The 288,358-nt window shown below is 40.0% G+C and overlaps 4 protein-coding genes across 6 annotated transcripts; 2 read left to right on the top strand and 2 right to left on the bottom strand.

The window, feature by feature from the left end:
* The first annotated feature begins 59,056 nt into the window (after positions 1-59,056).
* kctd3 (potassium channel tetramerization domain containing 3) lies at positions 59,057-166,065 on the top strand. Its single transcript, XM_073050839.1, has 18 exons — positions 59,057-59,280; positions 87,251-87,304; positions 102,544-102,589; positions 119,529-119,602; positions 122,959-123,017; positions 129,960-130,040; positions 134,317-134,466; positions 137,056-137,146; positions 140,886-141,076; positions 146,498-146,613; positions 156,466-156,553; positions 157,339-157,455; positions 157,723-157,893; positions 158,464-158,619; positions 159,371-159,467; positions 159,550-159,734; positions 160,496-160,634; positions 163,540-166,065. The coding sequence occupies exons 1-18, from the start codon at positions 59,207-59,209 to the stop codon at positions 164,120-164,122; spliced, it is 2,472 nt and encodes an 823-aa protein (XP_072906940.1). The 5' UTR covers positions 59,057-59,206; the 3' UTR covers positions 164,123-166,065.
* A 22,004-nt stretch (positions 166,066-188,069) lies between these two features.
* On the bottom strand, positions 188,070-225,179 carry LOC140730437 (usherin). Its single transcript, XM_073050840.1, has 8 exons — positions 225,071-225,179; positions 223,777-223,863; positions 220,414-220,548; positions 207,267-207,320; positions 206,047-206,276; positions 200,688-200,759; positions 189,457-189,672; positions 188,070-188,780 (listed from the first exon to the last, which is right to left on the bottom strand). Exons 4-8 carry the CDS (start codon positions 207,316-207,318, stop codon positions 188,691-188,693), a joined length of 660 nt encoding a protein of 219 aa, XP_072906941.1. The 5' UTR covers positions 207,319-207,320; positions 220,414-220,548; positions 223,777-223,863; positions 225,071-225,179; the 3' UTR covers positions 188,070-188,690.
* Positions 215,538-222,764, top strand: LOC140730124 (uncharacterized). Its single transcript, XM_073050259.1, is given in 3 exon segments — positions 215,538-216,685; positions 216,734-218,518; positions 222,758-222,764. Coding segments are annotated over 3 exon segments (2,940 nt in total).
* Positions 225,180-246,998: 21,819 nt separating the features above from the next.
* LOC140730435 (uncharacterized) lies at positions 246,999-271,942 on the bottom strand. Of its 3 annotated transcripts, XR_012099607.1 has the most exons (6): positions 271,844-271,942; positions 261,513-261,554; positions 258,772-258,928; positions 255,710-256,024; positions 252,746-252,927; positions 246,999-247,903 (listed from the first exon to the last, which is right to left on the bottom strand). XR_012099607.1 is itself a non-coding variant. In XM_073050837.1 (2 exons), the coding sequence occupies exons 1-2, from the start codon at positions 250,790-250,792 to the stop codon at positions 247,885-247,887; spliced, it is 597 nt and encodes a 198-aa protein (XP_072906938.1). In that variant the 5' UTR covers positions 250,793-250,834; the 3' UTR covers positions 246,999-247,884. The 3 variants fall into 3 exon arrangements, 1 of the variants encoding a protein (XP_072906938.1); XR_012099606.1 differs by lacking the exons at positions 252,746-252,927; positions 255,710-256,024; positions 258,772-258,928; positions 261,513-261,554; positions 271,844-271,942 and adding an exon at positions 249,360-250,834; XM_073050837.1 differs by lacking the exons at positions 252,746-252,927; positions 255,710-256,024; positions 258,772-258,928; positions 261,513-261,554; positions 271,844-271,942 and adding an exon at positions 250,215-250,834.
* Between the last annotated feature and the right edge of the window lie 16,416 nt (positions 271,943-288,358).

Raw genomic sequence — 288,358 nt, 5'->3', positions numbered from 1 at the left:
CCCCTTCGGTGTCACGAATGGTGTCTCTGTCTTCCAGCAGGAAATGGACCGGATGATGGACCAGTGCCAACTGAAGGCCACGTTCCCATACCTGGATAACATCACTATCTGCGGTCGTGACTGGCAGGATCACGACAGCAACCTCCAACAATTTTTCCAAGCGGCCAAAGCTTTTGACCTTACCTATAACAGGAACAAGTGTGTGTTCGGAACCACCCGACTTGCTCTACTTGGGTATGTCGTGGAGAACGGTGTCATTGGCCCTGACCCCGATCGTATGCGCCCCCTGTTGGAACTCCCTCTTCCCAACACCCTCAGAGCCCTCAAAAGGTGCCTGGGCTTCTTTTCCTATTACGCCCAATGGGTCCCTCACTACGCAGACAAGGCCCACCCCCGATCAAGTCCACCACATTTCCCCTCTCTGCCGAGGCCCGCGCGGCCTTCAGCCGCATCAAAGGGGACATTGCCAAAGCAACGATGCATGCAGTGGACGAGACCATTCCTTTCCAAGTAGAGAGTGATGCCTCCGACTTTGCGCTGGCTGTTACCCTCAATCAGGCAGGAAGGCCGGTAGCCTTCTTTTCTCGTACCCTTCAAGGCCCTGAAATACAGCACTCCATGGTGGAGAAAGAAGCCCAGGCCATAGTGGAAGCTATTAGGCACTGGAGGCACTATCTTGCCGGCAAAAGGTTCACCTTGCTGACTGACCAGCGCTCAGTTGCGTTCATGTTTAGCAACCAACAGTGGGGCAAAATCAAAAATGATAAAATTTTGAGGTGGAGAATCGAACTCTCCACCTACAACTATGACATCCTGTACCAGCCTGGACAGCTCAATGAGCCCCCTGATGCCCTATCCCGGGGGACATGTGCCAGCACGCAGCTGGACCGGCTATACGCCCTCCATGCAGATCTTTGCCACCTGGGGGTCACCCGGCTTTTCCACTACGTGAAAGCCCGGAACATGCCTTACTCCCTCGAGCAGATCAGGACGATGACCAGGAACTGCCAAGTCTGCGCTGAGTGCAAACCGCACTTCTACCGTCCAGCAAAGGCACAACTTATAAAGGCCACCTGCCCCTTTGAGCGACTGAGTGTTGACTTTAAGGGCCCCCTTCCCTCCGCCGACCGCCATGTGTACTTTCTTAACATAATCGATGAGTACTCGCAGTTCCCCTTTGCCATCCCCTGCCCCGATACCAGTGCCACGTCCGTCATAAAGACCCTGCGCCAGCTCCTCACTCTGTTCAGGTATTCCTGCTATAACCACAGTGACAGAGGGTCCTCCTTTATGAGTGATGAGCTGTGCCAATACCTGCTGGCTAAGGGCATTGCTACTAATAGGACCACGAGCTATAATCCCCGGGGGAATGGACAGGTGGAGAGGGAGAATGCCATGGTGTGGAAGGCCACACTCTTAGCCCTTAAGTCAAAGGGACTGCTGGTCTCTCGCTAGCAGGAGGTTCTCCCCGAGGCACTCCACTCCATCCGCTCCCTGTTATGCACGTCCACCAATGCCACCCCTCATGAGCGACTCTTTTCTTTTCCCAGGTAGTCTGCCACTGGGATCACCCTACCGGCTTGGCTGACGTCCCTAGGGCCAGTGCTGCTCTGGAAACATGTTTTCGCTGTTAATAAAAGCCTATCGTTCACTTCCAGTCTCCTAGAGTTATTGATGGTGCATCAGTTATCATGTCGGAGTATCTGTCCAACAACCAGCACGTAAGTGTCATCACAAAAGAGGCAAAACAGTGCTTCTACTTTCTTAGAAGCTGGCAAAGCTTCAGAATGTCACCGACAACTTTGAAAACTTCTATAGATGCATTGTGGAGCGTATCACGATCCAGTATGGAGACACCAATGCCTAGGAACAGAAAAGCTAAGTTGCTTTTATTGTCATTTCGATCATAACTGCTGGTACAGTACACGATAAAAACGAGATGTTTTTCAGGACCATGGCGCTACATGAACAATACAAAAACTACGCTGAACTATGTAAACCAACACAAAAACTACACGAGACTACAGACGTACCCAGGACTGCATAAAGTACACAGAACAGTGCAGGCATTACAATAAGTAGTAAACAAGACAATAGGCACAGCAGAGGTCAGCAGGTTGGTAGTCCGATGGCTTGGGGGAAAGACTGTTATAATTCTAAAGGCTATAGAATGTGGTGGATACAGCCTAGTCCATCACAGGCAATGCCACCCCCACAACTGAGTACATTTACATGGAGCACTGCCACAAGTAAATAGCATCCATCATCAAAGACCCATCATCCGGGCCCTGTCCTCTTCTTGCTATTACCACTGGGAAGGAGGTACAGAAAACTTAGATCCCTCATCACAAGGTTCAGGAACAGTTATTACTGTATAACCAAAAGGCTCCTAAACCAGCGTGGATAACTTTATTCACCACCACTATGAACTGATTCTATATCCTGCAGGCACACTTTCAACAACTTTTTACATGTGATGTCCTTAGTATTATTTTGCACATTGGTTGTTTGTCAGTCTTTGGCTGTTTTACGTATTTTTGTTCAATACAATAGGTTCTTCTAAGAGACTCTTAGATAATCACATGGAGCTTAGAAAAACAGAGGTCAATGTGGTAGAGAAATTCCAGGCAGTTTCTAGAGTAGGTTACATGGTCAGCACAATGTTATGTAATATGCTGTAGATTTTTATGTTTTATGTAAATTTCTATTGTCTTTTTTCCTATAAATGTCTTAAAGTAGTAGTATAAATCTTAAAGTAGTATATGTTAACATATCTACTTTGATAATAAATTTACTTTGTACTTCGATGTGGTTCTTTCTTTCTGCTTCGTTTTGCTAATTGCAAGGCCCAGCAAGCAAGGCTTGAATAGTGGAGTAAGCAACCTCAGCCAAGATTATGAATGGATGGTTTACAGCAAAAGTTATCTATTCTGGTATTGAATTGGTGGTCTGGACCGTATTCAGGGATTCATCTTCAGATCTGGACGAGTATACAGCAGTTGTTACCGACTTCATTAATGCTTGTGTGGATGAGTGGGTGCCTACAAAGACTTGCTGTACATTCCCAAACCAAAAGCCGTGGATGAACCAAGTCATCTGCTGAGAGCTCCCATCTGGAGCATTCAAGTCTGGTGACCCAGGTCTGTACCAGAAAACCAGGTATGACTTGCAGAGGGCTATTTAAAGGGCAAAGAGACAATTTTAAATGAGATTCGAGGTGACATCGGATGCACAACTCTGGCAGGGTTTGCAGGACATTACTTTCTACAAAGTGGAACCCAATGGCATGAATGGCAGCAATGCTTCACCACCAGATGAACTCAATGCCTTCTATGCCCGTTTTGAAAGAGAGAACACAACTACAGCTGTGAAGATCCCAGCTGCAACCGGTGGCCCTGTGATCTCTGTCTCAAAGGTCGATGTTAGGCTGTCACAAGACAGAAAGCCCCGATGGAGTACCTGTAACCTCTGAAAACCTGTGCCAACCACAGGCTGGAATACTCAAGGGCATTTTCAACCTCTCACTGCTGGGGGTGGGGAGAAGTTCCCATTTACTTCAAAAAGGCAACAGTTATACCAGTGCCTAAGAAGAATAATGTTACCTGCCTTGATGACTATCACCCAGTAGCATTCACTTCTACGGTGATTAAATGCTTTGAGAGGTTGTTCGTGGCTAGACTGAATTCTTGCCTCAGCAAGGACCTGTACCTATGAAATCTGCCTATCACCACAATATGCATTGGCTCTTCACTTGGCCTTAGACCACCTGGACAATACAAACACCGATGTCAGGATGCTGTTCATCAACTACAGCTCAGCATTTAACAGCATCATTCCCAGAGTCCTGATTGATAAGTTATAGAATCTGGGCCTCTGTACCTCCCTCTGCAATTGGAACCTCGACTTCCTAACCAGAAGACCATAATCTGTGTGGATTGGTGATAATATCTCCTCCCAACTGATGATCAACACTGGTGCACCTCAGGTGTGTGTGCTTAGCCCACTGCTCTATTCTCTTTATACCATGACTGTGTGGCTAGGTATATCTCAAATACCATTTATAAATTTGCTGATGATACAACCATTGTTGGTAGAATCTCAGATGATGACGAGAGGGCGTACAGGAGTGAGATATACCAATGAGTGGAATAGTGTCATAGCAACAACCTTGCAGTCAATATCAGTAAGACGAAAGAGCTGATTGTAGACTTCAGGAAAGGTAAGGTGAAGGAACAATAGGTTTCAATAGGTACATTTAATGTCAGAAAAATGTATACAATATACATCCTGAAATTCTTTTTCTTCACAATCATCCACAACAACAGAGGAGTGCCCCAAAGAATGAATGACAGTTAAATGTTAGAACCACAATGACCCCCGCAACTCCCTCCTCCCACACATAAGCTGCAGCAAAAGCAACGACCCCCCCAACCAGCAAAAAAGCAATGGCACCCCCCACCAAGCACTCATGTGTCAATAAAGACATATTTCTGTGCTGTAGTTTTCCATGACTCCGTGACTTGCAGTACCCCTGTAAGTACCTCCAGCTGATGTTTTTTTTGTGTATTTTCCCCCTAGCTGTCAGCCTGTGGTTTTGTATTGTCATGTGCTCCTGTCCCTGCTCCTGCTCCACTCTACCCCTGTATTACTGAGTACTCCACCTCTCACCTGTTTCTCATTATTACCTGTTTTGCTGCCACCTGTGTCTCATTGTGCTCCACCTATCATCTGCCTCTCTGTTTATTGCTCAGTGTATTTTAGTCCTGTGTGTGCACCTATTGTCAGATGTTGCTAGATTGTGCCAGTGAGTTTTCCTGAGCCTTTCCAGCATTTGTATCTGTACTCTGCCTGTCTGAATATCGACTCTGCCCATTTTCCAATTCTGGTTTTTGGATTTCTCTGGATGTTTTGATCTCTGCCTGAACTTTGACATCAACTTTGCTTGCACCTCCGGATTTGTTACTCAATTATTATCACTGTGTGCACAGTACTGGGTTGGCGATTGCATCCCTGCTCCAGTGTCCTGACAACTCCAAAGACTACTCATTCACCCGTAATTCGACATACCACAGGTTTTCGCTCGCTCCCTAGTAAGGGAAAAAGAGGTGTCCCCGTTTCACAACGAGAGGGGAGACATACAAAGCAACTCACTGATTAATGGTGTTAAAACTCTGTTGCGTCGCTTTTTCTGATCTCTGTGCCCAAAGAACTCGGGTCTCTGGGAACACATACCAATTCTCATAGAGGGATCAGAAGTGGAGAGAGTGAGCAGCTTCAAGTTCCTGGGTGTCAAGATCTGTGGATTTATCCTGGCCCCAACATATTGATGCAGTCATAAAGAAGGCAAGACAGTGACTGTACTTCATTAGGAGTTTGAAGAGATTTGATATGTCAACAAATACACTCAAAATCGTCTATAGTTGTACCCATGGAGAGCATTCTGACAGGCTGCATCACTGTCTGGTATGGCGAGGGGATGGGGGAGAGCTACTGCACAGGACTGAAAGAAGCCGCAGAGGGTTGTAAATTTAGTCAGCTGCATCTTGGTACTAGCCTACAAAGTACCCAGGACATCTTCAAGGAGCGGTGTCTCAGAAAGGCAGTATCTATTATTAAGTTCCCCAAGCACCCAGGGCATGCCCTTTTCTCACTGTTACCACAAAATAGGAGGTACAGAAGCCTGAAGGCACACACTCAGTGATTCAGGAACAGTTTCTTCCCCTCTGCCATCCAATTCTGAAATGGGCATTGAACCCTTAAACACTACCTCACTTTTTCAATACATATTATTTCTGTTTATGCATGGTTTTTAATCTATTCAATATGCATATACTGTAATTGCTGATTTATTTATTTTTCTTCTATATTATGTATTGTATTGAGCTGCTGCTAAGTTAGCAAATTTCACAACACATGCCAATGATAATAAATCTGGTTCAGATTCAGAAAGAAAGTTAAATAAAGTTGGAGAATGTGTCAAGGTGCCCAGAGAGAAGATAACATTCTGTTCCTTAGGTTTGTGTTGTACCTAATCATATGAGTGCTGGAAGCCATAACCAGGTCATAATAAGAGTGGGATGATGAATTAAAGACCGGTAACAGGAAATATATGGTCATCTCTACAGATCAAATGTATTTGCTCTGCAAAGCAATCATCTAATCTGTGTAGAGGAAACCATTTTTATGAACACCGAATATAAGACTGGAAGAAATGCAGTTGAATTACTACTTTACCTGAAAAGATTACTGGAGTCCCTGAACCAATGGTCTTGGGTCTATCAGGCAGGAGGTACCATAGCATTAGTACAAGAACTGTTTGGATGGCAAATAGCTTATTCCCCTGGCCCCAAGACTGCTGAATTCCCTGCCACCACTCAAATCTTATCAAGTAATAAGCCCCAGTAGCGTTATATTGTTTACTTTTTAACTGGTGTCACAAATGAACCCTGTTATTTATTGTGTTACGAATGTGACGCAACTCTGAGGGGCCGAAGGGTACAAAGTCGCCCCCTCCTTTTTGAGAATTGCAAGATCACTATTAATTCGGGTCTGGGACCCAGGAAATGAGAGAGAGACGTCCAGAATACACAAGGTTTGGAATGTGTCCTGACCTCAGTGAAACGGAACCACTGATAACGGCCATTGTCTCTTGGAGACGGAATTGTGTATTGAGTACTGTACTATTCATTGAAACCCCTCAGGGGACAACCAGAGTGGTCTGGTTGAGGGATTGCATCATCCCAACCTGATTGACATCTGAGACCCCGTGAGTAAGGATAAAAGAGGGTCTGGGGAACAACCCCTTTAGACGCACCAGGAGAAACGCTAAAAATCCCGTGACAGCGTTTAATAGTGACAGCCGGTGGGGGCTCGTGTGTGTCCTCCCCTGCTTGGGTTGGCGGGCTCACCACAGAAGAACGGTTTAGCTAAAGGAGAGGCCACAAGTGAAAGGCCACGACAACGAGACTCCTGACGGATCGAAATCATAAAGGGAAAATAGGCAAGTTTTTCTCCCAAATCTCTCTCTCTCTCCAACCATTGCAACACAGCGGTCCCCAAAGGCTGCAGCCTGCATGAACTGAGTGAACTTCATATTTCCATCGGACAATACATTATCCCCTAGACAACGATAGAGCTTATTTCTTATTGATTATTATTATACCCGCACTTTTAGATTTAGTATTGATGACGTATATTATCTGTATATTTGCATTGATATTATTTTTGTGTATTTTTACTAATAAATACTGTTAAAAATAGTATCATCAGACTTCAACGGACCTCTCTATCTTTGCTGGTAAGTGACCCAGTTACGGGGTTCGTAACAATTGCTTTATTTGCATTTATGTTACTTTATCTGTTGTGAGTGTGAGTTGTGTGTATTATGTTGTGTACCTTGGTCTGGAGAAGCATTGTTTCATTTGGCATTATACATGTGTATGGTGGTTGAAAGACAATAACCTGAACTTGAAAGGAGAGGAGCTGAAAATAATGGGAACATGCCAAAAGGTACAATGATAATTGTTGGGGATTTTATCTAAATATGGACTGAAATTCTTTTATTGTTGAAGGATATATAACGAGTTCGGAGTGTTTTTTGGATAGTGGGAATAAAAGGAATTAGAATCAGGTTTATTATCATCGGCATGTGATGTGAAATTTATGAACTTTGCAGCAGCAGTTCAATGCAATACATAATCTAGCAGAGAGAAAAAATAAATAATAATAAATAAACAAGTAAATCAATTACATATATTGAATAGATTTAGAAAAAACGTGCAAAAACAGAAATACTGTATATTTTTGAAAAAAGTGAGGTTGTGTCCACAGCTTTTGGTTTGGGTGCTGGAGGTCCTTAATAATGGATGTTGCCTTTCCGAGACACCGCTCCCTAAAGATGTCCTGGGTACTTTGTAGGCAAGTACCCAAGATGGAGCTGACTAGATTGGCCTCCAGTGACTAGTGGTGTTCCCCAAGGGTTGGTGATGGGGGCCACTTCTTTTTATACTGTATATAAATGATTCAGATAATGGAATAGATGACTTTCTTGCCAAGTTTGCAGATGATGTGAAGATTGGTGAAGGGGCAGTAGTGTTGAGGAAAGAGGTAGGATGCAGAAGAACTTAGCCAGATTAGGAGAATGGGCAAGAAAGTGGCAAATGAAATACAATGTTGGAAAATGCGTGGTCATGCACTTCAGTAGTAGAAATAAATGTGCCGACTATTTTCGAAACTGGGAGAAAATCCAGGAATCTGAGATGCAGGGAGACTTGGGACTCCTTGTGCAGAACACCCTGAAGGTTAACTTACAGGTTGAGTCAGTGGTGAGGAAGGCAAATATCATGTTAGCATTCAAGAATAAGGATGGATGCTGAAGCTTTATAAGGCACTGGTGAGGAATCACCTTGAGTGTTGTGAACAGTTTTGAAAAGATGTGCTTGCATTGGAGAGGATTCAGAGGAGGTTCACAAGGATGATTCCAGGATTGAAAGGGTTATCATACGAGGAACGTTTGATGTCTCTGGGTCTGTACTCACCAGAATTCAGAAGGATGAGGGAGGATCTCATTGAAACCTTTCAAATATTGTAAGGAGAAGCACTGTCGACGTTTCGGGATGAAGGGTCTCGGCCTGAAACGACGACAGTGCTTCTCCCTATAGATGCTGCCTGGCCTGCTGTGTTCCACCAGCATTTTGTGTGTGTTGTTTGAATTCCCAGCATCTGCAGATTTCCTCGTGAATATTATAAGGCCTAGACAGAGTAGATGTAGAAAGGATGGTTTCCATGGTGGGGGTGTCTAGGACAAGGGGGGGGGGTGCCCTTTCAAAACAGAGATGTGGAGAAATTTCTTTAGCCAAAGGGTGGTGAATTTGTGGAATTTGTTACCACATGCAGCTGTGGAGGCCAGGTCGTTGGGTGTATTTAAGGCAGGGATTGATTCGTTCTTGATTGGACATGGCATCTAAAGTTATGGGGAGAAGGCTAGGAACTGGGGTTCAGGTGGAGATAGAAAAAAATGATCAGCCATGATTGAATGGTGGAGCAGACTTGATGGGCCAGATGGCCTAATTCTGCTCCTATGTCTTATGGTCTTAAGACAACACATTACCGAGCTAACGAGACAACAAGATAAACCATATATGGTATTGTGCAGTGAACCAAGGTTAATACATGACTTTGTAACAAAGAGGAACCAACAGTGGAGATAGTAATATGACTGAATTTAAATTCACTTTTAGAGAGAGAAGTCTGAGTCCAGGACCAGTAATTTAAAATAGGGCGATTATAAGGCATACAATCAGATTGAAATATTGGTCCTAGACCAAGACTTCCACTGATCCATGAAGCAAATTTTAAGAAGTCAGTGAAATGATAGACAGACATTTAAAGGGGTATTTCAGAGTACATGAACAAAATATATATTTCAACTAAAAAGAAGCATTCCAAGGGGGGGGAGGAAATGCCATTCTTGGCTCAGTAAAAATGATAGTAGTGTGGCGACCCAATTACTAGCACACTCGAACCGGCTGACAATTAGCCAGAGTGCAGAGACAAAGCCTGAGGGGGTTTCAGTACGTGCCTCTCAAGGTATCTGGTGGGAGAGACAGGCTTTAAAGCAAGACTGTGGAGTTGAAATAAACTTAGTCTTTGGCTGCAGTTTACCGACTCCGTGTCGTTATTTTAGCGCTGCGTGTAGCACACCGCTACAGTAGTAAACTTGAATACAAACAACATTATTGTACGATGGATGGGGTAGAATTGCACAAAGAATAGATTGAGTGGAATTTAAAAATAAACAAAGAATGTTGAAGCTAGGCAGAAATGTAGAGATAGATGGTAAGAATTTCTATAAATATTTAAAAAAAAATTTGTAGCTAACAGGATATAAGCAGCCTGTAAAGGAATATACTGCACATAGGTTCAGAGAGTGGGCTCAGATCTGTCAAAAGGAGTATGATCCTGGAAGTGTGAATTTGTCCATCTTTCAGAAAAAAAAGCATGTAAGCGCATACTGTCTAAAGGCAAGAGAATGCCCAGCACTGAGATTGCAAGGAATTTAAATGTCGTATAGAATTCACAAAAGGGTGGTGTGCATGTACAGAAACTATTTAGGGCAACCAATGGAATACTGTCATTAATTACACGTAATTTCTTACAGAAATAGTGAGACTCTACTCTAGTTATATAATGTGTTGATGAGACTACATGCGGTGTATTGTGTGTACTAGTGGTCTTGTTTAAAAATGAAAATTAATGTAGTTAAAATAAAGTTTATTAGGTTTATGATCTCAAAGTTTGTAAGAGATATTTTATTAAACAATCATTTAAGTGTTGCCATTCATAGTAACTATTTAATCAGTGGCAGATAACAATGGGATTTTCATCATTTGCTCTTATAAATATTTTATTATATTAATGTTTAACATTATACTTTGTGAAAATATGATTTGTTAAGTTCTGCTGATTACCCTCAACTAAAGACATACAACATTAACATTTAGAAATCAGCAGTTACCATACAGGGATTTCAAATACCTTTAACTGTACAAAGCCTGCCATCTTCCAGTGTCTTTAGTACACTGATGATGCTCATTTTTTAATTTCTATGCTGGTTTTCCGACAAAGTATTAAGTATTGCCATGTAGTCAGTAGAGGGGAGAGAAGGTTTCAATATTTTCTATAATGTAATGTGCTCTATGATGATAACAACTTGTTACAACTGTTAGCTCATTCAGCTGAACTACAAATTAGTGCAGTAAATTACTATTCAGGGTTACAATTTGAATTCTCCAGTGAATGTTGTATTTTCCAGTGTTACACTCACAATTAAATTGGAAATTATAGCTTACACAATTCCAATGAAAAATCATTTATTCTTCTAATATATAAATTATTATACTGCTGTGCAATTCAAGTTAATCATTTTTATCACCCTTGAACAGTAGGAATTATCAACAGAGCTACTTAAACAAGTTTTTCACTGATTACATCAGTGAAAGATTAGTTGGCATATCCTATTTGCACATGCAGCACTGATGTTTTCAGTATATGTTTCTTCCTTGAAAATTACAGTAGAATTTAATTTGCAAATTTGTCACAATTATTGCACAATAAGATGTCTTAGCAACATGAATGCATCTTGATGTTTCTTTAGGCAGATTTTATTTTTTGTTTTCTTATTTCTTTTACAATTTATAACGTAGCCAAATGTGAGGGAATGAATCTCAACCAAAATGTGTATTTTTATTGTTCGTATGCTGAAAATATATTTTGTCATTTTGATACAGCCATAAAGCAAATGAAAATTCCTCATAAATGCTTAATAAGGATCTAACCTGGAAAAATGGCAAGTGGGAATCAAAGAATCCTTTTCTGGTTGGCTACCAGTGACTGGTTATGTTCCGCAGTGTTTGGTGTTGGGACCACTTTTTATGTTCTATATAAATGATTTAGATGATGGAATAGATAGCTTTGTTGCCAGGTTTGCAGATGATATGAAGATTGGTGGAGGGGCAGGTAGTGTTGAGGAAACAGGTAGGATGCAAAGGACTTAGAAAGATTTGGGGAATGGACAAGAAAGTGGCAAATGAAATACAATGTTGGAAAATGCATGGTCATGGACTTTGGTAGTAGAAATAAATGTGCTGACTATTTTCTAAAAGGGAGAAAATCCAAAAACCTGAGACATAAGGGGACTTGGGAGTCCTTGTGCAGAACACCCTGAAGGTTAACTTGCAGGCTGAGTTCATGGTGAGGAATGCAAATGCCATGTTAGCATTCATTTCAAGAGGTCTAGAATACAAGAGCATGGATGTGATGCTGAGGCTTTATAAGGCACTGGTGAGGTCTCACCTTGAGTATTGTGAACAGCTTTAGGCCCCTCATCTTAGAAAAGGTGTGCTGGCATTGGAGAGGGTCCAGAGGAGGTTCACAAGGATGATTCCAGGAATGAAAGAGTTATCCTATGAGGAATGTTTGATGGCTCTGGGCCTGTGGAATTCAAAAGGATGAGGGGGGATCTCATTGAAACCTTTCGAATGTTGAAAGCCTAGACAGAGTAGGTGTGGAAAGGATGTTTCCCATGGTGGGAGAGTCTAGGACAAGAGAGCACTGTCTCAGGATAGAGGCACCCTTTCAAAACAGAGATGCGGAGAAATTTCTTCAGCCAAAAGGTGATGAACTTGTGGAATTTGTTGCCACATGCTGCTGTGGAGGCCTGGTCATCAGGTGTACTTAAGGCAGCAATTGATAGGTTCTTGATCAGATAATGGCTTCAAAGGTTACAGGGAAAAAGCCGGGAACTCAGGCTGAGGAGGAGAACAAAAAAGAAGCAGCCATGATTGAATGGCAGAGCAGACTCGATGGGCCTTCTGCTCCTATGTCTTTTGGTCTTATGATCTTATCATATTCCCTGTGTCCATTGTAGGAATATTGCCCATAAACATAATACAAAGATTTTATATTGCATTAAGGAAGATTTGCATCTGTGTTTTGTAAATCAATATTTATTTTAACGTTGTGTATTCTTTTATATATGCACTTCAGTCTTAGTTCAAATTAACATTCTATGGAATATGTTTAATAATGTGGTTTGGAAAGTAAATTATTTAGCTAAATACACCATTTTGCGGATTGGCTTTAGCTCTGGTAATTTTTAACAAAATATCAGTATTAAACCAGTGCATCAGCACTCTGTTGTCATTTGGCAAGATACATCACCAAAATCCGATAGAGATTATAAGATTATGAGAGGCATAAATGGAGTAGATAGATTATTGTTTCTCGAGGGTTGAAATGTCTAATATCAGAGGGTATGCATTTAAGATGACAGGGGGTAATTTCAAAGGAGACAAGAGGGGCAAGTAGTTTTTACAGAAAGTGCTTGGTGCATGGGGTAGTGGTAGATGCAGATACCTTAGGGATTTTTAAGAGATGTTTAGATAGACACATGAACTGAAGGCAAATGAAAGTATATGGATATTGTGTAGGCAGAAGGGATCAGTTTAGTTGGGCATTGACTAATAATTTAATTAGTTTGTCACAACATTTGTGGGTTGAGGGATTTGTTCCTGTACCGTACTGTTCTATGTCCTCCTTAACAGAGTAACTTGCCATCCAATAAAGTAGAATCATCTTTGTACATAATGGTAACTTGGGGAATGAAAGCAATTACTGAGTTTATAACCATACTCACACATTATTTGACATGCTGAATTGTTAAGATCATTGAAAACGTTTTATTTCTTCTCCTGGTCCTTTCAATTCAATTTTCATTTGACAGCTTATTGTCCTGCGAGGAAAGATGTTCTTTGTGATTATGATATTTATCCTTCCATTTGAACTATCACATTTAATTTCATGTTAATGTCAGCTGCCCGATTCAATGATTATACTACAGCTTCATAACAAAGGAATCCATTTGAATATGGCCATAAAAATATGTGATGGGATCTCAATGGCAGATGATATGTGGCGGTTTGACCAAATGCATGAAAAATCAGTACTCCTACATTATAAACGTGATTTCAATATCCATGTAGATCTGCTGCATTTGTGAGTGGCTGGTACCTCTTACTGAACTCATGTTTGTTCCTCCTAAAGGAAAAGAATTATCTGCAAATTCTGGGGGGAGTTATTCTGAGCAATGTGTACAAAATGCAGGAGGAACGCAGCAGGTCAGGCAGCATCCATGGAAAGAACTAAACAGTCGCCATCTCAGGCTGACACGCTTCATCAGGAAGTTATTCTCGAGGTTTTGGAAGAATAGAGCAAGTTTTTTTTACACAGCGAACGTTGGATGCCTGTGTTGGTGGTAGAGGCGGATACATTCGGGATTTTAAAGACACATGACTGGAAGGAAAATGAAAGGATGGACATTGTGCAGGCAGACAAGACTAGTTTAGTTGGCTATTTGATTAATAATTTACAGTGATTGGTTCAGCACAACAATGTGGGCCAAAGGATTTGTTCCTGTGCTGTACTGTTCTATTTAACAGGGTAACTTTCTGTCAAATAAAGTCGACATAGCTTTGGGTGAAATTAAGGTTAAAATAAAGGTCTCCTACCATGGAAAGTCTATCATTAACACAGGACAATAATGATGAAGCAGACTGAAACTGAAGTAATTGCTAGAAATAAATCCAGATGGCATAGGTTCAGAACCTGAAGAGGTATAATGAGCTTACATGAATGGTCAAAATTTGTAAACAAGTCATTAAGTTTCAGCCCTTGCAACAAAACACTGGTCTGGCGTTGTTTTGTTTTGTGGGTGAGGCAATATAATATAATGGTTAAATTACTGAACCAGTAGTATGCCATGAGATGAAGAATCCTTGAAAGTGAGCCTGGGGTTTGTGGGAACAATTCAGTGATGGGGCAAGAGAAGTTGAGTGAAGTTATCCCTTGTGGTTCAAGAGCCTAATAGGTGAGGGCTAATGATTGTCCCTGAACATGATGGTATGGGTCCTAAGGCTCCTGTAGCTTCTTCCTGATGGCAGGAGCAAGAAGAGAGCATGACCTGGATGGTGGGGATTATTGATAATGGATACAGCATTCCTGTGACAGTGCACCATGTAGATGTTCTCTGTGGCAGAGAGGGCTTTATCCTTGATGGATTGGGCCATATCCATTACTTTTTGTAGGATTTTCCATTCAAGGGTATTGGTGTTTCCATACCGGGTCTTGATGCAATCAGTCAATATATTCTCCACCACACATCTCTAGAAGTTTGACAAAACTTTAGATGTCATGCCAAATCTACACAAACTTCTAAGAAAGTAGAGGTGCTGTTGTGCTTCCTTTGCAATGACACATAAGTGTTGGAGCCAGGACAAATCTGCTGAAATAATAATACCAAGGAATTTAAAGTTGCTGGCCCTCTCCACCTCAGATTCCCCAATGAGGACTGGCTCATGGATCTCCAGTTTCTTCCTCCTGTAGTCAATGATCTGCTCCTTGATATTGCTGACATTGAGAGGTTGTTATGGCACCACTCAACTAGACTTTCAATCTCCCTAGTATAAGCTGATTTATCACTTTCTTTGATTCAGTCAATGAGAAGGTATTAAAATAACAATGCAGAATACGTATAACAGCTACAGAGAAAGTGCAGTGCAAGTAAACAATGTAAGATCATAATGAGGACTAATCTGAGGACAAGGGTCCATTTTGTCCTACTAGGGAGCCATTAAGCAACTGGTTTTAAGGTGCCAGTAACCCGCCTTGGGCTCTTCTGTCAGTAGAAATGGCTCCACCGGGCTTTGTAGCTAAGCCACACATGAAGGCCAGGAGCTGGACTTGGTTGGCAGAGGATATTTGAGATGAACACCATTGGGAGCATTTAATAGGTAGTGGGAGATTGTCCCCATTACCATCCCTGGCTATATCAACCATAAGGAACCACAATGTTTAGGAATGTGTGTGCAATCACCCAGTGTTTCTGTGTTTAATTTGAAAAAAGTTGAAATTGCACTAAAAATGTAAAAATGTAATTAGAAACAAATCAACATACATCACCCTTTTCACCTAGTTTACATATTCTCCCACCTGAAAAATTTTATTTCATCTTATAACCATTCAGTGATGCCTATAATTCTGTAGCTTATATTTTTATAATTTGTTACTAGAGTATATGCTTTACCATTAAATAGTCCTAAGCTTCAAATCAAATGTATTGTAAACTTAAATTTTCAAGTTATTTCCTAAGACCATAAGGCATAGAATTAGGCCATTCAGCCCATCAAGTCTGCTCTACCATTCCATCATGGCTGAGCCTGTATCCCACTCAGTCCCACTCAACTCCATACACCTGCCTTCTTGCCATATTCTTTGATGTCCTGACCAATCAGGGAACTATCAACTTCCTCCTTAAATATACCCATGGACTTGGCCTCCACCACAGTCTGTGACTGAGCATTCCACAGATTCACTACACTCTGGCTAAAAAAAATTTCACTTTACCTTACCTCTGTTCTAAAACGTCACCCCTCAATTTTGAGGCTGTGCCCTCTAGTTCTGGATACCCCCACCGTAGGAAACGTCCTCTCCACATCCACCCTATCTAGAACTTTCAACATTCAGTAGGTTTCAATGAAATCCCCCCACATTCTTCTAAATTCCAGTGAGTACAGGCCCAAAGCTGCCAAACGCTCCTCATATCTTAACCCCTTCATTCCCAGAATGTCAGCAAATATTAATTTTCAGTAACTCAAGTCTGAGTTGGTGAAAATTTTATTTGCAGACTAGTGATATATAGACAGTTAACATGAACACCATATGTTTTGGAGGATGCATTGCTGAATTGTACTTATTTTTAGATTTAAAGGGAATCAAGGAATAAGGGGTAGTACAGGAAAGTGGCATTGAGTTAAAAGATCAGCTATGATCTTATTGAATGGCAGAGTAAGCCAAACATTCTATACCTGATCCCATTGTAAAAGTAACTGCCATTGCCAGTAATAAAATGAGATAACTAAAGTAACTGGGCCCAGAACACACACATTCTTATGATGCAAGTATGCCTTTTATTTTACTTGTGCACAGGAAGAACAGCAAGGGCCCCTGTCACTCACACTGTTCTGAAGTCTCAACAGAAAACTGCAATTTTCATAAAGAATTGGCTTATCAGTTATAGATAATCATTGTAAATTGTATATGTTTGAATTCCTTACTCGCAAGATCAATCACTATTCACAACAGAGTAGTTAAAGTTGATCGAAACCTCAAGCAGACAGCCGATGATATTTGAAATTAAATACCAAGTACACTGCAGATGCTGTGGTCAAATCAACGTGTACAAACAGGCTGGAGGAACTCAGCAGGTCGGGCAGCATCCGTTGAAACGAGCAGTCAACATTTCGGGCCGAGATGAAGGGCTGACAGTGTCCTGACGAAGGGTCTCGGCCCAAAACGTTGACTGCTCATTTCCACGGATGCTGCCCGACCTGCTGAGTTCCTCCAGCTTGTTTGTACATGTTGATATTTGAAGTCAGTTGCTGGGTATGTTTCACTTCCTTCTGTTATCTCACCTGTCTCCAACACCCCCGACTGTGTAAAGGGATGCTATGTTTTAGGAAGCCCTTTCTGGAAAAGTCTCATTACAGGGGCTTCACTCATCTGACTAGAGCACACACTACTGCTGTCTATCTTGTCTGTAGTAAGTAGAGATATCTGCAGTGGTCTCACTTGGCTACAACTGCCCCAGGCTATCATTGTCTGCAAATTCGACACTCCCTTCTTTGTCCTGTAGAGGGCAACATAAATCTTACTGAATTTCAATAGGACAGAGTCTCTGAAGCTCTGACAGTTTTGTCATGGGCGGTTGGCTGTTAATATCACAAATGCAGCACTCCTGGCTAATAACGGCATGAGGACCACCTCAACAGAAAGTCAAGAGCCAGTCGTTTTTGGGGGCCACAGTGGGGATTGGCACTGCTTCAGCAGTAATGCTATTGATGGTCTGGCTCGTGTCATATAGTGCTAAAATTGTGTTAGTAGCCAGTTTCTCCAGTGGTGTTAATGCTTTCACAAGTCAGTCTTTCAGGTTCCTGGAACAGGGATGCTATTATCAAGAAATACTCAGTTTCTCAAATACTTCTTTGATGGTGGCTCCACACAGCGGGATTTCGAGAGGGTGTGGGCAGGTGGTACACTTATGGTTCTACTGAAACAAGATAACAGCAACCCCTCCATGTATTTGGTTCAGGCCAAGATTCCATTTTAGAAGGAGTCTAAGGAGTTTTCCCTGGCAGGCTGTGATAGATCCGTCGGCCACATACTCAGTAAGTATCGTTAACGGGATTTAGAGGGTCACCAGTAGTTTTAGCATTACACCTACTATTCCCTGAGTCTAGCCTTGTCCCTTGATGGTTACAAAAACATACTGTATTTCACCCCCTATCCTCATGTAGTAGCTTTGGAATGGGTGGGGAGTTATGTGATCATTGAAAGTAGGTTGATACCAGCCCTCCCAACAGGCAAGAGTCATACCTATGAGCAGTGCAATCCCATGCCCCCTTTACAGTTCTAATTTCGTTATCATGTAAAACCATAAGACTATAAGATATAGGAGCAGAATTCGGCCATTTGGCTCATTGTCTGCTCCACCATTTCATCATGGCAGATCCAATTTTCCTCTCAGCTCCAATCTCCAGCCTTCTCCCAGTATCCCTTCATACCCTGACCAATCTGCCTTAAATATACATAAAGACTTGATTTCCACAGCTTCCTGTGGGAAAAAAATTCCACAAATTCACCACTCTCTGGCTAAAGAAATTCCTCCTCATCTCCATTCTAAAAGGACAACCCTCTATTCTGAGGCTGTATCCTCTGGTTTTAGACTCTCCCACCATAGGAAACATCTTCTCCACATCCACTCTATCAAGACCTTTCACCAATCGATAGGTTTCAATGAGGTCACCCCTCATTCTTCTGAATTTCGGTGAATACAGGCCCAGAGCCATCAAATACTCTTCATATGACAAGCCATTCAATCCTGGAATCATTTTCGTGAACCCCCTTTGAACCCTCTCTAGTTTCAGCAAATCCTTTCAAAGATAAGGGGCCTAAAACTGCTCACAATACCCTAACTGAGACTTCACCAGTGCTTTATAAAGTCTAAACATTACATCCCTACTAAAACATGGAATCAAACGCAGTACAATCCAGAGGTATAAATATACTGGCAACTGATGCACCATCAATAACTCACTCTGAGACATAAGAAGCGAGGTATCGGCTTTTATTGACTGGAAGAATGAACAACACTACATCCTGGAGAATGAGGCCGGGCATCAGACCTCAATCGCCTTTATACAGGGGTCTGTGGGAGGAGCCACAGAAGCAGTCAGCAGGGGTCTGTGGGAGGAGCCACAGGAGCAGTCCAGACAGGTATATGTAGTTCACCACAGCAACCATCTTCTAAAAATATTGTCACTCTCCAGAGCACACCCAGCAATCTGCCCAGTTAGTATGCAGCACATATTCATAACTAAAACAAAGAGAAGTGTTAGGAGTCTTTGTGTTGTGAGATACCTTTGCATTTATGCAGAAAATAGATGTCCAGATTACCTGAAACACATAATCCAGACAGGGTACTTAAGGTGGCAAATAGCAAAGATCACGAGTTCAGTCCATCAATTCTGATCATCAAGGTTCTCCTAGCCACCTGTTCCCTGGTCTGGTGGCACCATTGGCTTAACATGCGAGGTGTGGATGCACGTCAGATTTCCTTGGACCTTTAAAGCTGTATAAAGTATGTGGTCAGCAACACCTGACATGGATCTTCCTATCAGGGCTCCAGGCAGCTCTTTCATTAGTAGGCTCTCACCAGTACCCAATCGCCTGCCTGGTAGGTCTGGCACTCTGCAACCAGCACGATCTTCTAGACTTCAAGTGCCTGTTGATGGGAACCTTTAAGAGCGTGTGTTAGTGTTATACAATAATGCAACACGCTTTTACTCATAATATAGATGTCCATCTGTTTAATTAAAAAGGGAGAGACAACTGGCAAGTGCACGTGACACCCCAAAACCACTACATGTGGAAATAGACCTGTTATGTCATTCGGAACACTGTGCATTGTGATGAGGTCCAGTGGAAGCTTGATCTCGTCAACTGATTTGACTAACCTGTTCTTCATAGCCCCGCTCTGTAAGATTGACAGTGCTAAGGGCAAATGAAAAGTTTTTGTTAGTTCCTATATAACTTTACCTGTAAAGTGAGGGCCGTTACTGCAAATTTTTTCTCAGGGATTCCAAACCTAGGAGTAAGTTCTTATAATAAAATTTAGCAGCAGTTTACAGCTTTTTCTCATGGAGGTAACAAAAGCACCATCACAACCCTTACATTTAGGTTAATTGTATAAAGTCCATTTGGAGATGCACAAATGAATTCCGGAAGGAGGGCCAGCAGAGACAGATACCAACAGTGCTTTCAGGATTATAACACTGGAAAATCATACATTAGCTGCTACTTTTCTTACTTGAGTCGAGAATCTCCCATTTTCCATTATACCCATCATCATTTATAGCTTTACAAATCGTGTCTGTAAAGTTTGTTCAGCCACTGATGCATGACACTATAATTGTACCAGATCATCAAAAGAATTTGGAAAGTATAGGCTGCCTGATCACTCTGGAGTGCTACGTGGCCATAACGATCTGCTGTTGCTGCCTTAGCAAAGGAGTCATCTTGCTTGTTCTCTCTAGTTATTGCATCCTCCCTGTTGGTATGAGCCTCATAGTTTATAACACAAATTGCAGTAAGTAATTTAAAAGCAGGAAAAGGTTCATAGTTAATTCACTGTGTTTTATTGAAGTTCTGAAAACGTGAGAAATACACATACTTTCCATAATTATCAACTGTCATGTCATTACAAGGTTCAGTGCACTGGGTTGCAAGGATGCAAGCTTTTGTTAAGGCTGCTTGAGCAGGGAATGTAGCTGTGATGAACTACATATACCTGTCTGGACTGCTCCTGTGGCTCCTCCCACAGACCCCTGCTGACTGCTCCTGTGGCTCCTCCCACAGACCCCCTGCTGACTGCTCCTGTGGCTCCTCCCACAGACCCACTGCTCCTGTGGCTCCTCCCACAGACCCCCTGCTGACTGCTCCTGTGGCTCCTCCCACAGACCCCCGCTGACTGCTCCTGTGGCTCCTCCCACAGACCGCTGCTGACTGCTCCTGTGGCTCCTCCCACAGACCCCTGTATAAAGGCAATTGAGGCCTGAGCCCGGCCTCATTCTCCAGGATGTAGTGTTGTTCATTCTTCCAGTCAATAAAAGCCGATATCTCGCTTCTTACGTCTCAGAGTGAGTTATTGATGGTGCATCAGTAGCTGTGATGCTTCAGCTGTTATATGATATGCACACATCACAGATGTACTAAAACATTCCACCAGTTTTTTTTTTCATTATCAAATCTGGAGGAAAATCCATCAAACAAAATTTACATGTGGGCTTATGTTGTCTTACTGCAACTTCCACATGGTCTTAGGGAAGCCCATTATACCACACTTCTGCTTATAGCTGTTTGTATTTTATTGCTCTTAAAAATTCTTTTCATTAACTATTGAATGCCTTCCAGGGAGTTCTGTATTAATATCTTACTTGTTGTGTACAAATCAGTTAGGTATTTGGCTTCTGAAATTACTCTAATAAACAGTGCTTTTGCTATCAAATGGGTAATATGCAACACGGCTAACAAACCACTGAGCAAGATGTGTAACATTCATGTGTATCGTGCTCCTGAAAGTGAAATGTTTAACAAATAATGAATTAACTTTGTTAAGTACTCCAGGTATTCAAGTGAATATTAATATCCCCAAGGAGACACAAGAGACCTCAGATACCGGAATGTGCAAACTGCAAGAAGAACTCAGTGGGTCAAGCAGCATCTGTAGGGTGGAAAGGGATGGTCAATGTTTCAGCTTGAGATCCTGCATTCAAATTTCTGCTGGCCAGCATTAGTACGAGATCATTTATCAGCTCTGTTACCATTTTTGATACTTCAGCCAGGCACTTGGCCATTGGTGAAATCAATTCTGTCAGCCAATGGATAATTGCAGACCAGGCAGCATTTATGGAACAAGAAGCATGCTTGATGTTTCAGCTCAAGGACTGTGTTAAAGAAATGGGAAAGTGAGAAGACATACATGTTTCATGTCATTTTGAAAAAATGACATTTGGAACAAAATTCAGGAAGTCAGGTTGATAATTCTGTTGGCATGGAAAGAGAATGGAATTCTGTTCCACTAGTTTCTCTGTCTCTATTTTATCTGTTCTGATAAAGAGACTTTCAACCAGCTTGTACTTTCATGACATTTTCCTTTTTCTTAAGAGAGCCTATCCCACTACCTAGTGCACAGGGTTCTCAACCATGTCTCTTCTATTTCCTTGCACTTCTACTTTCACCTCTGCACCAGTGAAAACAATGACAGGGATACCCTTGTTCTTGCCTTCCACCCCAACAGTTTTCACACTCCATGGATCATCGTCCTTAATTTGTGTCACTCACTGCCAACAGGATTGCACCACTAGGCACATTTTTCACTCTTTTTTTTCAGAACTCCAAGAGAGCTATACCCTCTTCAATTCCCTGGTCTACTCTTCCATCTTCACTGACCCCTCATCCTCTTAGGTACTTCCCCATGCAGCCATAGGAGATGCAACCCTTAACTTTAATCTATTCACTTTCCACCATCCAGGGACCCAAACAGCCACTCTGGGTGGAGAAGCCAGCCATTTGCATTTCTTTCACATTAGGAATTTCATTCAAAAGAGAACAAAATGCAGTTTAGGTGATTGCTTTGCAGATCATCTCCATTCAAAGGCTTGAATGATTTTGAACTTCAGGTCATTTGTCACTTTAATTTTCTGATCTACTCCCACACATTCCAAATAGTAAGACTTGATATGGAGTTTAACAACTTCAGGTAAATTGCTTATATTTCTTCACTGATGTGGTTATACCTTTCTGCTTCAGCTTACCTTTCAAAAATATTCCTGCATCACTTTGTTCCAACTGCCAGTTTTTAAAGTAACCGTTACCTTGACAACGTGGCTTGACACACTTTCATATATATTCACTCTTTTCTTTACAGCTTCTCTTCTCTGCAATTTAACAGTTTTTTTTCACACTTTCCAGTCATAATGTAGGTTCTTTGACCCAAAAATGTTGTCTGTTTCCCTTGTTATGGGTGCTGCACAACCTGCTGATTGCTGCTAACATCTTCAACTTTTCCTTAAAGATTTTCTCAAGGACTGAAAGGGCTAGCACGAGAGGGCATAGTTTTAAGGTGTTTGGTACAGAGGAGATGTCAGGGGTAAGTTTTTTTATGCAGAGAGTGGCGAGTGTGTGGAATGGGCTGTCGGCGGCGGTGGTGGTGGAGGCGGAAATGATAGTGTCTTTTAAGAGACTCCTGGATGGGTACATGGAGCTTAGAAAAATAGAGGGCTATGGGTAAAGCCTAGGTAGTTCTAAGGTAGGGACATGTTCGGCACAGCTTTGTAGTCTGAAGGGCCTGTGTTGTGCTGTATGTTTTCTATGTCTCTATGTTTCTCTTTCCAGCATCTGTGTTGTTTTGCTCCAGATTTTTTCTTCAGTTTGATATAAAAATACTTTGTTTTTTGTGTCCGTTTGTGGTCATTATAAAAAATAACTTTCCATAAATTACAGATGTAGTTCTTTGAATTATCGGAATTCAGAGTGATTTTCCAGAGGGACAATTTGGGGTTCATACAAAGTATGTGAAGAAAGACAAATGTGGAAGCCAAAATAATGTATAAAAATGTGTATCTGTTATGGTAAACTTACTCGCTTACTGCCCATTACACCACTCCTATTTAGGGTAACAATGAAGTTCCTCCATCTCTCTCTGTCCTTGGCCAGTCAGAAATAGAAGGATTCTTCATTGCTGTTTCTATAATAGCTTTTTTGACCAAACAGTGTTGTTAGTCCTGAGCTGAACCCCGGAACCTGCAGGACCCGTGGACCGCTCTTCGTCTGGCTTCTACTCTTTGACCTGTTGGCACGCATGTCCATACCAAGAGTCAAAGCATAAAGCCCTGACTTCAGCCAACATAGTTCTCCAGGTCACTGAGGCACACAAGCCTCCAAACTATGATAAGGTTATGGTCCTCTCGGAGGATTGTAGGTAAAGTCGAAGATCTATTGATCTCTAAACTTCTCATGTCTTCATCTACCCTGGGAATGCAGGTCTATAGAGACCTCTTTAATAAATGTAATATCATTAGATGGCTTATGCGCACTTTCAGCTACCAGTTTAGGTTGGTAAATAATGCATAATCTATGGATTAGTTGGCTATTGGTGTAGTGGCATCAGCACTGGATTTTGAGCAAATGGTCCTGGGTTCAAATCCAGCTGCTCCCTCTCTCCCCCGTGCTGGGTTGAGTGTTGAGCTAGCAATTTAACCTCATAAAAAAACAGATGAATGCTAAGGAAACTGTAAAAATTCTGCCCAAGGCTTGAAAAGAAACAACAACAATTTTCTATGGGCTATCATTTTGTGTGTACAAAAGTATTTCTATTCTGGGATAATCACTGGGTTTGCAGTATAGAGCTGCAGCAATTCATGTGATTATTCAATGTATATTGACAGTTTAACAGACAACAGTCACATCCTTACAAGAGCATTCTCCTATTTTCAAGATACTTAGCTGTTGATTTTGCTAAAAATTGATTAATATTTCATCTGTCTGAAAAACATTCATCACCTGTTACATTGGTGATTACTAAAAGGAACAAAGTATCAATTTGTGCAGGATCAACAAAATCACTTTTAACTCTGCGATTTTTCCATCACAAGACATCTGCTACTGTATTTCAGACCTAGACACAAGTAACCCCTAAGATATTAAACTCTGTCTTAAATTTGGCAGTTATTTATTTTCTACTAATCAGGATTAATGGAACTAGTTAAAACACTTGTCACCAGTCCTTCATGATGACCCAAGAAAATTAAACATGAATTAAAGCAAGAAATCACCATATTTCTGCTTCTACACATAAAAGCAAAAGGACAAATTTAAAAACATGGGGCAAGCTCTTTCGTTCTCCACTCCTTCAGGTTTAGATGGGTGGAGATTTTAACCAGAAATCGTCATTTTACTCTAATACTCTGCAATTCCCAGAAACAATTCTTTCCTTATACATGTTTTTTTTAAATTGAATTGAACTTAGAATTCAGTATTCTAAATTACATTTCCTTTTTAGTTGTTATTGGTAGTTATCGTTTTCACTTAGGTCCCAGACTACCAGATAGAGCAGATGCGGAGAGGATGGTGGTGAAATCTGGGACCAGACAGCACAGCCACAGAATAGAGGGACATCCATTTAGAATGGAGAGGAGGAGGAATTTCTTTAGCCAGAGGGTAGTGAATCTGTGGAATTTGTTGCCATAGTTCACTGCGGAGCCCAGGTCATTGGGTGTATTTAAGGTGGAGATTGATAGGGTCTTGATTAGTTTGAAAGGTTATGGGGAGAAGGCAAGAGAGCGAGGTTGAGAGAGAGTAATAGATCAGCCATGATGGAATGGTAGAACAGACTTGATAGGCTGAATGGCATAATTCTGATCCTACGTCGTATAGTCTTATTAGGCAGGCAATACCACAGCACTAAGACAATGAATGTTAGCATGGGAAACAACTTCATCCCCCTGGACGTGAGACAACTGATTGTCTCATCATGTATGAAGTGCTAGTAGTGGTATACTGTTTACTTTTTAGCTTGTGTTGCAAATGCACGTTATTATATGATGTTAATTTATGTATGGTAATACATAAATACTTAAGTGTTTTGAGTTATATGTACTGTGTTGTGCACCTTGGTCTGGAGGAACATTGTTTCATTTGGCAGTTCATGTGTACAGTTAAACAACAATACGCTTGAACCTGACCTTGACATTCTACAGTGTTAAATCTTGTATTCTGTTGGAAAAGATGACCAGATCAATAAATTTCTGGCAAGAGCTCAATCCAAACAATTCATCAGATTATATCTTGGTGGTATTTAATCAACACACAATATAGAGACTGATTTCTCACACAATAATGAGGGCATACATCTCCTCATAACATCACTTGAAGTAGGATGAATGATGTATTAAATGACTGCACTACAGGCTGCATAATGGACCTCTGAGGATTTAGGAAAGCAGTGGATGACTTTCCTTTTACAATAAATCCAACTTGGAAAGGCTTCAGGCAAATTCAGAATATCTTAGAATGTATTTTTTTTTTGTTTTGGATATGTTTTACAATTTTTGCAACAACTTTTCTGTCAGCAGAGTTACACAATCTTTCTACAAATGTGCTTACAGTGTTAGGTACCTATCACCTTGAAAAAAAATAACGGCAGAAAAACAATAATCTACACAACAATTGCACTCTTAATGCTCTTGGTTTTCATATTGGTATTCTTCCTAGCAACCAGGGACTTGGGATTTTTTAAAAAAGGGAATTGATTAAATCAATTGGCAGATGGTTTCTGAGTCAATGCAGTGTTAGCATTCATTTCAAGAGATCTAGAATACAAATGCAAGGATATAATACTCAGGTTTTATAAGGCATTGGTCAGACAGCACTTAGAGTATTGTGAACAATTTTTGGCCCCTTATCTAAGAAAGGATGTACTGATATTGGAGATGGTACAAAACAGGTTCCTGAGAAAGATTCAAGGAATGAAAGGTTTAATGTGTGCACTTAATGGCTGTGGGCCTAAACTAATAGGAGTGTAGAAGAACAAGAATCTCATTGAAACCTATCAAATATTGAAATGCCTAGACAGGGTGGATGTGGAGAGGATGTTTCCTATTGTGAGAGAGTCTAGGACCAAAGAGAACAGCCTCAGAATTCAAGAATGTCTTTCTACAGCCTGTTGATGGCAAAGAATCTGTGGAGACCAAGTAATTGAGGAAATTTAAAGCGGAAGTTAATAGGTTCTTGATTAGTCAGAGATTCAAAAGTTACAGGGGAAGACAGGGTATTGGGGTTGAGAGGGATAATTAATCAGCCATGATAGAATGGTGGAGCAGATTCAGTAGGCCGAATGGCTTGATTCTACTCTTATGTCTTATGGAGATTGCCATTTTGTTAAGGCTCACTTCCAAGGCAGCACCCATCGTGGATTTATTTTGTGACAGTCATGAAAGCTAAAAAAAACCCATAAATATAAAGGGAGACCATTGATTTTCTTCAGTTTTCAGAAAGTCCTGTCCCAATTCCTAGTCTCAGATTTTCTTGGATATCCTCTGTATGTGTGGCCATCACTTAATAAAGGAAACTAAACTGAGTGATCAGAAATAATCTGCCTGTCTCATTGAAACAATTACTTTCCACTTTGAATACACTAATTTAGCCACACACACAAAATGCTGGTGGAACACAGCAGGCCAGGCAGCATCTATAAGGAGAAGCAACATCAACAGTGCTTCACCTTATAGATAAAAGCACAAAATTGCTGGCAGAACTCAGCAGGCCAGACAGCATCTATGGGAGGAGGTAGCGACGATGTTTTGGGCCGAAACCCTTCATCAGGAGTCATTCTCCTTATAGATGCTGCCTGGCCTGCTGTGTTCCACCAGCATTTTGTGTGTGTTGCTTGAATTTCCAGCATCTGCAGATTTCCTTGTGTTTGCTAATTTAGGCCATGTGTGTATTTGAAAAAACCTTTTAAATCCCTGGACAACATAGTGAAGATAAAAAGTGTGATAGAAAAGGGCAGAATCTCGATCCATTGCAGTTGTAAAATGATAACAGAAGGGTAAATATTAAGGGATGGTGATTTACACTCTAATGACATCCAAAAAGGTTCAATTAGGCAATCCTGTTTTTGCCACGGGAAGCTGGCATAAAGTCCCAAGTGGGTCTCAAGGAGGATTCTTCCAGCTAAATAAGTAGTTTAAACAGTTATTTTAGTTTTAATGGTACATGTTTAAATTCAGACAAATACTTTTTAACACCCTTTATGCTCAGAGAGGATTTCTAATTTATAAAAGATTGCAGATTACAAAATATTTACAAATCAGAAAGAACTTCCAAATACAGACACAATTCTTATGAACTAGAAGAACATATCATTTCCTAAACATAAAGCACAAAGGACAAAGGTTTTCAAAACAGTGACACAAGAACTATAAACTAAAAAGATAGGCCACGATGCAGACAAACAAGTGATCCATCACAGAAAATGAAGCTGGAGGAATGGATTCTAGTTCACCCTGTGTTTCTTCCACATTTCTTCTTGATGTTCTTAACTCCATTCCTAATAAGCCTGAAATGCTCTCAACATTTATACTCTTTTCCCCTCATTTGGGTGACTTCACATGTCTATGATATTTCCTCAGATACCCTTCTAGGACAAATAGTCTCAAAGCAGCTTTTGGAGACAAAGACCTTATCTCAATGTTCACAGTTCACAATTAATATGTAAGGATAACATCTTTGAGTACATATAAACTTCTAAACTCATCAGTTATTGATAGGCTAAATGATATTATTCTTCTGTTCGGCAAGTGTCCTTGAACTAAGGAACTTAAGAATCAGCCTGTCTGTTTGAAACAAGACAAATTTAACAACCCATTGTCTTATACTGCATCTCAAGTAGTAATAAATCAGGTATAGTGACATAGCAACTGCCTTTACAGATAAGTCATCTTTAAGAACTATACTTTGTTTTAACTTCAAACCATTTACATTTTAAGAACTAAAGACTGGCTCCTGTTTACAAACAAAAGTTAAACAAAGTGTTAGTTGGAAGTTTACTTACATCTGCTTTTGATTTTACAAGCAGAAGCTGTGTTTAGAAAACTGAGATTAGCAAACAATTAAGAAAAAGGCCTTCTGGCTGAAAAGTGAATATCCATCACGGTGTTAAGTGACATAATCCCACAGGAGGTTTCTTCATCACTTCACTTAGCAAAGCAGATCTCTTAGCAGGCAGCCACCTGCTAAGGCTAGCAGAATACAGGCTAGCAGCCTGTATTCTGTAATGCTGTTTGCAAAGCTGTGCATCCAACTTCAAACTGATTATTGCTTACTATTCACATTAATAACTGGCTCTTGTTCAGAACAAAAAGTTGATCTTAGAATACTTGTTAAAAGTTTAGCTTTAGCACCAATAACTCAAAGCATTTGAAAAGGTCATACCACTGTGCTAGAAAGCTGAGTTTATCATTGAGCCTCTTGGACCCTGGAAAGTGAATCTCCATCATAATGATAGAGCTAGTACTATGGCATAGGAGATGGCTCTGTGGCACAGCAGGTCAATGCTGTTAATTTCTCTGATTTTTCTCTACTGTATTGAATTTCAGATCATAACAACATTCTGAGCATTACTCTGAACTGATTCTATGACCCACAGACTCACTTTCAAGTTCTCTATGTTCTCAGTTTTTTTTAATTTGCAGTTTGTCTCTTTTGCATATTGATTCATCTTTGTTTATTCTATGGTATTTGTGTCCTGTAAATGGCTGCAAGAAAATGAATCACATGGTAACATATACATATTTTGATGATAAACTTACTTTAAACTTTGAAATTATTTTCCACCTACAAAATGACTCCACATACCAGTGTAGAGAATCCTTTGTTTAAATAATTCTTCTGTACATTCCTCTTCAAAGTAGTGTCTCTGGAAACTCATCCTTTCCTGATTTGAATTGTTATAAATGATTTTTGTTGTTTTTTCATAGCTTACTTCTATGTCATCAGAATATATGAGAAATATATATGATGAAAGTGCTTTGCTGGTGCTGAGGGGAGTATATCAAAAATGTATTTTTCTTGTTAGAATTTTCCATTTCTTGTTAACAGCAAAACATGAGCATTTAGATGTTATGACATGTAATTGCACTGAAGGAACCCTGTGCCTAAACTAATTAATTTTATTATCATTGCCTGAATAATTCTTGGACTTAATTATTTTTGATTTGAAATCTTTCTTTCACTGCTCTTTGGCAAGCCACTTGACATGTAGAAGACTGTTCAATGTTGATATTTTCCCAGGGTACTGATAATGAGAAGACTCTGCTCAATATCTTGTTTGTGTATAGATGATGTAATTGAACTTAATAAGCGAATTGTCCTGACATACATTGAACTTAACTCTGTACCTATCTCAATAGATTCTTCTGACATTAAAGTTACCCTGCAATGTGACACTTAGATAATAAGATTTTAGAGTATGTATTTGGATATGACCATGAAAGGAGCAGTGGAATCATGTGATGAGTGTTTCAATCATGAATGATTGTTAAACATCTTTCAGTGTCAATTTGGGAAGTTCCCAACCTGTGACAGATCAGCAATTAGGATTTAGCCATTTAGGAGATGGATTATAAAGTCCTGTTGCAGCCATTTTAAAGATGCAATTGAACCAAAAACTTAGGACAAGTAGGATGTGACGTGCAATTATCAGCATTACATGCCACATCAGATGCAATTTTGTAGAATGAATTAGTCTTTGTGCAAAATACTAATGGACAATAAAATGATGAGAAGCAACCAGTAATACTTGAGGAATAAACTTACAAAATTCTATACTTACCAACAGGAAATAGCTGACAAGTATCTCATAGCCTTTGGTCTTGGGAGTCTTCCGGGCACAGTAACCACTGTCTTCAGACTGTCCTCTGCTTTTAGCCTTACTAAGTGGTCAGTTAGACTGTGTGATTACTTCAAATGTCAGATAAGAACCATTCATTCATTGTCCCTCCTTTGACTCTAGTGGTCAAAATATCGCCGCCTTACTGAAGACCTTGGATAAACTTTTAGCTTCATCCATCAGCACCTTCTGAATGTAAACTCATCTCAGCATTGCTGTTTACATTTTATCACCATGATTTTCAAGAGTCTATTCAACTTTTACTTAAAATCATACAAAACTTCCCTCACAAGTATCTGATTTAGCTGAAACCAACAAAGAAGTTTGCTTTTCATTAAGTGCTTGGGCATAAAAGAGGTTATTATAAGCTGCAGAGTTTTGCAGACCACTGTTGTAATTACTACCTAATTTAAATTAGATTATTTTGAATATGCCATCATTAAAGCTAACTACTTCCAATGAGCAAAATATTAGCTTTGAAAATGTATTAATTGTACATGTAAACTGATTTTCTGCATTATTTGGAAAATAAGTGTAAAATATTAAAAATATTAAATGTTATTAGAATACTAAATATTATTGGCAAGCAGTCAAAGTGCTACCCTTACCCATTCATCTTCATTCAAAGTCCCAATCAGCCCTTCCAGGTGAGGCAATACTTCACTTGCGAATCTGCTGGAGTCATCTATTGTGTCTGGTGCCTCCAATGCAGCTCCTCTACATTGGTGAGACCCAGTCATAAGTTAGGAGACCACTTCATCAAGCTCTGCTCCATCTGGCAAAAGCATAAATTTCTGGTGGCTAAATATTTTAATTCTGATTTGATTCTCATTCCGACATGTCGGTCCATGACCTTCTCCTGTGCCATGATGAGGCCACCCTCAGGTTGGAGGAGCAACACCTTATAGTCCGTCTGAGTAGCCTCCAACTTGATGGCATTAAAATCAAATTCTACTTCTGGTAAAAATAATTCCCTCCCACTTCCATCTTCTTCTATTCCGCAATTCCTTCTACTCACCTGCCTATCAACTACCCCAGATGCCCCTCCCCCTTCTCTTTCTCCTACCGTTCACTCTCCATAAGACCATAAGACGTAGGAGCAGAATTAGGCAATTCATCCCACTGAGTCTGCTCTGCCACTTCATCATGGCTGATCCATTTCCTTCTCAAACACAATCTCCTGCATTCTCACAATAACCCTTCATGCCCTGACTAATCAAGAACATATTGCCTTCTGCCTTATGGCCTCAATGGCCTGGCCTCCATAGCCACCTGTGGCAATGAATTCCACAGAATCACCACCCTCTGGCTAAAGAAATTCCTCCTCATTTCCGTTCCAAATGGAGGACCCTCTATTCTAGGTCCAAGAATCCCCCCACTATAGGAAACATCCTCTCCATATATACTCTACTGAGGCCTTGCAACGTTCAATAGGTTTCAATGAGATCCCCCCTCATCCTTCTAAATTAGCAGAGAGCAAAGTCCCAGAGCCAACAATCACTCTTCATATGATAAGCCTTTCATTCCTGGAATCATTCTTGTGAATCTCAAAGGCAGTATATCTTTTCTTAGATAAAGGGCCTAAAACAACTCACAATACTCCAAGTGAGGCCCACCAGTCCCTTTTAAAGCCTTAGCATTACATCCTTATTTTTATATTCTAGTCCTCTGGGAGTGAATGCTAACATGTCATTTGCCTTCCTCACCACTGACTCAACCTGCAAGTTATCCTGCACAAGGTTTCCCAATTCCCTTTGCACCTCAGATTTATGAATTGTCTGCCTGTTTAGAATATAGTCTACTCTTTTATTCCTTCAATCAAAGTGCATGACCATACCCTTCCCAACACAGTATTCCATCTGTCACATCTTTGCCCAGTCTCCTAATTTAAGTCCTGCTGCAGCCTCCCTGCCACCTCAACACTACCAGCCCCTCCACCTATCTTTGTATCGTCTGCAAATGTGGCTACAATGCCATTGATTTTGTCATCCAAATCATTGACATACAAAGTAAAAAGAAGTGGTCCCAACACAGACCCCTGTGGAACACTACGAGTTGCAGTCAGTCAACCAGAAAAGGCTCCCTTTACTACCATGCTTTACTTCCTGCCAATCAGCCACTGTTCTATCCATGCTAGTATCTTTCCGGTAATATCATGGGCTCTTATCTTGCTAAGCAGTCTTATGTAAAAGGCCTTCTGAAAATCCAAGTACACAACATCCACCAATTCTCCTTTGTCTATCCTACTTGTTATTTTCTCAAAGAAATCTAGCGGATTTGGCAGGCAAGATTTTCCCTTTAGGAAACTATGTTGAGTGTGTTCTATTTTATCATGTGCTTCCAAGTACCCCAAAGCCTCATCTTTAATAATTCACTCTAATATATTCCTGACCACTGAGGTCAGGCTAACTGGCCTATAATATCCTTTCTTTTGCTTGATTAGTGGAGTGATATTTGTAATTTTCTATTCCTCTGAAATTATGCCAAGATCTATAGATTCTTGAAAGATCATCCCTAGTGCCTCCACAATCTCTTCAGAAATCTCTTTCAGAACCCTGGAGAGCAATCCATCTGGTCCAGGTGACTCATCTACCTTCAGGCCTTTCAGCTTCCCAAGCACCTTCACCCTAGTGATAGCAACTACACTCATTTCTGCTCCATGACACTCCTGAACATCCAGCATACTACTTGTGTCTCCCACAGTGCAAAATACTTAATCAGTTTGTCCGTCATTTCCTTATGCCCCATTACAATCTCTCCAGTGTCATTTTGCGGCAGTTGGTTATCTACTTCTGCATCTCTCTTACCCCTGTATCTTGAAAAAGACTTAGGTTTCCCCTTTGATGTTATTGGCTAGCTTACATTCATATTTCACCTTTTCTGTCTTTATAGGCTTTTCTTAAATTGCCTTCTGTTGGTTTTTAAAAGCTTCCCAGTCCGCTAACTTCCCCTTAATTTTTGTTCTATTATATGCCCTCTCTTTTCCTTTTATTTTGGCTTTGATTTCCTTTGTCATCCATGATTGCATCATCCTGCATTTAAAATACTTATTTTATCCTGTGCCTTCCAAATTGCTCCCAGAAACTCCAGTCATTGCTGCTCTGCTAGTGTCCCCTTCCAGACAACTTTGATCAGCAACTCTCTCATGCCACTGTAATTCCCTTTATTCCACTGTAATGCTGATACATTTGACTTTAACTTCTCCTTTTCAAATTGCAGCATGTATTCTATTCATATTATGATCACTGCCTCCCAAGTGTTGCTTTACTTTAAGCTCCCTAATCAAATCGAATTCATTGCACAACATCCAATCCATAATAGCTAATCCCCTAGTGGGATAAGCTGCTCTAAAAAGCCATCTCATAGGCATTCTACAAATTCTCTCTCTCGGGATCAAAAATCAGTACCAACCTGATTTTCCCAATCCACCTGCATATCAAAATCACCCATAACTATTGTAGCATTGTCCTTTTGACATGCCTTTTCTACCTCCCATTGTAATTTGTAGCCCACATCCTGGCTACTGTTCAGAGGCTTGTATATAACTCCCATCAGGGTACTTTTATGCTTGCAAATTCTTAACTCTACCCACAATGTTTATATGTCTTCTGATGTGATATGTATGAAAATGTGTATCCTTGGATGTTAAGTTCCCAGCTCTAATTGTCTTTCAGCCATGACTCAGTGATGCCCAAGATGTCATAACTGCCAAACTCTAACTGTGCTACAAGTTTATTTACCTTAATCCGTATATTGCGTCCGTACAATGTAAGACCATAAGACATCAGAGGAGAATTAGGCCATTGAGCCCATCGAGTTTGCTCCGCCATTCCATGATGGCTGATTTATTATCCATCTCAACGATATTCTCCTAGCTTCTCCCCAGAACTTTTAATGCCCTACCTAATCAAGAGCCTATCAACTTCCACTTTAAATATACTCAATTAGTTGGCCTCCACGGATGCTTGTGGCAGATTCACTACCCTCTGGCTAAAGAAATTCCTCCTCATCTCTGTTATAAATGGACATCCCTCTGAGGCTGCGCCCTCTGGTCCTAGACTCACCCACTATGGGAAACATCCTCCCTACGTCCACTTTATCCAGACCTTTCAATATTCAAAAGGCTTCAGTGAGATCAGCCCCTCATTCTTCTAAACTCCAGTAAGTATAAGCCCAGAGCTATCAAAAGCTTCTCATACCCTATCATTGTTGTGAACCTCCTCTAGAATTTCTCCAATGCCAGCCCATCGTTTCTCAGATAAGAGGCCCAAAACAGCTCACAATACTGCAAGTGCAGTCTGACCAATGCCTTATAAAGTGTCAGCTTTACATCCTTGCTCTTATATCTCAATCCTCTCAAAATGAATGCTAACATTGCATTTGCCTTCCTTACCACTGACTTAACCTGTAAGTTAACCTTCAGGGAATCCTGCACAAGGACTTCTAAGTCCCGTTGCATCTCTGATTTTGAGCTTTCTCCCTGTTTAGAAAAATCTGCCACTTCTTCCATTTTCTGGAAGACTACTTTCCCTTCACCTATCTTCATATTGTCTGCAAACATGGCCACAAAGGCACCAATTCTGTCATCCAAACTACTTTTTGTCTACTTTGCCTATTATTTCCTCAAAGAATTCCTACAGATTTGCCATGCAAGATTTCCCCCTCAGGAAACCATGCTTTGTGCTATTATATGTCTCCATGTATCCTGAAAACTCATCCTCAATAATGGATTCCAAATCTTCTCACCTCATCCATGCCAACCATTTCACTGAAGTCAGACTAACTCTCTATAATTTCCTTCCTTCTGCCTCCCTCCATTCTTGAAGAGTGGAGTGACATTTGCAATTTGCCAATCAGACTCTCATGATTCTTGAAAGATTATTACTAATGCCTCCACAATCTATTCAGCTATTTCTTTCAGAACCGTGGGGTGTAGTCCATCTGCTCCAGGTGATTTATCTACCTTCTGATCTTTCTTCTTCCCAAGCATCTTCTCCTTAATAATGGAAACAACACTCAATTCTGATCCCTGACACTCTGACATTTCTGACATACTGCTAGTATCTTTGATATAACAACTTCAGTCCTGTATTCATCACCCTTTTTGATTTTTGTTCCCTGTTACACTGTAGCTCAACCCACTGACTGCAATTTTGTCCTATCAACTGCTGGTACTTCGTTGATTCTCAGTACACATTGTCACTGCTTGTATCTCAACTATCCCATCCTCAACCCTATCACACAATTTCCCATTCCCCTGCCAAATTAATTTAAACCCTCCCCAACAGTTCTAGTGAACTTGCCTGCAAGGATATTGGTCTCTCTCAGGTTCAGGTATAATCAAGTCAAGTTTATTGTCATTTTGACCATAAACTGCTGGTACAGAACACAGTAAAAATGAAGCAACATTCCTCCAGGATCCTGGTGCTACATGAAACAACACAAAACTACACTAGACTAAATAAAACAACATAAAAACTGCACTAGACTACAGACCTGCATAAAGTGCACAAAACTGTGCAGGGCAGTACAATAATTAATAAACAAGACAGTAGGCACAGTAGAGGATAAATTACAATATAATAATATATGATGTAGATGTCAATCTAGACTCTGAGTGTTGAGGTGTCTGATGGCTTGGGTCAAGAAACTGTTGCACAGTCTGGTCGTGAGAGCCCGAATGCTTCAGTATCTTTTGCCAGATGGCAGGAGGGAGAAGAGTTTGTGTGAGGGGTGTGTGGGGTCCTTCACAATACTGTTAGCTTTGCAGGTGCAGCGTGCGGTGCAAATGTCTGTAATAGTGAGACGAGAGACCCTGATGATCTTCTCAGTTGACCTCACTATCCGCTGTAGGGTCTTGCGATCCAAGATGGTGCAATTTCCAAACCAGGCAGTGTTGCAGCTGCTCAGGATGCTCTCCATACATCCTCTGTAGAATGTGGTGAGGATGGGGGGTGGGAGATGGACTTTTGTTCAGCCTTCACAGAATGTAAAGATGCTGCTGGGCTTCCTTTGCTATGGAGCTGGTGTTGAGGGACCAGGTGAGATTCTCTGCCAGGTGAACACCAAGAAATTTGGTGCTCTTAATGATCTCAACAAAGGAGCCATCAATGTTCAGCGGAGAGTGGTCGCTCCATGCTCTCCTGAAGTCAACAACCATCTCTTTTGTTTTGTTCATATTCAGAGACAGGTTGTTGCCTCTGCACCAGTTAGTCACTGCACCTCCTCTCTGTCTGCTGACTCGTCGTTCTTGCTGATGAGACCCACCACGGTCGTGTTATCAGCGAACTTGATGATGTGGTTCGAGCCGTGTACTGCTGCACAGTCGTAGGTCAGCAGAGTGAACAGCAGTGGACTGAGCACGCAACCCTGCGGAGCCCCCGTGCTCAGTGTGATGGTGTTGGAGATGCTGCTCCCGATCCGGACTGACTGAGGTCTCCCAGTCAGGAAGTCTAGGATCCAGTTGCAGAGGGAGGTGTTCAGGCCCAGCAGTTTCAGCTTTCCAATCAGTTTCTGAGGAATGATTGTGCTGAATACTGAACTGAAGTCTATGAACAGCATTCGAACGTACGTGTCTTTTTTGTCCAGGTGGGTGAGGGCCAGGTGGAGGGTGGTGGCGATGGCGTCGTCTGTTGAGCGGTTGGGACGATACGCGAACTGCAGGGGATCCAGTGAGTGGGGCAGCAGGGTCTTGATATGCCTCATGATGAGCATCTCACATCACTTCATGATGATGGATGTAAGTGCAACGGGACGGTAGTCATTTAGGCAGGACACTGAAGATTTCTTCGGCACGGGGATGATGGTGGCGGCCTTGAAGCACGTTGGAATGACGTCGCTGCTCAGGGAGATGTTGAAGATGTCAATGAGAACATCTGCCAGCTGGTCTGCACACCCTCTGAGCACTGTGCCAGGAATATTGTCTGGTCCAGCAGCCTTTCGTGGGTTGACCCTGCATAGAGTTTTCCTCACATCGGCCACAGTGAGACACAGCACCTGGTCATTGGGAGGAGGAGTGGTCTTCCTCGCCACCACGTTATTTTCCGCCTTGAAACGAGCGTAGAAGTTGTTCAACGCTCCAAGCCTATGTACAGGTCGTACCTTCCCCAGAAGATTTTCCAGTGATCCACAAATCTGAAGCCGTTCCCCCTATACCTCAGCCACATATTCATCTGCCAAATCATCCTATTCTTACCCTCACTGGCCTGTGGCACAGGCGGCAATCCAGAGACTACTACCCTTGAGGATCTGCTTTCCAGCTTTCGACCTACCTCCCTAAATTTTCTCTTCAGGGCTTCCTCCCTTTTCCTCTTTATGCCATTGGTGCCAATATATACCAAGACTTCTGGATGTTCACCTGCCCCCCCTTTAGAATGTCGTGGACCCAAGTTGAGATGTCCCATTCCCTGGCACCTGGGAAACAACATACCATCCATGTGTTTTCATTATGTCTGCAGAATGTCCTGTCTGCTCCCCTGACTATGGAATCCCCTCTCACTACTCCAGTTTTCTTTTGCCCCCTTGCCTTCTGAGTTATAGCACCGATCTGAATGGCAGAGACCAGTTTGCTGTGGCTCCCCCCTCAATAGTATCCAATGCAGTATGCTTTTAATTGAGGGAAACGGCAAAAGTCGGTACCCTGTACTAGCTGCCCATTTATTTTCCCTCTTCTGACAGTCACCCATTTATCTGCCTCCTGCAACTAATGGGTGACTACCTCCCTGTAGCTCCTATCACTGTCCTCTCCTATCTAGTGCGAATAAAGCCAGCCAATCCAATCTTTCTTTGTATGTAAAGCTGTCAATTCCAGGCAACAGCCTGATGAACTGCTTCTGCATCCTTTCTATTGCTCCTGCATATTTCCTGTAATGTGGTAACCAGAGCCAGACGATATACTCCAATTGCGGCCAGGCCAAAGTTATTTTTTTGCTGCAAAGTGATATCCTAAATCCTATACTTGGCACTATATTTCACTCAATTTTTTTTGCTGCCATTTGTGTATTTTTTTTGTAAGTGGGGGGGGAGGTTGATTTTTTTCTCTTTGAACAGGTTCCATGGTTCTTTGTTTCATGGCTGTCTGTGGGAAGACACATCTCAGAATCATAGGCTGTGTATATACTTTGATCATAAATATACTTTGAATTCTTTGAATACTTCATCATCTTTGCGATGTATCTATCCTGCACCTTCTGAATTACTCCCAGAAGCTCCAGATATCGTTGTTCTGCAGTCATCCCTATTAGGGTCCCATTCCAACTAAATTGGCTCATTCCTTTTTCATGCCTCTGTAACTCCCTTTATTCCACTGTAATACTGATACATCTGACTTCAGCTTTTTTCCTTTCAAATTGCAGGGTGAATCCCCTGAGAGTTCCTTTACCTGCTGAGTTCTATCTCATTACACAACACCCAATCCAGAATTGCCTTTCTCCTAGTGAGCTCAGCCACAAGCTGCTCTAAAAAGCCATTTCATAGGCATTGCACAAGTTCCATCTCTTGTGATCCAGCAGGAATCCGATTTTCCAATCTACCTCCACATCTACCTCCCATCACTATCGTAATATTGCCCTTCCCACATTCCTTTTCTATCTCCTATTGTAATTTGTACTCCACATCCTGGCTACTGTTCAGAGGCCTGTATTTAACTCCCAGCAGGGAGTTAAACCAGTTTTTATACCCTGGCAGTTTCTTAGCTCTAACTACAAAGATTCTATGTCTTCTAATCCGATGTCATCTCTTAGAGATTCCTTTATCTTAAGCTTATTTCACAACTGGCCACACTCACCTATCAACAGTTTCACATATACCCGGTAATTAAAATAGACTGATCACAAAACTATAGATTAACGGAAAGAAAATGTTAATTTATTCCTGAATCGACCAAAGTAATTGAAGTTAGTCTCCTTACGCAATCAGTTCCTCTTTCAATCTATTGGGTATCTATATCTTTTGAATAGATGCTTTTACAGTTGATTCATGAAATGCAAATTCAGTTAAAAAATCTGTTCAACATAACTGGTTGTGTTCAATTGCATTTTTAGTTGCCTTTACTTTTCTGAAGCTTGATGTATTCTGTGTTAAAAATTTAATGAAAATGCCAACATTCACAGAGAACTTTTAAACAGAATATATTAATGTTGTTTGAAGTGGTTCGTATAAAATTGAGTTTTATGATTTGAGAATAGCAGCCTCCAGTTTCTGTTGCAATATAGCTTTCTATGGTCATACAAATGATTGGTTGTTTTTATAACCGCTGCAACAAATCATTATAAGATCTGTAAGACAAGGAGCAGCCTTTCAAAGATGAGATTAGAAATATGTTAGGGTATATTCTTAAATTCAGACATTTCATAGTCTGAGCTTATTGTATCTATTTTAGAAAAAAATAATATTTCTCGGAAACTTGATTTAGAAGCCATCAGTTCTGAATGCATAAAATTGGCTGAAGATGGAAAGAATGATTTCTACACATGCAGCAAATTATAAAATAGTAGACAATGAGAATTTTTTCACATATTGTGCTTTCATTTGTGAAATGTGAGCCAGAAAATTGAGGATTTGTATATTCTTGGCAAATTATCATCAAGTGTGGGAGTAAAGAAAAATATATTTAAATTAGTCTAAAGTATTAATAGTTTTCCTTATGGCTGAGTGAAAAAAGAAGTAACAGTATAACTTAGATGGTAAAACAACTGATAGTCCAGTATTTTACCAAGGCTTATAGAAATGTTCAACATTGGAAAATTCTGGATCAAGGCAGGTAGAAGGTAAAATAATTCTGAAGGAAAAGACACATGAAACTAGTACACTGCTACACTTAGGATTGGACTTAAATTGAAAAACAGTAATCAAATTTGATAGTGCTGTTCAGGGTATTAACACAGGTGGAATTATTGGAGTTTTGAGGAACCAAGATGTAGACTATTGTGGTTAGTAAGTAGCTAGGAACATCTTATTTTACCTTTTTTGTTTTTTTTTGTTTCTCAGATCTTGATGATAGGTCATGTTTGGACCAGGTGGAGGAAGTCTTGGGCTGGGGCACCACAGGGGCAAGTTGGGGTTTATCGGCACTCCTCTGGTGTAGTATTTGCGCTGCTTCTGGGTCTATTTGCAGGTGTCTGGTTTTTTTCTGGTAGCTGTTGTAAAGCCTGGGAGGAGTGAGTGGGATCGTTGATCAGATCTCCACCAGGGTGTGCCAGTACTGGTAGCACTCAGTGTGTTTGTCATTGAAGTTGATGTTTTTTCAAGTTAGAGAAAGGTTTTCAGGATTTGAGTCGGGAAGTTCGAGGAGCTTTCTCAGTGAGTTTACCAACCAGAATGTTGTTGGGTATTGTGGATCTGCTTGTAGAATTTTGCTGAAGCTGCCTTTCTGTTCCGCTCATTGTAGGGAGCCATTGGATAGGTGTGGATCTTAGGGCTTGTGAGATTATTCTCATGGAAGTATGGAGCTGTGTATTGATGATGTTTGTGTGCGACTGAGAAACACAGTGCTCGGTTAGATGTTCGTAGGACTGACTGGTTAGCACCCCATTTGGTTCCTGCTATCTTCCTGGTCATGGCCATTCTCAATTTTAGTTTCTTTGCAACATTTTGAAGATGGACCTTGTATGAGAGAGATCGAACGCGTGTGGCTCCTAAGCGATATAATTTGAATCAACTTAATGAACTACAGATTTCATGATCATCTGAAGGACTCAGTGAACTTAAATCTCAAGCTGCAGGTACGGCAACTTGAAGCAGATGAAGGTTCATCAACATGGCCCCGGAAGTGAGGCAGTAGGGAGGGACTCAGACCAGGCTGAAACACAGAGGAATGACACACTCTACCCAGCATCTTTTATTTAATTGAAATGCAATGCGTAGTAGGTCCTTCTGGCTCTCAAGCCGCACCACCCAGTGATCCCCTGATTGAATCCTAGCCTAATCACAGGACAATTTACAATGACCAATTAACCTACCAAATGGTATGTCTTTGGACTGTGGCAGGAAACTGGAGCACCCAGAGAGAGCCCACATGGTTAAGGGGAGAAAGTACAAACTCCTTAAGGGCAGCAGTGGGATTTGAACCCAGGTCACTGGTACTGTAAAGTGTTGTGCTAATCACTATGCTACTGTCAAGACAAGTCAAGTCCAGTTTATTGTCATTTCAACCATAAACTGCTGGCACACTACACAGTAAAAATGAAACAACGTTCCTCCAGGACCCTGGTGCTATATGAAACAACACAAAACTATGCTAGACTATGTGAGATAGCACAAGGCTACACTAGACTACGTAAAACAACATAAAAACTGCACTAGACTACAGACCTGCACAGGACTACATAAAGTGCACAAAACAGTACAGGGCAGTACAATAATTAATAAACAAGACAATAGGCACAGTAGAGGACAAATTTCAATATAATAATAAATTATGTAGGTGTCAGTCTAGACTCTAAATATTGAGGAGTCTGATGGCTTGGGGGAAGAAACTGGTGTACAGTCTGGTCGTGAGAACCCAAATACTTTGGTACCTTTTGCCAGATGGCAGGAGGGAGAAGAGTTTGTGTGAGGGGTGCGTGGGATCCTTCGCAAAACTGTTAGCTTTGCAGGTGCAGTGTGTGGTGTAAGTGTCCGTAATGGCGGGAGGAGAGACCCCGATGATCTTCTCAGCTGACCTCATTATCTGCTGCAGGGTCTTGCATCCGAGATGGTGCAATTCCCAAATCAGGCAGTGATACAGCTGCTCAGGATGCTCTCAATACAACCTCTGTAAAATGTGATGAGGATGGGGGGTGGGAGATGGACTTTTCTCAGCCTTCGCAGAAAGTAGAGATGCTGCTGGGCTTTTTGCTATGGAGCTGGTGTGGAGGGACCAGGTGAAATTCTCCGCCAGGTGGACACTAAGAAATTTGGTGCTCTTAACGATCTCAACGGAGGAGCCACCCTGTGCCACCCTTGTTAGCAAATGTGCAGTCACTGGAGAACGAAGTTGAGGACCTGAGGGCAAGATTTCTGTATTAGAAGGAAATGAGAGATTGTTGTGCTCTATGTGTAATCAAGACATGGCTTACTCCCAGAATGCCGGGCATGGTAATCAGACCCAAAGGCTTTTCAATTCACTGGATTGACCGGACCAATGATTCAGAAAAGATGAAAGATGGTAGTGTGTGTTTCATAATAAACTCTCGGCAGTGCTCTGATGTGGCGGTTTTGCCGAATGTGTTCCACCAACTTTGAACACCTAACGGACAAATGCCATCTGTTCTATTTCCCTAGGGAGTTCTCCTCCATATGTCCTGACAGCAGTCTACATACTACCAACTGACTATGTTCATGCATTTGAGATACTGCATGATGTCATCTCCAAACAAGAATCAGTCCATCCCGAGACATTTCAAATTATATTTGGGGACTTCAACCAGGCTTGTTTGAGGAAAACCCTGCCCAATTACCATCAGCATATAACCTGTAGCAAGAGACATCCCAAAACACTAGACCACTGTTATACTAAGATAAGGAATGTCTGCCATTCCATTCCCAGAGCGTATGTCAGTGTATCTGATCACTTCGCTGTCCTTCTCCTACCTGCACACAGGAAGAGGCTAAAGAGCAAAGCTCCAGAGATAAGAACAACAAAGAGGTGCATGGGAGGCAGAGGTGTGCCTACGAGATTACTTCAAGTTGGTGGACTGGGTCATGTTTAAGTACATTTGTGGATCTGAATGGTTGTGACAGTCTTTATTAAAACAGCTGTAGCTGAGTCTGTCCCCACTAATCATTCAGAGTCTTCCCCAACCAAAAGCCCTGGTTGAACCATGAGATCCACAATCTGCTGAGAGCCAGGTCAGAGGCATTCAAGTCCAGTGACTAAAGAAGTTACAAGAGGTCTAGGTGTGATCTCTGGAAAGCCATCTCACAGACGAAGTGGCAATTCCAGACCAAACTTGGAACAGTGAAGGATGCTTGACAGTTGTGACAGCCCTTGAACCTCTTACATACCACCTGTTAGTCAAGCAACGGAGGTGACAACAGGGCTTTGATTTCAGAGGAGCTCAATGCCTTCTATGCATTCATCTCAGACAGGGTATCTGGCAAATAATAAACACCTGTGCTGACCAACTGGCTGGAGTGTTCTCTGAGATCTTTAACCTCTTGCTTCAGCAGTCTGAAGCACCCACCTGCTTCAAGCAGGCTTCACTTACACCAGTGTCTAAGAAGAACATGGTAACCTGCCTCACTGATTATCATGCAGTAGCACTTACATCCACAATGATGAAGAGCTTTGAGAGGTTGGTGATGCAACATATCAACTCCTGTCCGAGAAGTGGCTTGGATCTGCTCTAATTTGCCTACCGGAGCAGCAGGTTCACAGCAGATGCCATCTCATTGGCATGTCATTTAACCCTAGAATATCTGGACAGGAAAGGTGCATACATTAGGATGCTCTTTATCAACTACAGCCCAGCATATAATGCCAGTCAATAGTCTTCAAGACTGTGGCATCAATACCTCCTTATGTAATTAGATCCTCCATTTCCTGACTTGCAGATCCCAGTCAGTTCAGATTGGCAACAACATCTCCTTCACAATCTCCATCAGCACAAGTGTACCACAAGGTTCTGCGCTTAGGCACCTGTCTACTCACTTTACAACTACGACTGTGTGGCTAGGCACAGCTCCAATGCCATATTCAAGTTTATTGATGACACCATTGTCATAGGCCAAAACAAATGTGTAGATAAATCAGCTTATAGGAGGAAGAATGAAAATCTGGCCACAGCAACAGCCTCTTACTCAATGTCAGCAAGAACAAGGAGCTGATGATTGACTTCAGCTGGAGGAAAGCAGAGGTCCATGAGCCAGTCCTCATCAAAGGATCAGTGGTGGAGAGGGTCAGCAACTTTAAATTCCTCAGTGTAATTATTTCAGAGGACCTGTCCTGGATCCAGCATATATGTGCAATTGCAAAGAAAGCACAGCAGTGCCTCTACTTCCTTAGAAGCTTTGGCATGACATCTAAAACTTTGACAAACTTCTATTGATGTGCAGTGAAGAGCATGTTGATTGGCTGTGTCAGAGTCTGGTATGGAAACACCAATGCCCGTGAACAGAAAATTCCACAAAAGGTGACGGTTACAGTTCAGTCCATCATATGGGTTAATCCCTCACCACCATTGAGCAACTCTACACGAAGTGTTGTCACAGGAAAACAGCATCCATCGTCAGGGACCCCACCACCCAGGAACACTCTTCTCATTGTTGTCATCAGGAAGAAAGTACAGGAGCCTCAAGACCCACACCACCAGATTCAGGAACATTTATTACCCTTCAACCATCTGGCTCTTGAACTCACCTTCACTTGCCCCGAGATGCAACACTAAGCATCATAGGAAGTCATTCCTGCCTGTGGTCATGAAACTTTACAACTCCTCCCTCAGAGTGTCAAACACACTGAGCCAATAGGCTGGTCCTGGACTTATTTCCACTTGGTATAATTTACTTATTATTATTTAATTATTTTTGGTTTTATTTTGCTATATTTCTACTCTATTCTTGGTTGGTGCAACTGGAACAAAATCCAATTTCCCTCGGGATCAATAAAGTATGTCTGTCTGTCTGTCTAATTGAAATGTTTCCACAACCTATGGACTCACTTTCAAGGACTCTTCATCTCACGTTCTTGATATTGGTTATTATTTATATTTTATTATTATTATTATTATTATTATTATTATTTCTTTCTTTTTGTATGCAACCCTTTCACAGCTGCTCATAACTAATTAGGCTTGTTAGCTATCTTTGACTAACAGTTGTGTGACTCCGCAATGCATAGGTAACAGAGAAACAGCCATTTCCAATAAACAACGCATGTCTAGGGCCAGTATGATTCAGGTTCAACACAAACAGGAAAGATGGATTGTTCTGTTAAGGCAATGAAAATTATGGCGAATGTTGTATAAATACTGCCCCCTGCAAAAGTTATCATTCGCCAGGAAATAATAGGACTTACACCAGCATAAACTTAAAGTGGATGTATATTTACAAATATTTCAACTGTAACAAACAGTTAACAGAAAAGGGACCCATTATGCTTAAACTAGTCTATAATGTGCACATAAACATTGGAGCTCATTTCTGTGTAGTTATGTGCTTCGCTTTAATTACTCACGATGCTGAACCCAATTACTACATAAAAAGAACCAGCCGCAATTTGAACTTTCCCTGAAGCTAACTGACTAACTCAGAAGTATTGGTACTTCCACCATGGAACCATTTGTCTGCACAAAGAATTTCTTACAATGGTGTCTGTCCTACGGACAGGGTTCCATGAGTGTCTTCCATTGTGCTCCTCTCCACACATCATTCCTCTCCCAACCTTAGCCAAAGAGACAAAACAAACCCCTGTTCTCTTAGAAATGTTAATGCCACCAATCTCTCTCGAATATTCCACGGCATCCCATTAGCCAGAATGTTATCAAGACAAACCTGATTTCTAATATAACATTCCCAAGCGAGTCAAATAACTCATTATCTTAACAGAAAACAAAATAGTACGTTTTACAGAAAAGCTGCAAAAAAAAAACCCGACAGCAGAACTGTAATAACACAATAAAACATGTTCTTAACCAGGGTATTACAAGTATTTGAACAGTTTGTTGCCTTTTGCACAATGGATGAAAACCCAAGTTGGTGTGCTCTTTCATTGATCCTATGATGGTTATTATTCTATTATGGATTTATTGAGTATGCCCACAAGAAAATGAATCACTGTGTTGTATAAGGTGATGACATATACTTTATGTATTTTGATAATAAATTTACTTTGAACTTTTGTCTTAAGAAGAGCAGTCAATTGACCTATGCTTCCATCTGCCAGAGTTTAGAAGATTGGGACAGGATTAGACTGGAATGTATAAAATCCTGTTTGATCTTAGCAGGGTGCAGTTTGGTGAATCTAGACCTAGATATCAGTATTTTTAAAAAAAGCTGTCACCCATTTAAAATGAACTTTTTCTCTTCCAGAGGGATGGATTTTTTTTCTTCAAGGGATGTCGGATACAATTTCATTAAATATTTTAAAGGTAGAGGTGGATAAATACTCAATAAGCAATAGAGCAGAAGGATACAAATGGTAGTTGGGAATGAAGAGAAGGTAATATGATCAGGTTAATCATGATCTTATTAAATGGCATATCAGGGGTAAGAAGTCAAATGATCTCCTCCTGCTCCCAATTCATACATTCACATGTTTGTAAGTATGCTGTCAGTTGAGAGTACAGGAGCCACTTTCAGCAAAATGTACAAACAAATTGTGAAACAGATGGAAAAGTGTGAATGTATCATAAGCGCATTGGTTAAAATGAACTGATTTCTACCTTATTTCTCATGCTTTGCAATTGAAAAGGACAAATTTGAATCAAGTGAACATGCTGTATATGCACAACCAAACATGCTGCTGGGATTGGAGGATCTGAGTTAAAAGGAAATACTGAATAAGTTAGGACTTCATTCCTTGAAAAGTACAAGATTGATTTGATAGAGATATACAAAATTATGAAGGATATAGACAGGGTAAATGCAAGCAGGCTTTTTCCATTGAGGTTGAGTGGGACTATAACAAGAGGTCATGGTTTAAGGGTGAAGGTGAAAACGTTTAAGGGGGACATGAGAGGTAACTTTTTCACTCAGAGGGTCGTGACAGTGTGGAAGAAGCTGCCAGCAAAAACGGCGCACGCAAGCTCGATTTCAACATTTAAGAGAAGTTTGCACAGGGACATGGATAGTAGGGCTACGGAGGGCTATGATCCTAGTGCAGGTCGATGGGAGTAGATTAAATGTTTCGGCTTGGCTTAGAAGGGCTGAAGGGCCTGTTTCTATGTCTCTATGACTATGTTGCCTGATGAAAACTCTACTGTGCAGCAAAATGCTTTTACAATTGGATTCCAAAATGCACATGAAAATACCACAAAAAATAAAAACACAAAATGCTGGCAGAATTCAGCAGGCCAGACAGCATCTATGGGAGGAGGTAGTGACGATGTTTTGGGCCGAAACCCTTCATCAGAAAATACCACATCTGTGATTCAGATGATAGTGGATTTCTAAATGGTTTATGCTGTATCATAGCATACTTTGTATTGACATAGTTGAATTAACTTGGTGACTATTATCAGTAATGGCACTCAACCATAATTTATTATTTCAGGCCATTGGCAATTAAGCTTAGCACTAAGATACAATTCAACACACAAGTGGAACAGCTTCCTGTTTTTGAGTACAAGAAGGTATGTTTAGTAGGCCTAAAGTTTGTTTTAAAATATCATTTGATTACTTCTGTTGTTACTGAAACAAAAAAAGGTACAAGTAATAGAGACATTGGATCAAAATCACAGTCTTCTTTGTATTCCTTGTAAATATATTGTAATGTGAAAACATTATTAATTAACTTGCAATAATTTCAGCAGGGTCCTGCAATTATCTCACAGAGTATTTAGTTGATCAGTGAGCGCCATCTCCTGGTTTTTGAAAACATTGCATTAGCTGTGTTGAGCCTGTGCAAAATGTTGGTAAAATCAGAGCCGAAGTTGTATATTTCTTTGTGCCTTACTTTGAGGGTGATGAAAAAGTCCTAAAGGGCATAGAGAAAAAACTCAATGGAAAGATTCCATATTTGGCAGATTTCACCTAGTGGTTTACAAAGGAGAAAATTGAGAAGAGACTTGACAGAAGATTGCAAGATCATGGCTAGGTCAGAGTTGTACAGCAAAGAAAGAGGCTCTTCAGCCCACCATGTTCATGCCAACATTTTTGCCAACTACACTAATCCCTTTGCCAGCATTAAGATGGTATTATTAGAGGGAAACTCTTTCCATCAGTGGATGGCTCGAGGATCAATGGATACCAATTTAAAGCTTTGGGCTAAAATTGGGGGACAAAATTCTTGTTTACCCAGATCATTAATCCCAAATTTAAAAGATTTTTAGGCCTTAGCATCTCACAAATGAAAACAGAAAACCTTGGAAACAGGCCACACCTGTGAAAAGAGAAAGAATTCAGGCCATAGACCCTTTGGTAATTTATTGTGTCTCCCTCGCTACAGATATGGCCTGACCTGATGCATATTTCCTGAATTTTCTGTTTTTATGTTAGATTTCTAGCACCTGCATTTTTTAAATATTTTATCATTTCACATAGTCAAGTTTTGGTCAGGCACAAAATTGAAGTGTCTCCCAGTGGCAAACGTCTAATGGATATATTAGTGCTCCATATTGTATATAGATTATAAAAAATTATCCTGTGTATGTCTGTGAACAATAACTGTTTGTAACTTAATCTGAGTTTAACTATATAAAAAGGTATTTAAATGTTGCATCAGTTTTTTATGTATTCAGCTGGCAACAGTTAATTGAAAAATTGTTATTTCTTTTCTATACCAGTTTATATATCTGACAGCTACGAAGAATATAACATTTTGCTTTACTGATTTTAGATATGACATGACTTGGCTTTGAAATTCTGGATTTGATAGTACTACCTTTGATGCTTGCAATGTCAAAGTATTGATTTCATGGAATCCTAAGATCTTTGAAGCATCAAAGTGCAATGCACATGATAATATTTTCAAGAAAATTCTGTGGTGGGTTGTTGTTTGGCTATTAAGTTCCTGGGCTTTACGTTAACGAAAAGAAGTACAAACCTGAAAGGCAATTACATTTTCATGGACTTATGTTGTCCTAAATTACTTTGTAACAAATAAAATGTATTATTTAAGCATGGATACAAGTGTAAAATAAGGAAAATGGCAGTAACGTGTGCACTATCAGTGAGTGGTGGGATCGATATCAAAGATCAAAGCCCAAAGGTCGATGGGAAGTCTGGAACTCTATAAGATCACAAGATGTAAGAGCAGAATTATGCCATTCAGCCCATCTAGTCTACTCTGCCATTGCATCATGGCTAATTTATTATCCCTCCCACCCCCATTCTCCTGCCTTCTCTCTGTAACCTTTGGTGCCATGTCCAATCAAGAACCTATCAATCTCTGCCTTAAGTACACCCAATGACCTGGCCTCCACAGCTGTATGTCAACAATTTCCACAAATCCACCACCCTTTGGCTAAAGAAGTTTCTCCACATCTCTGTTTTGAAAGGGCATTCCTCTATCCGGAGGCTGTGCCCTCTTGTCCTAGACTCCCCCACCATGGGAAACATCAGTCCTCCTCATCTCTATTCTAAGTGGGAAGCTGTGCCCTCTGGTCCTAGACTCTCCAACATCCTCTCAACATCCAATCTACAGGCCTTTTAATATTAAATGTTTCAGTGGGATCCCCCCTCATTCTTCTAAATTCCAGCGAATACAGGCCCAGAGCTATCAACAGCAAATCGCATGTTAACACTTACATTACCAACTTATTCTCATGAACATTCCCTGGAGCCTCTCTAATGCCAGCACATCTGTTCTTACGCAACACTCTCAATGAGGCTCGTACACCAACTTCAACAGGTTCAATAGGTGCATTTAATGCCAGAGAAATGTGTACAATATACATCCTGAAATTCTTTTTCTTCATAGACATCCACAAAAACAGAGGAGTGCCCCAAAGAATGAACTCAGCTGGTTAGCTGACTCTGCTAGTAGCCACATGTCGCAGCATGGACAAGGCCTCCTTTCATAAGCAATATGTGTCTAGGGTAGCCATGATTTGGGGTTGAACCAAACAGGAACATCAGGATGGTTCGATTAAATTAACCTTGATTTGAGCAAATGTTGTGTAAATACTGCCCATACACAGTTATCGGTAACCCAGAAAATGACAGATCGTTCACCATCATAACATTATAAAGAAAGTATATTAACCAATTTTCAACTTGATCAAACAGTTAACAGAAAAAGAAAAAAAAGTAAAAGGGCCCATTACAGTTAAGCCAGTCTAAATGTGCACCTAAACTTTAGAGCTCATTTCTGTAGTAGCCGGTAATAGCTTTACTCTCAGTGCTGAATTCTTCTCACCAACCATAGGGAGAATTTCCCTTCTTGGAACTCTCCACCTCAAGTAGCACCCCTTGCAATAGGGTCTCCCCACCAGGCATCTTCCCTGGTGCTCTTCTCCCCACACTCCTGAAAAAAGACCCCAAACCAGACTACTGTCCTTCACAAGAAAACTCTTCCCACCCAGCTCATGAGAATGTTCCATGCCATCCCACTCCTGATTGGCTGACACGACATTTATAAGTTGGGCAACATGGCTCCTTATCTTTTGCCAAAACCAAAACACTCTTACCAGCAAGACACACTACTTATACAGAAAACTGCTAAAATAAAATACCTCACAGCATCGCAGTAGAAATCTTAACCAGTGCATTACGCTTAGATAATGAGTCCAAAACTGCTCACAATGCTACAAGTGCAGTCTGACCAATGCCTTATAAAGCCTTGCTTTTATATATTCTAATCCTCTTGAAATGAATGCTAATATAGCATTTACCTTCCTTACCAGCAACTCAACCTGCAAGTTAACCTTTATGGAATCCTGCACAACAACTCGCAAATCCCTTGGCAACTCTGATTTTTTAAAATTTTCTGTCCATTTAGAAAATATTCTATGCCTTTATTCATTCTCCTATAAAGTGCATGACCATATACTTTCCTACACTATGTTCCATCTGCCATGTCTTTGCACATTCTCCAAATCTGTCTAAATTCTTCGACAGACTCCCTGCTTCTTTAACACTGCCTGCCTCACTGCTTCTTCTTCTTCTTGTTTTACAACGGTTGGCACCCAGCTTAATGGTGCATTACCACCACTTTCTGCTCCGGGGTGTGGATCAGACGATAGACTTACATTCTAAATCCGTTCACCCATTCACCCACACACCCTAATCTACACTTTATCCTTCCTTCTTTGGCCATCTTAGTGTCCTATTCCTGCCTATCCTTCATATCCTATATAAAAAAACATCCTGCCTGCCTCTCCACCCAACTTTGTATTGTTTGCAAACCTGGTGATGAGGCTATCAGTTCAATCATCCAAATCATTGGCTTGTAACATGGAGAAGTGGTCCCAATACCAACCCCTCCTGAACACCACTAGTCACCGGCAGCCAACCAGAAAAGGCACCCTTTATTCTCACACTTTGTTTCCTGCCAGTCAGCCAATTTTCCATCTATACTAATATCTTGTTTGTAATACCATGGGTTCAAATGCCTTCTGAAATTCCAACTATACAGCATCCACTGGGACTCCCTTGTCTATCCTGCTTGTTATTTCCTCAATGGATTCCAGCAGATCTGTCAGGCACGATTTCCCCTTAAGGAAACCATGCTGAATTTGGCCTACTTAATCATATGCCTTCAAGTACCCTGAAGCCTCGTCCTTAATAATGGACCCCAACTTCTCCTAACCACTGAAGTAAGGCTAAGCAGGCAATAGTTTTCCTTTTTCTGCCTCCATTCCTTCTTAGAGAGGGTGGAGTGATATTTTCAATTTTCCAGTGCTCTGGAACCTTTCCAGAATCTGGTGATTCCTGACAGATGATTGCTAATGCCTTCACAATCACTTCATCTACCGCCTTAAGAACCCTGGGATATAGTCTACTTGGTCCAGGTGACCTATAGGCCTTCAGACCTTTCAGCTTCACAAGCACTTTCTCCAGAGCAATAGCAACTACACTCACTTCTGCCCCTTGACACTTTCAAAACTTTAGCATACTGCTAGTGTCTTCCACAGTGAAGACTGAAGCAAAATACTTACTAAGTTCATCCACCGTTTCTTTGTCCCCCATTATTACCTCTCCAGTGTCATTTTCCAGCAGTCTAATATCCACTTACGCCTCACTCTTACTTGTTAAATATCTCAAAAAATATTTGGTATCCTCTTTTATATTATTGGCTAGTTTACCTTCATATTTCATCTTTTCTCTCCTTATAAATTTCTTAGTTGCCTTTTTTAAAGTTTCCAAATCTTTTAACTTCCCATTAATTTTTGCTGTATTACAAGCCCTCTTATTTGATTTCATGTTGTCTTTGATTTCCCTTGTCAGCCATAGTTGCCTCATCCTCCCTTTGGAATATTTCTTCATCTTCCATATCCTGTGATTTCCAAGTTGCTCCTAGAAACCCAAGCCATTGCTGTTCTGACATCATCTTTACTGGTGTCCCCTTCCAATCAACTTTGGCCAGCTCCTCTCCCATACCTCTGTAATTTCCTTTATTTCACTGTAATGCTGCTACATCTGACATTATCTCCTTATGATCGCTGTCTCCAGAGGGTTCCTTTGCCTTAAGCTCCCTAATGAAATGTGGTTCATTCCAGAACACCCAATCCAGAAGTGGCATTTCCCTAATGGGCTCAACCCCAGGTTGTTCTAAAAAGCTATCGCATATTCATTCTAGCAATGGCCTCCCTTGGGATCCAGCACCAACCTAATATACCTGAATATTGAAATCTCTCATGACTACCTTAACATTGCTTTTTTTGAATTCCTCTCCTATCTCCCATTTTTAAAGTTTGTACCCTCCCCCAAACTGTTTTACTGTTCAAGGGCCTGTATATAACTCCCATCAGCGTCTTTTTACCCTTGCAGTTTCTTACCTCTACCAGGAAGGATTTGACATCTTCAGAACCTATGTCACCTCTTTCGAAGGATTTGATTTTGTTTCTTACCAGCAGAGCTGCACTACCCCTTCTGCCTACCTGCATGTCCTTTCAATCATCTACATTATTCCTGATACTGCATGTATTTAAATGCTGTATAAAACTTTCAGTCCTGTATTCAACACTCTTTACATCTTCAGCCCTATCACTCCGATTCCCATCCCATATGAAATTAGTTTAAACCCTCTCCAACAGCTTTAGCAAACCTGCCCACAAGGATATTGCTCACCCCCCCTTGGGTTCAGGCGTAACCTATCCTTTTTGTACAGGTCACATCTTCACTAGAAGAGACCCTGATGATCCAGAAATATGAAACCCTACCTCCTGCACCAATTCCTGTATTCTCTTGTCATGAACCCCTCCCTTTTCCTACCTATGTTGCTGGTACCAATTTGTAGCATGGCTTCTGGCTGCTCATTCTCCGTCTTTAGAATGCTGTAGACCTGATCTGAAACTATTTTGACCCTGACATCTGGGTGGCAACATACCATCTGGGTGTCTCTTTCACATCTACAGAATCTCCTGTCTGCTCCTCTAACTATGGAATCCCCTGTAACGACTGCACTCCTCCTCTCCCCCGCCCTTTCTGAGTCACAGAGCCAGACCCAGTGCTAGAGACATGAACTCTGTGGCTTTCCTCTGCTAGGTCATCCCTGAACTGGATGACGTATACTGGTGTACCTGTTGTTGAGGGGAATGGCCGCAGGGGCATCCTTCCCCTCTCCTGACGGTCACCCAGTTACCTATGTCCTGCACCTTGGGTGTAATTACCTCCCTGTATGTCCTTTTGATGAACCCCTCAGCCTCCTGAGTGATCCGGAATTCCTCCAGTTCCGGGTACAATTCCTTAACATGGTCTGGGTGCTCTTCTTACTGGTGTAGTCATTAAGGACACCGGAGGTCTCCCTGCCTTCCCACATCCCACAAGAAGAACATTCTACTATCCTGCCTGGCATCTGCACTGCTATAACTGTGCAATAAAAAACAGAGAAGGAAATTAATCAAAAAAAACTACCTACAGCCTTCATCTTTCCACAGCGAAGCACATATGAGTCAAAGTCTGAGCTCCCCACTTTGACACTGGCCCACTCCCACAATGGCCTGACTTTTTTTTTTATTGGCCCTTGCCGAATAACACAATACACAATCCATCATCTCCTCGGGAACTGTGACACGCAGAATGTCCCAACTTTCCGTACTCACTTCTTTTGAGCTCTCTCTCTGTCTCTGCAATCCAACATCTCCTCAGGAACAGTGGTGCACAGAATGCCCCAGCTGCCCCCACTTGCTTCTTTTGAACACTCTCTCCTGTATGCAATCCAAAGAATCTGACAGGAAATGCCCTATTATTGAGGCCCAATTGTCAAAGCTCTAAGTTGCAAATCCATTGGACGACATCTGTGAGTCCAATAGGGGCTGGAGGGCCAGCCTATTCTGAGGTTAGATGACTGTGTGTGTGTATTAATGGGAGGGAGGAATGGCACTTGTTTTTCTGAACATTACTGTTATTCTGCTGAATATCGTAGGCATGTTGCATTGGTGCCAGGAGGTATGGAGGTACTTGCAGGCTGCTCCCAGAATGTTTTGTTGGTTGTTAACACAAGCAATGTATTTCACCGTATGTTTTTTTGTGATAAATGAATTAGAATCTGGAGAATATGATTTTTCTGCAGTAGCGTTATATATAAGCCGAAAATTCCGGATATACATAGCAAGTCATGCAGAAAGAAAACAAGCCAAGGTTTCAGGTTCATTATCTTTCGGATAACCTACAAAAAGTTGGAAATGAAGATTTTTTTGTTGCAGGGTAAGGGGGGGTGGGGAGTGTGGAGCGGTGAAAAGGGGAGGGCTGTGACAGGCTGAAGAGCGGGAGAATCTGAATGATGTCTGGTTGAGATGCTGGCAGTAATCATTATTGAGCTCTGGGCATTTCTATTCAGTGGAAGATTCTCAGTCATGGTGGATTGTAGGAATATACAGTAAACATAGTGATAACCTGTGTTGGTGGAGGAGTTCAACAACATCTTGCCCCGTTACACCGATCTTGTACTAATTAATGGTAAACTGAAATTCCTGCCACACATGGGAATACTTTGTGTGTCAGCATTAACTCATTGGAAGAAAAATACGCACTTAAGTTTTTACTCTGAGCCAGGAGAATTTGAATAATTTTTTATTTGACCTTGCATGGAGATACAATCCTTCTGAGGCCATCATAGAGTCATGTGTGAGCAGGAGGGCTTAAAAGATCCCAAATGCTTGACCCTGCCATATAATCTGAAAAGCTCCAAGACTAAATAGTACTTTTCATTTTAATATGGAAAGATTTCATCATGCCAAGGAGTTTTGGAGAAATGTTAATCTTCTGCATCAGTTTAAACAAATCTCCACACATATACGGTCAAAGGCTTTCCTAAAGATCATCAATCACTACTGAAGTTATACTTTGAATTCATGGCATCCATTATACATTGTACAATCACAAGAATTTCTACTTTGGTAGCTTATTAAAGCTCTCCATATTTGTCCTTCTGCTTTTATGTTATGTGAAATTTTAATTCCTTCCTAACACAAAAAATGTTTTGTCTTTCTTACTTTAAAAGTCACAAAATTAATTCCTCTGACTTGCCCTTTCTGGATCATCCCCATTGGTATTTTCAGCCCATCTCATCAATCTCAAGCTCTCCTGAGCCCTAGGCTGACATTAATAAATTCATAGCAATTACAACAGCCTTCACAGATTCTTCAGTGTTTTGATTTGCCTCTACATTTGGATATAAGACCATCTTAAAACACCCAGCTCCATATATGCTTGTTTTAGAAATTATGTCAACAATAGAATTATTTGTAGGCACAGAGCTCCTCTTCAGAACTTATGCAGTTTCATCTTCTGTGTCTCATTACCTGTGCCAAAAATTGAATTGCTTTGCTACTGCTTCCAATCAATGCCTTTCATCTCATTGCCTGTGGATTTGAGGAATAGTTGTCTCAAAACTCCAGTGAACTGGCTGTGTAATACTGTCTGAACAGATTATAGACTTTGAATCTCTTGCTATCAAGGATTGCAAAGATTCCCATTGCTCTGAAAAATAAAGTGCAAAGCTACTCTCTAAGTTTTACCTTCAGTTGTTGTAATGGACTATCATTCACTTTGGGACATCTCCTGCTGGCCTAATTCTCTGGTTAGTATGTTACTTTGCATTTTGGGCCTTTTCCTGAAAGTTTTAGCAGCCTTCATGAGAGCTTCCGAAATTGCCAACATATGCTTTGCTTCATCACCATCATCAGAATGCAACATCTTCATTTGTTTACCCATATTTCTATGACCTAGAAGGATGCTGTTCAGCCCATCGAGTCTATGCTGGTGCAAGAAGTAAACCCATTCTCCACTAATTTCCCTCCTAATTTGTCTTCCCCACATTCCTATCATCTCCCCTTGATTCTGACATCCACCTACACTAAGGCAATTTATAGTGGCCAATTAACCTTCCAGCCCTGACATTTTTGAGATGTAGGAGGAAACCAAGCTCACACTCCCACAGCTGTGAGGGATCAGCTCTCCTATCTGTGCCATTGTGCCAAGCTAACCCATAGAGAAACAAACATATGACCTTCCTGAACCCACTTGCTAGCTTCATAGTCTTGGCCACCATTACAATTTCTGTAGGGATTTGTTCTCTGCTTGTATTGTAGAACCATATCCTGAATAAAATTGTCTCATATGTTTAATCAGTACTAGTGTCTTTACTGTCCACTTCCTTTACCATTATCTGATATATCAAACGGTTTCATCTGAATTCTTTCATTTGCCATTGACCACACATTAAACGTTCCACAATATTCAATTTATGAAGATTTGGAAATTGTATCTTTGTGACGGATCTCATATTTGCTGACCTGATCTTGATTGATGCTCTAAACTTGCAACTCTAGAAACATTTGACTCCACTGGATTAATATATCCCATTAGATTTTTGCAACATCTTTGTATGTGATCTTCATCTGTAACTTATGGCACTAGTAGATCTCAACAGCTTTTGCAGGTAGATATGATTCTGAAACATCAACTATGATCTTTTTAAACAGTGGAGCAGGCTCAATTCGTTCATATATTCCCTCAGTTCATACATTCTAATAGTAATGTCTCCAGCCAAACCACAACCTAATCTTCCTCTTTTTGCATATGCTCCTTTGCTCTGTTCTGTGTGCTCTTCAGTTATCTCCATGATAATTGTACCCTGAGAAATACTTCCAGTCATTCTAGATAAAGGACAGATGGCTGATCTAGCTGATATTTACATATCTCACTAATGTATCTGCCTGACTGTCAGCCCTTGTTTATTTTTTTCTGTAATTGCATGCAAGAAAATGAATCACAAGGTAGTATATGGTTACATATATGTACTTGGATAATAAATTTATTTTTCAACTTTTTCATCATCCCTCTTTTCAGAACACATACTTGCACTTGTCTTTGCACTTGATCACTGCCTTGTAACTTCCTTAGCTAGCCACTTCCTGAACTCCTTATCTGCGAACTCTTCAGTGTTCTGCATACTGAGAATAGTCTTTCTTTTACTTCCTAGGCAGTATCTGAGGAAAAAGGATGCATTGATTCCGCTCTGGCTATGTGAGTTGCAATGGAGGCCAGTTTGGGAACCATCAACTCTTACACAGATGGGGCACAGGGTACTGATGAATGGGTGAGTAGTATTAGCCGGTGAGGTCCTTCCACACTGTTGTGAGCTTTTATATGAAAGCGGTGCATTTACCAATGAAGTCTATTGTATTGAAAGTCAATATTCAACAGATGGTTGCCTCTGGTGCAACAATGTTAAAATTATACCTTATATATTTACAATTATATTCACACAGTGGTATTAGGAAAATGTCAGACCTTATTTATTGAAAGTTAATGATCAAAAGATGATCATGTTTGGTACAACAACACATTAAAAGTTATGACTGCTATGTTTAAAATTACATTCACAGTACAGCATCAGGACAGTGTCAAAGTCAAATGTATTGCCAGCTGTCCAAGTACACATATACACTGCAATGAAAAACTTACTTGTAGCATTATCATAGGCGCATAGCATCAGATATGCACTATTCACTAGACAAAACCATAAGCATAGATTAAAAACAATTTTAACAAGAAAGAATACAATTATAACACAAGAAAATCCATCGTAGTGCAAAGTGGTCATGATTGCTATACCGAGTTAGTGATTGCATTTGTGGTTGTGTAGGCTGGTTCAAAAGCCAAATGGTGGAAGGGAAGCACCTGTCCTTGAACCTGGTGGTGTGGGATTTCAGGTTACTGTACCAGCTGCCTAATGGCAGCCGCAAGAAGATGGCATGGCCCGGATGGTGGCAATCTTTGCAGGCAGCATCTCACATAGGTACTTCCCATGGTGGGGAGAGATGTGCTGTGATGTGTTGGGCTGAGTTCACAATTCACTGCTGTTTCTTATTTTCCTGTTCTTTAGAATTGCCATCACAGCCCATGATGCAACCAAGCAGGATAATTTTAACAGTGCACCTGTAGAAGTTAGTTGGTGTTCAGTATCGTTCCAAACCTTCTTAGTTTCCGAAAAAAGTTAAACTGACGCACCTTCCTTGTGATTGCATCTATGGACTGGGTCCAGGACGGGTCATCTGATCTGTTAATGCTCAGGAATTAAAAACTGTTGATCCCCCAGGGATAATTGCTCTCCTTTCCCTTCATGAAATCAGTACTGTAATTAGTTCTTTAGTTTTACTATTACATAGCAATTTACGCCCCCACCCATATTCAGTAATGTCTGGCAAAACATTAAAAGTTATACCTGATATATTTACTATTACTGTTACGCTACAGTATACAGTACACAGGACAATGTCAGAATTTTACACTCTTACTGAATTGAAAGTCATTGCCCATATTATCAGTATCTGGTAAAACAATGTATTAAAAGTTATACTTGACAAATTTACAACTACTTTCACGCTGCAATATCGCGATGATGTCAAGTTATTACACAACAATTTTACTCTCCATTACTTTACAAACATAAATGTTGGTATATTTTCAATCAGGAGAAAAAATCCCATACAAATAATATAGTCTGGGATTAAAAAGATGAAGCAACACAGATACAGAAATATAGAGCATCCTCTTGTGCTTGTGAAAATACAGACGTCTGCTTGAGTTTCAAATGGGAAGTGAAGCGAAGGCTGGTGGGCGTAGAGAGCGGGCGACCAGCAGAGGTGCAGTGTGTCTGCTCGAGCGGCTGGGGCGCTGTGACGCGACTGCGCCCGGCGAACGGGCGGGCGTGGGGGAGCGGCCGTGCGCCTGCAGCTGGGCCCGGGCCTCTGTGAGATGCCTGCGGGGGAGATCGTGATGTAGAGCAGCAGCTCCGCTCACCGAGGCTGGGCTCAGCTGAGTGGCGTGGGGGCAAGAATGGCAGGGAACTGTAGCAACTTCGCGGCGGCAGCGGCTGGCGAGATCATCCAGCTGAACGTGGGCGGCACCAGGTAAGGTGGGGGGCTGGCCTGGCACCAGGCGAGTGGAACGGAGGAACGCGTCGCTACGGGTGGGGAGGGGTTGGCTGGAATTTGGGCCGGGGACGAGAATCTGTATAACTAACGGGTGGGATCCTCCCTACCCTCGAATCTCTTAATTAGCTCGTTAACACTGTAATCTCCCCGGGGACCCTCAACAGACGATGTCAGCTGTGACACAGTGCTTGGCTCTTTCGTTCTTGACATTCCGCCCCAGAGTTTGCTCCCAAACTCTAGCCTAACATAAGAAGTACTGTGCAGTATCAGCAGCCTTTTGACGCTTTGTTTCCTCAGGTGTATATAAAAGTACACTTGCATAGAATTCTTTCGAGTTTGCTCCCAAGCTCTAGCCTAACATAAGAAGTACTGTGCAGTATCAGCAGCCTTTTGACGCTTTGTTTTCTCAGGTGTATGTAAAAGTACACTTGCATAGAATTCTTTTGAAGAAAGATATTTCCTGGTCATTATTTATCCCCTATCCAACATTATTGAAAAATATCTATAGGCTTTGATCATTTTATTTGCAGGAGCTTGTTGCACGCACATTTCCCACATTAAAATAGATGTAAAATGATTTGAACATCCTACATGGGGCATTTAAAACAAATAATGTGACTTGACATTAAGTCAGTTCTTCCATTTAAATCATAGCCTGCCATGTGTCTATTCCTGCTGTTTCTCCAAATTGCTTCATTTCATTTGGTTTAGAAGGGTGTAAAAATACATTGTAATCAATTTTTAACAGTACATGACTATAGGGAATGATTATAGAAAACCAAACTGGACTCTTTTAGAGAAATAAAGAACCTTATTGAAAAATGAAATCAAATCCTTAGAAAGAAATGACATTGTATTGGAAGGTGTAGAATTAGGTAGAGTTACAAAACTGCAGGGGTAAAAGTACCCTGACAGGCCTCTGAACAGTAGCCAGGATGTGGGCTACAAATTACAATGGGAGATAGAAATTACATGTAAAAAGAGCAATGTTATAATAGTGATTGGGATTTCAATGTGCAGGTAGATTGGGAAAATCAGATTGGTGCTGGCTCCCAAAAATTGGAATTTGTAGAATGCCTACCAGATGGCTTTTTAGAGCAACTTGTGTTTGAGCCCATGAAGGGAAAGGCAATTTTGGATTGGGTGTTGTGTCCCTAGATTTTATGAGGGAACCGAAACTAAAGGAATCCTTCGGAGGCAGTGATTGTAGTATGATAGAATTCACCCTGCAGCAAGAAAGGGAGAGGCCAAAGTCAGATGTGTTACCATTACAGTGGAGTAAAGTGAATTATAGAAGCACGAGAGGGGAGCTTGTCAAAGTTGTTTGGAAGGGAAATACTAGCAGGGAACACTAGCAATGGCTAGAATTTCTGGGTGCATTTCAGAAGTTGCAGGATAGAAACACCCTAAAGTTGAAGAAATATTCTTAAAGGATGAGTCAACTGTGGCTGACAAGGGAAGTGAAAGAAAGCATAAAATCAAAAGGGGGAGCATATAATATAGCAAAAATTGCTAGAAGTTAGAAGATTGGGAAACTTTTAAAAACAAACAGAAGGCAACTAAAACATCTATAAGGAGAAGAATGATGAAGTATGAAGGTAAACGAGGTTTTTTTCCCGATATTTAAAAAATAAAAAGTGAGGTGAGAGTGGAGATTGGACCACTGGAAAATGCTGCTGGAGAGGTAGTAATGAGGGACAAAGAAATGGCATATGAACTTAATAAGTATTTTTGCATCAGTTTTGACTGTGGAAGACACCAGCAGTATGCCAAAAATTCAAGAGCGTAAAATAAGGGGGCAGAGGTAAGTGTAGTTGGTATTACTAAGGAGAAGGTGCTTGGGAAGATGAAAAGTCTTAAAGTAGATAAGTCACCTGGAACAGATGGACTACAACCCAGGGTTCTGAAAGAGGTTGCTGAAAAGATTGTGGAGTTATTTATAATGATTTTTCAAGAATCACAAGATTCTGGAATGGTTCCGGAGGACAGAAAAATTTCAAACGTCACTCCACTTTGAAGTAGGGATGGAAGCAGAAGAGAGGAAATTACTGTTATAGGCAAGTTAGCTTGACTTCAATGGTTGGGAAGATGTTGGAGTCCATTATTTAGGATGAGGTTTCAGGCTACTTGGAGGCATATGATAAAGAAGGCCAAAGTCAGCATGGTTTCCGTAAGGGGAAATCTTGCCTGATAAAACTGTTGGAATTCTTTGAGGAAATAACAAGCAGGATAGACAAAGGAGAGTCAGAGGATGTTGTTTACATGGATTTTCAGAAGGCCTTTGACAAGGTGCCGCATGTGAGGCTACTTAACAAAATAAGAGTATTATAGGAAGATATTAGCGTGGTAGAACATTGGCTGACTGACCGGAGGCAGAGTTGGAATAAAGGGGTCTGTTCTGGTTGACTACCAAAAAGTGGTGTTCAGCAGGGATCAGTATTGGGACTGCTTCTTTTCATGTTATATGACAGCGATTTGGATGATGGAATTGATTGCTTTGTCACCGGGTTTGCAGCTGAGATGATGATAGGTAGAGGGCCAGGTATTGTTAACGAACCAGGGAGTCTGTAGAAGGACTTGGACAGATTGGGGAAATGGGCAAAGTGGTAGATGCAATATAGTGTAGGGAAGCTTATGGTCATGCACTTTGGGAGAAGGAATAAAGGCATTGTCTGTTTTCTAAATGTGGAGAAAATTCAAAAATCAGTGATGTAAAAAGACTTGGGAGGCCTAGTACAGGATTCCCTAAAGGTTAACTTGCAGGTTTAGTTGGTTGTAAGGAAGGTAAATGTAATGTTAGCATTCATTTCGAGGGGACTAGAATATAAAAGCAAGTTTGAGGCTTTATAAGGCATTGGTCAGATTGCACGGAGTATCGTGAGCAGCTTTGGGCCCCTTATCTAAGAAAAGATGTGCCGACATTGGACAGGGTCTAGAGGAGATTCATGAGAATGATCCTGGGAATGAAAAGGTTAATGAATGGGGTTTGTTTGATGGACTTTGGCCTGTACTTGCAGGTAGAAGAATGAGGGGGAATTTCATTTAAAAACACAACAAATATTGAAAGGCCAAATTAGAGGGCATGTTTTCCTATAGTGGGTGAGTCTAGGACCAGAGAGTTTTCGGTCTTTCTACAAATATTGCAGATGGTCATGTTTAAAAGCAGCATCAAGCTGTTGGAGAGTAAGTATCAAAAAGTGGTCACTGGTTGGGTGTTGTCAGTTTTCCAAGCTGTGTTGCTTTCTAAATAAAGTTTCTTGCAATTGAAGATAAACAAAATTGTGAACTGGTTGATAGTAAAACCGAGAGATTACAATAAACAATTCCCTTGATTCACTATTCTGCTTTCTCTATCCCTTGATGACCCTCTTGTGTATTAGAGCCATTTGTATTTACTGGATGCATGAGCAATTGCAAGTACTAATGGTTATTGTACATCATTTTTTGTTGTGCTACAGGAGTCTAAAGTGCATGGATTTTATCAGGTTATATGCAATTGGTAATAATCTTCTCAGAATCCACACATGGAGAGTCCTGTTATGAGTGGATGTACAGGGGTATTAAAATACTGGTGATTACATAGTGAACAAAGCAATTGTTTCCCAGAGCTGGTTTATGCAGTAATTGAGACAGGAAGATTTCACCCTGTACTCATTTTAAAGGCAGGCCAGACTAATGAGCTCACAGTCTTCTGGGTCAGCAGGGTTTAAGTTCGATGTGAAACGAGTTTGGCAGTCTTAGTCCAGCTGATCATGGGTCTCGGCCAGTGGGGTACAGCTGTCATTAATTAAACACGGATGTTCTCTTTATTTGGAAGCTAGAGGATATTTCGATGTGTAAAAAAGGCAAATGTTATTGATACAGCAGCAAGTGTAGTTGAATAAATCCTCCATATTTGTGACATTGTTGAGCTATGTTGGGGTAAAAGCAGAAAGAACTTTACGGATTTGTTAGCAATGCCATCTTCACTCGTAAAGTGATTGTTCTGGACATTTCAAATTGGTCGAGGTCTAGTCTAATGCTAGGTTCCCTCACATCGAACATAACCAAAACAAAATTGGCTTTAGTGGAATATTTCAGAAAACATTAAAAGGTTTCTCATTGTAGCAGCTATATGATCATTATAAAGCAGGCTTTAGTAACCAGTCAACATTACTGAGCAGAAATTGAACTGTCCCGAGTAGAATGAATTGTGTAGTGCTGCAAATTAATGCATAATGTGCTGGAATGTTGGAAAAGCTTGAATCAGTAATTACTGTAAGGTCCCTGTTTACATTTTGTGCCTTTCTGTGGTGTTCAGAAGATTTTTTTGATACATTTTGAAAATGTTATATTCTAAATTCATGATAGAATATAACATTTAAAATATAATAAACGGAGCTAAATTTTTTTCAAAATATAGACTTATAACCCATATCTTAATTGTGGAAAGAAATCTTTTGTTAAATGGTACAGCTAGTTCTGAAAAGATTGCTGTAACAGCACCTTGTAGTCAATTGATAGTTTATTTCCTCGGAAAAAATGATTGTTCTGGATATGAGCTCTCGCTGTTTCGTAGATGTGAGAATGTAAAAACTTCATTGTTTAGTCTCTGTAGGAGGGAGGTAATTGCCTAAGAAATCTAATTTATTTTCACCCAATTGAAGACTGTAGTTTAGTGCTCGGAGAAATATCAGTGCATAATTTTGTAAACTTAGAAGGTTCAGTATTTTCTTATGGGATTAGGAGAAAATGTCCCTTCTACTGAAACCAGTTTACACTTAAGAAAAGATGTAGTTACAGCAAATAGTGACTGCTATAATTGGAAATCTTGCATTTTATATATAAAAAGAAAATCTGTCAGCCAGATAGTTATATAATTTTTTGTATTTCTACATAAATGTTGAATATTTTTGTTCAGAGAACTGGCTATGCACTTTAATCTCATAAGGCCCGAAGTTTACTCTCACCCCAGTCAGGAAGATGAGCATAATTTCTCCTTGTCCATTCTCAAAATCACTCAGTCACAGCTAAGAATCTGTCTAGTTCTTGCATGCATGTTTGTCTTCAACAAGAATAAAATCTAGGACAAAACAAAAGCTGAAGGCAAAGAGATAGTCAGTGTTTTATGTCGAGACCCTCCAAAGCAGTGGTTCCCAACCTGGGATATACAGACCCTTTGCCTAATGGCATTAGTCCATGGCATAACAAAGGTTGGGAAACCCTGTTGCATAGCTTGAAGTATTTATGGAGATTCAAAAATCTTACAAGACATTGGTGCTTTAAAAAGTGATTTTTTTGGAATTGCAGATAATACCAATCAGAGAATAGTCAAGGCCCATGATGGTCCTTCTTGAACAGGCTTGAGGGCTTGATAGACACCAGTAGGAGTTGAGTCCTTACTTAAAGACTTTAGCTGCAGTTCCCCCAAGTCATCAGGGGTCACTAGTTGATCACCTCACTTATAAATCCTTTTAAGAAGTTGTAGTAGTTGTGGAGATTCTTGATTTGCCTTGTCTAGACTTTCTTACTTTTAGAGGAAAATTAGCATCCTGCGTCAATTTCACATGAGCAAACATTTTTTGGAGGTGGGGTATTTATTGCAATATAAAACTGTTAGCAAAACTAGTGTTGCTGGCAAATCCAACTTAATACCATCTCAGACTATCTGCTGGGGCAACTCAGCAGTTGAGCAACATTCTTGGAGGATGGGTGATATCATAGGGAAATTATTGATGTTTCAGTTTGAAAACTTGCATCATCAATTCATTTTTCCTTCAGCAAATGTTGTAAAACATGCTGAGTTCCTCCAGCAGACTGAGTTGCTTCATATTCCAACTCTGCAGTATCTTGCGTCTCTGTTTGGTGGCATTTCCCCAGCTGAAGGTAAAAATTCTCTGGCGGGGAAAAGGGAAAGAAAAAAAAGTTGTTTATAAAGAATCCTTCAGGGTTTGTTAGCATGATTACGTTACTTAAAAATAGTTCAGCATTTTGGATTGTTGATCTAGCAATCCGAGTTCTGATCACTTCTTTTAATAAGGGAACTTGAATTCAAATAATTAATCGGGCTGCACTGTAGTATAGAAATTGAAGTTGGTCTTGCACAGCTCCAGTAACCTGGATTTGATCCTTTCTTTAGATGCTGTCTGTGTGGAATTTGCAAGTTCTCCCTGCACCACACAAACAAGTGGTTTCCTTCAGGTGCTCTGATTTGCTTCAACACCCAAAGGTGTGTCAGTTAGTAGACTGGTAGGCTACTGGCTGAAAACTTTGACTGTTTACAGCATCCATGTACTGCCTGGTCTGCTAAGTTCCTCCTCCAGTATTTCGTGTGTGTTGCTTGGATTTCCGGTATCTGCAGTATTCTCATGTTTGTGACTTGCTATAACTTTTTCATTTCACTCAATAATCACTTGAACACTACCCATAATTAAACTAATGAAATATGTACTGTATCTAGTTACTAATGAATACAGTTAAATCTTTTATTACTGTTATTGGTAGGTTGAAAAATTATTTGAAAAATATATGGAAGAGTTTATAAAGTTAGATCTCCTTAAATTCCATCATTTATAACCTGAGGAGTCCTGTACTTTTATCCTGTTTTAATAACTTGGCCTCTCCTTTCCAGGAATATTTTTGTTGGAAGAGACAAAATAGTAAACTGATATACAGCTCAGTTGCAAATTTAACCTTTTTTTTTCCAGTAATTGCTCACCTTTATGCCATCATGCAGTCACATTAGAATTCAAGCTGCAAGCAGTTGCTGGGTTACACAGTACCTATAAGAAGTGTTCACCCCCTTGGAAGTTTTCATATTGTTTTACAACATTGAATCACAGTAGATTTAATGACACTGATCAACAGATTAAAAAAATACTTTTGCGTCAAAGTGAAAGCAGATCTCTACATGTAACACACACAAAAGTGGGGCTGAGATGGGGAAGGATCAACCATGATTGAATGGCGGAGCAGATTTGATGGGCCAAATGGCCTGATTCTGCTTTTATATCTTATGGTCTAAAATGCTGGAGGAGCTCAGAAGGCCAGGCGACACTTATGGAAAAGAGTATGGTTGATGTTTCGGGCTCAGACCCTTCGTCAAGATTGGAGAAAAAACGAGGAGTCAGATTTAGAAGGTGGGGGAGGTGAGGGAGAAACACAAGTTGATAGGTGAAACTGGCAGGGGGAGGGGTGAAGCAAAGAACTGGGAAGTTGATTGGTGAAAGATACAGGGCTGGAGAAGGGGGAATCTGGTAGAAGACGACAGAAGGCCATGGAAGAAAGAAAAGGTGGAGGAACACCAGAGGGAGGTGATAAGGTGAGAGTGGGAAATGGGTATGGTAAAGGAGGGGAGGAAAACGCCATCCCCTTCTCTCAATTCTTCTGTTTCTGCTGCATCTGCTCTCAGAATGAGGTGCTTCATTTGAGAACTAAGGGGATGTTCTCTTTTTTCAAAGAAAGGGGCTTCCCTTCCTCCACCATCAATGCTACCCTCAATGTATCTCTTCCATTTCGTGCTCAACTGCTCTCACTCTTTCCTCCCCCAACCCCACCAGTCATAGGGTTCTCTTGTCCTCACCCACCACCCCACCAGCCTCCGCATCCAACACATATTTCTCTATCTTCTGCTATCTGCAACAGGATCCCACCACCAAGCACAACTTTCCATCCACCCCAGTTTTCTGCTTTCCACCGGGATCACTTTCTCAGTGACTCCCTTGTCCATTCATCCTTCTCCATTGATCTCCCTCCTGTCACTTAACCTTGCAAGTGGAACAAGTGCTATACCTCTTTCCTCACTACCATTCAGGGCCTTAAACAGTCCTTTGGGGTGAGGTGACACTTCACCTGTGAGTCTTTTGGGGTCATCAACTGTATCTGATGCTCACAGTCTGACCTCCTGTATATTGGTGAGACCCACTGCAGTGAGCACTTACGCACTGTCCGCCAGAAGAAGTGGGATCTCCCGGTAGCCACCCATTTTAATTCCACTCCTATTCCCATTCTGACATGTCAGTCCATGGCCTCCTCTACTACTGTGATGAGGTCACACGTTGGAGGAGCAACACCTTATATTCTGTCTGGGTAGCCTTCCACCTGATGACATGAACATCAGTTTCTTAAACTTCCAGTAATGCCTCCCTTCCTTCACCATTCCCTATTTCCATTTCCCCTCTCACCTTATCACATCCCCCTGGTGCTCCTCCCCACTTTCTGTGCGAAAAAGTTATTGAAAAGCACAAGTCCGGAGATGGATACACAGGAATTTCCAAGTCACTGAATACCCTTTAGAGTACAGTTAAGTCAATCATCAGGAAATGGGAAGAATATTGCACAGCTGTAAATCTGCATAGAGCAGGTTGTCCTCAAAAACTGAGTGACCATGCAGGGGGACAAATGAGGGAGGCCATCAACAGACCTATGACAACTCTGGAGGAGTTACAAGCTTTAGTGGCTGAGATGGGAGAAACTGCGCATACAACAACTGCTGCCTGAGTGCTCGACCAGTCGCAGCTTCACGGGAAAGTGGCAAAGAGAAAGTCATTGTTGAGAAAACTTGCATGAAGACTTGGATAGAGTTTGCCAGAGGGCATGTTGGAGACTGAAGTCAGCTGGAAGAAGGTTTGAAGGTCTGAATAAACCAGAGTTGAACTTTCTGAAGTCTAAATGCTATACAGGTGTCCCCCGCTTTACGAATGTTTGCTTTACGCCACTTTGCTTTTACAAAAGACCTACATTATTAACCTGTTTTCACATTACAAAGAGGATTTTTGCTTTTACAAAATTTTTCCCATATAAATTAATGGTTCTTTACACTATTTTGGCTTAAGAATGGTTTCATAGGAACGCTCTACCTTTGTGGGGGGGGGGGGGGCGGGGAACACCTGTATTTGGCGAAGCCAAACAATGCATATCATCAATAACATACTATCCTTACCGTGAAGCATGGTGGTGGCTGCCTCATGCTGTTGGGGTGCTTTACTGCAGCAGGCCCCGGAAGGCTTGTTAAGGTGGAGGGTAAAATGAATGTGGCAAAGTACAGGGAAATCCTGGAGGAAAACCTGATGCAGTCTGCAAGAGAATGCGACGTTTGAGAGAATTTGTTTTCTAGCAAGACAATGACCTCAAACATAAAGCCCAAGATACACGGGAATGGCTCAAAAACAACAAAATTAATGTCGTGGAGTGGCCAAGTTTGTGGCTGGATTTGTAAAGGGCTGTTCATTCACAATCCCCATGCAATCTGACAGAGCTCGAGCAGTTTTGTAAAGAATAATGAAGAATGGGGGAAAATTGCAATGTCCAGATGTGCAAAGCTGATGGCAACTTATCCAGACAGACTCAAGGCTGTATTTGCTGCCAAAGGTGCAACTACTAAACACTGACTTGAAGGGGGTGAATACTTATGCAATTATTTATTTTAAGTTTTATATTTGTATTTAATTTAGATCATTTTGTAGAGATCTGTTTTAACTTTGACTTGAAAGAGTCTTTTTTCTATTGATCAGTGTGAAAAAAAGTCAAATTAAATTCACTGTGTTTCATTGTCGTGAAACAATAAAACATGGAAACTTCTGGTGGGGGGAGTGAATACTTTTTTATAGGCACTGTATTGGATTCCACTCTTGCGAAGCAACTGGAAACCAAATGCAATTAAAATCTAAAGCCTCAAGTTATCAATTAATGCAAAGGCCTGAAAGTCAAAACAAAAGATTATCATTTGTATCCAAAATTTGTAGTGAGAAGAGGAATGCAGTGGTGATAGGAGATTCCATAGTCAGAGGAACAGAGACAAGATTCTGTCGGCGAGATAGAGACACTGGGATAGTATGTTGCCTTCCAAGTGCAATGGTCAGGGATGTCTCGGATTGGGTCCATAGCATTCTACTGGGGGAGGGGAAGCATCCAGAGGTCTTGGTACATACTGGCACCAGTGACATAGGCAGAAAAGGTGAGGAAATCCTGAAAAGAGATTTTAGGGAGCGAGGTAGAAAGCTGAAAAACAGGACCTCCACGATAGTAATCTCTGGATTGATCCCTGTGCCATGCACCAATGAAGGTAAGAATAGGATGATTTGGCAGGTGAATGCATGGCTGAGGAACTGGTGCAGGTTCAGATTTATGGATCATTGGGATCTCTTCTGGGGAAGGTACGACTTGTACAAAAGGGACGGGTTGCACCTGAACCCAAGAGGAACCATATCCTTGCGGGTAGGTTTGCTAGAGTGGTTCGGGAGGGTTTAAACTAATTTGGCAGGGGAATGGGAACTTGAGTGAAAGTGCTGAGGATGAAGTAGTTGGTTTACAAACAGAGGCAGTTTGTAGTGAGACAGCTAGCAAGGAGAGGGGACATAGCCTCAAGATTCAGGGGAGTTGATTTAGAATGGAGATGGGGAGGAACTGCTTTTCCCAGAGAGAGGTGAATCTATGGAATCCTTTGCCCAGTGAAGAAATGGAGGCTACCTCAGTAAATCTCAGTAAATATATTTAAGGCAAGGTTGGATAGAATTAAGGGTTATGGAGAAAAGGCAGATAGGTGGAGATGAGCCTACTGCTGCTCCTATTTCTTATGATCATAGGGCAAAATTGCAGTCAGCTGGATAAGTTGCAATGTAAACATTGGACAAAATTAAAAGGGGTGAATACAAGCCTAAAGGTGTTATATTTGAATGTGCACAGTGTATGGAATAATGTACATGAACTTGTAGCGCAGTTATAGATTAGCATGTATGATGTGGGGGCATCACTGAATGTTGGTTGAAACAGGATTATAGCTGGGAACTTATTGCTAAGGATACACATTGTACTGAAATGACAGGCGGCAGAATGGGTGGCGCAGCTCTATTTGTTTAAAAGTGAAATCAAATCATTAGAAAAAGCTGACATAGGATCAGAAGGTGTTGAATTGTTGTGGATACAGCTAAGGAACTACAAGTGTAAGAAGACCCTGATAGGAGTTATAGACAGACCTCCAAACAGTTGTAAAGATGTCATCCACAAACTACAGTGGGAGATAGAAAATGCTTGCCAAAAGGGTAGTGTTACAACAGTCATGTGGGATTTCAATATGCAGGTAAATTGGGGAAATCAGGTTGGCCCTGGATCTCAAGTGGTGTTATTTCTAGAATGCCTAAGAGATAGCTTTTTAGAGCAGCTCATAGTTGAGGTCATCAGGGCATCATCTATTCTAGATTGGGTGTTGTGCAATGAACCGGAGTTGATTAGAGAGCTTAAGGTAAAGTAACCTTTAGGGGAAAGAGGTGATTATAATATGATAAAATTCACCCTGCAATTTGAGAAGGAGAAGTTAAAGTCAGCTACATCAGTATTACAGTAAAGGGAATTACAGAGGCATGAGAGAGGATCTGGCCAGAATTGATTGGAAAAGAACACTGGCAGGGATGATGGCAGAGCAGTAATGGCTGAAATTTCTGGAAGCAATTCATAAGGCATAGTATATAAACATCACAAAGAGAAAGAAATATTCTAAAGGCAAGGTGACACAACTGTGGCTAATGAGAGAAGTCAAAGACAGCTAAAGGCCAGAGAGAGAGAGCATATAATAGAGCAAAAAAAAAGTGGGAAATTTGAGGATTGGGAAGCTTTTAAATGCCAACAGAAGGCAACTAAAAAAAGTATGATAGAAAAGGTAGAATACGAAGGTAAGCTGGCCAGTAATACTAAGGAGGATACCAGAAGTTTCTTCCGATACATAAAGTGTAAAAGAGCGGTAAGAGTGGATATTACACAACTGGAAAGGTAGTAATAGGGGTGGTGAGGTAGTAATGGGGGACGAGGAAATCACGGAGGAACTGAATAAGTATTTTTCATCCATCTTCATTGTGGAAGACACTAACAGTATGGTGGAAGCTCCAGAGTGTCAGGGATCAGAAGTGTGTGAAGTTGTAATTACTGGGGAGAAGGTCCTTGGGAAGCTGAAAGGCCTGAAGGTAGAAAAGTCACCTGGACCGAATGATGTTCACCACAGGGTTCTGAAAGAGGTGGGTGAACAAATTGTGGAAGCATTGTAATGATCTTTCAAGAATCAGTTGATTCTGACATGGTTCTGGAGACATGAAAAATTGCAAATATCACTCCACTCTTCATGAAGGGAGAGAAGTAGAAGAAGGGAAATTAGGGGGAGGTGAGGGCACATGATAAAATAGGCCATAGTCACCATGGCTTTCTTAAGGGAAAATCTTGCCTGACAAATCTATTAGAATTCTTTGAAGAAATAACTAGCAGGATAGACAAAGGAGAATTGGTGGATGTTGTGTACTTGGATTTTCAAAAGCTCTTTGACAAGGTGCCACACATGAGGCTGTTTGACAAGGTAAGAACCCATGGTATTACAGAAAAGATACTAGCATGGATAAATGAATAAAGCAGTGGCTGATTAGCAGGAGGCAAAGAGTGGGATTGAAGGGAGCCCTTTATGGTTGGCTGCCGTTGACTAGTGGTGTTCCACAGGGGTCTGTGTTGGGACCACTTCTTTTTCCTTTACATGTCACTAACTTGGATGACAGAATTGATGGCATTGTGGCAATTTTGTGGACGATACAAAGATAGCTGGAAGGGCAGGTAGTTTTGAGGAAGTAGAGGAGGCTTAGACAGGTTAGGAGAATGGACAAAGAAGTGGCAAATGGAATACAGGGTTGGGAAGTGTCTGGTCATGTACTTTGATAGAAGAAATAAAATGTAAATTATTTTATTTTCCAATCTTTTTATTGTTATTATTAATATCAACATAATAAGATTAATACATAGATAAAGGGATTACAAACATACAAATTTAAACTGAACATGAAAGGATACATAAGCAATAGTTACAATATAAATGAGTCTTCCCAAATCATGAACAATACAAGTAACATATAAACAAAGCAAAACTAGGTATATCATAATATATATTAAAAAAAGAGAAAAAGTAAACAAAAATTTATGCTAGAAAAACGAATCTAACAACCTAATAACTAATAAGGAAAAAAAAGAAAAAAAAGGAAAAAAAATAATGATGAAAAAAAATGGGCTGTTTATAATATCTAACAAAAATACAAAATCATCAGTGTCGTCAACTCCGATCCTCTCAACATATGTAAAATCAAAACTGGAAAAACAAATAGGCTTGGAACAGGGTCACATTACATCATATGAAAATATTAAGTAAATGGTCTCCATATCTTTTCAAATTTAATAGAAGGGTCAAATACAACACTTCTAATTTTTTCTAAATTTAGACATAACATAGTTTGAGAAAACCAATGAAATACGGTAGGAGGATTAATTTCTTTCCAATTCAACAAAATAGATCTTCTAGCCATTAATGTAAGAAATGCAATTATTTGACAAGCAGAAGAAGATAAATGGACTGAGTCCATCATTGGTAAACCAAAAATTGCAGTAATAGGATGAGGTTGTAAATCAATGTTCAATACCGTGGAAATAATATCAAAAATGTCTTTCCAATATTTTTTCAAAAGCGGACAAGACCAAAACATATGAGTTAAAGACGCTATCTCAGAATGACATCTGTCACAAATAGGATTTATATAGGAATAAAAATGAGCCAATTTATCCTTGGACATATGAGCCCTATGCACAACTTTAAACTGTATTAATGAATGTTTAGCACATATAGATGATAAATTGACTAATTGAAGAATTTTATCCCAATTCTCAATAGGGATAGTAAGGTTAAGTTCTCTTTCCCAATCATTTTAAATCTTATAGAAGGGCTCTGAACGTATCTTCGTAATTATATTATAGAGTTTTGATATTACCCCTTTCTGAGAAGGATTTAGTTCTAACAAATTCTCCAAAATACCTGAAGACTCAAGGTTTGGAAAGGTAGGAAGTACAGTATTTAAGAAATTCCTAATCTGTAAATATCTAAAAAAATGAAATCTAGGCAAATTATATTTATTAGATAATTGTTCAAAAGACATAAAACAATTATCCAAAAATAAATCAGAAAATCGTAGTAATCCTTTAGTCTTCCAAGCTGAATAAGCTTGGTCTATAATAGAAGGATAAAAAAAGAAATTGGATACAATAGGAATATTTAAAACAAACTGAGTCAACCCAAAAAATTTCTGAAATTGAAACCATATACGTAAAGTATGTTTAACTATCGGATTGTCAATTCGTTTCTGCAATTTAGAAAGAGCAAAGGGAAGAGAAGACCCTAAAATAGAACACAATGAAAATCCTTGTACAGATTTAATTTCCAGGTTCACCCAATGAGGGCTAAAAGATAAATCCCAATCCTTTAACCAACATATCAAATATCGGATATTAACTGCCCAATAATAAAATCTAAAATTAGGCAATGCCAATCCACCTTCCTTCCTTGCCTTCTGTAAATATTTTTTACCTAATCTAGGATTTTTATTCTGCCATATATATGAGGAAATTTTTGGATCAACATTAGTAAAAAAAGATTTCGGAATAAAAATTGGTACCGCTTGAAATATATATAAAAACTTGGGTAAAATAATCATCTTAATAGCATTAATCTGACCTATCAGAGATAAAGATAATGGTGACCATTTAGTGAACAAACATTTAATCTGATCGATTTAAGGGTAAAAAATTAACCTTTAATAAGTCCTTATAATTTTTTGTGATTTTAATCCCCAAGTATATAAAAGAGTCCTTAACTAATTTAAAAGGTAAATTTCCATAAATTGGAACCTGTCTATTTAAAGGAAACAATTCACTCTTATTAAGATTTAATTTATACCTGGAGAAATTACTAAATTGAGCCAACAATGATGTAACTGCAGGAATGGATTTCTCAGGATCAGAAATAAATAATAATAAATCATCTGCATATAATGATAACTTATGTATATCCGTCCCACGAGTAATGCCAAAAATGTTCGGTGATTCTCTAATAGCAATTGCCAAGGGTTCTAAAACAATATCAAATAATAATGGACTAAGAGGACAGCCTTGTCTAGTACCCCGAAATAAACGAAAAAAGGGAGATTTTTGATTGTTAGTAAAAACCGAGGCTACTGGAGTAAACTGGATCAGTTTAATCCAGGAAATGAATGTCGGACTAAAATTAAACTTCTCAAGCACAGTAAATAAGTATGGCCATTCAACTCTATCAAATGCCTTCTCCGCATCTAATGAAATGACACATTCTGAGGTGCTATGTGAAGGAGTATAAACAATATTCAATAATCTCCTAACACTGAAAAAAGAATAGCAATTTTTAATAAAACCAGTTTGATCTTCCGAGATAATTTGAGGTAATACCTTCTCCAGCCTGGATGCCAGTAACTTGGAAAAGATCTTGGAATCTACATTCAATAAGGATATTGGTCTATAGGATGCACAGTCAGTAGGGTCTTTATCTTTCTTCAATATTAAAGAAATGGAAGCTCTATAAAAAGATTGTGGCAGATTACCCAATCTAATTGCTTTTTCAAAAACCCTGCATAACCAAGGAGAAAGAGTAGAGGAAAAACATTTAAAAAATTCTACTGTATACCCATCTGGACCTGGTGCTTTCCCAGAATTCATAGAGGAAATAACTCCTTTAATTTCTACATCCGTAATAGGAGTTTCTAATATTGAAAGATTATCTGATGATAATTTTGGAAAATTCAATTTCCCAAGAAAATCATACATGATATTATAATCATGAGGGAATTCAGAATGATACAGGGAGGTATAAAAATCTTGAAAAGATTTGTTTATCTCATCATGGTTAACTGTCAAATCACCATTCTGCTGACGAATCTTAATAATTTGGCGTTTAACCAAAGCATTCTTCAATTGATTAGCTAACAGTTTACCCGATTTATCACTATGTATATAAAAATCAGATCTGGTTTTCATTAATTGATTTTCAGTCGAAGATGTAAGTAATAAACTATGTTCCATTTGAAGTTCAACCCTTTGTTTGTAAAGCTCCTTACTAGGACCAGTTGAATATTTCTTGTCAATCTCTTTAATTTTATCAACCAATAAAAGAGTTTCCTTCTTAATGGAGAGAAAAGTTTAAAAATCTGAGGTGCAAAGGGACTTGGGAGTCCTTGTGCAGAATTCTCTAAAGGTTAATTTGCAGATTGAGTCAGTGGTGACAAAGGCAAATGTGATGTTCATATTCACTTCAAGTGGACTAGAATATAAAAGTAAGGATGTAATGTTGAGCCTTTATAAAGTACTGGTGAGGCCTTAGTTGGACAATTATGAGCAGTTTTTGGCTCCTTATCTAAGAAAGGATGTGGAGCGGAGAGCGAGTTTATAAATCTGGCGGGAGCAAACGGTGTTGAGAATGGCGAGGGTGGAGCACTGTGGGAGGGGTGTGGGACACGTGGCAGAGAAAGGATGCTGAGGGCAGGGTGTGGCATGTGTGTAGACACACCCAGCCCTGAGATACCATGCACATCATTTGATTTCAAACAATAGGGTTATTGATCATTACAGAATGTCTCTGCAGTGCTTCCCACTCCCTCCCTTCCCCCACTCCTTTTGCAAACCATGATTCTCCTCTCCCTGCCCCTTCTCACCCTCAGTCCACAATAGAGACGCATGTCAGATTCAGATTGATGATCACTCATGTATATTATAAAATTAGTTTATTATAGTATTATGCAAAAGCCTAAAACACCCAGTGAGATGTATGTGGCTAAGGCTATTACAGTTCTGTATGTCAAATGGAAAATTGGCAGAATTTAGGCAGATGGAATGAAATGCTGACAAACATGAGGTGATGGTTTTAGGAAGTCAGATAAGAGTAGAACATTTGCAGAAAATGGTAGAGTGCTAATTAATGCAAATAAATAGAGGGTCTTTGATGTTATAGAGTGCAGAAACAGTGCAGAAACAGGCCCTTTTACCTCTTCTAGTTCCTGCTGAACCTTTAAACTGCCTAATCCCATCAACCTGTGCTTGGACCATAGGCCTGTATATCCCTCCCATCCATGTAGCTATTCAAATTTCTCTTAAATGTTGAAATAAAACCACCATCCACCACTTCTGATTGCAGCTCATTCTGCACTCACCACCCTCCGAGTGAAGAAATTCCCCCTCATATTCCCCGTAAACATTTCATCTTTCACCCTTAACCCATGACTTCTAGTTCTAGTTTCACCCAACCTCAGTGGAAAAAAAAAGCCTGTTTGCATTACCATGTCTGTATCCCTCATAATTTTGTATATCTCTATCAAATTTCCTCTCATTCTCCTATGCTTTAGGGTATAAGTCCTAACCTATACCACATTTACTTATAACTTGGGTCCTCCAGTTCTTGTAAATTTTTCTGCACTTTTTCAGTCTTATTGACATCTTTTCTGCAGGTAGGTGACCAAAACTGCACAGAATACTCCAAATTAAGCCTCACCAACGTTTTATACTTCAATGTTACGTACTAAGTCCTTTGCCAAAATAACTCTGTGTGACACTATTTACCTGTGATTTCACTGTCAAAGAATTATGGATCTGTATTCCTGGATTCCTCTGTTCTACCACACTCTTCAGTGCCCTGCTGCTCACCATGTATGCCCGACTGGTTGTCTTCTCAATGTGAAACATCTCACACTTGTCTGCATTAAATTGCATCTGCCATCTTTCACCCCATTTTTCTATCTGGTTCAGATCCAACTGCAAGCTTTGATAGCCTTCCTCAGTGTCCACTACACCCCCCCATCTTAGTGTCCTATGCAAATTTGCTCATCCAGTTTACCACATTATCATCCAAATCATTGATTTAGATGACAAACAGCAACATAACCAGCACCAATCCCTGCTGCACACCTCTAGTCACAGGCCTCTAGTCAAGAGGCAACCATCTACAACCACTCTGGCTTCTCCCACAAAGCCAATGTCTAATCCAGTGTACTATCTCATCTGGAATGCCAAATAGCTAAACCTTCATGACCAACCTCCCATGTGGGACCTTGTCAAGGGTCTTGCTAAAGTTCACATAGATAACATCCACAGCCTTGCCTGGTAACTTAGTCGAAAATCTCAATAAGATTGGTTAGTCATGACCTACCTCTTACAAAGCCATATTAACTATCCCTAATCATTCCCTGTTTATCCAAATATTCAGATATCTGGTCCCTTATGTTACGAACCCCATAACTAGATCACTTACCAGCAAAGATAGAGACATCCGTTGAAGTCTGATGATACTATTTTTAACAGTATTTATTAGTAAAAATACACAAAAATAATATCAATGCAAATATACAGATAATATACATCGTCAATACTAAATCTAAAAGTGCGGGTATAATAATAATCAATAAGAAATAAGCTCTATCGTTGTCTAGGGGATAATGTATTGTCCGATGGAAATATAAAGTTCACTCAGTTCATGCAGGCTGCAACCGTTGGGGACCGCTGTGTTGCAATTCTTGGAGAGAGAGAGAGAGAGATAGGATGGGAACAGTTTCCGCTACGGGTTTTTTTCCAACCTTCCTTTATGATTTCGATCTGTCAGGTGTCTCGTTGCCGTGGCCGTTCAATTGTGACCTCTCCTTTAGCTAAACCGTTCTTCCGTGGTAAGCCCGTCACCCCAGGCAAGGGAGGACGCACACGAGCCCCCACCGGCTTTCGCTATCAAATGATGTGACGAGATTTCTAGCGTTTCTCCTGGTGCGTCTAAAGGGGTTGTTCCCCAGACCCCTCTTTTATCCTTACTCACGGGGTCTCAGATGTCAATCAGGTTGGGATGATGCAATCCCTCAACCAGACCACTCTGGTTGTCCCCTGAGGGGTTTCAATGAATAGTACAGTACTCAATACACAGTTCCGTCTCCACGAGACAATAGTGGTTATCAGTGTTTCCGTTTCGCTGATGTTAGGACACATTCCAAACCTTGTGTATTCTGGATGTCTCTCTCTCATTTCCTGGGTCTCAGACCCGAAATAATAGCGATTTTGCGATTCTCAAAAAGGAGGGGGCGACTGTGTACCCTTCAGCCCCTCAGAGTTGCTTCACATTCGTAACACCCCCTTCTAGGATTTTTGCCACAGGTAAAAATTAATTAATACAGAGTCTTACAGGATTTCAGAATCTAACACAATACAAAAGAGTTTTTTTTTCACTACAGAGTAATACAGTTATACATTCAATTCAGCATCTAAACAGTTAGCAATTACATTGTCACTTCCTTTAATATCTTAATATCTTGGACCTTAATAAATTCTTGTAGCATCAGACTCCAATTTAATAACCACCTATTTTTATTCCTTTTCTTCAGCAAAGCAAAACTAAAGAGTTGTGATCTTAGCTTACGTGTATACTACAAAAGTTCATGCAAATACTAATCTTTATTTTACTTTAAAACTTAACAGTCAATCTTCCATGGTGTTGTCTTTATTAGTTACATGCTTTGTCGAAATCCCTTAAAACCGGATCCTGTTATTTAAAGTGGCATCCCGTCAACCCTCGCCCCTTTTCCAGTTAACTCCCACGTGGTTAGCTTGCGCACCAGTGTGGAATAGGCTTTTGCATGCTCCTTTCATAGGAGTTATTTTATCAACAATGTTTTCTAAACGTAGCCCATTGGCTGAATTTCCACACAATTCTTTATTTTTAAGCAAGTCGTTAGTTTTATCTTCAGGACCCTTCATTCTATTGGTTTTCAGTTTAAAAACTGCAAGCGATCCCTCTTTGTCCAAACAGCATTTTAAATTCTGCCACTTCACAGCACACTCTTGAATAACAATAGCGTGTGGGGCACCTTTACATTCCAAATCAACCTGTAATTGATTTGCAGGCACCGTGTTAACAAGCCATTGTCCCTTAAGCCTGGTTACTGCTTCTGATACCAATCCAGACTTTAAATTTTCTTCATTCAATTTAGGAACTACACTTTTCCCTTTTCCTTCAATAATAATATTCACCTCACCACCTTTTATCTCCTGACTAACTTTTAACACACCTTCGAACACAAACAACTGGGAATTCTCACTTCCCACTAGTACCACGGTTAACCCTTTCTTCACTGAACCAAGTCCATCTGACCCACAAGGACTGCATTCCTTTTCAACTGAATCAAATACCTCAGACATTTTCTGAGTTCCATTACTACGTGCATCCACATCTTGAACACACTCAAACGGGACATCTGCCCCTTCCAGGCTTTCAATACCCGTACCCTTTTCAAATTCTGAGTGCCCCTGATCCTCCCAGTTACTCTGGGCAACTCCCTTCCGGAGTAAACTCAACCTTGCGGGCTGAAACAACCTCATCTGCCAACCCAGCAGACTTCTTCAAGGTAATGGCATCCTTTTCATCTAGGACTGCCCTCATTTCATTATTGGAAACACCTTTAAAATTTTCAGCTTCTTCAAACAGTTCTGTCAAGCCAGACAGATCATCCATGTCCAACCCTGGATCTTTTAACAGCCTTATCTGTTTCTCATTTTTACTCCGTGCCTCTATAAATTTCCTCCTGGCTAAGGGCAGGACTACCTCCTCTCCCTTACTCTCTTTCACCTCCCTATTCTCTGTTTTACCTCCCTCTAACCCCTCTCGGTACAGGGTCAGTAAAAACGTCTCAGCCAAATCGATACTGACCTCTTTCTCGACGTGCTGCGAGTGGTCGCGCATGTGGGATAGATCTCGGAATCTAGGGGCGGGTCCTCAACACTTACAGGCTGGCTCGTCAGCTCCATGGCCGACCACACTTCACCACCAGCTAAATTGTTACCCAGAAGGATATCTACGTCAGTTCTCGGAAATTCTGATCGCACCCCTATTTCAACTGGTCCAGATACCAGCTCACAATTTATAATGATCCTATGCAAAGGCACAGCTTCTGTCCCTTTTCCTATGCCTCTCAAAGCCACCTCTCCAGTCTTGGGACCAAAATCTAGTACCTTACTGCGAATCAATGACAGCTCAGCTCCAGTGTCTCTCCAGATCCGCACTGGAACTGGTGTGTCTCCCTCTTTCACAGACATGGTTCCCTCTGAAATAAATTTCTCAGGCCCCTCTCGTATTCTGTCTACCTGGGGCTTTCTCGTTGATGTACTGATCACTACAATACATCCTGTAGGGACTGCTGCTTTCCCTTTTCCTGTCTCCTTCCTCGGAGCAAGGCACTTAGATGCGATATGACCCACCTTTCCACAATTAAAACAGATCAAGCCAGGACCCCTCTTGCCGTCTTGCCTTTCCTCCTCCTTATTTTTACCACTAGCTCCCGGCTGGATCTCTGCCTTAGCCGGCGGGCTTTCTCTACCATTCCCACGCTCTTTCTGGTAACTCTTATTCGAGGAAAACTTTGTCTTGTGGGTTAGGGCATATTCATCTGCGAACCTAGCAAATTTGGATATGGACTTATTCGGCTTCTCGTTCAAATACATCCGGATATCATCTGAAACACAACCTTTAAATTCCTCAATCAGAATTAACTCCCTGAGATGCCAAAAATCTTCTTCCACCATTTCTGCTGCACACCAACGATCCAAGAGCACACCCTTCTCATAGGCAAACTCTGCATACGTCTGATTCCACCCTTTCTTTAAATTTCTGAACTTTTGTCTATAGGCCTCAGGTATCAATTCATAGGTCCGAAGAATGGCCTCCTTTACTTTCTCATAATTCTCAGACTCCTCCTCCTCCTCCATGGACAACGCCGCATATGCCCGTTGTGCCTTCCCTTTTAACACACTTTGTAACAACGCCACCCACTGATCTCTGGGCCACTTCTGACTCACTGCCACCTTTTCAAAATGCAAGAAATAACTTATCAACATCCGTCTCCTCAAACGGAGGTACTAACCTGAACTCTCTACTAACATTAAATCTCTCCTCTCGGTCTGGCCCTTGAGCTCTTCGCTCTTGCCTGAACTTCTCCATGTCCAACTCATGTTGCCTCTGTTTCTCCTTCTCCTCATACTCCCTCTCCTTTTCGGCTCTCTCCTTCTCTTTTTCAGCTGCTTCCAGCTGTTTTAACTTAATTTCATGCTCCCTCTGCTTCTCAGCTCTATCCTGCTCCCTTTTCACCTCTAACTCCTTTAGCTGAAGCTCATGCTGCCTTTGCTTTTGGGCTCTTTCTTCTTCCTTTTTGGCTGCTTCCAGCTGTTTTAACTTAATTTCATGTTCCAACCTTAATTACTCCAACTCTAACTGAGCCGTCCCACTAGCTGGTACCATTTCAGGGATATTTTCCAATACCTCAGCCGAAAACATATTCTTCACAATATAATAATGAGTTATGGCCCACCGCACCTCCCGCTTTTTCATTGACAACCTCACCTCTGCGAGATTTAGTCCTTTCGCAATATTTATCAAGTCCGACTTTGTGGCACCCTCTAGCGCCTCCAGAGTCGGGTTTTCTATGAATTCCTCTACGTCCATCTTTGCTGGTTTCCCGTCTGGTTACCCGCGCAACCAGATCCAAGTTTGGACTTAAAAGCCCGATTTACTGGCCCTCCAATTTGGTATCAAATCTCGAGACGAGGCCCCACGTTGTTACGAACCCCATAACTGGGTCACTTACCAGCAAAGATAGAGAGGTCCGTTGAAGTCTGATGATACTATTTTTAACAGTATTTATTAGTAAAAATACACAAAAATAATATCAATGCAAATATACAGATAATATACGTCATCAATACTAAATCTAAAAGTGCGGGTATAATAATAATCAATAAGAAATAAGCTCTATCGTTGTCTAGGGGATAATGTATTGTCCGATGGAAATATAAAGTTCACTCAGTTCATGCAGGCTGCAACCGTTGGGGACCGCTGTGTTGCAATTCTTGGGGAGAGAGAGAGAGAGATAGGATGGGAACAGTTTCCGCTACGGGTTTTTTTCCAACCTTCCTTTATGATTTCGATCCGTCAGGTGTCTCGTTGCCGTGGCCGTTCAATTGTGACCTCTCCTTTAGCTGAACCGTTCTTCCATGGTAAGCCCGCCACCCCAGGCAAGGGAGGACGCACACGAGCCCCCACCAGCTTTCGCTATCAAACGGTGTGACGAGATTTCTAGCGTTTCTCCTGGTGCTTCTAAAGGGGTTGTTCCCCAGACCCCTCTTTTATCCTTACTCAGGGGTCTCAGATGTCAATCAGGTTGGGATGATGCAATCCCTCAACCAGACCACTCTGGTTGTCCCCTGAGCGGTTTCAATGAATAGTACAGTACTCAATACACAGTTCCGTCTCCACGAGACAATAGCGGTTATCAGTGGTTCTGTTCCGCTGATGTTAGGACACATTCCAAACCTTGTGTATTCTGGATGTCTCTCTCTCATTTCCTGGGTCTCAGACCCGAAATAATAGCGATCTTGCGATTCTCAAAAAGGAGGGGGTGACTTTGTACCCTTCGGCCCCTCAGAGTTGCTTCACATTCGTAACACTTAGAATACCTTCCAATAACTTGCCAACTACTGATATCAGGCTCATTGGTTTATAATTTCCTGACATATTCTGAGAATCTTTCTTAAAGAACGGAACAACATTAGCTGTCCTCCAATCCTCCAGCACCTCACTTGTGGCTAAAGACATTTTAAGTATTTCTGTTAGGGGCCCTGCATTTTCTGTACTAGCCTCCCACAGGGTTTGAGAGAACACCTTGCTTGGCCCTAATTTGCCACAAGATAGCAGACAACTCCTCTGTAAACAACAATAACACACAAAATGCTGGTGGAACACAGCAGGCCAGGCAGCATCTATAGGGAGAAGCACTGTCGACGTTTCGGGCCGAGACCCTTCGTCAGGACTAACCGAAAGGAAAGATAGTAAGAGATTTGAAAGTAGTGGGGGGAGGGGGAAATGCGAAATGATAGGAGAAGACCGGAGGGGATGGGATGAAGCTAAGAGTTGGAAAGGTGATTGATGAAAGTGATACAGAGCTGGAGAAGGGAAAGGATCATGGGATGGGAGGCCTCAGGAGAAAGAAGGGGGGGGGGGGGAAGCACCAGAGGGAGATCGAGAACAGGCAAACAACTAAATATGTCAAGGATGGGGTAAGAAGGGGAGGAGGGGCATTAACGGAAGTTAGAGAAGTCAATATTCATGCCATCAGGTTGGAGGCTACCCAGCCGGTATATAAGGTGTTGTTCCTCCAACCTGAGTTTGGATTCATTTTGACAATAGAGGAGGCCATGGATAGACATATCAGAATAGGAATGGGACGTGGAATTATAATGTGTGGCCACTGGGAGATCCTGCTTTTTCTGGCGGACCGAGCAAGTGCTACACCTGCCCTTACACTTCCTCCCTCACCACCATTCAGGTCCCCAGACAGTCCTTCCAGGTGAGGTGACACTTCACCTGTGAGTCAGCTGGTGTGGTATACTGTGTCCGGTGCTCCAGGTGTGGCCTTTTATATATTGGTGAGACACGACGCAGACTGGGAGACCCTTTCGCAGAACACCTACGCTCGGTCCGCCAGAAAAAGCAGTATCTCCCAGTGGCCACACATTTTAATTCCACGTCCCATTCCCATTCTGATATGTCTCCTCCCCTTCTTACCCCATCCCTGACATATTTAGTTGTTTGCCTGTTCTCCATCTCCCTCTGGTGCTTCCCCCCCCCCCACTTTCTTTCTCCCGAGGCCTCCCGTCCATGATCCTTTCCCTTCTCCAGCTCTGTATCACTTTCGCCAATCACCTTTCCAGCTCTTAGCTTCATCCCACCCCCTCTGGTCTTCTCCTATCATTTCGCATTTTCCCCTCCCCCCACTACTTTCAAATCTCTTACTATCTTTCCTTTCGGTTAGTCCTGACGAAGGATCTCGGCCCGAAACGTCGACAGCGCTTCTCTCTATAGATGCTGCCTGGCCTGCTGTGTTCCACCAGCATTTTGTGTGTGTTGTTGTTTGAATTTCCAGCATCTGCAGATTTCCTCATGTTAACTCCTCTGTGATCTATATACAGTACATGACCTTGCTGCTGCTTCACCTGGCATCAGAATCACTGGCATATGTCATAAAAGTTGTTGTTTTGTGGCAGTAGTACAGTGTAATACATAATTAAAAATACTGTAAATTACATTAAGAAATGTGTGTCCTCATGCTGGGGAGGCTAGTGCCCAAGATGGAGCTGGCTGAGTTGGCAACTTTCTGCAGCTTTTTTCTGATATTGTTCAGTGGCCTCTCTATACCAGTTGATGGTGCAACCAATTAGAATGCTGTCTGCAGTGCATCTTTAGAAAGTCTTTTTAAACTCTTTCTATAGACTGTAGACTCTGTGTCTGTCTCTCAAATAAATACAAATGCAAAAGAAAAGTGTTCCCCTATACAACCTTCTGTCACCTGCCCTGTCTCATTTCCTAATAGGAGATCTAGTATCACACTCTCTTTGAGTTGGGACTTCAGTGTACTGATTAAAGAAACTTTCCTGAACACCTATGAGAAACTCTATCCCATCCAGCCCTTTTACAGTATGTGAGTTCCAGTGACTATGTGGAAAGTTAAAATCACCTTCTATCACTACCTTGGGTATCTTGCAATATTCTGGGATCTCTACAAATTTTCTACAGCAGACTGTGGGGTGGTCTATAATGTCATAGAATCATATGGGGCCCTTTGGCCTGTCTCGTCCACGCTGAAACCATTTAAACTGCCTACTCCCATCGACCTGCTCCAGGACCATAGCCCTCCATTATCCTTACTATCTATGTACCCATTCAAACTTCTCTGAAACGTTGAATTTGAGCTCGTATGGACCACTTCTGCTGGCAGCTCATTCCACGCTGTCATGACCCTCTGAGTAAAGAAGTTTCTCTTCATGTTCCCCTTAAACTTTTCACCTTTCACCCTTAAACCATGAAGTCCCACCCAACCTCAGTGGAAAAAGCCTGCTTCCATTTACCCCTGTATCCCCCTCATAATGCCATTAATGTGGTCAACCATTTCTTTTCTGTAGTTCCGCCCATATAGCCTCAGTAAACGTGCTCTCTAGGCTGCTCTGTCCGAGCACTGCTGTGACATTTTCTCTGACAAGCAATGCTGCCCCTCCCCCTTTAATTCCTTCCACTCTACCACGTCTAAAACAATGGAACCCTGGAAAACTGAGCTGCCAGTTCTGCCCCTCCTGCAACCAAGTCTCACTAATGACTATAGGATTATAATTCCACATCCTGATCTGTGCCCTAAGGTCATCCACCTTTCCTACAATACTCCTTGCACTGAAATATACACAGTTCAGAATATTAGTCTCACCATGCTCAGCCTTTTGATTCCTGCCTATGTGTGTAGGCTTAACAACATCTTTTCCCACAACCACTCCACTATCTGCCCCCCCCCCCCCCCCAATACCCGCAGCAGTATCAAATCTTTCCAAAAGGCTTTTAGTCCCCATCCATTTCAGGTCAAACCATCCTGTTTGTACAGGTCCCACCTTCCCTGGAAGAGAGCCCAATGATCTGAAAATCTGAAGCACTTCCTCCTGCACTATCTTCTTAGCCATGTGTTAAACTGTATGATCTTTTTATTTTTGGCTTCACTAGCACCTGCCATGAATAGAATACTGGGATCACAACCCTGGAAATCCTGTTCTCTAGCTTAGCATCCAACTTCTTGAACTCACTTTGCAGGACCTTGTCACCTTTCCTACCCATATTATTAGTACCAGTGTGGATCACTATCTCTGGCTGCTGACTCTGCCACGTAAGAGTCCTGTGGATTCAATCAGAGATGTCACTAACCCTGGCACTCGGGAGTCAACATCTGGGAATCTTGTTCTTATCCACAGAACGTCCTGTTTATTCCCCTAACCAATCCACAGAACATCCTGTTTGATCCCCTATCACTATAGCTTACCTCTTCTCCCCCTTCTCTTCTGAGCCACAAAGCCAGACTCAGTGGCAGGGACCTGACCTCTGTGGCTCATCTTGGCTGTTATTCTACCCAGCCACCCACCCAATAATATCCAAAGCAATTTACGTGTTGTTGAGGGGAAGAGCGACATTGGTACTCTGCACTGGTTGCCTATCCCCTTTTCCCCTTCTGATGGTAACCCAGTTACCTCTAGTGTAACTACCTCTATGTATCGCCTGTCGATCAACCTCCTGAATGACCCAGAGTTCATCCAGTTCTACCCCCAGTTTCCTAACGCGGTCTGTTGGAAGCTGCAGCTGAATACACTTCTTGCAGGTGTAAAGATCTGGGAGACTGGAGGCCTTCCTGCCTTCCCAGGTTGTGCAAGAGAGAGCATTCCAGTATCCTGCCTGGCATCCCCACTGGTCTAAATTGGCAGCATAGGTAGATAGGGTGGTAACGAAAACATGTGGTCAGGCATAGAATTTAAAAATAAGCCCTAAGATTTAGGAGCAGAATTAGGCCATTCGGCTCATGGATACTGCTCTGCCACCCTATCATGGCTGATTTATTATCCCTCTCAACCCCATTCTCCTGCTTTCTCCCCATAACCGTTGACACCTTCATCACATTGACCTAGTTGTAAGCTCAAGGAACAACAACTCATCTTCTGTTAAGATAAGTTGTTGGCCCACTGAGCTTAATTTTGAATTTAACAATTTCAAACACCATGGCTTCGGTTGTATGTTCTGTTCTGGTTCCAATTCTCCACAATTTAAAACATCTGTTTATTTTTCAGTATTCCTATTCTGATGCAGGTTCTTTGAGCTTGTTGATACTGCTTGAACTGCCATGCGCTTCTGTTTTCGTTATGAAAACATCATCTGTTTATCTCCCCATCAGTTACAATTTTAACAACTGGAAAGTATTCTAACTTCAGTAGTGCATAACTATTTCATTGAGGTGTATACTAATGAAGGATATTATTGTGAAAGGCCTGAACAATCCAAAGTCTTTCCCATAAAGTTTCTTTGATATAAGGAGGGACATTAAAATTAAGACTTTGTCCACAACACAGTTCAAATTTAAATTGTTTGTCTGGTAGAAGTTTCAGTTTTTATGTAAAGTTGTGTAAAATAGTGTCAGGAGCTATTTCCTGTTTCATACATAATTAACTGTCTTTGTCACAGTAAATTTTAATACTTGCGTTTCTATGGTTATAGGTTCAGTACCTCCAGGCAAACACTAATGTGGATTCCAGACTCCTTTTTCTCCAGGTAAGAGTAGAACTTAAAATGCTGGTTCTATTATTTGATCTGTTGAAAATGTTGTAGAATAGGTTTGAAATTTGAAATGGTATCCCTCAAAACTTCAATACAGATGAAATGAAATCTGTATTGTTAAAGTATTTTATGAAAACATTCTTGTTTATCAATATTTGAAGAGACAGAAAATACTAGGCTTTTGTTTTTGGAACCTTGATCCTCTTGGACTGATCTAAGATAATGCAGATGAATATTACAAAATCCCCAGTAGATTAGATTGAATCAAAAATTGCTCAAATTCTGAAATGGATATTGACACACATTAGCTTCTGAAATGTATTAAAGGAACCTTGGAGACTGGACCATGTAGAGTGGACCATGACCATATGAAAATCATATGTTGAGAACCTTTTGTCTTTGTTATTCTCTGAGAAGCTACATTGTTCATGTAACAATCAGGAATAATTCCAAATGGCCCAAATGTGTAATATTGATGAAAAAAGAAATGTTTAAACATATTTAAAATACTGAGAATTTGAATAGTAAACTAAAGTTCACAATGATAAATCAGGTTATTTGTTTGTAGTTTTTCGTTAATTCTGTTGTATGTCTTTACTGTGAATATCTGCAAGGAAATGAGTCTTGGGGTAGTATATGGTGACGTATGCTATATGTCCTAGTGAAGACACTAGGTTCATGAGGATTATTCCAGGAAAGAAAGGGTTAACATGTGAGAAGTGTTTGGCGGCTTTGGGCCTGTACTCACTGGAATGTAGAAGAATGCTGGGGGATCTTGTGTAAAACTACCAAATGTTGAAAGAACTCGATAAGGTGGGTGTGAAGAGGATGTTTCCTGTGGTGGGGGTGTCCAGAACCAGAGGGTACAGCCTCAAAATTGAGGGGCAATCCTTTGGAACAGAGGTAAGGAGGAATCTTTTTAGTTAGCGAATAGTGTGACTTCGGAATGCTCTGCTACAAACAGTGGTGGAAGCCAAGATTATGAGTATATTTAAAGCGAAAATCGATAGCGCCCTGATTGGTCAGGGCATCAAAAGGCAAGTGAATGGGATTTAGTGGGATCTGGGATCAGCCATGATGGAATGGTGGAGCATACTCGATCGGCTGAATGGTCTAATTCAGCGTGTAGTGTAAATGTCCAAGATGGCGGGAAGAGAGACCCCGATGATCTCAGCTGACCTCACTATCCGCTGCAGGGTCTCGCGATACGAGATGGTGCAATTTCCTAACCAGGCAGTGATGCAGCTGCTCAGGATGCTCTCAATACAACCCCTGTAGAATGTGATGAGGATGGGGGGGTGGGAGATGGACTTAACTCAGTCTTCGCAGAAAGTAGAGACGCTGCTGGGCTTTCTTTGCTATAGAGCTAGTGTTGAGGGACCAGGTGAGATTCTGCACCAGGTGAACACCAAGAAATTTGGTACTCTTAACGATCTTTACCGAGGAGCCGTCGATGTTCAGCGGGGAGTGGTCGCTCCGTGCCCTGCTGAAGTCAACAACTATCTCTTTTGTTCACATTAAGAGACAGGTTGTTGGCTCTGCACCAGTTGGTTAGCCGCTGCACCTCCTCTCTGTAAGCTGACTTGTTGTTCTTGCTGATGAGACCCACCACGGTCGTGTCATCGGGCGAACTTGATGATGTGGTTCGAGCTGTGTGTTGCAGAACAGTCGTGGGTCAGCAGAGTGAACAGCAGTAGACTGAGCACACAGCCCTGGGGGGCCCCGTGCTCAGTGTGCAGTGTGAATGTGTTGGAGATGCTGCTCCCAATCCGGACTGACTGAGGTCTCCCAGTCAGGAAGTCTAGGATCCAGTTGCAAAGGGAGGTGTTCAGGCCCAGTAGGCTCAGCTTTCCAATCAGTTTCTGAGGGATAATTGTGTTGAATGCTGAACTGAAGTCTATGAACAGCATCTGAACGTATGTGTCTTTTTTGTCCAGGTGGGTTAGGGCCAGGTGGAGGGTGGTGGCAATGGTGTCATCTGTTGAGCGGTTGGGACGGTACGCAAACTGCAGGGGGTCCAGTGAGGGGGGCAGCAGGGTCTTGATATGCCTCATGACGAGCCTCTCGAAACACTTCATAATGATGGATGTAAGTGCAACGGGATGGTAGTCATTTAGGCAGGACACTGAAGACTTCTTAACGGCACGGGAGACGATGGTGGCGGCCTTGAAGCACGTTGGAATGGTGGCGCTGCTCAGGGAGATGTTGAAGATGTCAGTGAGAACATCTGCTAGCTGGTCTGCACATCCTCTGAGCACTCTACCAGGGATGTTGTCTGGTCCAGCAGCCTTCCGTGGGTTGACCCTGCACAGGGTTCATCTCACATCGGCCACCCTGAGACACAGCACCTGGTCATTTGTAGGGAGGGGTGGACTTCCTCGCCGCCACACCATTTTCCACCTCAAACTGGGCATAGAAGTTATTCAGCACATCTGGGAGGGAGGCATCACCTGCACAGTCAGGTGATGTCCTGGATACCCTTCCACATGCACTGTGTGTCGCCACTGTCCTGAAAGTGGCTGTGGATTAGCTGGAATGTGCACGCTTTGCCCCTCTGATGGCTCGGGACAGTTTGGCCCTTGCTGTTGTTAGAGCTGCCTTGTCGCCTGCTCTGAAGGCGGAGTCACAGGTCCTCAGCAGCGCACGCACCTCTGCCATCATCCATGGCTTCTGGTTAGCGCGTATAGTGATGGTCTTGGACAGAGTAACATCATCGATGACAGACAGACAGACATACTTTATTGATCCTGAGGGAAATTGGGTTTTGTTACAGTCGCACCAACCAAGAATAGTATAGAAATATAGCAATATAAACCCATAAATAATTAAATAATAATAAGTAAATTATTCCAAGTGGAAATTAGTCCAGGACCAGCCTATTGGCTCAGCGTGTCTGACACTCTGAGGGAGGAGTTGTAAAGTTTGATGGCCACAGGCAGGAATGACTTCCTATGACGCTTAGTGTTGCATCTTGGTGGAATGAGTGTGTCTGGCTGAACGTACTCCTGTACCTAACCAGTACCTTATGGAGTGGATGGGAGACATTGTCTCCCTGATGTAGCTGGTCACTGATGCTGTGTACTCCTCTAAATTGGTAGAGTCGCCATCGGTTGCAGCCTCCCTGAACCTGTGCCAGTCAGTGTGCTCAAAGCAGTCTTGAAGAGCAGAGATGGCTCCTGCTGGCCAGGTTTTAACCTGCTTCTGAACTGGTCTGGAGCACCTGACGAGCAGTCTGTATGCTGGGATTAGCATAACAGAGATGTGGTCAGAGTAACCGAGGTGGGAGCGGGGCTCTGCCCGGTATGCGTTAGGGATGTTTGTATAAGCAAGGTCCAATGCATTCTCCCCTCTCGTTGCAAAGTCCACATACTGATGGAATTTGGGGAGCACTAACTTAAGGTTCGCGTGGTTAAAATCACTGGTGACAATAAACAGTCCATCAGGGTGTGCAGTTCGCTAATCGCCTTGTACTGTTCACAGAGTGCCTTCTTAGCATTAGTGCTGGGGGGGGGGGGGGGGGGGGAGAGGGGAATGTAGACACCGAATATAAGAACAGAGGTGAATTCCCGTGACAAATAAAATGGTCTGCATCTAACAGTCACAAACTCCACTAGCGATGAGCAGTGTCTGGAAGCCAGCACAGAGTTCTTACACCATTCCGTGTTGATGTAAATACACACACCACCACTGCGAGTCTTACCGGAGAGAGATGCATCCCTGTCTGCATGAAACAAGGCGAGCCTGTCTAGTTGAATGGCAGCATCCGAAATTCCATCAGTGAACCATGTCTTTGTGAAGACATATGCAGAGCAAACTCTGTACTCCCGCCAAGTATTTCGTTGGAGTCGGATGTAGTCCATTTTATTGTCCAGGGAGTGGACATTGGAGAGCAGAATGGATGGGAGAGCCGGCTGGCTAGGGTTCGCTTTTTGCCTGGCAAGGACCCCTGCCTGCTTGCCTCGCTTCCGCTTCCTCGCACATCGCTTACGACATCTCCATCTCCGGCTGCCAGCATCAGGCGAGTCTGAGGAATGTAGGCCCATTCCCCTCAGCAAACCGAGGTCACGCAATTCAGCCAGATCTTTGTGAAGGTTTGTTTTTGGGCGATCTCTGTATTGTAGTAGTATCTGGTGATGGTAGGTAGCCGCTCTGTTATCCATGTGCCCTAATCAAAAATTGTGTATCTGTGTCCACAATAAGGAAAACATTGAACAAGAATGGTGTTCATGGAAAGACACCACGGAGGAAACTACTGCTCTCCAAAAAAACTTTGCTACACATCTCAAGTTTGCAAAACTTTGCTGCTTTGCTGCCTGCGGGCCTGGACAGTTTGGAATCGTTGAGGGAACAATGAATTCAAATACTATATCAAGGCATTTTACAGGAGAATGTTAGGGTAGTGGTTTGTTGCTTGAAGCTTAATAGAAGTTGGATGATGCAGCAAGACAATGACTGAAAACACAAGAGTAGATCAACAACAGAATGGTTTAAAAAGAAGTAAGTTTGTGTTTTGGAATAGCCAAGTCAGAGTCCCAATTGAAATGCTGTGGCATGACCTGAAGAGGGCTGTTCATGCAGTAGTATCCTAGAAATATTGATGAATTGAAACAGTTTTGTATGGAAAAATGGTCTGAAATTCCTTCTTGCCATTGTACAAGTCAGATCAGCAGCTACAGGAAACGTTTGGTGGAGGTTATTGCTGCTGAAAGAGGTTCTAACAGTTATTAAGTAAAAGGGTTCACATACTTTTTCCAGCCTGAAATATGAATGATTAAACAATGTGTTCAATAAAGACATGAAAAGTACAATTGTTTGTGTGTTATTAGTTTAGGGAGATAGTGTTTGTGTGTTATTGTGACTTAGATGAAGATCAGTCTACATTTTATAAGTAATTAATGCAGGAAACCAGGTAATTGCAAAGGGTTCAAAAACCTTTTCTTGGAATTATAGTCCTTTACTCTGGGTTAGAGAATCAAACTAGAGGACATAGGTTTAGATAAGAAGGGAGAGGTTTTTTATGTACTTCACCCATAGAGTGGTCACTTTATGGAATGACCTGAGGAAGTGATAGAGGCGGGGACATTAACTTACGAGACTTAAACTCAAAAATTTAGGACCAGCTTCTTCTTTGCCATTAGATTTCTGAACGGTTCATGAACAGTACCTCAAGGTTTGTTTATTTTGCACAATTTATTTACATTTGTAATTTATAATAATTTTATGTCTCTCTGTTCTTCTGCTGTCACAAAGCAGCAAATTTCATGTTATATGTTAGTGATAGTACATCTGATTCTGAGTTCTGATTATGATCTACTTAGTGTTGGGATCAAGTAACCCTTGTTAGGCAGCTGGGATTGAATCATACCTAGCACAAACTAAGATGGTTGCAGTTGACATTGTAGGAGTTCCTCATGACGTTGCCCTAGCCCTAACCATATTTAAATGCTTTATAAATAACTTTCCCTCCACATTGTCAAATGAAGGGTTGCTTATCTGTAAGACCATGAGAATTGGTAGCAGGTGTAGCAGGAGTAAAATCATGGTTGATCTGGCCTATGACTCAGCTCCACCTTACTTAACTTTTTTTCTGTAACCCTTCATTTCTTTACTTTTCAAAAATCTATCTATGTCATCAATATACATAATGAGGTCGTCTCTACTGCTTCCTTGGGCAGAGAGCCCCACAGATTCATTACTGTCTGGGAAAAGCAGTTCCTTCTCACCTCCATCCTAAATCTACTCCCCCATATCTTGAGGTTATGGCTCTCAGCTGCCAGTGGAAACAAATTTTCTGCCCATCCTTTCACTATTTTATGTTTCTATAAGATTCTCTCTCAATCTTCTGAATTTCAGTGAGTAAATTCCCAGGCGAATCAATCTCTCTTCATGTCCATCATCTGGAGGTCCATCATCTCCAGAACCAACCTGGTGGAGCTGCTCTGCATTACCTCAAAAACCAGTATATCTTTTCCAATTAAATACCAATCGTTATGTTGCTTTCAACTTAACAGGCAGGCTTCCAAGGAGTTTGTCTTTATTATTCACATGCTTTGCTGAAATCCCGTACAACCGGCTGGGCTATTTAAAAATGGCGCCATTCATTAACCATCGTTTCTTTTCCGGTGAGTTCCTACGGGAGGAACTCGGGTAGTTTGGCAAGGTAAACTCCCGCCCGCCTCGTTCATAGGAGTTATTTTATCAACACCGTGTCCCAAACTTAGACCATTTCCACCCAATTCTTTAATTTTACACAGGTGGCTAGCCCTCTCGTCAGGACCCTTCAGGCTATTGGTTTTTAATTCGAACTCTTTGGTCAAGCGGCATTTCCAATTCTGCCTCTTCACACCCCATTCTGGAATAACAATAGGGTGGGGGGCCCCGGCATCTCCCGGCTTAATCTGTAAGCGATCTGCAGGGTTTAAAATTTCTTCATTCGATTTTGGACCTGCAGATTTCCCGTTTCCTTCACTAATAATATTTATCTCCCCATTTTTGAGCTCCACATTAAGTTTCACCACCCCTTCGAGCACAAACACCAGGGAACTCTCACTTCTCACGATTACCAGGGTTAACCCCTTTTCCACTGAACCAAGTCTATCTGACCCAAAAGGACGGCCGTCTCGTTCAGCTGAATCAAATACCTCAGACTTTTTCTGAGCTCCGTTACTAGGTTCAGGACCACGTGCATTCCCATCTTGGACACATTCAAACGGGACATTGACCTGTTCCAGGCTTTCAATACCCGTACCTTTTTCAAATTCTAAATTCCCCGGATCCTCCCAGTTACTCTCTGGGCAACTCCCTTCCGGAGTAAACTCAACCCCACGGGCTGAAACAACCTCTGCCAACCCAGCAGACTTCTTCAAGGCAAGGGCACCCTTTTCATCTAGGACTGCCCTCTTTTCATTGTCGGGAACACCTTTGGAATTTTCAACTTCGTCAAACAGGTCTGCCACACCAGACAGATCATCCATGTCCAACTCTGGACCTCTTAACCGCTGTAACGGTTCCTCATCTTTATTTTCTGCCTCTAGAACCTTGCTCCTCGTTAATGGCAGATCTACCTCCTCTCCCTTACCCTCTTTCACTTTACTACTCTTCGCTTTACCACCCTCTAAACCCTCGTGACACAGGGTCGGTAAAAACGTCTCGGCCAAATCGAAACTGGCCCGATTTAAACTGCTCTCGTTCTCAGCTGCTGCTCTCGACAGGCTGCAAGTGACCGCGCATGCAGGATAGCTCTTGGAAGCTAGGGGCGGAGCCTCAACACTCACAGGCGGTTTTATCAGCGTCATGGCTGACTAAACCTTACCCCCGGCTAAATCGTTACCAAGAAGGACGTCCACGTCAGTTCTCGGGAATTCTTTTTTAAAAAAAATATTATTTATTTATTGAATTTTAGAAATTACAGGAATAAATGTAATAATGAAATGGTAAGAAAAGTGATATCAACCCTCCCCCCTTAACCCTTATCTAAAGAAAAAGAAAAAAAAAAGAAAGAAAAGAGAAGTAAGATTGCTTGGATATCGGAGGATCCCCACATGTTCCATGGAGTTCAAAATAATTTTGATATTTATTTTCACTTTCCCGAATTACTATAATTTTATCTTCAAAGGACCTATGTATCTAATCCTATCTTTCGTAAGTATGGTGACCAATACTTACCACAGAAAATAACACCACAGAAAATAAATAGATTAAATTCAAATATGTCTGACCAATGTTTTCGATGTAAACAAGAAATTGGTACTTTTTTACATTCTACTTGGTCTTGTTCTAAAATTCAACCATTTTGGATTAATTTAAGATTTTTATTGGAACAATTTATTGGAGTACAAATTCCACATACTCCATTGCTATTTTTATTAGGAGACATTGAAGGGACAATAATGAAATTTAAATTGAATAAGTATCAGAAAAAATTTATAAAAATTGTTTTGGCAGTAGCCAAAAAAGTTATTGCAGTTACTTGGAAATCTGATTTAAATTTAACTATGGATCGTTGGAATAACGAAATACATAGTTGTATTCCATTTGAAAAAATTACGTATAATTTAAGTTCTCGGGAATTCTGATGGCACCCCTATTTCAACTGGTCCAGACACCAGCTCACAATCCAGAATGACCCTATGCAAAGGCACCACTTCGGTCCATTTTCCTATGCCTCTCAGGGCTACCTCTCCCGTCTGAGGTCCGAACTCTAGCACTTTACTGCTAATCAATGACAGCTCAGCCCCCGTGTCTCTCCAGATTCGTACGGGAATTGGTGGGTCCCCCTTCCTCAAAGACACGGTCCCGTGTGACAGACAAGTCTCAGACCCTTCTCGTACTCTGTCTACCCAGGGCTCTCTTGTCGATTTACTGATTACCATGGCACATCCGATAGGGACTGCTGCTTTCCCTTTTCCTGTCTCCCTCCTCAGAGCAAAGCACCGTGACGCAACATGCCCGCTCTTCCCACAATTAAAACAGGTCAAGCCTGGAAATCTCTGGCCGTCTGGCCTTTCCCCCTCAACCTTACCACTAGCTCCCGGCGGGACCTCTGCCTCAGCCGGCGGACTTTCTTGATTGTTCCCACGGTCCCTCGGGGAACTTTTATTCGAGGAAAACTTTGCCTTGTGGGTTAGGGCATATTCATCTGCGAATCTAGCAAATTCTGATATGGACTTATTCGGCTTCTCATTCAAAATACATCTGAATCTCCTCCGGAACACAACCTTTAAATTCCTCAATCAACATTAACTCCCTGAGACGCCCATAATCCTCGCCCACTATTTCTGCGGTGCACCAACGGTCCAAGAGCACCCCCTTCTCATGGGCAAACTCGGTATATGTCTGATTCCCCCCTTTCCGTAAATTTCTGAACTTTTGTCTATATGCTTCAGGTACTAGCTCGTAACCCCGGAGAATGGCCGCCTTTACTTGGTCATAATTCTCTTCCCCCTTCCTCCTCCATGGACAACGCCGCATATGCCCGCTGTGCCTTCCCTCTTAACACACTTTGTAACAACGCCACCCACTGTGTTCTGGGCCACTTCTGATTCACTGCCACCTTTTCAAAAAGCAAGAAATAACTATCAACATCCGTCTCCTCGAACGGGGGTACCAACCTCAACGCCCGACTAACATCAAACCGCTCCTATCGGTCCGACCCCTGACTTCGTTGCTCTTGCTTTAACTTCTCCATCTCCAAGACATGTTTCCTCTGTCTCTCTGCCTCCCTCTCCTTCTCGGCCCTTTCCTTCTCCTTCTCAGCTGCTTCCAGCTCTTTTAACTGAAGTTCATGCTCTCTTTGCTTCTCTAATGCCTTTAGCTGGATCTCATGATCCCGTTGTTTGTCGGCCCTCTCTCTCTCTCTCTCGGCTGCTTCCAGCTGCTTTAACTTCATTTCATGTTCCCACCTTAATTTCTGCAACTCTAACTGAGCCGTCCCACTAGCTGGTACCTTTTCAGGGATATTTTCCAATACCTCAGCTGCAAACACATTCTTCTCAATGTAATACTGAGTTATGGCCCTTCGCACCTTCCGCTTTTTCATTGACGACCTCACCTCTGCGAGGCTTAACCCCTTCGCCAAATTTACCAAGTCTGATTTGGTGGCCGCCTCTAGCGCCCCCAGAGTCGGGTTTCCTATAAATTCATCCACGTCCATCATTGCTGGTTTCCCGTCTGGCTACCCGCGTACCAGATCCAAGTTTGGACTTACAATCCCCATTCACTGGCCCTCCAATTTTGGTATCAAATCCTGAGACGAGATCCCCAAGTTGTTACGTACCCCGTAATTGGGTCACTTACCAGCAAAGATAGAGAGGTCCGTTGAAGTCTGATGGTACTATTTTTAAAAGTCTTTATTTATAAAGGGGCACAAAAATAAGGTTAATACAAACATTCAGATAATATACGTCGTCAATACTCAATCTAAAAGCGCGGGTATAGTAATAATCATCAATAAGAAATAGCTCTGTCGTATGTCTAGGGGATAATATATTGTCCGATAGAAATATAAGTCACTCAGTTCCTGCAGGCTTCAGCCTTTGGGGACCGCTGGGTTTTCACTTGTTGGAGAGAGAGAGATTTGTGAGAAAAGAAACTTGCCCGGGTCTTTTGATGAGGCCAAACCGTTGAGTCGGGGGAGTTGGTTCCCCGTTGTTAGTTCAAGGAAATCGTTTCTGTGGTACTCGCCACCGGCTCCCAGGCAAGGGAACCGAACGCATGTGGCTTCCTTCAAATGGCTGTCCGCTATTACGGGATCGCTAGCGTGTCTTCTGGTGCGTCTGAGGAGCCGTCTCTACAGCCCCTCTTTTATCTTGACTCGCAGGGTAGTAGATGTCAATCAGGTTGGGGGTGATGCAATCTTTCTCTCAACTAGCCCACTTTGCCCGAGGGCTTGCACGTATCCTAGTCCCCAATCCACAAATGCGTCTCCAAGAGACAATGGCCAATGTCGCGTTATTTTGCATTGCCGGGGAACGAGGCATCCGGCACGTCTCTCTCCCATTTCCTGGGTCCACTGACCCACCCCCCCCCCCCCCTTAGTGCTCTTGCGATTCTCACAAAGGAGGGGGCTGCGGGCATAACAATAGATAGATAGATTTCCAAAGGGAATTACAATGTAACTGTAGCATTACAAATGCACAGATATAGATAATAGAAGAGAAATAGAAAGGACAAAAAATAAGTTACCACAAACAGTCTTAACAGTAGGGGTTATCACTTCCCTGGCTATAGGTTGACTCACTACAGAGCTTAATGGCCAAGGGTAAGAATGACCTCATATAGCACTATTTGGAGCAGCACAGTTATTTTAGTCTATTACTAAAAGTGCTCCTCTGTTCAGCCGAGGTGGCATGCGGAAGGTGGGAAACCTTGTCCAGAATTGCCAGGATTTTCCATCGGGTTCTTTGTTCTATCACAGCTTCCGCTGTGTCCACTTTGAATCCTATAGCAGAGCCAGCTTTTCTAATCAGTTTATTGAGCCTGTTGGCATCACCCATGTTGCCCCAGCACACCACTGCATTGAAGATTGTTTTATTGACAACTGACTGATAAAACATGTGAAGGAGAGGCCTACATTCTCCAAAGGAGCTCAGGAAGCAGAGGCATCCTTGGCCCTTTTACACAGTCTCTGCGTTGGTGCTCCACTCAAGTCTGTCATCCAGGTGCACCCCCGGGTACTTGTAGGTCCTCACCACATCCTTGTCCTCACCATCAATAGTAACAGGGATCAGTGCAGGTTTGTTTTCCTTCAAGTCCATTACCATCTCCTTTGTCTTACTAATGTTGAGCTGCAACTCCAGTTCCTGAACTCAGTCTTTAAGGAGCTGTAGCTTGATGTAGATACCAGGGAGACTCAATGTTTCCTAGCTTTCCCACATCTCAGATATATCAGTATTAAGTGGAGTAAAAGGAATCGCAGAGGCGTGAGAGAGGGCCTGGCCAGAATTGATTGGAAAAGAACACTGGCAGGGATGAATGCAGAGCAGCAGTTGCTGGAATTTCTGGAAGCAATTCGGAAGACACAGGATATGTACATCCCAAAGAGAAATAAGTATTCTAATGGAAAGATGACACAATCATGACTAAAAAAGGGAAGTCAAAGCTAACGTAACAAAAAATTAGTGGGAAGTTAGAGGATAGCTTTTAAAAACCAACAGAAGGCAACTAAAATAGTCATTAAGAAGGTAAAGATGGAATGCGAAGGTAGCTAGCCAATAATACTAAAGAGAATATCGAAAGGTTTTTCAGATACATGAAATGTAAAAGAGAGGCGAGAGTAGATATCTATTGGAAACAATGCTGGAGAGGTGTTAATGGAGGACAAGGAAATGGCGGACAAACTGACTAAGTATTTTGTGTCAGTCTTCACTGTGGAGGATACTAGCAGTATGGTGGAAGGTCCAGGTGTCAGGGGTCATGAAGTATGTGAAATTACCATTACTAGAAAGAAGGTTCTTGGGAAGCTGAAAGGCCTGAAGGTAGATAAGTCACCTGGACCAGATGTTGTGCATGCCGGGGTTCTGAAAGAGATAGCTGAAGAGATCGTGGTGGCATTAATAATGATCTTTCAAGAATCACTAGATTCTGGAATAATTCTGGAAGACTGGAAAATTGCAAATGTCACTCCACTCTTCAAGAAAGGAGACATGCAGAAGAAAGGAAGCTATAGGCCAGTTACAACGAGAAAATCTGCAGACGCTGAAAATTCAAGCAACACACAGAAAATGCTGAAGGAAGTCTGCAGGCCAAGCTGTATCTATGAAAAGAGTACAGTCAATATTTCTGGCCGAGACCCTTCATTAGGACTGGTGAAACATCGACTATACTGTCTTCCATAAATGCTGCCTGGCCTGCTGAGTTCCGTCAGCATTTTGTGTGTGTTGCAATAGGCCTGTTAGCCTGACCTCAGTGTTTGGATAGATTATTAAGAATGAGGTCTCAGGGTACTTGGAGGCGCATGATAAAATAGGCTTCAGTCAGTCAGTCCTCAAGGAAGAATCTTACCTGACAAATCCGTTAGAATTCTTTCAAGAAATAACAAGCAGGATAGACAAAGGAGAATTGGTTAATTTACAGAGGCTTTTGACAAGGTGCCACACATGAGGCTGCTTAACAAGCAACAAGCCCATGGTATCACAGGAAAGATTCTAGCAATTATAAAGCAGTGGCTGATTGGCAGGAGACAAAGAATGGGAATAAAGGGAGCCTTTTCTGGTTGGCTGCTGATGATTAGTGGTGTTCCACAGGGGCTGTGTTGGGACTGATTTTTTTTGTGTGTTATATGTCAGTGATTTGGATGATGGAATTGATGGCTTTGATGCAGAGTTTGCAGACTATATGAAGATAAATGGAGGGCAAGTAGTTTTAAGGAAATAGAGGTAACAGAAGGACTTAGATTAGTTGAATGGATTAAGAAATGGCAGGTGGAATGCAGTGTAGGGAAGTGTATGCTAATGCACTTTGTTAGAAGAAATAAAAGGGTGGACTATTTTCTAAATGGAGAGAAAATAAAAAAAATAAACTGAGGCACAAAAGGGCTTGAGAGTCTTTGTGCAGGATTCCCTAAAGGTTAATTTGCAGGTTGAGTTTGTGGTGAGGACAGCAAATGTAAAGTTAGCATTCATTTCAAGACAACTAGAATATAAAAGCAAGGATGTAATTTTGAGACTTTATAAAGCACTGGTAAGGCCTCACTTGCAGTATTGTGAGCATTTTGGGCCCCTTGTTTTAGAACAGATGTGCTGAAACTGGAGAGGGTTCAGAGGAGGTTCAAGAAAATGATTCCAGGATTGGATGGCTTATCGTATGAAGAGCGTTTGATGGCTCTGGCCATGTATTCACTGGAATTAAGAAGAATGAGGGGTGACCTCATTGAAAACTATCGAATGTTGAAAGGCCTTGATAGACTGGATGTAGAGAGGATGTTTCCTATGGTGGTCTGTGACCAGAGGGGACAGACTCAGAATAGAGGGGTTTCCTTTTAAAATGGAGATGAGGAGGAATTTCTTTTGCAGAGAGTGGTGAATCTCTGGAATTCTTTGCCACATATAGCTGTGGAGGCCAAGTCTGTATGTATATTTAAGGCAGAGGTTGATAGATTCTTGATTGGTCAGGACATGAAGGGATATGGGGAAAAGGCATGAGATTGGGACTGAGAGGAAAATTGGTTCAGCCATGATGAATTGGCAGAGCAAACTTGATGGGCCAAATTACCTAATTCTGCTCCTATACCTTATGGTCTTATCTCACAAAACCTGAACGTACCATTAAATTTGAATCCATTCTCAGTGCACTAGCTATGTACGAATAGATAAAGAAAGAGAAAAAAAAAACTTAGAACCTCTGCCTGTTCTTGCCCAAGCCTGTTGCATCATTACTGGACTACTCTAATGCTGGTCCACTCCAACCATGGTCACTCCATCAACACCTCCCTTTTTTCATTGGCTCAGATAAAACTCACTTCCAACGAGACTTGCTGTTTTCAAATGGCTCCCACCTTGCAAGATATCACATTCTCACTCGCTACTTTAAACAATGACTCACTCCTGACGAGACTTGTAGGTTTACTGTGGATCTCTGCCTGCAAGATGTTGCTCTCTCACTCGCTAGTTCAAACAATTGCAGCAGGTCCTGGTCCTTGATTCTGGCCATAACCAGTCTCTCAAAGCACTTTATCACAGTAGATGTGAGTGGAACTGGGCGATAATCATTGAGGCAGCTCCCCCTGCACTTCTTGGGCACTTATAGATTGTTGCCCTTTTGTAAAGAGAGATTGAAAATAACTTTTGTATGCTCTTGCAGAAAGGTATCCTGTGAGGATAGTGTAATTGTTAAAATAATCACTTTGAGGCATTCCTTACTTTCAGTTGAATCTTATTTGATGGAGTTAATGAAGAGGTACAGCCCCCAATTCATGGTAACTAGAAAACTTACTGTCATTGACCATCTAGAACCATTTGCAGTAACTATACTTCCAGGCATTCACCAGCTAAAGTAATGAAATATCTATCCTAGTTTTAACAAACTATTTAATGAACATTTTGGATCCTGTAGACAGACTACAGACCTTGCTTTTTTAAAATATTCGTCAGTCAGCAATGGGAATAAAATTAACCCAGGGGTTTCCAATATTACATTTCGCCTAGTCTTTCATCTCAGTTAGCCACTGCAGTTTTTCAACCATAAATAGGTTCAAATTCATAAACGTGTCATTATTTTTGTCGTAAAACTCTAGCCATGGCTTTGATAAGTATATTGTGCAGTTAATTATTGTCATATAATGTGCAATGTGACTCCTTCGGTAAGGTAAGAATCATTATTTAATAATCATGCATTTGGATTATACTGCTATATGATGGAATTAATTGTAATAAATATACTTAAATATAAATGTCACTAAATCAACTGTGAATCAAATTAAAGAAAATCATTGAAACTTCAGCAACTAAGGTCCCTCGACAAAATATGAAAGTGATTGTGAAAATTAACCAGTGTTTGACTTTCTAAAATTTCCTGAACCAGATAAATGGTTGCTGGCGTTTGAAGGTTAATTTTGCCAATAATTTTTTCAAAATATTCATGGTAAAATAAGTCAGTGTTTGGCAGGATATTTATTTGAATTCTCCAAAGGGCTGGGATATATACTTGTATATACTGTTCAAAACTGTTGAACAATTTCAACTTTTGTGATACTCTGACCTTCAAATTAATTCTCTTGTCAACTGTTCTTGTTCCAGCTTACTGAGTGGGAGAATCTCAACACTACGGGATGAAACTGGAGCAGTAAGCTGACCATTATTTTGTATTTAATACTCTTTTAAAGTAGAATTCAATTATAAATTTCTTATGAAGAATCATGTTGTAAGGGTTAAATTTCTATCTTGCACTAATTAAAAAATCATATAGTCATGGGGATTACAATACTTTTTGACTAAGGAGCTTCTACACAGTATTAATTTTTGCGGAAGTGTGCACTGTGAGCCTAAGCTGTTCTTTCTCTACCTGGTGGGCATTTTAAAAATTGTTGTACAGTGATCTCTGGCATTTTCTCAATATATTTGAGCAGTAACTAACTGTGTTTCCCAAAAGTTCTTCTTGCTGTTCATATCACAGCATCATAATTGTGTCAGATAAGGATGAAATGGGGTAAAAACTTATTCCCTGTAATGTTTTTGATGCCCATCTTGTCCATTCTTTGCTTAGTAATAATATCAAAGCAAAAGAATGCAGGTTGTAGTTACTAAAGATCTGTTAATTCCTCCACAAGCCTATTCTCAGTTCTTGACAGGAAAGCATAAAGCTACTCTCAGATCTGTTTACAGAAGAGGCACGTGACTGATCTGTATCATAAGAGGACTGAGATAAAGGTTAAAGATTAGCTTTATTTTAATGTTTGTTGTAATGTGGATTTTTCAGTTTCAAACTGGGTGATTTTCAGCAAGTGTTGATAAAATGTTACATGAACTAATGGCCCCAATTCTGCCCCTCACCCACCTAAGAAAAAAAGTGATTTAAACCTGATGATAGAAAGCTCTGTCTATAAGACCATAAGACATAGGAGCAGAATTAAGCCATTTGGCCCATCAGGTCTGCTCCGCCTTGTGATCATGACTATTCCATTTCCCTCTCAGCCCCATTCTCCTGTCATCTCCCTGTAACCTTTCATGCCCTGACTAATCAAGAATCAATCAACCTCTGTCTGAAATACATCCATTGACTTGGCCTCCACAGCTGCTGTGGCAATAAATTCCTCAGATTCACCACCCTCTGGCTAAAAAAAAAATCCCTCCTCATCTCCATTCTAAATGGATGTCCCTCTATTCTGAAGTTGTGATTAATATAGAACTGACAAGTAATTAAAGCATGGTCTTCTTTGATTGGTAGATATACCCACATAGAGGAACCACAATTATTTGATTGGTCTTAGTTGTCTATCTGTAAGTTTGTTGATAATAGAAAGCTAGGGAGAAAGTGATTCTGGTGCTTCAGTTCCATTAGGATTAATGTGTTATACTCATCTGAAGAAGGGTAAATATCTTCAATGGTTAGCTGAAAGCTGAGAAAAAGAAAATCCATGCAAAATGTAAATTCAAGATTCAGTTCAAGATTCTTTAATGTCATTTCCAGTAGACAAGTAGGCAAGCAAAATAATAGTTACTCTGGATTTGGTGCAGCATAAAGAAGTCTTCTGGTCAAGATGGTGCCAGCGAACAACGATTCCTCAGGTGACATCTTCAGATAGCAAATCTATCCAATTATTTCACCTTTTCTACACCTTCTACTTGTTCTTTTCATCTTGTTTGTCTTATGGAAGCTGTTGGAGCCTGTGAAGTACAGTTTGGATCTTGATTGAGGGATCCAGCCGTATGCTATGTCCGGAGAGCTGCCTCGTGGAGATCAGAGACTGGGGCTGAGAAGGTCTGAGAACACAAGCTGACTTGTGGGAAAAATCAGAGACAAGGCATGGTGTCGTGAATGACTCCATCTCAAAGTGGTGAGGAAGATTGAAGCATTGAGGTGAATGCAGAGGGAGTCAGCAATGGCTCCCAACAGAGATGGTCAACCGTTGGAATGGTGGCGTTCCTACCCCCGTGGGCAGTGTTTGGCCCCAGGTTGGCAGCATTAGGACACCAAGGTCGGTGGTCACTCTTTATAGAAGGATTGAGTTTGTGCAGCTGCTCTCTTCATATGCAGATGAAAAGATATTTCCCACATTCTGAGATTTATGTGATTATTGGACTGTATATTGGTTTCCTTCAGTCTTTTTGGTGCTTTCTTGTGGACAATTGGCGGATGAATGATCTGTTAATTTTTGTGTGTAAGAGGTGGCATTGGGGGTTTGGTGCTGCAGTCACTGTTCTTTTCTGTGAGTGAAGGGGTCAGGAATCGTTAAGTGTAGGGGCTCAGTGATTGTTACTGTGCTTGTTTTTTGCTGTGGGATTTTGGGGTGTGTGAGTTTTGTTTCTTTTCCATGCGGTGGGGAGGTTGATTTCTTTCATCAAACACCCATGGACTTTCTGTATTTAATGGCTATTTGGAGTAGACAAATATCAGAGTTATATTGTACATGCATACTTTGACAATAAAATCAATCTTTGAACTTCGAAGAAAACACAGTAAGATAGTGGACACAATAAGAAGAATACAATATATAAATACATGAGGTAGCTTCTATAGTTAGGTTGATTGCAAGTCCAGAAAGTGATGCTAGGTATGTGAGTGTCTGTACCTAAGGTGACTGACAGAAAATGATAAAGTAGTGGTGGTAGGGAATATGGAGGTTTGGGTTAGTGGGTGGAGGTGTTAATCAGTTTTACTGCTTGGGGAAAGTAACTGTTTTTGAGTCTGGTGGTCTTGGTGTGGATACTTTGTAGCCTCCTTCCAGATGTGTGTGAGACAAATAGTCTATGAGCAGAGTGAGTGATGTTCATGATGTTATTTGGCCTTTTCTGCTACCCTTCTGTATTGTATATACAGTATTTTAAAATTAGAAAATGTGACAGTAAAATGTGAGTATAGTTGTACTTTTTCAAGTACATGGAGGATTCCAATGTGACCAACTGTACACCTGCCGGAATAAAGGAGGTCGGGGCTTGTAAGTCCTGGAAGAAAAGCAAAACGTCCACGAATATGTCAGGAAGATGGCCCCTAAGGACAATTTGCTAGGAGAATACCTCAGTCAGCAGGCAAGGGACATGGAAATGGAAGTGGGTGAAGCATAGCCAGAGGACCAGAGGCCATGGCAGGACAAGCCACTGCACGGGATGCACCATCGCCAGATATCAGAGGTGGCTGACATAAGAAAGTCCTACGGATGGTTGGAAATGGCAGGGCTGAGTGACAGCGTAGAGGCGCTGCACAAGAACAAGTGCTCAGCATGCGCAATAGAAGCAGGGGTCTATTACACCAGGCACGACCCAAATACAGACTGTGCTAGAAGTTCTCTGAAACCATCCAGCACATAGGAGCAGGGTGCAATATGTAGGCACAAACAAGTGCAGGAATTGTGTACAGGAACATCTGAGCTGAGTGTGGATTGGACACTCTTAAGTTCAAATGGGAAATATCCCGGGAAAGTAGTGGAGAATGACAGAACTAAGATCCTGTGGAACTTCCAAATACAGACTGACAAGCAGGTACTGGCCAACCAACCTGACGTAGTAAAACTGAACAAGGAACAGAAGAATGCAATATTATTAAATGTGGCAATCCCGAAAATCAGTAACACCTGGAAGAAGAGTATGAGAAGTGGGAGAAATGCCAGGGCTTGAAAGATTAGATAGAAAGGATGTAGAAGGTTAAAGCCAGACTAATCCTGGTGGTGATATGAGCACTTAGAACTGTGACACTTGGATTGGGAGTGTGGCTTCAACAAATCCCAGGAACAACATCCGAAATCGTGGTCCAGAAGAGCGCATACTGCGCAAGGATACTGCGCTGAACCCTCAAGCTGCTGGGCCTCAAAGGACCCTAGATTGAGGGAAAAATAAACATACACCCCACCCATGGGGTGAGAGAAACAAATACATATATGCACACATACACAATGTGTGTGTGTGTGTGTGTATATTAATTAAAGGATGTGATATAGTAATCAGCTTAGTTTCTGTTGTAAGGTAAAGAAATGTGGCAGCTCATTTGTGCAAAGTAAGGTTTGCCCAGGAGGATTATGTTAAGAACAAGACTCTTTGCTTTTAGAAGTGACGATTGCAGGATTTATGTTGAGTATGATACTAGGGATGACAGTATAGCATTCCCTTCTGTACCCATATCAGCCTGTATTTCAATGCTGCAGTCTTTGAAGTTGGACAAACTTGGAATGGCTGATTTGATTGAGAGTAATATCAGTTGAACCAAAGTGGATTTTGTCTTACTTTAATTAACTAGTTGTGTAGATAATGGATAATGCACTGTGATAAGCAATGGTTATAATGTCACAGTACAATATTAATGGAAATTAATTATTGGTCTGTAGAGTAACACTTTTTCTTGGACTGTGGTGTAAAACCCAAGTTTTGAGGGTTTATTTTTAACGCAGCTATCTTGAATGAAAATTGTACCCTGATGCTTACTGTTAATAACAATAGAATTCAATTATCAGGATACTGTGACTACTAATGCCATTTGCTGGTAAACATGTCATGTTTTAACTGGAGACTAAAGAGCCTGCAGATATGCTGGAATACATCAAATGCTGAAGAAGCTCAGTAGGTCAGGCAACATCTAAGAAGGGAAATGAACAGTTGTTGTTTTGGGCTGAGACCCTTTATCAGTACTAGAAAATAAAAGAGGGTAGAAGGCAGAATAAAAGGGAGGGGGGAAGGTGAGAAGCAAGAGCTGATGAGTGGTAGGTGAATCAGATGGGGAAGGGGTGGAGTGGGAATGATGTGAGAAGCTGGGAGTGACCGGTAGCATGGCAGAATGCTGAACAAGATCGAGCCTTTTTAGGAGAGGATAATAGGCCATGGAATGAAAGGAAGGAGGAGTGAATCAGAGGGAGGAAGATGTTTGTGCAGGTCATGACGGTGGGATAGGGTAAAGTGAATAGGTGAAGAGGCCAGACAACTAAGGGAAAACAAAAGGTGGGGAGATGGAGGGGAATAGTTACTGCAAGTTAGAAAATTGACATTGATGGCATCAGGTTCGAGATGACCAAGATGGAATATAATATGCCATTGCTCTAATCTTTGTCTAGCTTCAACTTGGCAGTAGAGGAGGCAGTGAACAGGCATGTTAGTATGGGTATGGGAAATGGAATTAAAGTGGCTGACCAAATGGAGATACTGGCTGTTGGGGTGGATGGAGCAAAGGGGGAATTGGAATTAGTTTATTATTGTCATGTACTAAGGTACAGTGAAAAGTGTGTCTGGCATAGTATTCATACAGATCAAGTCATTACACAGTGCATTGAGGCATTAGAAGTTAAAACACCACCCCCTGAGCCTCTGCCCATTTCCTTAACTCATCCACCCCTAAGTGCCCATGCTTCTGGTGCGCCCAATTGCCAGGTGACCACGGTCATCCTCCTCCTCATAACACTCCATGGTCATCCTGATCTCTGCTGCTCTATCCACAGCAGCATTATGTATGACCCCTCAGTGTCCCAAGAACTGTGGGCATCTGCATAATGGACAGTAAACTGCCGCTGGTGTGCATCTCTCCAGATATGTTCCCAATGGGGTGCCCCCAAGGAGATCGCCAATGCACCTCCCAGTGTTGTTCGTGCCACTGAGGCATCCATACCACCTTACCATTGGATACTACCCATGAGTTGGTCTAACAGCATGCTGGAAGTTCATGAGTGTCAGGGTGCAGAAGTGTGTGAAGTTGCCTTTACTAAGGAGAAGTTTCTTGAGAAACTGAAAGGGCAGAAGGTAGATAAGTCACCTGGATCAGATGATATACACCCCAGGGTTCTGAAAGAAGTGGCTGAGGAGACTGTGGAAGCATTAGTAATGACCTTTGAAGAATCAATTAGTTTCAGAGGAATGGAAAATTGCAAATGTCATTCTACTCTTCAAGAAGGGAGAGAGGCAGAAGAAAGGAAATTATGGGCCAGTTAGTCTGACCTCAGTGATTGGGAAGATGTTGGAGTCAATTGATAAGGATGAGGTTTTGCGGTACTTGGAGGCACATGATAAAATAGGCTGTAGTCAGCATGGTTTCTTTTAGAAAAAATCTTGCTTGAAAAATCTTTTGGAATTCTTTGCAGAAATAATAAGCAGGATAGACAAAAGAATGTCGATTGATATTGTGTATTGAATTTTCAGAAGGTCTTTGAGAAGGTTCTACACATGAGGCTGCTTAACAAGTTAAGAGCCCAAGGTATTACAGGAAAGGTACTAGCATGGATAAAGAATCGGCTGATTGGCAGGAGGCAAAAAGTGAGAATAAAGGGAGCCTTTTTCGGTTGGCTGCCAGTGACTAGTGTTGTTCCACAGGGATCTGTGTTGGAACTGCTTCTTTTTAGACAGACAGACATACTTTATTGATCCCGAGGGAAATTGGGTTTTGTTACAGCCGCACCAACCAAGAATAGTGTAGAAATATAGCAATATAAAACCATAAATAATTAAATAATAATAAGTTAATCATGCCAAGTGGAAATAATTCCAGGACCAGCCTATTGGCTCAGGGTATCTGACACTCCGAGGGAGGAGTTTTAAAGTTTGATGGCCACAGGCAGGAATGACTTCCTATGATGCTCAGTGTTGCATCTTGGTGGAATGAGTCTCTGGCTGAATGTACTCCTGTGCCTAACCAGTACATTATGGAGTGGATGGGAGTCATTGTCCAAGATGGCATGCAACTTGGACAGCATCCTCTTTTCAGACACCACCGTCAGAGAGTCCAGTTCCACCCCCACAACATCACTGGCCTTACGAATGAGTTTGTTAATTCTGTTGGTGTCTGCTACCCTCAGCCTGCTGCCCCAGCATACAACAGCAAACATGATGGCACTGGCCACCACAGCCTCGTAGATCATCCTTAGCATCGTCCGGCAAATGTTAAAGGACCTCAGTCTCCTCAGGAAATAGAGACGGCTCTGCCCCTTCTTGTAGACAGCCTCAGTGTTCTTTGACCAGTCCAGTTTATTGTCAATTCATATCCCCAGGTATTTGTAATCCTCCACCATGTCCACACTGACCCCTTGGATGGAAACGGGGTCACCTGTGACTTAGCCCTCCTCAGGTCCACCACCAGCTCCTTAGTCTTTTTCACATTAAGCTGCAGATGATTCTGCTCGCACCATGTGACAAAGTTTCCCACCGTAGCCCTGTACTCAGCCTCATCTCCCATGCTGATGCATCCAACTATGGCAGAGTCATCAGAAAACTTCTGAAGATGGCAAGACTCTGTGCAGTAGTTGAAGTCCGAGGTGTAGATGGTGAAGGGAAAGGGAGACAGGACAGTCCTCTGTGAAGCCCCAGTGCTGCTGACCACTCTGTCTGACACACAGTGTTGCAAGCGCACGTACTGTGGTCTGCCAGTCAGGTAATCAATAATTCATGACACCAGGGAAGCATCCACCTGCATCACTGTCAGCTTCTCACCCAGCAGAGCAGGGCGGATGGTGTTGAATGCACTGGAGAAGTCAAAAAACATAACCCTCACAGTGCTCGCTGGCTTGTCCAGGTGGGCGTAGACACGGTTCAGCAGGTAGACGATGGCATCCTCCCCTCCTAGTCGGGGCTGATTCTATATGCTATATGTCAATGATTTGGATGATGGAATTGATGGTTTTGTGGCCAAGTTTGCAGACAAAACGAAGACAGGTGGAAGGGCAGGTAGCTTTGAGGAAGTAGAGAGATGACAGAAGGATTTAGACAGATTAGGAGAATGGGCAAAGAAATGGCAGATGAAATACAGTGTCTGGAAGGGTATGGTCATGCACTTTGGTAGTAGAAATAAAAGGTTAGACTATTTTCTAAATGGAGAGAAAATACAAAAATCTGAGGTGCCAAGGGACTTGGGAGTTCTCTTGCACGATTCCTTAAAGGTTAATTTGCAGATTGAGTTGGTGGTGAGGAAAGCAAATGTAGTGTGAGCATTCATTTCAAGAGGACAAGAATATAAAAGCAGAGATGTAATGTTGAATCATTATAAAGCACTGGTGAGGCCTCACTTGGAGTATTGTGAGCAGTTTTGGGCCCCTTACCTAAGAAAGAATGTGCTGACATTGGAGAGGTTTCAGAAGAGGTTTGCGAAAGTGATTCTATTTTATTGAAAGGCATGTCATATGCTGGAACTCAGAAGAATGAGGGGTGACCACTTTGAAACCTATCGAATGTTGGAAGACCTTGATAGAGTGGGTGTGGAGAAGATGTTTCCTGTGGTGGGGAAGTTTAAGTCCAGAGGACAGAGCCTTATGGTAGAGGGGTGTCCTTTTAGAATGGAGGTGAGGAGGAATTTCTTTAGCCAGAGAGTAGTGAATCTGTGTAATTTGTTGCATAAGCAGCTGTGGAGGCCAATTCATTGGGTATATTTAAGGCAGAGGTTGATAGATTCTTGATTCATCAGGGCATGAAAGGATACAGGGAGGAGGCAGGTAGGTGATTGGGGCTGAAAGGAAAATGGATCAGCAATGATGAAATGAAGGCTGTGTGGATGAGAGGTCAATTGTATGGACTTTATCATGAGTGCAAAGGTCATTATCAGGCAGGGACATAGCCTTTTCATGGAGACAGCTCACCCTGTCGGTACCTTTTTCTGCCCAATCTGCAAAATACCATTTCAGTTTAGTGGTTGAAGACCATGGGGCACGGTCCTCCTTGTGAGTCACATTGTTGGACTTCACCCGCTGCATGATAGGAAGGTGCAGATGCAACACAACTGACTCAGAGTGTTCATTGATCTGAAGGGCCCAATACCAGGCCAACAACTGCCTCTTGAGGGAGGTGTATTGAATTGCCATCACAGGGAACATCTTTGTCCAAAACCCTAAAGGAGTGTGATGCCCCTTCAACACCTGCCACAGGCTCTACTCAAGGAGTAGCCGAAACCTGCAACTCAAAGGTTACACCGTTCTGTTGAGGCTGCTTACTGTTCAGGATTCCTTTGAAAATGGTCTTTTTGCCAGGGACCTAGTATATGGAGCATAATATCATGGTCCCATGGGGAACATGTTGGCACCAATACCCTAGGAGCCCCACAAAGTACTGCATCTCCTTTTTTTTTATTAAACTTTTTAAATTGTGTTTTCAAGTAATTACAGAATAAAAGTATATGAAAAAAAGTATATTACCCATCCCCCCTCCCCATCCCCCCCTCCCCCCGAACATCCCTATAGAAATAAAAGAAGAAAGAAAGAAAGAAAGAAAAAAAAAGAAAGAGTGCCTGGATATTGGAAGATCCCCACATGCTCCATGGAGTTCGTAATAACTTTAGTATATATATTTATTTATTTCCCCAAATAACCAATAATTTCATCTTTGGAGCACCTATATATTTAATCCTGTCTTTTGTAAATAAGGGCGCCAAATTTTCAAAAATGTTTCATATTTATCTCTTAAATTATAAGTAATTTTTTCAAGTGGAATACAGTCATAAATTTCTTTCTTCCAACGATCTATACTTAAATATGTATCCGATTTCCAAGTAACTGCAATAGCCTTTTTGGCTACTGCCAATGCAATTTTTATAAATTCTTTCTGATATTTATTCAATTTGGGTATCGGTTTTATCCATTCAGTATCACCTAGTAAAAGTAATATTGGATTATGTGGAAGTTGTATTCCAATAATTTGTTCCAATAAAACTCTTAAATTTGTCCAAAAAGGTTGAATTTTAGAACAAGACCAAGTAGAATGTAAAAAAGTACCAATTTCTTGGTTACATCGGAAACATTGATCGGATAAATTTGGGTTTAATTTATTTATTTTTTGTGGTGTAATATATAATTGATGTAAAAAATTATATTGCACTAATCTTAATCGGACATTTATTGTATTTGTCATACTCTCAAGACATAGTCTTGACCAATTTTTTTCTTCAATTTTAATATTCAAGTCACTTTCCCATTTTTGTCTTGACTTATGGACTCCTTGTTTAATTGCCTGTTTTTGAATCAAATTATACATACAAGAGATGAATTTTTTAATCTTTCCTTTTTGAATTAAAGTTTCTATTTCATTGGATTTCGGCAATAACATTGTTTGACCTAATTTTTCTCTTAAATAAGCCCTTAGTTGAAAGTAACAGAAAAGAGTGTTGTTTGATACTTTATATTTATTCTTTAATTGATCAAATGACATTAATATACCTCCTTCAAAACAATCTCCTATATATCTAATCCCTTTTTGAAACCAATTATATAAAAGTTGATTATCCATTGTAAAAGGAATAAGTCTATTTTGAATTAAAGATCTCTTTGCTAATAAGGATTTCTTTGTCTCATCGTCAACATTTATCTTATTCCATAAGTCAATCAAATGTTTTAATATAGGAGATTCTTTCTTTTCCCGTATCCATTTAGATTCCCATTTATATATAAAATCTTCTGGTGTATTTTCTCCTATTTTATCTAGTTCTATTCTAATCCATGCCGGTTTATCTTTCTCAAAAAAAGATGCAATAAATCTAAGTTGATTTGCTTTATAATAATTCTTAAAATTTGGAAGTTGTAACCCTCCTAGATCAAATTTCCATGTCAATTTTTCCAACAATATTCTTGACATCTGACCTTTCCAAAGAAACTTCCTCACATATTTATTTAGCTCTTGAAAAAACTTCTGGGGTAGTTGTATTGGTAATGATTGAAGTAAGTATTGTAGTCTAGGGAATATATTCATTTTTATGGTATTTACTCTACCTACTAATGTTATTGGTAATACCATCCATTTATCAAGATCTTCTTGAATTTTTTTCAATAGTGGTAAGTAATTTAATTTATATAAGTTCTTTATGTCATTATCAACTCTTATACCTAAATATTTAATACCATTTGCTGGCCATCTAAATTGGGTTATTAATCGACATTGACTATAATCTCCTTTAGTAAGAGGTAAAATTTCACTTTTATCCCAATTTATTTTATAACCTGATATTTTCCCATATTCTTCTAATCTATAGGATAATTTACGCAACGAGTGCAATGGGTTTGTTAGATAAAGCAGAACATCATCAGCAAATAAGTTAATCTTGTATTCTTCCTGATTAACTCTGAAACCCTTAATGTCTGGGTCCATTCTAATTAATTCAGCTAATGGCTCTATCGCCAACACAAGTAAAGCAGGTGATAATGGACAACCTTGCCTAGTTGACCTTGTTAACTGAAATGGTGTTGAAATTTGACCGTTTGTCACTACTTTAGCTTTGGGATTAGTATTTAAGGTTTTAATCCATTTTATAAAAGATACTCCTAATCCATATTTTTTCCAATACCTTAAATAAAAAATCCCATTCCAATCTATCAAATGCTTTTTCTGCATCTAAAGCAACTGCCACGCTCATTTCCTCCCTCTTTTGTGCTAAATGAATTATACTAAATAACCGAGTTACATTATCTGCCGATTGTCTATTTTTAATAAATCCTGTTTGATCCATATGTACTAATTTTGGTAAGCATTTAGATAATCTGTTAGATAAGATTTTTGCTATTATTTTATAATCAGTGTTTAATAAAGAAATCGGTCTATATGATGCTGGTTTTAAAAGATCTCTATTTTTGCTATTATTAAAATAGCTGTCGAAAAAGATTCTGGAAGTTTATGCGTTCTTTCCGCTTGGTGTATTAACTCCATAAAAGGAGGAATTAATAAATTTTTAAACTTTTTATAGAATTCAGGTGGAAAACCATCTTCTCCTGGAGATTTATTACTTTGAAATGATCCTAGGGCTTCTTCGACCTCTTTCAATGTAAAAGGCATATCTAATCCCTTCTGTTCTTCCGTATTTAATTTTGGAAGAGTTATTTGTGATAAAAACCTTTCTATCTTGACATTATCATTTTGTGATTCTGATTTATACAACTCAATAAAAATTCTTAAAAGCTTCATTGATTTCTAAAGGTTTATAAGTAATTTTATTTACTCTTGTTCGAATTGCATTTATTGTTTTAAAAGTCTGGTCTGTTTTTAACTGCCATGCAAGGACCTTATGTGATCTTTCACCTAGTTCATAATATCTCTGTTTAGTTCTCATAATTGCTTTTTCTGTTCGATATGTTTGGAGTGTATTATATTGTAACTTATTAATAAGTTGTCTTCGTTTTTCTTCTGTCATATTTCTTTGAGATTCTTTTTCTAATTTTGTAATCTCTTTTTCCAATTGATCTATTTCTATCATATATTCCTTCTTAATTTTAGAAGTATAACTTATTATCTGACCTCTCAAATATGCCTTCATTGCTTCCCACAATATAAATTTATCATCAACTGAATGTGAATTTGTATCTAAAAAGAACTGAATCTGCTTTTTCATAAAATCACAAAAATCTTGACGTTTTAGTAATAGTAGTTTTAGTAGTTTTAGACTCTCACATGGTGGATTGGATAGTGGACTACTTGACAGATAGACCTCAGTATGTGCGGTTGGGAGACTGTAGGTCTGACACGGTGGTCAGCAGCACAGGAGCGCCGCAGGGAACCGTACTCTCTCCGGTCCTGTTCACCCTGTACACATCAGACTTCCAATATAACTCGGAGTCCTGCCATGTGCAGAAGTTCGCTGATGACACGGCCATAGTGCGGTGTGTCAGGAATGGACAGGAGGAGGAGTATAGGAAACTGATACAGGACTTTGTGATATGGTGCAACTCAAACTACCTGCGTCTCAATATCACCAAGACCAAGGAGATGGTGGTGGACTTTAGGAGATCTAGGCCTCATATGGAGCCAGTGATCATTAATGGAGAATGTGTGGAGCAGGTTAAGATCTACAAGTATCTGGGAGTACAGTTAGACGAGAAGCTAGACTGGACTGCCAACACAGATGCCTTGTGCAGGAAGGCACAGAGTCGACTGTACTTCCTTAGAAGGTTGGCGTCATTCAATGTCTGTAGTGAGATGCTGAAGATGTTCTATAGGTCAGTTGTGGAGAGCGCCCTCTTCTTTGTGGTGGCGTGTTGGGGAGGAAGCATTAAGAAGAGGGATGCCTCACGTCTTAATAAGCTGGTAAGGAAGGCGGGCTCTGTCGTGGGCAAAGTACTGGAGAGTTTAACATCGGTAGCTGAGCGAAGGGTGCTGAGTAGGCTACGGTCAATTATGGATAACTCTGAACATCCTCTGCATAGCACCATCCAGAGACAGAGAAGCAGTTTCAGTGACAGGTTACTATCGATGCAATGCTCCTCAGACAGGATGAAGTGGTCAATACTCCCCAATGCCATTAGGCTTTACAATTCTACCGCCAGGACTTAAGAACTTTTTAAAAGCTATTATTAATGCTTTTTGAGATAGTGATTTAGATGCCTATCATATTTTTTACTGAGTTAAGTATTGTATGTAATTAGTTTTGCTACAACAAGTGTATGGGACATTGGAAAAAAGTTGAATTTCCCCATGGGGATGAATAAAGGATCTATCTATCTATCTATCTATTGAATTAAATCTCCACCTATAAATTGATTCCTCTTTATCTATCATTATCATTGTAATTATTAAAGGAGAATGATCTGACAATATTCTTGCTTTATATTCCACATTTTTCACTCTATCTTGAATGTTCGTTGATAATAGGAAAAAATCTATCCTTGAATATGTTTTATGTCTATTTGAATAAAATGAATAATCTCTTTCTTTTGGATTAATTCTTCTCCATATATCAATCAAATTTAAGTCTTTCATCAATGATAGAGTTAATTTTACTGCTTTTGATTTTGTGACAACCTTTGTTGATCTATCTAAAACTGGATCTAGACAAAAGTTAAAATCTCCACCTATTAGTATTTTATCATGTGCGTTAACCAAATTCAAAAAGACCTCCTGTATAAATTTTACATCATTTTCATTTGGTGCATAAATATTCATAAGGGTCCATAGTTCTGAAAAAATTTGACAATGTATAATTAGATATCTCCCCGCCGAATCAATTAATACATTTTGTATTTTAATTGGTAAATTTTTATTAACCAAAATTGCAACTCCTCTCGCCTTTGAGTTAAATGAAGCTGCAGTAACATTTCCAACCCAGTCTCTTTTTAATTTCTGATGTTCTATGTCTGTTAAATGAGTTTCTTGTAAAAAAGCTCTATCTGTTTTCATTTTTTTAATGTATGTTAAAATTCTTTTTCTTTTTACCGGCCCATTAAGCCCATTAACATTAAAACTTAAAAAATTCAGTAATTTAGTCATTATTTTTTTAAATTATATTACTCCAATCTATAATAATACCTAAACTTTCAACTTACGTGGTATCCTGGGAAATCTTTCTAAAAGTCTCCATGTTGCTATGTGTGTCCCCACCAATCATCCAGGCAGAAAGATAGAAGAAAAATAGAATATAAAGAAAAAAACAAAATACCCCCCTACTAATGTGAAAAAAAAAAGAACACAACATTACCCCCCTCTGTTGTACGGGTCATGGCGATCGCCATGATTACACACGTGAATCCCGCAGTAACCGATCCAAAGCTCCCCAGCCCCCCTGCAACATAAAAAAGTATATATATATATATATATATATATATATATATATGAGAAGAAAAAAAAATACTATTCTCAATTAGTATTTCTAAAATTTTGCTTTTCTCCTCTGTATTATCCTTAAATGTCCATCACTTCTGTTCTCTGTCTCTATCTTCATCTTTAATCCATTACGTTTGGAAGTCTCTATGTGTAATTAGCCAATAAATGGAAGTTTTTGTGCGAACACCTCCGCTTCTCGATAATCGGAAAAAAATCTTCTTTTTCCCTCCTCCAAGAAAATTATCAGTGTTGCTGGATGACGCATTATAAATTTATAACCCTTTTCCCATAAGGCTTTTTTCGCTGGGTTAAATTCCTTCTTTCTCTTCAAAAGGTTATAACTTATATCAGGATAAAAAAGAACTGCTTTCCCTGCTATCATCAATGGCCCGTTTCTATTTTTGGCACTTTGGACAGCCACCTTCAGGATCTTTATCTTGGTACCTTAAGCATTTTATCAAAATTGATCGTGGATTTTGATCAGCTTGAGGTCTTGACCTTAAGGTTCTGTGAGCCCTTTCAATCTCAATTGGAGTTTCTCCTTCCATTTCCAATTTTTCAGGGATCCATTTTTGAAAAAAATTTCTTGGATCTTCTCCTTCTATATCTTCTTTAAGTCCAACAATTTTAATATTGTTTCGTCTACTAAAATTTTCAAGCTTATCAGCATTTTCCATAAATTGTTTTCTTTCTGATGTCCAGGCAGTATTCTCATCTTCCATTTTGTTCATTCTTTCAACCATGTCTTCCGTTTTAGTTTCGAAGTCCATAATTCTCTTTTCCATTTTTTCCTGTCTCTTTGTCATTTTATCAAGCATAATCTCCATATTTATCATTTTTTTATTACTTTTAATTACTTTTAATGCGCCTAATTTACGCATTATTTGCCTCAAAGTCTTTTCTATATTTCCAGAAGAACTTTTATCTCCATCTTCGTCTGATCTTTCCAGAGAATCTGACTCTCCCTCAGATTCACTTTCACTTTCGGTTGCAGTCGTAACTGGGCTTTGTAGTTCTGGTTGCTCCCGTTTGCGCATGCTCCTTCCTTCACGTTTGCGCAGTTTTCGTTGGTCTTTTCCTTTAGAAATGGCCGATGTTGCCGCAGTTTCCTGTTCCGTATCGCTGGTGGTATAATGTACCTGAGTCCGCGGTTCTTTGGTAAAAGTGGGCCTTGATTCTGCTCCAACTTGCGTTGTTTTCCCGGTAATAGTTTTCTTCATCTTCTGTTTTTGAGGCATAGCTTGAAACAATCCGGAGTAGTTTATAAGTAACTTTTAGAAAGTGTTGACTAACTTTTCTTCACTTAAACATTAATTTATTGATTTTTTACGGGAGAGCTGGGTTCCAGCGTCTCGATCCTACGTCATCACGTGACGTCCCCCTGCATCTCCTTCTTGAAGGCGGGGACTAGAGTATACAAGATTTTACATGTGACTTTATTAGGTATTCCCTACTGCTCAGAATGGCACTGTACGCCCAGGGATAGAACACTCTGACTGGGCCCCTGTTTCTTACTGTGGTTAATAGACCAGCTCCACTCATCAGGGAGGTATCCATTTCATCCGGTGCCTGCCTCGCTACCTCCTGTGAGGGCCCTTGTAACAGTACGTGGTCTATATAGTGGGACACAGAGATGCTAGGGTCTGCCTGTATCCCCTATAAATCTTAGCTACCAGACCATGGCAAAATATGGGACTGGGTACATACCCCTGGGAGAGGTGGGAAAAGATATACAGCTGACCTTCTCACATGAAGGGAAACTGGTCCTGCTAACTGGATTGTGAGTGAGCATGTTATCTATTTATTTATAAACAAACAATGAAATAGTAAACTGCGCATCTTGCTAAACAAGTGCTCATCTAAGCTACACAAAACTACAACGCTAAACTTTCAGTAACCCTTTTAACTCAATGGGTACTCCATTAAATCTCCCCGATTTATAAAACTACAAAACTAAGTATGCTATGAATGAGTACTTAACTAAGTAAATGCGGTTGTGCCCTACTGTGTCTGCAGTGCTCTTTCCTAATGGTCCTTCAGCACTGGTCATGACTTCAGCCTGAAGTGGGTCCCTGGAGACAAAGGAAAGAGACTGAGGCTCTTGCATTTGCTATTTTTAAACACCTGAGGTGCCTGGAACTGGAATCCCATGCTGTGGTGCGCAAGGCAACCAATGGGAAAGAGCTGCTCCATCCTTCAAACAGGTCAATCAGTGACTGACACAGTGACCATCAAATAAGCCAACCCCTCACATTATGTTACACTGTTTTTCTTGAGTGCTAGGCTGATCATGGTTTTCTTAAAGGAACCTCAGATAGGTTTTTGTTTCTTAGGTGTCAACTGTCTGGTGAAAACATTAGATTTTGCTGATTCCCTGGCAAGGAATCGTCATTTTTTATGTAACATGGGAATAATATTTTCAGTGGATTTGTTCCTGGCCAATGTTTATTTTCCAGAGATGCTCAAAACGTAACCAGCTCTTTGGAACTGAATCTTTTGCATTATCATGGATTTTATGTAACCATTGTAAAACACATGAACTTAATGCTTTAAATTTTACATTGTCTTATTTTGCCATTGAATTGCATTCCATGTAGATATTTATTGACCGGGATCCCACTGCATTTGCACCAATTCTGAATTTTCTTAGAACAAAAGAGTTAGATTTAAGGTAAGGAAAACTTAATTTTCACAAAATTATTCTGTAGTTACGGTATAACATTGATAGAAACATGCAATGCTGTCACTGTTTTTCCTCCTTCCTTCAAAAGCATACATCTTGGAATGATATTCAGTCAGTCCAATGAGTGCATGGAAAATTGTTTCTGTGCAGAAGGATTTATATGCTCTCATTTAAAAAGGAAAACAGGAATTGCAAGTGATAGATGGATCCAGTTGAAGAGGAGTGATAGGCAGATGGAGAAGGGAGGAGTGGAAATAGCCGCAGAGGTGTGAAGGTGATTGTTGGAGGCAAAAAGGGCTGCAGATAGTATGCAACCAAAAATAGGGGAGGTAGGTTGAGCAGATGAGAACAAGAGGAGGGGGCCCGGTGGAACTAGTGTATATGTGATGGGCAGATAGAGTTGGTGAAGGAGATGGGAAAGATGCAGGATGATGGGAGATGAGGGTGGGAAGGAGATGCATGTGCCTGCCTCACCGGAAAGGGATGTTTAAGGGTCTGGATGTTGGTGAGGGAGAAGGTGTAGAGACGGTTGGCGATGGATGAGTGGACCAGGAAGTTGCAGAGAGAGTGATTCCTGCAGAAAGGGTGAAGAGGGAAACATGAGACTGATGGTGGGTTGCATTGTAGTTGATGGTAGTTTCAAACAAAGATCTGCGGATGCATAGGCTGGTATGGATGAAAGGTAGTGACCAGGGAAACTCTCAGCCCTGTTCTTCTGGGGAGATGTGCATTTAATAGAGGTGTTACAGGTGTGGGCTCTTCCATTTGCCTATTACGCCTTCTCACCTGGATCTACCCATCACACGTTCAGTTTTGCTCCATCTCTTTATACTGGCTTTCTACACCCCAATCTTTCAGAGGGGACGTAGCCACATAAACTGTCCATTTCCTTCGTTAGCCCTCTGAGTGGTACCATTTTGTTTGTTGCTCCAGATTCCAGTATCTGTAGCTTATTGTGTCACCATTTTGTTTCATCCTAACTTCTTTGTTCCACTGACCGTAAAATGGCAGTTGTTCTACAATGTGTTTATGAAAATAATTATTTATTTATTGAGGTACAGTGTGGAATAACCCCTTCTAGCCATTCAAGCGCACTGACCAGCAATCCCCTGATTTAATCTTAGCCTAATCACTGGACAATTTATAATGACCAATTAACTTACCATTCGGTACGTTTTTGTTTTGTGGGAGGAAACTGAAGCACCCGGAGGAAACCCATATGGTCATGGGGAGAACAGACAAACTTCTTATAGGTAGCAGTGGGAATTGAACCTGTGTCATCTGTACTGTAAAGTGTTATGCTAACTACCACCATGCTGCTCAATATGTCAAACATCCTATAATTTTAGCATGATCCTAAACAAACTAAGTTATGCACAGATACCTGTCACGTACCCCATGACTGGGTTAAAGAACCAGCAGAAATGGAAAACACATTGGAGTCTGGTATTACTATGAACTAATAGTGTTTATTAGTAACTAAGCAATACAGTGATATAAATGCAAATATTATGTAATGTTATGTATATATATATATATAATATAATTAGCAAAGTTATGTATATATACATATATGTGTGGAAATAGGAACAAAACTAGGCTCTTTCAAACCTAGGGGTAAATGGGTACAGTCTTACGATGATGGAGAGAGTTCAGTTCAGTTCGAGGTAGTTAATTGAGTAACGTTGGAGAGAGAGGTGAGAAGTGAGCTGATGCCATCGATCTTCCTGTTGTCTTCCAAAATCCTGTAGTAGTCACCGACTATGACCATAAAACGTACGACCATTCTTCAATGGTGGATTTATCACCCAGGCAAGGATGAACACACAAATAATTTCCCACCGGTCGCACCTTTTCACTCTGTGAGCCACTGACCGATTCCCTGAATCAATCCTCCAAAACCCCACCTTCTTGTGGGTGCAACAAAGCTCGTTCAGTGTCCGCACTATGTGTGTCTCGTGTTGTGTCTGTCTGTGTACCAGCAGACCTGGTTTTTATCTCCACATGTTGGACACCAGCTGTCCATCAACCTGCTCCTCCATCCACTTTCTGCAGGAACCTTACAAGCAGGCAAGTATCCTCGGGGAAAAGGTAAACAAGCTGGCAGAGAAACCATAACATCAATCTTTCGAGCAGTTTCTATCTTTCTGTCTCTCATTGCACTGGATGCCTCCCTCTCTCTCTCTTAATAGCAGCACAGTTCATAGGGTCTACTCTGGACCCCAATACAAACTAGGTTTACCCATGACATACCCAAGTACCTTAAGTAAATTGTTCCATAGCCTGAATTATAAAATATTTTGGGAATGAACACATTTTCAGTTTTTGAAATCCTAGGTAATATAAGATGAATTCAAGTTCCAGTATTATATATAACTAGGATATCTTGCCTTACATTAGAATCCTCAGTTTTTAAGTTACTAACTGGTGATTGTCCAGCCAAGTACAAAGCTGTGACCAACAAATAGTGGGGTTAAAATATTGTGTACTTTTTTTTGATTGGTATAGGTGAGACAAACTCACTTTACTTATGACCTTCTAGCTAAACAAAATGATAGCTTTATATTTTGTTTGAACCATAGGACTTAGCAGAATTTGGCTATTTGGCCCATCGAGTGTGCTCTACCATTCCATCATTGCTGATTTATTATCCCTCACAACCCATTCTCCTGCCTTCTCCCCATAAACTTCTCCCTGTACTATTTAATTTGCCAGTGTTAGTTGCTGAGTAATTGCTCAATTAAATCTATTTTTCTTGGTACTAAAACAATTGGAATGATCAAAGATCATTCCAAGCAGCAGGTTTTAATTGGTATAGTTATGGAATCACTTCTGTCATCTGAAGCTTGCTAAGTGAGCTTTCTTTTCATAAGACTCTTATGGATGAACAGTCCCTGACTGTTCTTATATTTTTAAATCATTTTTAGATCTTGTTCACATGATCCATCTGTGGAAATTATTAGTTGTTGGACTGTGAATTTAACCTCGTGAGAGCTAACTCTTGTTCAGTTTTAGCATTTTAAGGGCATTCCCATGCTGACCTTAGCTACATAACAACTACATATCACAACATCTAGCAAAAGAGTTTCTGATATTTTGAATGATGCTTTCCAGTCTAACAAAACTGAAATCATATGCTGCTTGTTTTTGTTTTTTCATCTGAAATGGATAAATTCATATGGATCAATGTATTACTACATCTACCACGTGTCTTCCCATGGAAATGGTTGAAGATGTTCTGAAGACATTACAATAGATAATTTAAGTTGTCTTTGATTTTGATTGTAACATATTTTGAGATGCTGATTAAAAGCAGTGGCTCATACATTTCCCTTTTCTTGCAGGGGGGTAAACATCAATGTTCTAAGACATGAAGCTGAATTTTATGGAATTACTCCTCTAGGTATGATGTATCATTTTTTTGTTATTGAAGTATGAGGAAAAATAATTTACAGGATGTGCAGTTAATTTTAAGCTACTTATTACTCATGAATAGGTGTTCACATTAAAAGGAAGTTTTATTGTTGAAATATTTTTATTATCGGTTTATTGTTTTCAGATTTTCACAATGCTGCACCTACATTATTCTCATTCAGTCCTATGAGAATAACAGTTTTGCAGTGTATTATTTCCCCAGCATTTTAGTCAATAAAAGATAAGAACACATTAATTATACTGTTTCATTGTAAGTCCTCTCCATTGGTATTTTATATGCACTATTCTACAAACATGGAGAAAATTAAAATCATTAATAGATATGCATACAATGTCTACCAAAGCAAGACATAAATATGACAGCTTGGAAGATGATTAATTTTAGAATTCTTTGTTTTTTTTTAAATTTTTTTATTGAATTTTCAAATAGGTTACAGAAAGAAAAAAAATTATCAACCCTTCCCCCCTCCCCTTAACCCCTCCCCCCTAACATATCCCTATTAAAAAAAAAGAGGAGAAGAAAAGAAAGAAAGAAAGAAAAAAGAAAGAAAGAATGCCTGGATATCGGAAGATCCCCACATGCTCCACGGAGTTCATAATAGCTTTAATAGCTTTAATAGCTTAGTATATTTATTTCTTTCCCCAGATAACCAATAATTTTATCTTCGGAGCACCTATATATTTAATCCTATTTTTTGTAAATAAAGGCGCCAAATTTTCAGAAATATTTCATATTTATCTCTTAAATTATAAGTAATTTTTTCAAATGGAATGCAGCTAAAAATTTCATTCTTCCAACGACCTGTACTTAAGTATGAAGCCGATTTCCAAGTAACTGCAATAGCCTTTTTGGCTACTGCCAAAGCAATTTTTATGAATTCTTTCTGATATTTATTCAATTTGAATTTCAATTTTATCTCTTCAATATCGCCTAGTAAAAATAATGTTGGATTATGTGGAAGTTGTATTCCAATAATTTGTTCCAGTAAAACTCTTAAATTTGTCCAAAAAGGTTGAATTTTAAAACAAGACCAAGTAGAGTGTAAAAAAGTACCAATTTCTTGATTACATCGAAAACATTGATCAGATAAATTTGAGTTTAATCTATTTATTTTTTGTGGCGTAATATATATTTGATGTAAAAAGTTATATTGTACTAATCTTAGTCGAACATTTATTGTATTTGTCATACTGTCAAGACATAATCTTGACCAACTTGTTTCATCAATTTTAATATTCAAATCAGTTTCCCATTTTTGTCTTGACTTATGAATTCCTTGTTTAATTGCCTGTTTTTGAATCAAATTATACATACCAGAAATAAATTTTTAAATTTTTCCTTCATGAATTAAAATTTCTATTTCATTAGGTTTTGGCAATAACATTGTTTGACCCAGTTTATCTCTTAAATAAGCCCTTAATTGGAAATAACAGAAAAGAGTGTTATTTGATATTTTATATTTATTCTTTAATTGGTCAAATGACATTAATATACCTCCTTCAAAACAATCTCCTATATATCTAATCCCTTTGTGAAACCAGTTATATAAAAGTTGATTATCCATTGTAAAAGGGATAAGTTTATTTTGAATTAAAGGTCTCTTTGCTAATAAAGATTTCTTTATCCCATCATCAACATTTATCTTATTCCATAAATCAATCAAATGTTTTAGTATAGGAGATTCTTCCTTTTCCCGTAACCATTTAGATTCCCATTTATATATAAAATCTTCTGGTATATTTTCTCCTATTTTATCTAATTCTATTCTAATCCATGCCGGTTTATCTTCATCAAAAAAAGATGCAATTTGATGTAAGTTGATTTGCTTTGTAATAATTCTTAAAATTTGGTAATTGTAACCCTCCTAGGTCAAATTTCCATGTCAATTTTTCCAACGATATTCTTGACATCTTACCTTTCCAAAGGAATTTCCTCACACATTTATTTAACTCTTGAAAAAACTTCTGCGGTAATTGTATTGGTAGTGTTTGGAATAAATATTGTAATCTAGACAATATATTCATTTTTACAGCATTGACTCTACCTATTATTGTTATTGGTAACATCATCCATTTATCAAGATCCTCTTGAATTTTTTTCAATAATGGCAAATAATTTAATTTATATAAATTCTTTATATCATTATCAACTCTTATACCTAAATACTTTATACCATTTATCGGCCATCTAAATCGAGTTATTAATTGACATTGACTATAATCTCCTTTAGTAACGGATAGAATTTCACTTTTATCCCAATTTATTTTATACCCTGATATTTTCCCATATTCTTCCAATCTAGAAAATAATTTACGCAACGAATGCAATGGGTTAGTTAGATAAATCAGAATATCATCAGCAAATAAGTTAATCTTATATTCCTTCTGATTAACTCTGAAACCCATAATATCTGAGTCAGTTCTAATTAATTCAGCTAATGGTTCTATCGCCAACACAAATAAAGCAGGTGATAATGGACAACCTTGTCTAGTTGACTTTGTTAACTGAAATGATGTTGAAATTTGGCCATTTGTCACCACTTTAGCTTTGGGGTTAGTATTTAAGGTTTTAATCCATTTTATAAAAGATACTCCTAATCCATATTTTTCCAGTACCTTAAATAAAAATTCCCATTCCAATCTATCAAATGCTTTTTCTGCATCCAAAGCAACTGCCACACTCATTTCTTCCCTCTTTTGTGCCAAATAAATTATGCTAAGTTATCGAGTTACATTATCTGCCGATTGTCTATTTTTAATAAATCCTGTTTGGTCCATGTGTATTAATTTTGGTAAGTATTTAGATAATCTATTAGATAAAATCTTTGCTATTATTTTATAGTCCGTGTTCAACAAAGAAATAGGTCTATATGATGTTGGCTTTAAAAGATCTCTGTCTTTTTTTGGCAATACTATTAAAATAGCTGTCGAAAAAGATTCTGGAAGTTTATGCATTCTTTCCGCTTGGTGTATTAGCTCCATAAAAGGAGGAATTAATAAATCTTTAAACTTTTTGTAAAATTCAGGCGGAAAACCATCTTCTGCTGGAGATTTATTACTCTTAAGTGATCCTTGAGCTTCTTCGACCTCTTTTAATGTAAAAGGCACATCTAATCCCTTCTGTTCTTCCGAATTCAATTTTGGGAGAGTTATTTGTGATAAAAACCTTTCTATCTCAACAATATCATTTTGTGATTCTGATTGATACAGATCAGAATAAAAAAATTTAAAAGTTCCATTGATTTCTAAAGGTTTATAAGTAATTTTATTTACACCTGTTCTAATTGCATTTATCGTTTTGGAGGCCTGGTCTGTTTTTAACTGCCAAGCAAGAATCTTGTGTGATCTTTCACCTAGTTCATAATATCTCTGTTTAGTTCTCATAATTGCTTTTTCTGTTCGGTATGTCTGAAGTGTATTATATTGTAGCTTCTTATTAACAAGCTGTCTTTGTTTTTCTTCTGTCATATATCTTTGAGATTCTTTTTCTAATTTTGTAATCTCTTTTTCCAATTGATCTATTTCTACCATATATTCCTTCTTAATTTTAGAAGTATAACTTATTATCTGGCCTCTCAAATATGCCTTCATCGCTTCCCATAATATAAATTTATCATCAACTGATTGAGAGTTTGTATCTAAAAAAACTGAATATGTTTTTTCATAAAATCACAAAAATCTTGACGTTTTAATAATATTGAATTAAATCTCCATCTGTAAATCGATTCCTCCTTATCCATCATTATCATTGTCATTATCAAAGGGGAATGATCTGACAATATTCTTGCTTTATATTTCATATTTTTCACTCTGTCTTGAATATTTGCTGATAATAGGAAAAAATCTATCCTTGAATAAGTTTTATGTCTGTTTGAATAAAATGAATAATCTCTTTCTCTTGGGTTAATTCTTCTCCATATATCAATCAAATTTAAATCTTTCATCAATGATAAAGTTAATTTTGCTACTTTTGGTTTTGTAACAACCTTTGTTGACCTATCTAAAACTGGGTCTGGACAAAAATAAAGTCTCCACCTATTAATATTTTGTCATATGCGTCAGCCAAATTCTAAAAGACCTCTTGTATAAATTTTACATCATTTTCATTTGGTGCATAAATATTCATAAGAGTCCATAGTTCTGAAAAGATTTGACAATGTATAATTACATATCTCCCTGCAGAATCAATTGATACATTTTATATTTTAATTGGTAAAGTTTTGTTGATCAAAATTGTAACTCCCCTCGCTTTTGAATTAAGTGAAGCTGCTGTACCATTTCCGACCCAATCTCTCTTTAATTTTTGATGTTCTGTCTCTATTAAATCTGTTTCTTGTATAAAAGCTATATCTATTTTCATTTTCTTAATGTATGTTAAAATTCTTTTTCTTTTCACTGGTCCATTAAGCCCATTAACATTAAAACTTTAAAAATTCAGTAAATTAGTCATTATTTTTAATGGGGTTACTCCAGTCTATAATAATATATAATATTTCAACTCTCATAGTATCTTGGGGAATTATTTTAAAATTCTCCATGTTGCTATGTGTCTCCCCTCCGATCATTCAGGCAAAGAAAGAAAAATAAAAGAAAAATAGATAATAAAGAACCCCCCCCCCCCGCTAATGTTGTGAATGAAAAAAAACACATTACCCCCCTCCATTGTGCGGGTCATGGCAAACACCATGATTGCACACGTGAATCCCGTAGCGATCGATCCGAAGTTTCCCCAACTCCCCCGTAACATGAAAAAAGTATATATAAGGGAAGAAAAAATAATATCACTACTGTCGATTAATATTTCTCAAATTTTCACCTTTCTCCCCCTGTATCATATAATTAAAAGTATATTTAAATATTCTTCTGTCCTTAATGTCCATCAACTCACTTCAGTGTCCCCATCTTCATCTTTAATCTGTTTCACTTTTAAGTCTTTACTGTGTCTAGTGAATATTTGGGAGTTATTGTGCAAACTCCTCTGCATCCCGATGATCAGTAAAAAATCTTCTTTTTCTGTCATCCAAAAAAATTATCAGTGTTGCCAGGTGGCACAGTATAAATTTATAACCCTTTTCCCATAAAACTTTTTTCGCTGGGTTAAATTCCTTCTTTCTCTTCAAAAGGTCATAACTTATATCAGGATAGAAAAGAACTGCTTTCCCTTCTATCATCAATGGCTCATTTCTCTTTCTGGCACATTAGGCAGCTGCCTTCAGGATCTTATTTTTAATGTTTTTAATTCTTTTAATTCGTGCATTATTTGCGCCAAAGCTTCTCTTATGTCTCCAGAATATCTTCCACCTCCAACCTTTTCCTCCTGTTCTTCTTTTACCTCCTCATCTTCATCTGTATGTTCCGGAGAATCTGAATCCTCTTCGGGTTTATTTTCACTTCCGCTTCCAATCGTAGCTGGGATTTGTAGTTCAAATTGCTCATGTTTACGCATGCCCTTTCCTGCGCGCATGTGCAGTTCCTGTTGTTCCTTCTTGGAAACTGTTGATGTTGCGGCCGATTCCTGTTCTATATTGCTGGAGGTAAGATGCACTTGAGTCCGAGGCTTCTTCATGGTGGCCGGCCCAGCTTGTACTGTCTGCAAAGTAGAAGTTTTCTTCTTTGTCTGTTTAGGAGGCATATCTAAGGAAAATCCTGAGTAATTTAGATGTAGTTTTTAGAAAATATTTACTAACTTTTCTTCACTTAAACATTAATTTATTATTTTCTATGGGAGAGCTGGATTTCCACGTCTCGATCCTACGTCATCACGTGACGTCCCCCTAGAATTCTTTGTTGGATATTATTAGAAATTGAGAAATCTTGAAGGCAAATGAGTCAGTAGCTCAAGAGGAGAAGAGAATCAGGAAATGTATTACTCATATAGGGATATGTTGAAACGTTACTGGTTCTTGTCTCTGTGCCAAACTTCTTTAAAATTTCGATGGTATTATTACTGCTGTTCAGTTCAGCTGGCTATGCATTGTAAATTGGTAGGTAGAAAGTATAAAATTAAAACTGCAAATCAAAAATCAAATGTGTGTGAAGAGTGGGTGTGGAGAGAAACAATATTGCTTTCTCGTTGAATACAAATGTACACACAAGTGTAGTTCAGTGCACTTGCTCTTTTGTTCAACCAACCAACTCCTGAGAAATGATTGAAATATACTTTACCAATTCTTCAATGTTTAAGTTTATGAAAACCTAATTGACAAGTGGACATGCTATGAATCACCCACAATTTGTTCATGTATATGTGTGATGTGGCAATATGTTACTACCAATTTGTTTTACAGGATTGCTTGTTCTTTATGGAAATCAAAAATTAATGCCTCTCTTGGCTGAACCCTTCAAAGTTAAAACAAACCTTAAACCATAATTTTGGGATGTCTTATTTCCAAATGCCTTTACTTTCTCTTATTATCTAAATATAACCTGGATTTGGGCCCCTTCTTTGAACCTGTTAGTGTTTTACTATTTAGCCTTAATTTTTCCACTAACTTTAATAATGTTAAGATTGTGTTTTTCTTTTAAACAATTAAAGCATGGTTTTTAAACCGTTATTGATCATTTCACAGAATCTAAAGGTTTCAGGCTGATTATTATTCTGCAACTGCTACTCATATTAAGGGGTGATGTGGTTACAAGAACCACAAGAAACATAAAATTGCTTCTAAATTTTTTATCATCTTTCTATCATCACTTAATGAAAAACCATATTCTGCCTTTTGAGACTTACTGAGATTGGAGAGGGTTATTTAGTGTTTATGTGATCCATCTACCACAGATTTTTGTATTGAAGAATGTCAGAGGTTTGTTATCAATTGGGAGTGTAGCAGATAGTTGGACATAGTAGACCTTGCAAGAGGTAATGAAATGAAGCCATTTTCTTTCTATTTGTTTTTGTATTCTTATTTAGTTCGCCGCCTATTGCTATGTGAAGAACTTGAACGATCATCATGTGGTAGTGTTCTCTTCCATGGGTATCTGCCCCCTCCAGGTAATTTTGACTTTAGTTTAAACTACAGCTGAGTATTTCCACAGGTGACTGGTATTGCTTGACACATGACACGACAGCCTTTTATAAAGTTGTATCTTTGTGTCACCTATATGCAACCTACTAACAACTAATGTTTTATTACTATTAGAGCTTTATTTGGGTTTCATTTTTGTTCATTCTTTAAATACACTGCTATCTGCTTTGTTGTGAACAAATGATATCAAGACTACAAATTTCTCTACAGGCGATTTGCTCTGCATCGCCTGGAAGGGATCTATTTTGTCATTTGGGATGAATATGCATGTAATTTCATCTCATTGCCTTCCCCCAACTAATGTTCTGCAATTAACCTGAGAGAAAATTCATACACCAATCAGACTAAAAGCCCTAGGTAACACACCCTTGTCAAACAAAGAAGGTGATACTGTTTGAGAACTGGTATTCCAGTGTGCATTATTTTAAAAACTACAAGACCAATTTTGTGGTCTCAATTTTGTCTTGCCTGTGGCTTCATATTAAAATTCTGATTCCCAGTTATATTTTTAAATCCTTCAGTGATATTGCCTCCATTTATGTTCAAAAATTTTCTGAAAGTGATACCACAGATTGATAGTGGTGTGGAAGATGCTTAGTGTGCCTGTCTTTATCAGCCGAGGTTTCGAGACTTCATGTTAAGATTTTTATTTTATTATATACATACTTTAGTTTTTTATTATTATGTATTGCAATATACTGCTGTTGCATTACAACAAATACCACAATATGGTTTACTGTGATAGTAAACCTGATTCTGAGACTTCACATTACAATTGTTGAAAAGGTCAGTTAGCCCATACTTTGGATATTCTGTGCAGTACTACTCACTAAGTTATAACATGTATGTAATCATATGATTGCAGAAAAGATTTAGAAAGATGTTGCCTGGATTGGAGGCTTTGAGATGAGGAAAGGTTGGATAGGTGAGTGCATTTTCCATGGAGCAAAGGGCACTGAGAGGTGACGTTATAGAGGTATGTAGAGTTGAGAGGCTTTGATAAGATAGATGATCAGTGTCTGTATCCGTTGTTAGGTTTGTCCAAATGAGCTGCCAGATGGAGATAGTAGTGTCTGGAACAATAACAACATATAAGATGCATCTCGATAGGGATTTCAATGAACAAGGCATAGAAGGATATGGAATTAATGCAAGAAAGTGGGATTCCTACAGATGGGTATAATGATCTGCATAGCTGTGAGCAGCAGAATTTGTTTCTATACTTTTCAACTCTTAAGTCTGTGGATATAGTTAGTATTAAATTATCAGATACAATAATATAAAATATGTATTCAGACTTAACTTGAATTTTAGATTTATTTATTTTAACTTCCTTTAAATCAAGCATATTACATATACCGTAGATTTCGCACTACAGAGCGCACCTGATTAAAAGCCGCTGGCTCTAATTTTAGAAAGAAAATCAATTTTGTACTTGTACAAGCCGCACTGGATTTTAGGCTGCAGGTGTCTCACGTTGTAATATGAGATATTTACACAGAAAGATATTACACGTGAGGATTTTTTAACTTTTAATTAAATCCATATGGTAACATAAACAAATACATATTGCAAATGCTTTTTTTCGAACCGTGCCTGTAACACGGCTACTTTTAAATATACATACGTATCGGTAACACACAAATTACGTTGCGTATACATTCCAATATCTCCTAACGACTGGTAAAAAAATATATACTGCAGCCTACCAGGAAAAGTTATTGATCGCCTTTAACTTAAAAGCAGCGTTCGCTCGGGTCTAATGCCGCTCGCCCCCCACCTTCCCGTTTATCGCAAACCGGTATTTCCCACAAGACGCGGCGAAACCGGATGTGACGTCATAGTATCCCGGGATGTAGTACTTCTAACTTTAACTAGAAAATACTAACAAATGAATTACTAAGCGAAAATATTATAAACTAAATAACTGCCATAAAGGCAGCACAATGCTTTTCTTCGAATGTTTTCCATGTTGATGAGGGTGAGTACAAATGACTGATTTACAATAATTTAATTGTGAAAGTGCGCTTGATTTATCGTAAAATTTCATTGGACCTCTGTGAATTACTCATCAATTTTATTGGTCTACTGTTACGAGGCAAAATGTTTTTGGCGGCATGAAAAAAAATCATGCATTAGCCGCACCGTAGTAAAGGCCGCAGAGTTCAAAGCTGTTCAAAATGTGGGAAAAAAGTAGCGGCTTATAATCCGACATCTACGGTACTTGAACTTAATAATTCAGATTTAGAAACAATTTGTGTTTACATTTACTTTTTATTGATGCTAAATTACAGAATTATCATACAATCTTTTAATTGAGTACCAAGCAATTAAGAATTACATAATTTCCCTACTTATGAACTAACATGAAGCTAAAAGTAACTTTGTAGGACTTTCTCCAAAGAAATTTTGAAATAAACTCAAAAAGTTTATGAATTGTAGTTAATAACCTCATTGATAAAATTCTGCTGTAGGTAGCAATGTGATAGAGGAATTCAAAGTGAATGTGTAAATTTGCTGCTAAAACAAAGGATAATATTCTGAATTACAATGTCACCAGTTAATATGCATGCAGATGCATGAACTGACCATGTAATGTCACCATAGAGTGGTATGAGACCAAGCTACAACTGGCAACATTGATGTGAGAAGGAAATGATGGAAGCATGCAGAATTATTTGGGAAAATTAAGTTAAAGTAGAAAAATTGTTCAATATATCTAGATTTCAATGCTTATGGAAATATGTGTGGAATCTATTTCTGGTTTGAAAGAAAGTTCCATTGAGTGTATACAGTTATATTTTAAATATGTAGGCTGAAACTTACTTCCCCAATCCAAAGGTTACAATATGAAACCTTTTAGGGTAGAACCGGAACAGGTCCTGAAATTATCCACTTCAGGCTTTAGCAGAAGGAGGAAGAGGGACAGTAAAGAACATACAGGAAAAAAAATAAATTAATTGGCCTTTCAAACAGCATCTGCAGAAAGAGAAGCTAGTTGACATTTTGGGTCAAAAACCCTTCATCAAAATTGAGAAAGAGAAGTTGGTTTTCGTAGAAGAAAATATGGGGAAGGGCAGTGGGTGAAACAAAGGAAATGTTTATAAGAGGGTGAAACGATGGACAGTGATGTCTGTGTAATGTGCTGCTGATCTTGTGAAGTTTGGATGATATATAGTTTGGTCTACTGGGCAGGTTCAGAATATACAAATAAGAGATTTAAATAAAAGGCAAGACATTGTGGGTACAGGTGGCAAGCCTTGATGCAAACAGAGTGAACAAGTTAACTTTGAAGTTGGAGAATTCAATTTTGAGTTCTGCACTATAGTAATGAGGCCCAACATTTGTTGGAGGAACTACATCTCATTTTTAATTTACACATTTTACACTAAATATTGAACTTCAAAGATAACTAATAGTATTCATTCATTTTGTGTGAGGACTGGCCATTTTTAGTTGTGATTCTTCTGTTCTTTATCTCTAATTTGGATATTCTAGTATGCTCAGGTATCCCTGTAGGTATCACCCAGACTTCATAAAATGAGCAAAACATTACATAGGCAAAAGACAATAACTATCCATTCAATGAATAACCATCATTTCACCCTGTTAAGACAAGACCATTGTTCTATGCAGTGCCTAACCCACTTTCTCTACTATTTGGACAACTTGCTTTCTTTCTCTATACTAGGGTTTCCCAACCTTTTTTAATGCCATGGACCCCAGAATGACAACCCTTGCTAATTGGTTTCTCATTCCACAGGTGCTATCTGACTAGCCGACTCTTCCAGCATTTCTATTTTTGTTTTAGATTCCAGTATCTGCAGTTTTATATGCTTTCCAACAATAGTTGAGTTGCTGTCTGGAATATAAGAAATAAGGCAATGATTATTTGTCCTCATTTTGTCAACTAACTTTATTTAAAAATAAAACCACATAACAATTAACTGCCAAGATCCAATCCAGTAATATGCATGTACATTCTTTCAAATTTAGTTGCCCATCTTCCACAGAATTTACCTCAGTACTGAGATCCATATCAAATGGTAAGAGACATTGTCTATCTAACAAAAAGATGATAACTCTCATGAATAAAGGTGCAGGAGAGATAAACTGTAGAAATGGATTCTTTAAATGTAACTTCATATGGCATATAAAGATTTTATGAATAAGCAGAAATACTTATAGGTTTTGCATTTTTCTTTTAAAAATATTAAAGATTGATATGTTTAACACTGCTAGCTATTCCCAGTAGAAAAGGAAGCATTGGGGGTGCTGGAACCTTACAGGACAGTAAATCTGGACCAAGCATGGCAGAAGGGGTAGTCCATCCAAATTCAGTTCCATCTGTGGCAACTGGAGTCATCTCATCTGAAGGGTCTGCTAGATTGGGTAAGAATGATTTTCTTTTGTCTGTATGCATAATAACATATAAGAGTTGCATTATTCCACCAATCTCCTTTTAGTATTAGTGGCAGTTTTGTTTTACTTTGAATTGAACCTTGATATTAATAAATGTACTGATAAAAATTATAAAGAATTGCATGAATATATCTCATGTAGCCATCTGCTCATTATATTTTTGGATGCAGATTACTGTGAATGGAGCAGATGATAGTGATGTGCACTTGGACACTTTATCCCATATCGTTGATTCAGTACATTATCAAGGTTCTAGATTATTCTTGTGTGATTTGAAATGCAATGGGGTTTTGACCAAATAAGTTGATTAATATGTGCACCAGGTGTAAATCTGCAAAGATCAGCACAGTAGTGTACTGGTTAGCACGACTCTTTACAGTACCAGTGACCTGGATTGGAGGATTTGAGATAAGGAAAGGTTGGATAGGTGAGTGTATTTTCCATGGAGCAAAGGGCACTGAGAGGTGACGTTATAGAGGTATGTAGAGTTGAGAGGCTTTGATAAGATAGATGATCAGTGTCTGTATCCGTTGTTAGGTTTGTCCAAATGAGCTGCCAGATGCAGATAGTAGAGTCTGGAACAATAACAATATATAAGATGCATCTCGATAGGGATTTCAATGAACAAGGCATAGAAGGATATGGAATTAATGCAAGAAAGTGGGATTCCTACAGATGGGTATAATGATCTGCATAGCTGTGAGCAGCAGAATTTGTTTCTATACTTTTCAACTCTTAAGACTGTGGATATAGTTAGTATTAAATTATCAGATATGATCATATAAAATATGTATTCAGACTTAACTTGAATTTTAGATTTATTTATTTTAACTTTCTTTAAATCAAGCATATTACATATACTTGAACTTAATAATTCAGATTTAGAAACAATTTGTGATTACATTTACTTTTTATTGATGCTAAATTACAGAATTATCATACAATCTTTTAATTGAGTACCAAGCAATTAAGAATTACATCATTTTCCTACTTATGAACTAACACGAAGCTAAAAGTAACTTTGGGAGACTTTCTCCAAAGAAATTTTGAAATAAACTCAAAAAGTTTATGAATTGTAGTTCTTAATTGTGCTTCATTGATAAGATTCTGCTGTAGGTAGCAATGTGATAGAGGAATTCAAAGTGAATGTGTAAATTTGCTGCTAAAACAAAGGATAATATTCTGAATTACAATGTCACCAGTTAATATGCATGTAGATACATGAACTGACCATGTAATGTCACCATAGAGTGGTATGAGACCAAGCTATAACTGGCAACATTGATGTGAGAAGGAAATGATGGAAGCATGCAGAATTATTTGGGAAAATTAAGTTAAAGTAGAAAAATTGCTCAATATATCTAGATTTCAGTGCTTATGAAAATATGTGTGGAATCTATTTCTGGTTTGAAAGAAAGTTCCATTGAGCGTATACAGTTATATTTTAAATATGTAGGCTGAATCTTATTTCCCCAATCCAAAGGTTACAATATGAAAATTTTAGGGTAGAACCTGAACAGGTCCTGAAATTATCCACTTCAGTTCAATTCCTTCAATTGAATTCCTTCACTTCAATTCCTGCCAATACCTGTAAGGAATTTGTATATTCTCTCTGTGACAGCATGGGTTTCCTCGCACAGTCCAAAGACTTACCATTTGGTGGTTAATTTGGGCATTGCAAATTGTCCTCTGATTAGGCTCGGTTTAAATCGGTGGATTGCTGTCCAATGCAGCTCGAAAGGCTCCATGGAAGGGCCTATTCCGTGCTGTATCTCAATTAGTAAATAAATAAAAACAATAACATTACAAATCTGAGCTTTTAATTTGGCCATTTTACATAGAAATATCAAAAAGTCCATTAATGCTTGAAGGATTTTTGTGCATTTTTCAACTATTGCAATGGTTCTTTCCCATGAAAGGCTCAAAAAATGTGTAGCTGGTTTTCAAAATGAATTATGCATAAAAACCTAATGTTTTAGTATTGTTCTTATTTTGATTTAACATTAGTTGAAATTATATTAGCTTGAGAAAGAATTAAAATTTGAAGTACAAATTTATATTGTTCATCTTCTTGGAATGTTGAAAGATTTAAAGGATATAGAGATAGGACTGAGGAAAAAATGTTTGAGCCCTGCTTTTATTTCTAATCTATGGGGTGTATTTAACTGTTCTGAATCACCAGGCAATTTACTTTAATACTGAAGAATAGTGATAGACCAAGTATGGCAGTTCAGTTTGAGAGCCAGTTTTATCAAGGGCTAATTTTCACTGCCATCCCATTGCTCATTTTTGGGCTAACCGTGCTGGGGGTGGTAATAGAACCATTTTAATAATGATGCTCAATTGACTAAATCAGTTAACTTATTAATAACAATACAGAAGCAGAGCAAATCTTACCAGTCCCCTTCTCCCTTCTACTGCATTGTGGCCCATAAATTTTGAAAGTTGTTTTTATTGTAATATGGAAGTATTTTATTATACTTGCACCAGGCAATATTGAAAGGGAATGTTAGATGTCAAGCTCTGATGTTTCTTTCTATTGTTTATTGTTTTCGGCAGGCACAGTGGTTGATCCCCGGAAGGTTCTGATAGTTGCTGGGCATCACAATTGGATTGTAGTAGCTTATGCACACTTCGTAGTCTGTTACAGGTAATTGAAAGTCAATGCAATTATCAATCTGTGAATAAAAAGTATAATTTACTAAAATACACTAAAGGTTTGCTGTTTTCAGTGTAAACCTGATGGTGCTGTTTTAAAAATGGTCCACATATGGCCAACAGTTGAGACTGCATTTGGAGTTTCTTGATGCAGAATCTAAATGATCTTTTGTGTATTTAAAAACTCTATGAAATTGTAATGATACAGCGTAAACACCAAAACACAGGAACAATATTGAAGGACTAGACAGCAGGCATCTCTATTTCATTCTGTACCAAGAATTTTTGTTCTAAATCTCTGGTCTAGTCAAGGCTACATCATTCGCAATCTACACAGTTGAAAGTTTCAGTTCAGAGTATCATCCAACCAGAATTAGCGCCTCGTGCACTTGGCCTTCTTAAAGCTCTGCACATCAGAAGTACTTTGAGAATTAAGCTAGCATCTCTTGAGTGTTGCAGGCAACTCATACGAACATTCGGTAAATCTAAAATCACTCCCTAACTCCAGGTGTTTCATAAGCTTCTTCATGTATACCTCTTTCACTTTGCTTTCAGTAATGTTCCCAATTCAGCATCAGAATATAAGTGTATGTGATGATAAAAGGCATAGGTAAGCAGACAGCCAGTGCCTTTTTCCTCAGGTGGCAATGGCTAATAAGAGATTACATACTTCTAAGATGACTGGAGGAAAGTACAGGAATTGGAATGTCAAAGTTTGCATGTTTACACAGAGAGTAGTAAGTACATGATACACACTGCTAGGAGTGGTAATAGAGCCAGATACATCAAGGACATTTAAGACTCTTAGACAGGCACATTGATGAAAGGAAAATGGAGGGAAGGGTGAGATTGATCTTGGCATTGGATAAAATATCAGCACAACCGAATGGGCTTGTACTGTACTGTTCTCTGTTTTATGATCTATATTCACAGGTATGTTAAGTGGGTGTTGTATTGTGATGATTATGTTTCTGGGCTAATATCCCGTAATCCAACAGAATCCAATGATTTTTGAGTTCAGATTCAATTGGAGCAGCCGAGGCAATTAAATACAACCATTTTTATTACTATTAAAAACTTCAGGGAAGAAGATCTGCTCTTCTTGTCTAGTAGGGTTATCTGTGATCCTTAACTACCTTCTAAAATTATCTAACAAACATTTCAGTTCAAAGTGATTGGGGGTTGCCAATAAATAAAAAGGATAATATGTAGACATAACAAAAATACAGTGAATTAGTCCATAAAGTGTTAAAAGAAAAAGTGAATTCATTAGGATGCTCTATTTTCCTTTTTTAGAAATGTTTAGTTTTGCTTTCTGTCTGGTCACAATATACACTGAGGTAGAAAATAGAAGTAATAGAGTTGTACAGCATAGCAAAGGATGAATGAGCAAGTGCAGCAGGCAGTGAAGAAGGCTAATGGAATGTTGGCCTTTATTACAAAGGGAATTGAGTACAAGAGCAAGGAAATCCTCTTGCATTTGTACAGAGCCCTGGTGAGACCACACCTGGAGTATTGTGTACAGTTTTGGTCTCCAGGGTTAAGGAAGGACATCCTGGCTGTAGAGGAAGTGCAGCGTAGATTCACGAGGTTAATTCCTGGGATGTCTGGACTGTCTTACGCAGAGAGGTTAGAGAGACTGGGCTTGTACACGCTGGAATTAAGGAGATTGAGAGGGGATCTGATTGAAACATATAAGATTATTAAGGGATTGGACAAGATAGAGGCAGGAAATATGTTCCAGATGCTGGGAGAGTCCAGTACCAGAGGGCATGGTTTGAGAATAAGGGGTAGGTCATTTAGGACAGAGTTAAGGAAGAACAACTTCTCCCAGAGAGTTGTGGGGGTCTGGAATACACTGCCTCGGAAGGTAGTGGAGGCCAGTTCTCTGGATGCTTTCAAGAAGGAGCTAGATAGGTATCTTATGGATAGGGGAATCAAGGGATATGGGGTCAAGGCAGGAACCGGGTATTGATAGGAATTGATCAGCCATGATCTCAAAATGGCGGTGCAGGCTCGAAGGGCTGAATGATCTACTTCTGCGCCTATTGTCTATTGTCTATTGACTCTCGTGTCAATCATTTTGCCAATTTAAGTGTCCGTCTTAATGCCTCTTAAATATAGTAATTGTATCTGATTTATCCATCTCCACTAATAGCACGTCCCAGATATCAACTCCGTCCTCTCATCTTAAACCTATGCTGTCTAGTTTTGACATCCTTGCCATCAGAAAAAAACTGTTTACCTTATCTTCATCTTCAATTGTTTTCATGGTTCTTTTATTTTAATCCTACTGGCAGTTGAATTTCTCTTACACTATTAAAGTCAACACCCACAATCCTTAGCCCATATATTTCTAAAATGTGGCTATTTTTCTGTAAATTAAAGATTCCAGAAGTGAATTAAATTTTGCGGGACGTCCAGGGAAATTGAATCAAAGTAATGATAAAGGATTAAAACAATATTGTAAATAACACAACATGTGAAGGATATTGTATATTCTTCTTTGCATGATATACTGAGACATTTCTCAAAGGCTAATTAATGTTTGGTAGAATTAAGGTACAGGGAAAGTTATACAGCCCATCAAACTGATGCAAGCTTTTAATAGAGCAACCCACTTCCCCTGCTGTTGTCCTACATACTGGCAAATTTGTTTTGTGTTTTGCTATCCAAATTTCTTTTAATGTCCCTTTTGGCTAAAAACAAATGTAATGTAGTAACTGATGTGCTAATTAATTCTGTTTCCAACAGCCTAAATTCCAAATCACAGCCAATATCTAAGATCTCACTCACATTGCTCTTATACTTTTTGTCTAAAATTTTAAGTTTGTTTTCTCCAGCCAATGGACTACCTACTAAAGGGATATATTCTAGCCATTCATATATTGCTGCTGCAATTTGGTAAATGTATTAAAAATTTTGTAGGAATGTTTTAAAAAGTTTATGGGTGAGACAGGCTTCATCTAGTAATGGGTAACTGGAATAAAATTAAAAGATTTAACCATCAATGTTTAGATACACCACAAAAGTAAGAATAGCTAATAAATACAACTTTTTCTGCCTGTTTCCAATAATGTATTTTCATTGGATCCCAATGAAAGCTGATTGCACTGTTGGGTTTTGAAAACCATTGTTACTACTAACAGATCAGTAATGCATAATAAAATTTCAGACAGAAACTTCAGACTAGCAGTTGTGCAATGCAATACTTTATATAGGATCTGGGACTGCAGTCGGCTCTATTGGAATTTTAACATGAATTTCTATAAACTGGCTATATTTGCAAAGACATTTAGTCACTACTTCGCCAAAAATGTATTGCTGCTTATAGATCATTAATGTTTTTTATTCCATGTAACAATTTTAATCACAATTTCACTTCCCTAATTGTTCAAACTTTCTTTTTTTATTTATATTCTCTGATATTTGAACTTGCAACAATGGTAATCCATCAGTTTTAGAAAATCTCTTAGTTTTGAAATTTTCAGTTCAACTTTAAGTTTTTGAAACTATAGCAAGTTTCCATAATTTCTTATGTCATTCATTTCTTGATATATGGAATCACTCGAAGGCAGGGGTTTCCAGATGTTTTTATGCCATGGACCCCAGGTTGGGAAAACCCTGCTCCAAGACCTTTGTGACAAAAAATTATTCCATGTCACCAGCTCCCTGTTTATGGAAACACATGTTGGAATCCTTACTGAATAATGTTTTTTGTTTATTTCTAGAATTAAGGAGTCTTCTGGTTGGCAGCAGGTATTTACAAGCCCTTACCTTGACTGGACAATAGAGCGAGTTGCTGTAAATGCTAAAGTTGTTGGTGGACCACTTGGTGATAAAGACAAGATGGTAGCGGTGGCATCCGATAGCAGTATAATTCTGTGGAGTATTCAGGATGGAGGCCGTGGCAATGAAATCGGTAGGTGCTATAAACCTGTGAGAGAATACATAATTTGGTTTCATTAGTTTGGGGTTGCAACAGTTTACACGTTTGATTTTCAGTTTTCAGAAATGAACAAATGAATCCCTTCTGTTTTCACACCTTTCATCCTGGCGTGTACCAAGAGAACAATCCAGATGATTAATATTACCATTCACTAGATCCTGAACATAGCACAAGTCCATTATGAATAACTAAAATTATTCATGAATTAAGTGGAATGTACTTGTTGGTGATCCGAGCCTGATTTGAGAAAATGTCTTGCAACTATTGGAGTATTAACCATTTTTTATCATTTGAAGCACTGTTATTTTATCAGCCTCCTTGCACTAGTTCCATTCCATCCATAACTGTGTGGATTGTATATTTTGTTGTCTGTACTTCCATTGTCACTCAGATCACTGGGAAAAGGGACGAGACATGGGCTTTTAATCCTGTGAAATCTGGTCTACCAGTCAGTTAGATGACTGACTGACATGCACCATTTAACTAGCATTACTTGCATATCCCTGAATATATATTTCCTTACAAAGTTTGATCAAGATGACCTGAGAATTTTAGTTTTAATTTTCTAGTACTTAGATACATTTGGAAAAGAGTTCTGGGTTCTCATTACCTTTTATGCAGAGCAAGCAAATTTTAATTTCCCTTCTAAAAGGCCAGTCTCTTAAACTTAAGTGTTAAGGATCCAGTGAAAGAGGAATAAGTCTTTCTGTTCATGGCTTATGGAATATCTCTCTTTAAATACTTCACTTAGCAAACAACTTAGTTTTCTAAATTCAAGAGAATGTAAACCAAGTATATGAAATTTAATTTTAATTTCTGAAAGATATCTGGCAGCCTTTCTTTGATCCTTTCTCCTACTGTACAAAATTCTCCATATCTGTGTCCTGCTTTTATATTTTCACTAATTAGCATTTTATATTTATCTTCATGAACCCGGCTGCCTGAACAATAATGATATCTGTTTACTGCAGTGTTTAAAATAAAACCAATAGCCATCATAGCGATAGACTCAAAAGGGTTAACATATGAGGAGCATTTGATGGCTCTACTTGCTGAGTTTGGAAGAACGAGGGGGAATCTCATTGAAACCTGTCAAATGTTGAAAGGCCTAGGTAGAGTGGATGTGGAAAGGATGTTTCCTATCGTGAGGGAGTCTAGGACTAGAGGGCATAGCCTCAGAATAGAGGGATGTTCATTTAGAACAGAAATGAGGAGGAATTTCTTCAGCCAGAGGGTGGGTGAATCTGAGGAATTCATTGCCACAGACAGATGTGGAGGTCAAGTTATTGGGTATATTTAAAGCAGAGGTTGATAGGGTCTTGATTCATAAGACTGTCAAAGGTTATGGGAGAAAGGCAGGAGAATGGGGTTGAGAGGGATAATAAATTAGCCAAGATGGAATGGCAGAACAGACTTGATATGCTGAATGGCCTAATTCTGCTCCTATGTCTGATGGTCTTTTTGTAAACCACCTCCTGCTTTATACCACCTTCGCACTTGCCTTTCAATTGTGATAGATCTTTTTAGCATATTTGTTGCAATTTATACAGCAAATTAAGTTTGTCATTTGCCATTTTGTTGTGGTAGAACAAATGGGTATGCTTTGTTAGAGTTGTGCCCACATTTGTGATATTTAGAATAAGAATAATTGTGCACTAATAATTAAATACTTTTTGAATGGGAGTGTTCTGATAATCTAAAAGAATTGTTTACTGAGGCTGTAGCTTTGGAGACTTAAGCTCTGATTTTTTTTCTGTGATTCAGATTAGTTTATATTTCTGTTAGCTGCATAAGTGAAGCAATTGACCACAGCCCTGGTGGATGGAAGGAAAGGTTAGCTTGTTCTAAAGCTATCCAGTGATAATGTGTGCTGTAATTTGTACATTTTATAAGATCAGGTATTGGCATAATTGTAATGCACTAACTATTGCAAACTCTACAAAGTCACATGATAAAAATGTTGACTTGACAGGAACCAGTGAGCTTCCATCTATAAAAACAGTTTGATAACTCACCATCTTCAGGACAAGTACATAAATCAAGCTCTTTGCTTTATTATTTTATGTTTATAATTTATATTTCCAGGTCTGTTGCATTTATGAATTTTGTAGCTGTTTATTTCTGTCTTAAATTTAAGATTCTGAAAGAGGAATAAGTTTCTGAAAATTCCTGATTTTGCATTTTTCACATCTATTGTTTCTTTGCTGTGAACTGCTTTGGAGATCTCTTTGGGGACAAATTCACCAAATAAGCAGATTTAGGTGTCAACCCAAATTTATTTCAGAATAGCTTCTAATGCATATTTTGAAAATAAATTAAAGTAAGTGATCACCATTACTGTGCCTGCCTGTAAGGTTGTCATTCCTTTGCTGGGCTTGGGAAATGGTTCCTCTCCCCAGGTGAATTTATTACAAGTTACCAGTTGTCAACATACAGTTGGCAAAAGGAGGCTTAATATGCATAACAGATGTTCATGCAAATTGTAGCATTATTTAATTGGCATGAATATTTATGACACTTGACGTGCACGAGGCTGAAAGTGGAAATAAACATGGTGGATGTTCCTGCAGGAATATTGAAAATATCTTCACAGTTTTGCTCAGAAGAGATTGATCCACATTGAAAGTGAGGTTCATGATTTTAAGAAGTACATTATAGAGAAAAAATGTTTCATGGATTTAAGAAGAGGTGTATTCCAGTTGCAAGTACTAAAATGTCAAATACCGTGACAATGACATTGACTTTCACTGACAAAAGTCATTGGCTTTCACTGACAAAAGTGAGGGGAAACACTAACTAGGCTTTCAAAACTTTTACGTGTTGATGTTTATTTTTTAATTATACACCCTAATCTGAAACTTCAAATAGGTGCTACACTTCAGTATGAGTTTGGAAAATCTGCTGAACTGTAAATCACAATAGAGGTCTAGATACAATGTACTGTATAGTTAATATGAAGGAGGAATTGCCCTGTGTTGAAATGTTTTCATGAATGTACAAAGAAGAAAAAAATACTTCAGAACCATCCACTACATTTGTGTGCTACTTGGTTTAGTTGGGAATCTAAGACATTCTTTCATGTTTTATAATGCATAACTTTATTTACATTGTTTCTAGCACACTCCACTTTCATGGATGGTCAGCACTGGTGCTAACCATGTCATCACCACAGTTCCAGTTACACATAGACCAACTACTTAACTCAGTTAACTACTTATAAGTTTAAAAGTTCTACTGATTTAGCTTAAATCACCTCCTCAGAAAGCTCTGCTTAGCGTTAAACATTGATAGCAGATAAGAGAAGTTTCTGAATAATGTATTCAATATCATCAGATGATATTGTTGATCGCTAATTGTATAAAAATCTTAAAACCAGAGACCCCATTATATGTGATAAAGATTTTGTTCTTGTTTTAATTTTGTTGTGTTATGCTGTAGCTAAAACATTGAATTAATTTTTGAGTCTTGAGATGGTGGGCACTGAGGGTGGATATGCAGGAGGTGGCAGTGTTTACTTTGGGCAGTATGATTATTGTAGTTTTTAGTTATCTGCACCAATATTGTGTAATTTCTGGGTTCATGGACTAGGTAAATCGTCCAAATATAGCAGTCTACTAGGTTGATTTCAGTTTGAATAGTTAACGACACAGCTCAGACATTACATTTTAACACCCTTGAATTACCTGAAATGCAAATAAATAGTGGTAAAAGGACACTGAATGCCCCAAGGATACTTCAAAGACACTGAAGCCTCGCAAAATGTTTCACTGCAGGTGTATAGGGAGATGATGATTCTGTACAAATGGTAGAATTGTCCTTTGCTGATTATCAAGAAGGTGGGGATGGAGATCAGTCTGTGTGAACAGCAGGAATATGATCCCCGGTTTTTGCATTTATTCAATATTGCAAATAATTTAGTAATATAATTAGATCAGTGAATTTAATTACATCAGGCATGATCTTATTGAATGGCAGAGCAGGCTCGACGGGCCAGATGGCCTACTCCTGCTCTATTTCTTATGTTTCTTTCTTAAGTGAATACACTGGCATGTTTCACTGCATCCTGATTTATGGTTTAATCCAACCTCTTCACTGTGTTTTTCATGTTTACCCAGGTTATGCTGCAGATGTACCCATTGTGTCTGATCATTTATTATCTAACCAGCCACCATTGATAATTTAATTTTTTTTATCCAATATTACACCTTTCGGTAATAGTAACTGCTATCAGGTCTCTGCTCTTGATACATTTGTGTAGTATTGTGCAAAAGTTTTAGACACACTAGAGTTTTTATATGACTTCGGATCATATGGCCTCCAGAGAGCCATGATCTCAACATCATAGAGGCTGTCTGGGATTAATAGAAGCAAGCGAGGCAGACAAAGTTTACAGAAGTACTGTGGCAAGTTTTCCAAGATACCAGCCTACAGCTGATTTTCTTACAAAACAACACAACGGTGTACCTAAGAAGAGAATTGATGCAGTTTGAAAATCAAATATTGATTTGATTTAGTTTGTTTTATTGTTTATTGCTCTTTATAGTATTTTTTTTACCTAGCAACTTTCATTTCATTATTTTTTAAAGTATCTTCATATTATAGATTTTTGTTTTACATATGTTCTAGACTTTTGCACAATAAAGCACTAAATGTTTGAGGTGCTATCAAGTGCCTTAGCCAGATCGTACATTCATGTGGAGATTATTGAAAGAATCTGTCCCTTGCTTGAAGATCATGATTTAGCAGGCTTTTTTAACAATGTCATTGGCAGAAAGAATGACCCAACATAACAGTTAAATTTATATTTTCATTGATCAATGCGACCAGCACAATGAATGCCTCTGGATTAAATTTTATGTCATTGGCTATTAAATACCTGCAGAAGATACTATGTGGCTCATAGGAATTAGGTGTTATGAACATGAAGTGTATCTATGCATTATCTTGGTCCTTGGGCAGCAAACATCCAGGTCCGTTTAGAGCTCTGAATACATCAGATGGTATAAATAGCTGCACACCTAGGGAAGCATCTTCCTATGATTGTAGATCAATTGAACAGTAATGGTATGAAATATCTTAAAATAGTAGATATTTGTAGAGAAGCAAGCCAAATCAAAAATTTCAGGTTTTAACCTGAATACAGTTGTTACATAAATTAATTACGCATTTAAGCAGTGAGATGATTGCTAAAGCAAAGGATTGCAGGGCATTGGAGGTTAATAAGAGAAGTGGTCTACATATGAGAAAGGGTTCTTAGTATAGACAATCATAATCTCATCTCATCAGTTAGTAGATCAAATAAAAATATATAATAGAACCATTAGTACAACTGTTAATTCCAGAATAAAGTTTTGAGATGTAGTAATGTACATGTTTGCTTTTACTGTTTTGCAGGTGTGTTTAGTCTTGGAGTTCCAGTGGATGCACTCTTCTTCATTGGTAATCAGCTAGTCGCAACCAGTCACACAGGGAAAGTTGGTGTGTGGAATGCAGTTACCCAACACTGGCAGGTGAGCTGCATTTCTAACAGAATTTTGTATATTTATTTCCTATTTTCAATCTATTGCCGTCATCATCAGTTAGGATTGTAAGATATGATAATTATGTTCATTTTATGGCTTCCTCACATTCAGGTATTTTAAATGCAGCAAGGCATTGAGTGAAAAGTTTTCACTTTCTGGCTCATTCACATTTTTGAAAGCATTTTCTAGAGATTCATGCGGAAATTTACATCACATGGTCAGATGTTTGCCAAGTTCTCCTGTCATGTCCAACAAACTAGTCAGGGATGGCATTACTAGTTAGGGAAAATGTCATGGCAGGCTCAGAATGGACAAACTGGAGAGCTCATCTATTGAGGTTTTATGGGTGGAACTGTGGAATAAGAAAGAGATGACCACATTAATGGGATTATATTATAGACCACCTATTAGTCAGCAGGATTTAGGGGAGCAAGTTTGTAGAGAGATCACAGACCAGTGCAAGAAACACAAGGTTGTGACGGAAGGTGACTGTAAATTTCCACATAGTGACTGGGATCCCCCATACTCTAAAAGTGCTGGATGGAATAGAGATTGTTAAAAGTGTTAAGGGAAGTTGGAGGTCCCAGCTACAGAGAGTACGATATTAGACTTCCTTTAGGAAACGAGACAGGGCAGGTGACAGAGGTTTGTGTAAGGGAACACATTGCAGCTCTAAGGGACCAAGTTAGGGAACTGGAGATGCAGATTGATGACCTTCACCTAGTCAGGGAGAGCAAAGAGGTGATAGAAAGGAGTTATAGGCAGGTGGTCACACCGGGGCCATAGGAGACAGACGAGTGGGTGACAGTCAGGAGGGGAAAGGGGAATAGTCAGGTACTAGAGAGTACGCCTGTGGCTGTACCCCTTGACAATAAGAGCTCCTGTTTGAGTACTGCTGGGGAGGGTGGTTACAGCCTACCTGGGGGAAGTGACAGTGGCTGTGCCTCTGGCACAGAGTCTGGCCCTGTGGCTCAGAAGGGTAGAGAAAGGAAGAGGAAGGCAGTAGTGATAGGGGATTCTATAGTTAGGGGGTCAGACAGGTGATCCTGTGGATGCAAGAAAGAAACTCAGATGGTAGTTTGCCTCCCAGGTGCCAGGGTCCAGGATGTTTCAGCCCGCGTCTAAGATATCCTGCAGTGGGAAGAAGAACAGCCAGAGGTTGTGGTACATATTGGTACCAATGACATAGGTAGGAACATGGAAGAGGTCCTGAAAAAAAGAGTGCAAGGAGTTAGGAAGGAAGTTGAGAAGCAGGACCACAAAGGTAGCAATCTCGGATTTACTGCTTGTGCCACGCAACAGTGAGAATAGGAATAGAATGAGGTGGAGGATAAATGCGTGGCTGAAGGATTGGAGTAGGGGACAGGGATTCAGATTGCTGGATCATTGGGACCTCTTTTGGGGCAGGTGTGACCTGTACAAAAAGGACGGGTTGCACTTGAATCCCAGGGGACCACTATCCTGGCGGGGAGGTTTGCTAAGGCTACTGCGGAGAGTTTAAACTAGAATTGTTGGGGGGTGGAAACTGAACTGAAGAGACTGGGGAAGAGGAGATTGGCTCACAAATAGAGAAAGCTTGTAGACAGTGCGAGAGGGAGGATAGGCAGGTGATAGACAAGTGACGCACTCAGACTGAAGGTTTGAGATGCGTCTATTTTAACGCAAGAAGCGTTGTGAACAAAGTAGATGAGCTTAGAGCATGGATCAATACTTCGAGATATGATGTGGTGGCCATTACAGAGACTTGGATGGCTCGGACAGGAATGGTTACTTCAAGTGCTGGGATTTAGATGTTTCAGAAAGGACAGGGAGGGAGGCAAAAGAGTTGGGGGTGTGGCACTGTTGATCAGAGATAGTGTCACGGCTGCAGAAAAGGTGGACGCCATGGAGGGATTGTCTACGGAGTCTCTGTGGGTGGAAGTTAGGAATAGGAAGGGGTCAATAACTTTACTGGGTATTTTTTATAGGCCGCCCAATAGTAATAGGGATATTAAGGAGCAGATAGGGAAACAGATCCTGGAAAGGTGTAATAATAATAGAGTTGTTGTGATGGGAGATTTTAATTTCCCAAATATCGATTGGCATCTCCCTAGAGCAAGGGGTTTAGATGGGGTGGAATTTGTTAGGTATGTTCAGGAAGGTTTCTTGACACAATATGTAGATAAGCCTACAAGAGGAGAGGCTATATTTGATTTGGTTTTGGGAAATGAACCTGGTCAGGTGTCAGATTTCTCAGTGGAAGAGCATTTTGGAGATAGTGATCATAATTCTATCTCCTTTACAATAGCATTGGAGAGAGATAGGAACAGACAAGTTAGAAAAGCATTTAATTGGAGAAAGGGGAATTATGAAGCTGTCAGGCAGGAAATTGGAAGCTTAAATTGGAAACAGATGTTCTAGGGAAAAGTATGGAAAAAATGTGGCAAATGTTCAGGGGATATTGGAGTTCTGCATTGGTACATTCCAATGAGACGGAAGTTATGGTAGGGTACAGGAACCTTGGTGTACAAAGGCTTTAATAAATCTAGTCAAGAAGAAAAGAAAAGCTTACAAAAGGTTCAGAGAGCTAGGTAATGTTAGAGATCTAGAAGATTATAAGGCTAACAGGAAGGAGCTTAAGAAGGAAATTAGGAGAGTCAGAAGGGGCCATGAGAAGGCCTTGGTAGGCAGGATTAAGGAATACCCCAAGGCATTCTACAAGTATGTGAAGATCAAGAGGATAAGACATGAAAGAATAGGACCTATCAAGTGTGACAGTGGGAAGGTATGTATGGAACTGGAGGAAATAGAGGTACTTAATGAATACTTTACTTCAGTATTCACTATGGAAAAGTATCTTGGTGGTTGTAGTGATGACTTGCAACAAGCTGAAAAGCTTGAGTATGTAGATATTAAGAAAGAGAATGTGCTGGAGCTTTTGGAAAGCATCAAGTTGGATGAGATATACTGCAGGCTACTGTGGGAGGTGAGGGAGGAGATTGCTGAGCCTCTGGCGATGATCTTTGCATCATCAATGGGGACTGGAGAGGTTCCAGAGGATTGGAGGGTTGAAGATGTTGTTCCTTATTCAAGAAAGGAAGAAAAGATAGCCCACAAAATTATAGACCAGTGAGTCTTAACTCAGTGGTTGGTAAGTTGATGGAGAAGATCCTGAGAAGCAGGATTTATGAACATTTGGAGAGGTATAATATGATTAGGAGTAGTCAGCATGACTTTGTCAAGAGCAGGTCATGTCTTACGAGCCTGATTGAATTTTTTGAGGATGTGACTAAACACATTGATGAAGGAAGAGCAGTAGATGTAGTGTATATGGATTTCTGCAAGGCATTTGATAAGGTACGCCATGCAAGGTTTACTGAGAAAATAACGAAGCATGGTATCCAAGGGGACATTGCTTTGTGGATCAAGAACTGGCTTGTCCACAGAAGACTAAGAGTGGCTGTAGACGGATCATATTCTGCATGGAGGTTGGTCACCAGTAGAGTGCCTCAGGGATCTGTTCTGGGACCCTTACTGTTCCTGATTTTTATAAATGATCTGGATGAGGAAGTGGAGGGATGGGTTAGTAAGTTTGCTGATGACACAAAGGTTGGAGGTGTGGATAGTGTGGAGGGCTGTCAGAGGTTACAGCGGGACATTGATAGGATGCAAAACTGGGCTGAGAAGTGACAGATGGAGTTCAACCGAGATAAGTGTGAAGTGGTTCATTTTGGTAGGTCAAAAATGATGGTAGAATATAGTATTAATGGTAAGACTCTTGGTAGTGTGGAGGATCAGAGGGATCTTGGGGTCCAAGTCCATAGGACTCTCAAAGCAGCTGCGCAGGTTGACTCTGTGGTTAAGAAGGCATACAGTGTATTGGGCTTCATCAATCATGGAATTGAATTTAGGAGCCGAGAGGTAATATTGCAGCTATATAGGACCCTGGTTAGAATTCTGGTCGCCTCACTACAGGAAGGATGTGGAAGCCATAGAAAGGGTGCAGAGGAGATTTACAAGGATGTTGCCTGGATTGGGGAGCATGCCTTATGAGAATAGGTTGAGTGAACTTGGCCTTTTCTCCTTGGAGTGATGGAGGATGAGAGGTGACTTGATAGAGGTGTATAAGATGATGAGAGGCATTGATCATGTGGATAGTCTGAAGCTATTTCCCAGGGCTGAAGTGGTTGCGACAAGAGGACACAGGTTTAAGGTGCTGGGAAGTAGGTACAGAGGAGATGTCAGGTTTAAGTTTTTTACTCAGAAAGTGGTGAGTGCGTGGAATGGGCTGCCGGCAACAGTGGTGGAGGCGGATACGATAGGGTCTTTTAAGAGACTTTTGTATAGGTACATAGAGCTTAGAAAAATAGAGGGCTATAGGTAAGCCTAGTAAAGGGACTTGTTCGACACAACTTTGTGGGCCAGATGGCCTGTATTGTGCTGTAGGTTTTCTGTGTTTCTATGCTGGTCATAATGCCATTACTTTCAAGATAATTATGGAGAAGGATTGGTCTGGTCCTTTGGTTGAGGGTCTTATTGGAGAAAAGACAATTCTGATGGTATCAGAAACGATTTGTCAAAGGTGGATTTGAACAGGTTGTTTCCTGGCAAAGATGTACTTAGTTAGTGGAAGGCCTTCAAAAGTGAAATTTTGAGAGTACAGTTTATATGTTCCTGTCCGAATAAAAGGCAATGATAACTTGGGTTTTTGAGAGATATTGAGGCCCTGGCTAAGAAAAAAGAGGTGCTGGAGTATAAGAAATCCAGAGGGCTAATAGTAGGCATGGGTTGCTCTAGCAGAAAGGTAAAGGCGAATCCTAAGGGATGTATTAAGAGCAGAAGGGATAGCACCAGACAAAATTGGTCTTCTGAAAGTTCAATGCATGGAGCCAAAAGAGATGGGGGGGAAGTCTTAAATGGATTTTTTGCATCTGTTTACTGAGGAGATGGACCCAAATGGGTGTTGTCTACAGGCCACCAAACAGTAGCATGGATATTGGGTGCAAGTTGAATAGGGAGTTAACATTGGCATGTGGCAAAGGTAATGTCGCAGTAGTTATGGGGGATTTCAACTTGCAGGTGAACTGGGAGAATCAGGTTGGTGCTGGACCACAGGATAGGGAGTTTGTAGAGTGCCTACGGGATGCATTCTTGGAACAACTTGTACGAGAGCCGACCAGGGACAAGACTGTTCTGGATTTAGTGTTATGTAATGAACAGGATTTGATAAGTGATCTCACAGTAAAGGAGCCATTAGGAGGCAGTGATCACAATATGATAAGCTTTTATCTGCAATTTGAGAAGGATAAGGGCAGCTCGGAGGTGTCAGTGTTGCAGATGAACAGGGAAAACTATGGAGCCATGAGGGAGGAGCTGCAAAATCAGTTCATCCCCCAGAGAAGGAAGGATTCAAAGGGGGGAAAGGGGCCTCAGTGGTTGACAAAGGAAGTCAGAGACTGCATAGCATTAAAAAAAAAAGGAAATATGACAGAGCTAAGGTGAGTGGGAGGACAGATGATTGGGAAGTTTTTAAGGAACAACAGAACTTAACTAAAAAGACAATACGGGGAGAAAAAATGAGGTACGAACACAAGCTAGCCAGGAATATAAAGGAAGATAGCAAAAGCTTTTTTAGGTATGTGAAGAGAAAGAAGATAGTTAAGAACAATGTTGGGCCCTTGAAGAATGAATTGGGTGAAATTGTTATGGGAAACAGAGAAATGGCAGAAGAATTTAATGAGTACTTTAGATCTGTTTTCACTAAGGAAGACACAAGCAATCTCCCAGATGTATGGATGGGCCAAGGACATAGGGTAACAGAGGAAATGAAACAGATTGACATTAGGAAGGAAACGGTGATGAGAAGACTGATGGGATTGAAGGCTGACAAATCCCCAGGTCCAGATGGTCTGCACCCTAGGGTACTAAAGGAGGTGGCCCTGGAAATTGCGGATGCATTGGTAATCATTTTCCAATGTTCCTTAGATTCAGGATCAGTTCCTGAGGATTGGAGAATGGCTAATGTTATCCCACTTTTTAAGAAAGGAGGGAGGGAGAAAACAGAGAACTATCGACCTGTCAGCCTGACATCGGTGGTGGGAAAGATGCTAGAGTCCATTATTAAGGATGAAATAGTGGCATATCTAGATAGCAGTGATAGGATTGGGCCGAGCCAGCATGGATTTACCAAGGGTAAATCATGCTTGACTAATCTGTTGGAGTTTTTCGAGGATGTAACCAGGAAGTTAGACGGGGAGATCCAGTGGATGTAGTGTACCTCGATTTTCAGAAGGCATTTGATAAGGTCCCACATAGAAGATTGGTGGGTAAAATCAAAGCTCAGGGCATCGGGGGAAAGGCATTGACATGGATAGAAAACTGGTTGGCAGATAGAAAGCAAAGGGTAGCGGTGAATGGGTGTTTCTCGGAATGGCAGATGGTGACTAGTGGGGTGCCACAGGGCTCGGTATTGGGACCACAGCTGTTTACCATTTACGTTAACGATTTGGATGAAGGCATAGAAAATAACATCAGCAAATTTGCTGACGATACTAAGCTGGGTGGCAATGTGACTTGTGATGAGGATGTTAGGAGAATTCAGGGTGACTTGGATAGGCTGGGTGAGTGGGCAGATACTTGGCAGATGGCGTTTAATGTGAATAAGTGTGAGGTTATCCACTTTGGGAGTAAGAACAGGAAGGCAGATTATTATCTGAACGGTATAGAGTTGGGTAAGGGAGTAATACAAAGAGATCTTGGAGTCCTTGTTCATCAGTCACTGAAGGTGAATGAGCAAGTGCAGCAGGCAGTGAAGAAGGCTAATGGAATGTTGGCCTTTATTACAAAGGGAATTGAGTACAAGAGCAAGGAAATCCTCTTGCATTTGTACAGAGCCCTGGTGAGACCACACCTGGAGTATTGTGTACAGTTTTGGTCTCCAGGGTTAAGGAAGGACATCCTGGCTGTAGAGGAAGTGCAGCGTAGATTCACGAGGTTAATTCCTGGGATGTCTGGACTGTCTTACGCAGAGAGGTTAGAGAGACTGGGCTTGTACACGCTGGAATTAAGGAGATTGAGAGAGGATCTGATTGAAACATATAAGATTAATAAGGGATTGGACAAGATAGAGGCAGGAAATACGTTTCAGATGCTGGGAGAGTCCAGTACCAGAGGGCATGGTTTGGGAATAAGGGGTAGGTCATTTAGGACAGAGTTAAGGAAGAACTTCTTCTCCCAGAGAGTTGTGGGGGTCTGGAATGCACTGCCTCAGAAGGTAGTGGAGGCCAATTCTCTGGATGCTTTCAAGAAGGAGCTAGATAGGTATCTTATGGATAGGGGAATCAAGGGATATGGGGACAAGGCAGGAACCGGGTATTGATAGGAATTGATCAGCCATGATCTCAAAATGGCAGTGCAGGCTCGAAGGGCCGAATGGTCTACTTCTGCACCTATTGTCTATTGTCTATTGAGATGGGCACAGAATCTATAGAAGTAAGGCAAACATATACAGATTACAGAGGAGGAGGTGTTTGCTGTCTTGAGGAAAATTAGGGAGGATAAATCCCCAGGACCTGACGACGAGTTTTTTTCGAATCCTGTGGGAGGTTAGTGCAGAAATTGCAGGGGTCCTAGAAGGGGTATTTAATATGTCCTTGTCCACGAGTGAGTGCCGAAGAATTGGAGGATAGCCAGTGAGGATAGCCAAGAATAAGCTAGAGAATTATCAGCCCGGTGAGTCTGACATCAGTAGTCGGTAAGTTATTGGAAGGTATTCTAAGGTATTTGGATAGACAGGGACTGATTAGGGACGGTCAGTATGGCTTTGTGCGTGGTAGGCCATATCTAACTGATCTTGGAGGAAGTTACCAGGAAAGTTGATAAAAGCAGGGCAGTAAATGTTGTCTACATGGACTTTCAAGATGAGGTAGTAAATCAGATTAGACAGTGGCTTCACAAGAGAATATGCAGGATATAAGATGTGAGGGGTGAATGGCAATGCTAACTTTTGAAGAATCCCAGCTTGTCTAGATTTGATGGTCTGTTCACATGTGTATCTCTAAATTAATTAATTAAATGTGGCCAGAAATGTTTTCAGTCATTAGCAAGCTGAGTCTAATTTGACATTAAGAGATAATAGTTGAGAATGAATTTGGTGAAGGGGAACTCAATCTAAAGTTAAGTTTGTGAGGCTAGTGAAAAAATCAGTTTGAAGGATAATAAAATGTGAATCTATTTGAGAAATATATTTCAGTTCAGCCCTGAATGACACTAGGTTACCTTTCCCTGCCACAAATTGTAGATGGGTTCAACACTGTGTAATTTAAAGAAGAAAATGGTAACTTAAGGGCTGGTCAGCATATCATAGATTGATAAGTTATACAGACAGAAAAAAGACTGTTTAAGTTATTATTTAGAAAAGCTTAGCTTAATCAAAGACAGCTGATGTGAATTTGTTAAGAAATGAATTTTGAGGAAATCAGGAGGTTTAACAAAATTTTAGATGACAGACAGAACGGAGTCATAAAAACCTTAGTGATTCAAAGGAAAATTAGCTAAATGATTCCATCCAAAGTTAATAAGATTGCTTCACACAAGGGGAAATAGTCATGGGCTGTTTCAGTGACTGGAAGTTTAGTGTTTTGTGTGGCTTCTAGTGCATGTTTCTCACTCACTTTTGTCATGTATTAATAGTACAAAATTAAGTGCAAGGGCAGTGATTGAGAAGTTTAGAAGGGACACAAAAACAGTCAGATGTAAGTGATGTATTTTGGAGGACAAATAATATAAGGGAATACAAAAATGAGCGCTGTGATTCACAGAGGAGTGTGGAGATTTGTGCATGGATACACACCCTGCAGCTGGTGCACAGGGTGATAGAGAAAGGAGATCATGGTAGAGGTATAGAAATAATTAGACTAACACCTAGCAACTGAAGCCTCTTGTGTCACCTAGAAATCTGAGTCATATAATACAGAAAGGGTATGATGGCACCAGAGAAGGTTCAGAGAAGATTTGAGCATAATGTTAAGATTGGAGAATTTACTGGGATGTTTCAGTTGTAAGTGAAAGGATTGATTAGACTGGATTGTTTTCTTTAGGTAAAAAAAAAGGGTGGAAATTGGCAGAATGATGCAGCAGTTTGTGCTACTTCCTCACGCTTCAGTAACCCAGGTTCAGTCATGATCTCAGATGCAGTCTCTGTAGATTTTTCATGTTTCTGTGTTGTGGGAAGAAGCTAAAATCCATAGAGTCAAAGTCAGGCTAGTTATTTAATTGGTTATTGAATATTGCTCTTTGCAAGTGACAAAAGAACTAAAGTAGAGACAATGAGAATGCAAGAGAAAATAAATTGCTGGGCTGTGGGGAAGTAAGGAGAGGGAGATTGGGGTTCCTTTGCAACATGGACCTGTTTCATAATAAGTTAATTATAAGTTGGTCACATGCTTAAGTGCCAGGTAAATGCAGTTTTCAGATGAGCAGTAAGTCACTTCCAGTTGCTATATGCTCACTGTGTGGACCACAGGACAGTGATGCTGTGGGAGAGGCTAGTCTTAATTTTTTCACAGTGATTGAGGCATATGCTCTGCAGATGTGAAGTATTATGTATCCTAGTGAAATACCACCAGAGAAGCGGCATGATTAAAATGCAGATTTTGTTCTGAAGTTTGGTAGCATGCTCACTGGGTAGTGTAACTTCAAAATTTAATTTTCTTTAGTTCTGGTTGGTTTTTCTAACCAAATATACTATCTTTCTCTAGATAAATCAAAAACATTTTAATTTCTTGTTTGCTTGAGTTAAATTTGCCAGATGAAAAGATTATGATCCAATTTTCACCTGAACTTCACTGTTCAAATTTGCAGGTACAGGAAGTTGTCCCTATCACAAGCTGTGACACAGCAGGAACATTCCTTCTGTTGGGCTGTAATAATGGATCAATATATTACATAGGTAGGAAATCTTATGTATTTAAAGTCTTCTGTTACTTAATCCCACTGCTGGGTAACTTGCTTGATTAGATGACAGCACAGTCTCTCAATAATGAATAATTAATTTTATTAAGGCATTTGTTAAGGTACTCCATGCAATCCTTATTGAGAAAGTAAGGAGGCATGGGATCTAAGGGGATATTGCTTTGTGGATCCAGAACTGGCTTGCCCACAGAAGGCAAAGAGTGGTTGTAGACAGGTCATATTCTGCATGGAGATTGGTGACCAGTGGTGGGCCTCAGGGATCTGTTCTGGGACCCCTACTCCTTGTGATTTTTATCAATGACCTGGATGAGGAAGTGGAGGGCTGGGTTAGTAAATTTGCTGATAACACAAAGGTTGGGGGTGTTGTGGATAGTGTGGAGGGCTGTCAGTGGTTACAGCAGGACATTGATAGGTTGAAAAACTGGGCTGAGAAGTGGCAGATGGAGTTCAACCCAGATAAGTGTGAGGTGGTCATTTTGGTAGGTCAAATATGATGGCAGAATATAGTATTAATGGCAAGACTCTTGGCAGTGTGGAGGGTCAGAGGGATCTTGGGGTTCAAGTTCATAGGACTTGATCTCCATTAGAGATAAAGCATTGTAATGGTTGTCTGACAGTCAGGTTTTGTTTGTACTCTGATTGGGATAATATGGCATTTCTATTGTCTAGAACAGTGAGTATTAAAGTACCCCTTGATTGATCCAACCTTTCATTTAAATTGTTATTCATTAATAATGCTATTAACTCCTCTCAACATTGCAGATATGCAAAAATTCCCTCTGAGGATGAAGGATAATGATCTTCTAGTTACTGAACTTTATCACGATCCATCCAATGATGCCATAACTGCACTAAGTGTATACCTCACTCCCAAAACAAGTATGTATGTTACGGGTGTCCAATCCATTGTGTTTTACTGTTTATAGTGTGATGTGATCAAGTATTTTTCACAGAATGAGAGGTAAAAAATATCTGTTTCTTTTTAAGAAGCTGCTTGAGCAATCTGCTTTCCTGAGATGATTATGTTTATTGAGAAGAGGGAAAAGAGAAATCTATATCTGACTGCATATTGTTCCACTTACACTTTGGATGTAATTGAGTTGAATCCAGTACATGGTCATCATATGCATTTTACTTTACTTAAAGGCGTCAGTGGAAATTGGATTGAAATTGCTTATGGAACTAGTTCTGGAGCAGTACGTGTAATAGTCCAGCATCCTGAAACTGTCGGGTCAGGTCCCCAACTCTTCCAGACATTCACAGTTCATCGTAGCCCAGTGACTAAAATCATGCTGTCTGAAAAGTATCTGGTTTCAGGTAAACTTATTATTTGGATTTGAGGGGGTTTACGTCTGTATTTCTAATAATTTGTACATTAATTTCCTAAAGATAGAGAACAGAACACAGTATTCCTTTATTTTAAGAAAACAGCTTTTTTTATCTCCAGAAAGTTCCTTCCCTTTGGCAATGTCAAATATAAAGAGACTGATTTTTCAAATCTGATTCCTATTTTAACAGTGCATTCATTTTAAAAATGCAACCGTATACATTCATATAAAATGTAACAAATCTCCAGCATAAAGTTCAACAACTTTGTTTTATTGATGAACATAGTATATATGTAAATGTCTCCATTATCAAACAGGATCATCTCAATAACAAATAATTCTTCAATAGTGTATGTCAAAGCCTTCAATGTATTTAAGAAAAATTGAAATTTTGTTCTCTGGTTGTTAATGTGAAGGGATATAGGTATTTTGACCTTGTACTTGATTTAGTGTGCTCATTGGCAGTTTAACTTTTATTTCATCCCAAACCATTTTAAGCATTTTTATTTTGCTTCTGTTGGTAAAAGTGATTTATTATTAAATGGACTTGGTTTTGCAGTATGTGCTGATAACAACCATGTGAGGACTTGGACAGTCACTCGATTCAGAGGAATGATTTCCACACAACCAGGGTCCACTCCACTGGCATCATTCAAAATACTTTCACTGGAGGAAACTGAGAGCCATGGGAGTTATGCTGCTGGTAATGATATCGGTAAATATCTGGATCAGAGATAGATCCATTGACACTAAAATAAAAACATTGTTGAGGATCTCTAAATATTAAATGTTGCTTCGAAATGCAAGTTCTATCAATGTTTTTCTACCTCTGCCTGTTATTTGCATCTTTAGCCTAAAAGAATTAGTTTAGTATTGTCACCTGTACAGTCAAAAGCCTGTCTTGTATTAAAAGTGCATTGATGGACTGGAAAGGTGTATCCTGAATAGTTGAGCACAGATGAAGTGTTCGTTAGATCAAACCATTGCCATTAAAGTTCATACTGAGAACTCCATTTCCAACTTCACCATCAATAAATATTTCAAGAGATCTTTAATTAACTTTGATATTTGAAAATTATTAGGATTGTAGCAAATATATATTATAATTCATTTTGATCATGTCCTGCAATTCCCATTCAAATTAACAAAGCAACATACACAAAATACCGAGATCCTTCGGCCCAAAACATCGATTGTACTTTTTTTTCCCCCCATAGATGCTGCCTGGCCTGCTGAGTTGCTCCAGCATCTGCAGATTTTTTCTTGTTTGTAAATTTACCAAGTGTCAGATCATAGCTCAGGTCTGATTTTCAGGAACAAGGAGCAGAGTTATTATCAACTCATGGTGGAAGAAGTCTGGTACTGCTACTTATTTCAACACTGGTAGTTCTAGGCTGCTGACATAAATTCTAAATTTCTATTGCAGCAAAATTTCTTGGCTTCATATTCTTTTTTACCGTTTTTAGGACCCTTTGGGGAGAGGGATGATCAACAAGTTTTCATTCAAAAAGTTGTTCCAGTCACAAATAAGCTGTTTGTTCGTTTATCTTCCACAGGGAAAAGGTAATCCATTAGCAAAATAAACTTCTTGCTATATTTTGGAGAATGATTTATATTTTAAATCTTAATGTTATTTTGGTTCCAGGATTTGTGAGATCCAGGCAGTTGATGGCATGACAATAACCGCATTTACTGTGAGAGAATGTGAAGGTTCTAGTCGGATGGGTTCTCGACCAAGGCGGTATCTCTTCACAGGCCATGGTAATGGAAGTATTCAGATGTGGGACCTGACAACTGCCATGGACATGGTAAACAAAGGGGAAGAGAGAGGTAAGATGAAAGCTGTTGCAAAAAAGTCAGTGCAGATTTGGAATGCAGATTAATTCTTATTTGTTGATACTGGCTGCAGAGATTAGAATCCTCTGCTTAAACAATTAAATTAGTCTTTACAGATACCGGCAGCAAACAACATTCTTGAGAAAAGTGGATAAGTGTGGAATTGGAAAGTTCCATCGAAATTTAACATCACAACCAGAGATTCCTGATAAATGGATTTTGAATTATTTTGTTTTCAAAAATCAAGCCTGTCTTTCATTGAAGTTGCAGAACCTTGTTAGCTTCTATAGTTGGAGTATGATGTTGCTTGATAAAAATAAATTCCCAAGTGCTATTTATGATAGTTGTTCAATATTGTATTAGTGACAAGAGGTTGTTGAACTTTCTTGAGCTGTATACTTGCTAGTTATCATTTAAACCATGTAGTTAGGTCATTTGTCCATTAATGAAATCTGTAACAGATAAATAGCCATTATTTTAAAAAGCACATTATTATTTTGTCACTAGAATCAGAATTAGGTTTATTGTCAGACATGTTGAGAAATCTTTTGTGGCAGCAGTACAGTACAAGATTTTCTGTAAATAATGGTCTCAGAATCGGTGCTGTTGAAATGCTATAATTTTTCATGAGTATAGCTGAAATTGTCATTGCAGATTGTATTGCAAGGCTACAATTAAATAATATACTCTATAGATAGTCTTAATATATTTTTTATAACTGCAGTGAAATTCATAAAATCAATCCTTCATTGTAGATGTTGGAGGCCCCACAGAAGAAGAGCTGTTGAAGTTGCTAGATCAGTGTGATCTAAGCACATCCCGCTGTGTTACTCCCAACATCAGTCCAGCTGCCTCTCTAGTACAACAGACCAAACTGCGGGAGTCAAGCTCAAGGTAATAGTTATCAAGCAGATTATTTTATTTACTAGCTTTTAGCAGCAGGAGCTGATTCTTCTAAGAAAACAGACACTTCCAACGAGCATTAGAAATGGGTTTTTTTTCTCTGATTTTAATTTTGAGGGTCATAAAAAACTGCTGCAGCAATTCTGCTAAAGGCTTTGAAACATTCTTGTACAATGGTTTGCTCCCCTTCTCATTATATACGCTTTATAATAATAAATGAGTTTAGACTTATTACCTATATATTTTCCATAGACCTTTTAGAAGCACCACAAAGTTTGAGTTGGGGAATAATCAGGGGTGGAAAAATAAATTGCATATAACCCTGACTCATTGAAATTTGTCATAGTTAGGGATACTGTGGGAGAATGTAAGTTCTTTTTGAATGAAATCCAAATCAGCTTACTAACACTTAAACCTGTATTTTTTTTCTCTAAACTGAAAATCGTTTTGATCTTGAGTTAATTTTAATGCAGTGGAAAATGTGTTTTCAAAGCAAAAATGAAATTTAACTTCTACCCTAACAGCAGCTTCATTAATGTTGAATTGTTGAACAATAAAATAACACACAATGATGGAACACACAGCTCCACACCAAGTAGTAGCTGTGGAGAGATGGTTAATATTTCAGGACAACGGTGTTAATTACTTCTCTCTACAGCTAGGATTAATTAGCATCTGTAATTACTTTGATTTTTAGAATTCCATTTGGAGTTGATAGTTTAAACCAGCTCATGCTAGTGTGATCCGTAAGTTGTAGATATAATAATCCAAATATAATTGTCAACCTTTCTCAAAAAAACTGATAAGTTAAGCTTAACTTACCTTTCTAGAAATTAATCTTGTTATTTCCCTCTCATAAATTTTAAAAACTCTTAAGGCAAATATAATAAATTTCTGTTAACTAACTTGCTTGAGCCAAAATTGGATTTAATTTAAATAAATTGATTTTGATTAATGCTATTTACAACATGAAAATTTATTGACAATTTTGAATAGGAAAGATACTAAAAACCATATGCTAAAGCAATACGAATAAAAATACAGCCCTAGACACAATTTTATAAAATGTTAAAAAGGAGCAGCATAATAAAGAAATAAGAAAAAAAACACAAGAAAAATATGAAAACCACAATAACCTACATACTCCACTTTTCATAGCATTTCCAACAAAGGCAAAGCAGCAGGCCAGCAACTGAGTCGCAGCACATAAAAATTCCTTCTTTAGAATGAAAATTTTCCTCCAATTTTCTACTATGTGGGGTAGGGTTTGTTCACTTCCTTGGAGAAGTTGGGAGGAGGTCATTTGGGAGGGAAGGGCTAATGTCACAACCCAAGTTGGGTGAGCCCATTCAATGCTCCTCATCAGCCTACCATCCTCCCCTCCACCCAATACAGCACTTCACCAGTTATCCACGGCCTCCCCTATCTCACGTCAAAAACTGAGAATGGACTCAAGCAAATAAACATGGTGCAACTGTGCACTGCAGTACTGGGCTGAAAAACCTTGAACGAGATTGCTAACTGGGCTATTCGGTCACTGCCCATCACTGTGAGCACTAGCATCACATGTCAGGCAAAGTTCAAAAAACAATGTTTATTTTTTTTAAATCATGATCCCTCACAGAACCCCAGTTGAGAAACCCTGGTTTAAACAGAAGCCAAAGAGTCACAGTAATAGCAAATCTATTTTTTTTTAATTTTCTGAGCTGTGCATTATATACACACATCGCACTTTTTTCATAAAGTGAAAGTTCATATGATTGAATTAATCCATTTCCTTTGTACATCATCTCATGCTCAACTCCCCCCCCCCCCCCCACTGAAATGCCACACACACAGTTAGTCAGGTAGCATCTCGAGAGAGTAATAAAGAGTTGACATTTTGGGACGAGGCCCTTCATCAGAATACTTAATGACCTTCTCTCTATCATTGTTTTCTTGTTTCATCTGCTATTTGCCTTTTCAGTAGATCCAACTTCAGAACATTTTCTAATGTCTTTCAACTAGAGTCATACTTCAAGGAAAGAGGCCTTTGGCATCATCCCAACTTCTTGTATGTAGCTCATAGCTTTTTCAGTCCCAACATTTCAGGTGTTCACTTAAATATTGTGAGTGTACCTGTCTGTACCACGACCAGGGTGCAAAATAAAATTCTCAGTTTACCATTCAATCTCCTACCTCTTTAAATTTTTGTCCTTCTTGTGTTGCGCATTGCTGTAGAAATGGTCCTTACTACCTACCTTACACACACCATTCATTTCAGTCAGGCCACTCCAGGACAAACAAGGCACGTCTATCCACTCTTGTAACTGAAACACTGCATGCCTGCTACTGTACTGGTGACTCTTTTCTGCACCCCATCTTGTATAATCACACCTTTCTTATAGTCTTGGGACCAGAACAATACATAGTTCTCCAACTGTGAGCTCAATCCTCATTCTACTTCAAACTAACTTGAGTCCAATTTTCCAAGTATTTATTGATTTTGCATGATAAAGCACAAACCCATTGATGAAAATAGAAATGCTCTTGTTTTTGCCCAACTATAAAAAGGAGGAATAAGATTAAACTCAAAGCAAATACAACCTTGGACATTAATGTCTTTATATCTCAACTGGAGTTTTCAGTGTATTGCGGACGAATCATAAACACGTCCATATTTACTTTTGTTCTCTTAACTGTATTTACTTAGGGTAACATACGAATTTCACAAATTTAAATTTATCTTTGTTGGAGCAGTCAAAGTTAGACCAGAGGAATCATGCAAAAATTGAATTTTAATGGTCAATTAAACAGTATTTTGTTGGATGTTGTAACATTCTGTAATATTTGTGAAATACTTACTAATTTTGCTTTTGTGAAGTAACTTGATTTGTTTGAAATTTTTATCCCTCAGTCTTCAGCTCCAGACTTCAGAGGTATTTCATGAGACAGCAACTTATGGTTCTGTGAGGCCATACAGGGAGAGTCCACTGCTAGCAAGAGCAAGGCGAACGGAAAGCTTTCATAGCTACCGAGACTTCCAACCTTTCACTTTCAATAAAAATATATTAGATAAAGGGAGTACTGGTTCTGAAAGCGAGTCTTCGATACAGCTGGAGGGGGAGCCAAAATTAAGGAAACCTGGAACTGGAGACTATATCATTAGTGAGCGAAAGAGCCAAGGGAATGAGACTTGGGGAAGCAGGAGCCTGGATGGGATGCTAGACACTCCAAAAGCAGGTGAAGGTGTGACTGAATTCAGGAAAAAGATGCAGGATGAAGAAATTGATAAGTTTGAAAACAAGAAAAAGTGTACATTTGAAGGAGGATTTTTAAGCAGAAAAAAAACTGTTGCAGTCCAGCAGTTAGCATCATGCTCTGTTGGTGCTGAAGCAGGAAGTGAGCCCCAAACCACAGCCTCGCAGTCTCCAACAAAAGTGGCCACATCTCCACGCCACAAGAAAACTGAGGCTTTGTGTCAGGATCAAAGTTTGTGAGTTATCATCACTACAATGGAAGTTTAGATTTTAACTAACAAGAGCATTTATTGCTACAGTATTCTCTTGCACCAAAATTGTACACTAAATACTATTAAGTTTAAAGATTTTATTTTATTTCTTGGCAGTATTACTTGTTTATGGTTGTATGAGTGCACACTAAATTCTAGCATTAGCACTGTTACAAAAACTGACAGATTTCCCTCCCTCAACTCTGAGCCTGTTGTATACTTGTTAGGGCCTTCAGTTGGCTGAGTTCTATTGTAAACTGCTCTAATTTATATATAACCTTTTGCACCAAGTGTCTGTTCTTAAAAAGGTATATTGAAGTGATGCAAATACCATTCCCGTCTATGCATTCTTGGTTTTGAGTTGCTTCAGATTACATTTATTTTAAAGAGCAAACATAGGTCAAGGGTGCTGCTGATATCAGCTTGTGAGTATATATGCATTAATTTACATTCTTTAGATTATTTCCCAAGTCAAAAATGCTGCAGATTTTGAATAAAATATATTACATAGAAGGAAGATTACTAAAACATTGTTTATATTATGAACTATATTTAATTTTTACATGGAACATGGGTACTACAGCCAGTTACATAATTTGACACATCTGAGCACATTTTCATTTGATACCCTGACTAAAGTTAGCAATAACGCCAGAATACAAAAGGAAAATTGTGGTTGTAGAAGTTTAAGAACCACATTGTGTTGGGTAGACAGAATGCAGATGAAGAAACCAGTCAGTCTGAAATCTTAATGAAATAATCTTCCATATGACAACATAAACAACATTATTCTGATTTATGGGAAAGGGAACAGGTTATTAGTATGAGCCATAATCTTTAATTACTCTCTTCCCAAATAAGTTGATTGGGCTAGTCTATTTTTAAATCATGCTGTAATGAAGGCCTTGTACTCAATAGTTCAATTGAAAGCCAGTTCTTCTGCTTATCTAAATTCTATGCAATCTCCAAGTCCTTGGAAGGACGAGGCAGGACAAATTACTGGCACAAAATAGAATGAGGCCTTCTAAGTTTCTTTTTAATGTGATAGAGGTTTAGTGATTGAGTTCCACCAGGCAGCAATTTGATCCTTAAAGTGAAACATGTCTATTGTCAAACAATAAACCATATTATGTAAAAACTTAAAATATTGTACAAAAACCTGAAGAAACTGTCGTGGAGCTATTATGTTGTAACACAGCACTGCATCACTATTGTTCACAATAAGCCACCAAATTTTTGTATTGAGAACTTCTAGTTTGTACCTTACCAGAGTCGATGATTTTGACCCATTTCAAAATCCTTTGGACCAATTCTTCCTCTTACGGTGGTCTTATTTTTAAAGGCATATCAGCACTGTGCTTACATTACATGGTCACAACAACAGGGAAAGGTATCATTTCTCAAAAACAACATGGTATCAATGTCAAAGAGGCGGATAAAATGCTGGTTACAAGAAATTCTCAGATGAATACACTTGTTAATTTATTTCATGAGTTCTAACTTCAAAAGGCCTTTTAAAATTTATGTATCACAGATTGTTGCATTACAGTCCCTAAACCATTTCAACAGTTTTTTGGAAGTAGATTGGATAGCTCTACTGCAAACAACTCAGTATTTGTAGTAAAATAAAACTTAATGGGAAAAATATCATAAAAATAAATTACAGTTAATGTATTACAAATTTCTAATTCTGCAAAAAAGTTTTCTTTTATATAAAAGATTTCCTTGACATTGGTACCATCAGGTTTCTGACCTTTGACTTTAGCAGAATCTCTCAGAAACAGGAGGGATTTGAATTTTTTTCTATTATAAGACCAAGCTGAAATGTAATAAGTACATGTAAAGTTGTCTGACTAGAATTTTGTAACCTTTGCACTCCATGTTATGTTCCATGGTAAGGGAAATAATAAATTAAAAACACAGCTTCTTAAACATTAGAGTGTGTTGTATTCATTTCTCAATATGGAGTTATACAAGTTTGATCCTTTGAAAGACACAAGTGAGACAGATTGGTTTTTAATAACAGAAACCAGTTCTTCAGTCTATCTAGTCCAGCCGAACTGTTATTCTGCCTAATCTCATCTGGGTAAGTCACACTTGGATCATAGCCCTCCTTATTCCTCCCATCTATGTACTTATCTGAATTTCTCTTGAACATTGAAGTCAAACTCATTTCCACTGGCATCTCATTCCACATTCGCACCACCTTCTGATTGAAGTACCCCAGTGAGTAAAGTCCTAACCTATTTAACCTTTCCTTATAATTCAGGTCCTCAAGTCACAGAAATCTTGTAAATTTGCTGTACTTTTTCAGTCCTGTTGTTATCTTTCTTGTTGGTAGGTCCCCAGAGCTACAGATAATATTCCAAATTAGGCCTCACCAATATTTTGTACAATTTCAACATAACATCCTAATTCCTATACTTAATACTTTTGATTTATGAAGGCCATTATGCCAAAAGATCTCTTTATGACCCTATCTACCTGTGACATCACTTTCAAGGAATTATATACCTGTATTCCCAGGTCCCTGTTCTACTTCACTCCTCAATGCCTCACCGGTTTACTACATTATCATCCAGATCATTGATAATAGATGACAAACAATGGACCCAACACCAATAGCACACTGCTATTCACAGACTTCCAGTCAGAAAGGCAACCATCTACTACCACTCGGGCTTCTCCCATGAAGCCAATCTTGCATCCCATTTATTACCTCATTCTGAATGCCAAGCAAATGAACCACCTTGACCAGCCTCCCATGTTGCACCTTGTCAATGGTTTTGCTAAAGTTTATGTAGAAAACATACACTGCCTTTCATTCAACACACACAAAATGCTGGAGGAACTCAGCAGGCTAGGCAGCATCAATGGAAAAGAGTACAGTCAATGTTGACTATTCCGAATCAGGCCCTGTCTATTGCAATACTTATATATCCAGCCCCTGAGAATAACTTACCCACTACTAATATCAGGCTCATGGGCCTGTAATTTGCCAGCTTATTCTTAGACCTTTCCTAAACAACATTAGCTATTCTCCAATTCTCTAATCCTTTATCTGTGGCTAAAAGATGTCTGAACTACCTCTGTTAGAGCTCCTGTAATTTCTGCACTAGCCTAGCAAAAGGTCCAAGCCTACCACTTTCTCATGCCCTGGGGATTTATCCACATTAATTTTCCTTGAGAGCACCTCTGTAATCCATTTATGATCCATCACTTCATTGCTGTTTTTGGCTCATTTCTAAAGAGAGCTTAACGTAAAGGGGTTCTTAGGAGTCAGTGATTATAATATGATGGAAGTCACCCTGCAGTTTGAGAGGGAGAAGCTAAATCAGATGTATCAGTATTCCAGTGAAGTAAAGGGAATTACAGAGGCATGAGAGGAGCTGGCTAAAGTTGATTGGAAGGGGACACTAGACGGAATGGCAGCAGAACAGCAAAAGCTGGAGTTTTGGGGGGTAATTGGGCACAGGAGTAATTCATCCCAAAAAAGAAGCATTCTAAAGGAAGGATGAGGCAACATATATAAAAAAAAACATATACCCAAAAAATGAAATATGTGAAGGTAAGTTAGCTAATAATATGAAAGGATCCAAAAAACAAGAAATGAGTAAAAGAGAAGGAAAAGTGGCTATTGGATCACTGGAAAATGACATCAGAGTAATGGGGAATGAAAAAATAGGAGAGGAACTGAATTAAGTATTTTGTGTCAGTCGTAACTGGGAGATTCTTGCAGCATATAAAATTAAAGGGATCTGAAGTGAGTAACTTTATACCAAGAAAAAGATGGTTGGGATGCTGAAAGGTCTGAAGTCACATGGACTAAATGGATGACACGCAGTGTGCTGAAAGAGATAGTTGAAGTGATTGTGGAGGCATTAGTCATGATCTTTAAAGAATTACTGGATACTGGAATTGTTCCGGAGGACTGGAAAAATCACAAATGCCACTCCAGGCTTTAAGAAGGGTGGAAGGTAAAAGGCAGGAAGTTATAGGCCAGTTAACCTCACTTCAGTGTTGGCAAGATGGAGCCCATTATTAATCTTAACAAACCATGCTAACCTTGGCTTATTTTATTGTGTGCCTCCAAGTACCTTGAACCCACATCCTTAATAATCGACTCCATCTTGCCAACCGCTGAAGTGAGGTTAACTGGCCTGTAAATCTGTTGGAATTCTTTGAGGAAATAACAGGCAAGATAAAGGAGAATAAGTGGATGTTGTTTACTTGGATTTTCGAAAGGCCTTTGACAAAATCCATATACGAGACTGCTAAACAACTTAAGAGCCCATTGTATTAGTACAGGAAAGATTTTAGTTAGGAGACTGGCTGACTGTAAGGCAAAAAGTGAGAATAAAGGGGGCTTTATTTAGTTGCCTGGTTGGTTAGTGTTTCACAGTGGTCCATGTTTGGTCTGCTACTTTTCGCATTATTATCAATCAATACAACATTGATGGCTTTGTAGCCAAGAATGCAAATGATAGAAAGAGTGGCAGGTAGTGTTGAAGAAACTGTGAGTCTGCAGAAGAACTTGAACAGATTAAGTGAATGAGCCAAAAAGTGGCACATGGAATTCAGTGTATGATAGTGTTCGGTCAGGCACTTCGGTAGAAGGAATAAAGGCATAGACTAATTTATTCATGAGGAGTGAGTTCAGAAATCAGAGGCATAAATAGAATCCCAGTGCAGGATTCCCTAAAGGTTAACTTGTAGGTTAAGCCATAGCAAGGAAGGCAAATACAATGTTATCATTCATTTCAAGAGGACTAGAATATAAAACCAAGGATAAGCTGAGGCTTTATACAGCACTAGTCAGACCATATTTGGTGTATTATGAGCAGTTTTGCGGCCTTTGTTTAAGGAAGGATATTCTGGCATTGCAGAGGGTCCAGAGAAAGTTTACGAAAATGACCCTAGAAATGAAAGTTAATGTATGAGGAGCATTTGATGGCTCTGGCATGTTGCCAGGTGTAGCGGACCAGAGTTACAGGGAGAAGTTGGCCAAGCTATCATTATTCCTTGGAATATAAGAGAATTGGTGGTAATCTTATAGTTATGAGAGACATAGATAAAGTGACCGCTAACAATCTTTCCCCACTAAGGCAGGGAAGTCTAAAACTAGAAAGCATAGATTTAGGGTGAGAGAGAAAAATTTTAAAGTGACCTAAGGGCAACTTTCCATGGAGAAGATAGTAAGTATATTGAACATTTAATCACCTGGAGGGAAGGTGCCTGGAGAACACAGAATATTGGAATTAGGTTGGCAGACAGATGAACAGCATAGAGTTATTGAGCCAAAAGGCCTGTATCTGCTGTACTGCTATACGACTATTACTGAGAATTAATAATCTAGTTTAAACTCCACAACTGTCATAAATTCTCAGGATTGGATACTACCCTCTTAAGGGCAATTAGGCATGGTCAATTAATTGCTGGTTCAGCCTGTGAAGCCCACATCACTGGCATGTTAGTTAAGGCATTTGAATTACTGGTCCAGTGTTAAAATGCACACAGTGCATTCAACATCAAGAAGACAGATTCAGCCAGATAATTTATATCGAGGGATAGATCTTAAGGGCCAGAGTCTGTTCCACGGCTCCACTCTTCAATTCACAGATCTTTCTCAGCTGCTGAATGCTGATACAGTGAGAGGCAAGCAAGCACCTCAATCATGGAAGACCTCATTAATTTTCTGAAAATAAGGTTTCAGTACTCTTCTCAGGCCAATGGTCTATATCTTAATAAGCATCACATAGAACATAGAACAGTACAGCACAATACAGGCCCTCGGTCCACACTGTTGTGCCAACCCTTAAACCCTGCCTCCCATATAACCCCTCACCTTAAATTCCTCCATATACCTGTCTAGTAGTCTTAAATTTCAGTAGTGTATCTGCCTCCACCACTGACTCAGGCAGTGCATTCCACGCACCAACCACTTTGTGTAAAAAACCTTCCTCTAATATCCCCCTTGAACTTCCCACCGCTTACCGTAAAGCCATGCCCTCTTGTATTGAGCAGTGGTGCCCTGGGGAAGAGGCGCTGGCTGTCCACTATCTATTCCTCTTAATGTCTTGTACACCTTTATCATGTCTCCTCTCATCCTCCTTCTCTCCAAAGAGTAAAGCCCTAGCTCCCTTAATCTCTGCATACTCTCTAAACCAGGCAGCATCCTGATAAATCTCCTCTGTACCCTTTCCAATGCTTCCACATCCTTCCTATAGTGAGGCAACCAGAATTGGACAGAGTACTCCAAGTGTGGCCTAACCAGTGTTTTATAGAGCTGCATCATTACCCCCTGACTCTTAAACTCTATCCCTCGACCTATGAAAGCTAACACTCCATAAGCTTTCTTAACTACCCTATCTACCTGTGAGGCAACTTTCAGGGATCTCTGGACATGTACCCCCAGATCCCTCTGCTCCTCCACACTCCCAAGTATCCTGCCATTTACTTTGTACTCTGCCTTGGAGTTTATCCTTCCAAAGTGTACCACCTCACACTTCTCTGGGTCGAACTCCATCCGCCACTTCTCAGCCCACTTCTGCATCCTATCAATGTCTCTCTGCAATCTTCAACAATCCTCAAACACTATCCACAACACCAACTTTTGTGTCTGCAAACTTGTCAACCCCACCCTTCTACCCCCACATCCAGGTCGTTAATAAAAATCACGAAAAGTAGAGGTCCCAGAACCGATCCTTGTGGGACACCACTAGTCACAACCCTCCAATCCAAATGTACTCCCTCCACCACGACCCTCTGCTTTCTGCAGGCAAGCCAATTCTGAATCCACCTGGCCAAACTTCCCTGCATCCCATGCCTGCTGACTTTCTGAATAAGCCTACTGTATGGTACCTTGTCAAATGCCTTACTAAAATCCATGTAGATCACATCCACTGCACTACCCTCATCTATACGCCTGGTCACCTCCTCAGAGAACTCTATCAGGCTTGTTAGACATGATCTGCCCTTCACAAAACCATGCTGACTGTCCCTGATCAGACCATGATTCTCTAGATGCCCATAGATCCTACCTCTAAGAATCTTTTCCAACATCTTTCCCACCATAGATGTAAGGCTCACTGGTCTATAATTACCCAAACTCTCCCTATTACCTTTTTTGAACAAGGGGACAACATTCACCTCCCTCCAATCCTCCGGTACCATTCCTGTGGACAACGATGACATAAAGATCCTAGCCAGAGGCTCAGCTATCTCTTCCCCCCTCACCTCATGGAGCAGCCTGGGGAATATTCCGTCAGGCCCCAGGGACTTCTCCGTCCTAATGTATTTTAGCAACTCCAACACCTCTTCTGCCTTAATATCAACATGCTCCAGAACATCAATCTCACTCATATTGTCCTCACCATCATCAAGTTCCCTCTCATTGGTGAATACCGAAGAGAAGTATTCATTCAGGATCTCGCTCACTTCCACAGCCTCCAGGCACATCTTCCCACCTTTATCACTAATCAGTCCTATCTTCACTCCTGTCAACCTTTTGTTCTTCACATAATTGAAGAATGCCTTGGGGTTTTCCTTTCCCCTACTTGCCAAGGCCTTCTCATGCCCATGGTATACAATAATGCAGAGTTCCTTGGGCTTTGAAAGGTTCAAAGTAAATTTGTTATCAAAGCACATATAAGGCCCTCCACTGGTCGGCATTAACCATGGACGTTGTGATATACAAACCAAGGCAGTACGATATGGAGTGCAAGATGTTACCCAGGTAGCAGGCTACCCTCCTCCATGCCACTGATGCATACAGAGGAATGGCAGAGATCAATACAGTTTGGCACCCATGGCATCACAAGAGTCTCCAGTCAGTGTTGAACACTACATAGAACTGCCTCAGGATTCCAGCTCAAGATTTTTTCTTCGGGGTTTATTTCTAAAGCCTGCCCCATGAGTGCATATAACCACAAGGAAGTGGAGGTTAAAAATCAGAGTTCTCCTTCTCTTAGATGAGCTGCCAATCACAGGTGATGAGCCCCATCTACCCCAATGAGACTGGTTTTAAGGCAACAGTAACCTGCCCTTGCCTGTTCTCCTGTCAGTAGAAACAATTCCACTGGTCTTAGTAGCTAACCCACACGTGAAGGCCTGGAGTTGGACTTAATTGTCAGAAGCTATTTGAGACGCATGCCATTGGGAGAATTTAATAGATAGTAGGAGCTTATCCCAACTACCACCCCCAGCTATAACAATCTTAAGGAACCAAAGCACATTTACTACTGTGAAATTCATTTTCTTGTTGACATTCATAGTAAATAAAAAGAAACATGCTAATATCAATGAAAATCCACACAGAAAGATGGACAACCAACGTGCAAAAGAGAAAAAAGCTGCAAATACAAAAATAAATAAATAAACAATAAATGGAGAACACGAGTCGAGTTCTTGAAAGTGAGTCCGTCTGTTGTGTAATCAGTGTTGTGGTGAGTGAAGTTATCCCCTCTGGTTCAAGACCACAATGGTTAACTGTTCCTGAAGCTGGTGGTGTGGAACCTGAGACTGTTGTACCTCCTTCCTGAAGGCAGAAGAGAGGAGAGAGCGCGGCTGGATGATGGATGCTGCTTTCCTGTGACAATGCACCTCGCAGATTTGATCAATGGCGGCAAAGGTTTTTACTTCTTTGCGCATCTAAAGAAGTTTGCCAAAGTTTTAGATAACATGTTGAATCTTCGGAAACTTCTATGAAGTAAAAGCACTGTCATGCCTTCTTTGTAATGGCTCAATGCTGGATACAGAACAAATCCTCAGAAAAGATAACACCAAGGAATTTAAAGTTGCTGACCCTCTCCACCTCTGATCCTTTGATGAGGTCTGGCTCATGCAGATCTGGTTTCTACGTCCATTAGTTAATAATCAGCTCTTCTGTTTGGTTGACTTTGAATGAGGGGTTGTTATTGTGGCACCATTCAGCCAGATTTTCATCCTCCTATATTGTGGTTCATCACCTCACTTGATGTGGCCAACATAATTGGCATTGGAGCTGTGCTTAGCCACACAGTCATAAGTATAAAGTGTGTGGATCAGGGGGTTAAGCACACAGCCTTGTGGTGCACCTGTGCTGATGGAGATTACGGAGGAGATGCCGTTGCCAATCCAAAATGACTGGAGTCTACAAGTGAGGAAACCAAGGATCCAGTTGCACGAGGAGGTAGTGAGGACTAGTTCTTGGAGCTTATTGATTAATTTTGAGGGAATGGTAGTATTGAATGCCAAGCTGTAGTCAATGAAGAGCATCCAGATGTATGTATCCTCACTGTCCAGATGTTCCAGGGTTGTGTGAGGAGACAAAGAAATGGCATCTACTGCAGACCTGTTGAGATGCTAGGCAAATTGGAATGGATCAAAGTTGCTTCTGGGGCTGGAGTTGTTATGTTTCATCACCAATTGCTTCAAGCACTTCAGCAAAGTGGATTAGGTTCTGCTGGATGGTAGTCATTGGCACAGGTTAGCTGTTCTTCTTGGAAACCAGAATAATTGAAGCAGGTGGGCACTTCAGAATGCCAAAGTGAGAAGTTAAGGACATCAGTGAGCACTCCAGCCAGTTGATTTGCACAGGTCTTCAGTACTTGGCCAGGTACCACATGTAGGCAGGATGCTTTCCTTGGCTTCACCCTTCAGAAGGATGCTCTCATTTCAGCCTCTGAGACTGAAATCACAGTGTCATTAGAGCCTGTGGGAGATCCCTGCATGTTTTGTCAGTCAAAGCAAGCATAAAAGGCATTGAGCTCATCTGAGATTGAAACCTTGTTGGTATACATATCATTTGGTTTTTACTTTGTAAGAGGTGATAGCATTCAAGGCCTGCCTCAGCTGTAGAGCAGCCTTCTGCAATTCAAGTTTAGTCTGGAATTGCCACTTCCCATGCGAGATGGCTTTATAGAGGTCAAACCTAAATAAATCTCTTATTCAGTTTGAGATCTCTTATCAGTAGAAAGATGTGACATAGGATCTGAAGATGTTGAATCTTTGTGGGTTGAGTTAAGAAACTGCAAGGGTAAAAGGATCCTGATGCCAGCTATATACAGGTCTCCCAACAGTAGCTAGGATGTGGACTAGCTTACAACGGGAAATAGAAAAGGTGTATCAAAAGGGCAATGTTATGATAGTCATAGGAAATTTCAACATGCAGGTCAATTGGAAAAATCAGGTTGGTAATGGATCTCAAGAGTGCGAGTTTGTTGCATACCTACAAGATGGCTTTTAGAGCAGCTTGTCGTTGATCCTACTAGGGGATCAGCTCTCCTTGATTGGGTGTTATGTAATGAACCAGAGGTGATTAGGGAGCTTAAGGTAAAAGAACCCTTACGAGGCAGTGATCACAATATAATTGAGCTCAACTTGAAATTTGATAGGGAGAAAGTAAAGTCTGAAGTAGTAGCATTTCAGTGAGGGTAAAGGAAATTATAGTGGTAGAAGAGAGAAGTTGGCCAAAGTAAACTGGAAAGAGCTGCTGGCAAGGATAACAGTGGAAAGGTACGAGTTGCTGGGAAAATGAGGATGGTACAGGATAGAATATTCCAAAAATGAAGAAATACTCAAATGGCAAAATAATACAACCATGGCTGATGTGAGCAGTCAAAACTAATGTAAAGTGGGGCATACAACAAAGCAAAAATTAGTGGGAAGATAGAGGAGTCAGAAGCTTTTAAAACCCTACAGAGAGCATGAAGAGGGAAAAGATGAAATATGAAAGAAAGCTAGCTAGCAAGTAATATCAAAGTGGATAGCAAAAGCCTCTCCAAATATTTAAAAAGATAAAAGAGCTGAGAGTGGATATAGGACCACTAGAAAATGAGACCAGAGAAGTAATACGTAAGGGGGGATAAGGAGAAGGCAGATTAACTATATGAGTATTTTGTATCAGTCTGCTGTATCTGTGGAAGACACTAGCAGTGTGCCTGATGTTGAAGGGTGTAAAGGAAGTAAAGTGGGTGCAGTTACAATTACAAGGGAGAAGGTGCTTAAAAAGCTGAAAGACCCAAGGGTACACAAGTCACTCAGACCAGATGAAATGTACCCTAAGAGTTCTGAAAGAATTAGCGGTAGGGATTGTGGAGGCATTAGTAATGATTTTTCAAAACATCATTGGACTCTGGCATGGTGCCAGAGGACTGGAAAATTACAAATGTCACTCCATGCTTTAAGAAAGGAGGAAGGCAGCAGAAAGGAAATTACAGACGAGTTAGCCTGACGTCAGTGGTTGGGAAGATGTTAGAGTCAATTGTTAAGGATGAGGTGATGGAGTACTTGGTGACACAGGACAAGATAGTACAAAGTCAGCATGGTTACCTTAAGGGAAAATCTTGCCTCATGAACCTGTTGGAATTCTTTGAGGAAATTATAAGTAGGATAGCTAAAGGGGATGTAGTGGATGTTGTATACTTGGATTTTTAGAAGGCCTTTGACAAGATGCAACTCATGAGGCTGCTTACCAAATTAAGAGCCCATGGTATTACAGAAGAATTACTGGCATGGTTAGAGCATTGGCTGATTGGTAGGAGGCAGCGAGTGGGAATAAAAGGATCCTTTTGTGGTTGGTTGCCAGTGACTAATGGTGTTCCACAGGGGTCAGTGTTAGGACTGCTTCTTTTATGCTGTACAGTATATCAGTGATTTAGATAATTAAATAGATAGCTTTGTTGCCAAGTTTGCAGATGATATGAAGATTGATGAAAGGGCATCTAGTGTTGAGGAAACAGGTAGGCTGCAGAAGGACTTAGATTAGGAGAATGGGTAAGAGAGTGGCAAATGAAATACAATGTTGGAAAATGCATGGTCATGCACTTTGGTAGAAGAAATAAGTGTGCAGATTATTTTCTAAATGGGGAGAAAATCAAAAAAAAATCTGAGATGCAAAGTAGGTAAGGAGTCCTTATTTAGTACACCCTTGATGCACCATCAATAACTCTGAGACGGGAGGCAACAGATAGGCTTTTATTAGCTGTAAACGTGACCACAACATCATGGAGACTGAGGGAGGAGCAGTGCCTCCAATCGCCTTTATACAGGGGTCTGTGGGAGGAGCCACAGGAGCAGTCAGCAGAGGGGTGTGTCCAGACAGGTATACACATAGTTTACCACAACCCTAAAGATGAACTTGCAGGTTGATTCAGTGGTGAGGAAGGCAAATGCATCTTAAGATGTCCAGAATACAGGAGCAGGGATATGATGCTGAGGCTTTATAAGTCACTGGAGAGGCCTCACCTTGAGTATTGTGAACAGTTCTGGGTTCCTTATCTAAGAAAAGATGTGCTGGCATTGGAAAGGGTTCAGAGGAAGTCCACAAGGATGATTAAGGGAATGAAAGGGTTATCATACAAGGAACATTTGATGGCTCTGGGTCTGTACTTGCTGGAATTTAGAATGATGGGGGGAAATCTCATTGAAACCTTTCAAATGTTAAAGGCCTAGACACAGTAATGTAGAAAGGGTGTTTCCCAAGGTGGGAGAGTCTAGGATAAAAGGGCACAGTTTCAGGATAGAAGTGTGTCCATTTAAAACAGTGTTAGGATAAAAGAGTGTCCATTTCTTTAGCCAAAGGGTGGTGAATTTGTGGAATTTATTACTACAGGCAACTTTGGAGGCCAGGTCATTGGGTGTATTTAAGGCAGAACTTCATAGGTTGTTCATTGGACAAGGCGTTAAAGATGACATGGAGAAGGCCGTTGAGTGGGGTTAAGGAAGGAAAAGAAGGATCAGCCATGATTGAATGGCAGAGCAGACTCGATGGTCCAAATGGTCTATGTTTTACTCCTATGTTTTACATTTTACTTGGTCACCGGATCTGAACACCAGTGATCCGGTATAGACAGGACGGTCTGCACCTGGGCTGGACTGGAACCAATGTCCTAGGGAGAGCGTTTGCTACCGCTGTTCAGGAGGCTTTAAACTAATGTGGCAGGGGGATGGGAACAAGTGCAGAGAGACAGAGGGGTGTAAAATGAGGGTGGAAGCAAAAAGTAGTAAGGTGAAAAGTAAAAGTGGCAGGCAGGCAAATCCAGGGCAAAAAGCAAAAAGAGCCACTTTTCAACATAATTGTATAAGGGCTAAGAGTGTTGTAAAAACAAGCCTGAAGGCTTTGTGTGTCAATGCGAGGAGCATTCGTAACAAGGTGGATGAATTGAATGTGCAGATAGTAATTAATGAATATGATATAGTTGGGATCACAGAGACATGGCTCTAGGGTGACCAAGGATGGGAGCTCAACATCCAGGGATATTCAATATTCAGGAGGGATAGACAGGGAAGAAAAGGAGGTGGGGTAGCATTGCTGGTTAGAGAGGAGATTAACGCAATAGAAAGGACATTAGCCTGGAGGATGTGGAATCGATATGGGTAGAACTGCATAACACTAAGGGGCAGAAAACACTGGTGGGAGTAGTGTACAGGCCACCTAACAGTAGTAGTGAGGTTGGGGATGGCATTAAACAGGAAATTAGAAATGCATGCAAAAAAGGAACAGTAGTTATAATGGGTGACTTCAATCTACATATAGATTGGGTGAACCAAATTGGTAAGGGTGCTGAGGAAGAGGATTTCTTGGAATGTATGCGGGATAGTTTTCTGAACCAACGTGTCGAGGAACCAACTAGAGAGCAGGCAATTCTAGATTGGGTATTGAGCAATGAGGAAGGGTTAGTTAGCAATCTTGTCGTGTGAGGCCCCTTGGGTAAGAGTGACCATAATATGGTGGAATTCTTCATTAAGATGGAGAGTGACATAGTTAATTCAGAAACAAAGGTTCTGAACTTAAAGAAGGGTAACTTTGAAGGTATGAGACGTGAATTAGCTAAGATAGACTGGCAAATGATACTTCAAGGGTTAACGGTGGATATGCAATGGCAAGCATTTAAAGATCACATGGATGAACTACAACAATTGTTCATCCCAGTTTGGCAAAAGAATAAACCAGGGAAGGTAGTGCACCCGTGGCTGACAAGGGAAATTAGGGATAGTATCAAGTCCAAAGAAGAAACATATAAATTAGCAAAAAAAGTGGCACACCTGAGGACTGGGAGAAATTCAGAGACCAGCAGAGGAGGACAAAGGGCTTAATTAGGAAAGGGAAAAAAGATTATGAGAGAAAGCTGGCAGGGAACATAAACTGACTGTAAAAGCTTTTTACGTGAAAAGAAAAAGATTGGTCAAGACAAATGTAGGTCCTTTACAGTCAGAAACAGGTGAATTGATCATAGGGAACAAAGACATGGCAGACCAATTGAATAACTACTTTGGTTCTGTCTTCACTAAGGAGGACATAAATAATCTTCCAGAAATAGTAAGGGACCGAGGGTCTAGTGAGATGGAGGAACTAAGGGAAATACATGTTAGTAGGGAAGTGGTGGTAGGTAAATTGGAAGGATTAAAGGCAGATAAACCCCCAGGGCCAGATGGTCTGCATCCCAGAGTGCTTAAGGAAGTAGCCCAAGAAATAGTGGATGCATTAGTGATAATTTTTCAAAACTCCTTAGATTCTGGATTAGTTCTTGAGGATTGGAGGGTTTCTAATGTAACCCCACTTTTTAAAAAAGGAGGGAGAGAGAAACCGGGGAATTATAGACCGGTTAATCTGACATCGGTGGTGGGGAAAATGCTAGAGTCCGTTATCAAAGATGTGATACCAGCACATTTGGAAAGAGGTGAAATCATCGGACAAAGTCAGCATGGATTTGTGAAAGGAAAATCATGTCTGACGAATCTTATAGAATTTTTTGAAGATGTAACTAGCAGAGTGGATAGGGGAGAGCCAGTGGATGTGGTATATTTAGATTTTCAAAAGGCTTTTGACAAGGTCCCACACAGGAGATTAATGTGCAAACTTAAAGCACACGGTATTGGGGGTATGGTATTGATGTGGATAGAGAATTGGTTGGCAGACAGGAAGCAAAGAGTGGGATTAAACGGGACCTTTTCAGAATGGCAGGCAGTGACTAGTGGGGTACCACAAGGCTCAGTGCTGGGATCCCAGTTGTTTACAATACATATTAATGATTTAGACGAGGGAATTAAATGCAGCATCTCCAAGTTTGCAGATGACACGAAGCTGGGCGGCGGTGTTAGCTGTGAGGAGGATGCTAAGAGGATGCAGGGTGACTTGGATAGGTTAGTTGAGTGGGCAAATTCATGACAGATGTAATTTAATGTGGATAAATGTGAGGTTATCCACTTTGGTTGCAAGAACAGGAAAACAGATTATTATCTGAATGGTGGCCGATTAGGAAAAGGGGAGATGCAACGAGACCTGGGTGTCATTGTACACCAGTCATTGAAGGTGGGCATGCAGGTACAGCAGGCGGTGAAAAAGGCAAATGGTATGTTGGCATTCATAACAAAAGGATTTGAGTACAGGAGCAGGGAGGTTCTACTGCAGTTATACAAGGCCTTGGTGAGACCACACCTAGAATATTGTGTGCAGTTTTGGTCCCCTAAACTGAGGAAAGACATTCTTGCCATAGAGGGAGTACAGAGAAGGTTCATTCACCAGATTGATTCCTGGGATGGCAGGACTTTCGTATGAAGAAAGACTGGATCGACTAGGCTTATACTCACTGGAATTTAGAAGATTGAGGGGAGATCTTATTGAAACGTATAAAATTCTAAAGGGATTGGACAGGCTAGATGCAGGAAGATTGTTTCCGATGTTGGGGAAGTCCAGAACGAGGGGTCACAGTTTAAGGATAAAGGGGAAGCCTTTTAGGACCGAGATGAGAAAAAAACTTCTTCACATAGAGAGTGGTGAATTTGTGGAATTCTCTGCCACAGGAAACAGTTGAGGCCGGTTCATTGGCTATATTTAAGAGGAAGTTAGATATGGCCCTTGTGGCTAAAGGGATCAGAGGGTATGGAGAGAAAGCAGGTACAAGGTTTTGAGTTGGATGATCAGCCATGATCATACTGAATGGTGGTGCAGGCTCAAAGGGCCGAATGGCCTACTCCTGCACCTATTTTCTATGTTTGTGTGATCTGGCCTTCAGAAATTTGTAGATATCTTGGTTCATCCAAGTCAACAAATTTGATGACATATGCCAGTGATTTTAAACCAGATTATGATTCTGACTTTTAGTTGGCTAAGACTTTGAATGATTTTGTGGGGACAGTCATCCATGTCTGACTTTATAAAGTCTGTGACAACTGTGATGTATTCATTCAAATTCTCTGATGAGTCATTGACGTAACTCCTCTGCCTCCTGCAATCACCTTCCTTGGTCCTCAATTCTGGGGCCATGCTCTTTACCCTTCGCCTGTCTTCAGGTAGGAGGAGGACAGCCAGGTGTTCAGATTCCCAAAGTGCGGTTTAGGGATGGGATGGTAGGATAGCAGTGGTTGAGGGTGTTAGGACCCCTGGTGATGCAGGTGGTATATTAATGATAACAGGGCAGAGATTTCTTCAAGCAAGCATGAATGAAGTCCCCGGCAATAAGTTGTTTGACAAGGAATAGTAGGGCTAAACAGAGGAAGAACTACTGGGGGATGGGTGGGAAGTGTTGGCAGATGAAGTTAGGGACAAGAAAAGAAGTCCCAGAACATACTTGTGTCCATTTCTCAGCAGAGTGGAGGGAAACATTATTATATGTACACCGAGATATTCTCTGGCAGACACTTTTTATAATGACCCCACTAAATCATACTCCCCAGCCCAAATATGTAATCAGTAGAGCAAGATTGATGACACAAAATAATTCCAAACATTCACCTCCATTGACCATAAATCATAGCTGAATAAGCTCTGAATCCCATTACTCAAACAGCATTTTATTAGTACCATGCAGTTCAATCTAATATGCCTGCAATTCACAATATTTATTTCCGAGATGCACAATTAAGGGGTTACTTTCTCACCTAGAAGAAACAGGTGGAATGGCAAGATTTCTCTGTGGTGGCCTTAGAAGGGCTACTTTTCCCCACAGGACACGACCAGATAATAAGATCTCCTGGTCTCTTTTTCGATAGAGGAAGAAGAAATTCTTATTACTCCTTCATTGTAGACAATGCTGTGCATGTATGGCTGCCAGGGGGTTATAACCTGAAGACAACTTATAGCAATTGTATAGGCTGTTATGAGCAAAATAACATAATATCATAATTGATTGAAATTATAGCTCGTCTTTTATCTCAGTGCCTTTTTCCAGCCCTAATTCCATATCCTTGATTCTCTTAATATCTAAACCAATGTATTTTTAACGTTGTTTGCACCAACTCCACGACTTTTCCTGAAGGGTCTAAGTAAGTGTTAAAATTATCTGTAGCATACAGATCCAACTTTAGGCAAATATTTAGTACTCACAAATACAATGTCTCATACCCCAAAAATATGAGGTAACATTTTCCCCTTATTCAATGATTTCTGTAAAAGTCTAGCTGTGCAGATTCCAACAATTTAATTAGATTGTCTATTATATAAAATAAAACACTTAAATTACTAAATTCAGTACTGGACAAAAATAAATTTTCAGAAATGCACCATATAAAGATAGTTCACTGAAAAGATCTCAATTTGGAAAACACCAAAACCCTTTATAATTGCCCCAAAGATTGCAGCATTAATTTTATGTTGATAGTACACTAGCAGTGGACCAATATTCTAGCTTTTCACATTTTAGCATACCATATGTCTCCATAAGCATCCTTTTTAATTGCTGTCAGGAAAATATGGACATAATGATGAGCACAACACTTCACAGTACCAGCGACCCATCTCTGTCTGTAAGGAGTTCATACATTCTCCCCGTGATCACGCGAGCTTCCTCTCATAATCCAAAGATGTAACATTGGTGGGTTAATTGGTCATTGTAAATTTCCACGTGATTAGGCCAGAGTTAAATCGGGGGTTGCAGAGCAGAGCAGCTCAACTCAAAGTGATGGAAGGGCCTATTTCACATTATATCTCAATAAATAAATTAAATTCCAAGATCACTCTGTTCAAGAATCATTTCTACCATTGCAGTCATCTTAATGTCAAGCTGATTGCTCAGATCATAGAGTTTTTTGGCCGATACACACATAGCAACATCTCAGACTGAGTGCAGGAGAAGTGCAACATAAAGACAATGAGACTAATTTTCTGCTCTACAGTTGGCCACCATGTCTCTAAAGTGGTTATTTGCCCTTAATCATCTATACCACCTCTCCAGTGTACACAAGACAACAACACATTGTTACAACATCCTTATGATGTGACATTTTGTTCATAGAGGGGAGTTGGTACTGGGAAAGGCTTAAAGCATCTATTAACAGGAGTTGGGAAAGGACAAACATTTTCACAAAGAATAAATTATTTTTGGGATGGTGCCTGGATTTTTGAACTTGCCAGTAAAAACTAATGGGTTTGGAGCAGATCTTTATGGTTTTGTTTTGTTACTATTACATGTACCTAAAAATCAAATTAGACCATAAAATATGTACAAATGATGCACATTTTTCTTTACAGGAGCACTGGAATTAAATCTTATTCTGTGATTTCATTATGTATCAGTTATGCATCGACCAGCATTACTGCCAATATGCTTTAACTGCATAGCGCTATGGACATAAGTGTATAGGAAATCATACACCTTTAATAACCTTTAGCACATCGTGTTTCTCTTAGTGGAGAACTTGATCCTAAGTACATTTGGCAGGAAAGGTTGAAACATGCTAAATGTCTGCAAGAAAAGCAGAAAGGTTTGTGTTCCAGGTAGAGAGCAGGGGTAAGATGTATTCTGCACAGAAGAAAGAGCTCAACGTGCTATTCCAGAAGGAAGTCCATGACAGAGCAAAGACAAAGGAGTTAGGATAGTGCCTGCAATATTCAACCAAGCTCCTAGTTGCAAAAGAACAACACTTCTAGTCACAATTACTCTCTTAAATTGACAGTAATAATTCACAAATCACAAAACACCACTTCATCATTCCCTTTCAATCTCCTGAATCACAAAATTTGCATAAGTAATTGAATCAAACATTTGAAAGAGTTTCATTATAAAACAGAGGGTGAAAAAGACCCAAAGTCTGTACTTACCATGGGAAGTGGAAAACCAATAAGGGAGTTCCATCATAGGTAAGACCTGAGCAAAGGCCTGACTAATCAACAGCAGCTGACAAGCAATCAATATGACATCACAGATTGGTGATTGGCTGTTGGTTTTTCTCTCTTAGAGATTTGGTCTCAATCACAATTTACAGCAAAGTGGAGACATTTAAATTTGTAACTAATGAAGAACGACCAAATTTTAAAGCAAAGCTGTAAAAAGACAATTAGATAGCATTGTATTGGTGCATTGAAAAAAATCATAGCAGTTGGAAACATTATTGGTGTAAAACATGAAATATTGAACAAAAAAGATGGCCTCAGCAAATGAACCCATGGAACCACTGAATTATTATATTAAAAAAATCACTCAGGTTCATCCATGTTATTGAGGGAAGGAAATCTGATACCCTTACTCAGTCTGGGTTCCAGATCTACCAATGTAGTTGACTTGTCATTGGCTCCTCAGCTCAAGAGTAGTTAGGAATAGGCAAGAAATTCCGGTGACTTTTTAAAAATCCATTTATAAACTGTAAATGAATAAATACACTTTTAGGTTAGAGGTAGCAGGGCATGCAATGTGTTGTACCTGAAGCTCATAGGTTGGTAGATGGAACAAAATCCCAAGCAGTTAGGTTCACAGGAAGTTCCTGCAGGTTAACGAAATTTGACTCAAGAGTTGATAAACTGGAGTCTGAGTTTCAAACACTGCAAAACATCTGGAAAGGATAAAGTTTCTCAGGCCCAAGAAGCTGTTACATTCTTGTGTAGATTTGATTAGCTTCCAGCCAAAACTCTCTGAGCGCTCAATATCAGAGGCAATGTCCAGAAAGTGATTGGATTACAGTGCAGTACAGAGCTGCTGCTTCCAAAATGATCTTGAGCAGGGTGATAAGTGATGGCTTGATTACCATGAAAGCAACCAGATGTTGTAATAATTTAAAAATATTTGAGACAGTTAGCAACTGTTCTAACACTGAAGTAAAAATGTTGAATAAATCAAAACATTCAATAATATAGATATTGCTAAAAACACCAGTTGGAAATATATAAAGGAATATAATTTGAGGAAAACAGTTAGAAAAAACTTATCTCTTATTCAATTTACCAAATCTAACAAAGAACAGGATCCAGGTAATGATTCTGTTGTTCTGGAAACCCAGCAAGACCATGCTTTGTGATTGTGTATGTGGAATCCATTGGTGAAAAGTAATAGTAAATGTAGCACTAATTGTCATTCTAAGTCCCAGAGTTCCACATTGGAAAGTGCATGAATAGGACTTTTTAAAAAAACAATATTTTACTTGACAAGGTTAACTCTTATTGCCCATCTCAAGGGTTCTTGAGAAGATGGTGGGGATCTGGGAATTTACCTTTTTGGAATGCTGCAGTCTTGGTGAGGGTACTCCCATAATGCTGTTGGAGAAGGTCTTCCAGAATTTGGAGCTAGTGAAAAAGAGAATTCAGCAAGATGGAGAAGGGTCTTGGCCCAAAACGTTGATTGTTTATTCATTTCCATTAATGCTGCCTGACCTGCTGAGTTCCGTCAGTGTGTGTGTTGCCTTGGAGTTCCAGCACCTGCAGACTTTCTTGTGTTTAAGATGTTTTCAAGATCTGATAATGTGCAGTTTGGTGCTGCAGGTGATGGCTTCCCATGCGCTTGTTATCTTTGTTCTTTGAGTAGTAGAATTTGTGGGTCTGGTAGGTGCTGTCTGGGGTAGCAGTGACTAGTTGTATTACATTTTGATGGAGCTTACAGGTGTTCAAATGGCTGAACATGAGCAATTCTGAAAGGAATCATCAGGGAATGGTGCAGGAACTGATCTCTTTCTCCTGAAGTTATTCAGAAATCTGTAATTTCTTTCTGAATAAATCCTTTGTTGTTCAGACAAACTGAAATCAACAACTTTGGTCTTGAATTGTCGAACTACTATATTTTTTTTACACACTGGAAGTTATCATATTACAGCAGGCAATTTTGAATGTGCATGGTATGTCATTTGGTTACATGAAGACTATAGAAGACCAAGGCAATTCTACACCTGATCTATTATATGTAGTTTTGGTCTCCCTGTTAGATGAATTGTATTTGTAATCACTGGAATTTGGAAGATTGAGAGGAGTCAAATTTCAGTTTCTGAAATATTGACAGATTGCACAGAGAGGGAGGGCAAATTGTTCTCCTGAAGAAGGAGATAAAGGGCATCATTGGGTATGAGGAGAGAAGGGGATAGTGAAAATATGGTCTGCTTTGAATACAGGTTTCCCCCGCTATCCAAAGGCAGAGCGTTCCTATGAAACCTTTCATGAGCTGAAATGTCGTAAAGTGAAGAAGCAATTACCATTAATTTATATGGAAAAAATTTTTGAGCGTTCCCAGACCCAAAAAATAATCTACCAAATCAAACCAAATAACACATAAAACCTAAAATAACATGAACATATAGTAAAAGCAGGAATGATATAAATACACAGCCTATATAAAGAAGAAATAATGTATGTACAGTGTAGTTTCACTTACCAGAATCGGGAAGACAGTGAGCACACTGGAAGGTTCACACATTTTTCTATCATACGGTTCTTTGTAAGCACTCAAAACATCCTGCAAACCTGCCCTAAACCTATGTGCCCTTTCAAAATTGAAGTCATACTTTTCTGCAATCATTGCAGCACTGTCAATCGTAGCGAAAATCTCACGCAGTTCAAAGCTATGGCGGCTTGATGCTGAGTGTTTGTTTTGCTAAGAGCAAAACAAAGGCTGAACGCTATTTTCGCTTTTCGCCACTCTCGCTGCTCGGGGTGCACGCTGCCTGTATAACGGCTCGCTGCAAAACAAACGCTGAACGCTATTTTCACTTTTTGCCTTTTTTTGTAAAAGCAAAAATCCTCTTTGGATTTCTTTCGGCTAGCAAAAACAGGTACTAATGTAGGTCTTTTGTAAAAGCAAAGTGTCGTAAAGTGAACTTTTGTAAAGCGGGGGATATATGTATATTGAATGAATGGATAGACTCAAAGGGCCAAATGGGCCTCTGCTGTGCAAAACACATAAAACGGCATATGGTGGAGTCTGGAACGATGGCAGAACTACTGGAAGAACTCAGCCGGTCAAGTGGAATCTGTGGACAGAGAATTGTATCTCTGTGTTGGATGAGCTGCTCAACTTTAGAATGATCTGTTCACTTTACCTTTGCAATGTTCTTTGAGAAATTCTGCTGAATTGAATGTTGTTCAAAACATTTAATTGTCAGAATTGTTGTAACAACAATAACTGTGATAGCCTTTCAACTTAAAATCCATAAAGAAATTTGGTAATAAAATTATTTAATTTCCAGTTATAACTTGAAAGACAACTGAATATCAATTTATTTATTTTATTTTCATTTAATTTAGAGGTTCAGAGCAGAATAGGCCCTTCTGGCCCTTCGAGCTGCTTGCCCAGTACATCTTTGATCTGTGGGATGAAGACGAGTATCCGGAGAAAGCACACACATTCCTTGGCAGGATGTACGAAAGCTCCTTACAGAGGATGCCGGCATCGGTCTCCGAACTCCAACACCTCAATCTGAAATAGAGTCACACTAACCGCTGCTCTGCCATGGTGTCACATGTTCACGGCACTCATGTTACCTTGGTTCCGTATATTTCACTCAGCTATCCTAGAAATGGAAGTAATTTCCATTCTAATCTAAATTAGAAGTGGAATTAATTAATTACATACTTTATCACATCATCTTGAAGAAAAAAAAGATCTTTTAATGTAATTCTTAATATTTTTATGGAACTTGAAATCTGCTTTGGGAATAATGAATACAGTTTTTCACGGACTAAATAATTAAAGCTCACAGTAAACACATGTTTTCCTGAAGACTTTTGAAGCAAATGGCAGATAAATACTTATGTGGAATTTAAAATTAGTCATTTGATGCTGATTTCCTGGTGAGCAGATTCTGATCGAATCAGTTACAAGCATCTTGTATCATACTTTTTAAAATCAAATTTATAAAGCTTGATAAAATAACTTTTGTTGTACAAATTCTCATAGCAGTTCCTGGAGAAACAGGACATAGAAGAGACCAGTGATGGTCACCAAGGGTGAAATCATTTTAGAGGCTGGAATAAACTATACAAACTCACGTAAGGTTGATCTAGTATTAAGGTAACTACTATTGGTATTATTATGTCTGAAAATACTGAGTTTATCTTTCAAAATAATACAGGGGCATATTTAATCTTAGATTGCGTGTATATAAAAACGTAGGTGAGCTTAAACATGAACATGTTGGGGATGCGTATGCGGTGTGCACAAATGCATGTTCAATTGCAAAATCTTAGTACAGTTCTGTTAATATAAATAGTCTGATTAAATAAAAATATTCTACCAATTATTGTACAAGTAAAAATGATTCATTTAAACTTCAATCTGCAGGTAGTTTAAAATTCCCATGTCTCTGAATATAAAATTATTTATACATGGCATTTCCTATCTTTGTTTTTGCCCATATTACTGGCTCATCAACATCATTCTGACCTGATTTTCTTTACAAACTATTAACACTTCTGGTGTGAAATCTTTTAAGCACACAGAGTTAGCATGTATTCAGTTCATACTTCAGATTTATCTACAGTAGATCTGATAGACAACTGTAAAATTGTACACAAGTTCCAAACTATTATTTGTGTTATATGAACCATCTTTGGATAAAGGACTAATGTATTTTAGTTCATTTATACAAAGTATTATTAAGTCAGTAATATTTGATTTCAGATATAAATACAAAAATCATTTTAAAGTATAGTATTTATTTGTTCTTAAAATGCATTCAAAATGTTTCCATTGCTTATCTTTCTGCTGTTTAACCTGTGAAGAGTTTTCAGGATTATTTACTTTATTTTAATGTATTCTTCAGCTTGTTAGTATAACATAAATAGAAACGGAGGGAATTTTATAATTGTAGAATTAGTCAGCTAAGGAGATAATGGATATACCTGTGTAAAGGTGATGGGTGAATAGACTTGGTACTAGCTGGAATATGGAAGGCAGAAATTTGGATCAGCTTAGGTGCGGAGGGAGCAATAAAAGTTACTTAACTGAAATATTAATTTGGTTTTCCTATCTGGCTATATTACCTTGTAGCTAGTCTTTAGCTTTCCTTTCTTCATTTCGGATTTTCAGATTTCCCTGAACCTTGACTTGGTATGAAGATGAAGTTGTACAGGTGTCATTCATTGAATTTTATGTCTTTAATTGAGATAGTAATTTCACACACACTCACACACACACACAAAAACTCTAAAATGCCGCCCTCTGCTGGTCAAAAAGCTTTTCACACTCTGGATTGCAATTTGTGGAATTGAGAATTATGCCAAAATTAAAATTTATAGGAAAAGAAATACTGCTGCTGAAAACTGGCAATTGTAGCCACTAACTGATAATCTTCGATTTGCCTCCCAATTTTTTTCAAAACAAAGAAACATATAAAGAACACACAATACTTTAAAGGTAGAGGAACCTGATTGTGGAGTATTTTTCTTATAACTGGGTGTCTGTAAATATTGTGTGCTCTTTTGTAACTGAACTAAAACCTTTGATAGACTCCAATAGATCATCATCATCTGGGTACTGAAACAGAAATGAGAAAAATACATTAAGTGAGTATTATTCATTTACAACAACCACGAATAGTTGTGCAGACTTAAGCTCAAAATTGTTAAACTGTGTGACTCGATGCTGTGAATTCAATCAGATAATGAAAATACCAGTTCCTATCTTTTCACATTCACTGATGGATGTCTGTGAATTTAATTCTGATGAACTTGTTGAGGCACTGAATGAGGTCAGAGGCAGAGACGTCACAATGGGAGTAAGATGGGGACTTATAGTGGCAGGCAACTGGTTGGTTAGGATAATTTTGGAGACTGATCAGAAATATTGTGCAAAGTGGTCACACTCCCTGTGTTCAGTTGCACCAAGAGACTGCATTGTGAGCATCTACGTAATTAAGTTCTAACAAGCACAAGTGAATTTCCAGTATTTCCACTTTTTTGTATATCTAATGAATCACTTCATGAATTTCAGGTTATCAAATAGGATTACCGTAAGTCAGTGATTTTGAAGAAACTCCTCTTACACAAGGCATATAAGATATAGGAACTCATACTTTTCAGCAGTACGTGATGGACTACAAATAAGCCGAAAGTCCCATTTTCATCAATTCTGATTCATTTTTCCATTGCCCAATTTCACCTCCTGAATGTTGTAAATATACGATTTCTATAAATATTTATGATTCGATTACCATTCCACTGTCACGTCCCTGTGCAAAGAATTCCCACACTGAGCTTTCCATCAGGGATTTCTTGTCATGGGTATCGACCAGCTGACTGACGCTGCGGTGCAGGGAAGTCTGAGAACTGGCGTGACTCAGCTGACTCCGGCTTGGCACATGTATCACTGACATGTTGCAGTTACTCATGTGAGATCTACGTTCTGAAATTTTGGTGTCCGTAAGCCCCTGTAAGTCAAAATATTAATGTTCATTAACGACTATCATTAGCGAGTAGTAAATAGATGTTTGTACTGTATAACATAGGTTCTGAGCCTGTAGTGTGTATGCTGAAAAAAAGTTTTATTTCACAACCTCAAACTCTTTTTCCCTATTTATGGCACATCATTATTACTTAATGAGGAACATACCAGATCAGATCAGTGCTTTCTTACACAATGTTATTATTTATTAATTATATATAAATACTGACAGCTAATCGAATGGAGGCTATTAATCTGTAAATTAATCTATTTATCTATTTTTCGGGAACAAAATCAGGCATGTTCTTCAATGAAATCTAAATCAAGGACAATTCCATCCAGGTAACATAACATACTGACTCAGTATCATTTAAAAATTGCTGGTGCACTCTGAGCTTCTGAGTATTAAGTGTTCAGATGTTGAACAGAGAGTTTCAAGTCAAAATACCTGAGCACAGAATTTGGCCAGTTATTGAGGGAAGGCTCCACCAATGGAAATGCAGTTTTTCACTAATTTAGGATTCCTTGTAGTACAGATGGATGCGAGTATTGGGACATCATGATAGCGTAGCTATTACCGCTCAGGGTGGCGCTAGGAGTTCAATTCCAATGCAGTCTTTAAGAAGTTTGTAAGTCCTTCCCGTGAGCACATGTGTTTCCTCCTGGTGCTCCAGTTTCCTCCCACATTCCAAAGACATACTGGTCATTGTAAAGGGTCCTCTGATTGGGTTAAGGGTTAAATAGGTGGGTTGCTAGGCAGCGCGGCTTGTTGGGGTAGAAAGGCCTGTTCGGTGCTGTATCTCCAAATAGATAAATGAATGAGTAAGCCAGAATTCTGAATATTTATGCGAAATTGCTCCTCAATCTTCTAAGACCGAGATAGTACAGGCTTTGTTGACCCAATCACTCCTCTTGCAAAAAATCTGCCATATCAAGAGTCAGCTTTGTAAACCTTTCATTACACTCCCTCTATGCCAAGCATGTCCATTCTTAGATAAGGAAACCGAACCTGCACATGGTGTGATCGTAGTGAGGCTCTACATAATTGCAACAAGAGATCTTTGCTTCTGTATTCAGAGTTTCTTGCAATGAAGGCCAACAAATCATTTGTCATTTTACAGCTGGCTGCACTTGCATGTATGTTCACTTTCATTGAAGGGTGTACAAGGACACCTAGACAACTTTTAACATTAAGATTCGAAAAGTATTGCATGTTTCCTTTTTTCTTACAGTTCTCTTATCCAAACCATTGCTATATATTGTGAATGGCTGCAAGGGCAAGCACTGACCCTGCAGTACCCCCTGAAAAAGAAACCCTTCTCTGTTTCCTACTGTCAACCAATTTTCTATTCATGTTGCTATTTTACCTTTACCATGTGGTTTAATTCTGTTCACAAATCTCTATAGCAGGACATTATCAAAGTCCTTCTGAAAATCAAAATACTCCACTTGAATTAGTTCTCCCTTAATTACTCAACCAATAGCATCCTCAAAGAAACTCTGGTCCCTTTCACAAATCCATGTTCATTGTCTCGTTCCAGTATTCTAGTCTTCAGCATTTCCCTGTGACTAATGTTAGTTTCACTGTTCTGTTGTTCTATGTTTTCACTCTCCTTTCATGATATTTACAAAGTACTGTTTCATTTGCAGGGACATTGACGATCGATCGGATCTTGGGAACTTAATGGCTCTCAGTCTCATTAACTTTGTGTCCTTCCTAACACTAATTCTTTTAATCCTCCTTTTCATTAAACTTTTGTTCTCCTGGCATTTCTGTGAAGTTATTTGCATCCTCTTCCAAGAAGACCAAATCAATTGTGCTCAGCAATTCACAGACTTTCCATGGACTCTGTCTGTAGTTCTTGCTGCCTCAGTAAAACAGCCAGCATATTTAAAAATCTCAGCCACCCTAGACATTTTCCCTTCTCCCCACTCCTGTCAGGCAGAAGACATCAAAGCGGGAAAGCACGAACCACCCAGGTTCAAGCAGAGCCTCTATCCCACTGTTATAAGAACAGTGCTTCCCAAATATAAGATAGACTCTTGACTACCAATCTACCTCTTGTAATCTTACACCATACTGTTTCTCTGCACTACAGTTTCTCTGTACTTTGACACTTAATTCTTCACTCTGTTTTTACTTTCTACTATCTGAAAAAAAAGAATTGATCTGTATGGATGGTATGCAAGGCAAGTTTTTCCACCGCTGCACGGTGCATGTGAAAATAATAAAACCAGTATACCTATTTACTGATGTGTTTAATTGTTCTGCACATTCTTTGTTCCCATTATAAATTCTCATATTTTTGAGTATAAGGGACTTGCATTTGCCTTTGTTAACCTTTGTCTTTTTATATACTTGTGGAAGCTTAGATAATTTATCCAGTATTCCTTACACATTTATTCTCAAACTCTATTAATGCTCTCTAAATCCATCCCTTTGTTCCTTTTTACTGAATTCTCAACTGCTCATAATGCTTAAACCTGCTACTTCTTATGACAACCTTTTACGGCTCCTCCCCAGATTTAATACCATTCTTAATTTCTTCTGTTCAGTATAGTTTGCATTGTTTTTCTTTTGATTTATTTGTACAAGAAAGGAATGTATAACAGTTATAATTCCAGCATCCTCTCCTTAAGAATTAACTATTGTCATATCTTTCACTGAAGCTCCCCAATTTATCACAACCAACACAATTCTCACAGCTCCTTTTTGATTCCGGATTCTGGTTTCATCCCTGGGTTACAAATGCCTGATTAATGGATGCCCCTATAAACAGACAAGTCTACAGTGTTATTACATTTAGAAGTTAGATGTATATGCATACATTCATTCCCATTAACAACAGAACACATTTCCCTTCTCTCTCCAATTTTAGCAATTGTTCTCTCATCAGTTTAATGCACTTTTGATTACTTTCACCACAGCATGTATTTTCTGACTCCTGAATAAAATTGACTAAAGAACATTGTAAAAACAGAACTTGTGGCGACCCAATTACTAGCACACTCGAACCGGCTGACAATTAGCCAGAGCCAGAGACAAAGATACATAGCCTCAAGGAGTTTCAGTTACGTGCCTCTCGAAGTATCGAGTGGGGGGAGACAGGCTTTAAAGCAAGACTGTGTTTTTGAAATAAACTTATTCCGTGGTTGCAGTTTATCGACTCCGTGTCGTAATTTCAGTGCTGCGCGTAGCACCCCGCTACATTGGTGACCCCGACGGTCCAACCGTTTTTTTGGACCGGAGATGGCAGACGCTGCATTTGTTAAAGCGGTTTCCTTGAAGCTGCCAGGCTTCTGGACGCTACGACCTCACCTATGGTTTCAGCAAGCAGAAGCCCAATTCCATGTTCGGCAAATAACCTCAGAGGACACCCGTTACTGCTACGTGGTGAGCTCCCTCGACCAGGACACAGCGGCCCAGGTCGCGGAGTTCGTACAGTCTCCCCCGGCGGACGGCAAGTACACGGAATTCAAAGCCCTGCTCATAACGACTTTCGGGCTCTCCCGCTGTGAGCGAGATGCCCGTTTACTGCACCTGGATGGTTTGGGAGACAGACCTCCATCGGCTTTAATGAATGAGATGTTGTCTCTGGCCGACGGACACACACCCTGCCTCATGTTTGAGCAGGCTTTCCTGGAGCAGCTGCCCGAGGACATACGCCTGCCGCTGTCCGACGCGGATTTCAGCGAACCCCGGAAGGTGGCAGCCCGGGCGGACGCGCTGTGGAACGCCAAGAAGGGGAGTGGGGCATCCATCTCACTGATCACCCAGCCACGCTCCCAGCAGCAAACCAGTTCAGGCCCGGCTGCAGAGCCCGCTAAACCCAGAGGCCGGGGTGTGGAGCCCAACGAGCAATGGTGTTTCTACCACCAGCGGTGGGGCGCAGATGCCCGCCATTGTCGCCCGCCCTGCCAGTTCCCGGGAAACGCCAGGGCCAGCCGTCGCTGATGGCTACGACGGCTGGCCATCGGGATAGCCTCCTGTATGTCTGGGACAAACAGTTGGGACGCCGGTTTTTGGTCGACACCGGTGCTGAGATCAGCGTCATACCTCCGACGAGTTACGACACCCGCAGCAGGGCGCCGGGTCCCCCCCTACGGGCCGCGAACGGCAGCACCATAAGGACTTATGGCACCCGTCCGGTGCAGCTACGGCTCGACTCCAGCAAGTTTACGTGGGACTTCACACTGGCCGCCGTAGCCCAACCGCTTCTGGGTGCGGATTTCTTGCGGGCTCACAGCCTACTGGTCGACCTGCCCAGGAAGAGACTGGTTCATGCCGAGACCTTTCAGACATTCCCCCTGGGTGCAGCTCAGTTGCCAGCCCCTCAGCTCGGCTCCATCACGCTGTCCGGCAACGACTTCACCAGGGTCCTGGCGGATTTCCCATCAGTTCTGGCACCGCAGTTCACGGCAGCCATGCCCCGACACGGTGTACAGCACCACATCCTGACCCAGGGACCACACCTCCATGCCCGCGCTCGGCGGCTTCCCCCGGACAAGCTCCGACTGGCGAAGGAGGAGTTCACGCGGATGGAGGAATTGGGGATAATTCGGTGGTCTGACAGCCCATGGGCCTCCCCCCTGCACATGGTGCCCAAGGCGACAGGGGGCTGGAGACCGTGCGGCGACTACCGCAGGCTGAACGAGGCTACAACACCGGACCGCTACCCTGTGCCGCACATTCAGGACTTTGCAGCCAACCTGCACGGCGCGCAGATCTTCTCCAAGGTAGACCTAATCCGCGGATACCATCAAATCCCGATGCATCCGGACGACATCCCCAAAATGGCTCTCATCACCCCGTTCGGCCTTTTCGAGTTCCTCCGCATGCCGTTCGGCCTGAAGAATGCCGCACAGACGTTCCAGCGGTTGATGGACGCGGTGGGACGCGACCTGGACTTGGCATTCATCTATTTGGACGACATCCTCATAGCCAGCAGCAGTCGTCAGGAGCATCTGTCCCACCTCCGACAGCTCTTTGCCCGGCTGAGTGACTACGGTCTAACGATCAACCTGGCCAAATGCCAGTTCGGGCTCGACACCATTGACTTCCTGGGCCACAGGATTACCACAGACGGGGCAACCCCTCTGCCCGCTAAGGTAGATGCGGTCCGCCATTTCCCCCGACCCACCACGGTCAAAGGCCTCCAGGAATTCGTAGGTATGGTCAATTTCTACCACCGCTTCCTCCCTTCAGCTGCCCGGATCATGCGCCCCCTGTTCGCCTTGCTGTCAGGTCCGGGCAAGGACATTACCTGGGACGAGGTGTCCGCCGCCGCTTTCATTCAAACGATGGATGCCTTGGCGAATGCCACGATGCTAGTGCACCCCAGAATGGACGTCCCTACCGCCCTCACGGTGGACGCATCTAACACGGCAGTCGGTGGGGTACTGGAGCAGCTCATCGCGGGCCGCTGGCAACCCCTGGCGTTTTTCAGCAAACACCTGCGGCCACCCGAGCTCAAATACAGTGCTTTCGACCGGGAGCTGTTGGCGCTATACCTGGCAATCCGGCATTTCAGGTACTTCTTAGAAGGTAGGCCCTTCACTGCGTTCACGGACTACAAACCGCTTACCTTTACATTCACAAAGGTGTCCGACCCCTGATCGTCCCGCCAGCAGCGCCATCTGTCCTACATCTCTGAATACACGACGGACGTCCGGCACGTCTCGGGTAAGGACAATGTCGTGGCGGATGCGCTCTCTCGCCCTAACATTCACGCCCTTTCCCAAGGGGTAGACTTTGAGGCACTGGCTGAGGCACAGTTGGCAGATGAGGAGATCCCGTGTTACAGAACCGCAGTCTCCGGTTTGCAGCTCCAGGACCTCCCCGTAGGCCCAGGTGAGAGGACCCTACTCTGTGACGTCGCCACCGGCCAGCCCCGTCCCGTCGTCCCGGCACCTTGGCGACGACGTGTGTTCGACTCCATTCATAACTTGGCCCACCCCTCCATCCGCACTACCGTCCGGATGGTCTCCAGCAGGTTCGTTTGGCACTGACTCCGCAAGCAGGTCCGTGACTGGGCCAGAACGTGCTTGCACTGCCAGACGGCCAAGGTGCAGCGACACACCAAGGCCCCGCCGCAGCAGTTCCACCCCACCCACCGGCGTTTCGACCACATTCATGTGGATATCGTGGGCCCCCTGCCAGTGTCACGCGGGGCGCGGCACCTCCTGACTATCGTGGACAGGTTCACAAGATGGCCAGAGGCGATCCCGCTCACCGACACCACCTCCGAATCTTGCGCCCAGGCGCTGATCGCCACCTGGGTGTCCCGCTTTGGTGTACCGGCCCACATTACCTCCGACAGAGGCGCCCAGTTCACCTCCAGCCTGTGGTCAGCGATGGCCAACCTGTTGGGGACTCAGCTGCACCACACCACTGCCTACCACCCACAGTCGAACGGACTGGTGGAGCGTTTCCACCGTCACCTGAAGTCGGCTCTCATGGCCCGCCTGCGAGGAGCTAACTGGGCGGACGAGCTTCCCTGGGTCCTACTCGGCATCCGCACGGCGCCCAAAGACGATCTGCACACTTCGTCGGCCGAGTTGGTGTACGGCGCACCCCTGGTCGTTCCCGGGGAGTTCATACCAGCCCCAAGGGGGCGAGAGGACGAACCCGCAGCAGTCCTGGGCAGACTACGTGAGAGGCTCGGTGCCCTGACCCCCGTACCCACTTCGCAGCATGGGCAGCACCCGACCTGTGTACCCAAAGACCTGCAGAACTGTAAGTTTGTGTTTGTACGACGGGGCGGGCATCGGCCACCGCTGCAACGGCCCTACGAGGGGCCGTTTACGGTGATCAGAAACGACGGGTCCACGTTCGTGCTGGACGTTGGGGGGAGAGAGGAGGTTTTCACGGTGGACCGACTCAAACCGGCCCACGTGGACTTGGCGCAACCGGTCGAGTTTCCGGCACCGCGGCGCAGAGGCCGACCTCCCAAACAAGGCCCGGCCCAGACTGTGGACATTGGGGGGTGTACCGCCGGTTCTGGGGGGGGGTTATGTGGCGACCCAATTACTAGCACACTCGAACCGGCTGACAATTAGCCAGAGCCAGAGACAAAGATACATAGCCTCAAGGAGTTTCAGTTACGTGCCTCTCGAAGTATCGAGTGGGGGGAGACAGGCTTTAAAGCAAGACTGTGTTTTTGAAATAAACTTATTCCGTGGTTGCAGTTTATCGACTCCGTGTCGTAATTTCAGCGCTGCGCGTAGCACCCCGCTACAAACTCATTTATTCCATGAGAATGTCCAGCAATTCACTTTCTACCTTAAATAGGAATTCTTTCATTTTCTCTTCCCTAAAAGATTGCACGTAGCGGGATTGTTAATTGACCACCTTCTCATTGCACAATATCTGATCTAAAGTTCCCTGATACCTCCTTAACCTAGTAGTCGAAACAAAAACATCCCTTGTCTTCGTCTTGATTTGTCTGCAACCTTAAACACAACTGACTACCCCATCCTCTGCCACTGATGTCTAGCTGGGTAACACAGCACTTGTTTGGATCAGTTTTAATCTCTACAGTTGTAATCAGAGAACTGCTGTCATTGCTTCCCTCCCTTCTTCCTGACTATTAGCTCCAGCATCCTCAATGGTCAAAACTTGGTCCTTGCATATCACTCATTTACATGCTGCACCTCAGCAACAATCTCTGATAATACAGTAATAGCTTCCACATTGGAAATAACTTGGATGATGTGTAGCTCAGTGGTTGATGATTGTGTTGAGTTGTTCTCCGACCTTGGCAATTCCCTTGCAAACGTTTCATCATCATGTGAGGAGACATCATCAGTACTCTGTTGATTGTGCTGTGTCCTCTGAATGCTTGGCCTTTAGCATACAAAAACCAAGCATTTGGAGGACACATGGTGACAAGACATTTGCAAGGAAATTGCCAAGGTCGGAGAACAACTCAACCTCACCAGTTTCCACATTTTCACTAACAAATTCTGAACCACATTTCCCGGTCACTGATATTCTACAGTAACAACTAAATCTGTCCCTGCCTAGGCTTTTCTGCTGCTGAAATCCTTGTTACTACTTAAAGGTGTCAGCAAGAATTATATGCTTCAGCACCTGGAGTGGAATTGTACCCACAACATTATGAGTCAAGTAAAATTGTGATCATTCAGGCAAGGCTGTTACCTAAATATTAATGTAGATCTGAGTAACATCATTTTCTTTGCTGCATTATAAACATAAGAAATCATTGACTTCAAGTAGCACTCATGCTCCGATACACAAACCTCATAAGCACCTTGTTTCATTACAATAATTACAATGAACTATCACAATTACTGTATCAGTGTGATTTAAAAGAACATTGACTTCATTTTAAATGCAATTCAATAATAATTGTTGCTATTCATTGTATGGGGAATTTGTTTATTTGTAATCTGGTACCCCATTTAGTGCTCTTCTGCAGAGCACTGGTTTGTAATGGTGCTCCTGGTCCTCTGGTCCAAACAGTCACAGGTACGTAGCCCCTCCCCTGACACTTGCTCAATGTGTCAGGAACTGGTTGTGAACCCCTGTCCTTCCCACTGCTGTGTTGGAAAACTGGCTCCAGGAATCTGTTGCAAACACTAGTCTTCTGACACTCCTGAAGGGAGGAGTCACTCACAGCATGAGCAGGCTGGGGTCAGCAGTGCAAGGATGCAGAGGTCAGGGCTGGAGTAGTGAGTGAGAGCCATTGTTAGGGATGAGCAATGGCCACTCTAACTTCTTCGTTGTTGCAAATTCTGTAGGAATCGCTAGTTGCTGAAGTCCTCCATGGCTGTAGATTACTGCAGGTTGGGCAGAGCTGTGCATCCAAAGAATTGGGGAGAGAGCAGAGAGTGTTGCTGGAAGACCATCAGCTCAGTTATAGATGCACTATAGTCTGCCTGCCCAAAATTTGTTCATCTTCCAGTACCATGAGATGTCCATTAGAGAATGCTGCCCCCTCGGTCTATAATCAACATTGGCCCCTGTCTCATCAGTCCAATTTCTCCTCTTTACTGGTTATCTCCTCTCTCTGCTCTTAATAATGATGCAGGGTTTCAACCGAAACTGTTGACAATCCCCCTCAAATGTTGTTTATACACAGTGCCATGCAAATGTTTGGGCACCCCTGGTCAAAATTTCTGTTACTGTGAATAGCTAAGCGAGTAAAAGATGACCTTTTTCCAAAAGGAATAAAGTTAAAGATGACACATTTCTTTAATATTTTAAGCAAGATTACTTTTTTTTATTTCCATCTTTTACAGTTTCAAAATAACAAAAAAGGAAAAGGGCCCAAAGCAAAAGTTTGGGCACCTTACATGATCAGTACTTAGTAACACCCCCTTTGGCAAGTATCACAGCTTGTAAACACTTTCTGTAGCCAGCTAAGAGTCTTTCAATTCTTGTTTGGGGGAATTTTCGCCCATTCTTCCTTGCAAAAGGCTTCTAGTTCTGTGAAATTCTTGGGCCGTCTTGCATGCACTGCTCTTGTGAGGTCTATCCACAGATTTTCGATGATGTTTAGGTCGGGGGACTGTGAGGGCCGTGGCAAAACCTTCAGCTTGCACCTCTCGAGGTAGTCCATTGTGGAGTTTGAGCTGTGTTTAGGATCATTATCCTGTTGTAGAAGCCATCCTCTTTTCATCTTCAGCTTTTTTACAGATGGTGTGATGTTTGCTTCCAGAAGTTGCTGGTATTTAATTGAATTCATTCTTCCCTCTAGCAGTGAAATGTTCCCCTTGCCACTGGCTGCAACACAAGCACAAAGCATGATCGATCCACCCCCGTGCTTAACAGTTGGAGAGGTGTTCTTTTCATGAAATTCTGCACCCTTTTTTCTCCAAACATACCTTTGCTCATTGCGGCCAAAAAGTTCTATTTTAACTTCATCAGGGCACAGGACTTGTTTCCAAAATGCATCAGGCTTGTTTAGATGTTCCTTTGCAAACTTCTGACACTGAATTTTGTAGTGAGGATGCAGGAGAGGTTTTCTTCTGATGACTCTTCCATGAAGGTCATATTTGTGCAGATGTCACTGCACAGTAGAACAGTGCACCAACACTCCAGAGTCTGTTAAATCTTCATGAAGGTCTTTTGCAGTCAAACAGGGGGTTTGATTTGCCTTTCTAGCAATCCTATGAGCAGTTCTTTTGGAAAGTTTTCTTGGTCTTCCAGACCTCAACTTAACTTCCACCGTTCCTGTTAACTGCCATTTCTTAATTACATTACGAACTGAGGAAACGGCTACCTGAAAATGCTTTGCTATCATCTTATAGCCTTCTCCTGCTTTGTGGGCATCATTTATTTTAATTTTCAGAGCGCTAGGCAGCTGCTTAGAGGAGCTCATGGCTGCTGACTGTTGGGACAAGGTTTGAGAAGTCAAGGTATTTGTAAAGCTTTGAAATTTGCATCACCTGGCCTTTCCTATGATTGTGAACAAGCCATAGCCCTAACAAGCGAATTAAGGTCTGAGACCTTGGTAAAAGTTATCTAAGAGCTCAAATCTCTTGGGTTGCCCAAACTTTCGCATGGTTCTCCTTTCCTTTTTTTCAGTCTAAAATTGTACAAAACAAAAATCATACACTAATCTTGCTTAAAATTTTGAAAAGAATATTTCATATTTATAACTTTTGGAGATCAGTTCATCTTCTACTCACTTAATATTCACAGAAACAGAAATTTTGACCAGGGGTGTCCAAACTCTCTCTCTCTCTCTTTCTCTCTCTCTCTCCCTCTCATGCTATCATGACCCATTTTTAGTACAAATTTCATTACTACTCTTCTTCTGGGGAACATAACCTGAGCACTAAGCAAAGTACCTGGGTAATTTATTTTGGTATTATCCAGTTTTAAACATTCCTTTCTGAAAATCTGGCAAATACTTTTAAGTAATGACAATTACTTTTAACAATAGTCTGAAAATAAATTATAGGTGCATTATATTAAAAAAGTAATGCAAGTAGTAACACTGCAGGTTGAAAAAGCCACACACTGAGACATACCTCGAAACACATTGTGTAACTCTTCAATGTGACAGAACTTGAAGCATCGGAGGTTGCTGCAACGGCATCAAACTGAAAAGAAACGATTTAACAGCTACATTTAACATAGTTTATATAATCATGAGATGTTGTAGTTAGTAAGTGTGAACTCTGACAAATTATCCTTCCATTGGTCGAAAACCTTGAATTCTTAACGTATATACTGTATTTATCTTCTTAGACAATCTCTTGTGATCAAAGATAACTTTTTTCCAATCCAGTTCTATGGGGTTGAAGGCAGCCAGAGGCCGAGTTGGGATCCATGTACTCAGACACTGGTGGAGCAGGAGGAGGTACCTGATGGGTCAGGTAGATAAGTTTTTTTGGGAAATCCAATCACAAACAAGAGAAAGTCTGCAGAGGCTTGAAATCCAAAGCAACACACACAACATGCTGGAGGAACTCATCAGATCAGGCAGCATCTATGGAAAAGAGTATAGTTGACGTTTTAGGCCGAGACCCTCCTGAAGGATCTCAGCCTGAAACGTTGACTGTACTCTTTTCCATAGATGCTGCCTGGCTTGCTGAGATCCTCCATCATTTTGTGTGTGTAGCTAAGTTCTTTGGGAGGTATTTTAGGCATCTTCATTGGGCCTCACACACAAAATGCTGAATAAGCTCAGCAAGTCAATCAGCATCAATGAAAGGGAATAAATTATTCATGTATTGGGCCAAGATATTTATTAGGCCCGGGCATCTATGAACAATGCATGGATGCAAGGTTCTCAATGCCTTCCTAAATGTTCTTTCTCCATTTAGAAGGAGATGTATTCTTATGATTTGCTGACTATCTTACATCTTACCAAGGAGGATTTAAGATGATCCTTGAATCTTTTATCAGAATCAGAATGTTTTATTTCACTGATGTATGTTGTGAAATTTGTCGTTTACACAATTCAAGGTTGTTTAATGCCATTTCCAGTATGTAAGTGTAAAGGAGTATGAATCTGGTGGTCCTGCTGTAGATGCTACGTAGCTTCCTGCTTAATGGGAGTGGGACAAACAGTCCATGAGCAGAGTGGGTGGGATCCTTAATGATGTTACTGGCCCTTTTCTAGCACCCTGATGGTGGTTAGGCTGGTGCCAGTCATGCGTTGGGCAATTTTTGACTACCTGTTGTAGAGCCTTCCTGTCTACCACCATGCAGTGACACAGCATGTTAGGATGCCCTCTACTGTGCCTCTGTAGAATGATGTGAGCATAGATGTGCATAGTCCAGCTCTCTTCAGCCTCCTCAGAAAGTAAAGGCATTGGTGAGCTTTCCTGATTGTATAGGATGTGTTCTGGGACCATGAGAGGTTGTGTGAGGTGTGCCCTCCCAGGCGTTTGAAACTGCTGTGCTGCCGATGTAAAGAGAGTTGAGTGGTGAGAGTACTCTTGAAGTCAATAACCATCTCCTTTGTCTTGGTGACATTGAGAAAGAAGGTATTTGCATAAAATTACTATAAAATAAATAAATACTGCAAAAGAGGAATAGTGAGGTATTGTTAATGGACCCTTCAGAAATCTGATGATGGAGGGGAATGATACTGTTCCTAAAACATTAAGTGTAGGTCTTCAGGCTCCTGTACCTCCTCCCTGAGAAGAGTGGATGTCCTGACTTAATGATAGATGCTTCCTTCTTGAGGCACTGCTTTTTGAAGATGTCCTTAATGGATGGCATGTCTTCTTTGTGATTGCATCAAGGTGTTGGGCCCAAGATAAATCTTCTGAGATGTTGACGCCCAGGAACTTGAAGTTGCTTACCTTTTCCATCCCTGAGCCTTCAGTGTTCTCCCGACTTCCCCTTTGTGAAGGACACAGCCAATTCCTGGGTTTTGCTATCACTGCGTGCAAAGTAGTTATTGCGACACCATTCAGCCAGCCAATCTACCTTGCTCCTGTTACCTCTTCACTCATTTTGATATTTTGCCAACAACAGGTTGTGTCATCGGTGAATTTATAGGTGGTTGAGCTGTGCCTCGCCACACAGTCATGAGTGTATAGAGCGTAGCGCAGTGGGCTAAGCCTGTGTTGACAATCAGAGGCAAGGAAATTTTATTTCCGATCCACATTGATTAGGATCTCCTGATAAGAAGAAAAGGATCCAGCTGTAGAAGGAGATACAAGTTTTGAAGCTTGTTGTTTAGTAATGAAGCTAGATGTGAACTTTGCTAGTTTTAAGGATTTGATTTTAAATACTTTTCTCACACAGCCAAAGCACTGAAGATGAAGGTAAGTATCCACTTGCATGGAGACAAGTGAATCTGAGAAACCACATAATCTTAAAGGGATTTCTTGGAATCTCGTTCTCTAACTGTACACACAAATGCTGGTAATACTTCCAATTTGGTCAATTTTAAATATTGTTGAAATGCATTATTGCTAGAGATGGAATGGAAAAAAAACATTTTTTCTCTCTCTCTTCCATTGTCAATGCCTTTTGTGCATACTTTGAAAAGGGGAATAGCTCTACATCCATGTATCCTGTGACCCTGTGATCTTTGTTCCAGAGGCTGATATCAGAATGTCCTTCAAAAGCGTGCACCTTCGCAAGGTGTTAAGATCTGGCAGTGTATCTGGTAGGATACTGAAACTCAGTGCCGACCAACTGACTTGAGTGTTTAAGGACAACTTTAGCCTCTTACTGCTGCAGTCAGAGATTTTGACCTGCTTCAAAATCATACCAGAGCCCCGGGAAAAAAAGGCCTCAATGCCTATCGATCGGTAGCACCCATTCTAACATGATGAAATGTGTTGAGAGGTTGGTCATGGCAACAATTAATTCTTGCCTGAGCAATGACCTAGGCCTACTGTGACTGTTCTATCTCCACAACAGATCACAATTTCACTGGCTCTCCACTCAGCTTTGGAGCACATAAACAATAGTAAACATACTCTAAGGCTGCTCTTTATCGATTACAGCTCAGATTTCAACACCATCATCCACTCACTACTAATCAACATGCTTCAAAACCTGGGTTTCTGTACCACCCTCCACAACTGGATTCTAATCTCCCTTAAGGGGAGCTCACAGCCAGTACAGATTGGTAATAACATTTCCTCCTTACTTACAATTAACACTGATGCGCCTCAAGAATGCATGCTTAGCCCACTGATTTCTTCCTCCTACACTTACGACTGTGTGGCCAGGCACAGCTCAAATGCCATCTATAAGTTCATCGATGACACCACTGTTGTCGGTAGAATATCAGATAGTTTTGAGAAGGTTTACAGGAGTGAAATAGATCAGCTAGTAGACTGGTATTGCAACAACAACCTCCCAGGACCAAGAACTTGATTGTGGACTTCAGGAAGGGGAAGTTGAGAGATCATACACCAATCCTCATTGAGGGGTCAGTGGTGGAAAAGGTGAGTAGCTTCCAGTTCCTGGGTCTCAGAGGATGTATCATGTGTCCAACACACCGATGTAATCAAAAAGAAAGTAGGCTGGTGGATCATAGTTACTGTTGTAAAACTCTGGTCAACACAGAGGTGCCGAACTAATGCACAATCAACAAAGTTGCGAATATTAAAAACTTAGTAAAAATTCTACTCCAATACAAAAGTTGATACATCATTGTAAAATCGTTAATGCTAAAAATAAAACTTTTTTAATATTCTGTGCTCATTTCCTATATTACTTTCTTAAAATTCCTGAGAGATTTACCCTTTCTAAAGATGCTTGTTCCATTAAAATAATACTTTATGATATTTCACTGGAATTCAATAAAAATGTTTAGAAAAAAAGTTATATATGTAAGGTAGACAGCACACCTTACAGAATAGACAGAATAAGGTAGACAGAATTTATTAAGGATGCTTGTAAAGATGTTGAAGGAAGGATTACAGATAAATTGATTTTGATATTAGTGGGAAAAAGTCAATATGTTACCTCAGATTTTAGACTAAACTGCAAATGAAACTTTAAAAGAAATGCAACAGAAATCATGTCTCTGAAGTTATAACAGTAAAGAGGAAGCTCTGAGTAAATTTATTTCCATTAATATAAAGAAGGTTTTCTTTAAAAAGACTATTTTCTTTTTTGTCACAGTTAGTGAGGTTTGCTTTTTTTGAACAGCACATACTTTTAATAGCTGTTGGTTGTTACTAAAAGTTAAATTGCAGAACCAGCACACCCTGGTGGCCAAAAGAGTAAAAACATGGTCTTAGAAAATGAAAATAATATCACAGGCTCTAATGTTTGATGAGTGAGTAACCTGATCCTGGCTGTGGTAGCATTAGGACTATATTTGATGTAACTGCCTCAAGTCTCTTCAGAGATACTCTGTTCTTACCTCTAGTGTCACTCATTAACCTAACAAAACGTTTACTTTATCAGCATCTTATCTGCACAGCACTCACAGAGATAATTCTAACAGAGATAATCCCTTTGTCCGAACCACCCTTTCTCCATCTTTCCTGCAATTTAAAACCAATTTGTTTTCTCTCTCTCTCCTAATTCGATCAAAAAATCTTCAACCTGAGAAGTTAACCATTTTCATATCAATAGATGCTACCTCACCAATAGAGTGTTTCCAACTTTTCCATTTTTATTTAAAAAAAATTAAATTCCCTCTTGTTTGTTCAGTATTTGCACCCAAAATGAAGTTTTACCATTTGACAATGACCCACTTAAATCGGGCATAATCTACAATTTCTTAGGCAGTCCTCTGGCATTGATGATGTCTTGTTTTCAATACAATTCATTGATAATTGATGATTCCTATGTAGGATTGACAGAAGCTGCCACAGAGAACCTAACTATAGGTGAGAGACTTGATTGGGATTTATTTTGTTGCTTGGGCTTTTTTTTGTTTATAGAGAGATTAAATGATTGGCGCTTTCCTGAATTCTTGCCTCGTCTTGGGCCAAAGATTTCCCTGGGACAGTGAGAATTTTACATTTCTCCCAGAGGTCTTGAAAAAATGTAGTACGAGGAAGTGAAGGGTTTTGTAAACACATTGACTGTGTCTTGTACGATTTATGAAACATAAGCAGCAATTGACTAAAGTTACTATAATAGAACTTCCTTTCCCTGCACCTACTAACAACAGAAAGGACAAAAGCAGTAATGTTATGGGGTAACTCCAAGTCATACACACTCATGACTTAGACAAAAATTCTCACTCCATCATCATCATCATTCTGTAAATAGTCCTAGAATTGCTTACCTAACATCTTGCAAGATTGACGACTGCAGTGTTTAAAGGGAAAGCTCACTTGCAACTTTTCAAATTAACTAGGCATGGATAACTATTATGATTTTGTTAGCATATTCCTGAATCTTATGCCTTATAATTTCTAAATGATAATAAAGGAAGACGAGTAACTATCTTACCATGAAGGATTCATTAGGTAGATTAGTCCTCTTCTTTAATGGAATTAAAGGTGGCCTTTCTCGTTTGTATGGTTGTTTATTTACTGCCTTTTGTAGTAGGATGGACAAGAAAATAGCTACACACATCAACCCAAGAATTGCCATTAGTATAATGAACCACAGTTCATGGTAGAATGGAATGTTCGATTGTGGCACTCCTGTCTTATCATCAACAGTGGGCAGTATAGGACCTTGAAAACAAGAAAATATCACATTAACTCAAAATCAAACTATTATCAGTTAACTCTATTTAGACAACTGAAGAATAATATGCATGCATATATTATTCTTCTGCATTTTTGCACATTCTAGGCCATCTTTTTCAGTTAACTGATAAGCACTGATAATTAGAAATTTAGTATCTGTACTATTCAAGAACAAGACTATTTACAAGGCTTCGTATCTGGATCATAGAACTTAGAACATAGAAACCTGCAGCACATTACAGGCCCTTCAGCCCACAACTTTGTGCCGACCATGTAACCTACTCTAGAAACTACTTCTGGCACTTTGAGCCACTCCACCACACAACTCTCGATTTAATCCTAACCTCATTACAGGACAATTTACAATGACAAATTAACTTACCAACTGGTATGTATTTGGACTGTGGGAGGAAATTGGAGCAGCCAGAGGCAAGCCATGCGGTCAGGGGGAAAACGTATAAACTCCTTACAGACAGTGGTGGGAATTGAACCTGAGTCACTGGGACTGTAAAGCATTGTACTTTATGTGTAAGTCCTTGAGTAAACTCCATGGATACTAATATGTACTTAATCTTAAACCAAAACAAAGTTGTTACTGAAATGGTTATCACTGAAATGGCAACTGTAAATTGGCTGCTACACAATTTGACATTCAGATCAGATTTTAAAATGGTGCAGTATATTTGCCTCAAAGCAGACCAAGAACCAAGTTTAAAATAGGGTTGCATTTTAGAAAATTATTCCAAGTGAAACTGGTAATATTAGATATATTTGGAATGTAGATCATGGTAGTAATTGACAGTAGTTTATTTTATATATGTATATTTTACTATGCTTCATGCAATATAAGTATTACTTCAGATTGTTTTAAAGATCCATAAAACCATTTGAAAAACATATGTGTGACTGTGTGTGTGTCTGTGAGTGAGTGAGTGCAAGCATCCCTGTATTAAACAAATACAAACACATACTCACCTACATCTGTAGCTGGATTTAAGTTGATGATCGGTGTACTAGTACTTCCCATTTCTGCCATGGACAAAATATGGAAGAGACTAGCTTCAACAAATACTAATAAGATATTACAATTCCACTTAATCTCAAGGTTTCATGTACAGGTTTACTAAATCAACAACAAAATAAAGCATTTCTGTGTTGCAAAAATAGAAGTTATAAGTACATGCAAAAACACCCAGTGTTTGTGCCAGGAATCAAATTTTAAACGTGATAACACTTAACATTCTATGATATTCAAAAATACTTAAGCTCAAGCATTCAGTCGTGGTAAAACAATAAAACAAATAGATTGATATAAACACTGTATTAGAATTTGCATGAAACACCTGAAGTTAGACCAATAAGCATGCATGATAGTTACAATGTGAAAATTAGTAGGCTCATACTAAATTCTGCAGCTGAAAAACAAGGACAGCAATTAAATGCTTGTGTTGGATGGGGCTGAGAGTTTTATCTGTTGTTCTGGTTATGCTCATGGGAAGAATTGAGTATTCCATTGTCAACAAGAGGTGTCATACCTATTGACTTCTTAGAGCTTTCTCATCATATACAGGTACAGGCAGGACCTGGAATGAAACACCAACATGATTGCTTGCCTACTAATAAACATTATGAATGGTGGAAAGCCTTTGAAGAGCAGGAGTTAGAGTTGCAGAATAAGTCATCTCCATTCAGTCTAGTATCTGTCATCATGATACTTATTCCTGAGATGGAGGGAGTAGGGTGGGATAGGGTATGGTTTATGAAGAGAGATTAAGCAGAATAGGCCTAAATACATCAATGTTTAGAAGATTTAAAAAAATTCGAAGTTCGGAAGTTCAAAAGTAAATTTATTATCATAGTACATATAAGTCACTATATACAACCTTGAGATTTATTTTCTGTGCACATACACAATAAATCCATAATTGAATAATAACCATAGTAGAATCAATGAAAGACCATACCAACATGGCTGTTCAACTAGTGTACAAAAGATAACAAATTGTGCAAATACAATAAGAAACAAGAACATGAAATGAAGAGTACTTGAAAGTGATTCCATAGGTTGTGGGAACAGTTCAATGATGGGGCAAGTGAAGTTGAGTGAACGTATCCCAATGATTCAAGAGTCCTATGGTAGAGGGGTAACAACTGTTCCTGAATCTGATGATGCAAGTCCTAAGGCCTTCTTCCTCGTGGATGCTGTGAGAAGAGAGCATAATCCTAGGTGGTGGGGATCCCTGATGATGGATGCTGCCTTCCTATGACAATGCTTTACGTAGATGTACTCAATGGTGTGGATGACTTTACCCATAACGTATTGGGCTGTTCGTATGATTTTCCATTCAGGGGCATTGGTGTTTCCATATCAGGCCATGATGCAGCCAGTCAACATACTCTCCACCACACATCTATAGAAGTTTGTCAAAGTTTTAGATTTCATGCTGAATCTTTGCAAACTCCTAAGGAAGTAGAGGCACTGTCATGCCTTTTTCATAATTGCACTTGCGTACTGGGCCCAGTTCAGATCCTATGAAATGATAACACTGAGGAATTTGAAGTTGCTGACCCTCTCCACCACTGATCCTCTGACGAGGAGTGGCTCATAGATCTCTGGTTTCCTCCTTCTGAAGTCAATTAGATCCTTGCTCTTGCTGACATTGTGTGAGAAGTTGTTGCTGTGGCACTACTTTCAATCTCCCTCCTGAATGCTGATTCACCACCACGTTGATTTGTCCTATGATAGCAGGGTCATCAGCAATCTTGAATACAGCATTGGAGCTATGCTTAGCCACACAGTCATAAGTGTAAAGCGAGTAGAACAGGGAGCTAAGCACACAACCTTATGGTGCACCTTTGCTGATGGAGATTGTGGAGGAGATGTTGTTTCCAATCCAAATGGACTTGGGCTGCTGGCGATGAAATCAAGGATCCTATTTCAGGGGGACGTTACGTGATGACGTAGGATCGAGATGTGGAAATCCAGCTCTCCCGTAAAACACCAGTAAAATAACGTTTAAGTGAAGAAAAGTTAGTAAATACTTTTTAAAAACTACTTAAAAACTATTCAGGAATGTCTTAAGATATGCCTCCTAAACAGAAGCAGAAGAAAACTACTACTTTGAAGACAACACAAGTTGGAAAAGAATCAAGGCCGGTTGCTATGAAAGAGCCTCGGGCTCAAGTGCATTTTACCTCGGGCGATACAGAACAGGAAACTGCGGCAACATCAACCGTTTCCAAAAAAAAAGAGCAACGGGAATTGCGCATGCGTGAAGGAAGGGGCATGCGCAAACACAAGCTACCCAAACTACAAATCCCAGCCACGATCGGAACGGAAAGTGAAAGTGAAGATGAGGTGGAATCAGATTCTCTGGATAAATCAGATGAAGATGAAGAGACAAACAAAGAAGAGCAACAGGAAGAGGTTGGAGGTGATGGAGACATAAGAAAAACTTTGGTGCAAATAATGCATGAATTAAAAGCATTAAAAGTAATAAAAAAGATATTAAAAATATGAAGATTATGTTTGATAAAATGATGAAAAGACAGGACAAAATGGACAAGAAAATTAAAAACTTGGAAGAAACAATGGGAGACACCATTGATAGAGTGAATAAAATGGAAGATAATATTTCTGCCTGGACATCAGAAAGAAAACAATTGTTGGAAAAAGTGGATGTGGTTGAAAATTTTAGCAGACGAAACAATATTAAGATTGTTGGACTTAAAGAAGGTACAGAGGGAGAGGATCCAATACACTTTTTTCAAAAATGGATCCCGGAAATTTTGGAAATGGAAGAAGGAACCCAGTTAATTGAAATTGAAAGGGCTCACAGAGCCTTAAGACCAAGACCTCGTTGATCAAAACCCATGATCAATCTTGATAAAATGCTTAAGATATCAAGATAAAGAAAAGATCCTGAAGATGGCTGCCCAACGTGCCAGAAAGAGTAACGGGCCATTGATGATAGAAGGGAAAACAGTTCTTTTCTATCCTGATATAAGTTATGACCTTTTGAAGAGAAAGAAGGAATTTAACCCAGCGAAAAAAGTTTTATGGGAAAAAGGCTATAAATTTATATTGCGCCACCCAGCAACCCTGATAATTTTTTTGGATGACGGAAAAAGAAGATTTTTTACTGATTATCGGGATGCAGAAGAATTCGCACAAGAACTCCCAAATATTTGTTAATTACAGTCAAAGATTTAAAAGTGAAATGGATTAAAGATGAAGATAGGGACAATGAATGGAACTGATGGATGTTTAAGGACAGAAGAATATTTAAATATATTCTTAATTAAATGATACAGAGGGAGAAAGGTTAAAATTTGAGAAATATTAATCGAGAGTAGTTATTTTTTTTCTTCTCTTATATATACTTTTTTATGTTACGGGGGAGCTGGGGGAACTTCGGATCGATTGCTACAGGATTCACGTGTGTAATCATGGCGATTGCCATGACCCATACAATGGAGGGGGGTAATTTTTTTTTTCATTCACAACATTAGTAGGGGGGTATTTTGTTATTTTTTTCTTTATAATCTATTTTTCTTTTATCTTTCTTTCTTTGCCTGGACAATCGGGGGGGGGGAGACACATAGCAACATGATGAATGTTAAAAAGATTCCCCAAGGTACTACGAAAGTTGAAAGATTAGGTATTATTATAGATTGGAGTAACCTTGTTAAAAATAATGACTAATCTACTGAATTTTTAAAGTTTTAATGTTAATGGGCTTAATGGACCAGTGAAAAGAAAAAGAATTTTAACATATATTAAGAAAATGAAAATAGATATAGCTTTTTTACAAGAAACACACTTAACAGAGATAGAACATCAGAAATTAAAGAGAGATTGGGTCAGAAATGTTATTTATTTATTTATTAAGTTAAGCTTCATTTAACTCAAAGGCGAGGGGAGTTGCAATTTTGGTTAATAAAACTTTACCAATTAAAATACAAAATGTATTAATTGATTCTGCGGGGAGATATGTAATTATACATTGTCAAATTTTTTCAGAACTATGGACTCTTACGAATATTTATGCACCAAATGAAAATGATGTAAAATTTATACAAGAGGCCTTTTTGAATTTGGCTGACGCATATGACAAAATATTAATAGGTGGAGATTTTAATTTTTGTTTAGACCCAGTTTTAGATAGATCAACAAAGGTTGTTACAAAATCAAAAGTAGCAAAATTAACTTTATCATTGATGAAAGATTTAAATTTGATTGATATATGGAGAAGAATTAATCCAAAAGAAAGAGATTATTCATTTTATTCAAATAGACATAAAACTTATTCAAGGATAGAGTTTTTCTATTATCAACGAATATTCAAGACAGAGTGAAAAATATGGAATATAAAGCAAGAATACTGTCAGATCATTCCCCCTTGATAATGACAATGATAATGATGGATAAAGAGGAATCGATTTACAGATGGAGATTTAATTCAATATTATTAAAACGTCAAGATTTTTGTGATTTCATGAAAAAGCAGATTCAGTTTTTTTTAGATACAAATTTACATTCAGTTGATGATAAATTTATAGTATGGGAAGCAATGAAGGCATATTTGAGAGGTCAGATAATAAGTTATACTTCTAAAATTAAGAAGGAATATATGGTAGAAACAGATCAATTGGAGAAAGAGATTACAAAATTAGAAAAAGAATCTCAAAGATATATGACAGAAGAAAAAAGAAGACATCTTGTTAACAAGAAGTTACAATATATTACACTTCAGACATACCAAACAGAAAAAGCAATTATGAGAACTAAACAGAGATATTACGAACTAGGTGAAAGATCACACAAGATTCTTGTTTGGCAGTTAAAAACAGACCAGACTTCCAAAACGATAAATGCAATTAGAACAAGTGTAAACAAAATTACTTATAAACCTTTAGAAATTAATGAAATTTTTAAGAATTTTTATTCTGAACTGTATCAATCAGAATCACAAAATGATATTGTTGAGATAGAAAGGTTTTATCACAAATAACTCTTCCAAAATTGAATTTGGAAGAACAGAAGGGATTAGATATGCCTTTTACATTAAAAGAGGTCGAAGAAGCTCTAGGATCACTTCAGAGTAATAAATCCCCAGGAGAAGATGGTTTTCCGCCTGAATTTTACTAAAAATTTAGATTTATTAATTCCTCCTTTTATGGAGTTAATACACCAAGCGGAAAGAACGCATAAACTTCCAGAATCTTTTTCGACAGCTATTTTAATAGTATTGCCAAAAAAAGATAGAAATCTTTTAAAGCCAACATCATATAAACCTATTTCTTTGTTGAACACCGACTATAAAATAATTGCAAAAATTTTATCTAATAGATTATCTAAATACTTATCAAAATTAATACATATGGATCAAACAGGATTTATCAAAAATAGACAATCAGCAGATAATGTAACTCGGTTACTTAGTATAATTCATCTGGCACAAAAGAGGGACAAAATGAGTGTGGCAGTTACTTTAGATGCAGAAAAAGCATTTGATAGATTGGAATGGGATTTTTTATTTAAGGTATTGGAAAAGTATGGGTTAGGAAAATCTTTTATAAAATGGATTAAAACCTTAAATACTAATCCCAAAGCTAAAGTCATGACAAACGGTCAAATTTCAACATCATTTCAGTTAACAAGGTCAACTAGACAAGGTTGTCCATTATCACCTGCTTTATTTGTGTTGGCGATAGAACCATTAGCTGAATTAATTAGAACAGACCCAGATATTATGGGTTTCAGAGTTAACCAGGAGGAATATAAGATTAATTTATTTGCTGACGATGTTTTGCTTTATTTAACAAACCCATTGTATTCGCTGAGTAAATTATCTTCTAGATTGGAAGAATATGGGAAAATATCAGACTACAAAATAAATTGGGATAAAAGTGAAATTCTACCCCTTATTAAAGGAGATTATAGTCAATGTCAATTAATAACTCAATTTAGATGGCCGATAAATGGTATAAAAGATTTAGGTATAAGAGTTGATATAAAGAATTTATATAAATTAAATTATTTACCATATTAAAAAAAATTCAAGAAGATCTTGATAAATGGATGATGTTCCCAATAACATTAGTAGGCAGAGTAAATGCTGTAAAAATGAATGTATTCCCTAGATTACAATATTTATTCCAAACACTACCAATACAATTACCGCAGAAGTTTTTTCAAGAGTTAAATAAATGTGTGAGGAAGTTCCTTTGGAAAGGTAAGATGTCAAGAATATTGTTGGAAAAATTGACATGGAAATTTGACCTAGGAGGGTTACAACTTCCAAACTTTAAAAATTATTATAAAGCAAATCAACTTAGATTTATTGCATCTTTTTTTGATGAAGATAAACCGGCATGGATTAGAATAGAACTAGATAAAATAGGAGAAAATATACCAGAAGATTTTATATATAAGTGGGAATCTAAATGGATACGGGAAAAGAAAGAATCTCCTATATTAAAACATTTGATTGACTTATGGAATAAGATAAATGTTGATGATGAGATAAAGAAATCTTTATTAGCAAAGAGACCTTTAATTCAAAATAAACTTATTCCTTTTACAATGGATAACCAACTTTTATACAACTGGTTTCAAAAAGGGATTAGATATATAGGAGATTGTTTTGAAGGAGGTATATTGATGTCATTTGATCAAATAAAGAATAAATATAAAATATCAAACAACACTCATTTTTGTTATTTCCAATTAAGGGCTTATTTAAGAGATAAATTGGGTTAAACAATGTTATTGCCAAAACCTAATGAAATAGAAATTTTAATTCAAAAAGGAAAACTTTTAAAAATTATTTCTTGTATGTATAGTTTGATTCAAAAGCAGGCAATTAAACAAGGAATTCATAAGTCAAGACAAAAATGGGAAACTGATTTGAATATTAAAATTGAAGAAACAAATTGGTCAAGACTATGTCTTGACAGTATGACAAATACAACAACTGTCCGGCTAAGACTAGTGCAATATAATTTTTTACATCAATTATATATTACACCACAAAAAAATACATTAAACCCAAACTTATCTGATCAATGCTTCCAATGTAATCAAGAAATTGGTACTTTTTTTACACTCTACTTGGTCTTATTTTAAAATTCAACCTTTTTGGACAAATTTAAGAATTTTACTGGAACAAATGATTGGAATACAACTTCCACATAATCCAACATTATTTTTACTAGGTGATATTGAAGGGATAAAATCGAAATCCAAATTGAATAAATATCAGAAAGAATTCATAAAAATTGCATTGGCAGTAGCCAAAAAGGCTATTGCAGTTACTTGGAAATCGGATTCATACTTAAGTATAGATCGTTGGAAGAACGAAATTTTTAGCTGCATTCCATCTGAAAAAATTACTTATAATTTAAGAGATAAATATGAAATATTTCTGAAAATTTGGCGCCCTTATTTATAAAAGATAGGGTTAAATATATAGGTGCTCCGAAGATAAAATTATTGGTTATCTGGGGAAAGAAATAAATATACATATTAAAGCTATTATGAACTCCATGGAGCATGTGGGGATCTTCCGATATCCAGGCATTCTTTCTTTCTTTCTTTTTTCTTCTCTTTTTTTTTCTATAGGGATATGTTAGTGGGGAGGGGTTAAGGGGAGGGGGGAAGGGTTGATAATATTTTTCTTTCTGTAACCTATTTGAAAATTTAATAAAAAATCTTAAAATAAGAAAAAGGATCCTATTTCACAAGGAGTTATTGAGGTTTTGAAGCTTATTGATTAGTTTTAAGGGGATAATGGTATTGAATGCCGAGCTGTAGTTGATAGAGGTCCTCGCACTGGGGCTATAAGGTGTTGAGGCACGTCCCCTGGGTGTGGATGGGGGATCCCTCGTGTGAGGGGTGCACCGGATAATATGGAAGAAAGTGCCGCGAACCAACATAGCCTAGGAGAAGGAACTGTGATTCCAAACCCGGGTAGATAGGACTCGTTAGCCTTGGATGGCAGCCTATCTAGGAGAGGGTAAACTGTGATTTCAAACCCAGGCAGGTGGAGCTCGTTAGCATGGAAATGCCATCGCCTAGGGGAAGGTGACCCCAACAGAAAACCCCTGGTCCTCCAAGTTGGGGGTTGTGCAATGGGCTAACAACCCGTTCACGTAAAACAAACAATTGTTACAGAAACCGTCAACAGATTGTCAACCACTAACCCAGATCTCGGGAAAAGCAGGGCCCCATTCAGGAGGCTGATGACGCGCTGCAACCAAACCCATCAGGAAGCCGCAGGGCTGACAACCCTCCTTCACCCGAGGAAAACCATAATGGAGGTTCCAAAGCTGCTCTCACAGAAGAAATCTATCCTAATCGGAACATGGAATGTGAGATCGCTTTGGGAGACAGGTAGGTGCGCACAGGCAGTGAAGGGAATGAACCGATACCACCTTACACTCCTGGGCATGTGCGAAGCAAGGTGGAATACTTTTGGTGAGACCAAACTGCAGACGGGAGAAACTTCACTCTATTCCGGCAAAGAAAAAGAGGAAGACCCGCATGAGGCTGGTGTGGCCCTGATGTTGTCCAAAGAAGCAGCCAGAAGTATGATAGAATGGGAACCAGTGTCCGACTGTATCATCACAGCCAGGATCGAGTCCAGATTCCAGAAGGTATCCATTATCCTGTGCTACGCCCCAACTAACAACGCAGAGGAAGAAGAAAAAGATCTCTTCTACACCCAGCTTCAAGCAGTAGTTGGAAAGGTACCTAAGCAAAATACGTTGATCGTCATGGGAGATCTGAATGCCAAAGTAGGCAGCGATAACACTGGCAGGGAGAGAGAGATGGGCCAGAATGGTTTGGGGAATATGAATGAAAATGGAGAACTCCTTACCGACTTCAGTGCCTTCAATGAACTGACCATTGGAGGTACCCTCTTTCCCCACCAACGCTGCCACAAGATAACCTGGGTCTCGCCTGACCATCAAACAGAGAACCAGATTGATCATGTCATAGTCTGCCAGCGCTGGAGAAGTTCATTGCAAGATGTGAGAGCCAAAAGAGGAGCAGATATTGGATTTGACCACCATTTGGTTGTTGCAAAGCTAAAGATGAAGCTGTCAGCCAAGAAGAAGCAACAGAACACGCAAATAAAGTCTGATGTTAGAAAACTACAGACGGAAGAGAACAAGAAAGATTTCCACATTGCCTTGCAAAACAGCTTTGGGGCTCTTCAAGTAGAGGAACAAGATGAGAGAACAGCGGAACACGCCTGGATTACCTTGAAGCAAGCCACTGTAGGAGCCTGCGAAGAAGTACTGGGAAGACCACCAGTCAACAGTAAACCTTGGATCAGGGACGAGACATGGCAGAAGGTGGAGGAGAGGAAAAAGCTCAAACAGGAGTTGAATCAGGCCAGAACCCGGCAACAGAAATAAATCACCGCCAACAGGTACAGCGTGATGGCCAAGGAGGTGAAGAAACAGTTCAGAAAGAGCAAGAGGTCATACTTCAATGAAATAGCAGAGCAAGCAGAAACAGTGGCCAGTAGAGGGGACCTCAAGGCACTCTACATGACAACTAAACTTTTGAGAGGGAAGAAAAGCAATTTCAACAGACCTGTTAGAGACAAGACAGGCTATCTGCTCACTTCGGTTGAAGATCAGCTGGCGAGATGGAAGGAACACTTCCAGGAAGTATTGAATAGACCACCACCACAGAACCCACCTGACCTGGAGCCTGGAGACCCACTCAACCTCAATATAGGTGAAATCACCAAGCAAGAAATTCGAAAAGCCCTGAAAAGCCTGAAGAATGGCAAGGCTGCTGGAGAAGACAACATTCCTGCAGAAGCATTGAAAGAGGGTGGAGAGGTTATGGTGGACCATTTGCATATACTGCTGAATTTGATATGGAGAACAGGAGAGATCCCATCAGATTGGAAGAAGGGCCTCCTTGTGAAGCTGCCAAAATCTGGAGATCTTTCACTGTGTGGCAAGTGGAGGGGGATCACCTTGTTGTCCATTCCTAGCAAAGTTCTCACCAGGGTCATCTTGGAGTGGATGAAAGACGCCATTGACCAGAGACTTAGAGATGAACAGGCAGGGTTCAGGAAAGAGAGATCATGCATTGACCAGATAGCTACACTTAGAGTCATTGTGGGGCAGACAATAGAATGGCAAACTCCACTATTTGTGTGTTTTATTGATTTTGAGAAGGCATTTGACAGCCTGGACAGAAAGTCAATGTGGAGCATCTTACGACACTATGGTGTACTGGAAGAGATGGTGAATATCATCAAGCAGCTTTATGATGGCTTCTCATGCAGGGTCATCCACGATGGGAGACTGTCCGAAGAGTTCCTGGTCACTACTGGAGTCAGACAGGGATGCCTGCTGTCGCCTCTACTGTTACTTGTGGTACTCGACTGGGCTACAAGAACAGCCTATGCTGGCTCAGAGAGAGGCATCCAGTGGACGTTAACAGGGAAATTGGAAGACCTGGCATTTGCAGATGATCTCGCTCTTCTCTCACACTGGCTTCAAGATATGCAGAAGTAAGTAGATTCCTTGGGAGAGACCTCACAGCGAGTAGGCCTTAAGATCAGTCAGGAGAAGACCAAAGTTCTACGCATTAATAACAAACAAGAGGAGCCATTATGGATTGAAGGACAAATAGTTGAAGATGTAGACAAATTCACCTATCTCGGAAGCAAAATCAGTAAATCAGAAGGTACAGATGAGGACATCAGAGCAAGGATCGGAAAAGCCCAACATGCCTTCACAACCCTGAGACCTGTTTGGAGATCTACGGCCATCTCTGTCAAAACTAAGCTCCATATATTCAGCTCCAATGTGAACGCCATCCTGCTATATGGATCCAAAACATGGAGAATCACTAACACCAGCTGCAACAAGATCCAGACCTTTCTCAACAAATGCCTCCGGCGGATCCTCCGCCTCAAGTGGTACGACAGAGTGTCAAACCTAGACCTATGGAAGAGAGCAAACCAAGAGCCCATTGTATTCCAGATAAGGAGGAGGAAGTGGAGATGGGTCGGTCACACCTTGAGGAAGAGCCAGTTGAATGTCACTCGACAATCACTCGAATGGAATCCACAAGGGAAGAGAAGAAGAGGTCGCCCAAAGCAAACCTGGAGGCGTAGGCTTTTGGATGAGCTGAAAGCCACCGGCCAAACTTGGGAGACTGCAAAAACATCTGCTAGAGATCGCAGGAAGTGGAGGACTTTTGTTGAGGCCCTATGCTCCATAAGGAGCGAAAAGGATTAAAGAAGAAGTTGATAGAGGTACATAGATGTATGCACCTTTGCTGTCCAGATGTCCCAGGGTTGAGTGAAGAGACAATGAGTTGGCATCTGCTTTGCACCTGTTGCTCCGTAGTCTAACTGGGGTGGACCCTAGTTTCTTCAACTCCAATTTCTCAAATCACTGCATCATTGTGGATGTAAGTGCTGCAGGATGATAGTCATTGAGGCAGATTACTACATTCTCACTAAGCACCAGTGTAGATGAAGTCTGCTTGAAGCAGGGTGGATACCTTACACTGTTGAAGTGAGAAGTTTTAAATCTCAGTGAACTCCAGCCTGTTGCTCAGCACAGGTCTTTAATACATGGCCAGATGATCTGTCTTGGTTGGATGCTGTTCGTGGGTTCCCGAGAAGTGGTAAGTGAATCATGGTCACAATTCATTTGGGGTAGCTGTGTAACAGTGACAGTGTGAAAGCTATTGATTATTCAGCAACACCTTTGCTTGAGTCAGAAGGGTATGGATTCATCCCATTGCAATGCATAACTGACTAACATAGGCTACTGAATTAGTACTGCAAATGAAGAGGAAGATGAACTTCATTCCCATCTCATTCAATAACGGAGTTCTTCCTGGTGCTTGGGCCAATATTAATTTCTCCATCAACGTGATTAAAGCAGTTATCTGTTCATTTCTTATATTGCTGTATATTGAAGCTTGTTGTGCACAAATTGGTAACTTTTAAAGTTCTTTCAAGGGAAATGGAGACCCCTTCACTTTGAGGAAGATAGTGATGAGCTGTTTTCTTGAAACACTGTAGACTATGTGACAAGGGCACTCCTATCATGTTGCCAATTGGGAAGTTCGTGCTTTTGTGTGCACTTCTGTAGCCAGACACTAACCTGCCGAAGTCTGGAGATGATTTCATGTAGGTTGGGCATTGAGTCATCAGAAAAAAAATGACCACCAGTTTTCCTGTGACAGAGGGAAGATAACTGAAGAAGCAGGTGAAGATGGTTGAAACCTATTTTCTGATTAGCAGCTAGTGTTTCCGTGTCTTGATGAAGGTGATGCTATCGTTTGGAGCTGAACCCAGCTTGTGGACCACAGACTGGGTATTTGTTAGTTGGAGAACAGCTTTCATTAAATGAAACTCTTCTCAATGACACTATCACCAAGGACTTCTGTAGTTCAAGAAAATGGCCAACCACTAGTTCCCTTCCATCAGTTTACTGAAGACTGGCTGGATGCCAATTAAGCAGTAAATCATCGGGTGACATTTAAATGGATTAACACATTAGAAGTGATGAGAGGGAAAGACTCTTTACATATCATACAGAGAGAAAGGAGACAGAATTCCTTTCAACAAACATGCAAGACTACTTAAAAGTCACAGAGAGAATTGAAAACCTGGGTAAAAGCACAGCAGCAGTAATTAAACAATAAAAAGCTTTTTCAATGCAAAAACATAAGATGACATGTGAAAGTAGAAAAACATCTATCATCATTCTCTTCCCATTCCCATACCATTCCCAAGGACTGCTGCAGGGCATACTAGCCACCCTTTTGATTCACTCACTACCTACCTTAGTGCCATTGCCGATGAGGCCGCCAGGCCAAATTAGGGCTACAGTAACTGGAGAACTTCTGTGTAAACACAGAAACCTTTTAATAATATATCAAGTTAAATGTCTTACAGCTTTATGTTACCAGATAGACTTTCTTGTGTGATAACCGTAGAGTTACATTAATCAATTGGATTGTTACAGGGGTAATCAGAACAGCTTTTTGAACTTTACGAATGTTCTTGGAAATATAGAATCTATTGTTGAAGCCACTGTATATTTGAAAATTATTCTCTTGTACCTTGTACTGTCTGAGCTGTCCATTCAGCAGGAATGTTTGACTCTTGTCCAGATAATTCGTTGGTTAGTTACTGGTTACACTGAAAAGTATTCTGATATGGGATACTGGAGAGAAAAGGACCTCACATGCTGAAAGCTGAAAATAGATGAACTCATATTGCATGAGTAGCTAAACATGAGACAATCGTAATAGACAAATTCCATTGTTTCCCTAAAATCCCCCTCTCCAATTGATTAAGTGAAGGATATAAAGTCTTACATAGATGCAGCTATTGTGGATGTATGGAATAGAGTGGTATGCCTTCAGAGTGGTATACACTGGACAATTTTTATTGAAAGCGTTGCTTCCTTAGAATTGTTCTTTGTTTATGATAGACCACTTGAAGCTGAATACAAGTATAATTTCAGACTAATTGTATCATGTAGGAATTTGGAGAAGCAAGAAATTAACTTTGATTGAATATAATGTGTTTAGTTGCATAATGGTGTTGACACTTTTCAATAGTTCAACTAAGCTACAAATGTTTTATTGATGATTTTCATTTGTACTCAGTGTCTGAGGCTTCTTGCTTAAGTGTCCAACAATAATCAGTCAGTATTGATGGACTGGAGTTGCCTTGATACCATTACTCCATGACCACAATGTCCAGGTGAAACCTTTCACCTTGCTCATCACTGACAGCATCAAAATTTGCAAGGAAGAAGTCTAAATGGGAATGCAGAAAATGAATCTTTAGTGACATATTGCACTTCATGGTTTTGTACGCTTAAAGCATGTTGTCAACCAGCTACACGTAGTTCGGTTGTAGCTGCCAAGAAAATGTTCAACATCCTTGAACATTTTCCATGCAATTTTCTCTGGTCCCACTGGAAGTTCTTCAAATTGTCTGTCATTGCTGACCTGTTTGATTTGTGGACCAACAAAAGTGCCTTCCTTAAACTTGGCATCAGTTATTCTGGGAAATATCTGTCTCAAATATCAAAATCTTTCACCTTCCTTGTTCCCTGCTTTCACAAAATGTTTCATAAGTCCCAGTTTCACACGAAGAGGAGTCAAAAATATCTTTCTTGGGTCTACAAATGGCTTATGTGCTACACTTCTCTGCCTTGGAACCAACTCCTTATGGAACAGCCAATCTTCTTTAACGTAATGAGATTCTTCATTTAGCATCGCTGTTGTGAATGAAACAACAGTACTTGGTGTAACTGAGCTGCATTCAGAGTAGCAGCCTTTCTAAACCCTGTCCTAGCATGCAGCCTCCACCCTGCCTAAGTATGGACAAGATAGGAAAGATAGGAAGATAGGAAACAAGATAGGAAACTTCTCAACTTACATTATGGACAACATTTTAATTGACTTGAATTATGAACTGAAATTTCAAAAGTAGGAAGTTTCAAAAAATTAGTGCATGATAGGGAAATTTTATGGTAATTTTCATGATCAGCAGCCCAAAATCCATTAAATACATCTAAAAGAATTCAGGAAGCAAAACCTTTGTTGTCCAGAAATAAGTATTAAAGCCTTTTGCGATACAATTAATACGCATTTATTACAAATATAGACCCTTCCTTTACAGAAATATAGAAACATAGAAATCCTACAGCACAATACAGGCCCTTCGGCCCACAATGCTGTGCCGAACATGTACTTACTTTAGAAATTACCTAGAGTTACCCATAGCCCTCCATTTTTCCAAGCTATCCAGGTGTCTCTTAAAAGACTCTATTTTATCTGCCTCCATCACAGTCACCAGCAGCCCATTCCACACACTCATAACTCTCTGCATATAAACACTTACCCTTGACATCTCCTCTGTACCTACTTCCAAGCACCTTAAAACTGTGCCCTCTCGTGTTAGCCATTTCAGTCCTGAGAAGAAGTCTCTGACTATCCACACGATCAATGCCTCTCATTATTTTATACACTTCTATTAGGTGTTTCCAATCCAATGCACTTGAAATTGGCCAAACCATTGCAAAAATAGAGGGCTATAGGTAACCCGAGGTAATTTCTAAAGTAAGTACATGTTCAGCACAGCGTTGTGGGCCAAAGGGCCTGTATTGTTCTGTAGGTTTTCTATGTTTCTATGTAAAAGACCATGGAGACTTTAATGTAATTAAAATGAACGTGGAAATTGGCAAATTCTACATCAGAGTTTATATTCATGCTCAATCGTGTTAGCATAGGAAAAACATAATTAGATATTTAAAAATATATGCCACTTTCCACCTTAACCTGCAGGTACATATATAATGCAGCCAATGATAAAAATAAACAAAATATTTTTTTAAACATTTACATTATGCCTCTTGTAAGTTTAATGTTAATGTTTATGTCTCAACAGCTCTTAACACCATGGATATTCCCCATGGATCAAAGTGATCATCTCTGTTTAGGGGGTAATGTTCATCATGTCAGAATGTCTGGAGTGATCTTTAGTAGCAACTCTGAAAGATATCTGAGAAACAGAATCTCAGAAATTTTCTGTCACTGCTGTGAAATTACTGTGCTCAGAAAAATCCATCCTACAATATTTTTCAATTAATGATTTTTTTTTATTTCTTGTATTTGGTGTCACTGGCAAGGTCATTATTTTTGTCCATCTTGAATTGTCCTTAATTTAGCAGGCAACTGCCTGCTGTTGGTAAGGAGTTGCAGGATTTATAGAATAAAAGCATGGCGATATATTTTTCAGTCAGGATGATATTTGAGGTGGAAGGGAAACTGTCGGCCCTTGGTCCTTCATTGAGATCATGGCTGATCTGATCCTTCTTCATTCCCAGATACCCACAGTACTCTTTCAACTCTTTGCTTTTCAATTATTTCTCTCTCTATTACTATCTCTCTCCTTCTGTATTCTCCTCCCTTGAGGAAGAAAGTTCTCTCACAAATTTTTAAGAGAAAGAAAAATCATGTAATTTATTTGTTAAGTAGGCAGTCCCTCATTTTTAAACAAAGATTCCAAATTCTAGGTAGTCATGTAAAGGAAATATCCACTCCATAGCCCCCTTGCTGAAACCCCTCAGGATCTTACATATTTTAATTATTTTCTCTCTCACTCAACTAGCCTCCAGTGGAAATAAACCTGGCCTCACCAATCTTTTTCATGAAACATCCTACCCAATTCAGGCATTAGGTAAATAAACCTACTTTGAAATGTTTTCAGTGCATTATATAGATGCAGTATTACTTCTTTTAATTTTTCTGCCAGAGTGAACTATTTCAGTTTTCCACATTATGCTTCTGTTGCCCAATATTTACTTGCCCAGCAACATATCTGTATTCCTTTGTAATCATCTTATGTCCTTTTCAGGACTTACTCCTGTATCTATCTTTGCATCAGCAGCAATTCAGTAAACGTACCTTCCTGGTCTTCGTCCAATTCAATTATATAAATTGTAAAAAGCTGAGGTCCCAGCTATGATCCCTGTGGCACATCACTTGTTACACCTTGTCAAACAGAAAAAGACACATTTATGCCTGCTCTCTGTTTCCTCTGAGGCAATCTTTTATTCGTGCCAACATCCAGCTTCCTATGCAATAAAATTTTATTTTCCACAATAAACATCAATACATCAACTTATCAAGTGCCTTTTAGAAATCTAAATATAGAGTAGTATATCCAGCAATTCACCTTTGTCATAAGGACTTACAATTAACGTTTCTCTAAATCCAAAGACCTTTGGAAAATTAAAATCAACACTTCTGCTTTCTCACTCAACATTCCTTTTAAGTCCCAAGAATGAAGTCCATCAGCTTGAAGTTGTAATACATTGCTCATTACTTGGCAATTGCAATTTCCTTGAGTTCCTTCCCACCTCCCCCTTCTAATTATTAGTTTTGAGGTTGATGAAAAGATGAAATGGTGTTGAAGGGAATGAGCGTTCGGTGTAAAGTGTGCCGTGCCACTCCAATAGACGACCGTGACCTAGACGATTTTGAAATTCTTCAATGTTGATGAAATCCAGGCAAATGGGATTTTTATAATACTCCTATGCAGAGTCTTATTGGTAGTGCAATTTCGATATAAATTGTCATATTTGTAAAGGACAAACCCTAAATATCTATGAACCCCAGTATCTATGGTTTCCCAATCCGCCAATTAATCTATTTTATGTGCAGCTATTTTATCTGAAAACTGTGCACATGTCTGGTTAAGTGTTTTCAAGAGACTGAAATTTAGAAAAGAAAGCAAAATCTAATGTGACATCAGTATCCTTTTGTTAGATTAAATCAGTCATTCATGTAGACAGCTCTCAGAGAGTATAACACTCTGCAGATGGTTTGATAGAGAGAAGGCTCTGAATGCTAGTTGGAGCATTGGATTTTGATATTTTTCAACCTATTGGGATAAAAACATCTTGGTCAACAAAAATTAAACCAGTAACATCCCACTTAATAGAAAGCATAGATAATTAACAATTAAACCCAATCTACATTAGAAGTCAGCAAATCATTACATTGAATAATCATTTACAATTTACAGTATTTTAAGATACAATCCTAATATTTGTGCATCATCAATATATAAAAAGTGTAACATCTTTTAATATATATCATTATAAGGTTGTCTAATTTGAGCAAATTAACACATCAAAAGGGGGATCATGTGTAACTGAACATTATTCTTCCACTTGACAAGTTGCATCATACCCACCCTTATCCTTTGTGGTAATAGTAATCCACTTGGTGGCTGTGCTACACACTGAATTGCAGCTTATTACCTAAAGGTTATAGATTTTGTAAGGCTTTAGGTCTGCTAAGTTGAAAGTCAGGCTTTTTTCAGCACCAGGAGCTTCAACGGATTCAGCTTTATAAGACTGTACTTCTGGCTGCATTGTCTGAGGGTGAGCTGTGAGCATCTGCGGTTCGTGGCTAGAAAAAGAAACATGTTCAATGGAGGTTAATTAGTTAAAGCTATCTGGGAAGTTTGATAATCCAAATTATGCAATTTTATCAACTTCATGTTAAAAAGTCAAAACTTACTTTCTTAATGCAAATAAATTAATAGTAAGAATAATTGATATTTCTTTGTTCTCTGCATTAATGGGTGCACTGAAGCATGTAAAGATATTGATATCATTGTTAAAATATTAAACAGATAAATGACTCTCTAACAGGTCTGTCTTTTCCATGCAAATATCACAAAATATATTGAGTCGTCTTAAGGATTTGAAGCTTGCAATCAGACTCCTCATATAACACATTCCCTTCTGTACTTGGACACGAATAATTTTACATTATCTTGAGGAAGTCTAGATATCAAAGAGGGTAAATCAGAAATGAAAGTTTTCCCAAACTGGCTGCACCTTGACAATCCCTCACAAAGAAATAAAACTGTGGAATATCTACTGTTATATATGAAGTAATAAATATTTTACCCAAATTGTGGGTTAACACTCAGTCAATATCAGCATGGGCAGGGAACTGATTGTAGATCCACGAGCCATTCCTCATCAGAGGATTTGAGTTGGAGAGGATTAGCAACTTTAAACTCCTGGGTGTTACTATTTCAGTGGAACTGTTCAATACTCAGCACTTAAGTGCAATTGCAAAGCATGCAAGGCAGCACCTTTACTTCCTTAGGAGTCTGTGCAGATTCGACATGACATCTAAAACCTTGACAAATTTCCATAGATGTGTAGTGTAAAGTGTATTGCAGCATGGCCTGGTATGGAAACACCAATGCCTTTGAACAGAAAATTCTACAAAAGATAGTGGATTCAGCCCAGGACATCATGGGTAAAGCCCTCCCAACCATTGAGCACATCTACATGAAATGCTATTGTAGGAAAGCGGCATCCGTCATTAGAGATCCTCTCCATCCAGGCCATGCTTTCTTCTTGCTGCTGTCATAAGGTAGAAGGTACAAGAGGCTCCGGACAGGCATCACCAGATACAAGAACAGTTACTACCCCTGAACCATCAGGCTCTTGAATAAAAGGGGATAACTACACTCACTTGCCCCATCACTGAGATGTTCCCACAACCCGTGATCTTACTTTAAGGACCCTTTATCTCATTAGCTCATGTTCTTGTTATTTATTGTCATTATTTATATTTGTTTTCACACAGTTTGTTGCCTTCCTCACTCTGGTTGAACTTTCATTGATCCAGTTATAGTTACTATTCTATAGATTTGCTGAGTATGCCCACAGGAAAATGAATCTCAGGGTTGTATATGGTGACATATATGCACTTTGATAACAATATTTACTTCAACCTTTGAACTTATTCAGAGTTGGTACATGAGAAAATCTCCCTTATTTTCAGGTTGTATTTTATACTACTTTCGGGTTCTAAATATCTTAAAACCGCTCTTACCTTTGAACGTTACTATTAGGTAACAGCAGAGAGCCCCACTGTAAATTAGCACTCATTGATTTTAAGATGTGCGGCAGTGGAGGAGGCTAACTGGCAGCAGTTGATGGATTAGGAATGCGTATTGCCTTAGGTCCTTTTCTGCAAAGCAAGTGCATGCCCATATGAATGGAATAATTAGTAAAGGGATTCAATAGCTCAATCATTTTCTGCGTTAATGTTTCCTCAAAGAACTGTAAGTGGGACGGGTGGCATTTGAACCGGAGAGGCACTAATGTACAGGGCAGGCATATGCTTCAGTTGAGGGCTGTTTAAACTAGGGAATGGGAGGGCAGGGAACTTAGAACAGGCCAAGCTCAACTGTTTAAACACCATGGTGGAGAATAACATATTAGGGCATAAACCGATTATAGGCTTCAAGAATATAAAAATGGGTCGGAATAGGATGAAAAACATCAGCAATAGACTGAGGATGGCCTGTGTAAATGCAAGAAGTATCAAGAATAAATTAAATGAGCTGGAATTATACATAAGTGCTCCTAAGTATGATATAATAGCAATAACTGAAACTTGACTGACCTCAAAAGGTGGTGACGAATATAGTACTAAAATATATACTTTACTTAGGAAAGATAGGCAAGACTGTAAAGGTGAAGGGGTAACCAAAAACATGAGAGAGAATTTAAACGCGAGGCTGCTTATGATAAGAGATGAATCAAGACTTAGTGAAGATATCTGGGTGAGAATTGAAAGCTATAAGGATAAAGGAATAACATTGTGTGTATGTTATAGACCCCATCCTCCCAATGCTGATAGAGATTTTAATAAACAACTCAATCAGAATATTTAAAAAAACAAACTCTGAGGGTAATGTTATAGTTATGGGTGATTTTTAATTTCCCAAATATCGAGTGGGAGAACCCTGTGACTAATGGATTACAGGAAAGTGATTGTTTGTTTGACCCAGTATGTTAACATACCAATAAGTGGAGAGGCCTGAATAGGTTTGATATTCTGTAACGATCGGGATAGAAGTTTGAGTAAGGAAGTTGTTGAGCCTTTAGAAACAAATGATCAGATTGTTAGTCTCGTTTTTCTGGGAGCGTATATGAGTAAAAACCAAGACAATTAAATTAAATTTTAGGAAGTTTGTGAGATGCAACAAAGATTTCAGAAGGTAAATTAAAAGGAACTGCTTGATATTGAGTCAGTTGAGGAACAATGGAGTTGATTTAAAGAGGTAAAACATGCAGTGCAGGAAATGTTCATATCCAAGGTCAGGAGAAGCAATAAAAACAATAGATCAGCTACATGAATGAATAAAGATATACATAAAAATATTGAAGAAAAGACAGCTATGTAAGGAATACAGAAAAAATAGTAATGATGTTAACCATAGGACATATGAAAAATGAGAGCTATAGTCAAGAGGAAAATTCAGATTGCCAAAAGGCAGGTTGAGAAAGATACTGCTGATAATGCAAAAATTGACCCGAGTTTTTTTTTTACATACTTTGGTAGTAAAAGGAAAGTCACGGAAGAAGTTAAATGTACGGTATTAGGAATAAGAGTGGGGTGTTAGATTATGCAGAGAAGGACATAAAAGATCCTCTTAACTCATAGTTTGCTATTGTATTCACCCACAAAGATATTAGCAATATGCTACTATGTATAGAGAAAAATAAATTTGTTTCAAGTGACTTAGAGATCTTAGAAAGTGAGATCGTGCTTCAGCAGAAAAGGCTGAAAGTTACTAAATCTCCAGGGCCAGCAAACATATATCCCAGGCACTTAAATAGGTCTGTGATTATACATACAAACACCTAACATGAATTTTTCCAATCCTGATGTAGGCAGATAAATGGCAGATGAAATTTAATGTAAGTAAATGTAAAGTATTACATATAGAAAGTAGAAAGATTAGATATAAATATACAATGGGGTGTTTTGAGTTAGAAAATGCACTGTATGAGAAGGATTCGGGTGTCCTGGCAGACTCATGACTGTCAACTTCTAGACAATGCACAGAAGTGATTAGGAAGGCTAATAGACTGTTGGGCTATATAATGTGCTCAGTGGAGTTCAAGTCAAGAGACACTCTCCATAAGCTGTATAACGTGCTTGTGAGGGCACACCTTGCATACTGTGTAGAAATTTGGTCTCCATATTGTGTGAGGGATTTGAGGGCTTCAGAGAGAGTTCAGAGAAGGGTGACAAGACTCATTCCAGGTCTGCAGGGTATGTGCTATGAAGAAAGATTGAAAGAATTAGATCTTTTTAGCCTAAATAGACATATAATGAGAGGAGACATGATAGAAGTGTTCAAAATCATTACAGGTACAGGCAAAGTGGATGCCAGCTGCTACTTCAAAACTAATCCATCATCAAGAACATGGGGCCATAGGTAGAGACTGGTTAAGGGGAGATTTCAGACTAACATCAGGAAGCATTTCTTTACAGAGTAAGTTGTGGACACATGGAACAAACTACCGGTAGCTATTGTGCAGTTAAGAGTAGTACCTCAGAGACTTTCAAATCCAAACTTGATAGTTATTTCAACACACTATGTGATCAGGAAATTGGCAAGCTTTGTTGGGCTGAATGAGCTGTACTTATCAAAAACTTTCTCATAAAGTTAAGGAAATGATTAGTTTATATATTTTCACACCAGGAATCATTTTATTCTTTACAAAGTACATTAAAGTAATTGACTAAAGGTAGTAATTAACTTATTTCACTAATGTATCAGATGATTTTGATCAACACATCTGGTAATATAGAGCCATTAAATTATACAGCATGGAAACAAGACTTCCAGGTCAATTCATACATGGCAACCAAGATGCCTACCTGAACTCATCCCTTTTTCCTTCCATTAGCTTACATCATTCTAAATCTTTCCTATTCTCATAGCTGTTCAAATGTTGTTTAATTGTAGTAATTGTAGACTTGTTTACTACTTCCTCCATTCAACATATCCATCGCTCTTGGTGTGAAGAAGCCTCCCTCAAGTCCCCTTTAAGTTTTTCCTTCTTTCCTTGAGTCTATGCCTTCTGGTTCTAGACTCCTCTATTCTGGGAAAAATAAAACACTGTGACCATTTACTATATACACGACGCTCACGATTTTGCATAACTGTAGGGTCACCTGCCAACCTCCTATGGTACAAGGAAAAAAGACACAGTCTATCTAATCGCTCAAACTTTCCATTCCTTATAAAATCCCTGTGAATCTTTTTTGCACCCTTTACAGCTTAATGACATTTTTCCTATATAGATGTAGAAAACTAAGGAATATCATGGTTAAATCACCATTTTCTTTCAGATCAATCCAAGGAGGCATGCTTATGGGTGTGGGAACCACTGGGTTGAAATTGAAATTAGTAGTGGTCAGATTACTGTGAGTAAAACATAAGCACACTTACTGCATATGTGATATGTAAACACAGTATCAGTGAGGATGTTATCATATATACATTGAAAAACTTCACAATTGGGGGTCCCTCTTTGACAAACACTCTTAATTCTATTCTATGGCAGTCTGTTCAGTCCACTGTTGCTGCTCTCACGGCCTAATAAGAGGATAAAAAATTGAATGTCAAGACCCTTGTTGCAAATAGTATCCCTGCTGATGTTATTAAGCGTAGTGGAGATAAATGTCTGACACATATTCACAATTTCATTTCTTCTCCTTGGAAAGATTTCAGCGTGACAAGAGACCCCAGAGAGAACATTTCATGACTATATTCAAGAATGGAGATGAACTGCCTGTGTAGAGGAATCTTTCTATTACCCGTGACAGGAAAAGTCCTTACAAGGGTGCTCCTCATCTGCCAGTGACAGAAAAGCTCCAGTGGCTGAAAAGTGACTTCCTTGGTGGTAGAATAGGTTTCATTGATCAAAAAGAAGAATGGGCATCTTTTTTTCCCAGAAAACAGGCATGCCCTGACGACGATCGATGCAGCCCTCACCTGCATCTCATCTCTTTCCTGTATGACTGCTCTTACCATACCAACAGGGATATAGTTTTCTCGTCTTCACCTACCACCCCATGAGTATTCAATCTGGCATTCTCTACAATTTATGCTACTGGCAACGTGATCCCACCACTATCTTCTGCTCCTCTCCCTTCTCTGCTTTCTGCAGGGGTCACTGTCTCCATGACTATCTGGTTTGTCTCCACTGATCTCCCTCCAGCCACTTACCACTGCCACAGCACTATGAGTTTCACCCTCACTACACCTCCTCTCTCACCACCATTCAGTGCCTAAATAGTCCTTCATTTGTAAAGCCATCAGTGTCACTTATTGTCCACTTGTGTCCAGTGCTCCTTGGTGGGGCCTCTTCTGCAAAGATGAGACCCAATGCAGATTAGGAGATCATTTCATTGGGCGCCTTTGCTCTGTCTGCCAATTACATTTCCCATTCCCACACTGACATGACTGTCCATAACCTCCTCTACTGCCACACTGAAGCCAAATAGGAGAAACAGCATCTCATATTCTGCCTGGGCAGTCTCTATCTTGACAGCATGAACATCAATTTCTTCAACTTTCAGTAACCACTGCCCACAGCCTCCCTTTGTTCTCCTTTATCCCATCAATCCCAATATCCCTTCTCTTTTCTCTCCCCTTCCTTCATTACCTACACATTTCTCCCTCTGGTTCGCTTCATCACCCCCCTCCTTATGGTCGGGTGACCTCTCCTATTAGATTCCATCTTCTTCTGCCCTTTGTTACTTACACCTATCACCTCCCAGCTTCTTACATCACTCCCACTGTCCTGCTCCCCCACCGGCCTATCTCCCTTATTTGGACTAACCTATCATTTTGCACCTCCCCCACCCTTTTATACTGGTGATCTTACCCCTTTACACTTTTGAAAAGGGATCTTGACCAGAGGTGTTGACTGTACATTTCCTTGCATAGATGCTGTTTGATTCATTGAGTTTCTCCAGCAGTGCCTCCAAATTTCCTGCATTGCAGTTTCTCTTGTGTACCATGTTCTTACTTTCTCTCACAACATTTAGAAGACAATCAATTAACTGCAGTGACAATTTAAGAAAATTAGATGGTATTTTTCCCCTATTGGCACAATCTCAAGACATTCTGCTCCTAGCTTTAACCATCAACAACTGTGTTGAACAGTGTATGTACCTCCATTTCTATGGTCCTTTGACATAGCCTGCATTTAGGAGCAGTTTAAGCCTCCTTCACAATGAAAGCCAACTTGAGTTCTGTGCAACGTCATGGCTATATGACAATGGTCCATCATATTCCTCAATAAAATTATACAGTGCCTATAAAAAGTATTCACCCCCCTTGGAGGTGTTCATATTTTATTGTTTTACAACATTGAACCACAGTGGATATAATTTGTCTTTTTTGACACTGATCAACAGAGAAGACTCTTCTGTGTCAAAGTGAAAACACATCTCTTATAAAGTGATCTAAATTAGTTACAAATATAAAACACAAAATAATTGATTGCATAAGTATTCACTCCCTTCAAATCAGTATTTAGAAGATGCACCTCTGGCAGCAATTACAGCCTTGATGTGGATGTGTGGATGGATCTCTATCATCTTTGTACATCAGGACACTGTACTTCTCCCCCATTCTTCTTTACAAAACTGCTCAAACTCCATCAGATTGTATGGGGATCGTGCGTGAATAGCCCTTCTCAAGTCCAGCCACAAATTCTCAATTGCATTGAGGTCTAGTCTCTGACTTGGCCACTTCAAGACATTAACTTTGTTGTTTTTAAGCTATTCCTGGGTAGTTTTGGCTTTATGCTTGCAATCATTGTCTTGCTGGAAAATCCAAATCGCAGTTCTGTGGACTGCATCAGTCTTTTTCCTCCAAATTTCCCTGTATTTTGCTGCATTGATTTAGCCTCTACCTTCACAGGCCTTCCAGGACCTGGTGCAGTGAAGCATCCCCAAAGCATAGAGCAGCCACATGGTGTGTTTTTGATGATGTGCTGCGTTTGGCTCATGGCAAATATAGCATTAGACTGATGGCCAAAATGCTCAATTTTGATTTCATCGGACCATAGAGCCTCCTTCCAGTTGACTTCAGAGTCTCCCATGTGCCTTCTGGCAACCTCTAGCCAAGATTTCATTCAAGTTGTTTTCAATGGTGGCTTTCTCTTTGCCACTCTCCCATAAAGCTGGGACTGCTGAAGCACCCAGGCAACAGTTGTTGGATGTGCAGACTCTCTTATCTCAGCAACTGAAGCTTGTAACTCCTCCAGAGTTGTCATAGGTTTCTTGGTGGCCTCCCTCACTCATCCCTTCTTGCATAATCACTCAGTTTTTGAGGATGGCCTGCTCTAGACAGATTTACAGCTGTGCCATATTCTTTCCATTTCTTGATGATTGACTTAACTGTACACCAAGGGATATTCAGTCACTTGGAAATTTTCTTGTGTCTATCTCCTGATGTATTTTTCAATAATGTTTTCACGGAGTTGCTTGGAGTATGCTTCTGTCTTCATGATATAGTTTTTGCCAGGATACTGACTCACCGACAGTTAGGCCTTCCAGATACTGGTGTATGTTTACTACAATCAATTGAAACACCTTGACTGCACACGGTGATCTCCATTTAATTAATTATGTGATTTCTGAAACCAATTGGCTGTACCAATGATGATTTGGTGTGTCATATTAAAGGGAGATGAATACTTATTTTTTTATATTTGTAATTAATTTAGATCAATTTGTAGAGTTTGTTTTCACTTTGACATGAGTCTTTTTCTGTTGATCAGTGTCAAAAGTAGCAAATTAAATCCACTGTGATTCAATGTTGTAAAACAATAAAACATGAAAACTTCCAAGGGGGGTGAATATTTTTTATAGGCACTGTATTTGAAGATATGCAATAAGTGTAAAACTGGAGATGATTATGATTTTCAGCAGAGTGCGCATTACTAATTAGCAGGCCAACTCATTTTGGGAATGCTTTTGTTAATTCTCATCTGTAAGTAAACAACTGAAGCAGTGGTTATACTTTCTGATGTCAAACTTTTATACTATTTCTGTTCTGAAGATGCTGAAGATACTGATTAAATATAGTTCTTCCAGCACATAGAGAAGGGTATAAGCAATATGTTTTAAAGCATAATGGAACCGAAATTTCCTTGGAGAATAAAAGTGGATACTATAGAGAGAGCACAAATGATTTAGTTTTCTTCTCAACCCCATTTCCTGCCTTCTCTCCATAACCTTTGGTGTCCTTTCTAATCAGGAACCCTTTGTTCCGCTTTAAAATTACCAAATTATGATTTGGCCTCCATAGTCCTTTGTGGCAATGAATTCCACAGATTCACCACTCTTTGGTTGAAGAAATTCCTCTTCATATCTGTTCTAAAGGGATATTTTTATACTCTGTGTCCTCTCACCCTTGACTTTCTCACTATTGGAAACATCTTCTCAACATCCATATTATCTGGGCCTTTCAATATTCACCATGTTTCAATGAGATTCTCCTCATTCTTCTAAACTTTAGGAAATACAGATCCAGAGCCATCAAATACCCCTCATACAATAGCCCTTTCATTCCTGGGATCATTCTAGACTGGACCCTCTCCAATGCCTGCACATCCTTTTTTAGATAAGGGACCCAAAACTGCTCACAGTACTCTAAATGTGGTCTGACCAATGCCTTATAAAGCCTCAGCATTACATCTTTGTTTTTATATTCTAGTCCTCTCAAAATGAATGCTAACATTGCATTTGCCTTCCTTACTACTGACTCAATCTGCACTAGGACTCCCAAGTTTCTTTCCACCTCCAATTTCAGAACTTTCTCACTGTTTAGAAGATAGTCTACACCTTTATTTCTTCAGCAGAAGTGTATGAGCATATACTTCCCAACATTGTATTCCATCTGCCACTTCTTTGCCCATTCTCATAATCTGTCCAAGTCCTTCTCCAAACTCTGCTTTCTCCGCACTACCTTCCTCTCCACCTATCTTAGTATCATCTACAAACTTGGCCAAAAGCTTCAACTCCATCATCCAGACCATTAACATACAATGTAAAAATTTGCAACCCTTGCCAATTTCTAACTGTGCTACATGATTATCTACAATACCTTATTTCACATAATGTGTGCATTCAAATGTAACACTTTCAGTTCTGCATTCATCACCCTTCTTTTCAATTTTTGTTTCCTTGTTGCCTGAATTTAAATTCTTCTCCCTTTTAAAACATTTTGTATTATTCTTTATTCTGGAGACTTCAGTAACCTCTCCTTCACTCTCCTTCCCTTTTACTTTATCCACACTTTTCTAAGCTGTTGAACCCACCACATAACCCCATATCACCCCACAACCCATGCTATGTGATTTGTTAGGACATGGTCTCAGTGGAGTTCAGGTGAAGCCCATCCCATCAGAACAGCTCTCTCCTTCCCTCATACCAGTGCCAATGTTCTACAAAGTTCTCACACTTCAATCACTGAGCATTGCACTTAGCTCTTTGATATTATTAACCCTGTACCAAGTTGTATGTGGCTCAGTAAACAATCCAAAGATTATTATAGTTTTGATCCTGCATTTTAATTTAGTCCCTAGCTGTTCAAATCTCCTCAGCAGAACTTCTTTCCTTTCTGTTCCTCCATTGTCGGTACCATATGAACCACAAAGATTCCAAATTCCTCTGCATTCCAGATGATACGTCCTGAATCTGGGCACCAGGCAGACAACACAGCTTTAAGGACTCTCAGTCCTTGCTTTGTTTCTATCCCAATGACATACTAGTCCCAATTATAACTGCATTTCTCTTCTCTTCCTCCTCTCTTGAATGACCCCCTGAATCACAGTGACACGATTCAGTTGCTCATCCTTCCTTCTTATTCTTACAGGGAGCAACAATCTTACACTCATTGTGCAAGTTCAAGGGTGAGGCTCTTCTAGCACTATCTCTTGGAACACCTTTCACCTCACAGTTTCAAAAGTGACCTCTTGACTGTAATAATGTCTGCAGACTTCAACTGCTGACACTAGAGTACAGAGTGTTATTGCTATGTAATAATTTTGCCAAAAGTGACAACACTTCATAGTAAACCATACATTGGCATTGAAAGAACAAGAAGTATGTCATGTTGGCAGACAATGCATGGAAACAGAAGATGACCACTGCAGCTAATGCCTTTGGTGTCTGAGGGAAACTATCAATCCCATAAATCAGTAAATTATACATGTATAATAATAATACACATGATGACTCAAGACTTCTGCTGATGAAATAAAGTGTGTCCATAAAGGAAATAAATATTTCTATTATTATGGAATAAAGTTCTAGTAATTATAATTGATTGGACAAAATTATATTAAAAAAATCCCAGGTCACTGACGCTGACAACAGAAACACAGTAGGGCACTCCTGAAGATAGCCTATATAAACCCTAATAGAAGTAGACCTTTCATCTAAGAGGAATACTTTGAGATCAGTGATCAATGCCGTCTCAGTTATCCCAGACACTGGCATTATACTCTTTTTAGCAAAAGCCAGACTGCTTTCTACTCTCCTGCTACATAAAGAAATTTGAACTGTCACAGTCATAATGTTCATGCATTCTTTCTCCGTGTAGAGAAAGAGCATACTTCAGCTTTACAATTACCAGTTTCTGAACAGGATTTCCAGCCTAATTGTGAGTCCACCCTTGAGTTAGATAATCCAGCCATCTTCCTATGTAGATGTTTTGCTTTAAGCTATTTTAGTAAAGTACAGCACCTTAACAATTTAGTGTCCTGGTACCATAATTCAAAGACATGGTGCAGCTTCTGTCAGTGCACTTTCAACATTCCCCTCTCTTCAGTACCTCTGCATTATAAAACTACTTGACTCACCTAGTTAAATGAGATAAAAATGTGTTTGTAAGGATGTAGGAAAAAAGCTAAGATAAAAATATTGGAAAAGGCGAGGAGCCTGCAAATTTAATTGCAGCACTTTAGAATTTTTCTGGGCCATTTTTCATTGGCAAGTGGCCAGAAAGTCCCCTAATGCAAGCCCTTGAGCACATTGCAAGTGGTGCTGGGGGCCCAGCAGGGAGGCAGTAGGAGCTGTCATGACAATGGCAGTGAGGAGGCAGGGTGAATCTGCCAGGAGCAGAGATAATCTGAAGTGATCACAGGGAAGAAATAATGGTGCTTAAATTGCTAAATGTTATTCAGCAATTTTCCAATGGTGGGACTTCTGCCATTGAAAATGGGTATTTTCGTTATGATATATGTATGATATATATTTAATGCCTGGCTTGTTCAAAAAAGGAATGAATTTTGGATTCTCTAGGCTGATGTGGAAATAGAGTAGGCTGGTCGAAATTTAGTGAACCCCATAATACGCCCCAGTGGAGCCTGGAAGGCTGCATTTGTTTTTATAAAATTGTAAAGACAGCAAACATTCAAAGCAGTAGATCCATGTCACATGACCTTACACTATTTTACCTTTACTTCATTTATTCTATTTAGAGATGCAGTGCAGACCAAGCCCTTCTGGCTCAATGAGCCAGACCACCCAGTAACCCATCTATTTAACCCCAGTTTATTCATAGGACAATTTACAATGAACAATTAACCTACCAACTAGTACATCTTTGGAACAGGAAGGGAAACCAGAGTACCCAGAGGAAACCGATGTGTTCACGGGGAGGACGTACATCCTTCTTCCAGATGGCATTGGAATTTAACTCCGAATACTGATGCCCTGAGCTGCAATATGGGCACTACAATAATTCAGTATATGGAAAGATTGACCTGTCCAGCGAACTCCTTTTCAGCACATACTGCAATGGGTTCTCAAGATGGACTGCACCTTCCACTCATGACTACTGCATAGCTGACTGGGCCGATGGTCGTTATTCTGATGAGTTAGGCCGCAGAAAGTGATGCACGGTGAAGATGTGTATGGGGGCAGAATTTACCCTCTTCCCTGTAGGGGTATTAAAGATTACAGGGGAAAAGCAGGTAGGTGAAGATGAGTCCATGGCCAGCTCAGCCATGATCTTATTGAATGGCAGAGCGAGCTCGACTGGCCAGATGGCCCACTCCTGCTCCTATTTCTTATGTTCTTATGTTTTTTTCTGAATACCAGAAATATCTTACGGCTTTTTCTCAACTTGTCATTTATAAACCACAAACATTTTTTAGTAGGTATGCTTTCTTAAATGCTCCAAGTAACAGAAGTACCTGGTGTAAACTTGTTCTCCCAGTTTAGCTTAGGATGCAGTAGATGTGGACGGAACCAGCGGCTGCATGAATGTTAAGAATTTGCCAGGAAACAGCAAAGTGGTGACTTGAGTGTTATTGAAACAAATCAATCATACTGCCCTTTATGGAGCAAAATCATTTAGCACTTTTATTTCTTGGAAAAGGAAAAAAAAATATAGATTTTTGTTGATTATGCACTTGAGACACCTCACTATGAATTTTTTGGATTTTAAAACTATGTTAAAGCAGATTATTATGCAGTTGTTCATGGAGTAAACAATCACTATTTATCAGCATGTGTTCATGGCCAGGAACAGAGTCAATGGAAATAGGTAGAGAAGTCTGACATCCTGCCTATTTTTATCCTGATCCAGTCAGATGTGATAGTGGCATAAAAGGTGTGTTGAATTTTAATTATCATGCCACATCTATATGGGAAGTAGCAGCTGGCTGGTAGGTGGGAGGGAAATATTAGAAGCTGCCAATTACTAATGACTGAAAGTGCAGTGTTGGCACTAAGGTAAACCAACAGGAGGGAATTTCGGGGAGGCCTCAAAATAGGAAGAGGAAAGCTGAACCTAAATGATAGTGTAATAGTTTTCTTGTGGGAGCTGGGAAGCACTCTTCTTTCTGATACCATAAAGGATGGACAGATGTAGTCAAGTCATCATGTTTTCTCTTCCAAACTTTGGCTTGCCAATAAAGCAGGAGCTTTCTTATAATATTCACACTCATATTGATTTGCTTATCTGCAGTAGTTGTTCTTCCCACTAGTTCAGAAGAGCAAGTTAATATTTTTAGGTCTTCTGTCAACAGGTAATTGGCTGCGAATTTCTACTCACCGTATATGGTTAAAATCAGTGATGGAAGTGTTTGGGGTATACTTCATCAATGCAACCTATTAGAAATTAATAAAGGTAAGAACAATATTAGTTGGTTACTGGTTCTCGTGATATGGATATGATAGAGAAAATAGTGCAGGCCTTTACCACATGTCATGTCATTATGCAGTCAGTATAGGTAAATAATTTCATTGAATCAGGTTTGCTGTGATGTTTACAACTGCAGAGGTTGAAGATACTGCAGGGAAATTGGGATGGTAAACCTGCAGGAGCTGCTTCTCCTGTTCTTGAATAATTCCATGTGTTATGTTACTTCGGTTTAAATGTACTGTGGGTTAACAATGAAGAATCATATTCTGGAAGAATTAGAGAAATTTTATTTACAGTAATAAACAAACACGTCTTAACCCAGCCACATGCTGGAACATTTTAGCAATCCCACGCAAGCTCAGTGCTCTGTCCAATCATGTACTGGCACATCATTGCACATGATATCACCACATCTTCCTTCCTTTAAAAAGAAAAGCAATTAACAACATTAATCAGGGCAAATACATAATTCAACAAGTCTCTATCAGTCTCCCTGTGGGTTTACGAACACGAGTAGACCTCCTAAGTCGTACACACAGATCTTGTGTTTCCTTGTTATTATTTACATATTTTGGCTCGTCTGCATCCGTTAACTGAATCTCTGAAGTTGGCTCTTTCTTGAGGTCTTTGTGATTTCTTCTTACCACTGCTCCCTCTTCTGTTTGGATCATATATGATCCGGGTTGTACTTCTTCAAGTACTGTAGCTTTCTGTGTCCATGTGTTCACTTTGTCTTGTATTCTTACTTCATCTCCTTGATGCAGTTCAGGTAGTGATGAGAACATCTATCAAAGTATATTTTCTGCTTTGCTTTGTGTTCATCTTTCCATCTTTTCACTTGTTCACCTTCCTCTGTTCTCAGAAGGCTCTCATCCATTGGCAGATTAGATCTCAAATGTCGTCTATCAAGAGCTGAGCTGGCAAAAATCCACATTCCAGTGAAGTATTTCGGTAGGCTAACAAGGCTTTATAAAAATCACTTCCACTATCTTTTGCTTTGTGCATCAGTTTCTTGACAATTCCTACCGATTTCTCAACTAATCCATTAGACTGAGGGAAAAATGGACTAGATGTTGTATGAACAAAGCCCCATTCACGAGCAAAATATTTCATGCATTCACTACTGAATTGTGGACCATTGCCTGTGAAGATTTCATCAGGTACACCATGTCTTGAAAAAACCGATTTCATGCATGTAATTACATTTTCTGCCGTCGTTCTGCCCAGACAACACGCTCCAGGATACAATGAGTAGTAATCTGTTATTAATAGATAGTCTTTGTTGTTAGTTATAAAAGTATCAACACCTACCTTCTGATAAGGTCTATGAGGATTTGAATGTGGATGCAGTGGCTCCTTAGGGTTGCTAGGTTGGTATTCAAGGCATATATGACAAGAAGACACCAATTCTGCAATTTCTTGATTCATCCTGGGCCAAAACATCACTTTCCATGCCCTTCTCTTACATTTTTCAATGCCTAGGTGGCCTTCATGAATTTAATCAAGCATTTTTTTATGGAGACTTTTAGATATAACAATTCTGCTACCTTTGTACAATATCCCATCCACAACAGACAGTTCTGATCTGTGGTTCCAATAATCTTGTACTACTGAGGTACAGTCATGCCTATTATCTGGCCATCCATCCAACACCATTTGTATTACCTATAGAGAATTTTGTCCTTCTCTATATCAAGACGCAGTAGTTCCAACTTTTTGGGAGCAACAGGTACAGTTTCTATGACCATATCAATGAATACCTGAACGTCGATAACGTTCCTGTGACTGTCTTTTGTTGTTGGATGCACAGCTCTGGAAAGTGTGTCGGCCGTGTACATGAATTTTCCAGGTGTGTATGACACATTTAATGCATATCTTTGCAATTCAATCATTATTCGCTGAAATCGCAAAGGACAGTCGCTTAAAAGTTTGTTAAACAATGCAATCAACGGTTTATGATCAGTTTCAACATCAATAGATTGCCCTGACATAAACTCATGAAATCTTTCACAAGCAAACATAATGCTGAGCAATTCTTTTTCAGTTTGGGCATACCTTGTTTCTGTATCAGATAATGAACGAGATGCATATGCCACTGGTAGCCATTCCTGATCATGTTTTTGGAGTAATACTGCCCCTAAGCCCGCTTGAGATGCAACACTTGAAATTTTGATGGGTTTTTCAGCATCATAAAATTTCAACACAGGTTCTTTTGTGAGTACTTTCTTGAGATTTTGCCATGCCTTCTCCTGTTCAGGGTTCCAGCTCCATTAATTTCTCTTTTCTGCTAGCTGCCTCAATGGAGCAAGCTGTTCCGAGAGTTTGGGTATAAATTTTCCCATATAGTTAACCATTCCCATAAACCTCTGAACATGCTTTTCACATTGCGGTCTTGGCATGTTCTCAATAGCAGAATCCTTCAATGGATCAGAACACACACCCTCTTTGCTGATGATATCACCCACAAAGGTAAGTTCAGTCACTCCATAGAACATTACAGCACAGAAACAGTCTTTTTGGCCCTTCTTGGCTGTGCCAAACCATTTTTCTGCCTAGTCCCACTGACATGCACCTGGACCATATCCCTCCATACACCTCTCATCCAGGTACCTGTCCAAGTTTTTCTTAAATGTTAAAAGTGAGCCTGCATTTACCACTTCATCTAGCAGTTCCTGCCACACTCCCACCACTCTTTGTGTGAAGAAGCCCCCCCAATGTTCCCTTTAAACTTTTCCCCCTTCATCCTTAACCCATGTCCTCTGGTTTTTTTCTCCCCTAGCCTCAGTGGAAAAAGCCTGCTTGCACTCACTCTATCTATACCCATCATAATTTTATACACCTCTATCAAATCACCCCTCATTCTTGTACGTTCCAGGGAATAAAGTCCTAACCTATTCAACCTTTCTCTGTAACTCAGTTTCTGAAGTCCCAGCAATATCCTTGTAAACCTTCTCTGCACTCTCTTACCTTATTAATATCCTTCCCATAATTAGGTGACCAAAACTGCTCACAATACCCCAAATTCGGCCTCACCAATGTCTTATACAACCTCAGCATAACATTCCAACTCTTATACTCAATACTTTGATTTATAAAGGCCAATGTACCAAAAGCTCTCTTTACTACCCTATCTACCTGTGACGCCACTTTTAGGTAATTCTGTATCTGTATTCCTATATCCCTCTGTTCTACTGCACTCTTCAGTGCCCTACCATTTACCTTGTATGTTCTATCTTGGTTTGTCCTTCCAAAGTGCAATACCTCACACTTGTATGTATTAAACTCCATCTGCCATTTTTCAGCCCATTTTTCCAGCTGGTCCAAATCCCTCTGCAAGCTTTGAAAACCTTCCTCACTGTCCACTACACCCCCGGTCTTTGTATCATCAGCAAATTTACTGATCCAAATTACCACATTATCATCCAGATCATTGATATAGATGACAAATAACAATGGACCCAGCACTGATCCCTGTGGCACACCACTAGTCACAGTCCTCCACTACCACTCTCTGACTTCTCCCTTTGAGCCAATGTCTAATCCAATTTACTACCTCACCGTGTATACTTAGCGACTGAATCTTCCTAACTAACCTCCCATGCGAGACCTTGTCAAAGGCCTTACTGAAGTCCATGTAGACAACATCCACTATCTTCCCTTCATCCACTTTCCTGGTAACCTCTTCAAAAAAACTCTAATAGATTTGTTAAACATGACATACCATGCACAAGGCCATGTTGACTCTCCCTAATAAGTCCCTGTCTATCCAAATACTTGTAGGTCCTATCTCTTACTACTCCTTCCAATAATTTACCTACTACTGACATCAAACTTACCAGCCTATAATTTCCCAGATTACCTTTTGAGCCTTTTTGTTAAACAACAGAACAACATGAGCTATCCTCCAATCCTCCAGCACTTCACCTGTAGATACCAACATTTTAAATATATCTGCTAGGGCCCCTGCAATTTCAACATTAGTCTCCTTCAAGGTCCGAGGGAATACCCTGTCAGGTCCTGGGGATTTACCTACTCTGATTTGCCTCAGGATAGCAAGCATCTCCTCATCTTCAATCTGTATAGGTTCCATGACCTCACTACTTGTTTGCCTTATTTCCATTGACTCCATGCCAGTTTCCTTAGTAAATACAGATGCAAAAAACCCATTTAAGATCTCCCCCATTTCTTTTGGCTCCATACATAGCCAACCACTCTGATCTTAAAGAGGACCAATTTTATCCCTTACTGTACTTACGATCTTAATATACCTGTAGAAGCTCTTTGGATTATCCTTCACCTTGACTGCCAAAGCAACTTCATGTCTTCTTTAGCCCTTCTGATTTCTTTCTTAAGTATTTTTTTGCACTTTTTAAAAAATCCTCAAGCACCTTACTTGCTCCCTGTTTCCTATACATGTCATACATCACTCTCTTCTTCTTTATCAGAGTTCCAATATCCCTAGAGAACCAATGTTTCTCATTCTTATTCACTTTGCCTTTAATCCTGACAGGAATTTCAACTCTGCACTCTCAAAATTTCTCCTTTGAAGGCCTTCCACTTACCAATCACATCCCTGCCAGAGAACAACCTGTCCCAATCCACGCTTTTTAGATCCTTTCTCATTTCTTCAAATTTGGCCCTTTTTCCAGTTTAGAACCTCAACCTGAGGACCAGATCTATCTTTATCCATGATCAAGTTGAAACTAATGGAGTTATGATCACTGGAACCAAAGTGTTCCCCTACACACACTTCTGTCACCTCTCCTAACTCATTTCCTAATAGGAGATCTAATATTGCATCCTCTCTAGTCGGTACCTCTATATATTGACTTTGAAAACTTTCCTGAAAACATTTTACAAACTCTAACCCGTCTAGACCTTTAACAGTATGGGAGTCCCAATCAATATGTGGAAAATTAAAATCCCCTACTATCACAACTTTATGTTTCCTGCAGTTGTCTGCTATCTCTCTGCAGATTTGCTCTTCCAATTCTTGCTGACTATTAGATGGTCTATAATACAACCCCATTAATGTGGTCATACCTTTCCTGTTTCTCGGCTCCACCCATATGGCCTTGGTAGACAAGCCCTCTAATCTGTCCTGCCTGAGCACCGCTGTAACATTTCCCTGACTAGCAATGCCACCCCCCACCCTTCATTCCTCTGCCTCTATCATGCCTGAAACATCGTAACCCTGGAACATTAAGCTGCCAGGCCTGCCCCTCCTGTAGCCAAGTTTCACTAATGGCTATAATGTCATAATTCCATGTGTCAATCCATGCCCTCAGCTTGTCAGCCTTCCCCATGATACTCCTCGCATTGGAATAGACACACCTCAGAAGATTATTACCACCTTCTATTTGAGACTTTGCATGAACCTTTAACATCATTTATTTTCACCCCCCACTCCAGTATCTGCTCTAGCACTCTGGTTCCCATCCCCCTGAAAATCTAGGTTAAACCCCCCGCAATAGCACTAACAAACCTCCCTTCAAGGATATTGATCCCCTTGTAGTTCAGGTATAACCCGTCTCTCTTGTACTGGTCTCACCTGCCCCAGAAGAATTCCCAATGATCCTGAAATCTGAAACCCTGCCTCCTACACCAGTTCCTCAGGCATGTGTTCATCCTCCAGAGCATCCTATTCTTACCCTCACTGGCACGTAGCACAGGTAGCAATCCTGAGATTACCACCCTCGAGGTCCTGCTTTTTAACTTTCTACCAAACTCTCTAAACTCACTCTTCAGGACCTCCTCACTCTTTCTTCCTACGCCATTGGTACTGAAGTGTACCAATCTGGCTGCTCACCCTCCCACTTCAGAATGCTGTGCACGTGATCAGAGACATCCCTGATCCTGGTACCTGGGAGGCAACAAACCATCTGGGAGCCTCTGTCATGACCACAGAGCTGCCTGTCTGTACCTCTATCGAGTCCCCTATAACCACCACTCTCCTCTTCTTCCCCCCTCCCTTCTGCACTGCAGAACCAGACTCAGTGCCAGAGATCCGGCTGCCGCAGCTTGTCCCAGGTAAGTCACCCCCCCCCCCCCCCAACAGTATCCAAATTGGTATACCTGTTGTTGAGGGGAATGGCCACAGGGGAACCCTACTCTGCCTGCCCTTTCCCTTTCCCTCACCTGACGATAACCCAGTTACCTGTGCGCTGCTCCTTTGGCGTAACTACCTCCCTGAAACTACTAACTATAAACTCCTCATTCTCCCGAATGATCTGGAGGTCATCCAGCTCCTGCTCCAGTTCCCTAATGTGGTTTGTTAGGAACTGCAGCTGGATGCACTTCTTGCAGGTGTCATTGTCAGGGACACCAGAGGTCTCCCTGACTTCCCACATCCTGCAAGAGGAGCATTCCAACATCCTGTGTGGCATTCTCTCTACTCTAAACAAACAAAACAAAACTTACCAGAACCTACCCTCGCCTCTGCCTGTTCACGCTGAAGCTTGTTGAGCCAAAGCCGCCCCACTCTGCTGCCCGCTCTCTACACTGCCCGCTGTATATGACGGTCCTTTTTTAAACCTTTGGCGTTCTACGTCATGCTCCTGTGCAGTCTGGCCTCTTTTCCCCGAGCGGTAAAGAAAAATGACTTCTCTCCGAGATGCCTTTACTCCTTCACTCTCAGCCTCTTGCTTCGATTTAAAAAGACCGTTGAGAAATTCCTCTCCTTTTTAAACCTTTGACATTTTACATCACGCACCTGCGCAGTCTAGCCTCTTTTCCCTGAGCAATTAAAAAAATGACTTCTCTCCTTCACTCTCAGCCTCTTACTTCAATTTAGCTGACATTTTTCTTTATTCAATTTCAAGTTAGCCTTGCGTGTTGCCTCGAAGACTTGTCTGAGCCTGGCGTCATGCTCTTGTTTCGTCGATCCCCAAATAATAATATTATCCATGGATGTATCTACGTCCTCAATGTACTCATATAACATGTGAATGGTTTTATGGTACACTTCCCCGCGATCTCGAACACACTGCTGCTGATCGGTCCAAGTGGTGCAATCTATGCTCCAAGGCAGCAAACAACTTCCAAGCCAACTGGCGCATGCAGCGCCTCAAGGCGAGTCAAGAAAGACACAGGAGGGCGTCTGCTCCTGCCCCAACAGGCGGTGCTCCTTGCCCCATCTGCGACCGTATCTGCACTTCGGACTTCGGCCTCAGAAGTCATATGCGTGCCCACAGACGTTGACTGCGCAACACATTTGTCTTCCTCGGACTTCGAGAGGCTACTACTACACTTCAGGAGCTGATGCAATTCCAAAAGGAAGCCTAAGAAAACAGTATCTGGCAAAAGGAGTGTTAAAGGTACACAATTTTGAACTCGGTTCATCTAATTTGAATTGCCAGAATCGGAGGATGCATCTAATTTACTAAAATACTTTGCATTAGCAAACTATGATGTAATTTCTTCATGAGTGGGCAATTTGAAATGTTCTCTTTTAATGGCCCGATTCAAGTCTCTTGGATCTAAACAAATCCTCAGTTTTCCATTTTTCTTATCAACAATGACAAGCAAATTGACCCATTCAGTTGGTTCATCAATTTTTTTTATGACTCCTAGCCTTTCTTTTCTGTCTGGCTCTGTTTTCAGTTGATGATGTAATGCAAAAGTTACTTTTCTGCATGGATGTATTACGGGTTGCTCTGTATTGTCAATTTTAATTGAGTGCTCTCCTGGAAGACAACCAAGCCCTTTAAACAAGTCTTCATACTCTTTCATCAAGTCACTGTACTCTGACTCTGTGTTGCTGTCCAGGACTAAAATTCTTTTCACCAAATTAAGTCTTACACAGACAGATAAACCCTGAATTGACTGTACATTTTTGGCACAACCACAAATGAAAGCGTATGCACAATATTTTTGTGTGATACCTTTGCCATGCATGTTCCTTTAACTGGAATGTATACCCACTCACTTCTATATTTGTCTGATGTAACTTCAGTCTTGGCTTTAAAGCAATAAACTCAGATTCTGCAAGAACATTTACTTGTGCTCCAGTATTGAGTTTAAACAGAATATTGTTTTGATTCACTTGCAATGGAATAGTCCAATCACTCTTACTTTGTTTATTTTCACAAAGCACATCTATATAAAATTCCTCACTTTCATCTTCAATCACATCATTTATTTGTTTCATTTTATTTTCCTTCTTTCTATTTTTACAACAGCGTGAAAAATGATTAATCTTACCACAGCCATTGCAAATTTTGCCATATGCGGTACACTGATTTGGACGATGTTCCCGCATGCAACGATCGCATGACTTTTCTTTCAAATGCCGTCTTGCTCTCTGTCAGTTTTGTCGACGTATTGTTATATTTCTTGATGTATTTGTGCTTTTTTACTGTGTTTACATTACAGTTTTCGACAGAAAGCTCTTCAGCCTGCAACGTCATGGTCTCAGAAGCTTTGCAAAGTGCCAAAGCTTTTTCAAAATTTAAATCTTGCCCTCTCAACAGCCTTTCTCTCAGAGCATTATCTCAAATGCCACAAACAAGTCTACCTTTAATGAGAGAGTCTGTGAGCAACCCAAACTCACATGTTCTACTACGGTTTCTTAACTCAGTAACATACTGATCGATTGTTTTCGCAGCTCTCTGCGCACATGTGAAGAATTCATAGCGCTCATACGTTAAATTACATTTAGGTATATAAAATACTTCAAATCTGTCCATTATTGAATTGAATTGAAATTATCTCCATCTTCAAAGACATAATTATTATATACCTCTACTGCATCATTGCCGATTACATGGAGCAGAAGTGCAGCTTTGTTTTTTTCCAATTTTTCTTCATAATCGATCGCCGATAAGTACAGTTCAAACTGTTGCTTGAATATCCTCCAATTCGCAGCTACATTGCCAGTCAACTGAAGTTTTGATGGGAGTTGTAAACCTTCCATTTTACCGTTTAGAGTTTGAACTCTTTTTTCGATTATCTTCGATTCTCCCGTATTATTCTTCCAGAACCACTTCTGACATCATGTTATGTTACTTCTGTTTAAACGTACTGTGGGTTAACAATGAAGAATCATATTCTGGAACAATTAGAGAACTTTTATTTACAGTAATAAACAAACACATCTTAACCCCGCCACGTGCTGGAACATTCTAGCAATCCTGTGTGTGCTCAGTGCTCTGTCCAATCATGTACTGGCATATCATTGCACATGATATCACCACACCACACAGTACAAGTTTTTTCTGAAGGGTTAATTGTAGCTATTGGTTTGTAAGAATAATGGTAAGGATAACCTTTTAGCGAACTATATTGGGTACATTTTAAGATGAGCAAGTAGTTTGCTCTACGGCAATTCCGTGAGAGAAGACTAAGGAAGACAAAGTCAGTAATACTGTATCTTTCTTTTTTAATCCATTTTGTTGTTAATCTTCCATGACTGGGTGAGCAGGGATTGCACAGATCACCATACTGGGGCAGATGTGTCCTGGTTGGCTCTGACAAATTCCAAAATCAGCACAATTACAGCATTAGTGAGGGTCTTTGATTTGATTAGACCCATTTCTTACACTTTACCATATTAGTAGTGAAATATTAGTCCTATAACCAAGCCTGTAAATCATGGTTGGAGCAGCAGTCAAGGTGGTTCCCATTTCCATTAAGGTTAGTTGCTATTCTTTTCAGCTGCGATGAAGCTTGTTGAACCAGTGTTTCACAAACTTAGCTATAATAACAGTGCTTTAAGTCTCTTTGTGAAATGTAAAACATTTGCTTTTTGGCTATTCCAAAACAGTATTTTTTGGGTGCTTCATTACGCGGCACCAAATTGTTGGTGCCTTGGGCAGCAGTGATCCCCAACCTTCACTTCAAAAACACCTTCAACAGGAAATGTAGAAGAAAATTGTCACTATAATTCTCCAAATACACAGGTGCGATAAGTAAATCAAAGTCAACATCTTTTCTTAGACCATAATCAATTCTAATAACTCTCAGTCCAGATCTGATAAACAGGCCATATCATTCACTAACTCAAATTAAGCACTCACTTCATCATGGAAAAACAATACCAGAGGCCTTACTGTATATTAAGGTGGTTAAGAAGAAATTGCAGAGGCATTTGCAGAGAAACATGCCACATCATTTGCCACTAGTGAAGTTCCCAAAGACTGGAATGTGGCTAATGTTGTTCTGTTGTTTAATAAGTATAGCAAGGACAAGCTAGGGAACTACAGGCCAGTCAGAAGATGCTGGAAGGAATTCTGAGTGTAACCCCCTGGGTCACCTCAGGCTCGCTCAGCTCATTCTCGTCTAGGGGGAGCAGCCTTCGGCCCCGCCAAACTGGGTAATCAACTGGTGTGGATGCTGTGTGATGTCCCTGCCTCGCCCAAAAACAGACAGTACACCTTATGCGATTAAATGAGTACAATTTATAAAGATTACTATAACTAAGTGATTAATAACAATACAGTATATATGAAGGAAAAGAAAATAAAGAAAAGGCACCAACTTATCAAAGTCCAAACCACTTCCTGCACAACTGTTGGAGCTCAATTACTGAAGTCTTCTGGCCACCATTCGATCCCCTCCGAACTCCTCGACTCGCAGCTCAGGACCTCCCGAAGTGGTCAACCAAGCACATCTATCTTTGTCTCCTCTCCTCGGGGTACCTCCTGACCTTGGACCCCCGCTTGGGGTCCGTTCCTCGCCCAGTTTACAGCATCGCGTCCTCACTCTCTCACCCCCTCGCGCCGATCTCCCCAAAAGCTCGCCAACAATAGCTTACAGACTCAGAAGAAAGAACAACATTAATCCCAATCGGTTTACAAAGGAATACAATTCTCGTTATCAGTAAATTTTAACCCAAACAAGCTTCCAGCACTCTCTTGCAACAAAGAAGCTTTCCTACTTTTAACAAAACAAAGAAGCCATTTTAATTAACATACACAATAACAAAGAAAAAGAAGAAACCCCCTTTACACTCTCCCCCCACCAAATAAAAGTCATGTCCTCATGACTATTAAATAACTCGCCACCTTTCCTGCCAACATACCCTAACCCAAGCACAAACAGTGACATCTCCTCTCCACACAGTAAACCTCACGCCCTGTTCCCCAGGCGCTACATAGGCTAACTATCTGGGAGTTCCCTAACCCTTCTGAGACCTCCGTACCTCTTCACCTAAACCCTTCAGGCTAGGACACAACTGGGGATACCTCGGGCCCACTACCAACTCCTCTCTCAACCTCTCACTCATGCCCTCCACTGCGCACAGCTAACCCTCCCCATTACACCTGACTCAGTGGGAGAAGGGCCAAAGGTCTCTTCCTCAATCGAGGGAAAGTCAGCAAAAGGCAGCATGTACCACACATCCAGCACATCATCCTTCGAATCTGTATTCTTCCTCATTTCTGCGATTGGTAGCTGCTGTTTGATCTTCTCCAAATGGAAACACGTGGCCTGCACTGTTCCTGCAGTCTCTTCAGCCTCCTGCAATCGAGATATCAGCTTCTTCTCTGGCCCCTGAAACTCTCGCCACAGGCTCAGCAGTTCTGACTCATGCATCCCGGCCACCTCAATCTGGGACGCAGTTACTCCAACAGCTTCTTCCACCCCGACCTGAAAAGCAGCCGTTAAAGATTGGTCAGCCTCCAGTTCAGTATTCACTGCACTTATCTCCAGCTTTTTCTTCCTCATGACTTCTTCCAGATCAACTTTCAGGTTTTGCACTTCATTTGAACTGTCGACGGTCATCTTCAGGTTCCCTTCAAGCTTCCGCTTCCCTCTTCTGAGATTTGTCTGTAATTTCTTCACCTCCGCAAACTCCCCTCTCCAGGCTCTCAGTTTGCTGTTGCCTTCAGTTAGACAACTTTCTTTGTTCTCTCCAACTTGTAAGTCTTCCCACTGGTTCCAGATCACTCTCTCCAGTCTCTCCGTCTTCATTTCAAACTTGATTCTGTAGAGACAGTCACTCACGAGCTGCGACCTTCGCCAGCCCTGGCACGTGTCCAGAAAACACTTTAACTCTGTAGTTCTCAGCCGATCCTGCAACAACCTCACTTCATATTCTCCCGAGGCAAATACAAATACCAGGACATCATCCACATACGCCAAAACTCCAAACACCTCCACATCCCCTATGGTCTTCCACATGCCCCGCGGGAAGGTTGCAAGGGCTCCAGATATGCCCTGTGGCATATTTTCGGACTGGAAGACTCCTAGGGAACTTATAACGGCCGTCTTCTCCTTGTCGGCCCCACTCATTGGGATCTGGCAACATCCACTCCTCAAATCCAGCACCTTAAACCACTTCGCACCACTCAGATAGGCCATCACCTCGTCGGCCCTCGGGGCCATAGGTCACTGACAGTGCGCCTCTTCAGCGCAATATAATCCACACACTCGCTGCCTACATCTTCCACAGCTTCAGGGGCCAGTCGCCGCAATCTCTCTCTCACTGAGGTGTCTTCAGCGGTCAACTCCCCTCCCTCGTGGTATTTCGCAGCGTCCACGAAGAGGGTCACACCCTCAGATACTTCCCCCAGGCCGTACCACCACCGGCTCTTGTTTGAATTCGGTATCGGCCCAATGCTGCTACACACGTCCGCACAAGCAGCTTGAAACTCTGGGTGCTTCGACAATGCCTCCAAACAGCGCTCACCCGCCTCCTCCGGGCAGGCCCCCAAGCGCACCAGCAGGATACTGGTTCTCTCCAGAACCGAAACGCTGCCCGTCTCAACAGTGTCCGGACACATCAGCATTAATGATTCACGAACCTCAGTTCTCAGAAAAAGAAGAAACCCCCTTTACACGAGGGTCAGATTTATCAGCATTTGGATAGACAGAATCTGACGAGGAGAGTCAGCATGGCTTTGTGCGTGGGAGGCTGTGCTTGACAATTTTTAACAGAGTTTTTTTGAAAAAGGTAGATGATGACAGGGCAGTGGATGTTGTCTGTTTGGAGTTTAGCAAAGCTTTAGACAAGATCCTGCATGATCAGTTGGTCTGGAAGGTTAGGTCCCATGGAACCCAGGGAGAGCTGGATAATGTAGGTGAATTAAAAATTAGCTTAGAAATAGGAAGTAAAGTGTGGTAGTTGAATTTTGATTCTCAGATGGAGGCTGTGCACCTCAGGGTTATTTTGCGCTATTTGAATAAATGATTTGGATGTAAATGCGCAAGGTTTGATCATTAAGTTTGCAGATTATACTAAACCAGAAGGTGTTGTTGGAGGATATTGTTGATCAGTAAGGGAAATGGGCTGAGGAATGGGAAAACGATTTCAATACAGATAAATGTGAGGTGATGCATTTTGGAAAGTCAAACATGTGGGACATACTATGAATGGTAGAAGACCAGGGAGCGTAATGGAACAGGAGACCTAAGAGTACAGATGCACAGATTGTTGAAAGTGGCGTGGTAGGTAGACAGGATGTTGAAAAAGCTGTTTAGCATGCTGGCCTTCATCAGTCAGCACCGAGTACTGAAATAGGACATTATATTGCAGTGCATAAGTTGTTGCTGAACTGCCTGTTAAACAGCACTTTCGATTGTACAATTTTGATTACCCTGTTATAGGAAAAATGTGATTAATCTGAAATCTGAAAGGAGGGAAGAAAAGATCCATGAGGATGTTGCCGGGAATAGAGGGCTTGAGTTATAGGGAGAGGTTGGCCAGACCAGGTTTTTCTTCCTAGGAGGATGAGGGGTGAGCTTTCAGAGATGCTGAAAATAATGAGGGGCACAGATAAGGTGTTTGTTAACAGTCTTTTTTAATGTCAGGCCAAAAATTAATGATATAGGTTTAAGGTGATGGGGAAAGATTTAAATGGGACCTGGTAACATACGTATACTTACTGTGATAATACTTTATAATAGATTTGCTTTGAACATTACCTGGTGTTGAGCATTTGCAGTCCTGCAATGTGTCGCATGTTAAAACAAGGGTAATGCTGTTTGTGGATCTCAATGCCATGAATTTCTATGTCAAGGAAAAATTCCAGGAGACAATAAATGGCAGACATCACTGAGAAATCCAGGTTGTTGTCCACTGTTGTATCAGAGGTTTCACCAATAGTCTGTAGTCCAGAAGAAAGTATAGGAGGATGGTTAGATTGAGAATGGGAAGTAAGAATAGAAGCAACTAAGTTTGCTAGTTGCCAAACATATGGAGAAATGTTGCTTTAAGCTTAAAACTTGTACCTAACAGATGGGAAACAGAATTTTAGAAAATTGATTGGAAATACTGATGCATTTGGTGTGCATATTTAGAAAACGTAGTTCACAGCAGGAAGACAAGTGGCAGCTGGAATCTGAAACGCCAGCTGACTGAATCTAGCAAGACCATAAATCTAGGTGTGAATGGAACGGCTGGATGAGATGAAGGTAAAGACAGCAACTCAAATGAATAGGTCAGGTGGTCTCCACTAATATCAGCAGGCATTGTGCAGAAAATAACTAGTAACCATAGAGAGGTAAAGCAGCCTTTACTTTGTAATGAGACAGCAACATTATACTGTAGGTGTCACAGAAATGAAAACAAATGCCTACCAACTTAATTAGTTACTCCACTTGGAGAAACCTCACCCTTTGGTACATTATCTTTGAGACAGTTTGTGGAGAATTGTTTATTTTTAGATAGACACCCATACTTCTAAAAAAAAACAAACGGGTGGATTCTCACCAAAAAAATGATCTCAACCAATCGTGCTAGGAAATAGAATAGTGGCTTAAGAGAAAGGTGATGACCTTGGAAGGTGACTGAAATGTCCTTTGACAGTATTACTTGCCTTCTGTTCAATCTTCCCTGAAGCTGATGATCTTATATGGGATGAGAAAAAGTTTCAACCTCTCTGACTTAATCTGTAGACTTTTCACCACCTATTAACTGAAGATAAGCTGTAGATCATTGAATCAGGATGTCGAATATCTATGGTCCACTTATACTGATACAGAACCTTCAGGAAACAGGACCTTTAGCCCATCTTGTCCATGATAACTGTGTTGACCAGTGAGCTTGTCCATATTTGGCCCATATCCTCTAAACCTTTCCTATGCATGTACTTATCTAGATGGCTTTTCAATGTCATTAATGTGTCTGCCTCAGTTTCTATTTTCTGGCAGCTCATCCCAAATATGCACACTGTTTGTGTGAAGAAGATGTCCTTGAGTCTTTTTTAACTTTCTTGCTTCTCATTTTAAAACTATGGCCTGTTGTTTTTAGCATCCTTTCCTTTGTAAAAAAAAAGTATGTGCTTTCACTCTGATTGTGCTCCTCATGATTTTATACACCTCTGCCAAGTTGGCCTTCAATCCCCTACAGTCCAGGAAATAAAGTCCTAGTCTATGCAACCTTTCCTTGTAATTCAGGACTCCACATCCATCCAACATACTGGTAAATATTTTCTGCATTCTTTCCAGTTAAATAGTATCTCTCATATAATAGGGTGACCAAAACTGTATACAGCCTCTCCAACATGTTACCTGCATCATAACTCCCTATGGTCAACACCTGATGGACGAGGGCCAGCATGCCTTATGCCTTCTTCATCAGGCTATTTACCTGTGATATGACTTTCCTAAGTCCTACTCTGGTTTGATTGTTCAAAGTGCAATTCCTCACATTAACTTGGATTGAATACTATTTGCAAATCCTCAGCCCAAATACTGAGCTGATCAAGATTGCCTTGTAATTATTATAAACATTTACATTGTCTACAACACCACATATTTTAGTATGTCACACACTTACTAAACATGGTTTGTATATTCCCATCCAAATTATTTACACAAATTACAAACAGCAAAGTTCCCAGCACAAAGCCCAGTAGTACACCTCTGAACATAGGCCGCTAATCTGAGAAACAACTCTCAATCATTACCCTCAGCCATTACCACTGAGCCAATTATGAGTCCAATACACTATCTTCCTATAGATACTTTGCAATATACCTTTCCAGACTAGCCTGCATGAGAGACCTTATCAAAGGTCTTGCTAAAGACCATATTGAAAATATCCACAACAAAATCCTCTTCTACTACTTGGTTACCTCCTCAAATTACTCCAAGAGCTTTGACAGACATGATCTTCCACACACAACATCATGTTAATAGTCTCAAATTAGACCCTGCCTCTCCAAATGTTGGTAGATCCTATCCCTCAGAAAGCCCTTCAGCAATTTACCCACTACAGATGTCAGACTCACCAGTCTGTAGCTTCCTGCTTTAGTTTTGCCTTTTTAAACATGTGGTACCACATTAGCCACTCTCTCATCTTCCAGAACCTCAAATGTGGTGAGAAATGAAGCAAAATTCTCTTCAAGGCCCCCTGCAATTTTTTTCTCTAGCTTGCTCTGAGATTACACTGGGTCTGGTTAGTGTCTAGGTCTATCCGGATGGTAAATGCTCTGCCTGTGACCGCAAGAAACTGTAGATAGTTGTGGACACAGCTCTGCACTTCATGGAAACCAGCCTCCCTTCCATGGACTCTGTCTATATTTCTCGCTAACTCAGTGAATCAGCCAACATAATTAGCCTGAACATTTTCTCTTCTTCCCTCTTTTATTGGGCAAAACATATAAAAACCTTTAAGCATGTACTTACAGGCTCAAGGACAAATTTTAGCCCACTGCTATAAGACGTTTGAGTTAAAAGTTAAACTCTGCGACATAGGGGACAGCAGAGCTTCACTTCCAGATGTGCTTAATGCCTTCTATGCTCGCTTTGCGCACTGGAATAGGGAGGAACGATAGCGGATCCCCACGTCTCCCAATGATCCTTTGGTCTCAATATCTCAAGATGATGTGTGGAGTGCCTTCAAGAGGGTAAATCCAAGAAAAAAATCCAGTTTGGATAAAGTACCTGGCTGAGTACTGAAGAGCTGTGCCGACCAACTGGCTGGTGTATTCAGGATATCTTCAACCTCTCACTCCAGTAGTGTATGGTACCCAGCTGCTTCAAGCAGACTTCCATCACACTGGTACCAAGAAGAGCGTGGTAATCTGCTTACATGACTATCACCTAGTCACACTTAACATCCATGGTGATGAAGTGTTTTGAGAGGCTGGTGTTGAAGCATATCAGCTCCTGTCTAGTGGCAACTTGCATCCGCTCCAATTTGCCTACTGAAGCAATAGGTCTATAGCAGATGCCATCTCGTTGGTTCTTCACACAACCCTGGAATATTTAGAGAGCAAAGATGCATACATCAGGATGCTCTTTATCAATTACAGCTTGGCATTTTATACCATCATCACCTCAAAACTAATCGGTAAACTCCAAAACCTAGGCCTCAATACCCCTTATGTAATTGGACACTGGATTTCCTCACTTGTAAACCCCAGTCAGTTCGGATTGGCAAAAGCATCTTCTCCACAAACCCCCAAAAAAAATCTGCAGATGCTGGAAATCCAAGCAACACACACAAAATGCTGAAGGAACTCAGCAGGCCAGGCAATATCTATGGGAAAATAATAGTCGACATTTTGGGCCAAGAACCTTCAGCAGGACTGGAGAAATAAAACTGATGAGTAGATATAAAAGGCAGGGGAGGGGAGAGAGAAATGCAAGATGATAGCTGAAACTGGGAGGGGGAGGGATGAAGTAAAGAGGGAAGTTGACTGGTGATAAAGATAAGGGCTGGAGAAGGGGGAGTCCAATGGGAGAGAACGAAGGCCATGGAAGAAAGAAAAGGAGGGAGAAGCATCAGACGGAGGTGATGTGCAGGCAAGGAGATAAGATGAGAGAGGGAAAAGGGGGTGAGGAATGGTGAAGGCAGGGGAACCATTACCGGAAGTTTGAGAACTCGATGTTCATGCCATCAGGTTGGAGGCTACCCAGATGGAATATAAGGTGTTGTTCCTCCAACCTGAGTGTAGCCTCATCACAATAGTAGAGGAGGCCATGGATTGACATATCAGAATGGGAATGGGAAGTGGAATTGAAATGGATGGCCACTGGGTGACCCTGCTTCTTCTGGTGCTCAGTGAAGCAGTCTCCCAATCTATGTTGGGTCTCACCAACATACAAGAGGCCACACCGAGAGCACCAGCCACAGTATATGACCCCAACAGACTCACAGGAGTAGTGTCACCTCTCTTGAAAGAACTGCTTGGGGTCCCGAATGTTAGTGAGGGAGGAGGTGTAGGGTCAGGTGTATCAATTGAACGTGAGTACCTTGGGTCCTTAGAGGGTCAAATGAAGAAGCTTGAAAATGAATCTGGAAGCCATGTGGTCAATTGAATATGAATACCTGGGGTCCACAATCTCCATCAGCACAGGAGCACCAGAGGGATGTGTACTTAGCCCCCTGCTCCACTCGCTTTATACCCATGACTGTGTGGCTAAGTACAGATCCAACACCACATACAAGGTTGCTGATGACACCCGTTATCCCTGTATCAAAGGGGGTGATGAATCAGCATACAGGAAGGAGAGTGAACACTTGGCAGAGTGGTGTAATACCAACAGCCTCTCACTCAATGCCAGTAAGACCAAAGAACTGAGTGTAGACTTCAGGAGAGGGAAACCAAAGGTCCTTGAGCCAGTAATCATTGGAGGATCAGAGGTGGAGAGGGTCAATGACATTAAATTCTTGAATTCACTATTTTAGAGGACCTGTCCTGGACTCATCATTAAAATATAGTTGCAAAGAAAGCATGATAGTGCCTCTACTTCCTCAGGAGTCTGTGGAGATTCGGCATGTCATCAAAAACCTTGGCAAACCTAAAGATTTATGGTGGGAAGTATGTTGGCAGGCTGCATTACAGCCTGCTATGCGAACACCGATGCCTTTAGTGGAAAATCCTATAAAGGATAGTGGATTCAGCCCAGTATATCACAGATAAAGCTCTCCCAACTATTGAGCACATCTACATGAAACGTTGGCATAGAAAAACAGCATCCATCATCAAAAATCCTCACCAGCTAGGCCATGGATTGGGCTGCTGGCGATGGTGGTGGAGGTGGAAATGATAGGGTCTTTTAAGAGGCTCCTGGATAGGTACATGGAGCTTAGAAAAATTGAGGGCTATGGGTAAGCCTAGGTAGGGACATGCTCGGCACAGCTTTGTGGGCCGAAGGGCCTGTATTGTGCTGTAGGTTTTCTATGTTTCAATGTTTCTGTGCTCTTGCTGCTGCCATTGGGTAGAAGGTACAAATGCCTCAGGACTCGTACCACCAGGTTCAAGAATAGTTACTTCAACCATCAGACTTTTGATCAAAAGGGGATAACTACACTCATTTAAGGACTCTTGTTATTTCATGCTCATTCTTTATTACTATTTATTTATTATCTGCATTGGCACAATTTGTTCAGTTTACAGATCCTCTTTACAGTTATGGTTCCATAGATTTGCTAAGTAAGCCCACAGAAAAAGAATCTCGAAGATGTTTATGATGACATGTATGTACTCTGATAATAAATTTTACTTTGAAGTTTTGAACTTTGAATGGTTCTTTGATGGAATCTTAACTTTACAATCTATCTCATTTACCTGAATTGCACTTTCTCTTCAGCTGCTATTGTTTGGATTCTGCTATTGTTTTACCTTGTACTGTCTCAATACATTGTGTAATGATTTATATGAATGAGGTTTTCACAATACCTCAGTACATGCAACAATAATAAACCAAAGCTAATTCCAATACAATCCCATCAGAGTGACCTCCTCCTTCCTGTTTATAAGTTCCATCCCTACTGTCTCACTGGATGATTCCCCCAAAATTATCCTCTCTAATGACTGCTGTTATGTTCTTTTACATCAAAACGGCAACTTCCCCTCTTCTCTTACCTGCATCTCTGCTGCGCTAATATTCTGGAACATTAAGCTGCTAGTCCTGACCTTCCCTGAACCATGTTTCTCTTTTGGTTACGATAACCCAATTTCCAGAGCCAACTCACATCCTGAGTTTATTCACCTTACCTGTCAAGACTCTTGCAATTTCAGACTTCCAATGGCAGTTCCATATTTTCATACTTCTCCAAAAGATTGATTCCTTTTAAGTAATTTGGCCTGGGCCCTTGCTTAAATGTTCATTACAGACAGATCGACGTCAGAAATGACAGGTTTCTCCATATCTCTAGAAGTTTCAGAGACATATAGTGATGAATAAGGAAGTTTAACAGCCATTAGTATTCAATTATTTCAACAAAATGCTGTACATGCAAGCGATATCAACCACAGAAGTATGAATATTAATTTGGCATGGTCATGGGATAACAGATCAAAATGCTAATGCATGCAGGCCGACACTGTAGCCTATCAGATAGAGTTAAAGGTTGATTTGTAATTTACCAGCTGAGCTCATGAACCTTGAATTTTATTCCATAAAATTATTAGTTTGCTTTCTTAAAACAGCTGGGTTTAGGATGTAAATGGATCTTTAAAATTTGGCACTTTTTTTTAACAAGAAATGTTATGTTATTGTTGCATGCTGACAATTTGTTTAAAGTTTGAGTTTATGATTCTTGTATTAAATTTCAACAAATTTAATCTGTATTATGATAGGGAAGTTCTAGAACTTCAGTTTTTCATGTAAAATTTCATGTTTGAAGTATGTGCTTTACTTAGACCTAAAGGAGGGAAAACTAATGAATTACTATTGATAAGAAATTATAAATACAATTGGAAAACTATTTTTAAAATTATATTAAATGGTGTTAGATCACAATCTGGCATTTTACATTTTTATAGGAGCAACAACTGATTGGAATATCTTTTTTCAATGTTATTTATTGAATTAATGATAATTGGCAACATCGTTTTAAAAGACTGCTTTCAGGATCTTTGAGAGCAAAATAAAATGTTCAAACTGCAGGATACTTTACACCATTGAAAACCCGGGTTTATGGGAGGATGGGAGGACTTAAAAGTTATTATATAATACAAAGAATGATTTTTTTAAAAACATAGCTAAGGTGGTAGGTGAGGAAAGAGGGAAGGATTTAGTTAAATGCAGTGAAATCTGAAATTGCCTTGGAAAGTTCAAATCCTGAAACTCGAATTTAAACCTTACATTTCAGGCTATTTGTGAACAATCTCAACAGGAGGGACACTTGGTTATGCTAACCAGTTAACTGTATAGAAAGTCAAGATTCCTAAGGACACGCTAAAACCCAGCCTTCAGCTCTCAGTTATCTTGGCTCCAAGGCATCTGCACTTCATAGCGGACTTTTGAGGGGCAGGAAAGAACTCAGAGTTTTCATGTCTTAGTTAATAGGCCTCAACTGGATTCAGGTTTAAGCAAGCAGAGTAACCCTTTCGAATTAACATTGACGAGTGCGTTGTTTTTTAGTATTTTAATTTTGAAAACAATTTTCAAATTAATTTTCTAGTTGGTATTCTCTTTTTTTAATAATGCTTCCATCAGTTTTAATTATGTCTGAATGACAAATACATATACTGTATGTACATAACATCTTCATGACGGCATTGACTGTCATTCTGGGGGTACAACCAATCGCCTATGTCTGCCAAGACATCATACTTGCTGATCAGCTGGAAGCTTTCATCCAAATGGATGACTGCACCCAGGTTCACGCTGGAAGGAACAACTTGATTAAAGGGTATGTCACTAGTGAATTTGGGTGGTTTACTGTCAATTGGTAGATCAGGCCAAAAGATTTAATAATGAATTAAAGTGATATTAATGCATATTTTAAATTTAAATTAAGGTGCAGGAGTTTCCTGTTTTCTGTAAACTGCTAATGACATCACATTGGAAACACAGTAGAATATGAGGTGCTGAAGAATTGGCAGGGCTTTGCATTGCAATCTGACAAGTCCTTTTATAATTATTCCTATGAAAGGCTTTGCTCACAGTACTTGTGCTGAATATAGCTGACAACTTTTGGTTCAATTCAATAACTTTGGAGGGTATTGAATGCAATGTTGACTTTGCAGCTCCCTTTTAACACATCTGAATGGATACCATTTATGTTGTGTTGGTTTAGACCATGGATGAGAATCAAAATGGACAGAAGTGGAAACACTACCGGTAGGAGTAATACTGGCAACAGAAAAAGAGAGGGATCATCAAAGAGACAACAACATAATTTGAGCAAGGACAAGATTCCTCAAATTCCTCTGCACAGCAGTATCTCTGGGGTCCTGTATTAGGTGGTGGGATCTTGTTCAAAGAGGATCTGCTACCAGTTGGTACCTCTACTACCAAATGAGCTTATTTGCCTTGAGCAGAGACTTTTGAAAGAGGTCGCAGTTGTCAGTCTTCAAGAACATGAGGCTGGGATTTTGAAAAAAAATTGGGATATGCATTCAGAAAAAGCATTCCATTAATACAATGTTTAGACCTGCAGAAGTTACAAGACAAAACACCTTCAGAACTTTCCAGTAAGTGTCTATACACTAGGAATGATGCAGATTGCTGAGCATATCGTTCAGCCCTGATTATTCATATGATTTAGCTCCATCATTTTGTCCATCTGATGACCAAATTTAAAACCAGTTTCTCTACGTGCTTCATCCAGTGCAAAAGCATCAGTTTAGGTTTCTGCCATTCCCACTGATTTAGCATCTCTTCATGAATAACTACTTCAATCTAAGTGTGAAACTGCCCGCTAGGCCTCAACCACAAATGGTAAAAAGGAGAAGGTGGTGCTTGTAAATCAGGGATCAACTTTATTCGCCACGTACAGTACATTTACCTGTATTAGGAATTTGCTGGGGTATGTTGATGTGACATGCAACTGAAAAAAAAAGCTACAATCAACAATCATAAAGAATAAATAATTATATACAAATAAATTTTGTGGTTATAGTATGGATATCAATAAAATCTGATATAGGTTGATTACCCCTTATGCAAAATGCTTCTGATTTCCTGTTGAACTGTTTCTGGTTTCCAGTTTTTTTTTGGATTTTGCAATATATAATAAGATAGCTTGGGATTTCTGTCTCTGAACTTATGTGCCACTGGTAAGCAGTATTTGTCTTACATTTGTTTATCACACATATGCACTTAACAGTAAAAATGATTACATACCCTCAATGTAATTGGTGCAGGGTAACAAAAGGAGCACTCCAACATCGAGAGAATACCTGAATCTGCTGTTGAACTACAACAAATGTCAGGCTTTCAGTCTCCACCTACGAAGTTGTGTTTTAAATAAAAGGTGTCAGTACACTGTATTTGTATTTCACATTTTTTAAAAGGTTTCATATAAGGTATAAAGACAAATAGTATTGTAGACTTGTTTTGATGTTAGATTTTCATCAGCGACAATCTTTGCAAATTTGTCACTGAATTTCTTTGCTGCTTCATGATCGGGAGACTTTAGAATATTTGAAATCTTTAAAAATTTAATGCCCAGCCTTTTCTTAAGTTTCTGCAACTAGCCCTGTTGAACATTCACAATTACCTTCAATTTTCAGTTCATTGTGATAGATCTTTTCTCGTTTCCTGATTAGCATACTGTTGAGTGGCATACTTTAACTCCTACGCTGATGTATTCTTTCAATATGCAATTAAAATTTTCATTTTTTTCTTTATGCAATGTTTTTCTATTTTTCATTAACTTCTATTCATTACATATGTGAGGCCACTTGTCAGAACTGTCTGTGGCTAGTAGAGTTCTGTGCATCACCTGCAAACCTCTGCAGTGCCTTGTGAAACTTTCCATTTGTGACGCCATGTCAGCACTCAAAAAAGTTTTGGATTTCAGGGGTTTTCAGATTTTGGAATTTTAGATAAGGTTTCCTCAATCTGTATACAGAATAAATAGCACCTATGTGAGACTCCTGAATGATGTCCTTTGATTTTGGTGTTCCCACAGTAAAACAGCTATAAGACATAGCCGCAAAATTAGGTCATTCAGCCCATCATAGCAGATCCTGTATCCCACTGAACCCAATACACCTGCCTTCTAACCACATCTTTTGATGCCCTGACCAATCAGGAAACTATCAACTTCCGCCTTAAATATACCCACGGACTTGGCCTCCACTGCAGTCACAAATTCACTACTCCTTGGCTAAAAAAAATCCTCCTTACCTCTGTTCTAAAAGGTCACCTCTCAGTTTTGAGGCATTGCCCTTTAGTTCTGGATACCTCCACCTTAGAAAATATTCTCTCCACATCTACCTTATCTAGCCCTTTCAGCATTCCGTAGGTTTCAATGAGATTGCCCTGCATTCTTCTAAATTCCAGTGAGTACAGGTCCAAAGCTGCCAAATGCACCTCAAACGTTAACCTCCTCATTCCCAGAACCATCCTCGTGAACGTTCTCTGGTCTCTCTCCCATGACAACACATTCTTTCTGAGAAATGGGGCCCAAAACTATTGACAATACTCCAAGTGCGGCCTGACGAGTATCTTATAAAAGGACAGCATTATCTCCTTGCTTTTATATTCTATTCCCATTGAAATAAATGCCGATATTGCATTTGCCTTCTTTACCACAGACTCAGTCTGTAAATTAACCTTCTGGAAGTCTTGCACAAGGATTCCTAAGTCCCTCTGCACCTCATGTTTGAATTTTATCCCCATTTAGATAATAATCTGCACTATTGTTCCCTTTACCAAATACACTATCATTCATTTCTCAGCACTGTATTCCATCTGCCACTTCCTTGCCCATTCTTCCAATTTGTCTAAGTCCTGCTGCAATCACATTGCTTCCTCAGCACTACCTACCCCTCCACCTATCTTCATATCATCCGCAAACTTTCCCACAAAGTCATCAGTTCCATTATCTAAATCATTGACAATGTGGAAAGCAGCGGCCCCAATACTGACCCCTGTGAACACCACTAGTCACCGGCAGCCAACCAGAAAAGGCCCCCTTTATTCCCACTCGCTGCCTCCAGCCTGTCAACCATTCCTCTATCCATGCCAGTATCTTTCCTGTGATGGAATTCCTTATCTTGTTAAGCAGCCTCACGTGAGGCACTTTATCAAATTCTTTGCCCACCGTGCTTGCTACTTCCTCGAAGAACTCTAATGGATTTGTCAGACAGCACTTCCCTTTACAAAAACTATGTTGACTGACTTTATCATTAGTTTCCAAGTACTTTCCCAACCACTGAGGTTAGGCTAACTGGCCTATAATTTCCTTTCTTTTGCTTTCCTGCATTCTTAAAGAGTGCAGTGACGTTTGCAATTTTCCAGTCCTCTGGGACCGTGCCAGAATCAAGTGATCCTTAAAAGATCATGTTGAATGCATCCTTTAGCTGGACCTGGACTAGGGGATGTAGGATGGATGATGAACACCATGGGAAAAGGACAATGGAAGAGAAGTGCAAGCCCCCAGTTTTATGACTCCTCTCATAATTCTCCCTTTCAGGCCCACTTTCTCCTCACTAGTGTAAAGATTAGAGGCAGAAAGAGATATTAATCCCATTCAATCAGTGTTAACTCTCCAGCAGAACCACTCAGTAGTTCACCTTTTGGTTTCTCTCTAAAGCTTTGCAATTATGTCCACATCGTATAGTTATCCAATTTTCTCTTGAAGGCCATGTTGGAGTCAGCTTCCACCTCATCTGCAGGCAGTGAATTCTACATTTCAAAGGTATACAGTATAAGAAAGCATGGAACACTGGAGGAAATTAGCAGCATCTACGGAAAAGAGTGAACAATTGACATTTCGAGCTGACACCCCTCATCAGGACTGAGAAGCAAGGGGGAAGATGTCAGAATAGAAAGCTGGGGAGGCGGGGAAGGGAGAAAAGTTAGCTGGAGGGTGATAGATGAAGCTAGGTGGGTGCAAATTCAAGCCTGGAGAAGAAAGGATCTGATATGAAAGGACAATAGGAGAAAGGGGAGCAGGAGCGGACCCAGGGGGAAGTAATAAACAGGTGAGAAGAAATGAAAGGTCAGAGTGGAGAATAGAGGAAGGTGGGGAGGGCAAGGAAATTTGTTCATCGGAAGAGGAAATCGATATTCGTGCCATTAAGTTGGAGGGTACCCAGACAGAATATAAGGTGTTGCTCCTCCACCCTGAGGGTGGCCTCATCTTGACACAATCATCTGGTGACTATTTTGCTACAGATCAGTGAAGTGTACCATGAGTGCCACATTGAATAAAAATAAAAATCCTATGAAGTTCTAGATGCACTTGTTTCACTGCTGAACTTCTGGAGTCGGTTCATGAATATGTCATTTATTTCATGTATATTAGCATTGTCATAGAGGTCTGCAATACCTTATCATCTTGCTCAAGGCAGACACCCCTAACCTCACTGCAATTACAGCCTGGCTCATCTCACACACTCTGCTGCCACATCACAAATGCCCTGTTTGCTGAGATATCGAGGTGTGGCATCGTGTCCTGATACATGAAAGACAAAGCTCAGCCTTAAGTGGGCCATTAAACTATGGAGGAACAAGTGAAGGAGAGGCTGAATTAGGAAGATCAAACTTTAAAACCTGCAGTAATACTAAATTCCACCTCTTAAAATGCGTCAGATGCATAAAAGTCACCAAGCCCAGCATTCTTAAAGCACATGAATCTGAGTATGGATAGATTCAAGACCTCATGGGAAAACTGAATTTTAACCTCTACTCAGGTAATGATTGTATTAGAAAAAAATAATCTCAGTCTTATTTATAAAAAGAGTGAAGTATGCAAACATTTACAAGAAGCAATTACCTGCTCTGGGTTAATAAACTAATGTGTGTTTGTGTGAGTCTGTTAGAAACACTCAGCATATACAGTATGTATAAATAAAGCCCTTATAACAGGTGACAGCTGTGCATAAAACATTGACAACAAAGTTCATATAAATATTGAATGTTGTGCATGCTATGTAAAAAGTCAGCATTTATTTTCACAAAATGCTTCATAAAGATGGGACAAGAAAATTGAATTTTAGCTTCATCAAGAACTGACTAAAGAAGTGACCATTCTGTAATCAAATTTATCAGAAACTATTTGTATAATTAAACATGATTACTGTCAGAGCTGGTACGGGTCAACATATGCATTTGTAAGTAATTTGTATCATGTCAGAGTGAATGGACACCCGAGATGTATAAACTTATAGGGTTAAATTAGGTTCAATAAAACCCAGTTACACCGTGATCAATCAGAATGATAGATCAAAACAGCTTTGAGAAGAGACTTGGGGAGTAATTTTCAGCAGGAGCATGTTCTTTGAGCTATCTACCTCCTTATGTGGAAAACTAGCAAAGCTTTGCATGAATATCTATTATTCCTTTTACTATTTAGTCATATAGTAAAAATTTATATTTTTATGACAGCATAGTAGCAAGTAAATGTCACAAATGCTGAGAAATGACAATAATTCAAATAAAGTAAAACTCCATTAATCTGGTATACTCAGGACTTTGATGGTGTGAGATACGCAGATTTTCTGGACTATTTGATGATATTCATATTAAGAGTCTAACATGTTTTTAATTCACAGAAGAATAATAAATTTTCCAGTAAAACTGGAAAGTTTACTGGAGCCGGGAAAGCAAAGCCCTAGCAGATTTCAAGGGAATGTGGTTATCAGTACCAGGAGAGTTTATAGGGTGTACAGGAACCAGCAACTAGTTGAATGAAAGAGAGTACAAGAAACAGATCTCCTTCAAGAAAAAGGAAACAGATGATCAGTTTTACTGTAATTAGGCACCTCTTCCAAACTTTATAAATACCAGCTCACTATATACTCTGCTGCCACAGGAATGGGCAACAACATCAACATCCTGATTCAAATCCTCATTGTCCTCAATGCTACTGGCTCCTCAATACCACAAAGTTCTCAACCTGCATTTTAGTTCCCTAAGCAACATCACCTCCACTCTTTGGACCCTTTGCAAGACTTGATTAACATCATGTGTATTGTCCTTAAAGGAACACATGCACACAGCAAACAAACAGGTGAAATCTTAATTAAAATAAATTTGCCTGAATGTGAAATCCGGAAGCCAGGAAAATCAGATTGGCGACAGCCAGCCATCACTGTCATCTCCTCTGAATGATGTAGCCATCACCCTGATCAAATGCTGCCATCATTACCATTATTAATATATAGTAAAGTTAGTGAACTTTGGTGAAATTAGTAAAATTTTATTCCCTGACTTTGATTCAAAATGTGCCCCAGCACACATGGGTATTAACCTGCCAGAGTGCATCCAATGAATTATTAGCTTTCCTCTCTTTAGTTTTGTAAGTTATTATTTAAATAGAAGTACCAATTGTATTTCAATCCAGAATTTTCTGATTGCACTATTTAAACTCAAACATATATTCATAAGACACTCTTCATCAACTATATTCGTGTAGGTACTAATACACTTGAAAGAAACAAATTCACGCCTTTCCTTCAAACAGAATTTGTATGAGCGATGTGCTATCACACTCATGCTCTTTGCACACTGGTCATGTATTTACCTCTCTTACAAGCAACTTTTTATAAAGCGAGCTCTGACCAGATCGGTGAGGTGCAGTGGTGTGAAGAGTCTGCACACAGCAATGCTTTGACAACTGTCAAAGCCAACCTGGGGTCCACAGACCCCTTGCTTAATAGTGTTGGTCATGGCATAAAATAAGGTAGGGAACCCCTTGTCTAGGCCATGCAGCCAGAATTCCCAGCTAGTAGAACTTCAAAGAATTTGTGAACACATAAAAGTCTATTACAAAAATAATCAGCAGAGAATTAAAATAAGTACATTAAGAAAAAGTATTTAAAAACAAGTTAATATAATTTAACACAATTAATTTATTAAAAAAAAACTAAATTCCTGAAATTTACCACTCACCTTTACTGCCATACCTCTCCATAGAAACAAACAAAATTTCTTCCAGTTATAACCTGACTGGAGGATCATTTTCTTGGATTTTAGCTGAGAAATTGCAGTAAGCTGCCACTGAGGAGTTCAGGATAATAGTAAAAATGACCATGTGGTAGTGATCCCACAGGATGATCAGTATTTTATTTGGATAGCAGGCCCAAATTTCCTGACAGTTACATGGGGAAATGCCAACAGTTCTCCTCATGAGAAGTCCAACCAATGCAGGCACATTGCAAGGTTGCTATAGGGCTGCATTCAACTTGCAATGATTACTTAGCAGGGCAGAAGTCTGGAAGTTCCAATCATGCTTTGTCAAACTTGCTGATCGGCAGATGGTAACACATCTGTCAATCAGTTGTGTCAGTAGACTCCACATGGAGTCTAGCTACATACCCATCTTGCTAGGATTGCCCAGCAGTTCTCTCAGACCTTGCATCTGTTGACTAGGTGCAGGATCTGATCCAAGACCCTATTGATATCCAAGAGGATTTCTGTGCTATGGTTTTAAGAGAAAAGATTTCCTGGATTAATTTGATTTTAGTTATAAACAAGTGTTTAGGTTTTCTTTAAAAAGCAAACACGAGGAAATCTGCAGATGCTGGAAATTCAAGCAACACACACAAAATGCTGGTGGAACGCAGCATTCCTTATAGATGCTGCCTGGCCTGCTGCTTTCCACCAGCATTTTGTGTGTGTTGCTTAGGTTTCTTTAGGGTGATGCTCTATTTTTATCAATTTGTTTTAAATAATTAATTACCTCATTGTTATCAACATTTAAATATCTGTGATTGTCAGTTACACTTAAAAGAAAATTTAAAACCTTTTACAGTGAAGAAGATTTGGGGGTTGTCGTCAGGCATCAACATTTTCAAGGACATTTTGGGCGGTCATAAATTTCTTGCAGGTACTTAGGCTTTATAGGGACATAGTGAGGACCATTCGAGCCCTATCACACCAGGATTTGGTAGGTACAGGTACTGAGTGTTATGGACAATGAGACTGAACCAGCAACATTCAACCCGATACCGCAAGTCAGAATTTCTGTACTTTAGTCAGTTTGGACAAAACACAGCACAATGAAACTAATTATAAAATCATAATTGTCATCAGTTAATCAGAAGTATTAAATTATTTAACATTTTGCTGGGGAAGCAAAGTCATTAAAATTGAATGTCAGCTATTGTCTTTGTTTCTACAATGCCTGTTTGAACTCAGTCTGATTAGATCAACAGAACTGCTCGAGAAAAGAAGAGAAATTGAAGAATTTACCAGAAATTGAAGCGTTTCCACTCTGTGAACCATAATTACAGCTATACAACGTCTTGTATGAATGTCGAGGAACACTGATGCTGATGCTTAACTTTATCTTGACACAGCAATCATATCTCATCTTCAGATGAGTATACCCTGCCACTAGACAGTCACTTCTCTCCTTCACGTCTAAAACAACATTGACCTCTTTGTCTTCAAGCTACAGGCTTGCACTTACAAAAAAATGAGCAAATCATGTTTACTTCCTATGGATGGTAATGAAATTGGAAAAAGTATTTTATTTGTGACTCTGCCTAGCCTCCATTATTCAAGAGGCACTTTGGTGAATACAATATAGATTTTAAACTCTGAAGGACTTAGTTATCATGAAGCCAAAGTAATGACAAGCAACAATGTGAATGTAAAATAATTTAAGGCAATTTGGACAGCTACAGTTCTTTTGTACAGGTATTTGATTAGCTAGAGCCATCAAATGTGAGAATCATCATACTGTTTCAAGGGTCAGAACGAAGGCCTGGAATGATTCAATAAAAACCTTTAAGAGATATTTTTGATTCAAATGAATGTGCATCTCTTAGGACAGTGACTGATCTCCTCTGGAATAGGTCACCTCTTCTTAACAATGAAAACAAATGCACATCTCAAAGGCAAAGTTTGTAGTCATATTGAGACTTGTAAATTAGAGTCTTGTCTAAGCTGGACGTATTCACTGTGCAGTATTTGCAGCACACACACTGAACAAGGCTGATATCAGCAGCACAACAAATTGTCCAAATATCACTCTTCTGAGCACTTGTTACAGCCATAGAGATAGTTTGTTGGACTAAAAACTGGCCCAGGTCAGGGATGTGCAATAAGGAACAGACCGAGTAGGGAGTGACTACAATCTATAGATACAATATGGAGCTAAAAGCCACATTCCTAGTTTGTAATCCAATTATAAAGATAAATATGTTATCAAATACTTATGGTATGTAAATAGGACATTAAAGCAATAGATTCATGCTTGTTGAAATCTCAAGGTGTTTTATTTTTAAAAGAGATGTTGATTTGTCTACCAGGTATCTGATGAAATCATCCAGATTGTTCACAGCATTTGCTGTGATTGGTTATCACTGAATTGTTCAAAGATGATCTCAGAAAGATATGACCAGATATTTTTTACTGACAAAGCAGTTAACGGCTATTTTAGGCACAAATCTTGAACATTACTCAAGATTTAATAACCTGCACAAAGAACACTTGAGGGTGTTTGACTTCCACCCGAAAAATTGGTTTAGTGCAATCTAATTTCCAGACTAAATGAATGAGAAATCATTGTAATGTCAATCATAGCAATTTAGCTTGAAAATTGGTTATTGAAGGATGTGTTGCACTGGGAATGTGTACAGCAGAATCACCAGGACGTTCTGCATTGGAGGACTTGAATTACAGGAAGAGATAGAACAAGCAGAGCTTGTTTTCACTGGAGCAACGGAAGGTATTGCGCAAGGGCAAGAAACAAAGGGCAAAGCAGGGTTTAAGGTGAGAAAAAGAAGTTTGAAGAGAGATGTGAAGGGAGAGGTTTTTTTTACAAGGGTATGGTTCATACCTGTAACACACTGGCAGATGAGGCAGTAGAATATGCAGCAATCATTATATTTAACAGGCATGTAGAGAGGCACATGAATAGGCAAGGCAGAGAAAGATATAGGCTTAATCTGACAAGTTGAATAGTGTAGGTGGGGTGAAAGGTTAGTATGGACATAATGGCCCGAAGGGGCTTGTTTCTGAACTATGTCACTCCATGGAATTGTTTCAGGGATTACAGTGGGCATACTTTTAAGTTGCCAGCATATTCTCATTGACATGAGCAAGGAAAGATGGGAATGCAGGTGTGGGAAGAGGTAAGTTTAACCATTTAGCCCCTGCATCCTGAATTAAAAGAGGCAATTTGGTTGCAATAGGTTTGTGATGGAAACTGATTCAACACAAATTTTTGGCACTGGGGGAGAAGTTCTTTAGCATTCATTCAGTGCTGGGATTCTAGGGTTTTCCATTTTTGTAGACAGATTGTTTGAGAAAGTATTTTGAACAAAAATTGCAGCAGTGGTGGGTGTGTCATCTGCAACAATACGTGCACGAAGAGTGACTGAATGTAGTTACATTATTGGGATTACATGTTGTGGCCCATAGTTGTAGGAACTGACTGATTAAAAGTCTGGAGAATCAAGGCTCTGTGAATGTTCAGACTGTGAGACGAGAGGGTGAGTGAGTGAGAGAGATCAGAGATGGAAAGAAATGTGCTCAGACAGATAGAAAGCAACAGAGAGGGATACTGAGAGACATAAACACAAAAGATTCTGCAGATTCTGGAAATCTTGAGCTAGACACACGAAGTGCTGGAGGAAATCAACAGTTCAGGCAGCATCTAGGCAGGGGAATAAACAGCTGACAATTTGAACTGAGACCTTCATCAGGACTGAAAATGAAGGGGCAGAAGCTAGAAGAAGAATGTAGGAGGACGGGAAGAGGTACAAGCTGGTAGGTGATAGGTGAAACCAGGTGAGGACCAAGGTGGGTGGATGGGGGGTGGGAGGGAATTGAAATAAGAAGCTGGGAAGTGATAGGTGAAAGAAGTAAAGGGCTGAAGATGAAGCAATCTGACAGGGGAGGGCAGTGGACCAAGGAAGAAAGGGAAGGAGGAGAGGCACTGAAGGGAGGTGATTGACAGGTGAGGAGAAGCAGGGAGTGGGGAACCAGAGTGGGGAATGGAAATAAAATAGAAAAGGAGAGAGGGAGACATTACCACAAATTTTAAAAAAAAAGTTCTTATCATCAGGTTGGAGGCTACCCAGATGGAATATGAGGAGTTGCTCCTCCAGCCTGATTGTGGCCTCATTATAGAGGTAGAGGAAGGCATGGACCAAAATGTCAGAATGGGAATGGGAAGTCAAATTGAAATGGGTGGACGATGGGAAATCTCACCTTCTGTGGTGGACAGAGTGGAGGTGCTCAACAGAGAGACATGATCTTCTAGTTTAAACATGTCTTTCATTCTCCGGTCTCCAATGGTTTTATAGAACTGTTGAAAGTCAATCCAGATTTTCAAAGATTATGAGAAATTAAAAAACTACACTTCAAACATCAGCACAATTTAAATAAAAGAATAAAAATATCTTTACCTTAACCCCTCACGACTCTTTTGTCTATTGAGGGAGGAGCATTCTCTTTGCCAGGTCCACTCCTGTGCAGGTTCGTTGAGAGGATTCTTCAGTGGGAAAATGTAGACAATTCATATTCTGCTGATGCATTAGTCAGAAAGACAGTGGTGAGTTGCTGCTTCTAGATCTGTGCCCTCTATTTTTGTAGATATACACAGTTATCCAAACACTGGCATCTGTTGCAAACTAAAGTCTGCTACTGTTGATAGGCAGTAGCTTTTAGTTAATGTAGCTCAATGCAATTGGCTACTAATGCCTCTAGAAAACAAGGCTTTGATATATTGGCTTGTTATGACAAAGTCTGATCCTGATGCTGCAATACCTGACGGATGGATTTAGATAGATAGATAGATAGATAGATAGATACTTTATTCATCCCCATGGGGAAATTCAACTTTTTTCCAATGTCCCATACACTTGTTGTAGCAAAACTAATTACATACAATACTTAACTCAGTAAAAAAAAATATGATATGCATCTAAATCACCATCTCAAAAAGCATTAATAATAGCTTTAAAAAGTTCTTAAGTCCTGGCGGTAGAATTGTAAAGCCTAATGGCATTGGGGAGTATTGACCTCTTCATCCTGTCTGAGGAGCATTGCATCGATAGTAACCTGTCGCTGAAACTGCTTCTCTGTCTCAGGATGGTGCTATGTAGAGGATGTTCAGAGTTATCCATAATTGACCGTAGCCTACTCAGCGCCCTTCGCTCAGCTACCGATGTTAAATTCTCCAGTACTTTGCCCACGACAGAGCCCGCCTTCCTTACCAGCTTATTAAGACGTGAGGCGTCCCTCTTCTTAATGCTTCCTCCCCAACACGCCACCACAAAGAAGAGGGCGCTCTCCACAACTGACCTATATATTTCTAATATTTCACAGATCAATAGTTCAACCATTCAGTAAAGAAATCTCAGACACACATGGCCTGATTTAACATAAATAAATGTAAAATATTTGCTTCATTACTATTAACAAAATATACTATAGTGTCATTGATGCTTAAAGCATAGAAGTTTAAATAGTCCTTCTCTCATCCTCTTAATTCTCCATCTTCCTTCAGTTCAATATTTATTCACTTTTGTCATAAAAGGTTCCACTGTGTTCAAATTCATCCTGTTAGTACATTGTCCTCTGTTTCTGAACTTCAGCTGATCAACGATAATGTTGGAGGTTCATAGTACTAATTAGCACATTTAGAACTAGTGGGAGTGAGTTTTTAGGCACTTGTACTTCTATAATTCACTGCATAAAGCATTTGTTTGGGAGAAGTAGTAATATAAGCAAAACTGTTGCAAACATTACAGAATAGAATTGACAGAGATTCCTTAAGATTTCTAAGGATGTACAGTATATTACAGAAAGTCCAGAGCTGCTATCAATAATTCATCAGCTTTTCATGGGATGGGCTGTTTAAAATTTACTCTTCTGTGCTGAAAGGATGTCTAAATATTGATAATTTGAATATCAAGAAAAAATATTACACCTTGTTGTATGTGGCATGAGTGAGTTATTCCAGGCATACTAAGTCACAATTACTCTTTAATAAACTCACTGGTTTTGAAAAGAATTAATTTGAAACAAAGGTTTATTATTGTCACATGTACCTAGGTACATTGAAAAGCTTGTCTTTCACATCATTCATACAGGTCAATTCAATACAACAATGAGTTGAGGTAGAACAAACTCAAGCAGTAGCGGAGTGTGGAGTGCGATGGAGCTACAGAGAATGTGCAGTGCAGGTAGACAATAAGGTACAAGGTCATAATGAGGCAGATGGCGGGGTCAAGAGACCATATGACTGTACTGGGGAACCACTCAATAGTCTTATAACAGCAGGATTAAAGCTCTCCTTGAGGCTAATGGTTCAGGCGTTCAAAGATTTTTTAAAATCTTCTGCTCGTTATGAGGGCGGAGAAGAGAGAATACCTGAGGTGGGTGCGGTTTTTGATTACGCTGGCTGCTTTACCAAGGCAGTAACAAGTGTTAACAGGGTTCATGGAGGAGGAAGTTTGTTTTCATAATATGCTGAGCTGTGTTCACAGCTCTGCAGTTTTTTGCAGTCACGTGCAGAAAAGTTTCCATACCAAGCCATGATGTATTCAGATAGGATGCTTTCTAAAGTGCATCAATAAAAATTATGAGTGGTTATCACCAGAAAAATATTTCCAAACTTTCATTTAAAGTTCAGTGAAATCACTTCCTTTACTTCTAAGTCTGGAAAAAACACGACTGGAAGATTCAAACTTCTTCAGGGTAGGCATCCCGGAAAGAATCTTGCTGAAGGGTCTTGGCCTTAAACGTTGACTGTACTCTTTTCCATAGATGTTGCCTGACCTGCTGAGATCCTCTAGCATTGTGCGTGTGTGTTGCTTGGATTTCTAGCATCTGCAGATCTTCTCGTTTGTGATTGGATATTTAAACTCACTCAGCTTTTCCACAGTGAAGTGGATGACCTCACGTCTTTCCACATTACGTTCTTGCCTTCTCATTTAGCTTCTCTTTATCCCCCTGAAACCTCTTCACATTTCCTCCATAATCACAATTCAAGTCTCAAGTCTCAGAAAGGCGTGTGTCAGAGATTACTTATGCCCAGTAAATCAGGACAGCTATGCCAGATTTGAGACCTTAATCTTCATTCTTTTCCTCAAATAACTGAAGGCACTCTTGAAGGTGATTGGTGAATGTTATCATCTATGCCTGCCTTTACCGGAGATTCACACTAGAGACATAACAAGACACAACATTCTCCAAGATCTTCTTGTGGGCATTCACAAGGTCACTATGCACTATGATTTGGCAGCTCAGCTAACGAATATGCTCAACAGTTATCTCTGTTATGAACCAGATTGATTTGTTTCTGCCAGAATGTTCTGTGATAATAACACCATTCATTCCTAAAAGATAAGCCGAACAGTCTTGAGGCATTCTGGCACATAACCTCGCATTATACACGTATGAAAGCATTCCTGGCTGATAAAAAATATTTAAATATTTGGTACTTGACATACTTGATCACAATAAAAATAATTCACTAAAGAGGAACATACTAATTAACAATATAGAAATAATTTGCTTTTTGGGGTAAAATATATCCATCACTTAATTAATTTGCTTTACAGTTCTTATCTTTAATTTAGTGAGAGGCCACTTACTGTATAAATTATGTTTTTACTCTAAGATAAATCATATCTGAAAGCCCTTATTATTTTATTCTTAATAACAGTATCGCTGGATACATTTATCTTCAAGCAACCTTAATTTGCTGACTAGTTTATTTTTTTTTAATCTGGACGAAGCAGATAGATTTTCTTGCTGCTAAAGATAATACAAAGGAAATCATTAAAATTTGCAGTTGTGTGATAAGTCTAAACATAGTAGAATTCTAATTACAGAATGGCTGACATGTGTGCGAACATGCATTTGGGAGAGTGGCAGGATGAATTTGCTGGCTGCTACAGAGCTGGAGGCATTTTCAGTGCCTGGGAACTCAGTCTGTGACTGCAGATCTAACTTGCGAACTGTCTGACTTACATTAGGAACGGATGTCTGCTGCAACCTGTGGATGATCTGTATTGTTCTCCAATAGTCACAATAACTAAGTTGCTGAAATCTGTATTTTCCTTCTGTGCATTTTGCTTTTATTTCTTAATGCAGGAATAGTTGATAGTTCATGAAGTGGGTATTTAGAACACAAATTATGTAAATTATTTGTTAAACAGAACACATGAATTTCCTTTACATATACTTAAGGCCCTGCCTAAATTGCATTCTTTGTGGAAATATTAAATATCTGTAAAATTAGGCCTCTATAGCAATATTATAAATGCTGAGACCACCCTGTTCATGCTCTCGTACACTAATTTCCTCTGTTCCAAGTCTCCAGCATGGAAAGGAGAGAAAGAGAGGGTGAAGAAAGATAGAATCAAAACGTTATCTTTGGCATGAGGGCCCAGTACCTGCAGGCACAGGTCAAGGGTCAATGATAGTCAAGGAATGGGGAAAATGATGAACAGACGGATTCCTATAAAGGTTTCAGAGAATCAATCTTCTTTGCTGGTGAGGGGCAGCCAGCAGAGCAGTAGAGTTTACTCCTGGATTGTTAAAGTAGTGCCTGCAGTACCCCAAATAAAAGAGACAGTGACTGCCTTCTCTCCAGTGTGGGCATTATTTCTTGGTGCTGTCTTGCTCACTTCTGGGTCTTTGCTGAACAATGATGGCTGAAGAATAAAAGTAGTTAGTTCTGAAAGGGAATCACAGATAAAACAAATATATAAATGTTTATGCAATTTAAACTCATAAACTTAGATCATAAGATGCTTGATTCTGCAGTGCATTTTAGCTGATGTGACCAAAAATAAATTTCAATCAACTTCCAGCATTAGCTTTTTAAAAAAGTATTAAAGAAAACGTTTTAGGAACTCATAATTCAGATATTGGAAATAAAGATATTTATTGTTACAACCAAATCAGAATTTGCCTTAACATCAAACTCATTTAATAACAAGAGCAATCAGCAGTCATAACTCTGACAGACAGTATATTCATAATTTGTTTCCTATGGGTTTGTAATAGGATGATTATCACATTCCCATGAGACAGTCTGGCAGACTTTAAAAGGTCTTTCCGATACCAGTAACGGCTGAGGGCAGCAACTAATTCAATAGATTCGATCAAAATCATCCTTGCTTTCACTGTGCCTGATTTATTACTTCAGCTATAGGTATTCATCACTCATTTTATTTTGATGTTGAAGCCTCATAAATTATGCCTCATAAATAAGAAGAAATAATCAGCAAAATTATATTAGCTTATCTACAACCTTGGCATAAATTCTTCTCCTTGTGGAAATACTTGCTACTGATGCTCAAAAAGAATAATGCAATTTAAAGTAATTTGCAAATGAAAATTCTTTTATGCTCTTGGTCTGCCATTTTCCTCTGATATTAAGCATGCTGAAAATGATGAACCTGATACTCTTCTAGAGAACAGTGAAGACTGGAGCAGGTTTATGGAGATCAGAATTAAAATGGAATGGTGTTCAGCTGTTGATTTTGTGGAAAAAAAATACTGAATATTAAAATCAAAAGTGAAAATGCCTGAGTTTGCTGAGAAGGCACGTTTACAAAAGTAGTCACAAAAAAGTACCTATCTTCTTCATTCAGATCATTGACATTTTAAGAGTAAATGTGTTTTTTTTTTCACAAGCTAAGAGAATGCATGTGGATTTAAATTGAGCTAGCATGCCCAATGTGTATGCCATAACCAAATTTTACACACTAATTGGATATAAAGAGCTCACCTCAAAATAAAACAGTGCTCACTGAAGAAATCGACTTTGGGCAGAGGTACCATAGGAAAAGCAGAAAATCAGAACCAAATCAAAGTTGTTTAAAAGGAAAGATTTTAAAGTATTATTGATAATTGGGATGAATAGTAAAGACATACAACTATCTTGAGCCTTTTATTATGCTGGGAAAGGGAAATAGAGGATAAAAGGAATATCTCTGCTCTGACAAAGCTAGGTTCAGCATTTGGATAAGGAGAACAAATATAAGCAGGCACAACAAGTAGCTACTTTACTCTGGACAACAAGCATATTAGCCAGTTGTATAGATGGGCAGCATTTGAAAAGTCTAAAACTCTCCAGAGGTTGTTTAGTGAAGAGTATAAGAAACTTCACTAATATGATTTTGAAGTACATTTGTTGTTGGGTGAGCTTAAACAACATAGAGAAACACTGATGTACAAACAAGCTGGATGAACTCAGCAGGTCGGGCAGCATCCATTGAAATGAGCAGTCAACGTTTCGGGCCGAGACCCTTTGTCAGGACTTAAACAGAGTAACACTGTTGCTTAACTGGTGAGTGCTTGGAAATCTGTATAGCTTGTATGGTAGCCAATCTGTGCCTAATCCTGACAAAACCTGAAATAATTAGATTAGAAATGTAACTTGCCCTCCATATGGTTGACAGAACTCTCAACTGCATCTCTTCCAATTCCCACACTTCTGCTTTTACCCTTCCTTTCACCAGACAGGACAGTACTGGAGTTCCTTTGCTTGGTCCTTACCTCTCCCTCCACCAGGCAACCCATCCAGGACAACATTTCGGCCTGTAGCCCAGATGAAGGTTCTCAAACCAAAATGTCTACTGTCCATTTCTTTCTGTGGATGCTACCTGACCTGTCAAGTTCTTCCAGCAGTTCGTTTTTGTTCCCCTCTGGGTTCCAGCATCCATAGTCTTTTCTGTCTCCATCAGGTAACACATTTGTCTGAATGTCACTCTGCATTTGTATGCAGAGGGGACACCCAGGGATACAAGCCAGCAGAGAGCTACTGGAACGTCTGGCTGTTGTTTTGCAACTTCTTACACAGCAAGGGAGGACATCATTTCATCATACATTAGTCAGGGCAACATAAACACAACTGGCATCGACAAACAACGAGCTGGAGGAACTCAGCATGTCATGTAGCATTCTAGTGGGCAGAAAGAAATTGTTGACCTTTTGGGTCGACAACATACTGAGAGTGAAGGGGTGAGATGGTCAGCATAAAGAGGAGAAGCGGAATGGCGAGAAAGGATTCAGAGGTGATTGGCGCCCTGAGTGCTGTGAATTGGCAGGCTGACCACATGAGACAACTAGCATCGTATCGTCTTGAAGTTCTCCTCCCTTTTGCCAGACTGCTTTTTAAAGTGAGTGAAAGCATCAATAAAAGCAATCTTGAAAGATACTAAACAGTGCTAGCATATCAGGGGTAACTGTTATCGCTAAAAGTACACAATAAAGTTGCAGCATAGTCATCCATTACGTAAATTAAAAAATAGAATTTTAATATTACTACTAATATTATTAAGTAGGAGAATTTTTAGCATGAATTTCTCAAGGTGTAGTCAAGCCTCAGTAGGAATTTGGGTTCAGTTAGATTCCCATATAGATTGGGTTCAACAACTCCAGTCTTTACTTTACTGCTCATTAAATTTCATCATGCACCAAGTGCTGCATCATTGATTCCTTCTCAAAAACACATAAATTCCCAGCTGTAAGTTCCTGGGTGAGTGGAATCTTGTGGATCAAGAATCCTGGGCTATTCTTGTTATGTGAAAAGGGTATATTGAATATTTTATTTCCACAAAATCACTTATTCATTCAAGAGTTGTGTTGACATGTGCATTAATATCTAAAACTGTCAACTTGTGTATACATTACATTTGGCGTATACTATTAATATTGCATTTCATGACATCTCCTCTTCAAACACCTCACTCTCAAAATTATCCAAAATTTCCTCCCAAGTAACTACCAGCTCATCACATATACCAGGGGTTTTCAACTGGGGTCCCGTGAGAGGTCGTTAGGGGTTCTGCGAGAGATTGTGATTTAAAAAAAACATTTTTTTGAACTCTGCGCAATGATGATGCTAGCAATTGTAGTGGTGGGCGATGATTGAGCAGCCCCATTAGCAATCTTGTTAGAGGTGTCTCATTCCAGTGAGGCAGTGCGCAGTAGGACCACGCTTATTTGGTTTAGTCTGAGGGGGAGGACAGTAGGCTGATGAGGGGCCTGAAGTGCATTTTCTAAGCATTGAATGGACTTGCCCACTTGGGCTGTGATGTCTGCCTCACCCTCCCAAATTACTTCCTCCCAACTTTCCCTTTTATTATCCCCTGTCTTTTACAGACATATTTGATGGTCCAGTGTGGCAATTTTTGAAGAGGAGGTGTGATGCACCATCAATAACTCACGCTGAGACGTAGGAAGCGAGGTATCGGCTTTTATTGACTGGAAGAATGAACAACACTACATCCTGGGGAATGAGGCCGGGCAACAGGCTTCAGTTGCCTTTATACAGGGGTCTGTGGGAGGAGCCACAGGAGCAGTCCAGACAGGTATATGTAGTTCACCACAAGGTGTGAGATGGAAGAGGAGGATCCTAGGCCCAGGCCTATGGACAATTCTGATAAGGTTAATGATGAAGAATTACACTCTTCTGACTCATTTTGCTGCTCTAGTGTAACAGCGGACTCACAAAAAAGTCTGTCTTTAAGTTGAAAGCTACTTATCAACAGATTTTATGTGGACTGGTGATTCAAGTTATCCTATTCCATGGCAACACGAGTGAACCTGCAGATGCTGGAAATAAATAAAAACACAAAATGCTGGCAGAACTCAGCAGGCCAGAGGGTTTCGGCCCGAAACATCGTCACTACCTCCTCTCATAGATGCTGTCTGGCCTGCTGAGTTCTGCCAGCATTTTGTGTTTTTATCCATTGTGCCTAGTCTGTCGTAAAGAACTTTGCAATTTTGCTGGAGCCATTTGCTGCATTTTCTAAGTTCTTTACAACAGACTAGGCACAATGGAATAGGATAACTTGAATCACCAGTCCACATAAAATCCATTGATAAGTAGCTTTCAACTTAAAGACAGACTTTTTTGTGACACTTTTTTTAAGACACTTAACTACAAATCACAGCTATGTGACACGTAAAGTGATTATTTTAATTCGCTATTGGAATCTCAAAACAAACACAGTAAAGTTCCCCTCAGCCTGAGAACTTAACTTTGAGAGAAGAGGAAGAACTTTGTGAGCTGCACTCTGATTGTGAATTCAAGATGAAATTTACAGAAGTTCTGGATTTCTGTGAAAGAAGAGTATCCTGCCATTCATAGGAAAGCAATGAACATTTTGCTGCAGTTTTAAACTTCTTACACGTGTGAGCAAGCTTTTGTGTGTTTAACAAGCTTCAAGAACAAGGATAGAAATCGTCTAATATCAGTTGAAGGTGACCTCAAGACAAGCACAGGTTTCATATGCTGGACCTATATTTGAGCCTGATCATGTCATTTAGTAAGAAAATGTTTTCAAAGTCTTGTATAAAATTGTGTCTTAGGCTATATTTTCATTCATATTGCCTTGGCTTATGGTTTTTAGTAACTTTATTATTCAACATTGTCAATAAATTTTCATGTTGTAAGTAGATCTAATTAAAATCAATTACAACCTTTACTTAAATTAAGTCTACTGAGCCTACCTTTAAAAAAATGAAATCCTATTTTGGCTTATGTTGATTAGTTAGCAGAAATTTATTATGCTTGCCTAATGAGTTTTTAAAATTTATGAAAGGGAAAGAAAGAAATTAATTTCAAGAAAGGTAAGCTAAGCTTAACTCCCTGTTTTTTTTCAAGAAGGGTTGGTTACAAATGTATTCTCTACTCAAAAGAGCATTGACAATTATTTTTGGATTATTATATCCACAACTTACTGGTCCCGCTAACATACCGTGAGCCGTAGACATAAGAACTTTTTATGCAGGGATTCCCTGAGACTTGAAAATTATTTCAAGGTACCCTCCAGTTTCCTTTCTAGTTACGTTGTCCATTATCTGTTTCATGTTATGCCCAGATATATGCTGGCTTTGTCTTTGCAAAACCTATCATTTTCCGTTGAACTGCTTTTTTGATTGCATTCGATTTACCATTTGCTTATGCTAGTACAGCACTTTTCCTTACCTCTTCACAATTATTACTTTTCTTAATGCTCATATCTTTCCATAATATTGATGCAATTTTGTTTTCTTTTTAATACAATATCTTTAAACCTCTTTTTGTCTAGTTTCTGGCATTAAACTTGGACACCGTTTGGCACTTACTTTCCAAAATATTTTCTACCCTGCAGGACCTATAAAGCTTCCTTTGATAGTACATAGTTGCAACCATAAGATACAGGAGCAGAAATAGGCCAATCGGCCCATTGAGTCTGCTCTGCCATTCAATCATGCGCTGAACTAATTCTTCCAGGCATTCCCACTCTCCTGCCTTCTCCCTATACCCTTTGATGTTCCAGCTAATCAAGAACCTATCTATCTCTGCCTTAAATACACCCAATGACTTGGCCTCCACAGCCACTCATGACAACAAATTCCACAGATTGGACAATTTGTTGAGATGTCATTTAATGCATTGTGAGTGGTATTTTTATGTTCCTGTAATGCGTACATAGGTGGCTAAGCCAACATTTATGGTATATCTCTAAATGTCTTGAACTGAGTAGCTTGGTAATCCATTTTAGAGGGCAATACAAAGTGGACCACTGTTACCTATTGGTAAAAACATACAGGGTTGGCACATTCCCTCTCTCAGGAACATCAGTGAATCAGATTTTTGTCATAATTCTAATTGTTCCATTGTCACTGTTACAAACACAGATTTTTTTGGATAGGGAGCAGAAGAGTTTTACCAGAATGCTGCCTGGAAATGAAGGTATGTGTTATGAGGAGAAACTGGACAAGGTTTTCTCTGGAGATTTGATAGAGGTCTACAAGATTAAGAGACTTTTCCGTCCTGATGAAGGATCTTGGCCCAAAATGTTGACTCTTTATTTCTCTCCATTGATGTTGCCTGACCTGCTGAGTTCCTTCAGCATTTTGTGTGTGTTAATCTATGACTGATGGGAATGTATTTATGGTGTGAGCAGGTAAGTTCAAAGGAGATGTGCAGGGACAAAGTTATTTTATTAAGTGAGGTCCTGGAATGCCTTGGGGTGGTAGTGGAGGGAAATACAATAGGGTCATTCAAGAGGCTATTAGATAGATACATGAATGTAAACATGATAGACACAGGAAAGGGAAGGATGTGGACTTTATGTCATAGAAAGGATTGGTTTTGTTGGGCATTAAATTACTAATTCAATTAGTTCAGCACAATGTTGTGGGCTGAAGGGTCTGTTCCTGCGCTGTACTGTCAAATATCTATTACTTAATTACTTGACTACAACAATGTTCTCTCGCTACAACAGTGGGGATTCAACTCATGTCTCTAGATCAATAGTCCAGCCCTTTGGATTCTAGTGTATTAACAATCACTATGTTACAGTACTCTAGTGGTATCCCAAGGTGCTTGAACTCTTTGCAGTTTCATGTCTTTTCTAGATTACCTCATTTCCTTGTGAGAATAGAGCCTCCATTTGTTTATTTTATGCATGGTTTAACCAAATCAGCAGCACTTTTATACTGATTAGTCCTAACAAATATTACATGCCAGATTAAATCACAAATACAGAATACTTACACAATACCGAGCAAATGAGGAAACTGCAAGACCAACTCATAAAGGATGAGTCAGGTGGAGCAAAATTGCAAGCTCTAACCTAACTTCTAGTGATGAAATGGAAAGATACTGCGACTTTATAATTAGGTCATCATGCTGAGTAGGTGCTGCCAATTTTGTTTTGATTTTGCAGGTTCATTTAGATAACTTTGGAAGATCCATTCTTAAAAAAAACTGCAAGATTGCTCTTGGCTTGGAAGCAGGACTGAAGGCACTTTCTTGGCCATTACACACAGCATTGGTGTAATTGTATTCCATATCCAGCGTCAGTGTAATGTCACATAAATGCACACCATAATTTCTTATCTGTCCATTGGGCCTGTTTGGCTCTGTTCAAGTTACTTTAATGGATTCTAATCTTGTGACTAATAACACTGGACAACAAAGATTTTGTTTCCTGAATACTTTTGAGTGTAACTTATGGATTTTGGGCTACTAGTCATGAAAATCACAATGAGATTTCCCTATCACATTTTTTTTTGAAATTTCCTGTATTTGTTATTTCAATTCAAAATTCAATTCAATTAAAAATTTTGCCCACAATGTAAGTTGAAAAGTTTTCTATCTTCTCCAGGCACGCCTGGGCATGCTCAGGCAGGGTGGATGCTGCATGGCAGGACTGGGTTTAGAAAGATTGCCACTCCGAATGCAATTCAGATACATCAAGTACTGTTGTTTCATTTGCAACAGCCATGCTAAAGAATCTCATTACATGAGAAAGGGTTGGTCACTCCATAACCATAGGTTCCAGGGCAGGAAAGTGTGGTGCTTAACCATTTGTAAACACAACAAAGATATTTTTTCCTCCTCTTCATATTAAACTTGTGCTTATGAAAAATTGTGAAAGCAATGAACAAGGAAGGTGAAATATTTCAATATGTGAGACAAATGTTTCCCAGAATAAATTATGCCAAGATTAAGGAAGGGATTTGTGTTGTTCCACAAATCAACTAGGTCATTAATGACAGGCAATTCAGAGAACTTCTATGGGGACTGGAGAAAATCACAAGGAAGCACTCAATGATGTTATTGAAAATTTATTTGGCAACTATAGAGCACCAAACTACGTGCAGCTGGTTGACAACATGCTTTAAGCAATCAAAACTGTGAAGTGTAACATGTCACTAAAGATTCATTTTCTGCATTCCCATTTAGACTTCTTCCCTGTAACTCTTGGTGCTGTCAGTGACGACCATGGTGAAAGGTTTCACCAGGACATTGTGGTCATGGTGAAATGGTATCAGGGCAACTGGAATCCATCAATGCTGTCTGATTACTGCTGGACACTTAAGTGAGAAGCCTCAGACACTGAGTACAAATGAAAATCATCTACAAAACATTTTTAGAAGTTGAACTTCTGCAAAGCATCAGCACTGTTATGCATTTAAATGCATTATATTCAATAAAAGTTAATTTCTTATATCCCCAAATTCTGACATGATACAGTTGTCTGAAATTACATTTATGTTCAGCTTTAAGTGGTCTGCCATAAACAAAAAATCTGAGGAAGCAACACTTTTGAAAAATTCTGTTGTCCAGTGTAACTTGGGTTTCATTAAATTAACACAGACATAAAAATGAGTGTGAGGCTCTAGATTAGAAGAAACTGTGTTAGCTCTTGCCAAAGGAGATCTGATTATTACTTCCACTCTGACTCACTGCTGCTTTCCTTTTAATCCTAGATTTCACACTTTTCCACAAAATCCTCTTTGTCTCTTACTGCTAGAATGGCCAACCTTTAAATAAGAAGGTTAACACAAATTAATCATTTCATCAGAAATGTAACAGTTTAATGAACTATAAGGACTGAGCTGGGATGACAATTGGGGGAATGGAATTCAACACTGCTTAAATGAAATACCAGAATCCAGTCGAGATGGCACCTGTGCATAACACTCCCATGGTTAACCATGATACCCTACATTTTCTTGTTTTATGTTTTTTATATTTGTTTTTTTATCTTGAATGTGATTCTGGAACTGTTGGAGCCTGTGATGTTGCAGTTTGGAGACTGTTTGGGTGTTTCAGTGCTCTGTAATCTCCGAGAGGATTCTGGGAGGCAGAGGCAGCAAGCGTGAACCTTGTGGCGAGAAGGCTGCAGGGTGTGGCACGAGTCAATGTTCAGCTCCATTTCATGATTAAAGTGACGAGGGATGTTGAAACATTAAGTGTGGAGGGTGAGTTCTAGCTGCCTGCCTTTTGATCACTGGTGGGATCGCTCTGCTGCCGGAGAGGGGAGACTGCTTTTTGATTGCTGGTGGGATCGCTCTGCTGCCGGAGAGGGGAGACTGCCTTTTGATCACTGGTGGGATCGCTCTGTTGCCGGAGAGGGGAGACTGCCTTTTGATCGCTGGTGGGATCGCTCTGCTGCCGGAGAGGGGAGACTGCCTTTTGATCGCTGGTGGGATCGCTCTGCTGCCGGAGAGGGGAGACTGCCTTTTGATCGCTGGTGGGATCGCTCTGCTGCCGGAGAGGGGAGACTGCCTTCTGATCGCTGGTGGGATCGCTCTGCTGCCGGAGAGGGGAGACTGCCTTCTGATCGCTGGTGGGATCGCTCTGCTGCCGGAGAGGGGAGACTGCCTTCTGATCGCTGGTGGGATCGCTCTGCTGCCGGAGAGGGGAGACTGCCTTCTGATCGCTGGTGGGATCGCTCTGCTGCCGGAGAGGGGAGACTGCCATTTGATCACGGGTGGGATCGCTCTGCTGCCGGAGAGGGGAGACTGCCTTTTGATCGCTGGTGGGATCGCTCTGCTGCCGGAGAGGGGAGACTGCCTTTTGATCGCTGGTGGGATCGCTCTGCTGCCGGAGTCAGGAGAGGCTGCCACTGTGCCTGGAGCATGTTACTCAGGTATATGGTGTTTTGGATATGGACTTCGACTAAGGATTTCTTTTCAGTCTTATAGTTTTTTACATACTATTTTTTTGCCCAGTCTTTCTAGATACTTTTTGTGTGCAGGGGAATGGAATTGGAGGTTGATACACCTGTTCTGTTTTTGTTCATTTTTTTGTGTGGGGAGGGGGGATTTGGGGGTTGATGATTGTGCTGCTGTCCTTTTCTTTCTTGGTTTCATGGCTGTCTGAAGAAGGAGAATTTCAGAGCCGTGTACTTTGATAATAAATGAACCTTTGAACTATTCAGTACTAAACTGCAACATTTTCCAGGTTTTATGCCCTGATGAGAGGAGAAGAGTGTATAACTGAAATTTGACAGCAGCATATCCGAGTTAGAAGCAAGTTGTAGCCTGATAATACTCCATTTTCTTACCTAATGACATATTACTGACTTTATATCACTCCATTACAGAGCAATTTCATTCTATCCATCTTCCTAAATTATATTTCGATCATTTTTAAATTATTTTGATATTTTCATAGAATTTCTGATGATTAGCCTTTGCTAGAAAGCAAAGAAAACTAAAAGATCTAGAAATTTGTAATAGAAACCAAAACTGTTGAAGCCAATGAACAGGTCGGGCAGCATCTGTGAAGTCAGTAGATAAGATAAAGTTTCTGGTTCGCAAAAATATCTGGATGAAATTCTACATCATGTTCTATCACACTGAATGTCTCCAATACATTATTTTTCTGCATTGTATGCCCTGTTTCAAATCTGTAACATTATGATTTTTGAAGTAAATGGTTTTCAATGTGCAACATACATTTTAAATTGAAATTATTCTTAATTGCACACAATCCCTGTGTAATGAATGGATGAATAGGTTCCATTTTTACAGACAGTGGTGGGGGAGGGAGTTTAAACTTGAGTTGCAGGGACATAGGAACTGATGTGCCAGGGCAGATAGTGGAGTTGGTGTGGGGAAAAAATGTTGTTAAGCCTATATGGACAGGAATTGAAAGGCCAAGCATGGTGGAAGTAATGTTCTGAGTTAACTCTATTTCAATGCAAGGGGTTCTGCAGGTAAATCAGATGAGCTTAGAGCATGGATCAGCACATGGAATTATGATATTGTAGTTATTAGTGAGACTTGGTTGCAGGAGGGAGAAAACTGGCAGCTCAATGCTCTGGGATTCAGTTGTTTTAGACCTGATAGAGCAGGACGTACAAAGGGGGAGGAGTGACATTACTAGTCCAGGAAAATGTCATGGCACTGCTCAGACAGGACAGGCTATAGGGCTCATCTACAGAAGGTATATGGAGGAACGAAGGAACAAGGAAGGGATGATCACACTAATGGGATTATATTGTAGACCACCCAATAGACAGAATTTAGAAGCAGACAATTGCTAGAAAAATAAGATTCTGATAGTAGGTGATATTTTTTCCACACTTTGACTGGGAGTCCCACACTCTAAACGGCTGGATGGAAGAGAGTTTGTTGAATATGTTCTGGAAAGTTTCCTTAATCAATACATAGAGGTTCCAACTAGAGAGGGTGTGAAACTGGATATCTTATTAGGCAATGAGACAGGACAAGACAGAGAAGTGTGTGCAGGGGAATACTTTGGATTTAGAGATCAGATTTCCATTATTTTCAAGGTAACTACGGAGAAGGAAAGGATTTGTCTTTGGGTTGAGATTCTGAATTGGAGAAAGGCCAATTTTGATGGCATCAGAAAAGATCTGGCTGGTGTGGATTGGGAATGGCTATATTCCAGCAATGGAGTGCTTGGTAAATGGGATGCCTTCAAAGTGAAATATTTGGAGTACAGACTTTGTAGAATAAAAGGCAAGGCTAACAGGTTTAGGGAACCTTGAGTTTTGGGAGATATTGTGGGCCTGGTAAACAAAAAGGAGGTGCACAACAGGTATAAGCTGCAAGGAACAAAGGATCTTGAGGAATATAAGAAATGGAAGAGAACACTTAAGAGGAAAATCAGAAAGACTAAAAAGAAGGCATGATATTGTTTTGGCAGACAAGTTGAAAAGGAATCCCAGGGGCTTCTACATTTATATTAAGAGCATAAGGATAGCAAGGAACAGAATTGGTCCACTTGATGATCAGTGTGGTCAACTAAGCATAGAGCCGATAGAGAGGGGAGACATCCTAAATGTATTTTTTGCACCTGTATTTACTTGAGAGGTGGAGATAGAGTCTATAGAACTGAAGCAAAACAGCAATGAGGTCATGGGCTGTACCAGGATTATAGAACAGGAGCCTGCAGGAGGCTAGTACAGAAATCGCAGGGGGCCTGGCAGAGGTTCTTAAAAT

This window comes from Hemitrygon akajei, chromosome 7, assembly GCF_048418815.1.
Source record: "Hemitrygon akajei chromosome 7, sHemAka1.3, whole genome shotgun sequence".
In the NCBI taxonomy this organism is placed as follows: Eukaryota; Metazoa; Chordata; class Chondrichthyes; order Myliobatiformes; family Dasyatidae; genus Hemitrygon; species Hemitrygon akajei.
Note: the sequence above shows the minus strand (reverse complement) of the source record. Positions and strands in the feature narration are given on the sequence as shown.

Bases quoted from the DNA above. Each gene is read 5' to 3' on its own strand.
- LOC140730435 (XM_073050837.1), bottom strand. From the start codon at position 250,792: ATGAAGACGGAGAGACTGGAGAGAGTGATCTGGAACCAGTGGGAAGAC.
- LOC140730437 (XM_073050840.1), bottom strand. From the start codon at position 207,318: ATGGGAAGTACTAGTACACCGATCATCAACTTAAATCCAGCTACAGAT. The intron at 206,277-207,266 runs GTGAGTATGTGT...CTTGTTTTCAAG, and splicing joins AAATCCAGCTACAGATGTAG to GTCCTATACTGCCCACTGTT. The intron at 188,781-189,456 runs GTAATCGAATCA...TTTCTGTTTCAG, and splicing joins AGGGACGTGACAGTGGAATG to TACCCAGATGATGATGATCT.
- kctd3 (XM_073050839.1), top strand. From the start codon at position 59,207: ATGGCAGGGAACTGTAGCAACTTCGCGGCGGCAGCGGCTGGCGAGATC. The intron at 130,041-134,316 runs GTAATTTTGACT...TAACACTGCTAG, and splicing joins TGGGTATCTGCCCCCTCCAG to CTATTCCCAGTAGAAAAGGA. The intron at 159,468-159,549 runs GTAATCCATTAG...TTTTGGTTCCAG, and splicing joins TTATCTTCCACAGGGAAAAG to GATTTGTGAGATCCAGGCAG.